The sequence below is a fragment of the Conger conger genome, chromosome 4 (assembly GCF_963514075.1).
Source record: "Conger conger chromosome 4, fConCon1.1, whole genome shotgun sequence".
Lineage (NCBI taxonomy): Eukaryota > Metazoa > Chordata > Actinopteri > Anguilliformes > Congridae > Conger > Conger conger.
In genome coordinates, this window is record NC_083763.1 from 33,777,654 (window position 1) to 33,987,840 (window position 210,187).

A 210,187-nucleotide genomic window follows, 5' to 3' on the forward strand; every position below is an offset into this window, starting at 1 on the left:
TTCCTTGTTTTACACTCGCTAATCCTGTCTCATTTTGATGCTGCAAACAAGCGGGATCTTAGAGACGCGAAATAAAGCGGAATGGAGGGGGTGTGGTGGGTGCTGTGGGGTCTCCATCTGGATCTGTTCTAATTCTGCACTTGATATTCTCCATAAATCTCGCACGCTAAGGACCCCCTGACTCCCATCAAGTGCATATCAAACATTTGACATGTCACGCGCATGACAAACTCTTGTCTTTTCAAAGGAGCGTTAAGCGAAGAACCAATTTTCTCTCTAGCAAACCTCCCTCCTCCGCTGAATGGCGAGGGCTCTTTCTCCTTATTCTTCCACAGAGACCACTGGAGCGTGTTTAGGGGGGGGAGGTTTATGAGATTTTCCAGAATGGCTTAATCGTATTGTGAACATTATTAATGAATAGCAACCCAATTTGCTCCCAATATCTAGGAATGCTTGCTACAATTCGAGGGGTGGCTGACCCGCGCTCTGCAGAAGGCCTATCCTCAAACTTTATTCCCTTCAAAGTGGGCGTTAGTGAACTAAGAGCCTGTCGACTGGCCGTTCACTGGCCATGTGTTTGTGATTAATCCACATTTTACTAACAATCACGTCGGGCTAGACCTACCTAAAGAAACTTATTTAGGGGAAATAAATACACATGAGACATGCTAGGCCTACAGGTAAGCTATATAGAATATTCATAAGTCATACATCAACTTAAATGGTAGGCTAATATATTTCATTTAAAATAACAACTAAGCCTTAACCAAAATAGGCGGTAGGTCTAAGGTTTAGGTTAGTATTTATATAGTAGCCTATTGAAATCACCCACATTAATAAACTAGGCTTTAAAGTTGCTAAACAATAATGAACAACATCTAAGCAAGCTTCATCTTAACGCAGAATTTAAAAACCACACCTATTTCCATTGGGGTTTTTCATCTTATTTATTTTTTCGCACGCAAATGCGATCTGATTGCGGGCGATTTTAGATTCATGAGGCTTTGTGCTTCCCATTATGGGTAGGCAATCTCAAATCGTTTCTTAATTCTACCCCGGACGCGGTTTTTGCAGCAGTTCTGACACAGCCCTCATGAACAAGTAATCCGCTGGAAGGAGCCTCTTGCTCCCCTTGGAGACACGGAGGACGAACCCCCGGTGAAAAGGGTGAATGGCAGCCTGCTCGCACTTTCTCTTCTCGTTTTTTGGCTTCCCTTAATTCCTCCGGTTCTTTTGCTCTCATCCAATTAGTTCAGTGTATTAAGCGGTTTATCATCTCATAGCCGACCATTCAGAAAAACAAGGAGAACACTCTGTAATAGGGCCGGCTCTCCTTTGACACCTTGGGGTACTTACATCTTCCACTATGATACGAATAATGGGGAGAGAATAGACCGCTAATTCTCGCATCAAAGAATGCCTTGTCCGCTGCTTTGCTCAACACCACCATTCTCGTTGAAAAGAAAGGCAATAAAGCTTAGCATAACAAAACGATTCCTACTTATTAGCTTAGTGGTTAAATTAATGCAAAACCCCTTCGCCATTGAACATTGCGGTTTGAAAACAGCCTCCGCCGGTGCGGTAATGCTGCCAGGAGTCAAAGGAATTCCAGGCTGAAACTACGAATCCGAATTGATGACTTAATCTTGTAAATTGCAATAAAAGGCAATCTCCGAGAATGGCAACCGTTAAGTATTTTACCCACCCATAACTGATGTGATCTTATAAATATATAAATATATAATGGATATATACACACACATACAGAGTCACAATTTAGGGCATATCAAGACTCGCTCTTAAGTGTGGAGGCACTCCAAATATCAGCCATTAGCCGCCGCAATACAAAGTGATTTGTAGCGCAGCATTTATGGAAATAGGAATTTGTGAGGACGAAATTGTATGAAATGAGCACTTGAACATTATCATAAATCGGTGTCGCAAGCGAGGAATGAGAACAAGCAGTTTGGTTGTTGTATGAGGACACATCTCAAACCATCCTTTAAAAAACGAATTCTTAATTTTAAAACATACGATCAAAACCAGGCAGCTTCTTGTATGTAAAGAAAAATAGCCTAGTTTAGTGAACGTCTGAATTTAAAGAATCCGAACGTATTTGTAAATATAAATACCCCCATGGCTATTGGTGGCAGAGTGAGGCTCCAGGAACCTCAAAATGACCGAAGCCACCATGTTGTCAAAAGTTAACCAGATTTAACCAGGGTCGAGTAGTTTCACTTTCACTGAAACCACCAATAATAGGCCTAAAACGTATAAGTCTACATTTCGTCCTCCTCATACAAAGGTATGCTTACAGACATCCAACCTCTTCAAGTTGGAAAAAGACATAAGTCCTCACAACAGGATCATAGTCACCAGTGATAAACGGGAAATGGTTGAGATGCATTCAAGAAAGGCAAATGTACGTTTGTATACACACACCCACACATACAATGGGATCCAGAATTATTTGCACCCTTAATAAGAATTGAGGAAAAAATGGTGCATATAATAATGATCTATATTTTATGTTCAAACATACGGGAGAACAGCCCACTTTTATTTCAATACATTTACTCTCATGTTTCAATGTTTATTATTTAGTAATCTAAAATTTTCAGAAGACCACAGGTACCAACATTATTAGCATCCCTAACAACTGTTGTAGATAAAATCAAGGTGAAATTGGCAATACAATATTTTAATATAGTTAATATCAGTCTAAAGGAACTATATTGTGTCATTCCATCACTTCCTGTTCACTGGAGTATAAAAAATGAGGTAACAAGCATTTCAAATCCCTTTGTCAACCATCAGCATGGGAAAAAGCAAAGAACTATCAATTCAGAAGACAAAGGTGGGAATTGACCATCACAAGTCGGGTACAAAAAATACATAAACAGTTAAACATACCACTATTGCACTGTTACAGCAATAATAAAAAGGCGGAAAACAAATGGAATGGAATAGCTTGTGTCTTGGGGTCACCAAAAAAAACGTCACCTCCATACCAGCAAACTCTTTGGAAGGATGGCACAAAGACAGCCCTTACTGAGCGTAATAAACAAAAACAAGCATCTTCAGTTTGCCAAACCTCATTGAAAGACTGGAAGACAGTCATAACTCCAATGAGTTATGAATGAATGCATGCAAGGACAAGCACCTCATACTTACTGTCAAATATGGCAGTGGATCATGGAGATACTTTGCTGCCAGTGGTCCAGGGGCACTAATTTGAGATCAATGGCACAATTAATTCAACAAAGTACTGGGAAATCTTGGCAGAAAATCTGGTTGATGCCTCTGCTAGGAAGGTGAATCTCAGTCGTAGGTAAATTGTAGTTAGGTGTCTCACTCAGGGATACTTTGACACACCCAGGGCGGGTTCAAAGCTGCAACCTTCCGACTGCCAGATGACTGCTCTTACCACCTGAGCCAACTCACCGCCGATGCGGCTCCAAGCATGCATCAAAATCCACATAGAAATGGTTAAATATGTTTAATCTTTTCATCTTTGCCAGGGGAAGAGACAGATGGTAATTGACAGTCACAAGTCTGGGCAGTAATAAACAAATGTAAAACATATAGAATGGTTGCCAACTTGCCAGGAAGAAGGCACAAGTATATGTTGTCCCCACAGACAGCAAGGAAGATGGTGAGGGAGGCCAAAAAGAAAGGTCCTAGGGATGAAAGTTTAGGAATTGCAGAGAATACTTACCTCCATACCACCAAACACTTAGGAATGGTGGCAAGATGACAGCCCTTACTGAGCACAATAAACAGAGCCAAGCATGTGGAGTTTGCCAAACATCACTGGAATTATGAGAGTTGTGCAAATGACAGTCAAGAAAGCCATTATGAGCCTGAGAAATAAGAAACTGGACGGTACCGCTGTGGGGTGAAGCACCGTCCAATGAGTTTGGAAGCATTTGATAAGACACTTCTGTACACTTCAGAATTCATTCTGCTGCTGATATCAGCAGTTACTTTATCAATGAAGGCAAGCGACCCAGCATTTGTGGTAGCTGTACATGCCTAAACTACAACACCCCACCACTATGTTTCATAGATGCAGGGGGGCTCTTTTAGGTACAACTTAGCAAACTGTAACCTGACCATCCTATTTTTGCAGCTAACTAGTGGTTCTTGTATTGTAGCCTCTGTTTGTCTACTGCGGAGTAGTTACTGATACATTCATGTCTGCCTCCTGATGAGTGTTTCTTATCTTTCAAACAGGTGTTTGGGGTTTTTTGGCAGGAATTATTCAGTCATCAACTGTAGAGGTCTTCCTTGGCCTATCAGCCCCTTTGCAATTACTGAGCTTTTTTTTATTGACGTTGAAAAGAGCTTATTTTGGAACTCCTATTGTTTGGCCTATGTCTTCTATCTCATTTCGCAGCCTCAGAATGGCTTCCGAGACTGTAACTGGCACTCTCGTCCTCATGTTGACAAATGCAAACAAATAACAGCCTAGAATCAAGACTAGATACTAAAAGCTTATAGCCACACTAAGGAACCATTTCAATACATAGCCATACATGCCCAAGTCATAGGACTACCTCCACCATGTTTCACAGAAGAGTTGGTATGTTTTGGGTCATGAGCACTTCTTTCTTCTCACTTTTTGTAGATTACAGCGTATTCAATACTGCATATGCTGATGTGCAGCAAACTGATCCTAATCCTGTGTTTGATGCGTGTTCAGACATGCTCTTCTGCATACCACTGCTGTAATGTGTGGTTAATTTCGTTACTGTCACCTTTCTGTCAGCTTTGACCAGTCTGGCCATTCTCTACAGACTTCTCTCATTAACTGAAGCTCCTGACCTGTATCTGCCTGAATGTATGTATTGCACTGCTGCCACAAAATTGGCTGATTAGATAATGACATGAATAAGTAGGTATAAAGTGTTCCTAATAAAGTTCTCAGTAAGTGTATGTATACACAAGTCCCGTACATAGTCAGTTGGCTTTAAATAACTGTAAGCAGTACATAATAATGCCTGTAGGCAGCAGCACTGACCAGAAAATGACTACAGAGATCGGTTTTAAATAAAAATTAGTTTCTTAAACAACTAGGAATTAGTGCAGCCATCTTAGATACTAAATTCGATTACACACATAATAGTCTCATAATCTCTGAATATAACACACTAAATACAGGAAACGCTATAAAAATACTTGCTTAGCTAGTATTAAATTCACAACGGTAAGTAACGTTCTATTTGTGGCTTACTCCCGCACCAGACTGGAATCGCTGACTGTTCATGTGCACAGTGCGTAAGGCGGAGCTTACTCAGTTCTTCAACTGCAGTTTTGTACAGCCGCCCCCAAATTTGTGCAGCAAATTTGTAACACAACAACACAACAAGGTCTGTCACAGGGTGAGACCGTATCTCTTTTTCCCTGGCCCCACCAAAGTGAAGTGAAAGAGAAGGATTAAAGTGTAAAGAGATACTCTGCTCCCCAAGCTGGAGGGATGGCGCAAGAGCAGCAAAGACCTTTTGCAATTCCTTTTCACTACCGTAAATTAGTGCCCCAGTCAGAAATTAGTTCATCAGGCTTTCTTCTTGGCGGCACGGATGGTGCAGTGGGTAGCACTGCCACCTCACAGCAAGGAGGTCCTTGGTTCGTAATCCCCGTTGGCCGGGGCCTCTCTGTGTGGAGTTTGCATGTTCTCCCCGTGTTTGCGTGGGTTTCCTCCGGGTACTCCAGTTTCCTCCCACAGTCCAAAGACATGCAGGTTAGGCTGATTGAAGAGTATAAATTGACCATAGGTATGAGTGTGTGAGTGAATGGCGTGTGTGCCCTGCAATGGACTGGCGACCTGTCCAGGGTGTATTCCTGCCTTTCGCCCAATGTATGCTGGGATAGGCTCCAGCCCCCTGCGACCCTGTTCAGGATAAGCTGGTTAGGATAATGAATGAAATGAATGAATGAAAGGCTTTCCTCTTTGGGCAATGAAGCACTGCAAGGCCAAGTGGAAGAAGTCGACATCCATACTTGGTAGGAGGTTGAGATGTACACACCATGTAGTTAGACATTTAAACATTTAGACATTTAGACATTTTTCTAGTCATCAACCAAATTTGACCAAAAATGGCACAAGGTAGTCAACACCATTGGACCAAAAGGCTGGCTGGGGGAGACAGAGGTATTATGAGCTTTGTGATGGGATGGTCAGATGCAAGGATGATGGGGTGCAGTGCATCCCTTTCCAGGCTTTCAACAGCCATTCACAACTGACCACCAACTCTGATCAGGCCCAGGATATTATTAGCTCATCAGGCAAACTATCTTGTTATGTTCTCTGCAGGAGGGTGAACTCTGTTTCCAGGTGTGCTGAGGCAGACATAGGTGAGGCAGCTGCTCCATGATGGGACTGGAGGGTGGCCTCAATCAGCTTGTCTCATGAAGTAAATTGAGCCGGGTCAGGTACAGAAGGGTTGCTGCTCCTCTACATTGGCTGTACTCTGCATGGGATTAGCTAGCCACTGATCCGGTGGCTGGTGTAGGAAGTTGAGACCGTGACTCCATTGACTTTTTAGAAGTGTTTTCTCCCTGGGTGATGTCATCCGTCGGTTGTGTTCAGACTCCATGTACATCCAGTTGTTAATACCAGTCATTTCCTGAATGTGGGTCCCAATGTAAACCTTATAATGACAGGATTCATGTTAAGACAGTGTTAGAATCTGTCCATAGGATGGTTTGCTTTATAAGCAGGGTGAGTTCCAAGTAGAGAGCTGTATCTGAGTGTGACACAGGATCGGACAATGATATGTGCGCCCTTCGGCATCTTCAGCATGCAGGTATGACACAGACCACAGGCACGTTCAGAAGCATCACAAAAAACATGCAGCCGGATGGATGATTTGGCAGGATCAGCACAGTGAGGGGTGTAATGTCTGGGAATAACAACCATGTGTACGTCAGGAAGTTCACTCTCCCACCTGGATTTCTCCAGCAAATAAGGTCCTCTTCTTCCAGAGGGCCTGTACCAGTACCCTAGCTCCGATTGTGTAATGGACAATTTAACCTAGAGGGTCATATTGGCTGGTGAGCACACAGTAAATGTTCTGCATGTTGGGCTCAGTGCATGACACAGAACAGTTTATCTGAGGAGCAATAGCATCTGAGTTTGAGGATAGGCTCTTGGGGATCAGCTTCATTCAAGGTTAGCCATAACTCACAGCTTTCTTACCTTGCCACAGTAGGTTGGTATGCTACTACCTCAGGCTCATTACTGGCCCACTGCCTGATTTCAAGGCCTCTAGTTGACAGTAGGGCTCTCATGGTGTCAATGAGATGCTTAGCCTGATGTGGTGTCGGGAGTAAAGGAAGACTATTGTCCACATGAATGGTGAACATGCTCATTCCCATCCTGGTGGTCTTTGAAGAGCATAGGTAGCGCAGCATGGGCTACAACAGGCCACTCATAGGCTGCAGGCTGCTCCTCTCTTTCCATGTCTCTCCACAAAAAACATGTGAGTGCTTGGTCTTTAGGGCAGAGCCTAACCTGATGGAACATGGCACAGATTCCTACTGATAGCTACTGCATGTTCGCGAAACGGGAGCAAGACGTCCAGCAAGTGAGGGCCCAGAGTTGGTCCTGGGAGCAGGTGTTGATTTAGGGCTGTTTGCTGATGCTGGAACGAACAATTCAAAACATTCTGTGCCTTGCCATTATGGTGGATGATGTACCACGACTCACCTATGCTATTCACCTGCTTAGGCAACAACTTCATCACATAGCCGACCTTCTCTGGTTTGCTGATTTCCTGGTTGTACACTCCTGATAGCTCAAGATTCTTTGTCAACTCGCTTAGCTACTATGAAATTCCCAGCTAGCACACGGTTATTGTCGGCACCAGACTGGAATCAGACTGGAATCAGACTGGAATCAATGACTGTTCACGTGCACAGTGTGTAAGGTGGAAATTACTCGCTTCTTCAGCAGCAAGGAGTTTTGCACACTTAACTCTTTCTATCATTCTGGCATAGGTTAACACATAGGTCATTTGTCCATAAGAGGTTCAGAAGTCCCAGAAGGCAAAATGCATCTGGCCATTTTGTTATTGAGGCTTGTGTGGTTTGCATTTTGCACTGAACCTTTATGCAGGTGTAATTTTCTCTTTATGGCCTTTGACGGATGCCTAAATTCTGGAGAGTGTGCATGATCTGTTTCATAGTTGAAAAGGGGCTTTACAATTGAAAGCATTCTTTGGTCAACTAGGTTGTTTGCTATTCCTGAGTTTGCTTTTGTGATACCAGAAACTAAGGCCAAATGCCAAAGTTAGCTGGCTAACCCACTTAGCTTGCTTTGTGATTACTTTGCTTTACTGCCATTGACACATCTTTGGTCCTAATGTTCAGAGAAAAGAGCAACAGACACCAAATGAAAACACCACACCTAGAATCAACTCTATCTTTTGTTAGCTTTTTTGTGCATGAACATAATGATGCAATAACATACAACTGGCAAAGAAGGATTGTAATTAATACATAGATCAACAGATATGGATGTACATACCTGCAAATTGAAGCTGACAGTCAGCAGTTTAACCTCATATTCAAAATTTAATTTTAGAGTACAAAACCAAAACAACACACATTGTCTCACTGTCCAAATACATACAGACTGCCCTGTACACTCAGTGAGAACTTTATTAGATATTTATTAGACATGTTTTTTTTTTTTTACTTCTGCTACTGTAGCCTATCCACAGTCTATCTGCATACCACTGTTGTAAAACATGGTTATTTGCATTACTTTCACCTTCCTGTCAGCTTCGACCAGTCTGGCCCTTCTCCTCTGACCTCTCTCATTAACAACGTGTTCATGCCTCCTGCTGCTCGCAGGACGTTTTTTGTTTTTCGCACCATTCTCTGCAAACTCTAGAGACTGTTGTGTGTGAACATCCCAGATCTGTAGTTTCTGAGATTCTCAAACCACCCTGTCTGGCACCTACAATCATTCCACAGTCAAAGTTACTTAGATCTCATTTCTTCCCCATTCTAACATTTGGTCTGAAAAACAGCTGAACCTCTTGACCACATCCACATGCATATGCATTTGGTTTAGTTGCCACATGGTGGGCTGATTAAATATTTGTATTAACAATCTGGTGTACCTAATAAAGTGGTCACTGAGTGTATATACATTATATACCACGTTACCACTTCATTAGGTATACCTCCTCATTAGTGAAAATAGCCTGCTACTCCAAACAGCAAATTGTGTGACTGCAACTCAATTAATAAAACTGACAGACATAGAGAAGAGGTTTAGTTGTTCATCCAAACATTACAATGGCAGAACCTGTAATCTAAGTGACTATGACTGTGGAATGATTGTTGGTGCCATATTTTCACACGTTACAGTCTCTACATTTTACAGAGAATATTGTGATAAACAAAAAACATCCAGTGAGTGGCAGTTCTGTGGGCGAAAACACCTTGTAAATTAGAGAGGTCACTGAAGAATGGGCAGACTTGTTCAAGCTAATAGAAAGCCATAGAATACTGAAGCATGACCATATGCATTCCTATATGGCAAGTCTACCTCTTTTCATTCTGATACTTCCAACCAGATAATGCACCATGTTAAAAAGCATATATCATCTGAAGCTGGTTCTAGGAACATGACAATAGCTTCAGTTTACTCCAGTGCTACGATGAGGTGAAACAAGGTGAAGGAGGTCCACAGGATGTGTGGCTGAAAACATTGCAGGACCTGCACAGTCAGCATGGTGTAAAACCCTGATGAATCCATGCCCTGAAAAATGAAAAGATTGTTCTGGAGGTAAAAGATAGGTATACCTAATATACACACACTAGTGTGTGTGTGTGTGTGTGCATAAACAGAGAAACGTCCAGCAGGAGCATGTTCCAAAACATTCATCCAATGGCGAACGGACCACAGAATCAAGCTTTGAATGGCTATCACAGTCTAATTCCCATTGGAAATTTGTGGAATGTGCTGAAGAGGAGGGTCCACAAGTAAAGACCGAAGACTGATGGATCTGGAGAGATTCCGAATGGAGAAGTATATAGGAGTTATATTGGGTCTCCACCAAACTACAGTGTGAGCCATTATTTCCTAATTGAGAACACTTTGAACTGGTGAATCTTCTCAGGATTGGTCAGCCTGCAAAGATTTATCCCGGTTGAATCAAGAACTGATATCAGAAGTCACAAAAGAACCCAGAAGAACATCCATAGAACTTCAGGCCTTCCTAGCCTCAGCTAAGTCAATGTCAGGACTCCACAATAAGAAATAGATTGGTTAGAAATGGGACTTATGAGAGACAAGCAAGGCAGAAACCACGAAGAGAAATGCTTGTCTCACAATTGCAAAAAATCACCTAGATGATCCCCAGGCATTTTGAATGATATTGTTTATGCTTGTCTTAAAGCAAATACAGTATATCACAGTAAGAGCATCATAGCAAAAGTCACAGATGGTGGTGATATTGTGATGGTGTGAGGATGCTTTGCTGCCTCGGAACCTGCAGAACTTCCCATCATTGAAGGAACCATGAATTCTCCTCTGTACCAGAAAATTTCCAGTCAGCTGAGCTGAAGCTGAAGTTGAATTGAGTTCTGCAGCAAGACAATGATCCAAAACAGAAAGAAACATCCGAATGTCTGAATTTTTTATTATTTCTTTAAGATCTGAAGTGGCTGAGTCAAGTCCTGACAATTTATCTTAATTAAATCAGTTTGGCAAATAATAGTGGGCTAAAATTCTTCCACAGCAATGTGAAAAATTGATCTAAAATTTTAGAAAGTATTTGTTGGCAATTATTACTGCTGATGGTGTGCAACCAGTTATTAAGTTGAAGGGGGCGATTACTTTTTCACAGGCGTGATTTTGGTGGGTTTTTTTGTTTGACTTTTTTCATTAAATAAATAAAATAAAATGTTTAAAAAATGTTTTGTGTTTACTCAGGTTCCCTTTGCCTCGTATTACAATTTGTTGAAAGATCTGAAATTTTATTTTATGACAAACACTGTGACAAATATGCAAAAATACTGACTTACTAGTGTTTGATTTGTCTTCACTTAATTCAAGTTTTGCCAATAATACCGTACAAAATGTAAATGAACTATCATCTCATTGATACTTCTACTTACTCCAATTGTCATTTTTTCTGCTTTTTTTCACACATTAAATATTGAAGTTCACAAAACGGATTGTTTATTTAGTAAACTTCTTCTCAAACCTAACTCCATCCATTGCTCATTTAAGTTCATGCAACATTAAGTTTTTTATATACATCATTATAAAGCCCTATTTATATATTATATATGTCCCACCATTTTAGGGGACCAAAGGTAATAGAATGAATAAAAATTAATACAAAAAGCCATTTCTGTAAAATGGAAAAAAACAAAAAAACTATATGCATAATAATGCCATGAAATAAAAGCTGATTGCACTTTTTTATTGTAGTCATTTTCAATCTCACATCCAAATGCCTGAGTAAAAAACGAAATAAAAAAATTCCATTCTACTCTCCCCATACTTTTTGAGAGCACTGTATATACAGTCCAGTCCAGCATTATTGGCACCCTTGAAGAAATAAGGCTGAATATAATGAAAAACACAATAATAATCGACAGGTCCAAAATTGTTGCAATCCTTGATAAATATGCACAAAAGATACTGTAAACTAGAAAAGAATAGCGTAATTGACAAAAACGTTATTTTCCAACACGTGTAAGGTAGTTCATTCATTCATTCATTACCCTAACCGGCTTATCCTGAACAGGTCACAGGGGGGCCGGAGTCTATCCCAGCATACATTGGGTGAAAGGCAGGAATACACCCTGGACAGGTCCATCACAAGTCCATCACAGGGCACACCATTCACTCACACACTCATACCCACGGGCAATTTAGACTCTCCAATCAGCCTAACCTGCATGTCTTTGGACAGTGGGAGGAAACCAGAGTACCCGGAGGAAACCCACGCAAACACGGGGAGAACATGCAAACTCCACATATGCCAACCAGGATTAGAACCCAGGACCTCCTTGCTGTGAGGCGGCAGTGCTACCCACTGCACCATCCGTGCCGCTGTGTAAGGTAGTGTGCGTTATTAATGAATCACTGGAATTAACTAAACACTTTAAAACACACACATGCATATATATAAAAACAGGTTTCACAATTATACTTTGTGCAAACACACAAAGTGTGATAAGATGAGAGAACACATTTGGAGGGGACCATTCCTCCATGAGAACTTCATCATTAATATCCTTGAGTTTGTGCTTATGAGCTGCCCACTTAAGTTCAGAACACAGGCTTTTGATGGGATTTAAGAGACTGAGATGGCCATTGCAGGACATGGAAGGTGTTTTCACTTACAGTAAATCCTCGAATTGTGTCCGGGATTCTATTTGAAGCCGGGCCTCGGATAACAGCCGGGGGCGTGGCCGATTCGGACAATTAAAGGCCGGCCCCCAAATACAAGCCGGGGTAATATTGCCTACCAGTAGGGCTATCAGTCCATGAGCACTAGAAGACATTGTTTCGATTTAACTCAATGAAATAAAAGAGCTCTTCTTAATATTTTATATTGTTGGTTGGTTTAATACTGTTGCCAATGAAAAGTCGTTGTCCTACACCATGGGTCTCCAACACGTTGCTCTCAAGCTACCAGTCACTTGCCGCCCCCTTCTAAGTAGCTTGCCAAAGGCTGAAGCAGTATACATTTAAACACAATTGTTGCCGCGAGGCATTCCAGCCTACGAATTTAATAAAAAGTAAATCAGGCAAAATTAAAAATTAACTCAATTTAGGCTACTTGGCTATGCAATAAGGTTTCCATGTATTAACAGCACAGCACACGTTCAATGAATGAATGAAAGCGGCTGCCTTGGCTCACAGTCAACAGACGGGTGGAAAACCCGACACTCTTTCAACTACATAAAACTTAACAGTGAACCATCAAATACCCCCCAGATTTCAGTGCCCATCAGTCCCAACATTTAGCAATAGAATCAAACAGTCCAAAAGTAAGTTAAATCCCAAACCAAAGCGAAAATCTTTTGATAGCCTACAGGTATGCTGCTCCAAACGAAATGCATGTCTCACAATAAAACGCACTTTAGGAAAAAAAGATCCTTAACTTGCTGTTATCTACGCTAATTTGTTATTGTTCACGAAGGCCTGTCTGGGAAGTTGTTATTTTATGGATTCTGGACTTGCATGTGATTTATTGTGTTTGAGAATATTTGCAATAAACTAAGTCTGTTAAGAATGACACTATGACTTACCGAACGATGTTCCTGATTAGCCTACACTAATTGATTTCTGAACGGTTACAGGAAGTGTTGAACAGTGTTAACCCAGTTCAAGTGTAGCCTTTTACTTCATTTCTAAGAATAAAATTCTACAACAGAAGCCTAATAAGAAATAAAGGCCTGCCTCGAATACAATCCTGGCCCAAATAAAGGCCTGTGCTTTGTGCAGCCTAAGTAAATAAAAGACCCCGGACACAATTTGAGGATTTAGGGTAACCATTTCTCAGCTTTACAGGAAAGACAATCAGACTTTCAGACATGTTGATTGTGTGCATGGTCAAAAAGTACAATTTTGATTTCATCTGTCAATAGCACTCTCTTCATATCATCACTCTCTGCAATCATAATACCGATGATGTTGAGCAAACTCCAGATGCTTGCTTTTGTTTCTAGTGCTTACAAAGGGCTTTCGTCATGCCACCATTCCAAAGAGTTTGTTGTAATGGAGGTAGCGTTGTATGGTTCTTTTTGAGATTACAAGAAGCAACCAATCTGCTCTTCTTAAATTGAGATCCTTGGGTTCTTAACCGCCTCCCCCACCACCTTCCTCATCGTCCAAGGGGACATGTACTTCCGTTCTCTTCTTGGCAAGTTTGCAACCATTCCACTAAATGTTTTGTTGTTTTGTTTTGTTATTATTGTCCTTACAGTGATAAGTGCCATGTTTAACCGTTTATATATTCTTTGTTCCCATTATTGTGAAGGTCTGTTTTGAATTGAGTTCTTTGGCTTTTCTCCTGCTGGTGGATGACAAAGGGATTTTTGCGATGTTAACTTTGTTTGATTTTATTTACAATAACTGTTAGGCATTCCAAAAATTTTCAGATGGGATTTACTTAATTACTTCATAGAAAAAGCCCATTGAAACATGAGAGAGAATGTATTGAAATAAAAATATATAGACAAAAAAAAACAAAACACTTCTGATGACAACTATGTTTAGAACAGCATTTCATGTGTGTTTTGCTAGTTTCTGGATGTGATGCTTTGACTTATGGTAGAACCTATGCACGTGTAAATCGCTTTGGATTAAAAGCGTCTGCCAAATGACTAAAATGTAAATGTAAATGTAAGGTGACAAATAAAAAAACAACAAAGTGTCTTAGTAAGGTGTTGGGCCACCACAAGCCACCAGAACAGCTTCAATGCACCTTAGCATATATTCTACAAGTCTCTGGAACTCTACTGGAGTTTGGTGTTTGATGATGGTGGTGGTCTAACATGTTGGTCCAAAATCTCCCATAGATGATGATGAGATCTGGTGACTGCGAAGGCCATAGTATATGATTCACATCATTATCATATTTATCAAACCAATTGCATTGGTTTCCACCCCTATCAGAAGAGAAATGTTTCATCATAGGATAAAAGTGATAACTCTCAGAATAACTTTGTATTGATTTGCAGTGACTCATCCCTCGAATGGGGCAAGTGGACCCAGACCATGCCAGGAAAAGGCCCCCTACAGCATAATAGAGCCACCAGGCCCTCTCAATGAAGCATTCAGGACTGTACTGTTCTCTTAGTGTACCCCACACATGCACTCGCACAATTGTCGAGAATATGGTGAAGGATGACTCATCTGACCATAACACCTTTTCCACATCACTGTAGACCAGCGTCTATGGTTTTTGCACCACTGGATTCTGAAATGTGCATTTGTCTTCGTAAAGAGGACAGTCTAATCACATCCTGCGTTGACATTCGCAGCACATTGTGCAGCTGAGATTATGAAACTGACCAGATTTACAGATTGGTTAACAAGCAAACTAACGTTCCATCCGGAGCTTAATTACTAGGTTCCAGACCTCCAAGCGGTGATGTATCTGGAGAACAACAAACAAAAACAGATCAACGTAAACTCACCGTGTTCCGAACATAACATGGGGACATGGTCCCTTCAATGGAAGTTCTTCTCCTGAGGAATGTGGTTTATGATTATGGTTGCTTATTGACTATCTCAGAGACTAAAACAGTTCTGTTCTGATTTAAACTATTGTGCAGGTGGCCCCAACGCATTTTTGGTCTTTCCTTCATTTTTAAAAAGGGTGCCAATAACTGTCATGTTCAGACACACAGGAATACTATACTTTGATTAAAAAAACATTATTTCTCAATTTTGATTGCGTTATCAAATTTTCCTGAAAAGCAAATGCAGGTGCAAAATTATTGGCAGCCTTAACAACTAAAATCAAAACAAAATATAATTTATAATTTAAATATAATTTAATCTCAGTCTAAAGGAACTATATTGTGTCATTCCATCACTTCCTGTTACACTAGAGTATACAAACGAGGTAGCAATCATGCAAAATCCCTTGGTCATCACCATGAGAAAAGCCAAAGAACTGTAGTTGACCATCACAAGTCTGGTGCCAAAAATACACAAACAGATAAACATGCCACTCAGCACAGTGCAAAAAGAAGAAAAAAAGTAAAGCATACACAGTGACAGTGAGGAAAATGGTGAGGGAGACAAGAACCAAGAACAAAACCAAATGTTGGGAGTTTGCAAAACGGCATTGGAATTATGAGAGGAAGAGTGCGCTATGGTCAATGAGACTGAAAACATGTTTGGTGGCAAAAGGGGAAAAGCACCTCATACCATGAAGGTGTCATCAATGTTTTGGGAATGTTTTGCTGCCAGTTGTCCAGGGACTTAAAATTCCTAGCAGTGGCAACATTCATAACGTGACTAAACAGACGAGTGATGCATCAATTTAATATTACATTACATTAGAGTCATTTAGCCGACGCTCTTATGCAGTGACATCCAATAAAGTGCAAAACATAACCAGGGAGGTGCGCCTTCCACGAACATGAACATCCAAGATGTCAAAACACTGTAAGCAGTCAACCGTTATGTCCAGTTCTTCAGAGTGGGCTGTGTGGTTTACTAGTGTAAGGCAAAGAAATTATCCATTAACTTCAAAGCAACAACGAAGGGTGAAATAAGATTTTCGTGTAAATGCTAAAGTTCAGAAATGGAACTCTAGTTGCTTAGTGACAGAATAACTTAAGCTGGAGGCAAAAAAAAAAATGCCTGACACGTTAAAGTGTGTTGCAGTTATCCATTTAAAAATGGTCTCATCGTATTTCATAATAGCCCATAATACAGACATCTGTTGATGTATCCGTATTATAAAAGATACAGTAGGGCACTCAAGCAAGAGCTTGTGGCTTTTCCGATACCTTGGATAGAATAGGAGTTTCATATCTCTAATGTATCCATGCACAATTGTAATATCCATATATCACATAGCAAAAAATGACACAAAAACAGCCTGTCATTAAAGACTTTATTTCAATTTCAGTATCAAATGCTTTACAATTTTTATTAACAATATTACATGCAAACCATAAAAGCACAATTATTAAAGACGACAGACAAATCAGTATTTTGTTGGCGCTTGTGGCATAGATAAAAGCCAAGCCATAAACAGATAACTACTTTGTGGAGATTATGTGGAGATTAATCCACCATTTAAAAAGCTGAAGAAAAACAAAAAACCAACCAACAGTTCCTAACAAAACCACATGTTACTCCCACTCTGAACCTCTGAATGGTGGCTGCAGTTTCGCATTGGTTAGTTAATAGCCTTCTTGTTGAGGTGATAGTGGAGCTAACAGAAGTCATTACAGAGTGTGGAGCCCATCAGGCCCCCGATTCACCTACAGCTCTGCGACATTTACCCTGATTGTGATCTCTGCCCCCACCCAGCGTGCTTCAAAGTGAGCCTCCGCTTCCCCCAAAAGACACTGTGCAGCGTGTGTACATGAAGTGGCTGGAGGTTTCAAGACTGATGCCTGTTTGCTTGGCTAAAGAGGGGTTTAGCCCCTCCCGTGTCGTGAAGCCACTTTACAACAGATTTTACATCGATTAAGAAAGACGGGAATCAGAATGGATGCGTGTCAAGACTGCAGCCTGGCAGGTACTTAACCATGTCCAATGTAGCAATCTCCAAGGTGATTAAACCATGAAGTAAGGCATGAGTGAGTGTGTGTGTGTGCGAGTGAGTGTGAGTGTGAGTGTGAGTGTGAGTGTGAGTGTGAGTGTGAGTGTGTGTGTGTGTGTGTGTGAGAGCGTGTGAGCGTGTGTGAGCGTGTGTTTGGTTGGTTGGTTGGTTGTCAGTAATGCCATTGGCCCAGTTTGGCCCTCCCACAAGAAAGAGGGAACCTTGGGATTTAGACTTGGAACTCTCACAAAAAATATTTCAAAAGGAGCACATTGTCAATTGTCTTTGAGGATGAACCAATCTGGCTGGCCAATTGTTGCATGGGACAGGGCTGAGGCTGGCAGGGTGGGGGAAGGACTACTTCAGTGAGGTGAAGACCTGGAACAACTTGCTAAGATTGACCTCGGAGTAGCCACTGGTGGCCAGGGCGCGGTCAGCAATGTCTTTCAGCTTGCGGTAGACTTCCTTCTCTGCCTTGAATCCTTTAATCAAAGCTATAAGAAAAGAGAGGGGGGGGAGAGAGACAGACCGAGGTTAATTTACTACAAATCCTTCAAGAATGGGGGGTAACTTTGAAAGTGAAGTGAAATTACATCAAATTGTACTTGAATCCTACATTGGAAAGGTTACATGCCTTATTTTATTCAGAAGCAATTTCATGCCTTATGTTTTTGTAGCAATAGCTTGTTTTATTCCAAATAAGCTACATGCAGGATCTAATAAACATCCTTTTTTAATGTTGGTTTCCTGAAAGATGGAGCATAAGAGACAGCACAGTAATAATCTTATTTTAGCAAATCCAAAGAAAGCTTATGAGGTCATAAGTATGGCTATGACCGTTAGTCTCCCAGTGATTTCTCACATTGTACCTCAGTCCTCCACCAGATGGAGGTCACTATAGCCTCTTTGCCAAGCTCCTCCTCAAACAATTATCCCATTTGCACCACCTCAATAATCAAAAAGTTGATAAATTGCCATTATTGATACACAGATGAGTGACATGTGTTAAATTCAGTTTGATTCTTTACTACCATGGTCATGCGGCAAAATGTTGTACAGGGGCATGACGTTTTGTTAGAAGCAGCGGGAAATGCCCACATTAAAAATGAGAGCAAATTATATTTATAAAAAAATAATAAGAATTAATGATTCAACTAATTAACTAATTATGGTCTTCAATTAAGATTAAGTAGAATCAAGTGTTTTAGTGCTGGGCTAAAACAAAAAAGTATAGCCGGCTGTATTGGGATAAGATTGGACACCCCTGCTTGAAATTGATGCATTTCGCTTTTTACTGCGGTGATACTCAATCCTGGTCCTGGGGGGGCCACAGAGTCATTTTGTTTTTCCCCATTAAGATCGGTGACCAATTCAGATCCAAGAAACCAGCTTAACTGATCAATTGCTGTGCTACTCAAGTTCTGAGTAACAAAAAAAGCCAGCAGACCCTGCAGCTCTCCATGACCAGGAGTGAGGACCACTGGCTCAAAGACCTCATGAGCTCATTCCAATCCTCGCTTCTTATCCTACTCCTAGTCCGCAGTCTGCAGGTGCACGAGCAGCTTTGACTAACCAGCTCAACAAAAAATGGCTTCTAGCACCTTTAATGAATGCATTCATCTTTACTACTTTGTTTATTTTAAATGGACCCAACAGGCATTTTTGTAATGAACTGAAACTGAGACTGTCATGGCAGCCAGTAGAGACTTCAAGGAAAGGCTGCTACTGCCAGTTTTGTAGCACATCTCACAAGCATGCATTGTATCACAAATGCAGAGTCCTCCATAATGTTTGGGACACATTACATTTAGATTTTCACTCTGATTTACCACACTTTTAGACGTAGAATTGTATGTGGTTAAAGTGCACATTCTCAGGTTTTATTAAAGCATATTTTTATACATTTTGGTTTCACCATCTAGAAATTACAGCAGTGTTTATACATAGTCCCCCCCCATGTCAGGGAACCATAATGTTTGGGACACATGGCTTCACAGGTGTTTACCATTATGAGACCAAGAAACAAGAATGAAACGGTTAGAGACATCGGTCAAACTTAAGGCTAACCAATTCAACTGTTTGGAACATAATTAGGAAGAAAGAGAGCACTGGTGAGCTTACTAATCACAAAGGGACTAGGCCAGCCAAGGAAGATCTCCACAGCTGATGACAGAAGAATTCTCTCTGACAGAGCCAGGTGTGGACTTGGCAATGTCTATTGTCCGCAGAAGACTTAATGAACAGAAATACAGAGGCTACACAGCAAGTTGCCAACCACTGGTCAGTGGCAAAAACAGGATGGCCAGGATACAGTTTGCCAAGAAGTACTTAAAAAAGCAACCACAGTTTGGTAAAGAGCCATGTTTTTTTTTTTTTTGTATTAGCTATTGTATTGTTGTACTCAGGGTATTCTAGGTGCCAACTGTGGTATGCTAGTTTGGAAGTTGATGTATTCTTCAAGGGTTCCGATTGTATCTGTATGGTTACACTAGTACTCGGAACTGTACGGTCCTCTCAGGTCCTCATCGCACTTGTGTTTGATCTGCACTTTGTTGTACGTCGCTCTGGATAAGAGCGTCTGCTAAATGCCTTGTAATGTAATGTAAAAAAAGAGCAACGAGAAGGAACTGCCCAAGATCCAAAGCAGACCACCTCATCTGTAAAACACGGTGGTGGGGGTGTTATGGCCAGGGCATGTATGGTTGGCGAAGGTACTGGCTCAGTTATCTTCACTGATGATATAACTGTTAATGGTAGTAGTGAAATTAATTCTGAAGTGTATAGACACATCCAATCTGCTCAAGTTCAAGCGAAAGCCTCAAAACTCATTGGCCGGCACTTCATTCTACAGCAAGACAATGATCTCAAACATACTGCGAAAGCAACATAGTTTTTCAAAGCTAAAAATTGTCATTTCTTGAGTGGTCAATCACCCAATCTGAACCCAATTGAGCATGCCTTTCATATGCTGAGGAGAAAACTTAAGGGGACTAGCCCCCAAACAAGCATGAGCTAAAGATGGCTGCAATACAGGGTGGCATCACCAGAGAAGACACCCAGTCCATGAATCGCAGACTTCAAACAGCCATTGCATGCAAAGGATATGCAACTAAATATGCAATTTGCTGTGTCCAAAACATTATGGTGCCCTGAAATGGGTGGACAGTGATGTAATTTCTACAGAAACAAAATAAAAAGCCCACAAGCACAAAAAAGCTCCAGAAATCATGCACAGTAATGAAGTTTATTCACATTGTGAAGTCACAAGCTGGTGTCAGTAATTTAGCATACTGGCCAATCAGTGGCTCCAAATTAAGTGTGTGGTTTAATGAAAACCTGTAGCCAACCCAGGGCAGCTCAGTTGCTACTGCACAGCTCACTGGAGCAAACACAGCACCTCCTTATGGGCAGAGGTATTAGGTGCAGAGGGACAGAGTGAGCAAGCAAAGGGCCCTCAATATGTTTACCCACCCAACAGACGGGATATTGACTTTTCCCACCAGGTCTGAGTGCACAGGGGATTTACACTGCAGGCGGCAGGATGAGAGACAACCAAGTGATCCAGATTCTCTATGTGTGCGAGTGTAAGAGAAAGTCCCTTTCACACATGGAGTCCACAACGTGGCCAGGTTCAGACATGGCTTTGGTAGCAGTTTTCCCCATTCACATAGGTTTCCTGTGTGGAACATTTCTGCGTCGAGTCTGTTTCACGCATGTCATTGCTATTTTGGAAACATTAGGCAAGGCAGGACGTCTGCCCTCCGAAGCAATGGAGGACAAAGATTGTTCACCTTTAAAACAGCCACAGTTTGCGGAATAATAGTTTTATAGCTGTTATATGATCCCAAACAGCTAACATTAGATAGACAACGGAACCATGGTTTATCAGCAAAAAATATATACTTATATGCAGTTGTTTTGGTAAAATGCAACAAAAATGATCCTGTTAGCCAAGTTAACCCCTTAAAAACTATCCCTTTTCTGAACACATGCTTGAAAATGACATATGCAAAATAAAATGGTGACTACCCTTGAACCATTTTGACTACAGGCTCAATCCCAATCCTATAGGGCTGCGTTTCCCTGAAGCCCTCTTCACGCTATGTCGTTCGTAAGTTATACTGTAAGATGTACCTTAACGTTTCAATGTAACGTTCTTAGCCAAGTATACCCTCTGTAAGTGATACTTTCTTAAGGTCTGGACCATGCTTAGCTATACCTTATCGATGTTGTCAGCTCACTCCGCTAGTGGCAACCACTGTTACGGCCGCAGACGGTCCTTCTGTTAAGCAATATGTACACCAATAATTCTACAGTTGTAGTTGGCTAATAATGTTACCAAAATAGCAAATTAATGGGAGTGTTTTCATGCAAAGAATAAAATTGTACATCACGATGGATACTTGTTTCATTTTATTGAACATGTAGCTTAATTGCATTTTAAATTAGATTTATATCTGTGGGGTGGAGCAATGTTATGTTTAACTATATTTCTTTCTTTGTTTTGTTGGACACCGTAGTCCTTAAACCAGAAAATAATGTTTCTTTATTCAGCACCATCTCTTCTAGCAATATCTCTATTTCAATTGCTGTGAAGCTGAGGGACCGCTTCTTTCTTTCTTTGTTTTTTTTCTTCTCGCCATAGCTTATGTTGTTTTAGTTTTGGAGCGTTTTGCTTGTTGGTGCGCTTTTACTGAACCAAGAAATCAGAGAAAATTGTGAATTACACGAGTAATGTGATTTGCTTCCGGCAAATCAACCTTGATTACAAAGTAATTTACAAATGCACCATGACAAAGATATTAAAATAATGTAAATAAAACATGACATGCCAAAGAAAGCGCATTGGCAGGAGGCGTAGCGGGACGAGGTGTGATAGTACCACAATATGCGGTGCCAGGTTCTTGCACTCATTTGGCGAAAATTATATATAAGGTTGGATAATTCAGTTTGTACGTTTTTAATTCTATTAATACGTTCCCACCAGTCGCGACACATATATAACACATATATAAAATGGTGGTCACTTCACCCCATGGCTTAGAGTGTGGAGTGAAATGCGTTTTCACTGTAATATTTCCTCCTCAGAAATATTAACTCAGACGAGCAATTTCTTTCAAGGCCTCAAAATGTAGTCTAGTCCATTTAGACGGAGTCATCACAAAATACATTTTTTGTAAAAGAATCTACCCTTTTAGGCATAAAGTCTCAGGAAATGTTTTCCAGTGCATAACTGTCTTAGCGTACATACTGAAAATGAAAGGAAAATGATTACTCTGGCGAAAAGAATCTGTGTTGCTTTATGCAAGCCCAACAAAACAATGCACAATTGGAAACGGAATTTCATTAGCTAAAATGCTACTCAGTTGTCCCTCCACAATTCTAACTGGCTGTACGATGAGCAGAATGTATACTGTAGTTGTTGCTCACGAAGAGGGGTATTGTCTATACCATGTGACTGCATTACTGGGACTAGTCAAGAGAACCTCATAGAAGTGGTGATCATGTTTGAGAGAGCCAATACAAAATGGAGGCAATAGCATTCCTATGTACAAATACTTTTGTACATGTTTGCATGGTGAAATGGACATTATAAACTATTATGATTTGGTTCACTGGATCCGCAACGTGAAAAACACACCGACATTACCCTGATTTGTGTAGCTTGTGGATTCCCAAAATACAGGGAAGGCAAGGTTCCCCTTGCTTGTTTTTCCACCCGACATTACAAAATGAAGAACTGTTGTCGCTAAAGCAATGGCATCATGAAATTGTTATATATACACTAATCAAACCGTTTAACGTTTTCAAAGAGTATATGCTGTGACCAATATCTCATATTTGTGGAAAGAATTGTTGAGAGGGCAAATTGAGTGAAGTATTTATTAAAGAATGTGTGCTAGAAACAAACGGTCTTATATAAGAACGTTGTAACCTATTGCGTGCTTTATTCAGAAATGTTGCTGCTTTTGTTCACACTCGAACCACAGTGGAAGATTTCCATAAATCTTCCTAGGTCCCGACCCGGCAAATTGGGGGCACATCTTACACAGAAAAGCGAATCTGGCTCTGATTACACATGACGCCGACATGAAAAATTAGTGGAACATTTTACGGGTTAAGGTGCATGTGTGAAAGGAGAGGGAGAGAGGAGAACCTGTATCCACACCAAGAGCATATTGAGACCATGACTTCCTCACATGATACATAAAGATTTATGAAAAATTAGGGGACACTTTTTTCCAAAATTCAAAATAAACGGGGGTTACATCATATTTTGCCATTTGTCACTGCCAGGGACAAGTGACCCACCTCACCAATAGCATTATGCTTATTATGATTTTCTTTAGACTGCGACACAATCAATGCATTTTAAAATGTGTCAGAAGGTATTTAAACTGAAATTGAAATGAGAAGAAAAGGGGGGGGGTTCAAGATGACTGAAGAGAATGAGAGAGGGCGCAAAAGGGACGGACAGAAGGAGGGCCAGAAAATGAGAGAGGGAGGTAGGGGAGTGAGAGAAGAGAAAGGGAGGGTGAGAGAGTGAGAGCAGAGAGTGGAAGAGGGAGGTAAAAAGAGGAGGACTGAGCAGCAAGTTAGCCGAAGCTTATCTGGCAAAGTTAATGAGCAGTAATGTGGGCCTGTGTGAAAGGGCTGGGGTCAGGCAGTCCTGGCAGGAGGCTGACCGGCACAGAACCCCCCTGGTCACCCCGCAATTTGCAGCTGTGGTCCGGTATTGACCGCGGCCGCCCTCAGCTCCATTTCAAACCCCCACCCCCCGCCGCTCCGTCGTGATTGGACCGAACCACCTGCCCCGAGCCCCGAGGGGGGCGGGGGAGGGGGGGGGAAGTGTGGTCGGTGTCGACCAACGCTTATCGGGCCTGGGGGGGGCAACGGAGAGCCTGCGCAGGAAGTAACATCACGGACACGACTGTCCCCGTGCATCGGAGCTGCTATGCGTGGGGAGGGTTTCGGGTGCAACAACACCTCCTAGCAGACAGGTGGTGCGAGAGTAACGCAGCGCATCTAAGTTACTGCGCTGATTGAAACAACCTCCTTTCCCTCACCCTTGCGTTCTTCACCCTCTCCTCTTTGCTCCCTGCCTCGACGCTCTTCACGCGGTTCGCCCTCTCCCTCCCGGCCTTGTTGTATAAACACGGTGATGTCAGCCACGCAGGAGGACAGAGGTTAAACATTCAAGCTCCAGCGTGTAGTCCCAGTGCCATCCAGCCCGTCCCTGACCGAACGCCGCCGCAAAACCCATCACTGCAAACTGTTTACTTCAGCGGGGAGAAAGAGGGTGACGGGAGAGGGGGGGAAAAAATAAAAAAGAGAATGGGAGAGGGCAAGAGAGGGAGAGATAGACAGAACGGGGCAGGAGCGAGGGAGGATGGTGAATGATCCGCCAAAAGCAATCATGTCATCATTTCTGAAAGATAGAATAAAATAATTCTTTTCTCTCTCTCGCTCTCTTTTAGCTGCGTGCGGAGTAGATGGGGGGGGGGAAAAGGGACTTAACAGCCGAGGAGCTCGTCAGAGGCATCTCCTCTCCCCTGCGCCAAATCTACCGCGCACAGCGGGGAGACGTATTCAAAATAAATAGCGTTTCTTAAAGCGAGGGAGCGCGAGAAAGAGAAAGGAAGGAGTGAGGGAGGAAGACATAAAAAGAAAAGGAACGAACAGATATACGCTCACACACGCATGCACGCTCACACACACGCACACACTCACATGCATGCACACGCACACACTCAAATGCATGGAGACACAGATTCATACATGCACGCTCACACACGCACGCTATCTCTCAGACACACACACATGCATGCACGCTCACACACGCATGCACACACGAATGCACATGCATGCATGCAAACGCACACACACAGATATACATGCAGACACGCACACAAACTCACGCTCTCTCTCTCTCTCTCACACACACACACACACACACACACACACACAGATGTATATGCACGCTCACGCACACACGCACACGCTCTCTCACATACACACACGCACTAAGCTGGCTTGTGACAGCCGAGGATGAGGCAGGTCGAGGGAGTATCTCAGGCTCTCTGTGCTCTAACAAGGTGTAAATACAATAACAAGCGTGTAATTAAGTGAGCCTGATGCAGTTAACAGAGATAATACATTCAGTTTTGTGGCTTATGAATATTCTATTAGATGTTATCAGGCAGCTGGAATAGCTGTTAATTTAATCATCACTCTGAGTAGAGAAATGTTCTTTGTGCGAGTATAATTGCAGAGAATGAATAATTGATTTGACAATTGTACCAGCGGATTTCCACCAGCTCAGGGCTGTGGGTGGGGTGTGTGTGGGGGGGGGGTCCTCCACCGTGAAGAGGTGACAGCGAAAGCCTGCCTGAATTATCAGAAAACGGATAAAGGACCATTTTTATTTTATCAATGCAACAAAATTACATTACAGTGTGCACATAATCATACTGCCCACACTCGCAGACAGAGAGAGAGAGACGGAGAGAGATGGGGAGAGAGAGAGAAAGAGAGAGAGAGAGAGAGAGAGAGAGCGAACGGAAAAGGGGAAATGAATTGCTCTTCATAAGGAGAATGAAATCAGAGTTCAAACTGATTTGGAAGTCATTGATATTGTATATTTAATTTAGGGGGGAAAAAATGTTTTATGATGGAAAATCGCACGCTGAGTTTGAAATTGCTTCCACATTTAACTGGGTAGCAGGGCAATCAGGCAGAGGGGATAGAGGTCCGTATGGAGATCAGCTTGCAGTTCTGTCCCCTGCATATAAATCATTCCTGTCTTCCCCATTACACAGGTGTACATCCGACACCAGCTTTCCTTACGAGACGGTGTGAGCTATTATTTGAAGGCGACTGTGTGGGGTGTTCTGCTCAACTCAAAGGTCTTACAAATAATTCAGGAGTGAAGAAAACATACAAGAATTTTGTAGTGTGTGCGTGTGTGTGTGTGTGTGTGTGTGTGTGTGTGTGAGCGCGCATGTATGTGTGTATGTGCAAGTGCGTGGAGCGGCTTCTGTAATATGCATGTTTGTTGGGCTCATATAGCGAACAGGGAGGAACAACTATCTTTGAAAATATCACAGGCGCACACGTGCGAACACAAAATGGGGATTAAAGAGATGCTCAGTAGCGTCACCGCATTCCAGGTTTGAGAGGGAGAGAGAGGAAACGAGAGGGAGGGAAAGAGAAAGAGGCAGATAAGGGGAGAGAAAGGCGGTTTTAACCCTGTCCGGCCTGCGGATTTCTCCTCTTGGCGGAGAGGTGTTATCACGGCTGAAAAGATGCAATTTTCATCAGAATGCCCCTCGGGCTGCGAGTGGCAGAATCAAATAATTGAGAAGAAAAATACAGTAAATGGACGAAGTGGTACCAAGACACTGGTAATTTCACCGGGGCAGACGCAAAGGTAGGTGTCCTTCCCAGCACACTCGCTCCTGCTCCACAGCGCCCCCGCTGGCCAGAGCAGGTCATTGCGGCCGCTGACCGCTGACCTCCAGACAGACTTGGCCATCTTTAACACTCCTCTGAACTTAACTTGCCAACTGGTCACATTTATTGGCCTTTTTATTTTTTTTATTTTTTACTTATCTCACATTGTTCACACACCTACAACCTCCCCCCCCCCCTCTCCACCACTATGCACACAAAATCAAACTCTCCCTAACCTTCGCCCTCTCTCCCGCACCCACCACCCCCCTCCGGGGCCCTGTCTGGGCGCACTGCTCCAGGCTGCAGTTATCTAAAACGGCACAATAACAGCATCAGAGGCAGAATGGGGGGGAAGATTGGCTTTCTATTGTGCCGCCAGGCTGGCATAATGCCCACTTTAAAAGCAATTCCTCGCTCATCAGAGACAGACAGAAAAACCTGCCAGATACGACACTAAACGCCTCAAAGGGGGTGGGAGTGGGGGTGGGGGGGTGGGGGGGATTCAGGGGAATTATAGGGGTAGAATCAAAGTTTGGCCCTGGAGTCCATCTCTTGCCGGCGTTCTCGTACTCTCCCCCTGTCTCTCTCCTCACTCTCCGTCTTTGTCACCGCTCCCTCAGTGTGACACTGGTTTGTGTGCGTTCCTGTCCTCTGCGCCGTGGGTGGAAGCTGCCCCCCGAGTCGGACTGGCCGCCGCGCCGCGGGGCCATTGCTGTGGCAACAGCGAGTCAGAAAACAGATCGCTCCGCAGAACAGGAGATCGAGTGACGGACAGAGCTGGAGGCAGTGTACGGTACAGGCAGTGTACGGTACAGGTGGACATGCAGATGGAATAGAGGCAGGAAGGGAAGGATGCTGGGATAGAAGGAACAAAAATAAGAGAAGGATGAGGAAAATGTTCATATTTAAAGAGAAACCAAATACAGGCCGAACATGGAAACCCAGGACAGTCATCTAAGGGAACCATGTCAGTCCTGGAAGTGACAAACAACTCAAACAGACTCAAAACATCCCAAAACAGGGACCCAACGGAGACCACTAGCCGACATGAACAATACAACAGATCTAGATCACCTCAACACAAACACTGCAGCACACTGCAGTACTCACAACACTACAATTCCATGAACAATAATAATACATACACACATGCAACAATATTGAGCAGTAGTCAGTGAAGAGCAATAGTAGCAGTCTGTGGAACAATATTGAGCAGTAGCCAGGGAGGAGCAGTATTAATGGTAAATGAGGAGCAGGATTAGCAGTCTTTGGAACAATAATAAGCAGTAGTGAGCAAAGGAGCAGTATCAGTGGTCAGTGAGGAACAATATTGAGCAGTATTCAATGAGGAGCAGTATTCGCAGTGTGAGGAACAATATTGAGCAGTATTCAGGGAGGAACAGTATTAGCAGTAAGTGAGGAACAATATTGAGCAGTATTCAGTGAGGAGCAGTATTCGCAGTGTGAGGAACAATATTGAGCACTATTCAGGGAGGAACAGTATTAGCAGTCAATGAGGAACAATATTGAGCAGTAGTCAGTGAGGAGCAGTATTACCAGTTTGTGAGGACCAATATTGAGCAATATTCAGTGAGGAACACTATGTGAGTGAGGAACAGTATTAATGGTCAACGAGGAACAATTTTGAGCAGTAGTCAGTGAAGAGCAATAGTAGCAGTCTGTGGAACAATATTGAGCAGTAGCCAGGGAGGAGCAGTATTAATGGTCAATGATGAGCAGGATTAGCAGTCTTTGGAACAATATTAAGCAGGAGTGAGCAAAGGAGCTGTATCAGTGGTCAGTGAGGAACAATATTGAGCAGTATTCAATGAGGAGCAGTATTCGCAGTGTGAGGAACAATATTAAGCAGTATTCAGGGAGGAACAGTATTAGCAGTCAGTGAGGAACAATATTGAGCAGTATTCAGTGAGGAGCAGTATTCGCCGTGTGAGGAACAATATTGAGCAGTATTCAGGAAGCAGCAGTGCTGAGCATCAGCTGGCGAGCAGATAGTCAGCAGATAAGTGTTGAGCAGCTGCAGACAGCAGTGAGCAGTCCGCTCTGTGGAAATGCCGAGCCGTGTAAAAGTGGAGCAGTGCAGAGAAGCCGATGACGAGTATTGTGGAGCTACAAAGAGCGGTGTGAAGCAAGGAGAAAGGGAAGTAAGTGGGCTTGCGTGTGTTTGCGTGTGCGTGTGGAGGAGGGGTTGGAGGTTAAATAAACCCCCAGCAGCCTGGAGAATGCGTGGCCCCGCTCTGTAATTTGAGCCCCTAAAAGATGGCAGTGAGGTGCAGGGCCCCGGTGTGGGGCTTAGTCCTGCCTCACATCTAATACAGTAATGTTTGGTATTACAGCATTCAGCCCTGGTAAATGACAGGGTACAGAGAGTGTCGGGGTATATACGCGCATGTCTGTTGGGGGCAGGGGGCGAAGGAGGTGCACCGGATTAGGACAGAACTACGTCCGAGGACTGCAATGTCTGCTAATCCAGGCACACAGACAGACAAAGCCAATAATGCATGTGCGATCAATTTGGAGAAGGCAATGTACTGTTTGATCAAGGCAATTATTTCTAACATGGGTGTGGACGGCATTGGGAAGTTTCTTCATTCAAAGTTCAGAAAATGTTCTATGTAACCCCATCCAGTCACTGACCTCTTGGCACAAACTAATGTATAGTGGGTGGTTTGGATCATTGTTGCTTGCAATATGTAGCAGAAACTGATAGCAAACTGGTACTGGATTCCTCAAGCAGTAATGAGGAGCCAAGCTTTGTCAGGTTGAAGGTGGTGAGGTCACACTGGTCATCAGGCGACTTCAAAACAAAACCAGCCTTTTCAGTGCACAAAATGGTATTTTCCTGAACACTCTGAGGGATCGCTGCAAGCAATGCCAGACGGTAGTATCCCCCATTCATTTAATCGACAATGATAGGGGATAAACTCTGCTATAAAATCATAAACTCAGCCATACTCCTTTGGAGGCAAATAGGGACCTGAATTTAAAATAATTCTAACATGTTAGGAGCAAACTGCTAGCAAGCTTTTCAGAACCAGCTGTAGACAAAGAGGACGGAAATTGAAAACAAGTAACAGTGCAGCAGCTTCCACCTGCAAATGACCAAAATTCTGGAGACTTCACTAATTTGTTTTGAAAATATTTAATTTTTAATGAACATGAAAATCATTGAGAATAGTTTGACTGGGTGGAATTGTATTTTATATTACACATTGGCACTGATGTGAAACATTTTTGAGATCATAAAAATTGACTGCAAAATGTATTCCATCACTAAATTGCAGAAATAAATTATCAAGCTGCATATACTTCTTATTACTAACAAAATGTACAAAACTTTATGAAAGCTTTATCAAAGCTTGAATGAGTTGCTTCTGCTCATAAGATGTTAGACTGAAAAAGTTTAAGTATATGTACAGTGCCCTCAATAACGTTTGGGACAAAGACCTGTCATGTCTTGATTTGCTTCTGATTTGGCACACTTTTAGATTTGGAATCACACAATTAACATGCGGTTAAAGTGCATATTTATCATATTTTATTAAAGGGTATTTTTATACATTTTGATTTCACCATGTAGAAATTACAGCATTGTTTAAACATAGTCCCCCCCATGTCAGGGAACCATAATGGGACACATGGCTTCACAGGTGTTTGTAATCAGGAGTTGAATTGCCTTCTTAACGCAGGTATAAAAGAGCTCTCAGCACCTAGTCTTTCGATCGCCTTTGGAAACTATTATTGCTGTTTATCAGAATGAGGACCAAAGTTGTGCCAATGAAAGTCAAAGAAGCCATTATGAGACTGAGAAACAAGAATAAAATGGTTAAAGACATCAACCAAACCTTAGGCTTACCAAAATAAATCGTTTGGAACATAATTAAGAAAGACTTCAACAACTGATGTCAGAAGAATTCGCTCTATAATAAAGAAAAAACCCCAAACACCTGTCCGACAGGTCAGACACAGTCTTCAGGAGTCAATGTGGGTTTGTCAATGACCACTGTCCACAGAAGACTTCATGAACAGAAACACAGAGGCTACACACAACGATGCAAACCACTGGCCAGCCGCAAAAACAGAATGGCCAGGTTACAGATTGCCAAGAAGTACATAAAAGTACAACCACAGTTAGGGAAAAAGGCCTTGTGGACAGATGAGACTAAGATGAATTTATATCAGAGTGATGGCAAGATCAAAGTATGGAGGAGAGAAGGAATTGCCCAAGATCCAAAGCATACCACCTCATCTGTGAAACACGATGGTGGGGGTGTTATGGCCTGGGCATGCATGGCTGCTGAAGGTACTGGCTCACTTATCTTCACTGATGATATAATTGGTGATTATAGAAGCAAAATTAATTCTGAAGTGTATAGACACATCCTATCTGCTCAAGTACAAGCAAATACCTCAAAACTCATTGGCTGGCGGTTGATTCTACAGCAATACAATTGTTCCAAAAATACTGCTAAAGCAACAAAGAAGTTTTTTAAAGCTATAAAATGAGTGGCCAAGTCAATCACCCGATCTGAACCCAACTGAGCATGAGCAACGGGGGAACACTCGGGGAACGTCCAACGGGAAACAGTGTGAAAGGAGCCAGCACACAGAGGAGCGATGCATCCAGGTGTGCTGGGCGCGGCCACACAGGGACAATAACCTGACGGTGGCCAAAGAATAAACAAACACAGACACAAACACACACACCAAGGAAAGCACCAAGAAGCCCCTCTCCACCTGACTATCTGCCTCCCTCCACCACAAACTTTGAGTGGTCAACTATTGATTACACCTTGCATTTAAGCTGTTCTCTTGCCCTGAAACCTCAAAAGTACAAACACACACATATATAGATATACACACACACACACACACACACACACACACACACACAGGCACACACATATATACACACAGAAACTGGTGAGAGGTGCTTTTAATCAAGTGACATCAATCACGGCCGCTTGGCGGATAACAAGGACCCCGGCTCTTGTGGCCTCGGCCAAGATGAAAATTCTAGGGCCAGGAGACGGGCGGGCGAGCGGCGATAACGGGGGGCCTTCAGTCCGGGGCGAAATATATGCTCCATTTCCCATTACTTATGAAGGACTATCCTTTTTCCTTCTCACCAATTACTCCCCCTATCATTTCCAAAATCTAAAAACTGTTTTCAATCAACACGGCGGCGTTATTACGCCGCGTCTGCCCCCTCCGGCCCGGCAGCCCCTCTCTCCGCCGCCGCGTACTGATTGGCCGCTTTTGCATTCGGCGCTGGCTCCTGATTGCGCCGTCTGGCTAAATTAGGGCTGTCGACTCGACAAGGAGAACATCCTTCAGACACCCCTCCCCCTACCCCCACCATAGCCAGTCCAGAGGCGCCATGTTTCTGCCAGGCAGAATGGGGGGTGGGGTTGAGGACCCTACCTCATAGCACAAATAAAACTGCTGAAGAGAGAAGATAGAAACAACTGACTGGCAAAGGGGGAAACGGTAGCTGTAAGCATCCATCTTTTCTTTCTGCCACTCGACCATTCAGCTCGACAATACTGACCAGCCATGATTTGACCGTTTCATATCAAACCACACAAGACGTTGTGTTTACAGAACACGGTTGGGTATTACACGTATACTAGCATGACGGTAGATGAGTTGGCTTTCACTTGGTGCAAAATCATGATTGCTATGTCGCAATGTAGTGTTGCGCATTGTATGCACAGCACACTAATACAGTGAGTGACTGACATACTTATTACAGTATTTCTGAGCTTGATGATACTTCAGTGATTCTGGCTATTCCCAAATGCTTTTTTGTTATTGTTCACAATGAAACTCCTGGGACATCAAGTGTCCGTATGCCAGCCTTGTTAAAGATGGAAAAAGAATTCGAAGCGAGAGCAGCACTAGCTTCGGCGATATGAAGTATGCATATAATAAACAACATGGATACTGATCTATATTGTATGTTCAAACGTATGGGAAAATTATGTACTTATATTTCTTACTTATTATATTACTTATGGTTTCTGCAAACCACAGGAGGCAAAATTATTAGCACCCCTAACAACTATAGTAAATAAAATCAAACAAAGTGAAATTGTACTTTATTTAGTTAATCTCAAATCTAAATTAACTATATTGTGCTATTCCATTACTTCCTGTTTTACACAGATGGTAATTGACCGTCAGGTAATGGGTACGAAACAATACATACACAATTAAACATACCACTTAGTACTGTAAGGGTGCTAAGGCATAAATAAAAGGCATAAAACGTATGGGATGGTCGCAAACTTGCCAGGAAGAGGATGCAAGTGCACATTATCCCCATGGACAGTAAGGAAGATAGTGAGGAGGATCACAGTTTAAGAATGGCAGAGATGGTTGGGCCTTAGGGTCACCAATGGGCAAAAAAAACCCAAAAACATAAAATGGTACCTCCATACCAACAAACACTTTGAAATGGTGGCACAAATGGACAGCCCTTTCTGAGCACAATAAACAAAACAGGCGTCTTGAGTTCGCCAAACCTCATCAACCATCGGCAAAATGGAATGCATACAAGGAGAAGCCCCTCATACCTATCGTCAAATATGGCGGTGGGTCATTGATGTTTTGGAGAGGTTTTGCTGCCAGTGGCCCAGGGGCACTATTTCAGATAAATGGCACAATTTATTCAACAAAGTACCAGGAAATCCTGGCTGAAAATCTGGTTGCCTCTGAGACTTGGTAATAGGTAGATTCTCCAGCAGGACAATGACTCCAAGCATACATCAAACTCCACACAGAAATGGTTAAGCAAAAAAAACACAGATGTTCTGCAATGGCCATCTTAGTCTTCAGACTTAAATCTTATGAAAAAGATGTGGTCTGAACTGAAGAGGGGGCATCCCAAAGCCATCACTGATTCTGAAATGTTCTACATGGAGGAATGGTCAGAAATCAGTCAATGTGTTATCTAGCCTTATCACAAATTATATATATAAGACTCATGACTCATCTTTGCCAGGGGTGCCAATAATTCTGGAACCTGTTTTTTGGGGAAATACATTTTTTATTTGAAAAATCTGAGACTTTGGGAAAATATATGTTGGAAAATAAAAGCTTGTGTCAATAACAATTATCTTTTAGTTTACATCATTATTTGTACATATTTATCACAGGTCCCAATAATTCTGGAGCCCACTTTCTACACAAATGAAACGGATCTGTTGGGGGAATTTTTGAAGGGCAGGGGAGTCAGTGAAGTGAGGATGGGTGCCACTGTATGAAAAGGATATTAATAGGAGGGGAACAAAAAATGTACAGACATTTGATCGACATACATGCCCACTTGGGATGTGACAAATTGTACATGGTTACCATCCCATTTTTTCAACGGTTAACCAAAGTTAAAAGTTAAAGTAAAAAGTAAAAGGTTAATCGGTTAAAATGAGAATTCTTCATGTTTTCATCCCTCTTCCCTTTGGCTTCTGCCAGATAGACTTGATTGGCATGAATTCCATGGTCATGCAATTTTTGCCTTAAATAATATGATAACACCGATTTAACTTTTATGCCAATAAAGGTCTCTGTATAATTTGATATATTTTTATGCAACTGTAAACTTTTCCAATACTTTGAATTAGGCACAGGACAATCGTGGGGGTGAGATTAACATGGTCAATTTTGAGCTGAAAGCAGGGAATTTTCGCTTTCAATATCTGATGGATAAATAGCCTAATGATAATGTATCGCTTTATTTATTTTTATGTAGATACCGCATAGTGGAAAGTGAAGTTCAGTTTGCCGGTAGTTTGAATTTGTGTGCTAACGAATGAACACGTATCGTCTGTGAACCTTAAGAAACGTCAGAACGTTACAATAAGCCATAAGTGAACCAACAGCTACAAAAAATATTTTATAACTCTAATAGTGTAGCATTCAATACCCTGTGGTGTTTGCATTTTAAACTAGCTGAAATGGCCAGATTGCTTGCTAGAACTACTGAAGCCTGTCAAATGGTAGTTTAGAATAGTTTAGAACCGCAATAATAAGCCTGGTGGTGAACGTGCATTTATTTGAAACTGAGCTTACCATTTCAGCTTCAGAAAAAAAATATTTTTGTACCCGTTTATAAATCAGTTTCGGTTAACCGGTTAAACGTTTAACCATTCACACCCCTAATGCCCACTGGTGTAAAATCTAGTTTTCCATGAAGTGGGAGATGGGGGGGAAGAAAAAATAAATGAATAAAAAGAAAAAAACTTTGGTGTGGAAATACACAAGTATTACACATTCATATATAAATACAAAATATTTGGAATATATTTGTTCGTATAGTTATGACAAATGAACTAAATTGGGGGAAAAGTACATGTTGATTTCAGCTCTTCTTTAAGTCAGGGGAGGGATCATTTTTGCACAGACCAGAGTATACAGAAGTCCAAAACACCATACAACAGTGGTGATGCCATCACCCCGAAACCATTTGGACCAAAGGTTAGAGGGTTCAGTCCAACTCCATTTCTCATTTGTAATACAAACCATTTACCTTAACCTAAATTACCTGAGCCAGCAATGGACCACCAGAACTCCCCGAGACATGTAACATTAAACAAAGGGCATTGTAAAAATAAGAAAAACATGAACTCAAAAAGGAAAAAAAAGAAACATTTGTCAAATGCATTGCAAAGTTATCTCAAAGGGGGGGGGCCTTAGAGGTACTGTTATGTCAGAGGCAGTCCGTGCACGTGTGTACACGTGTACGTGTGGGCATATGCAGCCCTACCTTTCTCTTGGGGGTGCGTCAGCACCTTGTTGAAGGCATATTCCCAGTCAAAGATGAATCGGTAGAATGAGAGCTGGTTGTACAGGGCTTTCTCAGAGTACTGCAGACAAAACAAAACACACGACACCGTAAACACCTTTCCTAGAGCGCCGCAGACAACACAAACACGCAAAACACTGTAAACAACCTGCACGTCGGATCTCACATCATCATACAGTGACCTTCTGCCCTCTGACCCGCCACTACAAACATACCCAGTCCCACCTCCATCCAAGGTCAGAGTGAGAGGGAGCTACTGTGAAATCTTCAGTCCCCTTGTCCTTGGCATAAATGTGTGTGGGGGGGAGGGGGGTGGGCAATGAGAACAGCAATTCGAAAGTTGGGGGAGGAAAGGGAAAGGGAGAGAGAGAGAGAGAGAGAGAGAGAGAGAGAGAGAGAGAGAGAGAAGAAAAAAAAAAAAGAAAAAAAAAAGGAATCGGGAGAGGAACCAGACGAAAGCGTTTGTTTAGTTTGTACATTCAGCTGTAATTACTGGTACCAATCTCACAGCCTGCCAGCGCAGCGCAGGTCGAACGAGGGAGGGAGGGAGGGAGAGAGAAAGAGGGAAGAGAGAGAGAAGAAGCTCTGAAATTACCTCCTTCATAATAGTTTGTTTTGATAAGGCATTGTGTGTGGAGCTGATGAACAACAGTTGCTGTCAATTTGATTAGTCATTATACTTTTATGTTAATTGCCATTATCGGGACCCCGACGCCCGGTGTCACCATAGAAGCCATACAATGTTAGCATAAATAGCAGATGAGGGAATTAGACGGGGGATCTTTTTTACCGCTTTTAATTACCCCCCCCAGTACATCCGTCAGCACTGACAGCTGTTGACCCATAATGCCCTGCTGGGTCAACACTGCTGCCTGTCGATTCAGCTATGTGCCCGCGATGGACCCAGAGTACCCAATGCTAGCCCAGCCTAGCAGCGCCAGAAAGCTAACAGACAGACGGGCAGATGCAGACACACAAATGGAGAGACACATACGTATGCCACACACTAACACAATCTTGGCTACAAGCATGCATGCACATAATTACATCACACATGCTCAAAAACACTGCAATCATATGCTTGTGTGCACATTCACAAATACAAACCCGACCTCACACACACGCAAACAGACAACACGCAACGCCACACATACCACACACTCCAATATCTCTCAGACCACAATCACTCACACAACCTTAATTTTGCTCATGCAGATGTGCGTACACACACACACACACACACACGCACAGTGGAACAGCAACATCGCCCGCTCTGTATCAATTCTGATCAACTATCAATTTATAAAGCGTTTTATTTTCCATGCCAGTTGAAGCGCATGAGCGATTTTTTGCCAAAATGAGTCTGGTTGTGTATCCAATCTCTTGGTGAACTGTGGGCGCAGGGGATAGTTTGAGGCCATAGCAGGCAGAGGAAGGAGGGAGCCATGTCACGTTCTGCCCGTCAGTCCAGGTGTTTCCCCAAGAGAGAACAGATGCTGTGCGTGGGGGGGGGGGGGGCGGCAGCGCCCGTCGCTCAGAACCGCGGCGGGAACGGGGACGGAGAAACAGGGCAGGTTCTGAAACGGAGCTCATCTCTCCGAACGGCAGAGACCGCCCTGACAGGTGCCATTCGGAGAGGTGTGGCCCGCATTCCGCTGGCGGTTATTCAATTTAGACTCCTGGTCTGCTCCCCCCTCCCCCCTAGCTCCCCCCCCCCCACCGAAGCCCGTTCAGCACTCAACTCACATCTTTGTTCTGCGACTGACATCCATTTCACTTTTCACCACAAATTTCTGCGCTTTTTTTTTTTTTTTTTCTTCAGGCCTGAACGACTTGGGAGTAAACCAGCTGTGAAATTGCTTCTCCTGAGAGCCCCCCACCCCACCAGCGGCCCCCACACCCCCACCCCCATAACATTTTGCGGCCTTAATAAAGGCGATGTGGCCCAGGCAAACTTCTCTTTGCCAGTCAATTGCACCCTGAAAATATATTTCTGTAATGCAGTGCGCAGCAAAGACGGGCCCGAGATTACAGCAGGAGAGCCGCAGCACTCTGCTTGTAAAACATGCAGCGCGGACCCAAAGGAGGGAGGGAGGGAGGGAGGGATGCAGAGAGCGATAGAAAGTGGGGAAAGAGACAGCGACACACTAACCGCAACACATTTTTACATTGCCATTTACATCATCAAAATATTATTAAATACCATTCTATTATTTTTATTATTTGTGATAATGGTCCTTGCGGAAGTGTTGCTGTCCTGATTTGATCATTTAGAAATGTATTTTAGTGGTTGTTGCTGTGGCAAAATGCTGGTTATCTGTGTGAGCAGTAACCTGCTTAGAAACACTCAACAGGCTTATAAAAAGGCCTTTCTTAAGAAACAAAGTGACATTGAGTAAGACCATCTTCCAAAACACCACAGGTCATATTTATACATTACACACTTAAGAAAAAACTTTCATATGATTCCAAAAGAAAAAGTGGGGTTGAAATAAATATTAATCTTTATACACTATTGCTAGTACTTATTTTATTCTTAGGCAATATTTACTTGCTTGCATTTCATGCCAATAACCCATTCTGAATTAAACTGAACTGAGAGACAAACCGGAATTTTGTTCCATTTCTTTAGGATATTACCTAATTTACCTTACTATCATTCTTCCCAATTAAACACTTTGTCCTTTGCTTATGCTTTTCTGTTGGCACGTGTATTCTGTGACATTTTATGGTTCCCCCAAAACATTCTATTTCTGAATTAATGTGAACATATTGCTCTCACGGCAAAATGGCTAACTGGACTTGAAATGGAAAAATGACGACGAGGGAGAAGAGGGAACGTGGGAAGAAACAAGAGCAGATAAACGAAAAAGGGGGCTTAGGGAAAGAAAGACAAATGAGTCTAGAGGAAGGCAAAAGGAAAGGACCTCCACAGTTCATGTTGGAAGTAGTTCCTTAAAGTAGTTCCTCTAGTTACTGACCTTATTCCTTACAGATTTGGCCCATCTACCATGTGTACTAGACTTATGTTCACAGCTGTACAACTGATCCTATGTGAATTGTACCTTATCTGACCTGTTCTGTAATTTGTTCTTGGATGCACTTTTTATGTACGGCGCTTTGGATAAATATGTAATAAAATGTAATGTAATGCACATAGTCTGGCAGAGAAACCATGCAGAAGAACACAGGGTGCTTTGCGGTGTACGGCATTTATAGAAATACCAGCACAGTTGAAAATGCACTGGGGAAAGTGAGAGCTCAGGCAAAATGATGGCGAATGCAGGCAAAATGGCGGTGAACGCAGACAAAACGGCGGTGAACGCAGACAAAACGGCGGTGAACGCAGGCAAAACGGCGGTGAATGCAGACAAATGGCGGTGAACGCAGGCAAAATGGCGGCGGGGTGGTCTTGACAAAAGTCTTAACAGAAGACAAACAATAATTTTGTAGGCATTTTGGGTCATGGTTCTAACCAGGGTTCTTTGCTTGTTTAGTGGTTTTATTGAGTCTGTACAGTTGAATTGAGGCTAACCGGGTCAGTCTGGGTTATGGCCGGGCGTGTGTGGTTACAGAATGGTGCGGCTTGGACCTGTCAGTGTGGTAACACAGTAGTGCGGTTGGACTAGTGCGTGGTTAGTGGTGTTGTCAAACCCATGTGTGTGGTTAGAGAGGTGCGGTTTGGACCTGTGTGTGTGATTACAGAGTAGTGCGGTTGGACTGTGTGCGATTACAGAGTAGTGCAGTTGGACCGTATGTGTGCTTACAGAGTGGTGCGGTTTAGACCAGTGTGAGTGGTTACAGAGTGTGCGGTTGGACCAGTGTGTGGGGTTACGAAGTGGTGCGGTTGGACCGGTGTGTGGTTCTGGAGTGGTGTGGTTGGATGGTGTGTAGGGTTCTGGAGTGGTGCGGTTGGACGGTGTGTGGGGTAACGAAGTGGTGCGGTTGGACGGTGTGTGGGGTTCTGGAGTGGTGCGGTTGGACGGTGTGTGGGGTTACGGAGTGGTGCCGTTGGACCAGTGTGTGTGGTTATGGAGTGGTACGGTTGGACGGTGTGTGCGGTTACGGAGTGGTGCGGTTGGACTGGTGTGTGTGGTTCTGGAGTGGTGCCGTTGGACCGGTGTGTGTGGTTATAGAGTGGTACGGTTGGACGGTGTGTGGGGTTCTAGAGTGGTGCGGTTGGACGGTGTGTGGGGTTACGGTGTGTGGGGTTCTGGAGTGGTGCGGTTGGACGGTGTGTGGGGTTGGACGGTGTGTGGGGTTACGGAGTGGTGCGGTTTGGATATGCGTGCGTGACGACAGAGTGTGCGGTTGGACCGGTGTGTGTGGTTCTGGAGTGGTGCGGTTGGACTGGTGTGTGGGGTTCTGGAGTGGTGCGGTTGGACTGGTGTGTGTGGTTCTGGAGTGGTGCGGTTGGACTGGTGTGGGGCTACGGAGTGGTGCGGTTGGACCGGTGTGGGGCTACGGAGTGGTGCGGTTGGACCGGTGTGTGCGTCCAAACCGCAGAATTTCCTGCAGTGCGGCAAAGGAGGGGTTAGCCCTGCCAGTCCCGCTGCTCTCCACAGCTGCAGAGAAAAAAAGGAAAAAATCCACACAGCTCTGATGAAGCTTAACTAAAAACCTTCCAATTTTAGTTAATTTTAATGGGCTGAAATGAAAAAGGGAGGCTATCCGCAACGCAAGGTCGCATAACGAGTCAATATATGTAAATCTTTACAAGACAAACACAGTGGGAAACAAAGACATTTAACTGAAGCGCTCGCTGATGTCTCCACTTTTTTGTGCACATAATTTCTCCCCATTGAAAGGTATAATTGCCTGCTATTTGAAGATATTCATGCTCAATTTTTGAAATTAATTTCAATTGGGGAAATGTAGAAATGTCAGCTCCAGTGAAAAGGATTTGATTTCAATTATCCTTGCTCAAAGGACTGTGATTTCCAAATACACTTAAGCAAAATTATGACAAGAATTTTTGTTCCAGAAATTCAGTGTTTAAAGAGCGATTAGGCGATAAATGGACTGGCTTTGAATTGGAGTGAATTCACCGGGCTCCCTCTGAAAGGCACTCAATTATCGCTGATTGCTCCTGCTATAATGCAGCAAATAGAGATACCTGCTATTGCTGTAATTTGTGTGAAAATTAACATGCTGCAATTTCCACTAGAGGGGAAAAAGGAAACCCTAATGGGCGGCTGATCGCACATCAATAACAGCAAGGGGGGAGAGACGCAGAGAGAGGGAGTGAGAGAGAATAGGGAGAGGGAGAGAAAGAGGGAGAGAAAGAGAGGGGGAGAGAAAAAGGGAGCGAAAGAGAGAGGGCAAGAGAAATAGGGGAAGAAAGAGAGGGAAAGAAAGAGAGGGCAAGAGAGAAAGAGGGAGGGCAACAGAAAGATGGAGAGGGAGAGAAAGAGAGAGGGCAAGAGAAAGAGGGAGAGAAAGAGAGGGCAAGAGAGAAAGAGGGAAAGAAAGAGAGGGCAAGAGAGAAAGAGGGAGAGGAAGAGAGAGGGCAAGAGAAAGATGGAGAGGGAGAGAGAGGGCAAGAGAGAAAGAGGGAGAGAAAGAGAGAGGGCAAGAGAAAGAGGGAGAGAAAGAGAGAGGGCAAGAGAGAAAGAGGGAAAGAGAGGGCAAGAGAGAAAGAGGGAGAGAAAGAGAGAGGGCAAGAGAGAAAGAGGGAGAGGGAAAGAAGGGGGGGAAAGAGTAAGGAAGGAGAAGAGAAAAACAGAGGAGGAGATACATGGGGAAGGAGAGGATGAGAGGAATGAGGGATGAAATGAAGATGCAATGGGGATGGGGAGACATGGCAAGAGAAGGAAAGAAGGGAGAAAGGGATAGAGAAAAATAGAAAAGAGCAGAGTGCAACGGGAAATAAGACAAGTGGGTGGAGAGGGAGAGAAAAGGAGGGAAACACAGAGAAAAGAGAGCGGGAGGAGAGAGAGAGCAAGAAAAAAAGAATAATTTACTGAAAATATTAGAAATTGAACCTGTGTATAACTCCTCTAAATTACCGGCCAATTAGAGAGAGTGGCATTCCTCTCCCCTTTAATGCAGAGACGATAGTGGTCACTGTCTCCCTGCCCATAGGGGGGAAGCGCAGACGGGCGGGCGGGGCGGGCGGGCGGACGGACGGAGAGACCGACGCGGGCGGGGGAGAGGGGTGTTTTATTCAGCTGGCAGTTTAAACTGCTGTCTCGCCTGCAGAGGGGAGAGGGAACGGATGTGTAAGTGGCTATGGTGACAAGCCAAATCGGCCTTTTGGGCTTCAACCTGTCGCCACAGCCCAGCCCAGAGGAGAAATAAGGAGAGAGGATATATATATATATATATATATATATATATTAAAAAAAACAAAAAAAAAAACAACAAAGTGACACTGTGGAGATGAGGGAAAGAGAGGCAGACCAGCGGCCAAATGTTTCCTTGGTGTCCAGTGGAGGCCAAATTAAAACCGGCCTGCACAAATAACCACACGGCCTGTAGAACGGTAAGGGATGCTGACAAATGTTTAATCGCGCAGAGGACGATGGCGATAACGATGACGAAGATGAAGAAAACATCTAGGATCAGGGCCTCGTCGTCAAAGTCTGAGCGACAGTGGAAAGGGAGGGAAGGAGAGAGAAACAGCGGAGAGAGAAACAGAGGAGGCGTTGCGCTCAGATGGAGCAGCGGCAGGAGACGGGAGAGGCGGCAGGGCTTTTCGCCAGCTCCACAGCGCCATCACCTGGAGAAAGAGTGATATGCAGCTTCCCCGAGATCTCGGGCTGAACGGGGAGCGATCCGGCCTGGGGCCTGGAGCGGGAGAGGGGGATGGAGGAGTTTGGGGCGTACCTCAGGACGCAGCGTGGACTTGGAGCAGGCCGGACAGGCAGGGCCGGCGCGGGTGAAGGCGGCCGGCAGTCGTCGGGTGCGGTTCTGACACGCCTGGTCTTCACACACCAGCCAGCCCTTAGAGGAGACAGAGATACGTTTGTTATCATTTTCCTGTCAGTCAAAGGGAAACACATTACAGTAAATGATTGTGATAGGAGTCTAACAAGGTTGTCGTTTAACCCTCTCTGTGCCGTTTATCAAAAATACTTATCGGTATCGACCGATACTGATAGAGTACTCTGTATTGGCCATGGGTGGGAGGGAGGGAGGGGGGGGGGGGGGGGGGGGGAAGGTATCGTGTACCCCTAATATTATCAATGAATTGCAATCATTTTTTAATTTATTTCGACGGTCCTTTCTTGGATGATGGTTATCAGTTCATTTGAAAAAGAGGCAAATGCCCGGCGGGTCTATCGGCCGAAGCGCACAATTCCGACACCACCGCCCCCTGGCCCCTTTCCCCCTGTCGTCTCATTCCACAGCTCGTTCTACAAAACGTTTTACCACCGCTGGACAATTAGCAACGACCATTCTCCACCCAAGGGTTGACCCCACCCCCTCCCCCCACCACTCAGACCTCTGTTCGCTTAAGAGCTTCAAGGGTCTCAGCTCACAATGAATCTCGGAGTCACAATAAATGTGAGAAAAGCAAACGCGCTTAGATTAAAACCGCAAAACCCGGTATTGCTTTCCTTAGCTACCGACAGGCCAGGGAGGGGAGTCGTCGTCCTGGGGGGTGGGAGCAAACACTAACCCGCTACGCCCACGCCCGCCCGAGAAACAGCGGAGATACGAGGCGACAGGATAATGCAATTTGAGCCCCGGCTTTCCTCGCACGAGCTGATTAACTCCGGAGGGCCTCTTTGAAGCCGATCCCACCTGGAGTCCGTCTTCTCTTGAGGGTCTTTTGTGAGCTGTTATCGGCCGCTCAAACACACGCTCGCCGGCAACCATTGTCCTGAGGCGAGGAACAATATCAGACCTGCGCCTTACATGCCCCTATTTTTAATTTCCCAATTAATCTTGCCGCTGCCATTTCCCCAGTGGGGGTGGGGGTGGGGGGGGTGGTATCTTTTGTGTGGTGCATGAGTTTATTTGGATAATTAAGCTCAGAGCCTCAGGATAAAGAAGTAGGTGGTGGTGGGGGGGTACTTGGGGTCTGTAATTGAATCCTGACATATGCGTGGTGTTTAGTTTTAATTTCGTGCGCTTGTGTGTCGACGTTATCTGGCCCCCTTGTTTGCCCAAGGGCCCCTTTTGTGTTTTTGGCAGAGGAGGCCCGCGCTAAGTCAACCTCCCGCCGTTCCCATGGGCCGTGGGACGCCCGCACGAGAGTGAGAGAGCGAGGAGGAGGCTGAAAATCCGCCACGTCGCCCCGGACGAACGTTCTATCGCCACGGAGACCGGCGGGCACCGAGGCAAGTGGGCGGACACCGCGCTCCAACCCCTCCTACGCAGCTGCGAGTCTCGGGCCACCGGCTTCTCGCCACTCTGCGCCCCTCCTCCCCCTCCCGCGTACAGTCAGCCACCGGCTCCAGTAATTAGGCCCTTCACTCGTTACTGTGTCATTAAAAACACACTACCCTACCAGGAACCAATTAGAGCCGCAGAAGCCCCGCCCAACAGCGGATGTGGCATGTGGGAGTGAGGGTTATTTCGGGAGGGGAAGAGAAGGGATGGGGGGAGGCAGAAAGAGAGAGAGAGAGAGAGAGAGAGAGAGAGAGAGAGAGAGGAGTGGGGAGGGGAGAGTGAACCGGAATGGGCTAGCAGGGAGGGGTTGTTTGGGAGGAAGAGACTGGCCGTGTTGGGGACCCCCACTCGTTGGGACACGGGAGAGCTCCACGCGGATGGCGGAGCAAGGGAGAATTACCCAGCACTCCCTCCTGCCTCTGTGGTAATGGAGAGGGAGAAGTCGCTGACCCGTAATCACTCAGAACATCAAGTTCAAACGACTGCTGCGGCGAAGTGGCTCATGGTGACACTTGCAAGGGTGGAGTCGCGATCTCATCAAGACCTGGTACAACGTGAGAAACACACACTGCACGCTGGCACTGGAACACCCCCCGTGTACAAACACACGCACGCACCAATACACGCCCAGACACCCCAACAGACTCCCCTCACACATGCACTCTGGGATACCGCAAGGATGAAAATTAAACCGGAAAGCCACCATTTGCTCACTCACATGTGGGCCATGGAGAGAAACTCCAAATGAAACGCACTACACTAATGCCGCTTCATGCTCTACTCACAGACTGCTCCACCCACTACTCACACTGCTCTACCCACTACTACTCACTGCTCCACCCACTACTCACACAGCTCCACCCACTACTCACACAGCTCCACCCACTATTCACACTGCTCCACCCACTACTCACACTGCTCCACAGACTACTACTCACACTGCTCCACCCACTACTCACACTGCTCCACACACTACTACTCACACTGCTCCACCCACTACTCACACTGCTCCACCCACTACTCACACAGCTCCACCCACTATTCACACAGCTCCACCCACTACTCACACTGCTCCACACACTACTACTCACACTGCTCCACCCACTACTCACACTGCTCCACACACTACTACTCACACTGCTCCACCCACTACTACTCACACTGCTCCACCCACTACTCACACTGCTCCACCCACTATTCACACTGCTCCACACACTACTACTCACACTGCTCCACACACTACTCACACTGCTCCACCCACTATTCACACTGCTCCACCCACTACTCACACTGCTCCACCCACTATTCACACTGCTCCACCCACTACTCACACTGCTCCACCCACTACTCACACTGCTCCACCCACTATTCACACTGCTCCACCCACTACTCACACTGCTCCACCCACTACTCACACAGCTCAACCCACTACTACTCACACTGCTCCACCCACTACTCACACTGCTCCACCCACTACTCTGTGAAAATCTCAAAAGTAATAAAGGCTAAAGGTATAAATATTGTACATAACAATGGAGGTTTTTGTGTAATTTTGTGTGAAAATGCAGTGATGCAATTTTCCCCCTTCCTGATCTCTTCTATTACTGCATATTTGTCACACTGAACAGTTTCAGATCATGAGACAAAATGCAATATCTGACAAAAAGAACACAGAGTAAATTTATTATTATTTTTTAATTAGCATTCATTTATTTAATGAAAACAACAATCACCCAAATCACCCCTGAGAAAAAGTAATATCCCCTCACTTTTCTCAATACTTCAATGTTTGTTTACCTACTACACTCACACTGTACCACCCACTACCCCCACAGTGCTCCATCTACCCCCACACTGCTCCACCCACGACCCCCACACTGCTCCAACTACCCCCACACTGCTCCACCCACGACCCCCACACTGCTCCATCTACCCCCACACTGCTCCATCTACCCCTACACTGCTCCACCCACTACCCCCACACTGCTCCATCTACCCCCACACTGCTCCACCCACGACCCCCACACTGCTCCATCTACCCCCACACTGCTCCATCTACCCCCACACTGCTCCATCTATCCCCACACTGCTCCATCTACCCCCACACTGCTCCATCTACCCCTACAATGCTCCACCCACTACCCCCACACTGCTCCATCTACCCCCACACTGCTCCACCCACGATCCCCACACTGCTCCATCTACCCCCACACTGCTCCACCCACTACCCCCACACTGCTCCATCTACCCCCACACTGCTCCACCCACTACCCCCACACTGCTCCACCCACTACCCCCACACTGCTCCATCTACCCCCACACTGCTCCACCCACTACACAGTGGGAGAGATTAGTCTCGTAGTACTCCATGCTCACACAGTGCAGTACATACTCCTGCACTGCTCTACATTTCACACTGGGAGCTGCAGCGCTCTCAGTTGAGCCATGAAGAGACTGTTTGAATCTCAGGACACGAAAAAGGAAGAGAAATCAATTCCCACAATCCCCGGCTAACGGCTGGTTGTGCGAAGAAGGAGCAGGATAAAGCTTTATAATTGCATAATTACACCAGTCGATTCTGCACAGAGTGAACACAGCCACATCTGAAGGAGTCAAATGAATTCCACATAATTTAACCAAACACTGAGCAAAGCTGAGGCCTGATTCTCAGAGCTAACGACTGGAAAACGCATCTCTCCCTCCTCCTCCCAACACACATTTTCTTCCCCCGACTCTCCCCATCACTCCTCCAGTCCCCCTCCGCTCCTTCTCCCGCCCCCTTTCCCAAACCCCCCCAGCTCCTTCTCCCCCTCAGCAATCCCTTTCTCCATACAGAAAAATCCACTACAGCATCCATCCATCCATTATCTAATCTGCTTATTCTAGATTAGGGTCACAAGGGCGTGGGGGGGGGGGGGGTGGCTTTCGGGGCTAGACGTTATTCCCAGGATGCATTGGGTCAGCCCCACTACACCTGACACCAAAAAAAGTGTAATAAATCACAGCCGTCAAGGAAACCAAAGGTTGAGTGTACGTTACAGTTTACGGCATCTGGGAAAAAGGCCCTTCCGCAAAAAAAGGGAGCGGCGGAATTCTGGCCGCTTAACACTTCTGCCACTGGAATTCCACACGAAACCTCCACCCTGCGCACCCCCCTTCCCTCACCCCACCCCCACCCCCACCCCCACCCCCCATCCCGCTGCTTCTGTTCGCCGGCTCCGGTGGGCACACGGCGGTAAAAAGGGCACGATTACACCGGCCGCGTGAAAAGGGCCCGAGACAGCAGCTTCTCACTTCTTTGTACTTAAGCAATCAACAGATGCACTTATTCGCCAGCCTCCCCCCTCCCCAGTCCATCATGGAGCTATGCTGAATGGGGGAGAAATAAGTCCACTTTGTACATCTTCCAGTTAATCACGGCTTTCTATTCAGCAATTTGACCTTTTGTTCAAAACAGGATTATCACCTGTTTTTTTCCCCCCCTCGTTTTTTTTTTTTTTTCTCCCTTTCCTTCCAGGCAGTTACCAAGGGTGACCCGCTTGGGGGAACATAATTGCAATAATTTGTTAAACACCATGGCAACCGACATTAGAACTAGGTAAATACGGGGCTTTTGTGCCACGCTGTTATTTCAGCAGAGATGCTGGAGTCAGGGAACAAATGACGAAGACAGAGAGAGAGAGAGAGAGAGGGAGAGAGAGAGTAGAAACAGTGAGAGAGAGAGGCAGAGTAGAGAGAGAGAAAGAGAGAGAAGGAAAAAAGAAAACCCCACAAAATTTATATTTGCTTTGTCTCCAGAGAGCTGCAAATTGATAATGGCGGCAGGCTAGAGGTGGCGACGGCAGTAATTTCTCTTCTGATTAATGCGCGTTTCCACTGGATACTCAACAAACACGGGCTTACAATCTGTAACCATGCCCCCCCCCCCCCACCCCCTTCTCAGCCCCCCCCCCCCCCCCTTTCTCGTCCAACACACAGAACAAACAGCCCTGTTTGTCCCCTTCCTGAACTGAAAGGAATCCTTAATTACAGAATATTACCCCTCTTCAGTTAACCGAGTGCTGATGTGGGGGGGTGGGTGTGTGCTCTGTCCACTGAGCCCCGGAGAGAAACAGGAGGAGACTGACGTGGGGGTGTGGGGGTGGTTAGCATTCACAGCCAGCAGCTGTTTCACACCTCCTGACAAATGGACAAATTGGTTGGGTGGGTGGTGGTGGGTGGGGGTTGGGGGGGGGTTTGTGCCAACGCTCCACCATCGGGACGGTGGATGCATTGATGGCTCTAATTGATTTCTCTGCAGCGAAGCGGCACTCTCTCCTGATACGTATTATATTTTGCGGGGGGGGGGGGGGGCAGGGTGGGACGACCCTAACACAAAAAGGCGGGTGGGATTTTGCACCTGAACGCTACAGGTTCAAATCCCGGGCGTGGGTGTGAGTGAGGGTGAGGGTGGTGGGGGCAGGATTACACACTAGAATGTCCTGCGTCTTTTGTTAGCTGGCTTTCTAAACGAGCAATACGGCTAAACAGCAGGGTTTATCTACCACTAGATGGGCTGCTTTTACATCGCAATGCATTTAAATTAATAGTCCAGCAGAAGCTCTGGCCTTTTTTTGGGGTGATTTTGTAACAGGAGGCGTTTACATTACATTACAGTTATTTAGCTGACGCTTTTATCCAAAGACGAAGAGTTTGGTGTGAAGGGGCCACTTTGCAAGTACTGCTATGCAAATACTCATTACCAGGCATTACTGCGTTTGCATGCTGAAAAGTCAAAGACGTTTACATGAGTTTACCGGCAGGTTTTGGCCCGTAATGTGGTCTCATCTTTAGCAATCGGCACAGATCCAGGGAGAGCGCTGTGGGGCCTATTAACAGGTTAATACTACAGAGATCGCTCCGTTCATTAGCCATGGCTTCCTCTCCTGAGGCCACTGTTCGTTTTACTTGCTTGAAACACGCATTATCAAATAATTACAACAAAAGCATGTCTGATTAAAACAATATTTTCTACACAGCTACCCATGTTTTCAATTTTATCATTTTCTGAGCACAAGAGAACACTGATTGTGTGCATAGTCATGCATGTTATCCAAAGTGAGGCGTTTATCAGCACTGCAAAAAAAAATAAAAAAATAAAAAAATAGTCAGTTTTGATTTGAGCCCAGATGGGTGACATTTTGTATTATTGACAAGAAAATGGGAAACAGCCATTTTAACTTTGCACTTCATTTTTGAGGTGGAATACATCATATCAAATATCTTCCCTGAAGTATAGTTTTTACAGTAAATGCAGAAATTCAACCACATTCAACTGCTGCCTAAACACTGAGTCCCAAGATATGCAAACTGATTTGGGCACAGATACCTCCAAATTGTATTTATTGATGCATCTCGCTGAAGCAATAGTATAATTCATGAAGCTTTCGAACTGATATAAATGTTCACCAAATTCTAGAACACAGTGAATATGCAACATGAACAATGCTATTTGTAATTACATGACATCTAGCTGGCAACGGTCTTGAAAGCATTGGTAAAAGTTGTAAACCCTGAAAAATAAGTGGTTACTTTTTAGAAGTAGACACCAGGACACAGATGAGTGCTTTGAAGTGGCCAAGCAATATTGTGTTTGAATTCAACACTCAGACTTTCATGGAATATTCTGCAAAGAAACTTCTGGACATGCATTGCGATTCTGGTCATATCTACTTTGAGAAACTTTCAAACAGTGCCCATTTTTGCCCTACATTAAGACTTTATGATTTTGAACAATACAATACTACCAGCAACTTGGTGTCATTTTTAATCCATATAGGATGTTCTAAATTTTTCTAATAATAATGATTTTGTGCATTATTTTTTTTTATGAATTCATAAAATGAATTTATTACTCAATTTTAAATATGTACCAAATATCCTTCCACAAAGGGAATTTTGTTGCAAATCTCACACACAACATCTCCAAATCTTAATTCGTTGGTTGGGTATTCGAATCCTACAATTTATAATTCCACAAGGCCTGGCAGAACAACAGTCTGTATATCCAAACCAAAATTTCCAATCCCAAATCCACACAACACCATCACAAAACCGGTTCAGCTCCTTCAGCTAACACAGTCAGAGGCACAGACATGCACACAACACCATCACAAAACCGGTTCAGCTTCTTCAGCTAACACAGTCAGAGGCACAGACATGCACACAACCACATACAGATAGCACGCCACAGACAGTTACATTTCTGGACATAAATCAAACGCTCTTCTCGTTCACCATACAGCTGGACAAAACAAAGGGGGGAATTGTGGGAAAATGCTGGCACAGAACTTGCCCCAACTTATGAAGTAATCAGAAAGGCGACATGAATGCAAGCGTTTGCGGGCCCAGCGGGGCTCCGGTGGGGGCGTTGTGTAGGCAGGGCTGCTGGGCAGCATCTGAAATCCATTTAAAAGCGTAATAAACAAACAGCATGTATTATCTGAACAATGAGGGCTCCGAAGAACAGGGTGAAATACAGCTCTGTTGGAGTCCTGGTTCGTCTGTGCTTCCTATTTCGCCCGCGCATTTGCCTGATTGGAGGCCGGACCTGTCTGTCATTCTCTACGGCTTGCGATTGGCTGATCCTGATCATTAGACCACTGTCACGGCCACACATAGGTAAAGAGGGTAAATTGACGCACGTGTGCAAGTTCGCGCGCACACAGGGGCTGTGTCTCAAACCGTTAACTTCCGTGCTCCGAGTGCACATGGAATAAAGTAAGGAAGTGAATGCACGGATAAAGTACCAACATGCACTCAGTTCAGTATTTGGAGTGCACATCATTGAAGGCTCCCACTGGAAAACAAATCCCAGAATTAATTTTGTTTGCTGTCGCTAAATGAGCTAGCTAGCTAACGTTAGTCTAACATAGCCAGCTCTAGGTAGCGATTTAGCCAATATTATATATAATGTTAATTACAAATGTATTCCAGTGTGCTGTAAGGAATTGGCTAGCTAGTTGGCAGGATCGCTACAACAGCTAGTGTGCATATAACTTGTCAATAACATACAAAAATAAAGATAGTAAATATTTCTTATTTTTCCCCTGCTATAAAATCCAGCTATGATTAAAAACTTGTGGGAAAGATGGTACATGATGAGAATTTTATATGCGAATAAGGTGGTACAATGTGAACGAACACAATATGTGACCTAAAACAACACTCTTTAAAGATTAGGCAAACAATTTAGCATAAATAGCATAAGCACATGCATTACTGGTTCCATTTCAAACTGACTTGTAGCCAGAATAACTGCATAGCCTACCAAGTACCCAACTCCTAAACAGCACAAAAATTATGAAAATAGACAGTACCTCAGAAGGCAAAAGAGCTTTATTTAGATTTTCACAGAAAGTTGTCCAAAGCAGTAATTAATATCAGGCAGCTGTCACTGCCTCTACTGACTTGGCTTCTTCAACACCACTTCTAGCAAAAGGAATTCAACTGAAATAGTGAGCTAGACACATTTCACTGTCCCTTTATTTCTGAGTGTACATATAGCTATTAGACTATTTTAGAGTGTGAACTCTCGAACGCTGACGGGAGTATAGACTCGGAGGCACGGCAGAGTGGAGCACGGAAGTTTTGAGACACAGCTAGACATGGCGCTAGAGCCTGGGAAGCATTCACACACTGAGCGAAACACTGAAACGTAGGCAAAACATCGCTGAGCCAGATTAGGCCCATAGTGCCGACAGAATATGGAGCTGTGCAGCACTGCCCCTGCTGCACTACCTTGCTACACCCCCCAGCACAGCACTGTTTGTGTTTCCCGGGCAGCTCAATCGTTCCAACTCAAACAGCAAACAAAGCAGTGTAAATGTCACCCCACATTACAGCCCGCTCCCACCAAAGTCATTAATGTGTGTGTGTGTATGTATATCTGAAACAACTCATTACTGAAGGCCAGTATCCGAGTGAGGGCTATTTCAACACTGTGCTCTTAAAGAACAGAGGCACTAATTGAATTACAGCCAGGTATGACTCACTACATCTACAGTTAAATGCAAAAGCATTCCAACAGACTCCAAAGCACATTCCACACCTAGAATCAACTCTAGGCCTTTTATTGTAAATTAACTAAGACAGGTAGCCAATCTGAGCAGTGGATTGTCCAATTACCATTGCTCCAGGGGGCTATGTATATAAAGGGCTATGATTCCCACAAGAATCACCCGATATGAATGTAAATACCCCCAATTACAGCTGAAAAAAAACAACAAAAAATGTGAAATGGTCCCAACTTTACTATGTAACTGAATTTGCAGTGTTGTCAAATAATAATTTTACACCTGGCAAAATTCAAATGGCTCTCCTGGCACAACAAAAGGGAGTAAATCTTCAGTCATTCCACACCAAGTGAACCAATGACTCCCACCTTATGTTCTCAGATTTAACTCAACACATTGTTTTATATGAGCTATGAAAGATTGGAAAGTTTTTTCCTTGAATTTTAAGAATTATTTTCTTATGCCTCTTTAAAAAACAGAAATGATAGCAAAAAATACACTCACAAATTAGCATTTCATTCGAGAGCATTTTTAGCAGCCTGTAAATCCTGTTCTAATAAAGGTATCATCACCAAAATTAGTGAGGTTGTACATCTCAGATTCAGCAAATGTCATGATTTCTAAACGTGAAAAAATAATCTGAGTGCCAAAAAAAGCTAAAATATGCTGTTATGAGCTTTTTTGGGGGGCATATTTATCGTGCCAAAATTGGGGTTTAAAGTATGTTAGGAAGTGCATGGAGGGTTTTGGACAATTGTATACATTTGTTGTTTGTGTATGATTATGCACAAACCACAGGATTCATACTTTCAGAAGGTACATTTGTGAAACTGATAAATTTGGCATCAGCCACAAACAGACACAATTTTAGCTGAATGGATGGCCATGTGGGATAAGCAGCAGCAAGGGCTGTCTCTAGGTATAAAGTTAATTTTGCAGCTACAATGTTTTCTAACTAAAAGGACAGCTTGAAAATCTGGGTCTAGAGACCAAAAAGTGCTATGTGCATCCCCCAGCAGAATGGCCACAGCGACTATGCAGGTAGTTTCCCTCCAAAACTGTATTACAATTACAACATAAAACTTGCTTTTAAACAGCTTTAACAAACCATTGCGATAAAATTACTTGCAATATTATGGACAAGCCGTTTAAGTTTTTAACTCAAACTCCGGCAATACCAATTGACAAAATCTGTTCAGTGTCTTATAAAAAAAATTATTTAGCATTTTATTTAAAAAAGAAAATTAAAAAATAATAATAAAACTTAAATTACAGCATTATTGCAGAATTTATATACATGGAAAATGCGTATGATATGATTGCCACAAATGTAATAGAACTGGATGTATTATATTGAAACATTTTGTATGACGTGAACTCAAAACAAACCTATTAAGTATAAATATAAGTATAAAAGCGCGGCAAGTCTATGATGGCCCTCTCGACTTCTCCACATGGTGGGAGACGAGCAAAGTACATAAACGTATCTGTTAGATAAGTAGTACCTGTAGTACCTGTAGCTGTAGTACCTGTGAAAGTCATAGGTCAGCCTGCTTGCACTGTAGTATTGGTAAAAGTGATAATTACTCACGCTGTACAGCAGTATGTATGAAAGTGACAAGTACCCAAACTAGTATAGGTCAAAGGTAGAGGTACTTCTGCTGTAGTATCTATGAAATTGATAAGTACTCACACTAGTATAGGTCAAAGGTAGAGGTACTTGTGCTGTAGTATCTATGAAAGTGATAAGTACTCACACTGTAGTATCTGTGGATGTGATGGCGGATGTCCAGAAGGAGCTTGCTGCCAATCTGGATGAGGTGCTCGATGGGACGGCCCCCACACGGGATGTGACAGCAGCGCAAGAGGCTGGGCTCCACCATCGTCCCCTACGACAGGAAAGCACATTAACACCAGTGCTGCAGCAGGACAGGAAAGCACATTAACACCAGTGCTGCAGCAGGACAGGAAAGCACATTAACACCAGTGCTGCAGCAGGACAGGAAAGCACATTAACACCAGTGCTGCAGCAGGACAGGAAATATCGCTCTTAGCACAGCTAGCAGTGAAGCTGCTTTCACACAAGACTCAAATGCTGCGTTCAAAGGCCAGGCGGTAACTAAACATGGGAAAAATGAAATTTGTCATCAACAAAGCTGTTGGTTTGTTACACTGTAACAATCCACAACAATAGTAGTAGATTGTCTGCAGTTATAAAAGGCTAAATTGTGTAGTTGCTTTGGGAAACCAGAAATCTTGGGTTTATCCCAAAACATCAAAAAACCAACTAGCCTACGTGAAACAGCTCTGCCTGGGCTCTGTGTTGCTATAAGCGATAGCTACCTCTGCCCACTTCATACAAAGCCATGATGTGAATGGACACATTAGGAAAGGTCAGCTTCAGACAAGGTCAAAGTATAAACAATTTGTGCTACGCCAGGCGGTGTGCTACGTCAGGCTTAGCGTTGCTGCCAAGTCGAGCATTGACACTCCCACCATAGGAATTTAATGGCTTGAGGCCATGTCAAGCGTTTTGACGCTGATCACGTGAAAGTCATTTCACCGGCCCGTGTAACAGCACGCACACAGAAACATCCTCGCGAGCAATGGTCCGGACTCACGGCCCTCATCACACAACCGAATGAGCGAGGGCTAGAGGCTGTCCTGATATGCCCTTCCCAAAACTGAGTGCACATTTCCACCTGCTGTCTGGCTCCCCCAGAGCGCAACTCCATTAGTCTCTCTGCCACATCTCCGCTTCACAAAAAGAGAAAGGGATGCCAACACGGTGGCCATTTCTGACATGACAGCACTCACATGTGCCAAAAGGCCGGTTCTGGTGGGGACAGTACAGGCCAGCCCAGCAGCAATAATTTCTGTAATGCTGCAGGGCCCTATCCATTAACAGGACTACACACTCCACAATTAGAAACACTCTCTCACACACACACACACACACACACACACACACACACACACACACACACACACACACACACACACACACACACACACACACACACACACACACACACACACACACACACACACACGATTACTAAAACAATCAGCTGTGCATACACACACACACACACACACCTAGGGCTATCGTTCCCCATTTTTTGGTTGTGGTTCTTTATTTCAACAGCATCCAAAATGGTTCTTTGTGTCCAGTTTAGAAAAGCCAAACCTTCTACCTGCATTGTAACAAAGACAAAACGCAACTGGCTGAAACTACTTCTATGTGAATTGTATCTTATCCAACCTGTCCTGTAGTTTGTTCTTGGTATGCCTTTTAAGCCCTGTGTGGCTTTGGATAAAAGCGTCTCATAAATAGAATGCAATGTAACGTAATGTGATCTGATGCAATAACTGAAAAAGAAACTGAAAAAGAAGGCCGCTGCACCTAACAGAATCCTTGCATCCCCCTCTCTCTGTAACCCTCTCTTTCTTCCCTCTCCCCCCCCCTCTCTCTTACACAATCTTTCCTCCTTGCACAGATGCAGGTGCTAGATCAGACCGTGCCTGGGTCAAATACATAATCGTTTTGGATTAAAAGACCTTTCTGTGCTTGACTAACTTTCCCTGGTTCAACTAAGCCAAAGGATAAGGCTGGGTTTGAACTTAGAGTATTTAATAGGTTCCAATACATCAGACAAGCTCAGTAAAGTGTAGAAAAGTGCCAACTAGCTTAGTTGTAGCTTACCTGCAATTTATTTTTTTAAAGGTAAGAATAAATATTACATTGATGAAAGTATTTAATCACAGCCAAATAATTAACTTTTGTCCTCGCAGCGTTTTTCCAATTAACAGCCATTTTTGTTTGCTGCACACTACCTTTTCGAGTTGTTAACGAACTTTAATATTTGTGGTGAACAGTAAAACATTTGAATATGTTGCCTAACGTTAGCTAACATTTGCTAACTTCCATTAACAATGTTTTGCGGTCTAGAATGCACATCTGGATCATGTTTCTGGCCGCATTGCCCCTCAACGCCTGCCTCTACTCTACGGTCTTCAGGTTTGGGCGCTGTGGGTTTTTGATAAGGTGTCAGCCACCAGCACCGCCCCAGCGGATCAGCACAGAGTCAAGGCAACTCCCTCCCTGCTGCCCCACCCTCCTAATTCATTTAGTCTCTTATCAGCGAGCCAGCCACAGCAGGGGATGCGGGCTAACTCGTGGTTTCTCTCTCCCTTTCTCTCTCCCTCCCTGCCTTCCTCCACCCGTTCAAAGTGGCCAAATGCCAGGCCGAACTGAACTGAATTGGATTGGACTGGATTGGATCTGGGAGAGTTTTGGTATGCGCTGCCAGGCTTAAGCGGAGGGTGCGGGACGCTTTAGCCGGGGAGGAAAATGCGGAGGAGTGCGTAGGGATTTGGGACAAGTTTATTAATTTCTGAGAGATGAGAAAGCAGTGGGCTGCGTAAGACTCTCCTAATTGGCAGCTGATTATCTATCCTCCTCAATGTTACGCAAGGCCAAGGTCCACCATGTCCGATCCTACCCAGCAGGCAGCTGTTGAGTGAAGCAGATCAAAGAGCAAAGCCTTCCCCACCCCCAATCCACTGGAATCTGCTATCAGAGCTAACTACAGAACCCAGAGCAGCTAATATTAACGGACCTGCAGTGGGCCGCCTACGTTTCCTGTATGCTGGCGCTCAGGGACACCACAAATGTGTGTGTGTGAGGGGGGACAGAGAAAGTATATGAGTATATGTACCCGAGACACAAGGTGTGTATGTGTGTACATGTGTGAGTGCGTGCGAGCAAGTCTGTGTGAAAGCAATCACGTGCACTCATGTATGAATGATGTATGGTGGTTGTATTCATGCAGATTCTGCATTTTATCGGAAGAAAAATAGAAATAAAAAACAGAAAAGAATGTGGAAAATATTCTACGTGACATTTAAAGTTGAAAAATGTTTAAAATGTTTCCTGATTTGCAAAACAGGCACAGATTCTTTATATTTTGAGTGTAGCCTTTACTTTTTTGGTTTTTGGAATATGGTCACAGGATATACCTTTTACAAACTCACAATTCTATCCACAGTCGTATGCGAAAATGTGGGCACCGCTGGTCAAAAAGCCTTTTACAATGAATATCTTGGTGAACAGAAGCAAAGCTAAACTGCAAATTTTACAGAGTTAAACATGTAACCTTTCTGCAAATTTTAAACCAAGATTGCTTTTTATTTTCATTTTTACCATTTATAAATGATAAAAGGGCCCTGTGCAAAACTTTGGGAACCCTTTGATATTACTCTGTTACATTTTGAAAGATTAGGCCTAGACACAGGTGATTGACTCGTTAGGGCTTCAATGAGTCCAATAAATATAATTCCAGGGCTGAACTTAAATTGTAACTCCACACCTTCTAAAGTATCCAACCACAATGGCTGTCTGGTGTTAACAGCCATGGGTTCTGCTAAACAGAATGAAGATGGTTCAATTCCACCAAGGAGAAGAAGGCTACAAAAAAACTCGCTCAATGTCTCAAACTGCTCATTTCGACTGTCAGAAACATTATTAGAAAATTGAAGATAAATAGAACAAAAGAAAACATTGAGAAGCCTGAAGCCTTTTGGAACAATGTGTTTTGGACTGACAAAACCAAAATATAAGTTTTTGGCCACCACCAAAGAAGGTATCGTTTGGAGAGAAGAGCACCATTATGTTTTGGAGATGTGTGGCAGCTGGGGGCACAGGAAATATTGTGAGTGGAAGGAAGAATGGATTTCACCAAATATTAAGAAATTCTAGAGGCTCATGTTCAAAGGTCAGTTCAGACATTGAAGTTGAAGAGAGGTTGGGTATTCCAGCAAGACAATGATCCAAAGCATACCTCAAAATAAACCATGAAGTACGTCCATGAAAGACGGATTAAGGTTTTGGAAGACCACCAGTCCCCAGACTTTAATATTATTGAAAATCTGTGGAGAGGTCTCAAACATGGCGTACATGTAAGCAACCCAAAATATATTGTTGAGCTAGAGGTGTTCTGCCAGGAAGAATGGGGGAAAATTTAGTTACAAATTACTAACTGACAGGGTTTCCAAGCTTTTGCAGTGTTGTTTTCGTTTTTTTAAATCATTTTGAAACTGTAAAAAAAAAAAAAAAAAAAAAAAAAAAATTTATCTTGCTTTAAAATTTTAAGAAATGTGTACATGTTTAACTGTGCATCATTTAGAGGTCAGATTTGCTTCTGTTCAACAAGATATTAGTTGTAAAAGGCTTTTTGACCAGTGGTCCCCAAATTTTTGCATATGACTGTATATAGACTAGAGTCTGATTACTTTGTAGGGGGGGGGGGGGGGCACCTCTGCAAACCACAGACGAAACAATTCAGCGTCAGTAGTCTTCACTGCAAAAGTCCAGTGAGTAAGTTTTTCATTATGAAAATGTGCTCACTAGTAGAAATATCAATAGAATGTCTATTGGTTGCTTAGAATTTCTCTGAAGGAATTATAATTTTTAGGTCCATTTCAGGATGAGAATGTTCATGTTTGGTGATATTGATATCAAATTTGAAAGGGGATTTGTCCAAAAAAAGGTTACCTTTACAAAGAGACCAGGATTATGCCTGTAGTCAAAAGGTTTCAAGAATAGCAACCATTTTAATTTGGGGATGTCATTTTCTGGCTTGTGTCAAGAAAAGGAGTGATACTGAGCAACTAGCCTGGCTAAGTCAAATTGTTTTTGCATTGACATCGACTGCTATTGAAAAAATGCTTTTGAAACTTGACCCACTTCCATGTCTTATTTATTAATAGACAACTTAATAATGTCAGTATGTTTGAAAAACAAAGGCGGAACTGGTCACAAGGCAAATTTCCATGGCCGGACTTCTGAAAGCTGGTGCAACCTGTGGTGTGTGTGTGTGTGTGTGTGTGTGTGTGTGTGTGTATGCAAGGATGTCCAAAAAAGTGTGCCAATATTACATTACATCAGTGGCATTTGGCAGACGCTCTAATCCAGAGCGACATACAGTTGATTAGACTAAGCTGGAGACAATACTCCCCTGGAACAATACAGGGTTAAGGGCCTTGCTCAAGGGCCCAATGGCTGTGCGGATTTTATTGTGGCTACACCGGGATTCGAACCACTGACCTTGCATGTCCCAGTCATGTACCTTAACCACTACGCTACAGGCCGGCCCATGCCTGTGCGTGTGCGTGTGCGTGTGCGTGTGCCTGTGCGTGTGCCTGTGCGTGTGCCTGTGCGTGCGCCTGTGCGTGCATATACTAACCGCTCCCTGGAACACAGAGTCATAAATGTTTTCAGTGTTGCACTCTGGACAGTTGAAGGTGAATCTCTGGCAGTCACGGTAACGCTCCTCATCAGTCAGCTGGGCGGGGGCCCCGAACACGGCCCCCGTCTCATCCTCCCGCTGCTGCTGCTGCTGCGCACGGAACTGGGAGGGGTCCAGACCTGGGGGGCCAGAGGAACAAAGGGGGGTTACACCACAATGTCACTTTGCCTAGCATCCAAAACACACAGACCCGTCTCCAGACCATGAGACCAGGACAGTGACATTAAACACTGGTCCCCCAGTTCCCGAGTGACAGACCTGGGGCCACAAAAAGCAAACCACAGGGAAGCATACTAACCAAGTAATAAACGAGTGAAGGGCATATTCCTTTTTTAATTCACTACACTGCAGTAGTGGAATATCCATCTTTTATCCAGCTCTTATGAGTGGCACTAATTAATATTAGTGTATGAGAAAATAAACAAATGCACACAGAAGCCCATGATACACGGTCCGTAATTTGAGCGAATAAGTGAATAAACTGTATATTAAAAAAAAGAAAGAAATAAAAAAGAAATCTGCCAAATCAGAGATCAACTGTCACTGTGGGGCCTGCTAGCCAATATCACCATCAGCTGCCGCCATCTACAGGCAGGCATGTGCACAGACTATAACTACAAGGTATGGCCTGCATTCTTAAGACAGACTGAAAACTACATAATCCTGGGGTGAGAAAGAACTAAGATTACACTTCAACAAGCAGTTACGGTAAACCGTTAAAAAAAAAAAAGCTTTGTGAAAGTGAGTGAGTTCTATTGCTTGTAAGTTGAGATTTGGTTGACAGCTGAACCCCATTTCAGCTGGAACAGTTGCCACCAAAACATCATTGACAAGAGAGGAGAATTGTAGGCAAGAAAGAAATCGACACACTCTTACAGGGACACCAAGTCTGCACTTCGACATTTCTGAATTCTAGACGCTTCCGCATAAGATCTGATTCAAATGCGTAATTGTCTTAGATTCAAATACTTTCCCACGCTTCATTGAGCTTGTCTGGTGTATAGGAACCTTTGTATTACTCTCCAAAAGGGGCAAACCTCACCTTCTGGTCCTCTTGGTTGGCTTATTTGCACCAGGCACGATCAATAAAGAATAAGAAAGCACTTGAATCTAAAACATTACGTATTTGACGCAGGTCCCTAACCCCTCCCCCACCGCCTCCAGCGGCCAGCTCGCTGTGTTACATTTAGTAACTTCATCTGATAATTAATTATAATTAGCAAAAACATACGTCATGTCACATGGGAAATTATATCACAAACAGCTTGGAAAAATAGCACTTAGACCCTAAAATATGCATAATTGCAACTGTTTTACTTGGATCAGTATTGATGATATGAGGATGATATGAAAAGCTCAAAAACAGGTGTGTGTGGGTTAAAGCTTAAAACTGAACGACATGAACAGAATAGCACGCATTTTCAGTGCAAGACTCCTGCATTAACAGAACTTGGTTTATCTGAGGCGGAGCGACTCACCCAGCCAGGTAGCGATGAGCACAGCGTCAATGCCTTCGATGGGGTCACAGATTCTGGACACCACGGGGTGGACCTGGTGTGCCAGGTAGTACTGCGTGTCCAGTGACAGTCCCGTCTGCTTCTCCAGCTGCTCCGGGGCGTATGCCCGCTGGCTGGGGCTCAGATTCGAGCCATCCTGAAACAAAATGGGGGGGGGGGGGGGGCATGTCATAACGAACGCGCGCGTGAGACATTAGCAGAGTTGGCTGAACATGGTAACTGCTGACTGGGATGTCACACCTCACTCAACCGCCTGGGCAAACTTTCGGGTCCGCTCTACTTCACAGACTCTTAGTACCCCACAAAACATTCTAACAATGTTGCTGCAAGGTTGTGGCAACATTATAGCATTGACAAAACATTTCAGTAACTGTGAGAATATTTTCTGTGAGCTGGCGCTACGGTTTTTAAAAGCCTGCATCAGACCTGGGTCAAATACGCAATTGTTTCAGACTCAAATACCTTTCTACGACTTCTGGTCTGGTGTATTAGAACCAATGAACCGGTCTCAAAAAGTGTCAAAAACCACGCCCTCTTGGTTGGCTCAATTTCACAAGGCAAGATCAAACACGCACAGAAAGGTATTTGAATAAGAAATAATGACGCATTTGACACAGGTCTGGCCTGCGCTCATGTCCTGTACTAAAATGGAGTAAACCCTGGCTCCTTCAGTGAGCCCTGCTCACCTGACAGATGATGTAGGACACTGTGTCCCCCGCTTTGACCCGGCGGCCCCCCTGGGAGTTTAACCACAGAGCCACGTGCACATGGGGGAGGCTCTTCTTATCAGGGTAGTCCTGAGGATCTTTAGTGAGAGCCTGTACAGACAATAAACACCCAAGATCACATATATAGTCACATGTAAGCACACACTATCCCAAAAAACTCATTTCAATTTTTAATTCAATAGACAGTAAAGTTGAACCTTGACGCATATATTCATTTACACACATACACTGTACACTCATACACACTTGCACGCACACAAACACAGAATATACACCTGAACAATGACAAAAGTACCCAATACACTCACTCATAAAAATCAGATTTTCTTGGATATAACACACACAATCTACACATACACGCGTATAATCGCACACACAGATGGAATGTCACTGGACTACACATACACCATCTCGCACACTTGCACAAACACAAAATATACCTAGACTTACAGATCTCAGAGAACAGATCTCTGACACGCATACTATTAACGCACGCACGCACAAGTAAAACACTTACCTTGTGAATCAGGAACTGTGTGAGTGGGACAGTCCCGTTCACCACCCTCTCTCCCACCTCAATCAGCTGCCTCTGAATGTTGTCCACGATGGCGTCCCGGCTCTGGTCCGACAGGATCTGTCCAATCACGTAGCTGCGGAAGACCAGGAAGGTGAACATCCGCAGGTCCGTGCATCGGAACAGAGGCGACCAGGGTGAACAGCGTGGTGAATAAAGCGAGCAATGAGAGTGGAGGCAGGGATGGAGGTGTGGAGAGAGGTTAGGTAGGCAGAGGTGCAGAGAGGTGAAGTTTGTGTTATGAAGTATGGGGTGAATGGACGTAAAGAACGAGAGACTGGTAGAGGAGAAAAGTAGAGAGTGAACAGAGGTACTGTAGGGGTGAGACAGTATGAAAATTTCATGCCACAACTACCCTGGCCTAAATTATTTTGATTTTACAGTATTCTCTCGTTCTAGTTCAAATATGCTGAAAATCTTTAAAACGTACCAAAAATTTACCACATATCAGCAGCTACCAATCCTTACAGAAATATACAGGTAGGTCAAGAAATCATAAAACAAGTCTAATAACAGGTAATCTACAGTTTTACAAGCAGTTAGAAAATCAGATCAAGTTGATTTACTCAAGTTATCAGGAGGGCTTAGCAGAATTAGAATTAAGAATTTAGACAGAATATCAACCAGGGAGTAGGCGACCAGCCTACGTCAAGCACTGGACTGAACAAAAATAATTGGGGGGAAAAAAATGGTTTACATTATTGAGAAGCTAGGCTCAGTGGACAAGCTATGATATTCTCCCCATATGCATGACACTAGTCTACAAGTTAACTGTACCTTGCATTCATTGGGTAATTCATTTTGATGTATTGCTCCCTTTCGCGGCAACATTTCTGCGGCAAATGCGGAACCAGCCGACAGCTTAATCTTCTTTTAATTTCCTCTCTGCAGTTTTTCCGTATCCAAAATATTTCCACACACCAGACTTGTCTGTTTTGTTGGGCGAAATAGTTCTAGCTTCTCTGATACGCAAAGCAGATGTGAGAGGCACTCCCCTTGCTGGCTATGCAAAATAAAAGAAGGCTAATGAAGATTAATTAGATTTAGACTTTTTTCAAGATATCATTGTGTTGATAGTAATAATGTATGCAGCGGTGTGATTGTCTTCTTCTATCTTTCCGATAGAGACGGTGTAGGAGTGAAGTGTGGGGTAAACAGATAGACCGATAGAGACAGTGTAGGAGTGAAGTGTGGGGTGAACATAGATAAACCGATAGAGATGGTGTAGGAGTGAAGTGTGGGGTGAACATAGATAAACCGATAGAGACGGTGTAGGAGTGAAGTGTGGGATGAGGGCAGGTAATGAGAGAGAAAGACGGGTAGAGGAGAGATAGTATGGAGAGATAGTATGGAGTATATAGAACAGGGTCAGAGTCATCGGTGAGAGCTTACTTCCCGCAGTCTTTAGCCAAGTCACACCAGTCCCTGCGCACAATGTCCAGCCCCTTCAGCTCCTGCTTGGTGGTGTAGCGGCCGTCCCCAGTGGGCTCCACACACAGGGCCGCGTACTTCTTCTTCTTCAGCAGCAGCAGGGATTTGAACACTCCATCGATATCGATTTCCAGCTGCTTATAGAGCTTATTCACCTCGGCCTTCACCTGACCACACACACACACACACACACACACACACACACACACACACACACACACACACACACACACACACACACACACACACACACACAAATATAATCACACGAACAGGAGTGCATATACTTAAAAATACATACGTCTAACACACATTCCCAAATATAAACATTTCCAAACTTCAGTCTAATTATAAGTTCTAACTGACATTTTTGACAAAAATGAGTTGGTGTTATAAATATATGTTCTTTATAGGGCTCTAAATATGTGTGTGAAGTTTTACACAATACTGCTAAAAGTAAGAAACAATTAAAAATTGAAAAGCCATCTGCTTGGTACCTCTTCACTTTGGTATCTTTGAAGCTCAATACCTCAAAACCAGTCAGTTATAACCTTATTATTCCAAGGTCACGGTTTATTTACAGTTATGTAAGGGCGAATGGGTTCAAAGTTCTCAAAACAGCACCTTTACCCCCGTTTTCTCCAAGCGTACCTCGGACCAGGTGGACCTTGAACCAGGACATTACCTTGTTGCCCAGCTTGTAGACCTCATCCAGGGTGCAGCTGTTGGTATTGATCATAATGGAGTCGGTGTCTCCGTAGATCACCTCCAGGTTCATCTGCAGGCAATGAGAAGTAAAGGCCGAACCTCAGGATCAGAGCTTAGAGAGCTTATGTGCCAATGCTGGTTTACGTTTAGAGACACATTTGACTACACCTACATAACTCAAAGCACTGCTCAGCATGGCCCACCATAAATAAATGGATAAAATAATTTGATATTTACTTTTATCCAAAGTGACTTACAGTTGATTAGACTAAGCAGAGGACAATCCCCCCTGAAGCAATTGGGATTAAGGGCTTTGCTCAAGCACCCAACAGCTGTGCAGATTTTATCATGGCTATACCAGGACTGGGACCACCAACTCTCTGGGACCCAGTCATGTACCTTAGCCACTACTAGGCTACAGACTGCATAGCACAGCTCTTCTATTCCAGTCTCTTTTACTGCTTAATGTTGCTAAGTAGCACTTTGAGTGCTCTGCATGAAAGGCACCATACAAGCAATTCTGTATTATTACAATACGCCTGACTGGACATAAGAAACACAAAGGCCAATGGGAGAGTGGAAAGGTGGAATTTCACAGTAGTGATGTGGGAAAGCCCACAGGGTTCAACTGAACTGGTACACACTGAACATGGCTTACCTTCTGCACCATGTCTTTTGTGTGCATCAGGATCTGAAACATAAGAAAAACAACAAACCGTTAGCTTGCACACTGTTGCTGCAAGGCATTCTTGGCTATTTCCCAGTGTAGACCAGTTCTTACATTTCCCTATGACATGAATCTGCTAAAAACTGCCCCCCCCCCCCCAGGCAACACTTACTCGGGTCTTTCCTGATGAATCTTCACTTTCAAAACGGTTCCTGAGTAGGCCCTCATTTGGCACATGGCCACAGCCATTTGGCAGCAGAAGTGCACCAGTGTAGTGCATCTGCTTGAAACTTCTGAATCTGGAACAGCTACCACAGTGGTACCACCATGCGGTGCCACAAAATGTGGGAAATCTTGGCATGGGGATGACAATAGCTGCCCCCACCCCCAGGAAAGAGAAGCGATTGTGGGTAATTGAGAGATGAGGGTATTGATACTAATGATGGAGGAGGAACCTTTCCCAATCCTTCAAAGAATAAAGGTGTACCAACTTGTCAGGAATAAGGAGCACAGCAAAGTAGTGTGACTCATTGGATGGTGCTTTACCTTGCAGAAGGACCATGAGCCTAAACACACTACTGAAGTTTTCAGGACGAAAAAGTGGAATGTTCCTCACTTGCCAAATCAATTGCCCAACTGGAATCAAATTTAATGTGTATTCCACTTGGTGAATACAAGACTGAAGGAACAAATCTCACATTTTGGGAGAGTAAAGGAAGGAAGCACCAAAGCTTTGATGAGTGTGGAAGAACAGAGTGAGGTAGCCCAGGGGGGAGGAGACTCCACTCAGCCACAGCTGAATATTCCAGGGGGTCCATTCCAACAAAGAGCATCTGCCTCAGATCATGTGCAAGCATTGGTTAAGATACAGACTGACATCTAAGACAAAACCAGTGTGCAAGGATGGCACTGATCGGTGCATGTCGTGCCTGGATTCACCATATACTGCCACTGTGCAGTTTTTACAAGGCCAGTGAGTAAAGTGTAGCCTGCTGTTATTTTATCTGACATTCATTTTAGAATTGCCCGTCTCTCAGTCCAGCAGGCTCGAGTGGCGGAAACCCCAGAACAGCAAAGCAGTTAGCTGCCACATACAAACTGAGGCAGCCGGCATTGCTATCAGAAAATGCAGGCTAACCTTGCTTCTGTGACCAACGCTTTTATATATATATATATATATATATATTTTTTTTTTTTTTTTCTTTCTTTTTTCATCTTATGTTGTTATTTCATCACATGTGTCTATCTATATATATATCCGTCAATGAATCCCTTTAGGCTGCACGAGCAGCCTCCCTCTCCTCTGTCCTGATCCTTCTTGACCTCTGTGCAGACTTTGACACGGTCAACCACTCCATCCTCCTATCCTCCCTGGCATCTACAGGGATCTGTGGCACAGCCCTAGACTGGATTAAATCCCATTTCTCTGACCGGTCCTCCCAGGTGACCTGGGCTGGTAGAGCATCAACCCCTCACCCCCTTGTTACAGGAGTCCCCCAGGGCTCAGTTCACGGTCCCCTCCTCTTCTCCATTTACACCAGATCCCCTTGACCCTGTTATCTCTGCTCATGGCATGTCATATCATTGTTATGCCGATGACACCCAACTCTTTCTCACCTTCCCCCCCAAACCAACACACAGGTCTCTAACCGGCTCTCCGCCAGCCTGAGAGATATACAGAGCTGGATGGACAACCACCAACTAAAGCTCAACCCAGGTAAGACTGAGCTAATCTTCATCCCTGCTCCAACCATCTCACTAGGGGATACCACATTGACCTCATCCCAAGAAACCTCAGGGGTGATGGACAACAAGCTGTCCTTCTCCAAGAACATCGCTGCGGTGACTCGGGCATGCAGGTTCTTCCTGTGCAGCATCTGGAGAATCCAGCCCTTCCTCACCACCTACTCCACCCAGCTCCTCATTGGTCCTGTCCCGTCTGGACTACTGCAATTACCTGCTGGCTGGCCTTACAGCATCAGCCATCACACTCCACAGTTTGTCCGGTATTTAATAACCCCAGGCATTCACATGCCACCCTCCTGCTCAGCGACCTCCACTGGCTGCCTGTTATGGCTTGCATCAGATTTAAAACTTGCTCGCATTCCAGGCAGTTAAGTGATCTGCCCCAGCATATATTCAATCACTTATCAGAGCCTATACACCAGCTAGACCCCTCCAATCTGCTACTTCAGGACGCCTGGCACCTCAACCTCGCTGTACCCCCCAGTGGTGGAATGACCTTCCTGTAGATGTAAGAACAGCAGTGTCTATGAGCACTTTCAAGCAGACTGTAGACTCATCTCTTCAGGCTGCACCTTTCCCTCCCTACCTCATCACCATGATTAGCCTTGTGTATGCTAGATTATAATGGCACTTATATATAGTCATATACAGTACTGTGCAAAAGTTTTAGGCAGGTGTGAATTCGACCATAAACATAAAAACCTCACATAATATGAGGGTGAAATACAAAAATGCTGTAAAATAAGAATGCGTTCATAAATAGAAATGTTAAGAGTTTATTTTTTGCAGTTTGCAGTTTCTGAACTAAAATACATTTGGTTGCTGACCATTTGTAATGAGCACACTTCACACATCAATTTCAATGTCAGCATCGTTGTGAGCAGACAACAAAGCAAACCAAAGAACTGTCAGACCATGATAAGAGGTTATAACTTTAATATAGAGAAACGTAAGCAAACATCTTCAACTGAAATACATTTTTAGTTTATGTAAATGTCTTCAACAATGTCCTTATAAAAGGTAAGAAAAAACTTGACAGGTTGGAGACTGGAGGGTTGATAACGATCACAGAGCAGCGGGGAGGGGACCATTATTTATATTAGCCACGTGTGTCAAGTGGTAAAAAGACGTAAGCAAATGGTCACTTAAACAGCATCCCAACTAGCTATCTAAGCCTATAACTTAGCAAAGCCCACAAAACATCTGATGAGAAAGTCCATAAAAGAGGCATGGTTGGGCATGGCTCACATCGCAAAGTTAGAAGGGCAGCTTATGCTATTAACTTCCCGACTCCATCAGCCGGTTAGGAGGATGCTAGCTAGCTCGGCTATTGCTTCAGCCAAAAACTGTACAACCACACCAGTTGCTAATAACCTAATGTTGGTCTGACAATGCACCTTGTTATCAACAATGTAGATTGTAGGTGTAGAATAAGTGCTAAGTGAGGGGATTTAACTCCAGGGCTAATAGCAGTGCTAAAATTGAATATTTATTTGTGAATAATTGGACCGACTAGCAGCTGTCAGGTTGCGACAGCTCCCTGGTCAACAATAATAGACTCACTCCATTTATTGTCAGGCATTTTTTCATGGGTGAGTTGGCGACTGCCTTCATACATTTTCTCTTTTCTGTAATCTATTTCTGTGTTTATAAGGCATTTTAACTCTCTGTCTCATCCTCACTCCCTCAGCTAACAGACCTTAATTTCTGCCAAAACTAGCAATCAGTTACAGTCTTTCTGTATATAGACTGTAGAAAAGGTTCTGCATCGCCACTTGATATAAAAAAATAAATAATAATAATAATAAATAAATAAAAATAATAAAAAAAGATACTTGACAACAACACAGCCATATTTCCCAGCAATATTTGCATATCAGCAAGGAAGACAACATTAGCCTTGGCAGAAATCATCTTGCGGGGGCGTTGCTTGCAGAAGTACCAGATAGAATGTGGTTTAATATGATCATATACCACCCCTTTCTTTGGTAGTTCTTATTCAGTTCTGTAGTGGGTAATCTAGGGGTGTAGTAGTGGGGTTCCTGCTTGGACAGGAAGTGGATTGTAGGTAATCTGAGGGCGGGTGGGGCGGGTAGGACAGGAAGGGAATTGTGGGCAATCTGTGGGCGGGCAGGGGGATTTACACTTGGACAGGAAGAGGATCCGATAACAACTGCTCAATTGTAACTGCTGATCAGTTGCCAGCATTACATTACATTACATTATTGGCATTTGGCAGACGCTCTTATCCAGAGCGACGTACAACAAAGTGCATACCCATAACCAGGGATAAGTTCGCTGAAAGACCCTAGAGGTAAGTACAATTTCAACTGCTACCTGTACAACAAAGATAAGAACAAGGGCCTTTTTTTTTTTTTTTTTTTGAACAAACAAACAAACAGAGCAAAAGTCACCAAAGTTAACTATCCAAACACTGCTTACCTAGCCAACTAAAAATACCAATACACAAAGCAAGTCAGAGACAACAATTAAGGTTCACAGGGAGGTAGGGAGGGATGGGGAGAGGTGCTGCTTGAAGAGGTGCATAACGCAACAAAAGAGGTGGCAACTACTCCAAAGTAAGGCAACAGAGGTGAAGGGGTCAAACACCTTTTCACAACGACACCTTCGATGGGCTCAACACCAAAAAGTGTGCAGATGGATCTCATCTCCGCCCTGCCCCCAACTCAAACCCCTCCTCCCACACCCATTTCCACTGCAGACCGAGCACAGCTGCACAGAGAGCAAACAGGCTTTGCGCGCGCAAAAAAAAAAAAGAATTTAATTAGCAAATCTATTCAGTAATTCAACACTTAGCCACAGAAAAAAGCCTCTGTGATTTCCTTTTAAATGAAGGATAATTGTCTAAGAGGGTTATTAGCGGCATTGAAATGGGGCTCCAGATTTACTACACTGCCACAGTCATAATAACAGCTAATGACCTTAATCACCAGCGATTTGTGTGTGACGGACCAGACTCTTGCACCGACACCCGTGCTGTGCACGTGAGGGTGGAGGGGTGGGGTGGGGTGATGGTGGGGTGGGGGGTGGTGGGATTTCCAGCTTCCAGCAGCTGCAGGGCTGGACACAGGCACAGGTGCCAGAGACAGGTCCAGAGGGGGCCCATAACAGAAACCAGTGATCTGGGCTCAGCCACAGGGCAGCGCGACCAATAGGGGAAGCTTGTTCATTCCCCTTGCCAATGAGACTGCCCTCCCCCCTCCTGACTTATGAAGAGTGCGCTGTTGAGCAAACTGATCAGGATAAATTAAAACAATTGTATTCTCTACAGCTACGCTAAACCCTATGTTCAGTACATATGTTCTGGCACTGCCTGGTGACTCCACCGCACTGAGAGTGGAGGAGATTTCCATCACGCCTTGCTTTCCCATCACGCCTTGCTTTCCCATCACTGCCATCAGAGGAGAATGAAACTGGGGAAGCGAGTGAGCGTGTATGCGTGTGTACGACAGCGGGTGCAGACAGCGGCTGCTTTATTTCTCACCTCAAATGTTATCAGAAACATATTTTAATGGACCGTTTATAAAAAAGACAAAGGTCTGCCATATTCTAATGTTTTGCCAAAAACAAATAAACCGCAGTATATCAGGTATCAGTCCTCCCTTATTCTTGCTAATTCCAGAAGCCATCTACCTGACCGAACCCACCTACAGTACCGTATACACTATATTACAATGGACATCTTCACTTAGGACAGTTCTCTGAAGTTAGGGGAGTTTATTGAATACAATGTGGCACATTCGTAAGAGCCTTTCTTAACAAAAAAAGGAAGAGAATTTTAGGATAAGCGGGCAAAAATGTACTTGTATGAGGCCCATTGACTCAAAACATACGTCTAAAGCAACAAATTTGTTTTTCAAAGCCAAAAACGGGAACATTTTTGACTAGTCACACACAATGGGAATCCAATGTCTTGGATTATATATAAACATGTTTCATATACAGAAGACAAAACCCCAGGAAGAAGAAGCAGCTAAAGATGGTTGAAGACCATCACCAGAGAAGCTACTCAGCACTCTAATGTCTGTGGGTCACCAGGCATAAAGTACTAACGCCACAGTGGGAGCGCAAGTTTACGGTCAGTAACATGCATACCTGACAACCCCCAAAATAATGCAATGCTTGAATTTCACTTATCCTTGCTTCCATCTGCACCCCATTCACAGTAGTAGCACAGTTAGTATGCAGCCCGTAGATACGGTCTAATATTTTTGTACTGGACGCAGTAATTAAGATTTTCCCAGAAAGTCGGAGAATTCCTTTAAGGCTAAATGTTTTGTAACCTGAGGTCATGATTTCTAAGATATTGCCTAGCATTTTCATGTCCGTTTGCCAGAATAGCTAAATAATAAAAGTATCAATGTCTGCAGTCTAGTAGAACCTGATAATAATTTGAAAGTGGACTGATAATTATCATGTGCTTATTCACTTAATCCTGTCCCAGAGTTCTGAGTGAAGGAAAGCCTGGGCCAAAATGCCCTGTGACACCTTTAACGCCCCCTGTCCCCCCGACCCCCCAAAAAAGCATATGACTAATGAAAAGTACAAACTAGCCTGTCATCACGAAGAGAAAATGTCTCGCCCTTAGTGTGCATGTGTGAGAGCGCGTGTACGTGCCTAAGTGTATGTGCACAGCGAGTACTGGGAGAGCCCAGACCCGGTCAGACGAGGGTGACCTCTGAGGAAGAGAGACGCGGGCAGGTGCAGGACGTCAGGAGGGAGACATGGCGCTAATCTCCAGCCTCTCGGAGCAGAGATGAGCTGCACTGTGTCTTGTCAACAGCAATTGACCCCCATGTTCACCACCCCTTTCTTCCCTTCCCATTACCTCTACTTCACCCCCTCCCTCCTGAATCCTGAATGCCCCTGCCATATCCTTTCAAAGAACAAGGACACAGCGTGTTGCTATTTCGGAGCTGCCATGCGTCCGCCTTGAAACTGGAGGAGGACTTCGAGATAGTTTATGAGGTGCTGCATTCTTTTGGGGCGGGGGGGAGCTCTCTGAGTGATTACAGGCCCCTTCAACATATTACCCCATACAGTCTAAACAACCTCTGAGGAAAAGACTACGATAACTAGCTGTGTGAACAAAGTTAGTGTCACAACCTGACAGGTGCTAGCCAGTCCAATTGTTCACAAATAAACCTTCCATTTTAAACTATGCTTAGCACTTCTATTAGTCCCTGAGTTAACCCCCCCCACACACACACACACTTAGCACTTATTAATCTACACCTACAATCATCTCTTAGGGCATCTGTTAGCCTACATAGTAATTTAATGCTTTGGTTAGCCAGAAGTCACAATACTAGTCCCTCACATAGATCAAGAAGGGATTCTGTTAGCATTAACTGACAGTAACACTGCTTGTTAGCCACCACAATCATTTCTGTGGACCCGTGCAGTCACGTAGTACTCCTGTTAGCCTGTAGTTTGATAGTCACTAATAGCTTACAGTCACTTAGCTCCTCTGTTAGCCTGAAGACACTTTGTGCATTTAGCTGCCAGCAAAACCACTTAGCACTAATGTTAGCCAGCACAATCATTTAGCACCTGTTAGCCAGCACAATCATTTAGCGCTTCTGTAAGCCAGCACAATCACTGTGTTTCTGTTAGCCAGAACAATTACTTAGAGCTTCTGTAAATTTGTGGTATTATGTATGTTTGCCTGTTATCAGTACTTTATGCACATTCTTCAAGAACCATTTTAAAAATGCAGCATACAGAAAAATTTAGATATGAAAACAGCAAAAGGAGGACATTCACAATTCTAAATGAGGGTATGAACCAACATTAAGTTTTACAAAAATCTTTTATTTATTTTTTTTGAATTCCCACTTTGGCATCTTTTCTCATGAACAACTTAATACAGATGAATAGTTTTGAACCTGAGACACAGAGAGGAAAAGAACAAGAAAAGGGAGAAAGAAGTTGAGAGCGAACATTAATGACCAAGAGCAACTGCAACTGTCCAATTGTCTGCTCAAATCCTCTCCTTCCCAACACCAGTCTGTGTGACGTTAAGGCACAGCTGTCATTAACCTTTGACCCCACGGAACAAGCCTGTGTGCTGATATTTTGACAGGGTGGACAGGTGTGAGGATGGCAGGGGTGAAAGACGAGTCATTTGACCGTGGTCCCGGAATGCCTGTTGCAGCGCAAGCCAGAGGCTCATCTTTTAACGTGGGGCGACCCCTTACATTCCAAGCCAATTAAAAACCCTGCAATGCTGGGTGTCTCTCCCCACGGTACCTAGGGTTGTTAAATCGTTCCCAAACCTCTATCGTCCGATCGCCTCCCCTAGCGATTGCCGATACTTGATTCAATTGGCTGAGGGCAAAACTCTACATTGCCAACTACAAACCATTTTCTATCTGTTATTCTGGATTTCTTTCTTTTTTTCCATATTTCATTACGATTATGCAGACTTGTAGTGATGTAACTGTAATGGTGTCCCAATGTCTGAAAGCAGTTCAGTCCAGCCGGTGTGCTCTCAGTTCGCGTGCATTAATATGGAATCATAACAGAATCCCATAGGTAATGCCACATATGCTCAAAGACGTGTTCCATGAACATTACACAATGCAGGGTACACTGTCAAAAACTCTTTTTCCCTTCCGCTTTACTGAGCCAGCTGTTACTCTCACCTAAATGAGCAGCGCCAGGCACATTCAATCAAATGGCCAGGCAAAATGGAACAGTATTCGTCAACAACTGATAGCACTACGACACGAGGACATAGTTAATAGTAGCTAATAATTAATTTCAACATCAAACTATAAAACGGCTCCAACAATTGGATAAGCAATAATTCTAACAGATTCATCACAACTAATACTTGTGTTTCACGTTCATGTTCATTTCAGGCACAGTTCAAAATAAACCTGTCCACTTACAACCTTTGACAGGGGTGTCATCATGAATGAACAGGTAAAAAACACCTAACTGTACCATTTTCCATATTGTTCTATAATGAAGAGTACTTTGCAAATAGGTAAAGATGTATTTATTATTATTATTATTATTATTATAATTATTGTTGTTGCTTAATAAACGGAAGCTTCTCTTAAAACCTTGTTGGCACAAGAGGCTACTGTCAGTGCCTAATGGTAGTTTTCAAAACTTAAGCCTTGCTGGAACCTGAACAGCTGTGCAATTATGCTGTATTCCAAAGATGTGAGGTCTTGAAAAACAACTTCTGAATAATAATATAGTAGTAGTGATATAGTATAGTGATAATATAGTAACGTTAAAAGAAAACAGGCTTTTTAGTAGAAGACCAATACTATTCATGTAGCCTATTGAATTCACTTAATATTCAGTGTTGTTTTCCTGGCAATAAAGTAACTAAAAAGAATTGGCATGGTGATCGACAATAGATGTAATCTTAAAAGCACAATGACATCGTACCACAATCACAACAATGCCACAACACCACAACCACACCACAAGCAAAACACAAAATGACGCCACAGCACCACAACCACAACACAACAATGCCAAAGCCCCACAATACGCCACAACACCACAACCACAATACAATGATGCCACAGCACCACAGCCACAACATAACAATAGCAGCACCACAGCCACAACACAATGCCAGTGTACTATACCACTAACCACAACACAAAGCCACAACACAACACCAGGGTTTCCCCAGGGAACTAATTAGTGAATGGGAAAGTGCCTCAGAGGGTAAGCAGCAGCGGGGTTCAATTTTGGGTTGGTGAGATACCACATTGGCATGTTTGTTGTCAAAACAGAGATGCATAAAAGGAGAGTGCCTCATACCCACACTGAAGAGGTCCAGGGGTACTGTCTAAGATCAATGTTATAATGGATTCAATAAAGTATCAGGCAATTTTGGTTGACAATCTGGTTGCTTCTGAGGCTTGGCTGTAGGTGGACAATGCCCCCAAGCATCAAAATCCAGATGGGCTGAACTGAAGAGGGCAGTTGATAAGCGCAAACTGAAGAATGTGAAGGACCTTGCAAGGATCTGCATAGAGGAATGGTTCAAAATCCCCCCAAATATATTCCTTAATAAAATAATGTATTTTTGCTTACTAAAGTATTTTAGATTTTAACGCTTTTGTAAAAGTGTTTGAACTTCCCCCCACCTCTCCCTCTCCCTATGCTCTCCACAGATAGCAACAGGTCGAGAAAATTCTGAGATAAGTACAATAATCCCAAGAACAACATCTTGTATATGAATATATTCATTTGAGTCCATCGACTGACGTTTTTTGTCAAATACCCAACCCCCATCAACAAGTCAAACACATTCCACACATGCTATTTATTATTCAAATAATTATTTGAATAATAAATATATAAGCATATTGAATAATAACACAATATTTTGAGCATGTATGTAGATCATCACTGATATAAAATTGAGTCACGACTATTAAAATGCTCTCTATTTGGGAGCCAAAGGGGTTTTCACGGTCTTCCTCAGAAATATTCACTCGAGAGGCTAGAGATGAGAGATTCCTTTGAAGTCCCCGAAGGAAGCCCTCTATCCTATTGTTGTAAAACGTCAACCTTTTTGGCTATAAGATCTCAAGAACAGTTTTTGCCGAAGTGTAACAGTCTCAGTTATGGTCATGTTACCCAGCCAAAAAAAGGCTGTGTTGTTTTATGAAAGCCAAACAAACTATACGCCATTGGAAACGTAATGCCATTAACTGAAATGCTTCTCAGTCATTACTTCAAAACCATACAACTAGCCAGTTCTTAGCTCAGTTGAAATTGTACTGTATTTCTTGTAAATAGCATTCCTTTGTACAAGTACATTTGTAGAAGTATGCAATGGTGAAATGGACAACAATGATAATTCCTCCAGAGAAATTGTAAGTAAACAATTGATGTTCTATCAACGTTTCTCTGAATTTTTAGAATTGCATTGTTATACAGTTGGTTTGCTGGACACTTGCCTGGATGGAGCAAACCAACAATCCATGTTGATACCGTTATAAAATGCAGTGATAGTGTTCCTGAGGCCTTGTTCAAAATCACTTGGAACAGTGCAAATGCAAAGAAGCCAATGACAGGAGGGCAAATTTCTTAAGTGTGTTCATGGACTGTGCCGAATCACTGTTTTCTGAATTCAAGAACAAGGATAACACAATCAACAAATGTTAGGGCTGCAGTTATGATTAAACTATTGCCAGACAAGTATAAATCATTTCAGATGATCTATCATACAAATTGTTGAAAGACCTCTAAAGTATTTTAGTTTGGCTTTGGACGAGTCTACCGGCTGCTCAGACATTATTGTCTAGGTACGATTTCTCAAAGGCGGAAAATGTTCAGAGGAAATGCTGGTTTTGCTACCTTTAAAGGGGCAAACCCGAGAAGATGTGCACTTTGAGCTGATCACTTTTTTTCTTTTTTTTCTCTCCAGAGACCAGGAAAAAGCATTGACTTTTCATATCACTCTTATCACTGCATTCTGCATGAAAAACAACTGTGCTCAGAGGTGGAAAACTGAAAACCACAATGGACTGTGTGACAAAACAGTCAACTTTATTTTTGCACACGCCTGAAACAGGTGACAGAATTTTGAAAGCCGACTTGGCAATGCTTCTAGAGGTCTGATCGCTAGTCGAGGAAAGGTCCCGGACCACTTTATGGAACTGCTACCAGAGGTGCACACATTTTTGAAAGAGAGGGGTCGTCGTGATTTACTGGCACTGCCGGAAGTTTATGCACAAAGCTTTTCTGACAGACATCACGAGTCAGTTGAATTCAGTCAATATTAAACTAAAAGGGAAATTCCGCTGTCCATGCTGAGTGACGTTACAGCATAAAAAGGAGCAGCAGAGAGAGTTCACTCACTTTCTTGTCCTGCTGTCACGTGTCACAACCAGCTTCATTTTCACCTCACAGGGTTGAAAGACACATTTTCCTGAAGATTTGCGGATGTAAAGTCCCTGAAACCCATGCTTGCATTCACAGATAACCCGTTCGTTAGCGACGTGAAGGATACCTCCATCACAGCAATGCAATTTGGAGTAGAAAAGGCTGACTTTCAGGAGCAAGTCCTGCAACTAGATGAGGAGATTACTGCCACATTCTGAAGGACACATATCCTGCATTACACAAATGTGCCCAGGAAGTGTTTACCTGCTTTTGGCTCTACTTCTACATCTGACATGGGAATAAAAAAAATCGAAGCAACGTTCCAATCTAACAGATCTGATACAACATGTTAAAATGATTCAGGACTCATTCTTCCCATCAAGTAATTTTTGCATGAATAAGTGTGACAAAATCCTTATCAAATAAACATCGAATACAATTTATTGTTTTAGTTTTCGCAAAAATGTCTAAAAATGTGCTTTCACTTCGTCATTGGGTTATTGAGTGTGGATTGATGGGCAAAAATGTGAATTTTATCCGTCCAATTAAATCTACAATCTACAAGCATGCAAAAATTGAAGGGGTCTGAAGCCACTGTATGCTGCTGCAAGTAAAGGCTAAAGGCTATATTTACAGTTTTGTTTCATATGGTAAATTAATTTAATTAAAATTTGTAGGCGTGGGTATTTAAAAAGGTAGCTGGTTTGCACAGATTCGCACGAAGCTCGCCTTAGAGCAAACAGCGATTTTCCAGGACAGCTCCACCCTATAGTTCCTGGTTCCTTTTTTGATACCTCTCTGGACAGTGAATTTTTTTTTCCGATATCACCATTTCACAGTACAGTACAGACCAAACAGTGAAAAAGGTGCATTAGTTCCCCTTACATGCCACTCCCTCAGTACACACTCCACAGATTCAGAATGCATCGGGGCAAATCCACAGCGGATTACTGTGGGGAAAAAAACAAAACAAACATAGCACACCTGCCATAAAGACTCATTTCAGACCCTATACTTAAAGTTCTGTGGGCCTTTTTCCGGACCTTTCCTGTTGTGTTGTGTACCTCAACAGGGGAGTTCTATGTGAAGTATCCCTCAGCAGGCGAGGCTAGGAAACCCTTTGCCCTGTCAGGACCCTGAAGTTTCCTAAGAGCCGCCGTGCATGACCCCGCTACTGGTGCACACCAAACAATATTCAATTACAGTGCGTCCTACCTCTTGACTATTTGTTAAGTCGACTGACATGCGTAACAAATGCCCCTGTGCACTTGTCCTAACAATGCGCCGCGTGACAATCCCGCCGCAGCCGCCAGGGAGGGAGAAGCGGTTATGACTCATTCTCGGAAATTTAAAAACGACCTTCCCTAATCCTGAGTGGCTGAACAATGCGGGCTGGGGATACGGGCAGGCGCTTGGGCGATGCCGTACAGGCTCCCGTTTCAACCGCCTCCCTCCCCACCGCCCGCCTCCAGTTACGAGCAAGGGCCGCTGACACCGTTTTCTCGCCGAAGAGATAATGGCTTTAATTTTGCTCCCCCAAAATGGCTAGGGCCAGACTGACAGAGAGCTGGACAAGTGCCTGTGGTATGAGGTCAAAGGTTGGAACCCCCCACCATCATGGCTCAAGACAACAGTGAGTGTAACTCCATTAACCCCCCAGTGCCACAGCACAAGCAAAGACGCCTGGCCAGCACCCCTCCCCAACTGCACATCTCACCCCCACTACCGCACCCTTTTTTTAAAAGCACATATCTTGGAATGCTGGCGGACCCACAAAGGAACCAAAATAAAATTTATGAACATCAATCAAGCCACTAATCCCTCCACCACATGAAATACTAACCCCGGGTCCAATTTATACTTAAAATACCAGAGCTATACGTGGGTGTGTGTGTGTGTGTGTGGCAATTGGGGGTGAAGGGCTCACACAGACCTGATCGGAACAGGTTTCCTATGCTTCTCTGGAAAGGCCATCTGTCAAACAGCTGTGTGAGTATTAAGGGCAGCCGTTAAAGGTTACTGGGAGACAGTCTTCTTAACCTTTGACTTTAATAACCTCATAACTAAAGAGATTACATAATTTATTTTCATGCCAGGGTTTCATTCACAAAGTTCTCATGCTAAATAGCCATGCCGCCATCGAGATAAGCTCAGTTAATTAAGAGGCGTCGGTACACAAGTCAGTGTATTAAAGAGCCTATAGTGTTCCAACTGGCGTACCCCTCGGTGTCCTAACTGGCCTACCCCTCGGTGTCCTAACTGGGCTACCCCTCGGTGTCCTAACTGGCCTACCCCTCGGTGTCCTAACTGGCCTACCCCTCGGTGTCCTAACTGGCCTACCCCTCGGTGTCCTAACTGGCCTACCCCTCGGTGTCCTAACTGGTCTACCCCTCGGTGTCCTAACTGGCCTACCCCTCGGTGTCCTAACTGGCCTACCCCTCGGTGTCCTAACTGGCCTACCCCTCGGTGTCCTAACTGGCCTACATCTCGGTGTCCTAACTGGCCTACATCTCAGTGTCCTAACTGGCCTACCCCTCAGGACCTATTCAAACATTTCAAATGAGCAAAATAGAACGTTAATGCAGAATATGAAATGTATGCATGTGTGCATCTTTTCCTGACTTTACTTTAGGAAATTTATGAGAATTGAAGATTTTTTGTGTGAAGAGGACCTGTGAGATAAGACAGGTTCAGTGCCATGATCGAACAAAGGGAAATTCCCTGCCCGCACCCCTACTGAAGCTCAAGTGCACTCACCAGGCCTCACCAAGCTGTTTAACACCCTTCTCAGAAAAGCGCAGCCAGCTCTATTAATAAACGGGGCATTGGAAGGGTGATGTATCGTGCCGCCAGAGTGTCAGCACCCAGGGATCCAGGCGAGGGAGGGTAAAAGGGCAAACAGGAGCACCAAATGTTGCGGCTGTCCCGCCCTGACATCAAACAAGCCCAGAACTGCCAGTCAAGGCCTCCAACAGCATAGACCAAGGACGATTATGGAAGACCTAACCCTATCAGTCCCATATGGCACGCTCAAACTTATACATTTTCTACCAATCAAAATCACTGCTAGACTATTGTTTTGAGCCCCTATTAAAAATCCTACTATATTCTCAACTTTCTCAACCAAAGTCAAATCACCTTTGGGATTTCAGTGGAGCCTCTTTTTTTTTGCGCTTTGGACTGAAAGGGTTAATATAATCGCTACAGTGACATGTAGTTAAATGCAATACAAATTTGCATTAACATAATGATGCACATTTATCATGCAAGAATTAAAAACAAAATGCATATTGCAGAGTGTTCTGTCATAACACTCCTACCGAAATGCAGGGTGTATTGCTTTTCAATGTCAGTGCAGAGTTTTAGTGACAAAATGATAATGCTATACACACTAAAGCATTTCGCTCTGTGACCACTGGGTGTCCAATGGCCAAGCCTAGAACTAAAACGAACCGCAAGCACACAGCCCGACTATGATAACAACTAAGGAGAGGAGGCAATACACCGACAACATACTTATTTTGCACATTTAAAAGAATGCTTTATTTCCAACATGCCCAATGTGTTCCATTTGGTACCGCTTATCTTGTATCACTCTTTCAACATAGCTTGCCCACAATCTCTGTAGGTAGGTAGCATTCAATTTTTAAACTAGTGTGAGTAATTGACATATCTTGCATTAAAGTGTATATTGAGTACAGAGTGTATATTGCCATGATCGCACTCATATAGGCCTACTGTATGTCGTTCTGGATAAAAGCGCAGAAGCAGATATGTAGCCTACAGTCTGTGTGTGTATATATATATATATATATATATATATATATATATATATATATATATATATATATATATATATATATATATATATATATATATGGGCCGATACACAATTATTAATATTTGTCCAAAAGTAATTAAACAAAATTGATCAAAATAATAAGCTGCCATGTTAATATTATGCAAACAGGGTACAAATGTGAACATCTTGTTCTACACAAACGGAATATAAACTACAGGGCTGTAGCATGTTGTCAAAGATCTGTGCTGATACCTTGACGGAGAGTAGGCTGATGTTAGCGTTAGGGCTGATCAATTGAATTTCCTGTCTTTCAGCAAATGCAAACATTTCACTTAAAACAGTCTTTTTGCAATGAATTTCCTTAGTTTTTACACCGGGAATACTTGATAGGTCATTGTAAATATGCATTAAAAATAAAATCCTTGGTTGAGAACGTGCCTGCTCATCTAAGACAAAGAGGAAGAGGAGTAAGGATGCATGGTGGTATGGTTAGAATACCAAAACACCGATGAAGAGGCAGAAGGACAAATGCAGATGGCCGTCTCCAATGAAGTGAGGCCACCATTATGGACCATGTAATCAACCGTGGTCTAACAATGGCAGTGCCTGGTCGAAGAGTGCAGCATAATGTGGGCCAGTCCACGATCATCAATCATATAAACATTCCAAAGGGGAAACAGTTGCGCAATTGTGCAATATTGTAATATTGTAATTCTTCATGCCATTTTAGTATACAGCAAATACGAGTTCCATAAAGTGGAACCATAAAGTCGTGCAGTATGCATTAAATGGGCCAAAGCAATTGAGAAAAACTGTAAAGAAGATACAGCAACTAGACTTGCAAGCCCTTTCTCCCCTTTTCATATACATGAATGCCATCTACTGGCCATTCATTGAATGATAAATTATTGGTTGAATTGAGAGTTCTCAACCACATGCATAACGATGCATGATTTAAAAGTGTAGCTAGTTAGCATCACTCTTTTTTTTTTTTTTTCCCAATGATAATTCCACTCTCTGAAACGTATTTCTTCAGTCAAATCTTAAGGAGACGCCAACTGTATGCCACCAACACAGTATTTTCATTTTCCATCTTGCTTGCGAGATTGCATGTTTTTTCATGGGTCATGAGAAATATTCCATATTAGCCAGTCGGCTATCTAGCTAGCAAGGTATACCTACTTTAAAACTATAGGCTAGCTAACGTTAGCTACTTTTTCTGTGTAGCTAGAGCTAGCTGGCTAGCCTACTGAACTCACTGTGTTTATGATTATCCAAATAAACTCGCTAAAATAGCTAGCGATTTAGCGGCAAGTTTTCGGTTTATGTATGCCGATCAAGCTGGTCGTCTTTTTGGCCGCCCATGCTTTACTGTATCTGACAAGTTTTCACAAATTGACTGCTTGCTTTCCACTTTGGACAGACAGTGAGACTGGCTGCTATTAGCCTATCCGTGGGCTATGTAATGTCATCTAGCGACAACCTGCACACAATAACGTTGCTCAACACAATGGTCTCTTGTTAATACCATGTTTCTTCACCTTCTTTTTTTTACCCCCAATTCAAAATTTCAATTAGCTTCGTTCAAGTTAGCATTGTGTCTCACCATGTTAAGTCAATGGATAATTAATTGTCAAAATTTAGAATTGAAATTAGTAGTGGTGAAGGCACATGGCTGGGACCCACAAGGTCGGTGGTTCGATCCCCAGTGTAGCCATGAAAAGATCCGCACAGCTGTTGGGCCCTTGAGCAAGGCTCTTAACCCTACATTGCTCCAGGGGAGGATCGTCTCCTGCTTAGTCTAATCAACTTTACGTCACTCTGGATAAGAGCTTCTGTAAAACGCCAGAAATGTAATGTAGTTGGCGAGCCTGTTGCCATCGCAGTAGAGCTGCGAAATGACATCGAGATTGGTTTTGAAAGAGGTGAGATATTGAGATTCAAAATGTGCTATTTTGAATGGAAGTGCCAACCAATGCAAACCTATACCATGCTTACTATAACACATCATGGATATATCTAGCTGACAGCTCATTCATTTGTTGATTGCTAATTTGTTGATGGCAAACATTTCAAAGCCTTAAACTGATTTTTGGCTTCATGGACTCTCATGCTTTGGAATGACCCTCTTCAGAGTGGGGAAAGCCCCAGAGCCCAAATCTATGCCCAATTCTCACAAAAATGGGTATAAACCTTAAACTGTCTGACATAATCACTTATATTAGGAATCACTTTCAATTAAGAAAAAACATCTCTTGTGACTGACTGACATACAGACATGCTGCCTTCATAAATTTAACTGGACTGTCCACTTGAAACAAATGGTGGTGTTCTAAATATTAAATTGTGAGTTCCTAATATTAAACATATCTGAAATTCACATTAAATACTTTTCAGATTTTCTACATTCTACATTCTATATCTCTTCATTTGAATACATACCTGTGCCCTATGTGTCATGATCATCTTGAAATGGTTGCCATTTTGGATTATTATTACACTTCAGTGCTTGCCACTGGCATTAAAACAAAAGCGGTGCACGCCTCTCCTTGGTTCAGGGGCTGCTAATCAATATGCACCTAAAAATAAACCCTCACATTTAACATTATACGCGTTTCATTCTGGAGTGCTCATTTGGAACAACTGGCACAGTAAACTGAACTGCACAGCCAAGAGCAGGCTTTTGAACTAGAATGAAATATTGAGCATGCACTCTATCTAGACAGAGATAGACAGCGCATTAATGACAACTGACAAGAAGGATTCTGAAGAAATAGTCTGTCGTGAGCTAGTGTAACACCATCTGACAGTAGAGTCTTGACTTAATCAATGTTCTAGCCAACCTCATTTATGGAATAAAATTACATAAGAAATGTTAAGCTTGGCAGTTAAGTAATTCCCCCATCAATGGAATTTAAGTCTGAATTCTGGACATCCATGCATCAGTGGCCTATGTGGCTTCTCCTAGAAGGCAAACAGCCTTACATTTAAATCATACTAGGGATGTGACAAATCATCAGTTTTTGTAAACGTTTACCATCCCATTTTTGAAATGGTTAACCGTATAACCAATACTGCTTATGATCGCTAGGGACCATATCTTATTTTTTTATTTTTTAACTGGAGTTGGCCTAATGACAAATTTAATTGCATTTTAAAACTTTATTATGAACCATATTTATAGCTCCATTTAAATGTCAACATTTTCAGATAATAGCTGAATTTCCAAATTAAAGATTTACATTGACATTGTGCAGTGTAACCTCACAATGACAGTAGTCTGTAGTTAAATCCCTGTAGTTTACAGTATGTGCCATTTTCTTTTTCTTTTTTAAATGCATCGGTTGAAATTATAATTCTTCATGTTTTCATCCCTCTTCCCCATGGCTTCTGCCTGACAGACTTTATTGGCATGAAATGTGTGAATCTGCTGCTGCTAAGAACTTTGTTACAAACAGGGTTGTGCACTCAAAATTCTCTGGCCACACCTTTTTTCTTTCTGATAAGACTGGGTCTATTTTACCCCAGGCAACAGGTCTAATGATTTTACTTTTATGCCAATACAAGTCTATACAATTTTATATATACTTTTATGTAATGGTGAACTTTGCCATTGCATTTGATTTTATCTGTCGCAGGGCAATCATGGTGGTGAGATTAACGTGGTCCATTTTTAGCTGAATGCAGGGAATTTTCACTTTCAATATGGAATGGATAATGATAGGCTAAGCTCTGGCCAACATTAGAACGAACACTTGAAAAATTAGTGCTGTCACTACCCAACATTTAGTAGACTCAAAAGCCTGCATGTGACTTTTTCCAACTTTCCTACTTAGTAATACTGCGTGCCACATTTGTCCAATGATGTATTGCTTTATTTATCTTTATGCAGATACGGCAGAGTGGAAAGCTACGTTCAGTTTGCCCGTAGTTTGAATTTGTGTGTCAACGATTAAACACGGATCCTCTGTGAACCTTAAGAAACGCCATACAATAAGCCATAAGTCAACAACAGCTACAGATTTAAAACGCTTATTTGATAACTATAATACTGTAGCATTCAATTATCTGCGGTGTTTGCATTCTTAACCCCCTGAAATAGTAAAAAAATTCTTGCTAGAACTACTGTAGCTTGTCGATTGCTAGTTAAGAATGTAAGCAACGTTTGCAAATTTGTGCGCAACATATGTGCAATGATGCATTGCTTCGTTTATGTACATACGGCATAGTGGGAAGCTACGTTCAGTTCGCAGGTAGTTTGAATTTGTGTGTAAACACGGACCTCTGCAAACCTTAAGAAACTAATTAATGTTACAATAATCCATATGTGAACCAAGAGTAACAGATTTAAAACACAAAGATATTCTTGGATAACTAATACCTCAGCATCCAATTCCATGTGGAGTTTGCATTTTGAATTTCCTAAAATGGTCAAAAATTGCTTCCTCGAACTACTGTCACTTGTCGATTGCTAGTTTAGAATGTAAAAAGCAATAGTATGCCTGGAGGTGAACGCACATTTATTTGAAACTGGGCTTACCATTTCAGCTTCAGAAAAAAATGATTGGTAATCGTTTCGCAATTTTATGTAAACTCGGTTAACAGTTTAAACGTTTAACCGTTCACACCCCTAAATCGTACTGTTCAACTTCACCCCCATTTTGTCAAGAAAGTGTGAGGGGACCATCACTGTTAATGTAGAGATGACAGGATAAAGGAAAACTGTTCTTTGCCTGTGGCTACGGTATTTTAGGTGCGTTCTGTCCTACAGCCAAACACCAAAGACGGCTAGGAAAGCAGGAAGCAAAACGAGACGCGAGAGAGTCTGGTATACTGAATGAAAGAGGCTTCAGCAGGCGGTGGCCGGTTTGCTGCGTTCAGTGTGTCTTCACCGTAAGCCTGTCAAACCAACTGCCTTTCCCGCCTGCCCTGACCAGCGTAGGTTGGACAGCTCACACAGATCCTTGCACGCGCACAGGTGCGTATCTAAGGCAGGTCACAGAAGCTGTTCAGAGCCCAGTACTGAGCAAGGTATGCTGGACGGGCAGCTGTAAAAGACCAGACCAGAGGCGCAACACATTTTCCACACAGAAACATGGACATGCAAGCACACCTTTAAACTGTTCTCCATAGGGTTGCGATGTGAGGTTCTATTGCAGAGTGAAACATGGCCAGCTTTCAAGTTATTCGTTTCGCCAATTAATATGAAGTCGCCTACCTATATTTTTGCTCAAATAGCACAGACAACAATATACATGTTTTTGTTTCACCTAGCAAACAGACAACAATGTGTTTTAATTTCCCAAGAAATGCTTTCACAACGGTCCAACCGTTTATCATTGGTTCATCCGCCAAGGCATGTAATTTATCCAGCGTTTTCTTTGTTGTGCATGTGATGGAGGACACAAATGAGCATAAGCAGCAAGCAAAACTGCTGCTCTGTGGTGGAATTTTCCACATTGGTTTCAGATGGTGTGACTGTCTCTATCTATATATCATATACTCTAAGGGGCTACCCTGGAGAATCTCACAGCTCATTGGCACATGTGACCTTATGACCTCTTGTGACTGGGCCTTGCCTCGCATCATATCAGCAACATAAACACGTGGCGGTATTGGAGTGATTGTGGACCCGGAGGGGTGGGGCGGGGGTATATTAAGCAGAACATGCAGGCTAAATATGCTTTGATCCATTAATATGCCAATTACATCTTCAAAGATGATGAAATTTCTTAAGAATCTGCTGCCGAGTACTTGTTTACTAGAGTAAAGAATCTCACCCTAATTATAGCACAGAGTACCGTGGAAAATGTATATACAGGTCAGCGCGGATGATCTACAGGTGCAACCGCAATAAATGAACAATCAGTCAATCAAAAAATGGACAACCATGTGCCGCGGTGGCACAGGGCTAAGCATCAGACCTTGATGCAGGCATCAGTTCGATGCAGTTGCACACAGAGGACCGAGGTTAGTGTCCCGGTCCTGCCAAAGCCGAGTTTGGCCGGCACACGTGGGAGCAGAATAATTGGCGCACTGCTCCGCGTGTGGGGAGGGACTCGGCAGGGTCTGTAGGATCGGCGCATACAATAACGCCCTGATTGCACACGCCTTGGAGTCACGGTCGCGCGGCTTTGAAACCATGTGCTTTGTAGAATGCGTGCCGTTCTCTAGATCGCTAGATCGGGGCCGTAGCGGTGTATCCTCGGCTAACATGAAATAGCAATTGGAATATGGCAAAATTGGCAACCAAATTTGGAGAAAATGAGAAATCTAAAACCAACCGACCACAAAAACAAAAAACAAAAAAACATTTGGACAACCAATTAAGTAATTAAGTCTGAAACATAGACCACTAAGACAATCAGGCAATCACTGTAAACAGCATAACGATTCTGCCATATGGGTGTATATGTGTAAAAAGGAAAATCCTGTCCTGCTATGCAAACTCAATGTGCCGAAGGCCGAAACAGGAGCCTTGAGCTACGTGGCTCTGGATAACGATGGTGCAGCGCTGCCCTCTACTGGCGGTGACAGCACACGACCCGTTCAAACCCAAAAATAGGTTCTGATGTCATTTTTGAGGGCAGCGTGACCTCTTCAGTAATATCCAACAACTGCACCGAGATATCACACACCCCCCATTAATCAAACCGCTAAGTCCCCTCTAACCCCCAAGCACGCCTGTCAGCTGAGATCACAGCTGTTCAACCGCATTCCATCACTACATTTTTATCCTGGAGTCTACATGTGCGTTCTGTGGATGTGTGTTGGTGCCGCATGCAGGCAGCACGAGTGTGTGTTTGTATGTGCATGCAGGACCTTGGTCAAATATGTAATAGTTTTGGATTCAAATACTTTTCTGCTTTAATGTGTATTGGAACTCATGAGTCTCGAAAAGTCTGGTGCTCTTGGTTGGCTCAATTGCACCAGGCAAGATCAATCGAGCACAGAAAAGTGCTGACCTGGTGCATGTGGTGCTGGTCATGTGCTCTTGCGCTTCACGTGATGTAAAAGACGCGTGGGCGTACCTCTCGGCCCTTGTGGGTGACCAGTGCGGCGAGTGGCTTGGCGTAGAAGCGGCTGAAAGAGAACCCCAGGCAGCCGTACATGCTGTTAGCGGTCAGCTTCAGAGCCTTCTGCCTGATGTCATACTGTAGGGGGAAACGGAGAAGTCACATGCCACAGTCACAGTCAGTGTACAAAAGCTGCGCTTTCCTGCACTGGAAAGAGCACGAAGATAAATTTTGTGGTGTTATTCGAGGAAGTGCACACAGGTTAATCTGCCTACAGATATTGTTTGTACAGTGCTACATGCTACACGTACAAGTGAGCGCAGGTGTGTTCAGCTGGTGTGTACAAATGTGGAAATTAGCAGGGTTTCTTTGTCGACCTGCAGGTAGTGGTCAGGGTGCAGGTGTGTTGACCTGCAGGTAGTGGTCAGAGTGCAGGTGTGTTGACCTGCAGGTAGTGGTCAGGGTGCAGGTGTGTTGACCTGCAGGTAGTGGTCAGGGTGCAGGTGTGTTGACCTGCAGGTAGTGGTCAGGGTGCAGGTGTGTTGACCTGCAGGTAGTGGTCAGAGTGCAGGTGTGTTGACCTGCAGGTAGTGGTCAGGGTGCAGGTGTGTTGACCTGCAGGTAGTGGTCAGAGTGCAGGTGTGTCGACCTGCAGGTAGTGGTCAGGGTGCCGGTGTGTCGACCTGCAGGTAGTGGTCAGGGTGCCGGTGTGTCGACCTGCAGGTAGTGGTCAGGGTGCAGGTGTGTCGACCTGCAGGTAGTGGTCAGGGTGCAGGTGTGTCGACCTGCAGGTAGTGGTCAGGATGCAGGTGTGTTGAGCTGCAGGCAGATATTAGGGAGCAGGTGTGTTGACCTGCAGGTAGTGGTCAGGGTGCCGGTGTGTTGACCTGCAGGTAGTGGTCAGGGTGCAGGTGTGTTGATCTGCAGGTAGTGGTCAGAGTGCAGGTGTGTTGACCTGCAGGTAGTGGTCAGGGTGCCGGTGTGTCGACCTGCAGGTAGTGGTCAGGGTGCCGGTGTGTCGACCTGCAGGTAGTGGTCAGGGTGCAGGTGTGTCGACCTGCAGGTAGTGGTCAGGGTGCAGGTGTGTCGACCTGCAGGTAGTGGTCAGGATGCAGGTGTGTTGAGCTGCAGGCAGATATTAGGGAGCAGGTGTGTTGACCTGCAGGTAGTGGTCAGGGTGCCGGTGTGTTGACCTGCAGGTAGTGGTCAGGGTGCAGGTGTGTTGATCTGCAGGTAGTGGTCAGAGTGCAGGTGTGTTGACCTGCAGGTAGTGGTCAGAGTGCAGGTGTGTTGACCTGCAGGTAGTGGTCAGGGTGCAGGTGTGTTGATCTGCAGGTAGTGGACAGAGTGCAGGTGTGTTGACCTGCAGGTAGTGGTCAGGGCGCAGGTGTGTTGACCTGCAGGTAGTGGTCAGGGCGCAGGTGTGTTGACCTGCAGGTAGTGGTCAGGGCGCAGGTGTGTTGACCTGCAGGTAGTGGTCAGGGTGCAGGTGTGTTGACCTGCAGGTAGTGGTCAGGGTGCAGGTGTGTTGACCTGCAGGTAGTGGTCAGGGTGCCGGTGTGTTGACCTGCAGGTAGTGGTCAGGGTGCAGGTGTGTTGACCTGCAGGTAGTGGTCAGAGTGCAGGTGTGTTGACCTACAGGTAGTGGTCAGGGTGCCGGTGTGTTGACCTGCAGGTAGTGGTCAGGGTGCAGGTGTGTTGATCTGCAGGTAGTGGTCAGAGTGCAGGTGTGTTGACCTGCAGGTAGTGGTCAGAGTGCAGGTGTGTTGACCTGCAGGTAGTGGTCAGGGTGCAGGTGTGTTGATCTGCAGGTAGTGGAAAGAGCGCAGGTGTGTTGACCAGCAGGTAGTGGTTAGGGCGCAGGTGTGTTGATCTGCAGGTAGTGGTCAGGGCACAGGTGTGTTGACCTGCAGGTAGTGGTCAGGGTGCAGGTGTGTTGACCTGCAGGTAGTGGTCAGGGTGCCGGTGTGTTGACCTGCAGGTAGTGGTCAGGGTGCAGGTGTGTTGACCTGCAGGTAGTGGTCAGAGTGCAGGTGTGTTGACCTGCAGGTAGTGGTCAGGGTGCCGGTGTGTTGACCTGCAGGTAGTGGTCAGGGTGCAGGTGTGTTGATCTGCAGGTAGTGGTCAGAGTGCAGGTGTGTTGACCTGCAGGTAGTGGTCAGAGTGCAGGTGTGTTGACCTGCAGGTAGTGGTCAGGGTGCAGGTGTGTTGATCTGCAGGTAGTGGACAGAGTGCAGGTGTGTTGATCTGCAGGTAGTGGACAGAGTGCAGGTGTGTTGACCAGCAGGTAGTGGTCAGGGCGCAGGTGTGTTGACCTGCAGGTAGTGGTCAGGGCGCAGGTGTGTTGACCTGCAGGTAGTGGTCAGGGCGCAGGTGTGTTGACCTGCAGGTAGTGGTCAGGGTGCAGGTGTGTTGACCTGCAGGTAGTGGTCAGGGTGCAGGTGTGTTGACCTGCAGGTAGTGGTCAGGGTGCCGGTGTGTTGACCTGCAGGTAGTGGTCAGGGTGCAGGTGTGTTGACCTGCAGGTAGTGGTCAGAGTGCAGGTGTGTTGACCTGCAGGTAGTGGTCAGGGTGCCGGTGTGTTGACCTGCAGGTAGTGGTCAGGGTGCCGGTGTGTCGACCTGCAGGTAGTGGTCAGGGTGCAGGTGTGTCGACCTGCAGGTAGTGGTCAGGGTGCAGGTGTGTTGAACTGCAGGTAGTGGTCAGGGTGCAGGTGTGTTGAACTGCAGGTAGTGGTCAGGGTGCAGGTGTGTTGACCTGCAGGTAGTGGTCAGAGTGCAGGTGTGTTGACCTGCAGGTAGTGGTCAGGGTGCCGGTGTGTTGACCTGCAGGTAGTGGTCAGGGTGCAGGTGTGTCGACCTGCAGGTAGTGGTCAGGGTGCAGGTGTGTCGACCTGCAGGTAGTGGTCAGGGTGCAGGTGTGTCGACCTGCAGGTAGTGGTCAGGATGCAGGTGTGTTGACCTGCAGGCAGATATTAGGGAGCAGGTGTGTTGACCTGCAGGTAGTGGTCAGGGTGCCGGTGTGTTGACCTGCAGGTAGTGGTCAGAGTGCAGGTGTGTTGACCTGCAGGTAGTGGTCAGGGTGCAGGTGTGTTGACCTGCAGGTAGTGGTCAGGGTGCAGGTGTGTTGACCTGCAGGTAGTGGTTGGGGTGAAGGTGTGTTGATCTGCAGGTAGTGGTCAGGGTGCAGGTGTTTTTACCTGTAGGTAAAGGTCTGGGTGCAGGTCCTGCTGCTTCATCAGCTGTTTGACTTGTCTCCTCCTCTCCACAAGTTTGCGAATCTCTCTGGGGAGAATCCCCATCTCAAGGTCTGGATCTGGCAGCTCTGGGATCTCATCAGAGTCTTCCTCCTGGTAGTACACACACAACTAAGACCCACTCATAGCATGGACACAGAAAACAAACACAGTCAAACACATCTCTCAAACGCATGCACGCACGCACGCACAAACACACACGTACTGCGATCTGCTTCCTTGTCCCTGGCTCCTCCCTTTGCACGGTCGTAAAGCAGATGTTAAACTCTTGAATGATTGAGGGGTACAAACTGTTGAAATCCAGCAACAGAATGAACTTATCATAGAAACCTGAGGGGAGAGAACCAAAACACATTTCTTACTACAGACAGTCCAGAAGTAAGGACACCATCAGCAGCTACGAACACAGCCAGAAACGAGTCGCACAACATGCAGGAATTCCAACCCAATTCAGCTGCCTGAACGTGAACAGATCTCCTATGCTACTGTGAAGCTCCACCTCCTGACATGCCCCACTTACCCACTTTAGGGTCGAGGACCAGTCCCCCAGCATAAGCCGCCTTCCTCCGCACCTTCCTGGTCTTCCCCTTTCCCGCGTCCACATCGTCCTCATCGTCACCCTGGTACACAGACAGTACTTTAATGGGCAGCAGCGAAGCATATTGGTGAAGGAACTGGGCTTGTGGTCATATGCTGCGTGAGCTTTATGCAGACCATGTATGATATCAGCAGCCTACTGTGTAAGAGTTAACAAATGTGCCAGCATGCATGAGTCTCGTGTCAGTGAGTGTGCTGAATGAGTCTCACGTGTGTCAGTGAGTGCACTGAATGAGTCTCAGGTGTCAGTGAGTGTGCTGAATGAGTTTCACATGTCAGGGAGTGTGCTGAATGAGTCTCAGGTGTGTCAGTGAGTGTGCTGAATGAGTCTCACGTGTGTCATTGAGTGTGCTGAATGAGTCTCACGTGTGTCAGTGAGTGCACTGAATGAGTCTCAGGTGTCAGTGAGTGTGCTGAATGAGTTTCACATGTCAGGGAGTGTGCTGAATGAGTCTCAGGTGTGTCAGTGAGTGTGCTGAATGAGTCTCACGTGTGTCATTGAGTGTGCTGAATGAGTCTCACGTGTGTCAGTGAGTGCACTGAATGAGTCTCAGGTGTCAGCGAGTGTGCTGAATGAGTCTCAGGTGTGTCAGTGAGTGTGCTGAATGAGTCTCAGGTGTGTCAGTGAGTGTGCTGAATGAGTCTCAGGTGTGTCAGTGAGTGCACTGAATGAGTACAGGTTTATCAGTGAACATCAGTCAATACTAGCAGACTGTACCAGGTCTTGTTGGGCCTTCTTGAAGAACTGCTTGTCAGGCACGATGTAGTTCTTCTCATGGAAAGCATGGAGCAGCAGGTACTCATTCCTCTCAGCACGCCCTCCCATCAGGGTGCGGGACTGTGGATGGGATCATGAGACATTTACCTCAGAGAGGGACCTATGGGTACAGTTCAGGTGTGAACCAGGGGAACAGGTGTAGTTCAGGTGTGGACCGGGTACAGGTGCAGTTCAGGTGCGGACCGGGTGAGTTGAAAAGGTGTGTACTCACCATAACATTGCCAGCGATGCTTGTGATCTGAAGTGCCAGTGGCAACACATTCAGCTCACACATGATCTGTAGGATGAACTTGGCATCCATCCAGTTGAGCTCCAGCAGGTGGAGCAGGTGAAGAGAGTCACTGTGGGAAAGAAACACTGTCTATCACAGACAAAATAACCGCTTCAACAAGCCTGCACTTCAAAAAATGCTGACAAGAACAATGCATCTTCTGGCACCTCCTGGTGATGCTGTTGAGCACTGCAGGTCATTGCTTGAGATTAATTTACTTTTCTCGCCAACGAGTCGACAGCAACTATGTGATTTTACCTGCGGTAATTTGAAAGACATATAGAAATCCATGGGCACTTAATCTGGCACAATCTGAACATACTCACTTGTAGACACACTCATCTGTGTGAGGGGCAGCCTGTAGCCTGGTGGATAAGGTACATGACTGGGACCCGGAAAGTTGGTTGTTCAAACCCCATTGTGGGCACAATAAGATCAGTACAGCTGTTGGGCCCTTGAGCGAGGCCCTTAACCCCACATTACTCCAGGGGGTATTGTCCCCTGCTAAGTCTAATCAGCGGTAAGTTGCTTTGGATAAAAGTGTCAGCTAAATAACAAATTATGAAATTATTATTATACATGATTATTTAGAGAAGGTATGCCCTCACCTGTATATGTTCTTCAGGTTCTCCTGGGGCACACAAGCTCTTTCGACCTTCAGCACCTGGGCCACCAGCTCAGTCAGATGGTAGCTTTTACAGCGGATCAGCTCCTTGGCCGAAATCTCCACATCACACACCATCCTGCCACAGGTAGCGCTCCTCTCTGCAAAACTGCTGCGGCCCTGGAACGGCAGGTGTGTGCGTGTAAATACATTGCGTTTATGCATGCATGTGCATGTGCTTGAGAGTCATTTACTCCGTACAGATTCAGCCAGATTCCACAGAATTGAACAAAGAATTAGGCACCTAGCCCTATACTATTTCACTATAACAGAAGTCCTGATTGACTGCTAATCGGTCCCATTATCTTTATTACAGAGCAGCCAGTAGCCCCAGTGTAGCCACCATTAAAGCTGTGCAGCTGTTGGGCCCTTGAGCAAGGTCCTCAACTCGCTTTGGATAAAAGCGTCTGCTAAATAACTGTAATAATAATTGTTACCCTTAGTCTACACATGTCTATCCTCCTCCATAAACCCTGACTGGGTGCTACAACAGGGACCCCATCTTACCCCAAGTTTGGGCATGTTAGCGCGGCGTAAGCGACCCAGCTTGGACCAATGTGGGACCTTGCACACGCTGATCCGCTGCAGGAGCACTTCCAGGTCAAATCCATAGATGTCGTGACCCTGAGAGACAGGAAGTGGGATAAGAAGTTGCATGCAGATCAGGTACATACACAGATTCCCAATGCAAAATGGATGCTCATCGCTGTGTTCCCTCTCTGCTCTTTGTGGTTCCTGGTAGTTCCTGGTATTTTATGAGCGCTGTTGCCACTGGTATTGCTTTAGTATCTCTTTAACCTTTATATTATGTTCAGGGTCAATTTAGCCAGAGTAAGTGTTTGACAGCTCTTAAAAACTAGTTTACATTTTTTCATCTTGATGGATTAAACGGTGAACACCCAATAAACATAACGCTGCTTTCAGAATTCCTGTATCAACTGTTGTATGGGGTTATTTTGACCCTCTGTAGCCCTATAAAATGTAAGAAAATATACAACCATTTTTATTTTTATCTCAAATTTCTTTGTGGATGATTCTGGTGGTAAACATACAGGTGACTAACTTTCACTTACTGCACTTTAGATGAATTAGATGTTTCGCAAAGATGTATGGATAAAAAAAAAAGTCATTTTCAAGACAATAAGATGACACAGAAAGTGTCTAAATCTTTCTATCGCAATAATTTTGTGATTATTTCAACATAAAAGCTGAATGTTTTCAATTCAACAGTAGGGTGGAAGACCTATCCGTGCAGAGAATGCAGAGCTGAATATCTGGTTAATCTGCAAAGTCAATGGATCCATAGTGCAGTGAAAGGGGACTTTCAGGGCCAGATCCACCCAGCTGGCCCTCAGTACATTATCACAGCTCTGGGCACCATCGCGCTCAGAGATTTTGACAGGCCTGCACGCCACCCACAGATACCTCTGTGACAGACCTGCCTTTACTACCAAGCCACACACTCCCCAAGCCAACTCCAATTCCCAGAAACCCCAGCAACTCACCACCACCACATCTGGGTCGATTTTGTGCATCTTGGCCAGGAAGAAGGCCAAAAGCATGCGCTCTGTTCCAGCAATTTCCACCTTTACATTCTGAGAGAGCGAGGTAATGGGACAGGTTAGCAGTCCATCCGAACATCTCTTCAAACTTCATCTATTCAAACTTAATGAATGAAAGAATGTAACCACAATATACCCTCCATTTAAAAAAACAGAAGTGGGAAATGAGAGATTTCAATTATATTTATTTAAGCGCTTAAAGGAAATAAACGGTTTCTTATTACTCAAAGCATTTCACAAATAAACTAACAGCAAAAACCAAGAGAAACACAACAAATCACAAAAAACACAACCGAAACCCACACACAAAAAATGGAAAACCCCCCCCGAAAACAATACAAAAAACAATACAATAAAAGACAGTGATGGAAGGAGAGAGCGAGAGAGAGCGAGAGAGAGAGAGAGAGAGAGAGAACAGGAGGGTAAGACCGAGGTTCAGTGAAACAGTCACACCTGCTGCATAGAGTAGGCCTCTGGTCTCACAGGTGCAAAAGCAGTAATTGTTGTACAAGAAGACCGTCCCACTCACCTTCTTCCTGACAGCCTCTTTGAAGTCATAGGGAAAGATGCAGTCGCTGGGCTTGCTGACCACTGAGACAGAACAAACGAATCAAGCTTAATGAATGAACCACACAGAATCACAACAGGAGGTTTCCCAGCAGTTCTCTGCAGACTGCAATTGCTGAAGACTTGAACTTTGTGATTACAGCTCGAGTGGTCATGAAGAGTGCCTGTAAATTCATTTTTATTCAAAATCTTTTGAATCAATTATGTAATGATACTAAATCAGACCCCATGCTCCCGTCGGTGCCCTCAGTACGAACAGTGACGGCAAACAGTGGCAGTCTCTAAGAACATGGACATGTCAACTGTGCCAAAATGAACTAAGCTCATTTCCTGGTAATTTGGAGAGATGTTGCTCACTAGTACCAGTATGGTTGGTTCCAGTATACAGCGGTGTGCAAAACTGTGGGCGCCCCAGAAGCAAACCTGACCTCTAAATTAAACATTACATATTTCTTCAAATTTTAAAGCAAGATTACTTTTAATTTAAATGATTTTACAATTTAAAAATAATTGAAAAAAGGAATAAGGCCCTGTGCAAACTATACTGTCATCCTCTGGCAACTATAACAAGCTTGTAAACACTTCCTGCAGCCAGCTAAGAGTCTTTCAATTCTCGCTTTTGGAATTTCCCCCCATTTTTGAGATCCTGTGTCTGCTACTCTTTTTTTGCAGCTCTTTTGCAGTGACCCTGCCCTGACTGCCCGTTCCATTTATCTTCCATTTTCAAACAATGTTCCTGACAGAGGAAATAGGCAGTTTGAAACATTGAAAGTTTTCATAGCCTTCTCCTTCTTGGTAGAAATGAACCCATGGTTGTCAATACCAGACAGAACAGCCACTGTAGCTGGATACTTTAGAAGCCATGGAGTTGCTTCAGAATGAAAAGTCCAGCCCTGGAATTAAAATCACACTATCGCACCCCACTATAAGTCATTCAGACCCGTTTTGAATGTAAAGTCAATGATACAACTGCAGGCAAAATACAAGGTCAATCAATTCTTTCCCCGCAAGAAAACGTAGTCACAATCTGTGTTTTTTCTTCATCTAATGCCTCCCCATGCCAATTGAAGTTCTTGTGTTATTATTAGGACAACAGAGTAATACTTTGTGGACAAATCAGGGACAGATTGTGTCACTGCTGAAGTGGAGAAGCAGAATCGGCTTCCTGACTGCACTGTCTCTGGCTCCACCCGTGTTAAAACCAAGCTTGAGCTGTTGTTTTCAGCAGGACTTTCCAAACTACTTGACACCGCTTTTTATTTAGTTAAACCTTAATTTTAGGGTAAATAGTTTAGCATATTCAAAGCAAGAACCCCGGGTCAGGAAGACCGCTCACATTATGTATTAATCGCTGCAAAGGCAAAATGACAACAGCACAATAAAATGGCCGCTTGGCACATTAGGGTGGAAATGTCTGCTCTTCACTTTATAAAGGGGAGGGGGATACTCACCCCAGAAGTGTGACTGGAAGGGCAGGGAGGGGGATACTCACCACATAAGTGTGACTGGAAGGGCAGGGAGGGGGACACTCACCACAGAAGTGTGACTGGAAGGGCAGGGAGGGGGATACTCACCACAGAAGTGTGACTGGAAGGGCAGGGAGGGGGATACTCACCACATAAGTGTGAATGGAAGGGCAGGGAGGAGGATACTCACCACATAAGTGTGACTGGAAGGGCAGGGAGGGGGATACTCACCACAGAAGTGTGACTGGAAGGGCGGGGAGGGGGCGGCCTTATCCAGGGCGAACTCATGGTGGACGAGTGCAGCCATGGACACAATCTTGACGGCAAGAATTCAAGAATCAATTTCATGGCTCACACCAATCTACACAAGCGGGATTTTGTAAAGTCTGGGTCATTAGCCAGAGAAACAAGCAATCGTGAAGAATATTCCTTCTGAAATACTAACGGTTAAAGCCACAATTGTGATAATGGTTAGAAAGAGTGTGGGTGCATTTAATTTGCGCAGGAGTAGTCCAGACCCTGAGCTTGTTGGTGTGTGCGCGTGTGTGCGCTTCATTTGTGTAAAAGTAGTCCAGTGTAATGTTCACCTCGTTGTGGTGCGTCTTGGCATTCTGTACAGTCTTCATGCAGATGGACATCACCACAAGCGGTGGGGGGGGTAGGTCCTTCACAACAGCTACCAGGTCACTCCTGGAAGCCACTGCCTCCACCTTACACCAGCTGACTGGCTGGCTGTTCATCTCTGCCAGAGGGATCGAGGGGTCAAAAGGTGCTCAAGAGTCACAAGAGGAACCTAGTCTCCAGTTCAGAGTGCTGTTGCACATCAAAGGAGGGGGGATTGGGGGGAGAGGGTATCCTCAAGCAAAGATAGGGTGGGATTGGGTGGCCTGTGGATTGTGGGCATGACCAGTATTAACATTAATTAAGCAATGTTAATTGCCCCCCTGTAGAGGGCCACTAGCCCTTAATAAATGGTAAATGGTTGGCATTTATATAGCGCCTTTATCCAAAGCACTGTCCAATTGATGCCTTTCATTCACCCATTCATACACAAACTCACACACCAACGGCGATTGGCTGCCATGCAAGACACCAACAAGCTCGTCAGGAGCAATTGGGGGTTAGGTGCTCAGGGACACCTCGACAGACCTAGGGTGGGATCGAACTGACTGCCAGACAACTGCTCTTACCACCTGAGCCAATGTCGCCCCTAATGTCTATCCATCCATCCATTATCTTAACCCGCTTATCCTGAACAGGGTCGCAGGGGGGCTGGAGCCTATCCCAGCATACATTGGGCGAAAGGCAGGAATACACCCTGGACAGGTCGCCAGTCCATCGCAGGGCACACACACCATTCACTCACACACTCATACCTATGGGCAATTTAGACTCTCCAATCAGCCTAACGTGCATGTCTTTGGACTGTGGGAGGAAACCGGAGTACCCGGAGGAAACCCACGCAAACACGGGGAGAACATGCAAACTCCGCACAGAGAGGCCCCGGCCGACGGGGATTCGAACCCAGGACCTCCTTGCTGTGAGGCGGCAGTGCTACCCACTGCACCTAATGTCTATGACTAGCCTTTTTTTTTGTCTTCAAAGCCCCCCCCCCACATTCAGACTAGACATTGCCTGTAGGTGTAAGAGCAGAACCCATTTCAGAACCCAGTTCTGAACCATGTCCTGTGCATGCCAAAGCCGACCCCTTTCCTCTGAACCAATGGCAGCAACTCAGGCTGTCACTGGAGAACTGCCATTGGCCCAAAATAAAAATAACTCAAATAAAAATCAAAAATCCTGGCCACATGACTCACGAGGGGAGCTGACGTCCAGCCAGCAGGGCCCGCGGATCTTCCTGCTGAGCAGGAAGTGCTCTAGGCTGGAGGTGTTGGTGCCGAAAATGTGGGAGAATGTCGCCCCCTTCAGGTCAGAGGGCAGCGCGGGCAACTCCGCCTGAAAGTTAACCGCCAGAAAACAAAGAAACACATTACACTTGCATTCAAACACATACACCACACTACATATACAAAAGCAAAAAGGACAAGATGGAATGATGCTTCAAACATTTCTTGGCAATATGTAACACATAATTATATATGTTACATGTATATAATTATAAGTTCCCCTCCCCAGGAGAATAATATATGGCAGGGGTCCATTTTTTTCTACTTATCTGTGTCTGGGTATAAAGATGGGTGAAAACATAGTAGTTTCAGAGACCTACAAATGCTTGCACTCCTCTCCATGATCATGTAATAAAGCTGGACCAAGACTGAAGTTGGCGGAGGCCTGAATTATTCTGAACTGAATTATTTGTTGACAATGAATGTGAAACAGCTGGATGGTGAAGGAGGATGAATGTGAAACAGCTGGATGGTGAGTGAGAGGGTGAATGTGAAACAGCTGGATGGTGAATGAGAGGATGAATGTGAAACAGCTGGATGGTGAATGAGGATGAATGTGAAACAGCTGGATGGTGAGTGAGGATGAATGTGAAACAGCTGGATGGTGAGTGAGAGGATGAATGTGAAACAGCTGGATGGTTAGTGAGAGGGTGAATGTGAAACAGCTGGATGGTGAGTGAGAGGATGAATGTGAAACAGCTGGATGGTGAGTGAGAGGATGAATGTGAAACAGCTGGACGGTGAGTGAGAGGATGAATGTGAAACAGCTGGATGGTGAATGAGAGGATGAATGTGAATGTGAAACGTGAGTGACAGAATGACTGTAGCTCTTACTCACAGAATATCTCACTTCCAGGTAATCTGACTGGGTGGGAACATCCGGGATCTCAAAGGCATAGTTCTTCTCCACTTTCTGTGAAGGGAGAGAGGAAGGTGAAGCAGCGGGGCCATTAGCGGTGCAACATGTTGCAGAGTGTAATTCAATCTGACTGATGGATTTAATCCATTACAAAAATAATTCAGTAAATTGAATGACACATTGGTTATTTGCAATAAAAATTTTATTCCGAATCATTTCTCCAAAGTGCTACTAATCGTTTTGGGGAAACGACTGTATACCCGTTACAGACAAATGTGTTCCCTTCTCTGAAAGGAAGTTGTCAATGTTTTAGGGACGGAGGAGCATCAAATAGAACTTCATTCTTTATAAAATGTATTAAAATATTTAAAAACACTACGTTTGTTATACATTATTTGAAGAAACAATTCACAGAACTCAATTACAAAGAAATCAATAGCTACGGCCCTAGTGGGCAAAGAGACCGCTCGACTGACCTTAGATTTGAACTTCATGATTTTGAACTTCTCTGATAGCAGGCTGAACTCCTGGTACACGTCCATAATGCCCACCACTGAGTCAGTCTCCTCCCCCGTGGCCAAGTTCACTTTCTGCCAATCAATCAGCCAACACCACAAAATTAATCAGTGTCAAGGAATAATGCAGTTCAGAATAATTCAGGCCAAGACAGACTTCAATCTTTGGTGCGTGAGTGAGTGTCAATGGATGAATGAGCAGAATTTTAACGGCTCTATTTCATTACTGCAGTAGTGCACCAGCGTTTTGGCTCGAGTGGAGCTCACAGGCTCCAGGGTGAGACACGTGGTGAACTCACACGCTCGCGGGGCAGGAAGTACATGGTTCTCTCGATGTTCTTCACAGCCACGCAGCAGCTCACGTGTGCCTTAGCCGACTCGATCCACACCTTCCCGAACAGATAGACCACACCTGGAGCAGAGCAGAGCAGAGGAGCTGAGTAACAGAGCGACAGAGAGGCAGAGCTACAGAGAGGCAGAGCGACACAGGAGGCAGAGTGACACAGGAGGCAGAGCGACACAGGAGGCAGAGCGACAGAGAGCCGGACCCTCACCGGGCTGGCTGTATTGGTCCTCGAAGGCATCCAGCCAGTAGAAGCGGAAGGCCAGCTCGCCATCAGGGCCCTCCACCATGGGCAGCTGGCTGGAGTCCACCTGCACCTCCACCACAGGCTCACTGGTCTCGGCCTCCCAGCCTCCCTCACTGAACACACCCGAGCTGGGGGGAAATGGGCAAATGTCAAATGGACTGCATTAATACAGCGCTTTACAATTGATGCCACACACACACACACACACACACACACACACACACACACACACACACACACACACACACACACACACACACACACACACACACACACACAAAAACACAAACAAACAAAACAAACACACACGAACAAACACACACACACAGCAATAGGTTGCCATGCAAAGCTCAGCGTGTAGGGAGCAATTGGGGGTTAGGCTGTCTTGCTGAGGGACACAGTTCCAACACACCCAGGAAGGGGGATCGAACCAGCAATTCCCTTCAATTCCACTTCAGGAGGTGAAATACATGCTCAATAGGGTTAAAGCCTGCTGACTGGGTTAACCCTTGTCGAACAGGACAAATCTGGGCAACAAGAAACACCTGTCACATGTTCCAATACTTTTGCTCACCTAAAAATTGGGTGGTCTGATACAAAAGGTGATACGTTCTAAGTTGTTTAACAAATCTAGAAAAAAAATACCAGGAAATAAAAGCTGAAATTCAGATCTGTCATCTTGTGTACATCTTTTGACCTCAAAATCAATTGTCTTCAGTGTAAAGCAAAAAACAAAGGAATTGACATTGCTGTTCCAATACTTTTGAAGAGGACCGTAATAGCCTATATAAATAACATGTAACATTTGTATTTTATTACACAAAACGTAAAAACAAACGTAACTTATCTGAATCACGATATTCTTGTTGCATTCACATCGCCCAGTATGGAAATGTAAAACACTTTTACTTTCACTGACTGAAACAGTTGTATAACAGAAATAAATGTGGGTTGATCAAAATATATGCTTGGTTTTCAAATGCAACTCTGCATTTATTGTCAGTCATTTCAATATATTTGAGAGTGGCAAGTCTCCACTGCATGACAAAAGAAAACTAATGCAGGTTCAGAAATAATAGGAGTTATGCACCTGAGATGTAAGCAAGTGGGTCAAATGAATTCATAAATTATAGACCAGTTTCAGCAGAAATACGAGGATCAGAGCAGAGGAAGTCAAAACACCGGAGTGAATGGCATAGTGAGTAAGAGGGGAAATGAATACATGGCAAAAACATTTGTATACAGATCTCCAGGATTCATGCAAGTCATTGATTTGCGGAAGAATCAGATCCCTGTATGTGTATGTATGTCCCAGGTGCTGTATGGGGCTCCAGGGCGGAGTGGATTCACACTCACTGAAGCAGGGGTTTCTGGAGTTCAGTCTTGGACTCCTCTTCCAAAGCTGTTAGGGGCTCAGGCTGCGTCTCCTCTTTTACCGCCTCCTGCTCCTCGCCTCCAACATCCATGGGCTCGTCAAAGTCCCTGTCATCGAACTGCAAAGCCCCGTCTGCTGAAGACATACACCCAAAGCCCAAAGTCATTGCCACAAGACAGCAAGTGACAGCATGACATCTATCACTAGATGATGTCGGTCTATAGACACAGGTAGCACAGGCAGCACATTAAAATCATGTCTTCATGTTTATCCGGAAGAAGAGCTTCATTTTTACTAAACTTGACAAAAACAATTGTCAATTGAGTTGACATTCAATGATACGTGTGAAGTGTAATTAGACAAGCAGAAAGGCGAAATCGACAATAATAACCCTGAGCAGGCTACCTTTGAGCTTGTGGCTGACTACTTCAGAACTTGGGGAACTCCCAGATTGAGGTAGGGTGTCTCAAGGCCTCCCCCACCATCTCTCTCACACACAGATACATTCCACCACCCCTGTAATGTTAAACACACAGACTCTGAAGTATATTTACCATCAGCCTCCTCCACCGTCACTCTCAGGCTCTGGCTGGTTGGGGGGGCTGGGGAGGGAAGGGGCTGAGCCCTGGGTGTCCGGGCGGCTGGCGCTGGTCTGGCACCTGCACCCATCGCCCTGACTTTTGATCCGATGGGAGAGGGGGAATCCTGTGTTCATTTCAGAGACACAATGAACAGTTATGGCAAAGTATTCAAATGAAACTAAATTAACTGACTAAATCCTGTGACTAAATTGCACTGTGTGCTAAATAATGAGTAAGAAGAGTGAGACAGCGTTTGCATAAAAGCACGCTCCAAACAGCTGGAACAGGCAAAGAGACTTTATATAATATTGCACTTTCATTTAACTACTTAATATTTGCATATTTCATTTAACTACTTTTTCCATTTTGTGTTTTGTCTTTTGTACATTTTGCTGCTTTTCTCAGTGTGCCTGTAATATGACAACACATTTTTCCCTCAGCCTATATAACAACTGCTTTTAGACATTTTGAAATACAAATGTTGAAATAGATTCAGCGGTGCCCTTTATGAACTTTATGAAATGAGGGCACTGTGGGTGTAGAAATCAATGCTGTAATGCTGGTGGTTCTAGGTCAGGGGTGGGCAATTCCAGTCCTGGAGGTGTATGCTGGATTTTCCTGCCATCAGTTACCCTGGCTCAATCAGATAAATAGCCATATGCACCACCAATTCACTCATAAATTTGACTGCAATAAAATGTTCCAAGACAAGAACATTTATGAGGTGCTGTGTATATCACAAGATGTGGCTGAAAATGACAGATCATGTAAATGATAGGGATAATAATTAGGAGCAGAAGTGGGTCTGAAATTCAGAAACCGATACGACCCTTGTTGCCCTTGCCTGTAAGCACTACGGACACCATCAATAGCCCAAATACCAGCGCCCAACACTCTGCCCAAAAAGAGAATCAGCACCCCTTCCCGCAGCACCACGGAGGTGATGGGTGCAGTGTGGATTTACCTTGGGGGCCTGGGGTTGGACGGAGAAGGGGTTCAGAGGCACTCTTGGGGGTTTCTTTTTCTTCAGGGAGATGACCGGCGGAGGTGCAAACGGGGAGGGTTTCTGTGGGGAGGAAGAGAGCCAGTTCACCCCCGCAGTCCCAGAGTAGAAGTAACCCAACTCGGCACTGGCCCTACTTGACCTGGGTACAACAGTGGGGCTTTCCTCAGCTGCTGCAAAAGATATATTTTTAGCCATAAGTATAGTACACAAAGACCACCAGAGCCCAATTTAAAGGACTATTGGGAAATTCATTTTTCAGTTATGTTACCTAGAGTCTTACGTAATCTTGGTGCCAATTCCTTCCCTGTGCGCCTGGGACAAGGATATTAGATACGATATATACAGGCTGCAAGATCACTTAGCTCTAGCTCCAATGGCTAAAGGTGAATGAAACTGGTTTCACGTTAGCTCCCACCTTAGCTTTGCGAAGTGAGGGAAATACACCATCCTGCATCTCCATTAGTGTTATTCCCACAATGCATCCACGCACAAATAAAAGCAGAAGAATGAGATCTTGTGGAAATAACTCTGCTTTTGAAATGCTGCCCATTTCCATCGCTTCACAGAGCTAAGGAAGGAGCATTTCTAGGCTTTTGCAAGTGATTTCGCAATTCAGAAACTATTGCTAGGTATGTGTCTACCGAGGCAGTAGAATACTAATGCAATGCTCCCGGTTCAACTGAAAAAGCTATAGCTAATCAAATAATATGGAACCTACACTAACTCACTGGCTATGGAACATAACAACAAGCAAATATTTCCACATTATCTATCAACAGAGCTACCTTTAGGCTAACTTGCCTGAAAAACAGCCAGCTATTCATAAAGAGAAGCATCATATAGTACTAATGGTGTTAATATTAAAAGGTTGCAATTTCATTTTAACAGATATTTTTTACTGCAATCGCCACTTTGGGCTTAACAAAATTGCTTATCCCATTAGTAATAGCTAATTGTTATCCACCAGTACGGCAGTTTGGATCTCATGTTAACTAGCAAGCTTTTTCTAACTAGCAATCAGGAGGGTGGACTAAGGTATAGTTTGAAAAGGTGTGTTTTCAGTCTGCATTGAAATAGAGGGAGGGATTCTGCCGTCCTGACAGTGGTAGGCAAGTCATTCAACCACTGAGGAACCAGAACGGAAAACAGGTGTGAACGTGCAGCTCGACCGCCAGGTGCTCGTAGTGAAGGAACCACCAGAGTTGGCAGACCGGAGTGATGAAGGGAGCAATTAAAGATTGATTATAAACTCGGGCAGTCACCTTAGCAGCCTGAAATGCCAACACTAACACCTTGAAGCAGATGCGCGCAGCAATAGGAAGCCAGTGGAGGCCAATGAGGAGTGGGGTGACATGAGCCGACCCGGCCTGACTGGTGATCAGGCGGGCTGCAGCACTCTGGACCAGCTGGAGGGGCTTGATGGCACAAGCTTGGAGACCGGCTAGGAGGGAGATGCAGTAATGCAGACGGAAGATGACGAGCACCTGGACTAGGAGCTGGGTGGCTTTCTCCGTCAGGAGATGACGGATACAGCGTATATTGTAGAGGAAGAACTTGCAGGTTCTGGCAGTGGAGGATACTTGTGGAGCCAGGGTGAGGCGGTTATGAAGAGTCTCCCCAAGATTCTTTGCTGTATGGGAGGAGGATACTACAAAGTCCTCAACAGTCAGTGAGATGTCGATTGTCAGAGAGGACTTAGCAGGGATGTAGAGGAGCTCAGTCTTGCCAAGGTTAAGCTTCAGGTGGTGGGAAGTCATCCACGCAGAGATATCAGCCAAGCAGGCAGAGATCTGTGTAGTGACCAGGGAATTGGGAGGTAAGGAAAAAAAGAGTTGAGTGTCATCGGCATAAGAATGGTAAGAAAAGCCATGGGAAGAGATAACAGAACCAAGAGACATGGTGTACAGAGAGGAGGAGAGGACCAAGAACTGCAGGACTCCAGTTTGTAGGGGGTGTGGGTCAGAGACTGAGCCCCTCCAAGTCACCTGGTAGGAATGGCCAGAGAGGTAGGAAGAAAACCATGCAAGTGCAGATCCTGTGACACCCATCCCAGTCAGCGGTGAGAGCAGAATCTCATGGTTGACTATCGAAGGCGGCCAATAGGCCATAGGAGATGAGGACAGAGGAAAGGGCGATTGGCTGCCATGCAAGGCACCAACCAGCTCATCAGGAGCATTTGGGGGTTAAGTGTCTTGCACAGGGACACTTCGACACAGGGCAAGATCGAAACAGCAACCCGCCGACTGCCAAACAGACTAGTCATTGCCCGTGAATTTCTTATTTTATAAACACTTAGCAACATGCCATGCCAACTGTATTGAATCAGAATAGGCACTTTGCTTTACAGAGATGCACACAGACAGAGATGGGAGTAAAGAGCTGAGGGGTGAAGTCCAAGGATCAGAAAGTATTAATCCTGCCATGCATATCTTCCACCCAATAACTCAGCCAGGTGATTTCACAAATTAGTTCTACCATCTAGTCTAATTAGCAAATCTGGGTGACTGGAACAAAATACTGAGGAGGACTTTTACTTTCTGAACCTGGATTTTCCACCTCAGATGCTCCTACCTCAGAGTGCAGGTCTTGCAACAGGTCTCCTAAAAGGTCATCTTTAGATAGATCAACATCCCTCTGCAACACACAGGGAGGGGTATCAAACTTTATGCAATGAAAACAAACACACAGGTACACTACCGTTCCAAAGGTTTGCAATCACCAGATTTAATATTTTATTTTCTCTGTTTGTAATCAAACAATTCACATGTGGTCAGTGAGGACTCAGAGCTTTTATTAAAGGGGATTTTTATACATAAATTATTATATTATCTACTGCATATCCGGTAGCAGCACAGTGGTTTGAGGCTCATTTGATACCTTGATGTGTTCCATACTGTATTAGCATAATTTACAGCTGAATCTAGTCCCACCCCCCAATTCACATAGAGATCCATTCAAATGCAAAGAGTTTTAGTATTGCTAGTAGGACAACCTGAAAATAAGACATCAGGAAGTAATGGCATGCAAAGGATGTGCACCCAAATACAAAACATGACTATTTTATTTGACATTATGTTAATTTGTCTCAAACATTGAAATGGAGGACTACATATAAAAAGTGCTGTAATTACTACAAAATATATTTAACTCATTATGGACTAAGACACCCTATAGAAAACCCAGGAATCACAATGCATTTCAACAGTCATATGCGCATGTGCAAACACACAAACACAAGCATAGATCCACACCTCTCTGTACCAGAGAGGAGCATGTATGCACACACAGAATAGGGGCGTTGCTGTAGTGGGAAAGGGGCATAGCAGGTTCGTCGACAGACCTCTGCAGGCTTTTTCACACTGCTGGCCATGAACAGGCTCTTAATGCTGTTGGGCTTCATCACAGCAGTTTTCTTCACATTCTTCTTGTCCTTCGAAGCCACTGCTTTAGAGACAGCTTTACCTTCACACACAGAGACACATGAAACAGGGGACCAGTTACAGAGAGAAATACACAGATACAGAAATAAAGAAACCACATGACCTCACAACCCTTCCCTACCTTTGTCCAGGGCATCATCCTCCAATTCCTCATCAAATATCTCCCTCCCATCCTCCACATAGCCAGTCCCATCTGACAGAGGAAGACAGAGAAAGGGTAGAAAGTGAAAAAGTGAAACAGGGGGATGTATTCAAAGTGTGAGATAAATATGTGATTGTTCTAGACTGAGCATTCTAATGCTGATGTAGCAACCACTACTAGTTATAGACAGCAATGGATTTCTAGAACATCTTCAATTCTGAAAAAAACATACACAAAAAATAACAATAAAAATAAAAGACTATTCAATGGTCTGAGATACTGAAAGGTAAAAGACATTGTTTTGAACAGAGAGAGACTGGAATGAGGTAGGGAAAAGAGAAAAAAGAGCATGACCTTTCTCTTGTCATGAGGAGTGCAAGAAGTGGCAAAGAACAGAGGAAGGGAAAGGAGAAAAATGAAGTGAAGGAGAGAGCTACAGAGGATGTGAGATGAAAGTAGGTGCAGAGGAGGAAAAAGAAGAGAAAATAATTAATTATGTAAACAGAAGCCACAGCCACTCTACACAACGCATTGTGTGCTCCTTTCTTATTTGCAGTCTTTGACCACTCCCCGTCATGTGGAGTATGGTTGGGTGCAATGCAGATTTCCACACTGTAATACCATCGATCAAAATGGTATTCAGGGTATGCAGGATACCATTTTTATAATCAAAATTTAATAAATGATCAGCGGTTGTCTTTTCGGCACAAGCCAAATTACAGTTATCCGATAGGCTGTCTCAACACACTACCGTCGTCAATAATCCAGTCGTCATCCTGTCGCTCGCGAACAAGGCGGGAGTACTGCTCCTCATCCACCTCCTCATATACACTGGTCAGGTCCTCCACCTGGACACAACACACACACACACACACACACATACTGCAATCAATGTCCATCTCACACAAGCACACCGCAATCAACGTCTCTCACATACAGCAGACAGTTTCTAGCTTTCACATATGCAGTGAGCTCCATATTGGATTTTTTTTCTTGATTTGGTTCAGAAATCTCAGCTTTTGTAAAGGGTATTTTTATACACTTTTGGAAACTGCAGCAGTTTTTATACACCCCCCATTTCAGGGCACCATAAGGTTGGGGATATGCATCAGTAACTAGTGTTGATTCTAGGCTTTTAATTGCCCCTGGTGTCTGTTATTGGTGTGTGTAAATATGAGGGCCAGAGTTCTGCCCATGAAAGTCAAGGAAGCCATAATGACACTATGAAAAAGTAAGCAAGAACAAACAGTCAGAGACATATCAGCTGCATGGAACATAATTAAGAAAGTGAGCACTAGTGAGGTCAGTAATTGCAACAGGCCGGTTAGCCCAAGGAAGTCTGAAGTTGATGACCCAATTCTCGCCATAATGAAGAAAAACTCCTGAACACCTGTCTAACAGATCCCAGATGTCAGTAACTACACTCCACAGAAAACTTCACCAACAGGACTAGAGGGTACACTGCAAGATGTTAGCCATTAGTTAGCCACAAAAACAGAATTGCCAGGTTAGTTTGCTAAGAAGTACTTGGAGAGTTCTAGAAAGAGGTCTTAAGAACAGAAGAGCTCAAGATCAGTGTGGAGGCCAAACGAAGCGGCCCAAGATCCAAAGCACCGTTAACAGAAGCACCTGCTCAAGCTCTCCTATTGAAAACAGAAATTGGGTATTGGGGAGAAATTTATGAAAATTCCTGTCAACATCTTTGCAGCCAAGTCCAGTTCTGAAGTTGGTCTGTAACATTACATTTGGCTGTTCTGCTGAGTAGCAACCTCTCACTGAGTGGTGTTGGGCCATCGCCATGAAGGTAAGAAGTGCTAAGCATAAGGTAATGGCTCAGCATAAGGTAATGGCCTGGTCTGTTAATCAGTTGAATCACTCACACACACACACACACACACACACACACACACACACACACACACACACACACACACACACACGTTCGTACGTCTCATATAAACTGGCACACAAATGCAAACATGTCACAGATAACATACATAACTCCATTACAGTTTATAGATTGGTTGAGTAGCCCTGTAGTTACGGTCTCTCCCCCCCAGGGTAGACTAGCTGTAACTATATAGATATTGCTTACCTCGTATTTCAACTTCTCACCCCTCTTAGCCGCTTTCAGCTGCTCTAGAGCAGACTTACGCCCCACCTTTTCCTTCTTCTCCCTCCTGGAGCGAGACACAGCCAAGCCACAGCCGTCATCTGCACCTGTCCAAAAGCAGCCTTACTCCCAGCCTTAACAAACACCAATCTGACGAGCTAGGGCGAGTTCCGATGCTAATTACACGACACTGCTAACTAGGCAATTTTATAGCAAAGGGCTAAGCACACTTCGCTTTCTACTTCTAGGGGCAACAATGGCTCAGTTCCTCTTGTAGTAAAGAAAGTTGATTTACTGAAAAACCCCATAACAAAACTATGCAACCTTCACTCTCCTAATTCAACTTAAATGCAATTTAAGTAGCACAGATGATAAATCCTAAATAATAATAATAATTACACGCTAACAGCCAAGTGATAGCCTAGTGTTACCGACATTGTTTGGGTGAGGGTGTTAATTCTGAAGCCTAGTCTCTGGCTTTCAAATTAACGTAGACTATTACAGACACTGAAATACCACACTCACCACCATCAGGGCTGTCAAAGTCTTTGTCGGTGGAAACTGGAGCCATATCTATTTAGAAAGCCCGGGTGTTTCACTATCTGCAATGTACGAACAGACCTGCCAAAACAACAGATCTCGCGCCAAATTCGGCTTCCCGAGGAAGTGACGATTGAACATAGCAGCCAATAGAAATCTTTTCCGACACCTAGCCTGCCTGGCTCACTGAATCCACAGGGTGGCGCTATCAATTCAAGAAAGTCAGCTGCCCTTTCCCGGACATATTCATGTATAGTTATTGCAAGCTACTGAAATATTATTATTTAGGACGTGGTATATAACAATTTTATCACAACTACGGGGGTTGCGACCTTCCGCTGCGCACAACGCAGCTTAGCTCTGATGACATTAAAATATACCACTGCCTGTCGTGAGTTATTGCTTTTTTATTAACAATGTGATTACAATAATAATTTACAAAAAAACAAGCATTATAACCTATAGCAGTGGTAGGCCTATAGTTATTTTATCGCTGCCATTAACCAATCAGATTGCGAGATTTGTGCTGCCAGTTTTATTTAAAAAAAACAGCAGTTCATAGCAGTGATACAATTTCGACATACCACTGCTGTGAGTTCTAAAGTTCTGTTCTAATTTAAGTATCCAACAAATGAACACCAAAAAGGCATACACTCTTGCTGGCTAACTCGCGATAGCTTGCAAGCTAACTAGCTAGCGTGTTTAGAGAATGACAGACACGAAAACAATGCCAAAATATAACTGTCTTACATGGGCCATTGTCATTTTGCGGGACTGACTGCAAGAACGAGACATGCCAGATGATTTGGACAGTACTGTAAAACTCAACAAAGAGTCAGCCAATTCTCCGTTCAGTTGCATGGCACTAGGAATGCAAGGTAGCCTACACTAACATATGTTCGTCACCAGGTCGGCTATGATAACCGGCCTACTTGCATGAATTAGAAATGCATTGCATAGTAGTGTATGTTGCGCACGTTGATATTTGTCGGATATTTTAGCTGTGAAAAAATTCTGTTCGATGCTCTGCGCTTACAAATCCTGGACAACATTGTTGCAAGGTGATTTACGTGTTTCGGCTTGCATGTAACAGTTTTTCATTTTGATTAACAAGCATTATAACACAGTGGTAGGCCTATAGCTATTTTATCGCTGCCATTAACCAATCAGATTACGAGATTTGTGCTGCCAGTTTTATAAAAAAACAGGGAGGACAAATCTCGCAATCTGATTGGTTCATAGCAGTTATACAATTTCGACATACTACTGCTGTGAGTTCGAATGTTTCTTAAAAGTTCGATTTTAAGTATCCAACAAATAAACACCAAAAAGGCATACACTCTTGCTGGCTAACTCACGATAGCTTGCAAGCTAACTAGCATAACAACGTTTACTAACGTTGCATAGCAACCACCTGGCACTACTTAGGTTACTAGAACGCAGGAACTACTTTCTTGTAAATTATGATTGTAATGGAATTGTTAACAAAAAAAATGTTTTAACTGGATTGTGTCTATACTATCTATATTATTATGTTTGGTAAACGTTTTTTAAAAGCAATATCGCACAACAGGCGGTGGTATATAGAAATGGTATTATAGCTAATGGCCGTTGTTTGGCCCAATGCACACAACTATGCACTGCCTTTTTAATTCTTGCAAACAGTCTCTGTTATCATAAACTGGCGACAAAAATGTGTGACTGAGGCTACATTGAATTGAGTTGAATTGAATTGAATTGTTTCAAACATAATGTAACCAAGCGTATTAACGTAGGCAGTAGGCCTAATAATAAAATACATGAGTGGGTGAGGAGAGATCACACTTTTACTGGCTGTAGCCTATTTTTGTAGACATGAACAACTTACCGAGGAGCATGTCGACCAAATGAATGACAGACACGAAAAGAATGCTAAAAAATAACTATCCTACATGGGCCATTGTCATTTTGCGGGACTGACTGCAAGAACGAGACATGCCAGATCATTTGGACAGTACTGTAAAACTCAACAAAGGGCCAGCCATACTCCGTCCAGTTGCATGGCACTCAGAATAGGCCTATAGTGTTACATGTCTGTAAATGTAGCTACCATTATTTTGAGAGCTAACATTAGTTAATAGCCTAACATTATATTTCCTTTCGGCGATGGTGTTCTAGTTAATTTTTCTTCGGCGATGATGCAGTTAGCTTTTAGTCGCAGCAGGCTGCTTGGATATTTTTTTCCTCAGCAACAGGGACTATTTTTCTCCCGTTACCACTGTGTTTCAATTAAAAAATATGTTTCTAAACTAAAAATTGTCCATAGCTACATTACTTTGGCAAATTAGCGGTGGTATAAGCGGGATACGCCTAATACCCTAAGAACGAGTCTGCTTCGCATTAAGCCATAACGCCACACCGTCAGGCAGTTATTTCCTCATAGCTCACATGTTTTTACTGGTATTATATTAGGCACTGAAAAAAATACCTAGGCCAGTATGCCATTCTGATTGGCTGAGATGTGTCACATGGGTGGTGATTAATTTTGTATAACCTTGTTAATGGCTAACAGATCAAACAGAATTTGTTCACAGCTAAAATATCCAACAAATATCAACGTGCGCAACATACACTACTATGCAATGCACTTCATTCATGCAAATAGTCCGGTTATCATCACCAACCTGGTGACGAACATATGTTAGTGTAGGCTACCTTGCATTTTTTTACACTTTGTATTGTCAGAAAAATAACCATGGGAGATGTAGCAAACATAGTGTAATTGAATGTTTTAACTTAGGCAGCAATAATAAAATAATTCACTGCACATGAGTGGGTGAGGAGAGAATGATCAAACTTTTACTTGCTGTCGTGCTGGGTGGGTAGACCCCCGAACCTAAGCCCATGCAAGTTGGCTGCACCAGGCTCTCACCACGAGAGAGAGAGACACATGTTGGAATAACTCTGCCTATACTGTGCCTGATCTGGTCATCAGGTCAGTAACTGCCCAGTAAAAGACAGCGCACATCAGTGAGCAAGGGGGTCCTGACGGACGCCATCTTGATTTTCTCAACCTCACTTGAAGAACCTGTCCGCCACATCCATCAAGTCCTGCAGCGCCTGCTAGACAATCGGCTGTTTGTGAAGGCTGAGAAGTGCGAGTTTCACCACAGTCCATCTGTATCATTTTGTTGCACTGCACATAATTTATAAATGAGATATACGGTGCAACAACTGAATTACGGTTTGATTTTAGTAACATGTTTTTGAACATCACACTGAGAGGAAAAGAAACACACTATTATATTATATTTAAGAACATATACGCACACATGCTTATATATTTGTTACATTTATGCATACGGCTGAAAAACTGATCCAGGGTCAGGGGGGTGAGAAGTATTTTGTCTTTCATTGGAGAAAGGTGCCTCTCCTAGCAGTGTTTATGCTACATCTTATTCACCAAGCATAATTGATTGAAACTTTTATTTTAACAGGGAAAACACACTGCGACATGCTGAAACAATAATAACACACATCAGAAGATGCAACGTTGATTGATTGCTTGAGACAAAACCATTTGGAAGGGGGGTGGGGGGGATTGGAGAGCGGAGTACTTAAATTGATAAGGTGTCTTTTTTCGTCAGTACTACTATACATTTCCCTCTTTATATTTGATATAAAGGGCAAAAGGGCGGGGGCTCAAGCCCCTCTTGGGCCCAAACTGTGCATGTGCCTTGTGCGGACTCTCGCGCAGTGGTGTGTCTGCGGATGTGACATAATTTTGGCCGTGCGGACCCTCGCGGATGCATCAAGTATAATCAAGTGTAGGTATGCTTCTAGCTTAATTAATGTTCCATAGTTTTGGGGTATTTGTACATGATGTACAGTGTATATGACAAGTCATCTGATTGGTTCGCCTCAAATCATACTCTTGTCTCAAATACTGTAGCCCAGAGGTGTCCAATCTTATCCTAAAAGGGCCGGCGTTGTGCAGGTTTTTGTTTTAACCCAGCAGTAACACACCTGATTATACTAATGAACTAATCGTGGTCTTTAATCAAGACCTTGATGAGAAGAATCAGCTGTCTTAGTCCTGTGCTAAAACAACAACCTGCACACACACCGGCCCTTTTAGGATAAGATTGGTCACATCTGGGCTACAGTATTTGAGACGACAGTATGATTTGAGGCAAACCAATCAGATGACTTGTCATATACACTGTACATCATACAGCACATACAATCAGAAATTTAAATATATACACAGATGCATACCGCACACCCAGAGACACACACAGATGCACATGCTTATTTATGTACCTGTAGACTATACACTTAACCCACAGGACAAAAAGAAAATAACATTATTGTAAGGATGGATTTAACTGGGAAACCGTGGCCTGCTGTCTCCTAGCAACTCCTCTGCCACCTACTTGATGCAATCAAACATCGGGAAACACTTCCTCCTGCCTAGTGCGGTGATGATGTCCAAAGCCCTAGCATCCATGTGTAGGGCACCAGCTGGCTTGACCAATCAGAACTCCCCATGCAAATGTTAGATGAGGAACTGGCCACTGATTGGATGCCTTATTGCCTGTCTCCTTCCTTCATGATTCTCTGTCTCCATTGTTGTGGTGGTGAACGCCTGATGCCGGCAGCTCTTCTGTGCTGAGCGCGGATCACACAGTCATCTTTCCTGCAGAGGAGGGAGGGTGTTCAGGGGGGGTTGGTGATTCAGGGTGGGGCAGGGTGGAGGCGAGAGGAGGGCAAGCGCAGCAAGGGAAAGAGGTTTGCCGGATTGTACGTCTCTGTTTTCAGCCTAGGGAGTGTCAGCTCCGTGCTGATGCTGAGTCACAGTCGGGCGGATCGACGGCCTTGTCCCATGAGCCCTCTGCAGGACACATGGAGGAAATCGAACACACCTGTCCCCTGCCTCGAACGGTGAGGGACCTCATGCATATGTCCATACATGCAGCTATGTCCTTGTGAGTGACTGTGTTTATCTGTATCTTTGTGTGTGGGTCCAAGCATGTGTATATGTGTCTTTGTGTGTGTGTGTGTGTGTTTGTGTCTCTCTCTCACTGAATGTTTTTGCATGTGTCTGTGACTGTGTGTTTTGATATTTGTGTGTGTGTATGTATTAATATTTGTGTTTGTGTACGTATCTGCTTCCTGTTGTATGGTGCATGTACTGCAGAAATAGCTGTTACGGAAGTGTTACCTTCCTCATAGGGTTTGGAGTAGTGATGCTGTGGTTGTGGGGGGGGGGGGGGCAGTGAGTATTGCTGACCATATCCTCAGTTATGGTGGCGGTCTTGTTTTTGGCGTAACTCTGTGACAGATGTGGTTATAGTATGAATGCCCCATAAAATTGCTGTGCAGCCTGCTAATTTCTTTATCAGCATGTTCGCTCACTTTTCTGCCCCACTCCCACAGTTCACCATTTTTCAGGATGTAAACTGCTGTCAGCAAGACATAGTACTAACACCTGCGTCCCCCCACACACTGTACATCTTGCCAAGTATACTGATATATTTATATACACTCAATGTCCACTGTATTAGGTATTTATTAGACTTTTTTTTTTTTTTTGCTGCTGTAGCCTATCCACTTCGAGGTTTGTTCAGAAATGCTCTTCTGCATAACACAGTTGTAATGTGTGGTTATTTGTGTTACTGTCACCTTCCTGTCAGCTTCAACTACTCTGGCCCTTCTCCTCTGACCTCTCTCATGAACAAGGCATTTTTGCTGCTAGAGACTGTTCTGTGTGAAAAGTGTGATCAGCAGTTTCTGAGGTACTCAGACCACCGCCTGGCACCTACAATCATGCCACAGTCAAAGTCACTTAGATCACATTTCTTCCCCATTCTGACATTTGGTCTGAAAAACATCTGCATGCTTTTATGCATTTAGTTGCTGCCACATGATTGGCTGATTAAATATTTTCATTAACAAACTGGTGTACAGGTCTACCTAATAAAGTGGTCACTGAGTGTACACACAAACGCATGACACAAAGACAGCATACTACACACCCTATTAAGCATATATCTGTACTTAATTAACTCATAAGCCACACATATGTTCCAATCTCTTCTCCTTGTGTGAAATTTTGGGAAAAGGTAATTTTCAAAACTGGTGCACCATCATCCCCCTCCCCCCAATTTCCATCCCTAACAACCCGCCCAATTTCTGTTGCTATGGGAATTCATGCATCATCCCCCTTCAAGAGCTTTGCCATTGCCATAGTGATGAGTCTGTTTTTGGAGTTGAGACTCTGGCTCCAGTGTGGTGATTCATCACATGCTGGCCGGGGGCCCAGTGTTGCTGACATTGGGTTAACTCTGCGTTCCTACCCTCATGATGGGGAGACTCCAATCGCAGCTCTCCTGTGATCTCCATTTCCATGGGAATGTACACATCCTCTTCCTCTGTCAGTATGGGGAAGAAATGTGATCTAAGTGACATTGACCATGGAATGATTGTTGGTGCCAGACAGGGTTGTTTGAGTATCTCAGAAACTGCTGATCTCCTGGGATTTTCACGCACAACAGACTCTAGAGTTTGCAGAGAATGGTGCAAAAAAAAAAAAAAAAACATCCAGTGAGCAGCAGTTCAGCAGGCAGAAACGTGTTGTCAATGAGAGAGGTCCGGACTGGTCGAAGCTGACAGGAAGGTGACAGTAATGCAAATAACCATGCATTAAAACAGTGGTATGCAGAAGAGCATCTCTGAACATACAAACCTCTAAGTGGATAAGCTACAGCAACAGTTAAGCAACAACTTAAACCAGAAAAAAATAGTTGCGCCCCCCTGGTTTAAATGTCTAGTACAATTATGATGATGATGAGGCCTGTGTAAATGGGTGCAAGCCAGGAGGTGCAATGGTAGGACAGGCAGGGTGGCGTTTCATTGCTCAAAGACCATAAAAAAGCTCCACTTAGTAACAGTCAAGGCTCTTCTCAGGATTGGATTGTCCTTGTTTCGAAGCCTCAGTTCTTGTGTGGCTGATGGTACTGATGGAGGTAGTGCATAATGTTGGACAGAAGTGTCTTGGGTGTCTTCCCAGTAGTTAGTAACATGGGGATGTGAACAGGCACTATACTGTACGCAATGTGTACTGATTTGAACAGTGTCATTCTTTAATTGCTACTGTTGCTGGAGATCAAACTGTGCAGTGTAGCTGAGATCAGATTGTTTAAATTCACATTAGGTTGGTCGAGATCATTGTTGAGATCAGATTTCACAATATTTCAAATCAAACTGTGAAATCAGATTGTTTTGGAGATTCTGCTGTATTTGTGAAATCAACCTGTGCTGTGTAACTTTGTCTGTTTCTAGATGACTGCTGTGCAGTTGATTAGACTGAGTTTTGGAGGTAAGGTTGTGTCTATATGGACATGAGATTTCACTGTTTTTCTGATCAGACCTGTATATTTGATATAAGGCCATGCTCGATTGATCTTGCCTTGGTGAGCAAACCAAGAAGATCGGAGGGTAGGGTTTGCACTTTTTGAGAGTATATCCTAGGTCCCAATACACCAGACAAGGTCAGTGAAGTGGGGTGTCTCGGTGGCGCAGCCTGTAGAGCACTGACCGCATGCTCATTGCGAGTCGCGACGTCGGCGGTTCGAATCCGACTGTCCGAACAATTTGTCGCATGGCTTTCCCTATCGCTCGCCCCCATTCTTCCTGTCTCTCTATACTATACTGTCCAATAAAGCTGAAAAAGGCCTAAAAAATATCCACTGTATTAAAAAAAAAAGGTCAGTGAAATGTATAAAAGTATTTGAATCCAAAACAATTGAGTATTTGATCCAGTTCTGCTTGAAGGTGTGGCCAGTGGTGAGAAGAGTAAAGTCATAATCATTATCTTACCCTTCCCCCTTCTCTTTCTATCTCTCTGTTGCAGAAGTTAAGGGAGCCTGCCATTTTTGCCAGGGAGACGAGCTGTGAGTGCCGTGCCCCTCATGAGAAACTGACCAGTGCCCAGGCCCGCTGTGGAACACCAGGTCAGTAAGTGGGAAGGAGGGAGGGAGAGAGAATGTGGAGGGCAGTGAGAGCAAGAGAGAAAGGGTAGAAGAGGGGCTGCTGACTCTTTTGTATTCATTACATCTTCATATCTTATTCAGTACAAGTGACATCCTACATGTCAGTTACATGCCACTTTGTTGAAGACTACAAATTGGTGTCCTGTCTTCTGGATTGTTTTGAGTTCAGTGACAGACACACTTCTGAGAACTTAGCAGAGGAGCTGCTCAAAGTGGCAAAAGAGTGGAATCTGGAAAACAAAGTGGTTTGCTGTGTTAGTGACAACGCAGCTAACATAACCAAAGCAATTAAAATCCTGAAATGGCCCCACCACCCATGTCTTGCACATACAATCAACCTGATTGTAAGAGATGCTCTGAAGGTGATGAAGCCCACTGTGGACAAAGTGAAGGCGATAGTGGAATTCTTCCATAGGAGCACAACAGCCACAGCGAAACTCAAATCTACCCAACGATAGATGGGCGTGCCTGAGCTGAGGCTCAAACAAGAGTGTGTAACTAGGTGGAACTCAACCTTTCATATGTTAAAACGGATTCTAGAGTCCAAGGATGCAGTCATCTCTACCCTGGCTGTTATCAATGCACCTGTTGATCCTCTGAGCCAAGAGGAATGGGAGGTACTGCACGAGGCATGCACTGTTCTGGAGCCATTTGAGCAGGTCACAGTGGAGATCAGTGCAGACAGGTACAGTGTACAAATGTTATCACATTATTATTATTATTATTATTATTATTATTATTATTATTATTATTATTATTGTTTATTTCAAAAACCTTATTGTGTTATTATTTTGTAAAGTGTGATTCTCCAAGCTTCTCTATGTTGTTTCACTGTAAATAGTTCAAAGTTAATAAATAATACAATCAGAGATTGGACCTTTTGTCTAATTGAGTTGGGTCTTTGTTTTTGTACTTTATAATTTATTTATTGTAGCACTCTGCTCCTTATTGAGTATAATAAGCCATATAAATAATAAACATTTGATATAATGTATGGTTTTTACATTAGTAATTCATTTTACATATAATTTTACGTTATTTTTGGTAATTAATTAATTTAAACACCAAAAAATCTGAAGAGCCACTTTTTAGGTAGCCGAGCCAAAAGAACTGGCTCTCTAAAAAGAGCCGGAATTCCCATCACTACAAAACTGAGCTTCTCTACATCCCTGCTAAGTCCTCTCCGTCAATCGACTTTCTAGTTTCCTCCTCCCGTACGGCAAAGAATCTTGGGGTGACTCTTGATAACTGCCTCACCCTGGCTCTACAAGTATCCTCCACTGCCAGAACCTGCAGGTTCTTTCTGTATAATATACGCCGTATCCGTCATCTCCTGACGGAGAAAGCCACCCAGCTCCTAGTCTAGGCGCTCGTCATTTCCCGCCTGGATTATTGCAACTCCCTCCTAGCTGGGCTCCCAGCATGTGCCATCAAGCCCCTCCAGCTGGTCCAGAATGCTGCAGCCAGCCTGGTCACCAGTCAGCCCAGGTCGGCTCATGTCACCTCGCTTCTCATTGGCCTCCACTGGCTTCTTATTGCCGCACGCATCAGATTCAAGGCCCTAGTGTTGGCATTTCAGGCTGCTAAGGGGACTGCCCCACCTTACATACAATCCTTGATCACTCCCTACTCCCCAGCTAGACCACTCCGGTCTGCCAGCTCTGGTCGCCTTATGGTTCCCTCTCTACATGCACCTGGCGGTCGAGCTGTTTTATAGGCATTCCCCCAAACCTCCACACAGTAAGTCAAATACGGCAGTACAAGTGAACAATATAAAATATACAACACCCTTTTTTCCAGTATATGTTTGGCTTTCCCCAACACAGCAATGCTCCTTGATAGTTTAGATCTTATATATTTTACCTGTGGCTTCCAAGAAACTTTACAGTCTAGTATTACCCCTAGAAATTTTATTTCATATACCCTCTCAATATCAACCTGGTCCACAACCAGTTGCACTCTTGTGTCTATTTTACGATTACCAAAAATCATTAATTTGGTTTTATTCAAATTCAATGATAATCTATTTACATCAAACCATGTTTTTAATTTATTCATTTCTATTTTAACCTTCGCTAAGAGCTGTTCTAAATTATCTCCGGAACAAAGGATGTTGGTATCATCTGCAAATATAACCAATTTAAATAATTTTTATACTTTATATATATCATTTATATATAAAAAATATAAATAAAATATATAAATATATATATATATAATAAACAATAAAATAAACAATATCCCTTGCGGGACTCCACATATAATGTCAAAGCAAGATGATTTGTGATCTCCCAACTGTACAAATTGTTGCCTGTTGCTGATATAGCTTTTTACAGAATGCCAGCAAAAAAAATAATTTATTCTATAGGAAACTCATAAAAAATAGAACCAATGAAGCTGAAATAAAGTATAAAACATATAAAAATAAGTTTACAAATATAGTGAGGAGTTGCAAGAAGGAATATTATAATAAATTATTCGAGAAAAATAAAAATAATAGTAAAGGGATATGGAACGTTTTAAATAATATTATTAGAAAAGGAACTGCAAATAATAATTACCCTGATTATTTTATTGATAATAATACGATAAACAACATGAATGTGGTGGTTAATGAGTTCAATGATTTTTTTGTAAACGTGGGACCAAGATTGGCGGACGGAATCCCTGATTGGTCAAGAGAAGGGGGGGCAGCGGGAGATGGTATAGATATAAATTCACACTCCATATTCTTAAGAGCTGTTGATGAAAAAGAAATTGTTGATATTATCAACACCTGCAAGAAAAAAACTTCAACTGACTGGAATGGGTTTGATATGACCGTGGTAAAGGAAGTGGTTGAGGGTGTTGCAAAACCATTAAGTCACATCTTTAACTTGTCATTTCAAAAGGGTATATTTCCAGGTAAAATGAAAACTGCAAAGGTGATCCCTGTATATAAAACAGGTGATAAGCATCAATTTACTAATTTTAGACCCGTGTCCCTACTATCTCAATTCTCTAAAATCTTAGAAAAATGTTTCATTAATAGATTAGACAACTTTATCGAGGAACATAACTTATTATCAGATAGCCAATATGGTTTTAGAGCCAACAGGTCAACAGCTATGGCATTAATGGAGCTAACAGAGGAAATAACTAATTGTATAGATAAGGAAAAATATGATGTAGGGATATTTATAGATATTTATAGAAAGCATTTGATACAATTAATCATGATATATTGCTTAGTAAAATGGAAAGGTATGGGATCAGAGGAGTAAGGCTTAAGTGGGTAACTCCTTTGTAATCCAGGGTAATTCAATGTGTCTATGCTTCCTGTTGCATTGCTGTAATGGACAGTTTTTGTCGTATAGTGTTTGGAATCTTTAAAGAAATGTATCATATGCTCTGTCTACATCACACTCATCATACACCTCTAACCAGGCCTGTGCCAGTAGGTCTGTTCTGAATGCACTGAGGGATTCAACAGTTCTCACTCTCTTGTATTTAATTATATTATTTGCTTTCGAATTACTCATCAGTCCTTTTATGCTTGTTAGGATTAAGGAGATCAATGTTATAATCCCCACACATAAAATGTACCTTCTGATCTATTTTGGCAAACATTCCCTCCATAATCTCTGTAAATATTTCAATGTTAGACCCTGGAGTTCTGTATACACAGCTGACAATTACATTTCTTTTTGTACCCATGCCAATTTCTATAGTAATACATTCCATTACGTCATTAATAATAGTTGACATACTTTCTATTATCTTGTACCTTAGGTTCCCGTCTATGTACAAAGCCACTCCCCCTCCCCCTCTGTTCACCCTGTTCCTATAGTTCAGTTCATATCCATGCAACTCCATGTTCTCCAATCCCTTCTCAGGGTTGAGCCATGTCTCAGAAACAGCTATAATATTGAATGGTTTTTTAAACTGCTTTATATACTCTTCAATTTTTCCGAAGTTAGCATATAGGCTTCTACTATTAAAATGAATGATTGATAATCCTTGATCTAATTTAATGCTCTCATTGAACTTCTCTTCCGTATAGTAACCACAATTATTACTTATATTTTGAAAGAAATTGCTCTCAGGGTCAATGTCATGTTCAAATACATTCATAATATATATATTTCTTTACCCATACAAGAACAATGATGGAAACAATACTAATCAGTGGTCTCTGTCAAACTTGTCCAGTTGGTCAATGCTACTGATGCATTGCCCATAGGAATTCTCTGCTGCACCAATAGGTTTAATGAAGACTTTACAGCTGATAGTCCAAGTGGACTGAATTTTACCTTGTTTTCTAAGAGCCCTTGCTCTTCTGGCTATGTCAGCATTTCTTTTGGTGAGATGTTCTTTAAGTAGACATTTGAGCCCTTTAAATTTCTACCCTGTTTCAGCAGATTTACTTTATGTTTTCTGTTTGCAAATCGAACAATTATAGAAGGTATTGCTTGCCTGTCGTTCTGCTTCCCAGTTGGCAGTGTGTGGCATGCTTCAATACTGTCAATGTCAATATCAAAGTTTTTTTCCACGGAGGAATGTTGCTACCTGTTCCTCAGTTGTCCCTTCATGTTCAGAACTTCTCTCCGATGCAGGGCCTTTCACCGCCTGGAGAAAGCTCCTTGGTTTGACCTTCAAACCTGAGATGATCACATCATTCATCCTGGAATATTGCTCCAAACTATCCAATCTATTTTCCAGGAAAACAATTTTCTTCTCTTGTTCCATGCTTCATTTTTTGAGCTGCTTCACCTCACCCATCAGCTCTGTTAAGATGGCCTGTTGCTTCATCATGATCTCCACATTAGAAGACATCATTTCAACTGATGCCTTTAGCTCCTCCATGTCCTTTTGAAGTGTTTTCAAAGCCATAGTGCTGGCTGGGGCCTGGGCCTGGCCTGGTGATGACTTCACAAAGCCTCAGCAGATCTAGGTTAAAAACGAACCACACTGCCTCGGCCCGCTACTTAGGTGTTGGTGAAGCCTGGGCCTGTCCTGGATGGTAGCTAGTAGCCTGGCCTGGATGGTAGCTAGTAGCCTGGGCCTGGATGGTAGCTGGTACCCTGGGCCTGGATGGTAGCTGGTAACCTGGGCCTGGATGGTAGCTGGTAGCCTGGCCTGGATGGTAGCTGGTAGCCTGGGCCTGGATGTTGGCTGGTAGCCTGGGCCTGGATGGTGGCTGGTAGCCTGGGCCTGGATGGTGGCTGGTAGCCTGGGCCTGGATGGTGGCTGGTAGCCTGGGCCTGGATGGTAGCTTGTAGGCGGGGCCTGGATGGTTGGTAGCCTGGGCCTGGATGGTAGTATGCAGTACTTTACTTTGAATTTGCCTCCGGTCACGCCTTTCAATTGACGTGGGACGAGTGGTTGGTCGGACTCGGTATTTTTCGGGACCACAATGCATGCTGGGGATGCAGGCCCCAGGGGTGGATCTAGCCTCTCCCGTGAAACGAATAACAGGGAATTAATTAACTGACAGAGTGACTACGGTGTGCAGAGAGGGTAACAAAACACGGAAACGCAAAGCACATAGACAAAGACTAAACAACCAAAAACACAGAACCTGACACATCAATTTGATAGTGAAAGCTTGTATTGTATAGTCCAGGGATATGCCTTTTGCTCCATTTACAATAACACAAGTAATATTAGAAGAAACCAAGTTACTTATTTCACGATATCACAATGATTTTTTTGCAATCTAAATGTTAATTTCTAGTGGGGAAAGGTTATATGTGACAACTTGCCATGAAGTCATTGAGACAACTTGGCCCAAACTGACATGTCTGCTAATTAGGGTTATATCTCAAGGTCAGCTTAGCGTATGACTGCAGCATCAAAGGGCAAAAATATTATTTATGCTTTTGAACATTCATACTTAAAATAATTGTATAAAATAAAATGTGAAGTGCCATTCTTTACTTTTGAAAGTGGAAAATAAGAAAAATCAGTGTGAGTTTGGTAATGCTTCTATATACTATTGCAGGAGGAATTTACCATATGACAACTTACCCTGCTCTTTCCTAATTATTTGGAACCTAAAGTAACATTTGCTATACTTCTGTACTAATTGGGCTCATACACTCAGTGACCACTTTATTAGGTAGACCTGTACACCAGCTTGTTAATGCAAATATTTAATCAGCCAATCGTGTGGCAGTAACTAAATGCATACAAGCATGCAGACACGGTCAAGTGGTTCAGCTGATTTTCTGAACAAATCTTAGAACATGGAAAAAATTAGATCTAACTGACTTTGACCATGGAATGATTGTTCGTGTCAGATAGGGTGGTTTGAATATCTCAGAGACTGCTGATTTTCAAGCACAACAGTCTCTAGAGTTTGCAGAGAATGGTGCAAAAACATTAATTGAGCAGCAGTTCTGCGGCAAACACTTTCTGAATGAGAGAGGTCAGAGTGCTGACAGGAAATAGACAGTAACACACACATCAAATCTCTATGTGCATAGGCTACAGCAGCAGAAGACCCATAAGTCTAAAAAATAAGTTTAATAAATACTGAATAAAGTGCTCACTGAGTGTATACTGCATATTTGTATGTGTAGATACAATTATATTTCATATTTATTTCATCCTGGCTAATTTAAAGGTTGCTAATTACTGACACAGGTTGAGTCGCTAATTACTGACACAGTGACTCACCTAAACTCACATTGAACTTACATTAGAATGGAAAAATGGATTTTCATTAATTATGTCTGTTATAAGAAAAACACAAGGTAAATCATACAACCTTTAAATGTGGTCATTTTCTTGGCCTTTTAACAGCATCATTCAATGCTGTTTTTGCATTTAAAGCTGCAATAAGTATACATTTTTTGCCAGAAGGAACAACCTAAACACAAAATTAATCGTCTGAAGTATGCAAGAGAAAACGTTGAGAAGTCTTTTGGAACAATGTGCTTTGAAGTGATAAAACCAAAAGTTTTTGGCCACCAAAGAAGGTATGTTTGGAGAATGCGGAGCATTTGGGGGTTAGGTGTCTTGCTGAGCGACATGTCGACACACCCAGGGCGGGATTGAACTAGCAACCCTCTGACTGCCAGATGACTGCTCTTTCCACCTGAGCCCCTTTTGGGATGTGTGGCAGCTGGGGGCACGGAAAATATTGGGTAGGTGGAAGGAAGAATGGATTCCACCAAATTCTAGAGCCTAAATGTTTCAAAGGCCAGTCCAGACATTGAAGTTGAAGAGAGGTTCAGTATTCTAGCATGACAATGACTTAAAACATGCCTCAAAATCAACCATGAAGTACCTCCAGGAAAGAGGAGAGGAAGGCTTTGGAATGGTCACCACAGTCCCCAGGCTTGAATATTATTGAAAATCTGTGGAGGCCGCGGAGTAGTTACAAAGTACTAACAGACGGGGCTCACAAACCTTTGCACCAGGCCTTTTTCCTTTAGTCATTATTTTGAAACTGCAAAACTTTTTAATAAAAAGTAATCTTGGTTTAAAATTTGAAGAAATGTTTAATGTTATACTATTTAAAGGTCAAGTTTGCTTCTTTTCATTAGATATTAATTGTAAAAGCGTTTTTGACCAGGGGAAATGATCATGTGATTAAGAGTGATCCATAGACTAAAGCAATGTAGACCTAGGTTCGTAGGCTATTGGTATGTCTTTGTTTCCCAGAATAAAATGTTTATCAAACATTGTTCGTTGCTGTCATTTAGAAAGCCTGAGAATTATTGGAAAGGAGATGAATATTTGTCCAGGAACTCAGTCCCGGTTCTGTGTGTAAAGTAAAGCTGGAGAAAGTGCTCTGCAACACCTTTAAGCAGGTCTAAAGGGACCAAAAACTGGGTGCTTGAGTAATCATAAGGACAAACCAAATTCTCACTGTCGAGTGACGATCGTAAAAATGTCCCACCTCTAATGAAAAGTGAAGGCTGGTTGCACATTCTTCAGAAAAGGGCACATGCTTCTCTGCACTCTATCAAATACTCAAGGTTGCACTATTGATCATTGGCACATTGTCATTCCAAAAGAGGAGAAAAGGGGAAAAACTTTTAGAGAGAGAAATGTTGATACAGCGCTTTTGTTCTTGCAGTGGACCGGCCAGTACGAGTCTACGCTGATGGCATTTTCGATCTCTTCCACGCGGGTCATGCTCGCGCTCTGATGCAAGCGAAGAACTTGTTCCCCAACACTTACCTGATAGTGGGAGGTATGGCTGAAACACACACACTCACACTGAAACACGCACTCACACAATCCCGGAAACACACACTGACCAGATAGTGGGAGGTATGGCCAGGCCCGCATTAATTAAGGGGTATGAAGGCCCTAGGCTGACACATAGGCAGCACCGTGAAATTAGTGAGAGAGAACGACAATAAGAAGGCTAAATCTTGGGAAATTATTCGAAATAAAAGTCACTCTAAACATGCATTTCAGAGTTTTCAAGCCGAGGAAAGTTTTGACTTTATACGGAGTAAGGCATATATACACTCACTGAGCACTTTATTAGGAACACCTTTACTTTGTAAAGGTAATGAAAATGGCGTGAACTCTGTCTATGCCTCAAAAAGTAGGCCCATTACACAGCACACCCACTCCATGTCTCAAACAAAAAAGAGAGCCCCCTCAGCTCTCTCCTGGAGCTATAAATGGGCATAGCCCCTCCCACCACACTAGTCTCTAGAGTTTGCAAACTGGATAGGCTACATCTGTAGAAGTCTAAAAGTTAAGTCTAATAAATACCTAATAAAGTGCTTGGTAAGTGGATATATACACTCAATGACAACTTTATTAGGCAGATATGTTCACCGGCTTGTCAATGCAAATATTTAATCAGCTAGTCTTGTGACAGCAACCAGAGGTTCAGCTTGTTCTAAATGTCAGAATAGGGAAGAAATGTGATTTGAGTATCTCAGAAATTGCTGAATTGCTGTGAACAGTCTCTAGAGTTTGCAGAGAATGGTGTGGAAAAACAAAAAACATCCAGTGATCAGCAATTCTGTGGGCAGAAATGAGAGGGGTGAGAGGAGAAGGGCCAGACTGGTCGAAGCTGACAGGAAGGTGACAGTAACGCAAATAACCGCACATTACAACAGTGGTATGCAGAAGCGCATCAACACTCAAGGTATCAAACCTCTAAGTGGATAGGCTATAGCAGCAGAAGACATAATAAGACTAATAAATACTAATATCTAAAAAATAAGACTAATAAATACCTAATGAAGTGCTCACTGATACACTCACTGAGCACTTTATTAGGAACATTATACTAATGATGGCAGGGATTCCATAAGATGTTTAAAACATTCCTTTGATATTCATTTCCATATTGACATGATTGCATCACAGAATTTCTCCAGATTTGTCAGCTGCACATTCATGCTGTGAATCTCCCATTCTATCACATCCAAAAGGTGTTCTAATGGATTCAGATCCGGTGACTGCGAAGATCACTGAAGAACATTGAACTTATTGTGTTCACGCAACTAGTTTGAGACAATCATGCTGGAAATAGCCATTAGAAGATGGGTACAGGTTATCTGAGTTACTGTCAGCTCGAACCAGTCTGGCTATTCTCCATTGACCTCAACAATTATGCCATGGTTGGAATGACTGAGATCAGATTTTTCTGCATTCTAATGGTTAATGTGAACTGAACCTCCTGGCCTGTATCTGCATGATTTTATGCATTGCACTGTTGCCACACTTATTCATGTGATCATGTGTAAATAATCACATGAATAAGTAGGTGTTCCTAAAAAAAATGCTCAGTGAGTGTTTACTTTCACTTTATATTATTACACTTTCTAACACTCCGATTGATACAAATGCAATAAGTCTATATATGATGTTCCATGATCACTCTCCATGTCAGTAAGTATACATTCGCCTCCAAAAATATTGGCACAGTAAGGTAAATTCCTTTGTTTTTGCTATACACTGAAGACAAGTGAATTTGAGGTCAAAATATATACATGAGATGACAGATCTGAATTTCAGCTTTTATTTACTGGTATTTTTATTGAGATTTGTAAAAAAAACAAAAAACTTCACATCACACCTTTTGCATCAGACCATCAAATTGTTAGGTGAGCAAAAGTATTGAAACATGTGACTGACAGGTGTTTCTTGTTGCCCAATCCTGTTAGATTGATTGGTTAATGGGAGACCTGTAGTGTAGTGGTTTAATGCACATGACTGGGACACGCAAGGTCGGTGGTTTGATCCCCGGTGTAGCCACAATAATATCTGCACAGCCGTTGGGCCCTTAACCCTGCATTGCTCCAGGGGAGGACTGTCCCCTGCTTAGTCTAAGTGACGATATGTCCCTCTGGATAAAGGTGTCTGCCAAATGCCATTAATGTAATGTAAAAAGTATAAGTAGTTCTTAATGTCTGCTCTGGGTTTTAGCCTTGGGTTTTGCCTGTGAAGACCGCATTTATGTTATAAAACTTTAAAAACAGGGGAAATCTATTGCACAAGCATTGTACAAAAGAAAGAGGCTGCAATAAAAGCCTGAAAAAGCATCACAAAAAAAAAAAATGCAACAGTTTGGTGCTGTCAATGGGTCACAGGCTTGATGCAGTTATTGCGTGTTGAAGTGTAACTTACTTGTAGGGCAGCCTGTAGCGTAGTGGTTAAGGTACATGACTGGGACCAGCAAGGTCGGTGGTTCGATCCCTGGTGTAGCCACAATAAGATCTGTGCAGCCGTTGGGCCCTTGAGCAAGGCCCTTAACCCTGCATTGCTCCAGGGGAGGATTGTTTTCTGCTTAGTCTACTGGCCTTGCTGTTCCAATACTTTTGGAGCGGACTGTATAACAGTGATTCCAACATAAACGCAAGCCTTATGTAAGGCTTTACTACCTCCTCATAGTATAGTAGTATAGTAGTATATTAAAAGGTTTGCTGGGGTCTGCTTAGTCAAATTTCTGTTTACTCATATCAACTACTAGTATACTAAGTTAATGGATCAATGATATCATGCTCTACTAGAAATGGTGTTTCAGTGATATGCTGTGATATTATATGGGGGATGCTGTGAAAATGGGATCCTCCACTGTTCAGAAATGATATCACGATGAAGATATTATGTAAATGATATAACTTAATTTGTTAATTAGTTTGGTGAAAGCATTACATATATTAAACTCTGCTGCCTTCCCTTGACATGGTCTCAATGATATGGCAGTTTTTTGAAAAGCTGGGACTCTCCTCTGTTCAGGTACTATGTCACATATATCAAATAAGCGTCATAGAAAATGTGACTGGGACTTAACTGTGCAGTAACAAGGCAAATATCTTTCAATTTAATCCAAATGGGTTGATTTAAAAAAACATCATGTTTATGAAGCTCTGCTGCCTCCCCTGGACATAGTGTCTCAATGGCATGGGGGTGCCCTCCACTATGCGGATATAGTGTCAATTATACCAAATAAGCATCATAGACAATGTGGCTGGTGTTTAACCATGCAGTACCAAGGCACATTTCATATAAAACATTTTCATATAAAAAATAAAACAAATAAAAAAAAATGACCAAAAAGTTTGGTTGTTTTGATCACGTGTTTCAACCAAGTAGATGGTAGGTAAATCATTTCCAAACAAAATTAAACTTTATGTTCTTCAAAAGGTATAATAGGCCTACTTAATTATAAGTCTAATCAGTTCAAACATTTACACAAGCTAACGTAAGCAATACTGAATTACAGTCAGAAATTGTGGGTAGCTACAGCTAACAGATATGTTTCACAAGCTAGCTATTGAGCTGTATTTGTAGCTAGCCAGTTAGCTAGACAGTAGCAGTTGTGGCTGGCTAAGTTACCTAACTTTTCCAAACAAACATTCTGTGGCACTCAACTCTAACATAAGTAATTATAGCTGGCCAGCCACAACGTCTGACTGAATTTATACAGTCAAGGAATGTAGTGCATTGCCATTGTGTGACATTGTAGCTGGATAGCGCCTTTAAGGTAATGATGTGTCATTTAAACTGGACTGATTTGTGATTTTTTTTTTAAACACCTTGATTTAATTTTATTTAATACTTAACAAGCTGATATTTGTAATGCCTGGTTGATAACTGTCCCATAACTGGCCCAACTGGTATAAATTAAATTATTTTGCCAGACGCTAACCAATGTGCAATTGTGAAATAAAGATCCATGAAAAGTGAACAGAAACATTGGAGACTATAGTCTCTGCTATAGTTTATTATAATCATACATACATTGAGCAAATTGTTCTGTTCTCATGAAATACACGTAATGAGACTGAAAACTCTCCAAAAAAATAAATTCCTAATGCTTGAAATGTCACAGAACAGAATACTGGAACCAAGTGCAGACTGAGAAAAAAGGATGTGTAATATCTGGTCAGACAGTCCAGGTACAGAGCCAGCAAACTGTAGTGACTGAGCAGGCAAAGGTCAAAACTAGGAAGTCAGTCCTGGGCAGGCAGGAGCTAAGCAGTTTGCACAGGCAATTGGAATAGATAGGGTACAATTGGCTACCAAATTGGGAGAAAATGGGAAAAAAATCGGAAACAAATAATGTGAGTGGAAATGTCTGGGGATTTCAAATTGTTAGACAAATGATTAACAGTTCTGGCCATACCTATTACCAATGTGCGCACAATAGACATAAGCACCTCGGGTGCCTTGGAATCACGGTCACAGGCATGAGACAAGACAGCTTGAAGAAATGGTAAATGGTTGGCATTTATATTGCGCCTTTATCCAAAGCGCTGTACAATTAATGCTTCTCATTCACCCATTCATACACACACTCACACCCCAACGGCAATTGGCTGCCATGCAAGGCGCCAACCAGCTTGTCAGGAGCATTTAGGGGTTAGGTGTCTTGCTCAGGGACACTTTGACACAGCCCGGGCAGGGGATCGAACCGGCAACCCTCCGACTGCCAGACGACTGCTCTTACTGCCTGAGCCATGAAGAAGGCGTGTCGCTCTCCTTTGGGCCATACTAAGTGGGTTTACCTAACACTAACTCTAATTGGATTAGATGGGGTACAGTTGGCTACCAAATTGGGAGAAAAAGGGAAAAATCTGAAATAAATACAAATAAAAAAATCTATATCAAATTATCATGAAGATTAAATATACAAATAGAGGCAACATACACCTCACACAATAGGATGAATTCGAAAAAAAAGGGCAATTTGCATCTGCATGCATTTGTTGTGAGTGGATAAAACCTGTTATAATATTGCATCCAGTTGATCTTAAGGCTGGTTCAAGTTTATGTCGAAGCAAGTTTTGACGAAGCAAAAATGGCATAACAGATAAAAATAGCATTAAGGCCATGGTGGCCCACTACCATCATATTTAGGCCGTGTCCCTTCATTTGCAGTGATTCTTAGTGGAATGAAAGTGGAAAGCTGCTGACTTGAAATTGAATTGGGTTTTTAATTTTAGCGCACTCAAATTTAATTTAGCTTTAAGCTTTTGGCCTGTATATTTTTTGCCTATTGCCTGTGCAATTTTGATCTGAAAGAGATCATTGCTTTGTGCCTACTAGAGGATGATTCAGGGGCAGTTGCTGGCTAACTCTGCCCTGGCTGTACCTCTCTGTGTGTCAGTGTGCAGTGATGAGCTCACTCACCGTTATAAGGGCTTCACTGTGATGACGGAGGATGAGCGGTACGAGGCCCTGCGCCACTGTCGATATGTGGACGAGGTGGTAAGGGACGCGCCGTGGACACTCAGCCCAAAGTTCCTGGAGAAACACAAGGTTCGTACCACCCTGACTCTAGATATTAATCATAAATTGTTTATTTAGATTAATTTATTTAACCATTTATTTATTCATTATCATGTCTTCTATGTTGATCTATTGCTGAGGGTATATTTTTTCTTATGTGGCTGTCATGATACACTCTCAAAAATAAAGGTACAGTGGAGGTGCATTTTGTTCTTTAAGGAACACATATATTAAGGAACATATATGCTGAAAGGTACAATAGTATTCTTTGGGTACAAATAAGTACCTTTTATAAGCAAAAAAGGTATAAATGTATTATTAACCCTCCCTCCCTTTGGACAGGGTATGTCACCAATCTACCCAGTCCATTCTGTCCTGTGTACCAGCGTTGTCTTTAAACCGGTTTTGTTGAAATATGGAGTTAAAGAGATTAGTGTTCAGAATTTTGTTCTGCCTTTGTTTTGTCCAGATTGACTTTGTGGCACATGATGACATCCCATACTCTTCTGCTGGGTCTGAAGATGTCTACAAACACATCAAGGAAGCAGGTGAGCCTCCAGATCACACTGTGATCACACTGAGTGTCTACCAGAGAGTGTGCTTCAGGTAGGGATTCACAAACGAGCGCTGTGTTTGTGTCCCTAATCTGAAAGTAAAATCTCTGTCTGTATGCGTCATTCCAATATCTTATTTTTCGCTCTTTTTTGTTTTCCATGCCCCTGACCTGGACATCGACGTCCACCATCTTTAAGGATATTCTCACCCATGAAATGAGCTAGAAAGCACTTTGCTCAAGGAAATGGAAGTTTGCGGATGTATTTTTTCAGAGTGTGATGTACCTGTGGATCCACCTCTCCCCATCTGCCACACATGCGCCATGGCTGTAACTGACTTTGCTTCAAACTGATATTTGAAGGAGCATTTGCCTAATTCACATTTTCTTTATTTCTCCATCTTCACTTCTTTTTCTAGCATCTTTTTCTAGCCTCTCCCAATGGATGGAGCTAGGAGTAGAAAAAGGAGCAAGGAAAAGAACAAGACAGGCGAGCCTGGTTTAGCCAGACCCTGATGTGGCCAAGGGGGAGTATGTGTCAGAACTACCTGGGTGGACCCATGCATGTCAGTGCAGAAGTGGAACTGGACCCACTCTCACAATGCAGTTCAAAAGATGTACATGTTGCCAAGATGTGTCCTGTTAGATTGGTTAAACAATAAATAGTTCTGAATGTCTACTCTGTACTGGTTTTAGCCTCGGGTTTTGCCTGTGAAGACTGCATTTGTGTTAGAAAAGATAAACCAACATGAAGACCAGAGAGCTGTCTTTGGGAGAAAGGCAGGCTTAGAAAAAATGTGAAATACATTACACAAGCATTTGGGATAGCTTGTACAACACCTTGGAATGTCCTGAAAAAGAAATAAATCGCTGACGTACTGAGCAACAGACATCAAACTGGTCGACCATGGAAAACAACAGCAGTTGATGACAGAAACATTGTGAGAGCTGTGAAGAAGAAAAACCCCAAAACATCAGTCAGTGACATCACAAACAATCTCCACAGGGCAGGGGAGAAGGTATCTCAATCAACTGTTCGAGGAAGACAGAAGCAATATAGATGCTATATCACAAGATGCAAACCACTCATCAGTCGTAAGAATTGGAGATTACAATTTGCAAAGAAGTACAGAGATGAAAGTAAGGAAGTGTCATGGCTTGGGCTTGCATGGCTACTTCTGGAATGGGCTCACTAATCTTTATTGATGTTGTAACTCATGATGGTAGTTGCAGGAATAATTCAGAAGTCTCCAACATTCTGTCTGCCAAATTACGGAGAAATGTGTCCAAACTAATTGGGAGGGACTTTATCATGCAGCAAGACAATGACCCAAAATACACTACCAACACCACAAAGGACTTCATTAGGGAGAAAAACTGGAAGGGTTTAGACTGGCCAAGTGGATCACCAGACCTTAACCCAATTGAGCATGCATTTCACCTCCTGAAGGGAACCCCCCCCCCCCCCCCCGAAACAAACAATAACTGAAAGAGGCTGCAGTAAAAGCCTGGAAAGAAGAATGCAACAATTTGGTGATATCGATGGGTCGCAGGCTTGATGCAGTTACTGCAAGCAAGGGATATGCTACAAATATTAAATGTTATTTACTTTCAATTACTTCAAAACTCAAATTGGGTGGTCTGATACCCAAGGTGCTATATTCTAAGTAGTTTAACACAGCTAGGTGTAAAAACCAGGAAATAAAAGCTGAAATTCTGAACTCTCATTTCAACCCTCAACTCTTATCTCAACCTCTTATCTCAGCCTTGCTGCACCAATACTTTTGGAGGGGGCTGTAGTTGCTGCCACATGATTGGTGATTAAATATTTGCATTAACAAGCTGGTGTATTGGTCTACCTAATAAAGTGGTCACTGAGTGTATAGTGTGTGTGCGTGTCTATGTGTGTCTGTGTATGTTTGTACATTTATGGCAGGAATTCTAACCCATGCAGTGTGTATGTGTGTTTCAGGCATGTTTGTACCCACTCAGAGGACAGAGGGCATTTCAACATCGGACATCATCACTCGTATTGTGCGGGACTATGACGTATACGCCAGACGCAACCTGCAGAGGGGCTACACTGCCAAGGAGTTGAACGTCAGCTACATCAATGTAAGAAGAATTCCTATAACATTACACTGGCCTAAAAACAAACCTGTATTTAGTGATGAATTGACAGAGCAGCACTGATTGCTCTCTGTGGCATTAGGTCAAGGCTGAAAAAGCATTCTGTTCTCTAAAGCAGTGGTGACTTGGTCCTGGGGGACACCTGTGTATGATTTATTTATTTAATTTTATTTAACCTTTTTTTAACCAGGTTAGTCTCTGGACATTCAGAATCTCTTTTGCAAGAAAGACCTGACCAAGAAAGCAGCTGAAGTACCTATTACGAAAAATGACACACAAAAAACATAACAATGAGAATGAATACGCATTGAAAATCATAGACTGAAATATAAAAGGATATATCCAGATAATAAAATCATACAACAATCAAAAAGCACAATTACAGTCCCCTATTGTGCTGAATTCCAGGTGTTTGACCCAAGCTTTAAATTAATTTAAAGTAATTAGATCCTGTAAAGACATTGGTGGAGATCATTCCAATATGCAGGACCAGAACATTTGAAAGATGGTTTTCATTCTAACCTCGATCGTTTGCTTGGTCTTTGAATTCTTCATTATCTACCATGTGTCCACACTTTCACCAATGAGGAGCCTAATGATCACCTCAGTTTTCAATTTGATCAGTTAAAACATTAATTACTTAATATGCAATGCACAATGTAAATATTGGACTTTTCCATGCAGCTTGTTTAGTGATTGGAAGGAAACCAACATACACAGGGCTCCCCAAGGACCAAGTTTGAAAACGTTTTTTTGCATTACGGGGTAGTTTCTTTTTTTGAAACCATAAGACACGGTGCACTTTTGGTTTTGAAGCAATAAACTACCCTTTAATGCAAAAAAAGTTATTCCATGTTATTCCTACACAAGAATAGACATGGAATAGATCTTGGTGAAGATGTATAGTATATGTCTGACAGTATTTTAACTACAGTCCCCTCTACCAAGTTCCTTGCTGTAATGATAGATGAAAATCTTAACTGGAAAAAAACATCCAATTAAGTTGCCAAGAATATTAGTATAATCAGTAAGATTAGGTGTGTCCTATTGAGGGAAATTATTATCACTTTATACTACATCCTGATATACCCTTACCCCTCAGATTACAACATTGTATGGACCAGTACTAGACAAAGATCTTTACAGACAAACTGTAAGGGGAGCAGTGACACTTCTATGGCACAATACAGGACACATTCTAATGTACAGTGGGGTGCAAAGATTTGGGAAACCCTGGTTTGAATGTCTGTTACAATGAATCTGTACATGATCAAAAGCAAACCTGAACTCAAAATTGTACAGAGTTAAACATAAGACCTTTCAGCAAATTTCATAGCAAGGTTGTTTTTTTATTTAAATGTTTTACTGCCATTAGAGCTTCAATGAGTCAGGTCAGAATAATTCCAGGGCTGTTTTCAGAACTTTTTATTCTGAAGTAAGTCCATGCCTTCTAAAGTATCCAACTGCTGTGGCTGTTCTGTCTGGTATTAACAACCATTGGTTCCTCTAAACAGTTGTCCAAGGATTTCAGAATGAAGATGGTTAATTTACACCAAGAAGGAGAAGAAAAAAACGGAATGTTTCAAACAAACTATTTCCACTGTCAGAAACATTAGAAAATGGAAGATAAATGGAAATGAAGTCAAGGCAAAGACTAGATGACCAAGAAAGATTTAAGATAGAATGGCCCGAGACCTGGTGAGAAATGCTCAGATGAACCCACACATCATCGCAAAAGAGCTGCAAAAAAAATCAGCAGACACAGGTCTAGCTGTTCACAGGACTGCAAAACAACAACCTACATGGCAGAGTTGCCAGAAAGAACAATCTCAACACAAAATGAAGCAACTGAAGTATGCAAAACATTGCATCCAAGGTGAAAGAATGGATTCCATGAAATATCAAGATTGAAGTTGAAGAGAGGTTGGGTATTCCAGCAAGACAATGATCCAAAGCATACCATGAAATCAACCATGAAGTACCTCCAGAGAAGCTTTTGGAATGGCCACCGCAGTCCCCAGACCTGAATATTATTGAAAATCTTTGGAGATATCTCAAACATGATGTACAGAGGTAGGCCGAAAAATATTTCTGAGCTAGAGGTGTTCTGCCAGGAATAATGGGGAAAAATTTCAAAAGCGAGAATTGAAAGACTCATTGAAAGGAAACATTTACATGCTGTTATAGTTGCTCGAGGAGGGGTTACAAAGTACTGATAGGGTTCCCAAACTTTCGCCTTATTCCTTTTTTATTATTTTGAAACTAAAAAATTCAAATAAAAAGTGTCATGTTTAACGTTGTACCATTTAGAGGTCAGGTTTGCTTCTATTCAATTAGATATTAATTGGAAAAGGCTTTTTGACGAGGGGTGCCCAAATTTTTGCTAACTACTGTATAATACACACAGTGAGCCACTCCAGTGGACAAATATCATGCTCTGTGGCACAGTTCTTTGAAAATAAAATATTTTTATGAATGAATGTACCATGAAATATTGACAATTGAAATTCATTTTTGAATATTTTCATTGAAATATTAAACACTGACCTTTACAAAAGAGCTTTAGAACAATTTTCAAAGGCTCCAATGTTGTGATGTGTATTATAGCCAATCACTAGCATAGATTATTCCCACTGGTCTTTAAAAATATACACTCACTGAGCACTTTATTATTATTAGGAACCTGTACACCTACTTATTGATGGGATTATCTAATCAGCCAATTGTGTGGCAGCAGTGTAATGCATAAAATCAAGCCAGTACGGGTCAGGAACTTCAGGTAATGTTCACATCAACCATCAGAATAGGGGAAAAAATGTGATCGCAGTCTTTTCGACCATGGCATGATTGTTGGTGCCAGACGGGTTTGAATATTTCTGTAACTGCTGAAATTTTCACACACAACAGTCTCTAGAGTTTACTAAAAAAACTAAAAACATCTAGCCAGCAGCAGTTCTGGGAGAGGAAATGCCTTGTTGATGAGAGAGGTCAATTGAGATTGGCCAGACTGGTTTGAGCTGACAGAAAGGCTACGGTAAATCAGATAACCATCTCAGAATGCACAACACATTGAGTCTTGAGGCAGATGTGTGTGTGTGGGAGAGCTCATCTTGTGTGTGTGTGTGTGGAACAGCAGAAAACCATGTCAAGTTCCACTTCTGTCAGCCAAGAACAGAAAGCTGAGGCAGCAGTGGGCACCGGCTCACAGTTGAAGACTGGTAAAAACGTAGCCTGGTCTGATGAATCTCAATTTCTGCTGAGGCATACAGATGGTAGGGTCAGAATTTGGCCCCAACAGCATGAATCCATGAACCCAACCTACCTTGTGTCAACAGTCCAGGCTGGTGGAGGTGGTGTAATGGTGTTGGGAATGTTTTCCTGGCCCTCTTTGGGCTTGTTCATACCAATTAATCATCGCTTGTATGCCACAGCCTATTGGAGTATTGTTGCTGACCATGTGCATCCTTTCATGGCCACAATGTACCCATCTTCCAGTGGCTACTTCCAGCATGAGGTGACAAATCTGCAGAAATTGTGTGATGCTATCATGTCAACATGGAACAGAATCTCAAAGGAATGTTTTCAACATCATGTGAACATCATGCCACCATGAATTGAAGCTGTTTTGAGAGGAAAGGGAGGCCCTACCAAGTATTATTATAGTGCTTAATGAGTATATGATATCTCTGTCCACTAGGGGGAACTGTGTCTATTTTATCCACCACTTGTGATGCAGTGCTGGGGGTGGCCACTGTATCACATGGTGAACAGACAGGAAATATTCACTAAATATTTGGCTTCCACCTTATTATATTAGCCATGGAACTTAAAAACAACCAAAATATTCTAATAAAAAAATGAAAGAGGAAATTAGAAACAATGAATACTCTACTGGATAATGCAGTCCACAACCAACACAAATGAGGACAACAGCAGCTATTCTGAAAAATAACTTATTTTCGACCTACTTATTTTCATACTGCTGCCCGCAGCCAAGCTCTTATAGAGTTGAGTCAGCTTTAGCATGCAGTCCATATGTGCTCACCTGACCAGCGAGGGTAAATAGAGAGCAAAGAATTGCAGACAGTTAACCAACTGAACCCTCCTGTTGCCACGGGGTACATTCTGGATTCAGTGTGGTGCCCAGCCAAATGAGCTACCTGGTAGTCCTAAAATGGGCTTTTCTTAACATGTTGTATGAAGATCTTTGATGAATTTAAATGAGAATATTTCTGTTAATGATTAATGATCAAATGATTTACAGTGCCGAGAGAACATGTTCACCACTCTTCACACAATGTATCTTTTGTTGCCATATAGCCTGCCTTGGAATGAAATACATATACAGTATATATGATATACAATGGGCTACAGAATTATTGGCACCTCGATTTTTATTTTATTTTCAAGCGTGTTATTTATTAATGATTCAGTGGAAGTCTTACATTTTTCAAATAAAAGAAAATATTTCCTCAAAAAAAGGTTCCACAATGACTGGCACCCCTGGTTTAATACTTTGTGTAAACACCCCTGGCAAAGATGGGAGCCCTGAGTCTTTTCCTATAATTTGTGAGAACATAAAATAACACATTTAGAGCGATTTTTCACCATTTCTCCATGCAGAACTTTTCAGAATAATTGCTATCCTTGGGATGCCCCCCTCTTCAGTTCAGACCACAGGTTTTTCATGGGATTTAAGTCTGGAGACTGAGATGTTCATTGCTGAACATGGTTGTTATTTTTACTTAACCATTTCTGTGTGGATTTTGATGTATGTTTGGAGTCATTGTCCTGCTGGACAATTTACCTATAACCAAGTCTCAGCTTCCTGGCAGAGGCAACCAAGATTCTACCAAGATTTCCTGGTACTTTGTTGAATTAATTGTGCTATTAGACTTATTTTCTTCTGCTGCTGTAGCCTATCCACTTCAAGGTTTGATACATTGTGTGTTCAGAGATGCTCTTCTGCATACCACTTCTGTAATGTGTGGTTATTTGTGTTACTGTACCTGTCAGCCTCACCCAGTCTGGCCCTTCTCCTCTGACTTCTCTCGTTAACATGGTGTTTTTGCCCACAGAACTGCTGTTCACTGGATGTTTTTTGTTTTTTGCATCATTCTCTGTAAACCCTAGAGACTGTTGTACATGAAAATCCCAGGAGATCTTCAGTTTCTCAGATACTCAAACCACCCTGTCTGGCACCAACAATCATTCCACAGTCAAAGTCATTTTGATCACATTTCTTCCTTATTCTGACATTTGGTCTGAAAAACAGCAGAACCTCTTGACCACATCTACATGCTTTTATGCATTTAATTTAATGCATGATGAGCTCATTAAATATTTTCATTAACAAGCTGGTGTACAGGTCTACCTAATAAAGTGATCACTGAGTGTATATCTTAATATACTGCAAGGGTGGCAGTGAGAAAATAATTTTCTTATAGCAACCTGATTGGGATAGAGCGTGCTCACCTATGGTCTCCTGAACGGATAGTGGGTGTGCCTCCAGCATAAGAAGTTTGTTTCCCCATGAATAAGGTTTGAGAAACACCACATCTTTTAACATCAGACTACCATGCCTCTGGTGTTTGTTGGGACAGGAGAAGAAATATAGACTGCAGAACCAGGTGGACAGAATGAAGGAGAGAGTGAAGACTGTGGAAGAGAAGTCCAAGCACTTTGTATACAAAGTAGAGGAGAAGAGCCATGACCTCATCCTGAAGTGGGAGGAGAAGTCTCGGGAATTCATTGGGAACTTCTTGGAGCTGTTTGGGCCAGATGGAACCTGGGTAAGACCCTCAGGGGTTGTGGTAATTCTGGTGGGGTATGGCCATTTTTATGGGGCTGGAGCCATTCTCAGGGGGTGTGGTAATTCAGGTGGGTATGACAATTTTATGGGGGTGGAACCATTCTTAGGGAGTGTGGCCATTCTTGCAGAAGTGTAGTATTTGACAGGTCGGATGGACATTTTTGTGAGGGTGTCACCATTATCAGAACTGTGGTCATAATTACAGGGGTTGGAGCTATTTTCAGGTGTGCGGTTATTTTCATAGAACATGAGCATTCCTGTAACCATTATTGGGGTGTGGTCATTCTTGCCAAAGTGTGACCTCCAGGGGATGGAGATTCCATGAAATGTATTTAAAAAATGGAACCCATAACTATATTTGTATTAAACACTTTAAATGGTTTTTCATGTGAAAAAAAAAACAAAACAAAAAAAATCCAGATTGTTAATGTTTTTGTGGTGCTGATGCAGAACTCATTAATCTACATTGATGTTGCACTGCAGAACTGCTGATTGGTGTTAGATGAGGAAGATTGTACCCATACTGGCTTCTTATAAGAATGTGCCAAAATTAGTCTTCAATGGTGACTGTCTCTTACCATTTACAATTATAATTCCACATTTCACCTACCATTTTAGGCTTATGGATTAGGTGATGGGTGGCAATCTGGAATAAAGGAGAGACTAAAAGGATTTCAGGTTTGAATCCCAGATGCAAAGCTGCTGTTGAACGCATGAGAAAGATAATAATAGTAATGTGTAATTTAGCTCACACTTTTATCCAAAGCGACTTACAGTTGATTAGACTAAACAGGGGACTATACCTCGTTGGAGCAATGTGGGGGGACCTTCCGTGCCCCAGTCATGTAGCCATATTTTTTATAGGGAAAAAGCGGAATGGGTGTTTTCGCAGCTTGGTCCTGATCCTGAACCTCATCTATTACTGTCGCTCCATTCCTTGGGTTACTTATGGCCTTCCTCACCATCTTCCTTACCGTCCTCTTCCTGACAAGCTTGCAACCACTCAATATGTTGTATGCCCTTTATTATTATTATTGCCCTTACAGTGCTAAGTGGTATGTTTAACAGTTTATGTATTTTTGTACCCATTACCTGACCTGACTTTGATAGTCAAATTACCATCTGTGTCTTCTGAATTGACATTTATTTGGATTTTCCCATGCTGATGGTTGACAAAAAGATTTTGCATGCTTGTTACCTCATTTTTATACTTGAGTGAAACAGGAAGTGATGGAATTGAGACGGGTGTGTGGGGGGTTGGACCCAAAATTCACGACTGGGACAACAGGGATGTAATAGTCCCATCAGGGCTTTATTCAGGGAATGTCCAGTGAGCGTAGTCAAAAAACAAGCAAAGTTCATACACGTAAAATCCAGCCAAAACCAAAGTACAGTACCGAGGGAGAAGGCAGTCTCGTAATCGGTACACCATGCAAAAATTCCAGTAGCCAGGAAAGCTGTCAGCGGGGCAATAGTACAGACGGACGGTAGGCAGGCTCGGGGTCGATGACGCTGATCTAGCGTTAGTAGATTAGTAAGAAGACAAGGGAAATTGAAAAAATTAGGGAAGCATGAGTGACAGAAAGGGAGAGAGAGAAAGCATGAATGCAAGGTTTGCAGAAAGACACGAAAAAGTGTATGCTAAACAATGAACAGAACATAACATGAAACAAACATTTTTATTTGTGACCTGAATAAACTATATAATGTGACTAGCAATTAAATCATAACAACTAAACATGAAACGTAACATGACATGAAAATTAAATGTAACAAGAAATAAAACATAAAAACGTGGCGAGACTAGACTAACATAATACGTGACATGACAATAAAATAACTAATACAATAACTGAACATGAAACATGACGTGACAAACATGAAACGTGACAGTAATGACACAATATACTTCCTTTATACTAAGATTAACTAAATTAAGCAAAATTGGAATGGCAATTTCACTTTGATTTTATTTACAATAATTCTTAGGGGTGCCAATAACTTACAATTATAGATTATTAAATAAAAAACTTTGAATTTATTATATGTAGCCATCAGGGCCAGCTAAACTGGATTCGCCTGGTCTTGTTGGTAAGCCTATTATTTGGTCCTATTTTTTCTTTTTTCTTCTTATAATAGCTTCCTTGACTTTCATTGGCATGACTCTGGCGCTCATTTTGACAAACGCCAGTAACACCTAGAAGCACGATATGACATGGGGGGGCTTTCCAGTGAGACAGCTTGCAATAGGGTTCTCTCAGCCGATGGCATGCTGCTACATATTGTGCCGTCAGTTGTGCTGTGGGTCCCTCCCCCAGTAAGATTGAAAATCTGTTTATGCCATTCATTTTCTCTCTCTGTCTTTCCAGAAGCAGATGTTTCAAGAGCGTAGTGGCCGGATGCTGCAGGCCATGTCACCCCCTGGGTCACCTAGCAGCAGCCCCCCCAGGGAGCGCTCCTCGTCACGTTCTCCCTCGCCTCCCCGTCCCTGGCTTTTCTGCGGGCCCTCACCCCCCTCTCCAGCCTCACCCACATCCCCCCCGAAAGGAGCCTCTGCCTCCTTCAGCAGCATGAGCGAGGGGGATGAGGACGAGAAGTAGAGAAACACCCAAACACACACACACACACACATGCAAACTCACATAGACACCCAAACACACACACATGCACACTCACGTAGACATCCAAACACACACACATGCACACTCACGTAGACACCCAAACACACACACATGCACACTCACGTAGACATCCAAACACACACACATGCACACTCACGTAGACACCCAAACACACACACATGCACACTAACATAGACACCCAAACACACACACATGCACACTCACGTAGACATCCAAACACACACACATGCACACTCACGTAGACACCCAAACACACACACATGCACACTCACATAGACACCCTAACACACACACATGCACACTCACGTAGACACCCAAACACACACACATGCACACTCACGTAGACACCCAAACACACACACATGCACACTCATGTAGACACCCAAACACCCACACATGCACACTCAGATAGACACCCAAACATACACACATGCACACTCACGTAGACACCCAAACACACACACATGCACACTCACGTAGACACCCAAACACACACACATGCACACTCACGTGGACACCGAAACAAACACACATGCACACTCATGTGGACACCCAAACACACACACATGCACACTCACGTAGACACCCAAACAAACACACACGCACTTGCCCACTCACGTAGACACGCGCATATAGTCCCTACCAGGTTTTTCCCTCTGTCTCACACACGCACACACACACACACACACACACACTCACTCACACACACTCACTCACACACACTCACTCACACACACACACACACACACACACACACACACACACGCACACGTCTTGACTTCATACACACACGTCCTCCTCCACACTCACTTACACACTAGAAGTGACTGGAGGCAGTTCATGTCAGAGAACTTTTGCATTTACCAGGTGACCAGACCACATAGAGGAAAGCAAAATTAGAGAGAAAATGAGAGTTATAGAGAAATTGATCATGTCTTTAGTGGCACCCTACTCTTTTACATTTCCCTTATTTCTGGTGTTTTTTTCTTTGACACTGGCTTTTAGAGAGAAAAGGTTATGTTCATAAAGGGTGTGCAGCTGAAAGTAGACTGTAGTCCTACATCCCCACTCCTTAGTCTGCAATCACTGTCAGCCAGTTTCAGGCTGATTGTGAAATACTAAATCTGAACTTTGGGGCACGTGCATCAGTTTGGTCCTTCACTGTGCATTGTCTCACTTGTTCCTGGTAGTCTCATTTTTGTTTTACTTCTCCCTCCAGGATAATTGTTTCAGATGTGCTTAAACTGTAGAAGTACTGTAGGATTTCTGTGGTCTTGCCGCTTGGGTGGCAGTGCGGTGTCATTACAGTCAAAGGCCCACTCAGTAATTTCCACAGAATATTCAGTTGATTTTTGACAAGAAATTATGTGGATGGCAACTCACAGTATTTCAAGTCTTGGCGTCTTGGTAACCTGGGCAATACCTTTGCTTATCCCACTGAACTCTGTGATGCTGAGCCATTGTTACTGTTGCAGTACGCATAAGGCTATGCCAAGTCTATCTGTGGTAGGCATGGTTTACCTGGCAAAACTTTATTGAACTATTCTTTTGATATATTGATATCTTGCCTGACAAGTGAGTGATGAGTTTCCCTGGTGATCGGCTGAGCATGGACACCTTTACATAAAACAAATACAAATAATGAAATGCAGAAGGAAATAGTGCCAGTCCAACACTTATTTTAAATAAATACAAATTAAGTAATTCTTATGATGATCTTTTTTGTTATTTTATTAGGAGAATAATTCTATGCTATTGTACCATAACTTCGTGTTTTTGCTCATTGTAAGCCTTTTGCATTATATTATTGCATTATAAAATTACTGAGTGGGCCTTTAAGGACCTTGGTTGTCATGGAGGAGTGCAGGTACATTCCTGGGGCAAGGCACAGCCAGTATACACTTTAGGTGCTAAACTGCTCCTGTAAATATCCTGTGGGTAAGGTGGATTATATTGTGAATTTTATGAGCACCAATCTGCTGAGTGAAGCTGTATTGTGGTTGATCTGGCACCTTTATATACCTTTAGTGTAACCCAGTAAAGACAATCCTGTTTGTATGGTGGGGGGCAAAAGGATAGCTGCTGCCAGTGGGGGTTAGATTTATCTTCTGTAATGTGTCTGTAGTCACTCACAACCATATAATATTATTATATTACACCAGAACCTTACGAAAGCTTGAATGCATGGTGTCTCCTTCCGTTTATTGCGGTACTTCTGTTCTGCACACCATCCTTATGTTCGCTTGCACACATACGACACACCTACACATTGATAAAGGACTCATTAAAGTGAAACCCTTCTCTTTGCATTCTACTTGCATTGTGTTTGTCTTGTTGAGTTTAAGTATAAGGCAAAGCCTCTCTCTGCTGATAGAGTGAAAAAGTGAGAGAAGTACATTTTTGGTCTTGTCATCTTCCATGTTTTGGAAGAAAAAATGTGTATGCTTCACAGATGTCAGAGGGGATGTGATATTCCATGACACTTTTAAAACTAACAATAATAATAAAAGTAAATACAATAATAGTAAATACAAGAATAAAGAACAGAACAGAATAGGTTAAAAAGGCCTCAGAGATTTATGCAGGATACAAATCTGAAGCTTTTAGCTCGAGAGGACTGAGCTGACTGATTGTCATGACTCTTGAAGTTTAGCTTTGTAGATCTATAATAGGGACGTATGCAAAGACATGGCCAGCACGACATTCACACCTCAGCATTGAACCAATTCAGAGTCACTGATCTCAGTGTAGATATTTTGTATTCTAGGGACACCAATCAGGTGGAAACTTCATCCTGTTCCCTCTAGCCACCACGAAGGGATCAGATAATTTACGATCCCCTTTTTTTGTTTCAGTGTTTTTTTAGTTCTTTTTGTTTTTGTCTGTCTGTTTTTACTGAGAACACTGCATGAAACTTGGTGAATTGTTGCCCGAGGGACATGGAACATTGTCACGACTCTTTGTGGTGGCACAGGTGTACACTCTCCCAAATGACTCCAGATTTTGTTGAATTTATTCACCCCATACTCTTACTCATGTTTTCATTTAAATCATACACCACATTAAGTTATTCATGTGCATCCATACAGTTACTAACTCACATTCAACAGGTCACATCCAACACAACACATCCAGTCCTTAATGTCCCAGTCCCAAAAGGAACAAAACATGCTCTTGCTAAAGCTCTGGAGGTGTACTAGATGTTGTAGTGGACACATCGCGTTTACTCCCATCACTGAATTCATTCACAGCACTCTATATTTCTAAAAGCCACTGCCCTAAAATGTTTATCGAGCATATACTCAAATACAACCACATGCTAGCATATAGTGCTTCAAGTTTGAAAAAAAAAAGGTCACTTAATAGTAACTTATGACTGAACAGATTGACTGGCTGACATAGCACAGGTTTGAGCTTTGGTGGCTTGCAAGTGACCGTCCAGGTCTCGGATTCAACACCCCCTCTCCTGTCCAGTTTCTGAGAGCACGTCCCTTTGCACCCAGGCCCTCCCTAGAAACTCAATGTCTTAAATGTTATTAGAAAAATGTTATTCTTTGTTTCTTTTTAGGTTTATTGTCTTCTTTTATACGTAAAAATTCAAAATGTAAATAAAGTGTACAAAAAAGGAAAAAGTGGAATTGATTGACTTTCTGTTAATTGCAGAGACCACTGTAACAGGTCTGGCATTTTCATTTTCTCCTGCACCAACAGGAAAGAGGAGGTGAATAGGTCTACCTGTTAGAGAGGTAGCTTTCATGAGGAAATTAGGTGCTTTTACTTTCATGAACTTGTTTACAGTGTTGATCCTGGTGAGCCACAGTGTTTTCTGGCTTTTGTTTTCACCTTAAAATGAGCAACAAATTACAGTGTAGTGCAAAAATGTGGGCACCCGTGGTTTAAGTGTTTGTTACAATGAATCTGTATGTGCTTAAAAGCAAACCTGAAGCGTAATTGGTACAGTTACTAATTAAAACATGAGTTAAACATGAGACCTTTCTGCGAATTTTAAAACAAGATTGCTTTTTATTTCCATTTTTTACTGTTACAGTTAAATTATAAATAAAGGAAAAGGGCCCTGTACAAAAGTTTGGGAACCCTTTTGAATTATTCTTTGTTACTTCTTAAAAGATGATTACTTCCTTCTTGGATGAGATGGACATCTTGTTAGCTCCTCACCAGACAATGGCACTTATTCTCCTGGGTGACTTCAACCTGAACCCAGAGTCCACCCAGTCCACCTTTCTTTCTCTCCTGTCTTCCTTTGACCTCACCCTCACCCATTCTCCCCCCACCCACAAGGCAGGCAACCTTCTTGACCTGGTTTTGACAAGGTGCTGCACAACAACCAACCTCTCTGTAACACCATTCCATATATCTGACCATTCCTTAATCTCTTTTTCTCTTCCACTCTCCTCTATAACCCATCCATCCCTCCCACCATCCACCGTCACCTGTTGGCGTAACCTACGCTACCTGTTTACCTCCACCCTCTCATCTGCAATCCTCTCCTCCCTACCATCTGTGGAGTGTTTCTTTTGAAAATAGAAAAGGTCCCGTCTCCCCAGTGATATGGCTTCCTTCCATGCCGTCCTATCATCCTTCTATTGCTGTCTCTCTTGGTAAATCTTCCTTCTTTCACTCTTTCACTCGGCCGCCTCTAACCCTTGAAAATTGTTTTCAACCTTCCTCTCTTTTTACTCTCTCCTCTCGATCTGTTACAACCTGTTTCGTCCCCGACTTCCGCGTTTTGATTTTCCCATCCGTTTATTATTGAACCGTAGTTTATCGACCTATTTTTGTATATCGACTTTTGTTTTTGGATTCTGTTTTTGTCAGCTTAGCCCACCTGTTATTGACCCTTCGCCTGTGACCATGACTACGTTTTGGATTATCTGTATTGTACCTATTTTCTGGAGAGTTGACCAATTGTCTGGACTATTAACCACAAATTGCCTTACCCCTGCTGATTCCGTTTGCTGTCTCTTGATCTTCACCTGTTTGATCTACCTATTTTATAAAAAAGTCTTTGTTATGCAATCCAGGCCCTGGTCTCGCATCTAGGTTGCTTGCTCTACGGACCTAATAGTTAGCTTCCTACCTCTCTGGTCGTTCCTACAAGGTGAATTGGAGGGGCTCAGTCTCTGACCCACACCCCCTACAAGCTGGAGTCCCACAGGCCTCAGTTCTTGGTCTTCTCCTTTTCTCTCTATACACCATGTCTCTTGGTTCTGTTATCTCTTCCCATGGCTTGTCTTACCATTTGTATGCTGACGACACTCAACTCTTTCTTTCCTTCTTTCCTTCCCTTCCCCTGCCTGCTTGGCTGATATCTCCGCATGGATGACCTCCCACCACCTGAAGCTTAACCTTGGCAAGCCCAAGCTTCTCTACATCCCTGCTGACAAGTCCTCTCCGACAATCGACCTCTCACTGATCATTGAGGACTTAGTAGTGTCCTCTAAGTAGTATTCTCCTCCCATACAGCCAATCTTGAGGTGACCCTCACTCCACATATATCATCCACCGCCAGAACCTGCAGGTTCTTCCTGCATTATATGCAGTATCCATCATCTCCTGATGGAGAAAGCCACCCAGCTCTTAGTCCAGGCACTCATCATCTCCTGTCTGGATTACTGCAACTCCCTCCTGGCTGGTTTCCCAACTTGTGCCATCAAGCCCCTCCAGCTGGTCCAGAATGCTGCAGCCCGCCTGACCACCAGTCAGCCCAGATCAGACACCCTAGCAAGACAACTCCGATCTGCCAGCTTTGGTTGCCTTGTGATCCCATCAATCCGAGCACCAGGTGGTCGAGCTGCACATTCACGCCTGTTTTCCGTTCTGGTTCCTCAGTGGTGGAATAACTTGCCTACCACTGTCAGGACAGCAGAAATGTCCCAATATTCTGACGCAGACTAAAAACACACCTTTTAAGACTATACCTTAGTCCTCCCCTTCCAAAATCCCACTTGTACACCCTATATTATTTTAAAAAATCAGTCCTCCCTCCTGATTCACTACCCCATCTTCTGATATTAGCTTTCTGATAAAAAAAGAATAATAATAATTGCACTTACGATTACTATTGCTTTTTGGTTAGAACAGCTGTTCATGCGTGTTTTGCTATTTATGGATGTGATGTTTTTTACTTGCACTTGTAAATCACTTTGGATTAAAAGCGTCTGCTGAATGACAAAAATGTAAATGTAAATGTATTAAGCACCACACCCAGGTGATTTACTCGTTAGGGCTTCAGTGATTCAGGTGAGTATAATTTCAGGGCTGAGTGTTTTATTCTGAAGTAACTCCATGCCTTCTAAAGTATACAACTGCAGTGGCTATTCTGTCTGGTGTTAACAATCATGGGTTCCTCTAAACAATTGTCCAAGGACTTCAGAATGGTTCATTTCTACCAAGAAGGAAAAGGCTAGAAAAACTCTCACATGTTTCAAACTACCTATTCCCACTGTCAGAAACATTACTATAAAATAGAAGATAAATGGAACAGTTAAAGTCAAGGCAAGCTCTAGAAGACCAAGAAAGATTTTGCCCCGAGACCTGGTGAGAAATGCAGAAGAACCCACACATCACGGCAAAAGAGCTGCAAAAAAAGAGTAGCAGACACAGGTCTAGCTGTTCATAGGACAATAATACAACATCATTTAAACAACAGGCCTACATGGCAGAGTTGCCAGAAAGAATGACAAAATAAAACATTGAGAAGCCTTTTGGAACAATTACATTACATTTTAGTCATTTGGCAGACAATGTGCTTTGGAATGTGCTTTGGCCACCACCAAAGAAGGTATGTTTGGAGAAGAAAGGGTGAAGCCTTTGTCAAAAAGACAAAGAGAGGTTGGGTATTCCAGCAAGACAATGATCCAAAGCATATATCAAAATCAACCATGATAAAGGTTTTTGAACGGCCACCACAGTCCCCAGACTGGAATATTATTGAAAATCTGTGGAGAGATCTCATATATGCCATAGATGCAAGGAGGCCAAATAATATTTCTGAACTAGAGGTGTTCTGCCAGGAAGAATGGGGGAAAATTCCAAAAGTGAGAACTGAAAGTGTTTACAAGCTATTATAGTTGCCTGAGGAGGAGTGGCAAAGTACAAACCGACAGGGTTCCCAAACATTTGCCTTTTTCTTTTGTATTATTTTGACTGTAAAAATGTTTAATCAAAAGTTATCTTACTTAAAAAAATTTTTTAGGCCTTTTTCAGCTTTATTGGACAGTATACAGTATAGAGAGACAGGAAGAATGGGAGCGAGAGAGAGGGGAAGACATGCAACAAATGTCAGACGGTCGGATTCGAACCGCCGACGTCGCGAGACACCCATCTTACTTTAATTTTTAAAGAAATGTGTCATGTTTGACGTACCATTTAGAGGTCAGGTTTGCTTCCGTTCAGTTAGTTATTAATTGGAAAAGACTTTTTGACCAGGGGTGCCCAGATTTTTGCACACTACTGCAAGTGTGCATTCAACTGCAGTAACTCATCAAGCACACAACCACAAAGGCTTGACACAGCACTCTTACTGTTCTTCTAATCACTGCTTACAGTTCAGCGATTCTCATCCAATTGTAACACAGACACACACATGCTAGGGGTGTAGTGGTGGGAGGGGCAGAGGGTGCAATGCAATGGGTGAAGAAATTTATGAAGTTTGTGTATGTCAGCTTGGTCATACAGTACTGCATGATGTCCTAACTCAAGCACCAACCACAGAATAATATTATGTTGCATCCTGCTATGCTAATCCTAAGATTGGAGAATGATGCCCAGGGGGCTAGGGGTCCTAAATTCAAATACAATTCAAAGCCTTTAATTAACATGTACAGTCTAGTTAAAATATGCTGTCAAGTGCCTCTAGAAATTAAAGGCAGGATAGAGATTTGAAACATTATCCCACAGGTCCTGATAAAGAGGACCCTGCTATTACAGCAGTAGACTTCAACGATGGGTTTCATACCTGAATGTGCCCCTGGGTTTGCTCTTCCATGGGGACAAAGGAACCTGTTATCCATTTGAAAGGCCAAAGGACAAGCATTGTCTCTGAATCACATGATGTATCAGAGGAAAACCCATAATATGGGTAAGCTGCTAGCATTCAATCAACCAGCAGGGGTTACTGATTCCTGATGAGACACTGCGTGTCCTCCAGTGTGTGTGTGTCGGGGGGGAGACAAGTTTATGCATATGAATCTACATCTCTATGTGCACAGAGGCCCAGGCGGAGGCCCTTACTTAAGACAGAGAACACTGATATAGACTTAGAAATTAATTTGGAGCTTTTGGAACATGATGTCAAATCACAGATGATTAAGATATAATTTTATTTTCTACTGCTAGCATTTGGCTCTTAAGTATGGGCATACATAAAACACAATGAATGAGACATATTAGATTCACAAAGTTATATACAGTGGGCTCCAGAATTAATGGCACTATAATTGCCCCTTGGGGATAAATAGTTTTCTAAATCTGACTGGCAATGCACAAAAAATACTTTAACCCCTGAAGTATCACCCCTTTTCTTAACTTAAGCTTGAAAATGACATCCCCCCAAAAAAAATTCTCACTGAAAAGATTTTCTCTTTGGAGTGAATAGATTATTGTACTGGTGCCTGGCACACTTAGAATCACAGCCAAAACAGTAGACTAATCCTGTTTCAAATTTGAAGACAATATCACCAAAAATGAGCATTCTAGATTTTTTTTGTCTAAGCTATGTCTAGGCAGTTTCCCAAAAAAGGAGACTCCAAAAATACACATGGAAACTAAATGATATTATGGGTCTTATGATGTGTAAAATACTGTATTTTGCTTACTAAACAAAAAAAGTGTTTGCACTTCCTCCTGACTGTGACCCTCCCCCTACCTCGCCCTCTGCTTGTGCTCTCCTCAGACAGCAACAGGTCGATAAGATTGTAAAAAAATAAGTACAATAAACACAATAATAACATCTTGACATACTAATTCATTGAGGTCCATTGATTTTGTCAAATACACAACCCCCATCAACAAGTTAAACACATTTAACAATTTTACAAGCATAATGAATAATAATAAAACATTTTGAGAATGTTTTTAGATGCTCACTGATATAAAATGGGGTCATGTCAAAGAAAATGTCCTCTTTTGCAGAGCCACAGTCCAGAATACGCGAGAGGCGAGACAGACGAAAGATTCCTTGAAAGTTCTCAAAAGGAAGTCCTCTATTTAGACAAAGGCATTGCAAAATAATTTTTTGTTGTAAAACATCAACCTTTGCTTGAGCTGAAGTTATACTGTATTTTTTGCTCACAGATGGGGATCACGCTTTTACTGTGAAACTGGATTACTGGTGATACTGGTAGCTCGTAAGGGGGCTCTTCGTGTTTCAGACGGCCTATACAAAACATAGATAATAGCCTATTCCTATGTAGAAGTACTTTTGCAGAAATATGCAAACGGACAACAATGATAATGATAATAATATGAAGGATCTTGCAAGGATCTGCACAGAGGAATGGTCCAAAATTCCTCCAAATGTTCCATAACCTTGTCAAGCATTACAGGAAAAGACTCCATGCTGATATCCTTGCCAGAGTTGGATGCAACATGTATCAATTAAATTACATTTTATTAAATTAATGTTTGAGTTAGGTTGGTTCAATTGAAACATTTATAAAGTTCAGTATTTTTTACATGCTGGCATTTTTGAGTTTATATAAATAATGAGATTGTAAATTTTTTGTGCATTGCCAGTCGGGGGTGCCAATAATTCTTGAGCCCACTGTACATTACAGGTCAAGGATTTGTAGTTTGACGACAATGCATGTACAACACTTCCACGGCGCACACAACACATTTTTCTGAATGGCAGTGCAACATCACAGATAATTCAATACTTCATTGACCTGCAGGGAGGAGACAATTTCTGTCCACCTCCTTGCTCCTCAGATGAAAGGCGCATTACACGTTACAGTCAACGTCTCCATTCAGGCTCGCTGCACATGTGCATTATTGCTAACTTCACACATCCTTTCTTGGAGACATACAGTCTATACTTGATTATCATGACAGCAGTCATGTCAAATTTAACAAACAATCTTCGAATTGTTCTAAACTGTTCTTGACTGACAGAAGTGGTATCCAACATGGTCTTCTGCAGTTGTAGCCCATCCGCCTCAAAGTTCGACGTGAGTCTCATCAACAAAGAATTTTCATCTGTAGAACTGCCGCTCACCGGATGTTTTTCTGTTTTTTGCACCATTCTGAGACTGTATTGCATGAAAATCCCAGGAGATCAGCAGTTACAGAAATACTCAAACCAGCCAGTCTGGCACCAACAATGATGCCACAGTCAAAATCAAAATCACTGAGATCACATTTTTTCTACATTCTTATGGTTGATGGTCTTAAGCTCCTGACCCGTATCGGCATGATTTTATGCATTGCAGTGCTGCCACATGATTGGATGATTAGATAATCGCATGAATAAGTAGGTTTAGGTGTATAGGTGTTTGTAATAAAGTGCTCAGTGAGTGTATATATTATTTTCACCACACAGTGTATCAGTTATGAGAGATTATCCTTTTAAGAGCTGATCTGTAAAAAATCTTTTTATAAAATTGATTCACCCAATGAGCTAATAATTAGAAGGTTACAGTGGTGTGAAAAAGTGTTTGCCCCCTTCCTGATTTCTTATTTTTTTTGCATGTTTGTCACACTTAAATGTTTCAGATCATCAAACAAATTTAAATATTAGTCAAAGACAACACAAAATGCAGTTTTTGAATGAAGGTTTTATTATTAAGGGAGAAAGAAAATCCAAACCTACGTGGCCCTGTGTGAAAAAGTGATTGCCCCCTAAACCTAATAACTGGTTGGGCCACCCTTAGCAGCAACACCTGCAATCAAGCATTTGCGGTAACTTGCAATGAGTCTCTTACAGCGCTGTGGAGGAATTTTGGCCCACTCATCTTTGCAGAATTGTTGTAATTCAGCCACATTGGAGGGTTTTTGCGCATGAACCGCCTTTTTAAGGTCATGCCACAGCATCTCAATAGGATTCAGGTCAGGACTTTGACTAGGCCACTCCAAAGTCTTCATTTTGTTTTTCTTCAGCCATTCAGAGGTGGACTTGCTAGTGTGTGTTGGATCATTGTCCTGCTGCAAAACCCAAGTTTGTTTCAGCTTGAGGTGACAAACAGATGGCCGGACATTCTCCTTCAGGATTTTTTGGTAGACAGCAGAATTCATGGTTCCATATATCACAGCAAGTCTTCCAGGTCCTGAAGCAGCAAAACAGCCCCAGACCATCACACTACCACCACCATATTTTACTGTTGGTATGATGTTCTTTTTCTGAAATGCGGTGTTACTCTTACACCAGATGTAATGGGAAACACACCTTCCAAAAAGTCCAACTTTTGTCTCGTCAGACCACAGAGTACTTTCCCAAAAGTCTTGGGGATCATCAAAATGTTTTCTGGCAAAATTGAGACAAGCCTTAATGTTCTTTTTGCTCAGCAGTGGTTTTCGTCTAGGAACTCTGCCATGCAGGCCATTTCTGCCCAGTCTCTTTCTTATGGTGGAGTCATGAACACTGACCTTAACTGAGGCAAGTGAGGCCTGCAGTTCTTTGGATGTTGTTGTGGGGTCTTTTGTGACCTCTTGGATGAGTCGTCGCTGCACTCTTGGGGTAATTCTGGTCGGCCGGCCACTCCTGGGAAGGTTCACCACTGTTCCATGTTTTCGCCATTTGTGGATAATGGCTCTCACTGTGGTTCGCTGGAGTCCCAAAGCTTTAGAAATGGCTTTATAACCTTTTCCAGACTGATAGATCTCAATTACTTTCTTTCTCATTTGTTCCTGAAATTCTTTAGATCTCGGCATGATGTCTAGCTTTTGAGGATCATTTGGTCTACTTCACTTTGTCAGGTAGGTCGTATTTAAGTGATTTCTTGATTGAGAATAGGTGTGGCAGTAATCAGGCCTGGGTGTGGCTAGAGAAATTCAACTCAGGTTTGATAAACCACAGTTAAGTTATGTTTTAACAATCACTTTTTCACACAGGGGCATGTAGGTTTGGATTCTTTTTTCTCCCTTAATAATAAAAACCTTTAAAAACTGCATTTTGTGTTTACTTGTGTTGTCTTTGACTAATATTTAAATTTGTTTGATGATCTGAAACATTTAAGTGTGACAAACATGCAAAAAAAATAAGAAATCAGGAAGGGGGCAAACACTTTTTCCACACCACTGTATATCTACGTTCTGAGTAGCTTTGAAATATTGAGCTTTAAAGGTTCCAAAGTCAATGGGCTCCACTCCATTGAATGTATTGCCCTCACAAATGTTACTTGCAAGCTACCCTCAGGAGGATGTGACACAGCACCAAAAGTAAACTAGTGGAAACTCAAGCTGAGGGGGAGTAAGCAAGAGGCTTTTGAGCTATTAGTTTCACCAATTGATTGTCAGATTCTGTGTTTTTCATTGCCTAGTCTTTGTACTCTTTCCTCTTGTTACCTATGTATAAAATCCTCTTGTTACCCCTTTGTTTGTCTTGTTAGTTTGGCAGTGATTACTTCTTTTAGTTTCTTTTACAGAGCATTAATTACTAGAAAGTAACAATACACATAATGGGTATATTTTAAGCAACAAAATGCTTACCTAATCGATTTCTAAGAGTTAATCAACTCCTGCGTTTCTCTGAAAATAATCTATTTGGTTGTTGATTCAAAGAGAATATTTGATTGAATCCTCAGCAGCCTGCCCAGTGATACATGTTGTTTGAAGTAGACCACCATAGTTACAGTACCCATTGCAGGTATTAATGCATTGTGTGTTGGAAGCCTTGTCTGTGCATCGGTCAAGATAATGTTCTTGGTGCTTCTGTGAATTTGTCTTTTTCGGCTTTTGCCAGTCATCATCTCTTTTTTAAAACATATTTTTTGGGTTGAATATCCTGTCTTTTTCGGCTTTTGCCCACCATTATGACATTAAACATCGGTTTTGGGTTGAATATGTTACTCAGTTCAGCATTCGTACGCAGCATTGAACTGTATTGGTAAACAAGCCGCCCGCGTGTGCCTCCCACAAAATATCACCCAGTCTAGTTGCGGAATTGATTTAACATTCCCCCTTTTAATATTAATTTAGCATAACAGGTAAACTGCAACCAAAGTGTAATTGGTTCATTAACCATAGACATTACCATTCTTTTAGACAGCATTCGTTGACGCCACTTGTTGCCCTGATGTAGCCTAGCCTATTCATCCGAAGGAAAATAATATTTGTATTTTTTGGATTGCACCCAGGCAGTAAGCGACTCTGGGTAGGATCTGGCCTGAAGTCAGCCGGTACCAGCACAGATCCGGTCGGAGTCACTTGCTATGTGGGCAGCTGTTCAATAAATTGAACATCTGTTTAATTATGCATTGCAGTATGGTTAATACTGCGCAAAAGCCATTTGCTTAGTTGCCAAAATACTACATCAGCTATGAATAATGTTTTTATCTTCCAAATCTTCATTTCAGGTTTCTTAAGAAACTGTAAGCTACGAGACATTAATGTTAAAGTTAAATTACATAGGCTACAATTGTATATTATACAAACATTGTATAATATGTAACATTAGCTCAAATTAAACTTTCAATGTACTACCTACAAAAATCTTATGACACAATGTAGGCCTACGTTGTGGTCTTTGCAAAACCATTCATCACTTTTATTGCATAGCCTAGCTGACTACATTACAGAAAATTCAAAGACTTATCGAAATATTATCTGTGATAGCCTAACTATTCAGCTGGTCCACAGAATGCCTGCGCTGATGGCATTAATGTTACGTCTTACAGCTCAACTGTGCTGTACTTTGAGTTCAACAACAGCTCATGGCTCGTTCGTTCATTCATTCAGTTGTTCAATGGCTTATTTGGCTCTTCGTTCACTGCCTCTTTTCAGTCACAAACTAGTTATACAACTCAGTGGCTCTTTCGTTCGTTCACTTTTCGGTCCATTTTCGTTCAAAGGCTCAGTATGGCTCCATGGCTTGCTGACGTGGGTACGTACGGTCGTTCATTTGTGGTTGATTGGCATTTCAGTAAGCCTGTCAGCCTTCACACAATGCTGGCCTAATAAGTAGCCATTGGACAATGTGTAAGTCACTAAAATCACTGTCTTTGGCGAAGGAGGCGAAGGGGGAGTGGGGTGGACAGATCTCAGCGCTTGAAGAGAGAGCCAAACAAACAAATCTTTCATGGAGAAGACTTGGCTCAGTTCGCTCATTTCAAAGATTTGTTTGAAAAGATCAGTTTGTTCGCGAACTGCCCATCACTAATACAGGAGTGTCTGATTGCGAGCATGGGAGACTGAGTAGATAAAACACTGGACAGATGCCCCATTTTGTGGGTGTTGGAGCATCTCACTGCTGGGGCTTGGCACTCTCGCTGGGACTGCAGGTGGGGGTTGTTCTCAATCAGTTAGGATTGCCGGCGACAAAGATAGCTAGAATAGGGGTAGCTGTTAGACTAGTTTTAGTCTAACAGCTAAGGGTTACAGATAAGGGAGGGGTAACTGTAAACCTGGGGCAGGCATAGGGCTTCACTTTAAACTGGTGTGGGTTGCAGTGCCTTTCCAATGTTGCTTTGGTTGATAACTTGCAGTGCCTCATGATTAGAGGGTGACAGCATGCCATGTTAAGTGGTATGCCCTAAGATAGAGTCTAGCCTTTGTGTAGTGGTTTTTCACCTTTTCGAAGCCTTGTTGTCCTGATGAGGCTAGTTGCCCCTTAACTGTTGGTAGCCCCTTGTACATTTATAAGATGCCCTATATTCTTCTATGAGATGATTTTAACTAGACCACAAATTAACTGTCAATAAGGATAGTTTTTTTGTACAACTGTCTCTCTGGCTGTGTTTATTCAAAGGTTCTGACACAAAGCAGTGTTTTCCTGCTAAATTAAGGTCAAGCCCATTTTTATTACAGTATACAGTATAGTATGTGTGTAGCTATGCCTATGATTTTCATTTATTTATTTTTATTACTATTTATTAAAAACAGGCCCACCTGTGACATTTCTAGGCCCAGCCTATCATGGAATCCTGGCACCGCTACCGATTTGAAATGAGCTCTTGCACTTATAAATCACCTCCATTTATCCTGTAGTGATCATTGCGACAGCAAAGACGGTGGCTTAAACCTTTTAAAAAGGAAGTTTTGGGTTTAAGTACAGCATTTTGGGCAATTTTACTGCCTGAAGTCAGCAGTTTTGTGGACCTTTTCCGTTGAGCTAAATCGAAGGTTGAGGGGCTGATATTGCATTCTTCAATTGCATTTCTCATGAATTGGACTGCACTCCAAACGGTCAATGCACAACTTCTAGGTTCTACAGGGATTCCCCCAAGTGGAAGTGGCTAGGAGATGTGTGGGAGGGTGTGCATATTAACAGATTGGACAGCAACCAATGTCGAGCAGAGACACAATATGACCTGTGCATCCAAGGCTCTGAAAGAAGTTTAGAGTATAATGCTTTTCTTATTTCTTCCAAGTAATTTTATTTCATCTCTACTCTATTTTTAAAAGGAGTTTCAGTTGGACTGTTTGTTTGCCCAATTCACTGATTGGATGTTGATTCCTGCTGTCCCATTTTTGTCTGGTTTTTCTTTTGTTGTCGAATACACTGCTTCTTAACTTAATTGAATAAAGAAGGGCCCATCAACAAGGTATGCATTGTAATGTTGCATGTTGCAAGTCTGTTAGCACTGATCATTAAATACTGTTCAACAAAATTGTAACCCAAGACCAAATGTTCTGGAGGTGTTGATGACATTATAACCTAACTTTGGTGAACATTTGATCCATTTTGAAATATAGGTTTGGTTTTTGGAAGACTTTCACTATTATACTCATCCATACACTGGAGCAGTGGGGTTCAATAACTTTGGGAACTACTGTTGAACAAAAGTCTTTGATTTCACTCTGAAAATGGAAATCCATCTCAATTTCCACAATGTGGAGGGGAAAAAGTGCAACATACTCTTCAAAAAATGTGGCCTAGTACTCTTGGAGTTGATGTAACGTCCACCTGTAGGACAAAGTGAATGAGGGTGAATGTACATTAGGTTTAAGCTTTCTCATGATCCCTCACAGGTAAACAGAATGCAAGCTGCCACTCCAAACTTGATTGTGGTTCTTCTCATTTAAAATCAATGCAAATGTTAATGGAAATAAATTATGCAAATATAATCGTATATATTCTCTCTCTATATATTTATAAATATTCATATTTATCTACTGTTCCCTAGTGTTTGAGATATAGTTGCATTTTTGTTGGCAGTAGAGAAGCTATTGTTTAGACGTATCCTACCTAGGGTGTAGTCAAACACAGCAATCAATCACTTACAGAGAATCCACGACCCCACAAACCTGACACATATCACCAAATACACAATTACTGTTCCCTATTATGCAACAGGAACAGAGGTGATGCTGTCAGGAAGATACTATGGAATGCTAGGATCAGAGGTCAGAAGTCAAAGAAGGCGTCATACTAATTGGTAGGGAGGGAGGTGGAATCCGTCACAACGAGTCATTGGCATCACTGTGCAAATTACAGTCAGTTTCCTTGGAGTTGCTAAAGATGAGAAATGCTGTACATAGTGGCCATGTTGACTGGAGTCGAGCTGAGAGACAGAGTGGAGGAGTGCAGGTGGGGGTGGAGTTATGGGTTGACTTTGTATTTGGAGGAGGCGTCGCGTGGTTCACTGCTGGGGTTGCTCCAGTCATCTGCCTCTGGACTGGTCTGGTAGTGCCGCCATGCTGATTTGTTGAACACTGGGAGACGTTCAAAGGACTCACTGGAGAGAGCCTGGAGACAGAGATCATTCAAGAACGTGAAATCAGAGTCACAGCACTGTAAGACTCACCTCTGGCTGCTGGTGTAACAGTTCACTTCTCCTAAAGAAATCAGCATCTTACTAACTGCAGACTGACTACAGGCCCTGTTTAAACTCATAAGCAATATCACGACACATTACATTGTAGGCATTTGGCAGACGTTCTTATCCTGAGCGACGTACAACAAAGTGCATAACCATAACCAGGGGCAAGTAACATAACATAACATAAGGTAATGGCGCCAGCAACGCTCACTTCGCCTAACTTGCCGAAAAGCTAAATAGAATCTAACACTATATCAAGCCTGGTATTGAAAAAAAACCCCAAGTGTTTCTGCCTCCACTACATGCGCTGGCAAGCTATTCCACACATTGACCACTCGCTGTGTGAAAAAATAGTTCCTTATATCTGTATGGAATTTCTCCTTTGCCAATTTCCATTTTTGCCCTCTCGTTCTGCTAACCGAACTCAACCTGAAGATTTCTCCTATAATTCATTGTTAATCCCTTTAATGAATTTAAAAGCCTCAATCAAATCCCCCATTAGCCTCCTTTTACTAAGCTTAAAGAAATTAAGCATCTTTAGTCTATTGTCATACCTCTTATCTTTTATACATGGAATCAATCTGGTTGCCCTTCTCTGAAACTTTTCCAGTGCCTCTATGTCTTCATTATAGTGCGGTCCCCAAAACACAGTACTCCAAGTGTGGTCTAACAAGAGTATTGTATAAGGTGAGTAAAACTTCCTTGGACTCATAATCAATACTCCTGGCTATGTATCCTAGCACCCTTTTGGCCTTTTTTACTGCTACTGCACATTGACTAGAACCCAAAAGGCTTTGGTCAACTATGAAAGTCTTTTTCAACTTGAGCACTATCCAATTTTGTACCCCCCGTAAAGTAATCCTGCCTTATATTTTTATTTCCCACGTGTAGAACTTTACATTTAGTAGTATTGAATTTAATTTGCCAGGTTTCCGCCCACTTCTAGATTCTGTTTAAGTCTTCCTGGATTACTTTCGTAGAGTCTATACTGTTAGCTCAACCTCTCATTATCATCTATTACCTTTGTATCATCTGCAAATTTAACTAAATTACTTTCAATGCCCACATCAAGGTCATTTATGTAAATGAGGAAAAGCACCGATCCCAGTGGGACTCCCACAATACCCTGCTTGGATAAGGTCCCTCCTACTACTCTTTGTGTCCTTTCCCATAGCCAATTCCGATCCCACTTCGAAATGGTTCCTACACTTCCTGCCGTCCTCATTTTGAGTGGTACCTTATCAAATGCTTTTTGGAAATCTAGATATACAATATAAACCCTGCTATCATCAAAACACTTGGTAGCTTCCTCAAAGAATGGCAAAAGGTTTGTCAGGCATGACCTACCCTTTCGGAAACCATCCTGGCTATCTCTTAGAATGTTATTATTTTCAATAAATAATTCCAGTTTGTCCCTGATGATAGATTCCAGTATTTTACATGTGATACAAGTTAGACTGATAGGCCTGTAGTTTCCTGGATTGGTACAGCCCCCTTTCTTATATATTCACATTATATTACCTTATTTCCAGTCATCCGGCATTTCTCCAGTTTCTAAAGACTGTCTAAAAATACTTGCCAGTGGTTTAAAAATGATCTCACTTGACTCTTTGACTACCCTTGGGAATATGCCATCTGTGCCTGCTGCCTTATTTGTCTTTAGTTTATCCAGTATTTCTTTATCCCCTATCTCAGCAATATAGCTGATGAATGGATTTTAGAATATCCAATGAATGCAGTCATCTACACTTGATATTGGAAGTGTTACATATCTTATTTTGTGCATTTACATTAACAGCATATTTATTATATTTATTATTTATTAATGGATTATATCCATTTCCATCTGACCTGTTGATCAGCTTGAAAATATGGATAGGACAGACATGTCATCATATCGTGACCGAGAGGAGAATACTGAAATTCAGAAATCGATACTTTATGGGAAAAGGTTTAGACTTCCAAGGCCTATGAACTCAGCCATGTCCAAGAAAATAGCTATGATCATAATGCATGGGTTGGGGTGCCAGTATCTTTGTATGCGCCAGCCCCCCCCCCCCCCACTCATTTCTGTATGAGCCCAAATAAGGTGTGATGAGAAGCTGCATGTGTTTCAGAGGAAAGCACACACTTGTCTGCCCTCTCCCACATCAACAGGAGAGGTCGCAGCAATGAGCACAGATAAATTATGATTGGGCATTCTAAATTGATATGAAAAAGGGAGCAAAGCATTAAAAAAGGAAAGGTTGTACTCTCCTACCTTCAGGTAGATGACAGCGTCGGTCCCCACCCCCTCCATAGAGTAGAGCTTAAGGTCCCCCTGGAAGTACCGTGCATAAAGTCTGGAAATGGGCAGGCCATAACCAAACCCTGCCTGGATACAAAGAACAAGATGTCAGACATTAAACCACTACAAACCAGGCCACGGTATGGACAGCAAAGGATTAACTATACTTGATTTTGCATTACTCCACATAAAAATATTTTTAAAAAATTAATTATTTGTTTGTATATTACATGTCACCACAATGCTACAGTTGGATTAATTGATATTTAGATGCAATGTAATGAGATGAAAAGATATGTCACATCATATATAAAGTGTATACTGCATTTTGAAATGCTAATACTTTGATGTTGTGTCATTGTGAAGAAGTGTTTTGTTTAAGAGAACACGTGATTTTAGCTTTACTAAAAAAGTGTTGGGATATTAGGATAATTTCATTATCCATTTTGAGTTTAAAAGTTGAGGTCGGTTGGAGTTTGATCTGGATTGGGTTAGGTTGGATTAGGTTTGGGTTGGGGTTATGGTCTGGATTTTGGTTTAGTTTGGGGTTCAGGTTGAGGCTGAGCTTTGGGTTGGGGTGGGGACTGGGGGAATTACCAGGGGGACAGCTTGTGTGGTTCCCAGGCTGGGGGTAGGTGCTGTGGAGTACATGTAGTTAAAGAGGCGGTCAATCTTCCGGAAGGGCACACCACCACCTCCGTCACTGATCTGGGGGAAAGAGTGGTCAGCACAGAGCATGTGTGTCAGAATATGTACATTGATACTGTGGGTGGGTGTGTGTGAGTGTGTGTGTGTGAGTGTGTGCATGTATGCATGCATGCACATGTGCGTGGCTATGCGTGCACATGTTTGTGTGTGTGTGTGTGTGTGTGTGTGTGTGTGTGCACATGTGGGTGTGCGTGCGTGTACGTGTACCTTTATAGAAAGATCCTCCTTCCCCAGCGTCACCAGTGTTGTAATGGGGGGTAACTCCTCTAACCTGTTCTCATACAATTCCACTGAAGCTCGCATCGAGTTCTACATGCACACAAACATAAAATCTTACACTTAGTTTTATTAGGTAGACCAGTACACAAGCTTGTTTATGTAGCAACTCAATACATAAAAGCATAACATGGTCAAGAGGTTCAGACCAAACATCAGAATGTGGAAGAAATGTGATAAGTTACTTTGACTTTGGAGTGACTGTTGGTGCCAGACGGGGTGGTATAAGTAACTCAGAAACTGCTGATCCCCTGGGGTTTTCACACACAATAGTCTCTAGAGGTTACAGAGAATGGTACAAAAAACTAAAAACATCCAGTGAGTGGCAGTTCTGTGAATGAAAACTGCATGTTAATGAGAGAGGACAATGGCCAGACTGGTTCAAGCTGACAGGAAAGTGACAGTAACTGCATTACAACGGTGGTACAGTATGTGTGTATAAGTATAAGAGCATCTCTGAGCACGTCAAACCTTAAAATGGATGGGCTACAGCCGCAAAACCCCAATAAGTACAACAAAAAAGTCCAATAAACACCTAATAAAGTGATCACTGAATGTATATTCACGCCATCACCCAGTGCAAGGAACCTCGGCGTGGTGATGGACAGCAGACTGTCCCTTTCTCAGAACATTATGGCAGTGACCCGGTCATGCAGGTTCTTCCTGTACAACATACGGAGAATCCGCCCCTTTCTCACCCCCTACTCGACCCAGCTCCTGGTCCAAGCGATGGTTCTGTCCCGCCTGGACTACTGCAATTCCCTCTTGGCTGGCCTCCCAGCGTCCGCCATCAGACTCCTCCAACTTATCCAGAATGCAGCAGCTCGTCTGGTCTTCAACCTTCCCAAATACTCACACATCACCCCCCTGCTTACTTCCCTCCCCTGGCTGCCTGTCATGGCTCGCATCAAATTCAAAACATTGGTGCTAGCCTTCCAAGCAGTTAAGGGGTCTTCCCCAGCTTACCTACAAAAAAACATCAGACCCTACACCCCTGCCTGACCTCTTCGTTCAGCCTCCACAGGCCGCTTGGCACCTCCCCCTCTCCGAAACTCCACCTCACGCTCACGACTACTGTCTGTTCTGGCTCCACGGTGCTGGAACGAACTCCCCGTTGAGGTCAGAACTGTAGAATCTCTCCCCACCTTCAAGCGCAAACTGAAGACGCACCTCTTCAAGCAGCACCTCTCCCCGTCCCTCCCTACCTCCCTGTGAACCTTAATTGTTGTCTTTGTGATTTACTTTGTGTATCGGTATTTTTAGTTGGCTAGGTAAGCAGTGTTTGGATAGATAAGTTTGGTCACTTTTGCTTTGTTGTTTGTTTGTTTATTTGTTCGTTAAAAAAAAAAAAAAAAAAAAATTTAAATTTCTTTGTTGTACAGGTAGCAGTTGAAATTGTACTTCCCTCTAGGGTCTTTCAGCGCACTTATCCCTGGTTATGGGTATGCACTTTGTTGTATGTCGCTCTGGATAAGAGTGTCTGCCAAATGCCATTAATGTAATGTAATGTATATTCAGAAATTTGCAGACACACAACACACAAAGAAAGATTCTGCCTGCTCATGTGGGGGCTATATCATATATTATAGCGATATATCATATGCTCTCAATACATTTGGCAGCACAAACACTCCCTGTCTAGGACAACGATGAATGGGTAAGAGTTATTTAGAGACAAGGTCCTGATAACTGGCTGAGAAGAGCCAGTGATCTAGAACCTGGAAAATAAATTAATCGCAGTTGCACAATCCCTGTCAAATTGAATATTGGCATAATCAGATCCAGAGAGAGTCAAGGCCCCATCTACACTTGTCTTTTTATTATCTTTTTTCCATGTACTGTATCTGAATAGGCAACTTCTAGAAAATAATTGATATGTCCTACATTTGAAGATAGCAGTCTAAAAAACAAAAGTAATTGGATATGGATAAGGAAGCGGTCTGGGGCAGATTCCACCAGTATTGCCTTTGAATAAAAATGGTTGAGCGCTTCTTCAGCTGTCAGTAACATTCTAACACATAACATTAGATAATGTGGGAGTGTTAAAGAGTGCATCAGAAAAAACACACCCTGCTGCACTACTGGTCACCCGTTCTGATTAAATAATAAGCACAGCAACTAGGAAATGATAGAAATGCTACATCCTAAAAGATAGCCACATACCTTCATGTCTTTGGACAGTAAGTATTTGGAAACCCTGCTGAATTTGGCTCTTGGTTTTGTACTTCAGTACATAGGATTTCAAATTAAATTAAAGTGCAGACTGTAATCTTATATCAGGTGATCTGTTAAGGAATGACAGCCTTTCTATATAGTTCCCCCATTTTAGGGGACAAAATTGGGACAAATTAACAAGCTTAAATTAAGTCATCATATTTAGTGCTTGGTTGCAGATCCTTTGCATTTGATGATTGCCTTTAGTCTGTGGCCTGCAGACATCACCAGATGCTGGTCAACTTCCTTGTTCCAGAACTATTTTTATTAAATATGCTTTTTAGCAAAGTAACCTGGCCACTCTGTTCTTGAGGCCAGTGGTGTTGCTGTGTTAACCTCTTGTGGTGAACCCTGAGGCTATGCTGGTGTAGTCTTCTCTTTATGGAAGTCATTGACACATCAATTTTCTTCACAAGTACCCTTCTGTCAGCCACCACAGTGGTCTTCTGTGGTTTTTGCCATTGCTATTGCTTCTTAACAATGTATCAAGGAGTTTGACACACCTAATGTTTTGGCTATGTCTGATCATTTTATTCTTATATTTCAGCCTCATAATCACTTGCTTTACTGGCATTGACACTTCTTTGGTGTCATATTGAGAGACAACAGTAAGAGACTCTAAATGCAAATGTCATACCAAGAGTCAACTCCGGACCGTTTGTTAGCTTTCTAGGGCATGAACTATTGATACAACAACACACAGCTTAACCAGCTAAAATGGAGGAACTACGTAATTCCCACACATATCTTCCAGTAATATGGATTTAGATACCCTCAAATTAAAACACAGTCTGCACTTTAATCTCATATTCATTGTTTCACTGGATCTTATCTCTACCCTTACTTGAATAAAGCCACATTTTTGTGATGATCATTGATTTTTTCAGTAGAACCCATACAATAAGGATCATCAACTATGGCCCTGAAATCCAAATGCAGCCCTGGTTTTCTTTTCTCCTGGGTAATTAGTGCTAGTGATTGGCCAAACAGTCTTCACACCTGACGGGAGGGTGGAAAACCAGCAGTTCTTGGCCCTCGAGGACCATTAGTTGCTGATCCCTGCCATACACAGTCCCCTGACTCACCTTGAAGAGCTCAAAGAGCATGTGCAGCAGGTGGGAGGGCACGTACACCACCTGGATGGGCTTACCAGGGGCCTTTGCTGGGAAGGAGAGGAGAGACATTCATCCTGAGCATTACCAGTAAAGAAATTTACACAGCAATCATGACACGGACCTGAGAAGTTACCAGTTACCGGTTCCAGTGACTGCACCAAATTTAGCCAACATGGCATTACATTACATTCATCCAAAGCAACATACAAAAAAGTGCTGACCAAGGTCATAGGACAAGCTACAGAACAGGTTGGATGAGGTATAATTCCCATCTGTTTTGTTGTACAGGGCATGAACATAAGTCTAGTACACATGGTAGATAGGCCAAGTCTAAGTAATGAGGTCAGGAACTACAGTACCAACAAGTTGTAATGTAATGTATCCTTCTTTTTATCTGCAACAGCTGATCACACTCCTTCCAGCCACACCTTCTTCTCATTCTGCAGTCCATCAACTGAGCTGCATAGTGCTCGTGTCAAAGGAGTATACTTCAAGCACAACTGATGCTGGTGTCCAATGGACCTGAGAAGTTGCTTATGTATGGTGAGATGAGGACATTCCACCTGACTGAACCTTTCCTCCCTAAGAAACACTATGGTTAATTATGTATAGCCCTGTCTGTCCGCTATGTACGTAGTTATCTCTGACTAGGCAAAGACTCACAGAACTGTTCACAGGTTAGTGACATGGCTCTCCTGGTATTTACTGTATAGTTTGACCACAATCTTTTATAAACATCTGCTCACTGTGAATCAGTGACTTTTTGCATAGTTTTGCATAGCAAACTATTTTCACGAAAGTTTATCTTAGACTTGATATTTGTGGTTTTCATTTTGAAATGTGGTTATTTTATTTTATTTATTTATTTATTTGTTTATGCACAGCCATTTGAGTATATTAAAATGTATTATTTATTTATTATTACCATTGAACTCAGCAATCTCCAGCTTGGGGGCCACCATGTAGTACTGCTCACACAGCATTTTGGCAGTCTCATAGGCATCTGAAACAGGAAGCACATTCAGCCATCCAGGGGACCGGTCACATCGCTACACTGCATGGAAATGTGACATTTCACACCACTGACTGGCTAAACACAGATAATGTGTCAAAATACATATACTTCCTTGTTTGTACGTGCTTATTTGTTTATTCTTGAAAATGCATTGGAACGCCATATGGTTAATTCAGTCAATTTGTACCAAAAAGAACAGAACAGAACAAAGACAGACAATCATTTAATATTTGTATTTCTGATGTGACTTATACAGTATGTTTATGTTCCTGTAAATGTAGGTCCTGATTGAACTGATCAAAAAATTCTAAGGCATTGCAGTATCAACTCAAGCTTTTGTACTCAGGTAGACCTATTATACATTTTGAAGAACATAAAACTGTCTACCTTACCATCTACTAATTTTTCCATAGTATATTTTTCAAATAAATTATCTATTTGACTTAATTTTGCTTGTGGCTGTTCTTAACCAAGGTATGTACTAGTCTTTATTTGGATACCGTACACCAAGGGATGCTGATGTAGGAAAAAACATGGCAAGACATAGCAGTAACAACAAAATTTTTTGTACGCCTTTTACATTTTGATCGAAAACTGTCCACCTAACCAACTATTTTTGGCATTGTATAATTTTTGTATAAATTATCTATTTGACTTAATTTTCTTTGTGGCTGTTTTTAACATATCTACTAGTCATACACCATGTGGTGCTGTTGCAGTAAGCCATCAAATATTTATAAGTTCCACAATTTTGCATTTATGAATGACCATATAACTTATTTTATCTGCAGTATTCTGAAAATTCAAACAATTGTGTCAGACCCCACATTTCCAGGGCTTCCCCTGCTTTGATGGCAAAGATATGGGGCTCCAAAATTGACACAAACCACAATTTTTACTCGTGAGTGACTTTGGGGACCATCCACCCCCTATGACAAATCCAATGACTCTAATATTTTGGATGTTCTTTATTGAATAAATATTTACACAAAGTTTACCGGTGCCACCATGTTGTACAAATTGGAGCCAGGGACTGCGTAGTAGGGAAGCTGATACGTCTCCTCCACTAAGCGTGTGAGAGATAGTGATGTAATCTGTCCCTGATTCATCCACAAAGTATTGCTGTATTGTCCTATTAACACAATAGCCTAAAGAAAATCAACACATGGGGAGCTATTAGATGAAGAAGAAACACTAATTGCAACTACATTTGATTGCAATTGTACCATTGACTTTAGACTGAAAACAGGTCTGAATAACCTATACCGGAGCCAATCGCAGTGGCGCTAGTGAGCACCGTCTCTCAGAATGACCAGGAAATGACCATCAAAAAAGAAGGCCGGTTTGTGGCCACTTGCTTCATTTCCACAATCTGAACCATGAACATCTCAACCTCCAACCTCTCACTGCCTATTCCCACTCACCTGTCACCACCTCTGCCACACTGCAGTTTGGGTCAATGCTCCCAATGTGTTTGGGGTGAGCGGGATTTGTGTCATTCCCAAACAGAAGAGCTGCAATGCAGAACACCACAACACCACATGAGACCTGACACACCCATGAACTCACAAATTACCTGACACACAAGCTACAGGTAATAAACGACTGGGCCACTGTACTGAGGTGGAGGTGGCAGAGATGATTCATATTAAACTGTAGCAATGTGTTAATGTGAGTTTTCTTATTGGTCATGGTTAAAACCAAGAAGAGAGAACAATTTACATGATGATTTAAAGTAATTCTCCATTCACTATACTTTAAAATCTACCAGAATGCTGAAGAAACATTACAGGGTGTTTGGGTTTTTGTTGCAGTTATATTGCGGTCAATGCTATTGCATACTATGCTGATTGATGAGCATGCGGAATGAGATGCGGTTGGTGTAGAACCGGTCCAGGAAATACTGGATGTTGCTGCTGATGAAGGGGTCGAAGCCAAACTTCTCCTTGTATTCGATCACACCCTGGGCCATTGTGGGTACCACATCATTGTGCCGGTTCCTGGTTTCAATCAGTAAGTCCAGAAATCTGGAGTACAAATACATTGTGGGGATAGGAGTTCAAAAATACAGTGTATCTCTGCAGAGAACAGTGCATTGTGGGATGCATAGTATAAACACGGTATGCTATGCAGCATTTAAATGCATTTAAAGTGGTGTTTATCAGGTGGTTGAACTGCTGAGTAGAAGAATGCATTCACAGCAGCAATGTTCAATTTGCTCTTAGTAGTGCTATTTAAGTAAGTTCTTTGAGGTACAGCAACAGCTGTAGTGGCAGCCTCCTCCGGACAAAGACTTGGTCAGACTAAAACAAGGGAGTCTATCAATCAGACTCTTAAGGGCTCTATATTCATAGTCTTAGTGCAGTCTAAAGCGCAGCACGCAAGTCCATTTAGGTCATGGTCAGACACTTTTCTCATGCATGAGTCTATTAAAATGGTCTGAATTGTATAATCTGTAAAATAAACTTTTGTTTTAATTTCTGATTTAAACAAAAAATCTGATCAACAAACAACAGTTGCACACTTGTTATGGATTCACGTTGCTGTACTGATGCACATCCATTGAAAATAGGTAAAAATACTGTGAATTGCAGTGTCATAAAACAAATCATTGTTGAGACAACACTTAAGATGCTCAAAATAGAATAGACTGTTTAAAATGAAGTTGTTGGATTTGCCAATTTAGAGCGAAGTTATTCCAGGTTAAGTTATTCTATACTAGCCAAAAAGGCAAGACAACTTACAAATATTCAATGTTTTACCACCCATTTTGAACAGCCGTCAAAACAAACAGACTTGAACATAGAAGGGGAAATAAGATTACCAGGGTTATGTGCAAATAGACCTTAACGATAGGTAAAAGTCACTGGGAATTTGGCCTCGCTAGTTTATCTTCCATATGTGTGGCATGGACGTAACAAATAATTCTAGTTTCTGTGCGTGCACACCTCTGTATGTGCACCTTAACACGTACCATGTGTGCATGTTTGTGTGATCATCTGACATAGTTTATCCTTTCTTGTGATGCTCAAAACATGTTAATAAATCATGCAGCTGCAACTGCATGGTATTCCTCAATTATAAAATGCCAAGAATAACAAAATGACAGAAGATATGAAAACAGAAGTGATGATTACCTAAAATAAGGAATTTCAGAGTAGCAGAGCTTATCTTATTTTATTTGAAGTTAAACTTGTAGTTTATTGCTTTAAAATATAATAACATTAATTTTGACTGCACAAAGTAATGGCTAAATGATCCTGACTAAATATTGAATTGCCATTCCCATAATGTCTTTAGGCAACTTGTTTATGCAATGCAATGTCTCTGTCACCAAGCAATTTTAGCCTAATCTTTTTCTGCTCCTGGTCAGAACAGTGAACATTCATTAATTTGCTTTCACTTATGAAAACACAGAAATTGATAAAAATTTAAATAAAAACAAACTCTACTTTAAGTTGTATTCACGGTGAGCCGAAAAGGTAAAACTGCTCACAGGTCATTATATACTGAGTGTGATTTCTGTGTGAATTGCTACTGTAGTGTAGTGGGGGATACATGTCTGGATAACTTTATTTGGTCCAAAAAAGAATGAAAGGGAGATTAACTTTTATTACGTTTCAGAAGAGTTCAAACTGAGCGCATATGATGAGAATAGTGTGTGACTATGAATGTGGTGTCGGTGTGGTAATATCGAGGTGAAAATAGTGGGGATGGTGCATGGGGGGTGGAGGGTGCCTTTTTTTTTTAATTGAGTCCCTGCTCCACAAAATGTCTGTGCACAGCCCTGATGACAACTGTGCCTCTGTGACACAAGCAATAACATTTGCGTTTGAGTTACCACCACGCTGTGTAGATAGATAGAGATTAGTGATGGGCAGTTCGCAAATGATCTTTTCAAATGAATCTTTCAAATGAACAAACTGAGTCGAGTCTTCTCCATCAAAGTTGTGTTCGTTTGGCTCTCTCCCCAAATGCTGAGATCTGCCCACCCCACTCCCCCATCTCCTCTGCCAAAAACAGTGATTGTACTGACTTAGTGTCCAATGGCTACTTACCAGGACAGCATTGTGTGATTAAACAGATAGGCTTACCAAAATTCCAATCCAACAACCACAAATGAACGACCGTACATCCCCGTGGGGGATACCTACAAGCAAGTCGTGGAGCCATACTGAGCCAATGTACAAAAAGTGACCGAAAGGAGTGAACGAACGAAAGAGCCACTGAGCCAGTGAACTAGTTTGTGACCGAAAGAAGCCAGTGAACAAAGAGCCAAATGAACTATTGAACGAGAGAGCCAAATAAGCCATTGAATGACTAAACGAATGAGCCATGAGCTGGTGTTGAACTGAAAGTACAGCGCAATTGAGCCGTAAGACATAAGGTTAATGCCATCAGCAGGCAGCGCATACATTCCACGGACCAGCTGAGTAGTTAGGATATCACAGATAATATTTAGCTAAAGCATGTTGTCTTTTAATTTTCTGAAATTTAGTCACCTAGGCAAAGTGATGAATGGTTTTGCAAAGACCACAAAAAATACAAATATTGCGTTAATTATATTTTCCTCAGATTAATAGGCTAGGCTACAATAGGGCAACAAGTGGTGTCAACGAATGCTGTCTAAAAAAGCGGTAATGATTATGGCGTGCGTTTCCCGATAACGGCGTCCCTTAGCGCTTTACAAAGACTCCCTAAGGAATACCTCACTGAAGTTGTTTACTTTTCTACGTGTGTTCCCCGAACTATCACTTAGGAGGTTGCTTAAGGGATAGCTTCTACGTGCAACGTTACTAGGCCCATCGACTCACTCAAAGATCGATTATGCACTCCATGCAGTGACTGTTTGACTGCGTTATGAGAGAAAGTAGTGTTATTTAAGAATAAAACACTGCAGGAATACTTTGAAATATTTCATTTATCACGACTGTTGGGAACGTATTAATATAATTAAAAATTTACAAACTAAATTATCCAACCGTATATATAATTTTCGCCAAATTATATATACAGTTAGTGATACAGTTTGTGGCTACGCCATCTAGCAATACACCTTCTTTGGCATGTCATGTTTTATTTATTTTAATATCTTTGTCATAGTGCCTTAAATGACTTTGCAATCAGGGTTGATTTGGCAGAAGCACCATCACATTACTGGTGTAATTCACTATTTTCTCTGATTAGCTGACGTACCAACAAGCAAAACGCACCAACATGAAAACATACATAAGATATGGCGGAAAAAAACTATGAAATAAGTGGTCCCACAGCTTCACAGCAAACGAAATGGAAGTATTGTTAGACGTGGTGCTGAATAAACATGCAACATGCAACATGCATCCTTCATAATTAACAATTTTATTATTTGCATGAAAACAGTGCCATTATTTTAGTAATATTATTAGCCAACTACAACTGTAGAATTATTTGTGTACATATTGCTTAACAGATTGAGATGTAACTAAGAGCAACAGCTGATTTCAGAGGCTTGCGGTCGTAAAAGTGGTGGCCACTAGCGGAGTGAGCTGACAACATCACTAAGGTATAGCTAAGAGTGGTCCAGACCAACCTGACTAAGTATAGTCAGCTAAGTATACTTAGCTAAGAACATTTCGGGAAAAACGCTGAAACGTTAAGGTAGAGCTTAAGGTACAACTTACGAACGATGTAGCATTAAGGAGGCTTCGGGAAAAGCACCCATGGTTATTTAACCAATTACACTTTGGTTGCGATTCACACAATATACTAAATTAATGTTAAAAGGGGAAATGTTAAATAAATTCCGCAACTAGACTGGATGATATTCAGAGGTAGCCACACGCAGGCGGCTTGTTTAATATAGTTACAGTGCAGTTCAATGCTGTGAACGAATGATGAACTGAGACTCATGCGAGTACTTTCCGGAAATACAAGTGAATGAACGAGTGAGCCAAACGAACAAATCTTTTGAACGAACGGAGCGAAAAGATCCGGCTCACCTATATGAACGAACATTCCCATCACTAATAGAGATAGAACCCTACAGTAAGACTGTCTGATTAAACCAAGGGAGTCTGTGGCACTATCTATGTACAGTGCATTGAGAAAGAAAGGATGTAGAGATTCTGTCTAAGACAAGGGAGTCCATCAAAAGAGGAGCATTGTACATGCCTTCAGAAAGTTTTCGTAAAGCATTTACCCCTTTGTATCAAAACCTAAACTAGGCCAAGTGCTTTCAATTGTCTTGAAAGATTTGAGCTCTCAACTCAAGAGCACCTTTAAGTCCATTGTAACAAATTGGAAAAATATGCCACCACCCAGACACAATCAAGATCAGGCAGTCCTGCCAAACTGGACAAAAAGAGCAATGTTACCAAAGTTACCAAAAGGCCAGCGACAACACTTGACAGAGCCGCTGAGCTTGTTGGCTGAAATGAGGGAAACCGTCAGAAGCTGACCAAGCTCTTTAGCATTTCACAGAAGTTCTCTGGATAAGAGTGTCTTCTAAGTCACATAATGTCATTAAATGTGTTAAAAACAAGCCTTTCAAGAAAAAGCACTTTCTCTCCACTCACTCATTTAGGGCACGTGGGTCTTCTGGACTCTTGTTCTCATACCCAAGAAGTTCCACAAAACTCTGCATATACCTGTGGGGCACGCAAACACACACACAAACCACACTGCAGTTAACATCCAAGTCTGCTTAGTGAACCCTGCTGTAAAATCCAGCTACGCCAGCTTGACCAGCTTGAAAATTGAGTTGATCAAGATGGTCATAAGATGGAGTGGAAAAGGGCAATTTGTCCTTTCGGTAATCCACGCAGCATCAAACAGTTGCATCTGGCTTGGGAACAAACAAGATGGGACTGCACCCGTTACTGTGCGATTCCTCTATTACTCCCATGTCCAGCATCCAATTCTACCTCAACCACTATTTTCTTGTGTTCAGATAATCGATTGCGGACAATTTCTAACTACAGTGCCCGGAGGGGTGTGTATGTGGTGTTTTATAAGGTTTGTTCTTCCTGGTAGGGGTGAGAAAATGTTGAGTTTCCTTGCTTGCTATTCCAGAATCTGGGAATCCTAGTCTCAGTAATTGGGAATTTCCAGTCGCAGCTCATCTGACATGACATCCAGTGTGGCAAGCAAGGCAGGGTCTACCTCTCTCCACAATTTTAGTAAATTGAGATGGTAGATCTGACGTGCCCCTCCCCTATGAAAACAATTAACCACAGTCGACACTCCCTATATGCAGTGTAACCTCAAAAGGTCCTTGCCACTTGGCGAGTAATTTGGAGGCTGACGATGGGAGTAATACCTGGACTTTGTCTCCTGGTTCAAATATTCATAATTGTCGTCCCCTGTTGTATTGCAGTTTTTGATGTTCTTGAGCCTGGAGCAAATGTTTGTGTGCAATTTGACCGAATGAGTGCAGCTTTGCTTGCAGATACACCAAGTATTGAATTTCATTTTTAGTTTGGCTTGGACTCTCTTCCTATGTTTCCTTTAACAGGTCCAAAATGCCACAAGGCTTTTGCCTGTACAATAACTCAAAAGGGGAAAACCTCTCTTATGGCAAACAACAGGGGGTTCAATTATTGTATCCAAATTTTGAATATTGGTGGAAATAAACTTACATATCATTGTCTTCAGCGTCCCATTGAACCGCTCCACCAGCCGATCGTTTGGGGGTAGAACACACTGGTTCTAATAGACCAACGATTTGTATAGCTCTCTTTTAGTGTCTGACCAAAAAAGGGTCAGACATAAAAGAGGTGCCTTTGTCTGTGAGAACCCAAACAGGGAAAAAATGAAATGGCACCTCCGCAATAGTGTTGGCAGATATATTGCGGAGGGGAACTACCTGTGGATATCAAGTGGCATAGTCTACTATGAATAATACAAAGTGATATCCTTTAGTGCTCCGCTCTAATGGTCCAAGCCAATTCTTTTGAAAATTACCTGTATTAAGGGTAATGGGTGCAATGGTGCTTTTGGAATGGCCGCAGGATTAACTTTTCTCCACTAGTTCGATGGCTGCACCCAGGGAGGTTGGCTGATGGCACAAGAGCCAGTCAGAGGTCCCTTTCATGAGCCCCATCATGAACTGCTCCAGTGCCACCTTACCCTCGGGTGCTACTGGGCATATGCGAAAGGCTGGCTGCCACAAACAAAAGTTCTCTCAGCCTCTTCCGGTGGCCCTTCAGCATCAGTCCCACCCATTACCGGATGGTTGCCCGCATTGTGCCTCCTCTTAAAGTAACAGTAGGAGGTGCAATGCCCACTCCTCCACCAACCATTTGCACGCCCTGGCCGTTAGCTCGAAAAGTTCCAGGAACGCCTCTGGGTCGTCCTCTGGCTCCATCATCTGTAGTCTGATGTGGGCCAAGGGTGGGGTTAGGGTGGGATCAGCTGTTCTTTACTTCAGCAGCTCCGTTAGGACAGCTTCATAGCGCACCACCTCTTGCTCATTGTTCTGCAGGCTGCAGAGAGCTTGATGTTGTGATTACTGCATTTGGGCTAGCTGTTTCACCATCCTCGGATGTCTCTTCTGATCCTTGGTTTCGGCACCAAAATGTCATATACAGTGACACACCCAGTATAAACAGAATATAAACAGTATAATACTCAGAGGGGATATGAAGCAAATATGCTTTAGAAGGGATATGGGGCAGTGTATTCCGCAATTCCAGGAGACAGGTCTTTCCCCCTCACCATTTCTGCACCAGTTTGACAGATGGCTGGCTGAGCAGGTTGTCAGGCAGCAGGTTGACCTCTCGCATGGTGTTAGCCAATCGCACTGGAAGTTCCTTCCGTAGAAACATGTAGGAAGTCTTTTCACATGCATTCTCCCGCCCTGGATGGAAATGGGAAGAAAGAGAGTGCAATGCAAAGCACATTAACTTTTGTCCAAAATGTTGGGTAGTCTAATAACATCAAAAGTTACATTTCCTCACTCATCCAACATATAAAACAGATGTATTAGACTTAATTGAATTGTTATTCATTCATGCATCCCAGCATACATTGGGTGAAAGGCAGAAATACACCCTGGACAGGTCGCCAGTCCATTTCAGGGAACATACATTCACACACACACTCATACCTACGGGCAATTTAGACTCTCAAATCAGCCTAACCTGCATGTCTTTGGACTGTGGGAGGGAACCGGAGTACCCGGAGGAAACCCACGCAAACACAAGGAGAACATGCAAACTCCACACAGAGAGGCCCTGGCCGACCGGGATTCGAACCTAGGACCTAGCTGTACCACTGTACCATTCTCCTGGCCGATGCATACCCTGATGAAAAAAACAACTCAGGCTAAGACTTACGGTTGCTGTTCGTTGCAGTTGCACACTGAGGACCGGGGGTTCACACTTGTTTCATTTCAGCTTATTAGGCATTTTTTAAATCACGGTCGGTGTAGTGGTTTAAAAATATGGGGCAAACATGTTTGTCACTGGACATGTTGGGCTTGAATCTCAGGCCTGTGTTCAACAGAAGGTAACAGTAACTGAAACTCCACCCTTGAACGCAGAGACTGGTTTATGGAAGGCCACTCATCCAGGCGATCACATAACACTCCCACGAAAATACGGTAACATGAGCATACAAATATCACGGAACCTAACTTTGCTAGCCTGAGTGATATGACGGACATCTCTGACTTTGTCGAGTTAGAGGACGAGCCTTTCGATTTTGACAAAGAAATACTAACTTTTTGAATGGAATTTACAGAGGAAGAATTGCCTGAGCGAGAGAGACCGACAGCGGAGGACGCGGCAGCCGAAGCTAACCGAGAGGATTAATTGGAAGAAGTATCCACAACCAAGAGGTCCAGGAGGGCAACTAAGCGACAAGTTAGTAAATATCTACCTAACAAGCTATATCAAAATGTTACTATTATGGAAACCATTTGACATACAATATTGTGACTTCTAAAAAAAATTGGATGGGATTATCACTTTTAAGCCAAAAAAACTTGATTTTGAAGTGCAAAACACCCAGTATTTAACATGAAGTCATCAAACTGCTCCTGTGAGTGGAATATGGGTATAGACAATAGTGATCAGATTACCACAACTCATCCCATATTGGTCAAATAGATGGTGTTACACCAACCTGGTCTCTCCTACAATACCCCAAGGACGTTTTAACACTAGCTAGCAAGCATGCTAACTAAAATTTGGCATAATATGCCAGGAATTTGGAAATGTATGTATTTATTTATTTATGTTTATGAAGCAAGATTGCTACATTTCTGTAGCTAAAAACAGTATGCTTTACAAGCTTGCAATGAAGCGAGCAAAACAATGTAGATATACCATGGGTCTTGAACTATTTGGAACATAATAAGAAAGAGAGCACTGGTGAGTTTACTCATCATCGCAAACGGGACTGGCAGGCCAAGGAATACCTGACAGAAGAATTCTCCCAATACTTATTGCTCCAACATGTATAACTCAATGAGTATTTATGCTAGAGCTCTCAAACTTCAATATAAGCACCCTAAATTTGTCTGCGACAAATGCCAGCCATTTAGACATCTTGTACAATATCACAGAATGTGTGTTCCTTTTTCTCTCATCAGACAAGACAATCTTTTTCCTCATGCTCTCAGTCCTTTAAATGCCATTTGGCAAACTCCAAGCAGGGTGTCATATGCCTTTTACTCAAGAGTGGTTTCCGTCTAGCATGATTGATGGTGTGCTGCTGAGATGGTCGTCTTTCTGGAAGGCTCTCTTATGTCTGCAGAGGACTTCCAAAGCTCTTTAGAGTGACTGTTGGGTTCTTGCTCACCTCCCTGACCAAGGCCGTTCTTGCCCTGTTACTCAGTTTGGCCAGAAGGAAGAGTCTAGGAAGAGTCCTCTTCCATTTCACAATTATTGAGACCACTGTGTTCCTGGGAACACTCAAAGATTTAGAAATGGTTTTATATGTAACTATGTTCAATGAATTCAATTTGCCACAGGTGGACTCCAATCAAGTTCTAGACACATCTCAAGGATAATTAAAGCAAACAGGATGCACCTGATTATGTATTGGCAGTGCCACAGCGAAGTGTCTGAATTCTTGAGATTTCAGTTTTGATTTTTAATCAATTTAAAAAAATATGTTTTCATTATGGGTTATTGAGTGTAGACTGATGGGCAAAAATGGCAATTTTATGAACTGAAATCCTGAACACAATAAAGTGTGCAAAAATGGTGTACTTGCTGTTAATGTCTGCGGTAGGGGTATTTCCCAAGTGTCTATTGGTCTGATATAGCTCCCCTCAACACACAGAGCTTTGGAGCCAGTGTTCTAAAGAAACTCCTCCCACACTGCAATCAGTCTGCTTTTCAAAGCCAAAACCCAGGCCTGCAGAAAACCGCATTATGTAACAGCTAGTTCCGGGTGAGCAATTTGATTTGACAAGAGACATTCCATGGGTGATGATTATACAGTACAACAGCACTGAATATTTTTTACTTTAACATATCACTAGACTTGACATGGATACTCACAATACAGTTAAAGTATCCATGTGTCTGCATGCCTACGGAGTAAGTGTGTATTCCCTCCGGGCCTGGAAAATGTGTTGCTACAGAAAAGATCAATTGGTTCACTAATCAATTTCATATCTATAAAACATGTATGTTCATGTATGTTCGGGAACACATAATGGGGGCAGCAAGTCCCACTTGTAAAAAAATAGGAGAGTAATGCAAAACAAAAAAAATTGGATGGGATTATCACTTTTAAGCCAAAAAAAACTTGATTTTGAAGTGCAAAACACCCAGTATTTAACATGAAGTCATCAAACTGCTCCTGTGACCTCAAAGTGGAATATGGGTCAGGACAATAGTGATCAGATTACCACAACTCATTCCATATTGGTCAAATAGATGGTGTTACAACTGAGACTTCCAATAAGACTTCCAATAAGAAAACATTATTCAAGATCCTTTGTGAAAACCAGTATTTAATACTATTTAATATTAAAACATTGTACCAATCACATTACGACATTATGAGCTGTTGCACACCCTTCATAGTTCATTCTGACAGTTACCCTTCTGTGGCCTGAACTGTTACTCTACCTGAATACTACAATACTGTCTGTTGCTCTGCTGTACTATCTGGATTATGGATACTGACTATTACTGTATTGTGCCATCTTACTGCTGACTGCTAACTGTAATGTCATTTTACTGTGCCATATGGATACTTACTGTCACTCTGTGGTGCTGACTGTATTCTACTGCATTTCCAAGCAGTCTGAATAATGACAATTACTGAACTGTGCTGTTTGTATTATATGAATATTTAAGTTTACTTTACAGTGCCGTATGAACACTGAGGGCTATACTCCAGTTAACCTTTGTGTGGATGGCAGGGGATCCAAAAGATGAAATGCACACCTTCACAGCAAATTCCTCTGAACATACTTTCCTTATTAAAAAATATTTTCACTCATTATTTTCCTCATTCCTTTACAACAAGAGCTGCTGTGCTGAATAGCAGTAATGCTTCTTAGTGACTCAGCACCTAAAACACTGTTTATTTACATGGACCAGGAAAATAAAGTCACATGCACCACATTGCTTACAGCGAAGACATAAATACAATTTACTCAATCTGTTGCATCCAAGTAGCCCATTGTAAGGGGACCATTGCTAAACAACTGAGGATACTAACTTAATACAATGAACATCTATTTTTCCATGGATGTGTCCAGGCAGATTGGACATGAGCCAGTCAACCGCAAACAACAACTCACTCTAGCAAGGCACAGGGCAAAAGGTTTTTTAAGTCGTTACGTTATTCTCTGAAACCGGGAAGAGTCAAATACGACATTACAATTGATTACTTTACCGGTGTTTATGAGACCTTGCCTTGTTTTGCTGGTCACTTCTTATATGTCCGGTTAATCAATTAACACTTGTAATTTCATATCACTCCATCCTCTAAATCCAATAAAACAGTTTATACAGTGCCCTCCATATTGTTTGAGATAAAGACCCATTGTTTATTCATTTGCTTCTGTACTCGAATTTTAGATTTGTAAAAACAGAAATCATATGTGGTTAAAGTGCACATTGACAAAATTGATAAATTTAAATAAAAAAACATTTTTATCATTTACCATTGAGATCCATTCAAATGCAAAATGTTAGTATTGCTTGTAGGACAATCTGAAAATAATCCAGACTCTGATGATGATAGGTCACAGACATCAAGAAGTCTTGGCGTGCAAAGGACATACTAAAATACTAAACATACTAACGTTCATTTACATAACATTGCTGTGTCCCAAACATTATGGTACCCTGAAATGGGGGGATATTTGCAAACACTGCTGTAATTTCTACATGATGAAACCAAAGGCAAATAAATAAATGATGGGTCTTTGTCCCAAACATTATGGAGGGCACTGTACATTTACTATAGACTATGCAGGCCAAATCAAAATGTTGATAAACAAACTGCATGACTGTTATCGCTATCAGTAGTTGGCAAGGCACAACATTATTCAGTGGGTTCTTATACTGAGCTCTTTGTAAACCAGGATTTACAAAGAAATGAGTATTTCCTTGGTGTGAATATGGCGGGGATTTAAATCAGTGCTTTTCGAGATGGCTTTTCCACAAATCTGGCTCTGTTCCTATCACAGCCAATAGCATCGCAGCTGACACACTAGCTAAGTGACACAAGCAAACTCACACTTAAGGTGATCTGCTCCAAGATTTGCTAATGGTTGTTGATTTAACTTAGATACAGTTCTGGCAGAAATTACGGAAACATTGCATTTATAAACAGAGTTTGATGATTAATTCATTCATTCATTCATTATCCAAACCCGCTTATCCTGAACTGGGTCGCAGGGGGCTGGAGCCTATCCCAGCATACATTGGGCGAAAGGCAGGAATACACCCTGGACAGGTCACCAGTCCATCGCAGGGCACACACACCATCCACTCACACACTCATACCTATGGGCAATTTAGACTCTCCAATCAGCCTAATCTGCATGTCTTTGGACTGTGGGAGGAACACGGGGAGAACATGCAAACACGGGGAGAACATGCAAACTCCACACAGAGAGGCCCTGGCCGACGGGGATTCGAACCCAGGACCTCCTTGCTGTGAGGCGGCAATGCTACCCACTGCACCATCCGCGCCGCCGAGTTTGATGATTAATGCAACATTTTGCAATATAATATATTGCCGGCATCCAGAAAAAACTTCCAAAAAAAGTTTTTAAAAACGTTAGATATGTGATTACAAATTTCTTGAATTAACATTATTTAAATAATAAAGAAAATCATCATTTAAAATGGAGATTAGCAGAAAAGTTCTGCTAAAGGTGGACATAAGACGTTTTAAAACTGACACTGAATTTCATTTATTTATGAACTAATATGGAGTTAAGTTGATATCTATATTCTAATTCACAAAATCATTGCACAATCAAATTCACGTACAAGGAATGTTTTATATTGTTGTTTTATAAATGTTGAAGAAAAGTTGTAAAAGTACTTTTGAGAGCACTTGAAGTGGCAGTGCTATCATGAGATCCGGCAGTTGTGTATATCAGCTCAACACAGAATTTGTGAAAGTCTTTAGGAATGAGTTATTTCAGCTGCTAGAGATGCTGGTACATAATTTGTTTTATTTTTAGGCCTGTGGTGTATAAAAACGACAACGTTGTCTCATGCTCTTTGTTTCGGAGCTGCAGGGGTAATGCTGTCCACTGCTCAGAGTTTTGGAGTTTGTACTCCATTATGCCATCATTGTTGTACCTTGTTGTTCAATGCCCTGTATGTCATACACAGTGGGATCTCCAGGCCTAGTCCTAGGCCGATCTGCAGAGTTTGACCTTGCTAAAGTCTTTAAGAAATGAAAGAAAGGGATTTGCTGTGCATTGCGCATGAGGGTGACATGCAGCTGGGACATGGATTTCTTGTTTTTTAGCTTTGCGTTCAATAAAGATGACATCTTGTGTCATCGGGAAACAAAGAATACGATTGGTTTAATTTGGCAAGAAAAAAAATTGGATTTGACTCGCTTGAATAGGCAAGTAGGTTATTTCATGAATGGATTGTGTAGAAAAAAATCTATTATGACTATTGAAACATCAACTTGCCCAACCGGGCAAGTTATTGACAATGCTACTGTCCTGACGCAGTGCTTTATTTGCACTGGGAAATCGGGCAGTCATTATTGTTAAGCCCTGGAAGTGGACTCACGGTCTGACATGTTATACAATTTAGAGTAGACACACTATATACAATGTATCTACTGTCAGAGATGCATATTATGTATTTACTGATGACAGAATACAGGAGCCATCAGTAGATGTTCTAAAACTTTGCTGTTCAGAGTGGGAAACATTCTAAAACATTCTCATTGCGCTAATTACTTTCTAGCCAGAATAAGCCTTTAGAGAACCACATCTCCCATAGAACTCTACTGGAACATGAGCTCATGAGCATATCTGGACATATGGGACAGCCACACAGAGAGGGTCCACGCTGCCAAAGGGCATCAGTTTCACTCAGACACAAAGACTGTGGGTTAAGAGAATTACTATTCAGCCCAGCTGAAAGTTGACACTGTACTGAGACAATGACCTGTGTGACAGTGTATGTTTGCGTGCCTGTACATGTGGCTATGTGTGTGAATATGTCTGTGTACATGTTCGGTATGTATGTGTATGTACTTTTATGTATGTGCTTGTACATGGCATGATATGTACAGTAGCACCCTTAATCAAAATTCAGAAAAAAAGGCTGCATATAATAAACAGCACTAATATTAATCTATATGGAAAATATATATATATAGTGGTGTGCACAAATCTGGGCGCCCCTGGTCAAAAAGCCTTTAACAATAAATATCTAAGTGAACAGAAGCGAACCAGAGTTGTAAATGGTACAAAGTTAAACATGACACATTTCTTTAAAATTTTTACAGTTTAAAAATAATAAAGAAAGTAAAAGGGCTCTGTAAAACCGCTTGTAAATGCTTCCTGTAGCCAGCTTTCAATTCTCGCCTTTGGAATTTGTCCTGGCAGAACACCATGAGCTCAGAAATATTCTTCGGTCTCCTTGCAAGTACGATATGTTTAAGAACTCTCCACAGATTTTCAATTATATTCAAGTCTGGGGACCATGGTGACCATTCCAAACTTAATCTCTCTTTCCTGGAGGTACATCATGGTTGATTTTAAAGTATGCTGTGGATCATTGTCTTACTGGAATACCCAACCTCTCTGCAAGTTCAATGTCTGGACTGACCTTAGCTAAACATTAGCCTCTAGAATTTCTTGACACAGTATTTCACAGTTCCTGTGCCGCCAGCTGCCACACAACCCCAAAGCATAATGGATCCACCTCCATGCTTAACAGTTGGCAAGTTGTTCTTCGCCCTTTTTTGGTCAAAACATACCTTCTTTCTAAGTGGACCAAAAGTTCCATTTTGGTTTTGTTAGTTCAAAGCCTTCCAAAATGCTTCTCGCTGTTTTCTTTTGCATACTTCAGATGCTTAAATTTCTGTTGAGGTCATTCTTTCTGGCAACTCTGCCATGTAGGCCTTTGTTGTTTAAAGTATATTGTCCTGGGTACAGCTAGACCTGTGTCAGCTACTCTTTTTGCAGCTCTTTTGCAGTGATGTGTGGGTTCTTCTGAGCATTCTTCTCCTTCATTCTGACCTCCTTGGACAACCGTTTAGAGGAACCCATGGTTATTAACACCAGACAGAACAGCCACTGCAGTTGGATACTTTAGAAGGCATGGAGTTCAGAATAAAAGCCCTGGAATTATACTCACCTGGCTTACTGAAGCCCTAAAGCCAGTAAATCACCTGGGTCTGGGCCATGGTAATTAGCTTTTTAAAAGTAACAAAGAATAATCCAAAGGGGTTCCCAAACTTTTGCACAGGGGCTGCGTCCTTTTTTATATAATTTATATACATATAAATTAAAATAAAATAAATCTTGCTTTAAAATTCGCAGAAAAGTCGTAACGTGATCAAAGGCAAACCTGAACTCTAAATGGTACAGTTTCAAATTTTTTTTACATTTAAAACAGGGTTGCCCAAATTGTTGCACCTCACTGTAGTTTTATTTCAATATATTTCTTCTCAATGTTTTCTGAAAACCATAGGTGTCAAAATTATTGGCACCTGTAATAGTTATTGTAAATAAATAAATTGTGAAATTGTCAAGAAAATTTTACTTAATTTAGCTTCACTGGAGTATAATAATTAGGTTAAAAAACATGAAACATCCATCAGCATGGGAAAAACTGTCAATTCAGAAGTGACAGGTGGTAATTGACCATCACAAGTCAGATAATGTGTACAAGAAAAATACATAAATGGTTAAACATACCACATAGAACTGCAGGGGCAATAATAAAAAATGTAAAACATATGGAATGGTTATAAACAATTACACGTTTTCCCCACAAATGGAGAGGAAGATGGTGATGCAGGCCATAAAGAACCCATGGATCACAGTTTAAGAATTGCAGAGACTGCATGCATCTTGGGGGTCACCAAGTCTCAAAAAGAACCATAAAATGGCACCTCCATATCAACAATCTCTTTGGAAGAGTGGCATGGAGACTTCCCTTACTGTGTATAATAAACAAAAACAAGCATCTGGAGCCAAACATCATTGGAATTATGACTGGAAGAGAGTGCTATGGTCAGATGAAATCAAAACGTTGGCTATACACACCATCAACATGTTTGGCGGCAAAAGAGGAATGCATACTCATATCTACTGTCACATTTGGAGAAGCACCTCATATCTACTGTCACATATGGAGATGGGCTATTCATGTTTTGGAGACATTTTGCATCAGTGGTCCAGGGGCACTATTTAATCATTATCAATGGCATAATTAATTCAGCACACTACCAGGATATTTTGGCAGGAAATCTGATCGTCTCTGCTAGGAAGCTGAGACTTGGTCATCGGTAGATTATCCTGCCGGACAATGCCTCCAAACATTGAAATCCACACAGAAATGGTTAAGTGAAAACAACGCCCTCCTGCAATGGCCATATCAGTCTCCAGACTTACAGTCTATCCCATCAAAAACCGGTGGGCTGAACTGAAGAGGGGAGTCCATAAGTGCAATCCCAAGGATATTTCCAAAGTGTTCTCCAACCTTATCACAAATTATTGGAAAAAACTCATGGCTGTCATCTTTGCCAGGGGTGTTTGCACAATGTATTCAACCAGGGGTACCTGGAACAATGTAAGACTTTGCTTGATTCCATTGAATCATTAATAAAATACACTACTTTATAAAAAATAAAGCTATTGTCAATAGTAATTATTCATTAGTTTACATTACTCTTTGTGCATATTTGTCAAGGATGCCAATAATTTTGAAGCTCACTGTATGTGGTCGTTTGTGTGTTTTCTCGAAAGGGATTGTTTTCCAAAAAGGAACTCTCCAGACCTGCACTCATCAATCTATTTGGTTGTTCATTCAGAGAGAATGCTTGAATCTTCAAAACAGCATATCCGGTGGCAAGGGTATCAAAGAAATTTTCTGTTGCAAGCCTTTTCAATGCAGAGTTAAACACAATGGCTAAGTAACTGTCTTAGTTTCCTGTCCCTTTTGGCTTCTGCCCACCATTATATCTCACTTAAAATGTATTTTTGATGGTTCAAAGGTCTATACTATGAATACCACTTCATGCAATTCAGCATGAACTAAAACAGCTTGAGTATGTTTTCATGAAATTAAAACTAGCATGTAAAGTCATTCATATCACAAATGTGTGACCAATTTTCAACCTGATATGAGAAGGCAGGGAGATATGCTCTCAGGAAAACACGAATTAACCTGGCCTTATTTTAGAAAAGACTAATGGACATCAAATTGGACTCAAATTGCCACATGTTTAGTTTCCACTAGGAAAAAAATATTAATTTAGTCTGGCCAAAATATTTATGTGAAAGCATGCCTCCCTACCGTCACAGCAGGCTGAAATTAGTGACCCAAGATCATTTACCCATAAATGATGTACTGAACATTCTTGTATGAGTGTATTAATTGCATTAAATGCATTCACCATTGTGGAATGGACAATACTGTTGGGGCAAGCTAAAGTTGTATTTATCCGAGTGAATATCTCCAGGCCTTCACATAGGTTCAAAATTAATGGTCCAATATGATTTAGCCCTTTAAATAAATACCTTATCCCAGTGAATAAGGAACTGTAGTCATCTGCACCGATTAATGTGGTCCAAGAATTTAAAATAATGCCGTAAATAAGGAATAATTTGACTTCTAGGTGCCGCTCCAGCTTTCATATGATCTGTGTGCTTGTTTTTTCACATGTTGCTTACAGTCGAAACCGTGCAGCTTGAACTCGTCCATCAACACTGCTGCTTTTACCTAGGCTACTGTGTGTTTTGAATTTAGGATAAGGTTATGCCACTGAATGTTACAATAATGCGCAAGTTTTGCCAATCAATGGACACCTCTCAATTCGAACCTGAATTGAATAGACTAGGCTACACCAGTAGGCTATAATACATAACATTTTTCTGGGCTAGATTGTATTAAAGCATAGAATCCACACCTCTGTAGATGGACTTGTCAGTGTCGTATTACAGCCTAAAGCATAATCACTTATTATTAGTGCCATTTGCCTACAATAGGCGTACCATAATCCAACAACATAAAATCAATTTTCACATAATTTTAGCGACTATGACGTCACTTTGCAATAACTTGTAGTTTTCTAATGGAACCTACTCGGTCTTCAAAATATATATATAGCCATACTTACCGAAATCCAAAAATTGCTTTATAGAAAGCGGCGAAGGTGAAAACCTTGAGTAGTATTCTATCTTCGGCGCAGTGTTTTTCGATAGAAATGTAAATATTCTCATGGTGAATGATGTATTTATTTCCCACTTTATGGGTACCGGGAAATAAAGTCACATGTATTACATCACTAAGGCTACGTAGCCACAGCTAATACGTAAAACAACATTTACTGAATGTAACTCTGAATCTACTGGCTATTGCATCCAAGTAGCATGTTGCATATTGCAGAACAGCTGAGTATATTTAACTTGATAAAACCAAAAAATACACGGATGTCTCCCCTGTCAAATTGTTGCACTGAATAGCACGTACGTGAGCTTGGAGCTTCTAGTCAACCGCACATGACAATTCCTGGTTACAAGGTACAGAGCTGAATGTTTATTGGCTGATAGAGCTATTCTCTAAAACCCGGAAGAGATTATTACGACATTACGATTGGCCAGTTTGCCTGTGTTTATGAGATTTGTTTTGTATTGCTGGTCACTTTTTATCGGTGGAGTTAATGAACTATCATTTCAGTTTTATTTCATATCAGTGAGTCGGATTTTGCCTATTGGCGCCGAAAGAGGAAACTTGGTGTCTTTGCTCGAGTAAAGTTGCTGTCTTTTTGTGTGTACAAAGCTCTGCATCATCTCTGTATCATACATCACCCAACAACAATTTGTCGAGCAGAAACGACTGCTGTCTCGTAGGCTATGCGCTGTTCTGCACGCAATTGTCACTTGTCCTATACATAGGAGCGTACTACCACCCAGTGGACGTAGTGCACTACTGCATACAAAAAAATGTAAGTACAATTGGGCTTTAACCCTATCGTGATAATTTCAATATCTCAATACTAGGGTCGTCCAAACTATATAGGCCTATGTTAGTCATAGCTGAGCATTTAAATAATTACAATGGTATGTTTGGGATCAATTTTATTGAGCCACATGTTATAATCAGATGAGACATTGAACCTTTTGGCCATACACTTCAGTGGTGGGTTTGGCATCAGAAGAAAGGCACTTAATGTCAAAAAAGAGGTGCATTATGCCTCAAGATGTTCTGGCCAAAAAACTGGCATTACAGCTTGTAACCAGCACATAACTGTCTGACATCACACACTGAAACACAATAATACAGTAGAGCTACAGTAGAGATAGTTTTTTGTTACAAAAGTAAACATTTAGAACAGAGAAAGCCAAATATTGGTCCCATTGTGTAATGAATGCAACATTCAAAACCAGTTGAACAAGTTGTGGGGTTTTCATCCATAATTTGAACAGTTTAACAGTTGTAGGATAGAGGAATAGGACACACACACAGTTTCACAGTATATTATCCCCAGACTCAGACTTTAGGGCAGCCTTGGTGTTCTGGTCGTTGTCACTCTCATGTGGGTCAATGAGAGGCAGGGGATCGTAGTGGCGGCGGTATAGTAATCGGTTCACCAGCGTGATGATGAACATCTCCAGGATCAGCAACTGTTGGCTCATCACTGCAGAGGAAGCGCATACAGATTTATGAATAAAATGCAGCAATACTTGTATTCATCATATCCTATTATGTCTTTTCAAGTGAGTTTTAATGTATTACCGTGATTGAAATGGGGGGGGGGGGGACTATGTATAAACACTGCTGTAATTCGAAAACAAAATGTATAAAAATGCCCTTCATTAAAATATGACAATATTCACCTTAACCACAAGATTTTTTAAAATTAGGAATCTGAAATTGTGAAGTACTGAGGCAAATAAATAAATGATGGGTCTTTGTCCCAAACATTATGGAGGGCACTGTATGTTCAAAATATCCTTTGAACTTAATTTAATTGAGAAAAAGAGGTTTGGAGGTGGCAGGCACACTCACAGTATCCACGAGCCTGAGATGAGAAGGGGGGGGCACAAGCAATCGTTCCGTTCATGGCCAATATGTTGATGATGGCTGACTGCAGTTGACTCAAAACTAGGACCAGCTGTGGGCATACATGCAGGGATTTTTGGTAAAGTAGACATACATGTGACATTCTAGGAACATGTGAAGGCTTAATTTACAGTTTTTCCTGACCACTAGCTAGCAATTGGTCAAAGATATCCAAAATATAGCAATAGTGCTCTAATTTGAAAACTCATTTTCCAGTCTTGCACAACAACACCAGCTTCACCCCAGAGACTGGACCACAAATTTGCGATTGATTTTCATGGTTAATTATTTCAGTGAATGTGCAAAGAAAACCCAACAAAAAAATGTCTTGATCAATCCATGCTAAATCGTGTGTGAACAAGCAGAGGCAAAGTGAAAGCATTTCTCCGAGGTGGAAGGGGCATCAGTTTAACATACTAAAGTTCACAACAACCATTTTGCATCATGCAGGGCTTAAAGCAAGAAATAATTCTGTGTTTGAAATACTGTATATTGTACACAATAATCTGAGGGGAGGGGTATGGGGGTGCTGGGGTAGCTGGTGTGCTTATTCGTTGAATTTTAAATACTCTAAATAACCTACTTATAAATGTTGACAAACAGATGTGCGAAAGTGATGGTTTCGCAATACCAACAATTAGGTTAATAATTAAGTTATGCAAGGTATTTTATGGAGTTACGATTAGTCACTTTCCAATTTGATAACGATTGAATAACAAATGACGTCATTTTAAACCGGCAAATACCGCCGTTCGACGTCAATTTATTTTGTATTTTTCTTTTGAATCGATTCTCATATTTTAATCCAACGTTAGTTAAGGCGGGCCGTTTTTTGTGTGAAGGCTATAAACCTGAATATGCTAGATGCTGCGTTATAACTTTGTTGTTTATAACAACACAGGAATGGTTTTGGGGCAAAGCCAACTGGTGTCAGCTGTCAACTGCTCTAAAGATGAACAACATTGTTTAAAAAATGCTTGCAAGTAAATAAGGGAAAGCTGCACACGAATACTGTGTATGCAAACATTGGTGGACTCGCCCATCTACCTGTTCTGCAATTGGCCGAGGAGTATCCAGATGGACTCACCTGGTACATGGCATATTTGGGGATGATTCTCAGACTGCGGAGAAGGGGGCGCAGGTGCATGAACATGATGGCCACAGGCCAAAGGGCGATGATGGTCAGGATCCCTATAAAAGGGTTGATCCAGATGGCGGCTCCAGTGATCTCCATCTGTGAAAAGAACACCGTCAACTGTCTTCTTACTTTGACCACGCTGAAAAGGCACGGAAGCAGCTGGCAACACTAGTGGAGCACTGCAGCATCATCAGAGGCTCCAGCATTCCTTATTTTTGGCTAGTCCCTGTGAGGGAGGCTGTTGAGCACCTTATAGTCCTTGTATAGTTATAAGGGCTTGAAGTATGTTGGAGCTCTCCTTTTTGCAGCAGATCTCCCAATTTGCTCAACACGTATTTAGGTCTGTGTTCCTAACTTTGAAACCTCTCTCTGCTGTCAGTGACCCTTTTTGAGTTCACAATTTGAGATTTGAGAACATTAATTGCATGCACATCAATTCACAGGTTAATGCACCCTCCTGTTGTCTGCTGGACACTTGAGAAATGAGGTGATGCTGGTGATAGCAAGGTTGATTGAACTGGGTTAGGCTAAGCAGCTTCATTTGCTTTAATGCCTGGTTAAAAGTTTGGTGCCACATCATAGATATAGCACAGATTTTGGGCCCATGAAAAGATTCCACATTTCATTCCCACCACCCCAGAAAATCCTATGTTCTAATATTTCCTGTCAGTCAGGGCCCTTGGAATTGTCCTAACTGTTTGAGTCTTGTTAGATACAGGCCAAGTGCTTTGAGTCCTGGTATGCATTAATAGCTGAGAGCCAACTTTATGGGTTGCTGCAAAGCCTTGTCTTTCAAGTGCAGCTGTTGCTGACTGAGCTCTTTTGAATTTATGTTGAATACCCACATTACCAAATCTATTTTTATAAAAGAATGGTGAAAACAATATTGCAGACTCCCTGTGTATTCAGTTCAGTAAACCCTAATTTGAGATCAATACACATTGAGATCAATAATAATTGAGCATGCAGTCATGCATATTATTTTAAAATAGGCTATTTATCAGTGCAGCCAAGAATCAAATTGTCCCCCCCACTCCTCTGAATAAAGCAGCCCTATTATTGCCAGTCAAGCAGTACTAACATCGGCAATATCAAAGTTTCCATTGGTCCACAGAATGATGGACAGGATGCTTAAGGCAGTCTTAAGCAGAGCAAACTGGAAGGAGCCCAGCTTCAACAGGAAGAGGGTCCGTCTGAAAGTAAAGGAAAGAGCAAAAGGCATCATGACTGCAAACCACCCTGAGGCAGGCTAGTTTATACAAACAAATTCACTCTATTATGAATAAATGCCTGGACATATTAATAAATATTCACTTATTTTTTAATGATTTAGTCACCATCACCCAGATTGAACAGAATGTATGTTTTTTTAATGTATTCTTTACTGGAGTGGGTGCCCAGCCAATTTAACGTGCACACACACAGCTACACAAAAATGTAATAAATTTTTATTATATTCAAATGTATTAATGAGACAAATCAGTATATTCACAAATAAATAAATGAATACAAAAATGTAAAACATGACAGCTCCACAGACAGTAATAGTCAATGGCACACTATATGTTAATAAATTAATATGGAATTTAAATGACACAAATATTACATTTCAATTATATGTGAAGCATGAAAATGAAGCTTCATTGTAATGCCCCCCCCCCCCCCCCCCCGCCCCCCTTCTCTGTAGACGGAAATATCCAGTGATATATATTTCTTTTAACAGGTGGACTTGCAGGCACTCACTCAACGAGTTGCAGCTCCCTGCTGCCTGAACCTTCCCTAACCCTGGGTGACGCTATTGCCAGTTATGCGTCAATAGCACATTGGGCTCATTCCAATTGCAAATTTTTCTCCTCTTTTATCTTTTACTTGCTCTTGACCCAGAAATGAATTGATGTCCGCCATCTTTAAGGACATTCCAACCCCTTAAATGTTCCTTCTAGGAGCTAGAAGTAGAAGTAGAAGTTAGGAACTCCAAATCTTTCCTTTGAGCAAAAAAACAACAGGGCATCCTTCGCAGAAGTACTTTTTGGGAAGTCTGACATACAGGTATAAATGATCAGCCTGTGGATCCACCTCTCCCCAACGGCCACACATCTGCATATGGACATACACAAGTTCTTTGCTTTATATATTAGACATGCATTTACCGGTTTATTTTAGCAGTATATGGGGCTATACACTGCCAGTCCACAAGCCTGGGAATATCTGGTTGGAGTGAGTGGAAAGGATTCTTCATGTGTTGTTGTTGGTTGAACAATTTTTGCATCCTCTTATGGAAACGCATGGAATTGCAGCATACCTTTGCATTGTTTTACAAATTTTGGATTGCACATTTTGCTACACAAGGAAAGAAACAACCCTTGCCTTGCTCGTGTTCCTTGTGTATACAACAGGCTTTACTGAAGGTTTGGACTCCAGAGGTTTTGGAGTTTCGTAGTAAAATTAAATTGTAGGGAGACCTTGTGAAACAGCACTGTGGCCGTGGAACGGTTTACAGTATGTAACACCAACGCATGCAGCCACTGAGTTGAATGACCCATAGGTCCATTTCATTGGATAAGGACAAACAACTCCCAGCTTAGTTTAACCGGCCAGTTAAATTTCTACTAGCAGACTCATCCCTCCTGTCACCTCTCTCTCCCGTCTCTGGGTAGTTCATTTGGTAAAGGTGGTGTTCTTGTGCAAGCGTGGACCCCACCTTCTGGGATCAGAGGTGGAAAATCCAGGGTCACAAAGTACTAATGAGTACTTTTAATTAGTAATCAGCTTGCTGAGTTCATGGTTGGAAGCAAAACATGTCAGGATTTTTACTTTCTGACCCCTGGACGTTTCACCTCTGTCTGGGATTGAATCCCAACCTTCCCAGTTCCAAATGTGACCATTATCCCTGCATGCAGATACAGGAGAATCACCCAGGGTTAGGAAGTATTCAGTCAGATGGAATTTTGTATATCATCGCTCTCTAGTAACCTCTGCTATGCACGCAGTGTACATGAAATGCCCTCCTCCAATCCATATCTGTTATATAAAATGTATATGATGTAATGCTTGTGTGATAAGAAGCAGCTTGGGACATGCTTTGGAGGACAGCGCATGTTATAATTTTAATATGACTAATCCAGTGGAACTTTTATGTTTTCACCTTAATATCAGCAACCAATTCAGACCCAATAAACTAGGTGAGGTGCTAGGTACCAATGACACCCAGCAGACCCTGCGGCTCTCCAGGACCAAGAGTGAGGACCACTTAACTAATCTGTGCATGTGTCACCTGTTTATCCTCTGGTTCAGTGACCTCCATTATCAGTTTTTCAGAGGTCAGACAGGAGCAAAGCAGCATAATCCGCACAGAGCTTGATCCTCTATGTGCATACAGTACTGCCACATAGTGTATCTGTGAACCCTTAAGGTTTCATCATACAAAACATATATTATTTATATGAAAAATAGCAAAGAATAATTAATAAAACAGTTTTTAGTCTGAATACATGATTTGATCTGCATGCTGACACACCCTCCTAGTTTGCTAAAATACTAGCAAAATGCATTTGACCTCAGCGTAACCTCTATGTGACCCCAGCGTGACTCCTGAGTACCGTGTGATGGCCACCCGAGGCAGGCAGGGGCAGCAGCAGCAGCAGGGCCCAGTGCTGATCCTGAGAGTGTCATTCCTACAGCGCTTCAGAAACTCCTCATCTCCCCCACACTCCTCCACCATCATGATCAGGAACTTATACACCACGATTGCAAAGTACCTGCACAATGAGACAGAGACAAACAAAGAGAAACTTACACCACTGCAAAAGACCTATACAGAGTGAGAGAAATTACACACACACATTCATATGCAACAGCTGAAAAGCAACTTATGCAACTTTTTTAGCAGAGCAGGAGTGAGGCAATATGTCACCAAGAGACAGATAGGCTGCATCTCAAAGGCAAAAAATGCTGCCTTCTTAGACAGGATTCTAAGGCAGGAAGGCATTGAGTGGCGATAGTTTGCAATAAATTATGCCTTCTGAGGTGCCTTCTAATGTTGCCATCCTTCGCCGGGTAAGATGTCCCATAATTCTTCGTTACTTTCATTCTGAAGTCTTTCTGCCTTCAAAGTACAGTACTGTGCAAAAGTCTTAGGCACTTGTATAAGATTCTGTACAGATAAGATTCTTTCAAAAATAATTCAATGAAAGGTCCTAAATAAACGTACTATACATTTTACATTACATTTTAGTAATTTGGCAGAATAGTTAAAAACTGAATCAAATCAATATTTTTTGTGACCATCCTTCGGCGTTAAAACTGTATCACTTCTCTGAGATAGCCAATGCTGTCCTGTAGTTCTATAAGACAATCAGCAGGGAGGTTGTTCCAAGCATGTTGGAGAACTTGCCACAGTTCTTCTGTAGACTTTGGTTGGCTCCTTGCTTCTGATCTCAGACAGCCTTGATCAAGTTTTTATGTAAAAAGCAGTCAATTGCTTACAGTAATATGTTTATTTTTTTAAATTAAATACAAAAATGTCTCCATAAAGTTAAATCTTTTGGAAAATTTTGGAAATCTCAAATGTGTTTATACTAACACACACGAAAATAAACATATTCATAATAAAGTGCCTAAGACTTCTTCACAGTACTGTATGTCTCATTATGTGCTGCCTAAACACCTCCTAAGATACATTTGTGACTAATCAGGCAGCGAGGCAACAAGGTAACTGCCTTTGGTTTGAGATGCAGCCATAGAATGTGCTGTGAAGCACTCAGAGATTTGCCACCGCAACTGTGATGCGCTGTATAAGTAGAGTTTATTATTATTACTATTATTATTGAGAGGCAGTGACAGAGAGAGTGTCTGGTTTTGAGGATGTGAGGGAGAGAGGAGTGTGACTTACGATCCTGAGGTCATATCGGTGAACATAGTGGCCCTGGGGATCCACATCCCCAGACATGACATAGTGGCAATGACCTGAGACAGAGAGAACCTTACAGCACAGACAGGCACATACAGCACAGACACTGAAGGGCACAAAGGGTGCTTCTCAAATATGAGAATGTCAAGTTTGGACATGAGTTCTTGTGAAGAACAAGGAGGCACAAGGAGAACACTGCTCTATGTATTTCAGATGCATTGCCTACGAGTGATATTCCAAAACAGAAAGCAGCCAGAGGCGTCATGTCCATTGACTCAGGGCAGGCATGTCCCTGGCCACACGTCAGCATTAGAAAAGAAAGAGGGGGGCAGTTTTACACTCACGCACTCACGAGGGGTCTGTAATTTTGTGTTTTTCTATGCAATAATACACAGGAAGGAGTGATTTACCTGATAATAAGTCACAAATTCGAGTGCATTATTGCAATTATACAACAGCTTTACCAATACGTTTAAAAAATAAATAAAAAAAACGTAATAGAACAGTACAGTAACTCAGATTGAAACTTTCTTTCATTATGCCATTTTACCAACAGAATGGAGCACTTCTGAAGTGTTGCTAGGTTACGAGTTTACAATATCTCTGATACTATGAACCAACCAAATGTTAACAACATAGTGGATTGGTAACAGGTTTTGCTGGGAGTAACTTGTTGTGAGATAATGGCACTCCTTGGAATGTCTCTCAGTCTATCACAATGTGAGGTCAGAACTAACTGTTGTATAATGAATTATATAATCGGCAATAAAGTTATGAATGTTAGTTTAGCTAGCACTAGATAGCAAAACCTCACAATATAGCTAACTAGCTAAGATGGTGCTAACCAGCCCAGATCCAACAACTGTCATGTTATTGGTAACTCACATCAGGCAGTATTTCACGTTTGTGGCTAATTCAGTTAACCGGATTGGTTTGGTGACATTCTGGGATAAATTCGGTAATTCCCAGAATTCACAGAGGACTGTAAGGCAATTCAGAAGATTGTAGGGACTGAAGATTATGAGCACAGACCTCAATAGAAGATATTTATTCTAGTTGGTGCAGCAGTAAACTACCAAGGCTCAAGATTGTCTGAGACGCCAGTCATGCAGGTTTTAAGTTGTTTTAGACAATGTTGGAGCCTTACAGCACAGCAGTGCAGGTGCAGGAAAGATTATATACAAATGCTGTGCACCTTTTAAATATCTGACTGTACGTGTACTTTTTTATCTATTGCATTTTTAACTCATTTAATTATTTTATTTTGAATGAGCACACACATTCCTGTTTTGTCTATGAATATATACACTACATGTTTTTATCTGTTTGTTTTATTCTTTTTAGCATCTGACAAAAATATACGAATGTATTAATTACAAATGTTCAATTACGGGCCAATAAACTTAGCAGTTGCACTCGAACAGACATACAGCACGCATACTGGAGAGACAAAGACACTGCAGTACAGACAGATCCATTCTCATAGCACAGATCTTACGAACTTACACAGGCTTGCAACACAGAAAGATCCTGGCAGCACAAACAAAGAGACTCTGGAAGCACAGACAGGGATTCACAGTCAAAGTAAGGGACTTTGTGGGATTCATTTTGCATTTGCTGAGGTGGGTAGAGAGCTAGTGACAAGAGTACACACCGGTGCTGCGCCATTCACCCAGTTGATGGAGGTTTTCTTCGGAGTCAAGACTTTTCTGTAGATGTAGATGCACTCCTCAATGTAAACCAACATGGACAAAGCTGCCATCAAAGTCAGGACGGAGTACAGCATGATTCCAAAGATATCGAGCTCTGTGGATTAACAATACAGCAGCCAGCTATTTTAAATTCATCGGATTCACAATGACAGGGAGAAACTAAGTGTGTAGTAGGGATACTCGTTAACAGCAGCTACTGGTCATTACATGTATTCCATTGATTGTGAAGGTTATTCTTAAAACTCTGTAAACAGTATATCTACCAATCACATTCTCTTCAAACCAACAATACCACTGGGAGACTAGATATGTGTCTACCTTTTACATAGAATAACAACGAATAAAAAGTCAATTATAATGAAATATTACTGCCTAGCGTGAGTTCAACAGTGAGAAATGAATGTATAAATATATGAATCAGGTGACAATATCTCATGCATTTTTTTCTTTAGGAACAGAGCAACATTTGTAATTTATATTAAAGTAGCCTTGAATTCAATATATGACACCCACACTGAGTACACACTGACAGATCAGGTCAATCTGTATTCTACAATACTGTATGCCCAACTTACCAAAAGTTCAAGAATGACATACCCAAAATAAAATGTTTACTATTCTTGAACCCTATTGATTACATAATCCTGGTCTCTTCTGAAAAGAAATTACTCTGAATATTACTAAAACAAAGTTACATAGTAAAAAACAAACTCCAAAACACAAAAACAAGTGGAAGGTTTTTTCTTCTTTCTTCTTTTGAGTAGATACAGATGCTTGTGTTTGTGTCTGCTGTGCTAACACAATGGAGCCACAGCCACAACACTGGACAAATCCCCTTTCAAATTTGAGGACAATATGACCAAAAATGAGCATTCTGCATTGCTATGTCTAGGCAGGTTTCCAAAAAAGATATCTGAAGGGTCCAAATGACACATGGAATCTAAATGATATTATGGGTCACATGATGTTTAAAACAGTATATACAAATTATACAACATTTTTTTACCTAAAAAGATTTATTTTAAATGTTTTCCATTAATTGATTTCTTTGGTCAAATAACCAAGCCCCCTCAACAAGTCAAACACATTCCACAATTTCACATGCCATTTATGATTCAAAAGCAGGCCTCTCCTTATTTATAAGCATGCTGAATAATAATACAATATTATATATTGTATAGACGTATGCATCACATGCAAACTATTTATTTGTAGGAAAACATCAACCTTTTTTTGCACAAAGTCTCAAGAAAAGTTTTTGCTGATGCTTAATGGTCTCTGCGTGCATACTGAAAATGTTATGATTTAAAAAGTGTAACCTTACAAACTATACACTGTTGGAAACGTAATGTCATTAGCTAATATGCTCCTCAGTCGTCATGTTACAGTGTAGTTGCTTGCTCACGAATGGGTGAAAAGCCTAAGCAACTGCATTACCAGTACTGGTCAGAGAATCTTGTACATGGGCTCATCGTGTTACAGAGAGCCTATGCAAGTACATTTGTATAAGTATATAATGGCAAAACGGACTGAAGTCACAATTCCTCCAGAGAAATTCTAAGTCAGCAATGGACATTCTATCGATGTTTCTCCAAGTTAGCAAATTTCTGGACTTTTGTTTGCTGGACCCCGTGAAAAGGAGACATTTCACCTTGATTCATGTCATCTGTGGATTTCCAAAATGATTGGGGGCTGCACTAGTTTTGCCACCCAAATGTAACAAAATAAAGAACTCTTGTCACTAAAGCAATGGCATCGTAAAGTAGATTATAACTTTTAACACTTTCAAACAGTATATCCTGTGACCATAGTGATTGAAATTTGCACCATTTTAATTAAATTAAAAACATTAAATTCAGACCGGAGTGAGTTTTTTTTTAATGAAAACTGAATACAGGCCAGTGCGACTTATTGGGTTTTGTCCTGTCGTTTTTTGCATTAACCCCATATTTCAGCAGAGGGCACACAATAAATGGTAAATGGTTGGCATTTATATGGCATTTATCCAAAGCGCTGTACAATTGATGCTTCTCATTCACCCATTCATACACACACTCACACACCAACGGCAATTTGCTGCCATGCAAGGCACCGACCAGCTCGTCAGGAGCATTTCGGGGTTAGGCGTCTTGCTCAGGGACACCTCGACACAGCCTGGGCGGGGGATCGAACCGGCAACCCTCCAACTGCCAGACGACTGCTCTTACTGCTCTTACTGCCTGAGCCATGTCGCCCCACAATATATTTAACACATCAGCAGACAATTTGAATACAGGCAAGGAAGTGCATTAATTTGCTGATGATCATCACTAAGTCCTATGTAGCAATTGCCATGAATAGAAAAAACATATATTTTGATCAAGCTGCTAAAGTGAGGGTTAGTTTAAAGTCAACATGTATTCCCTCCTCAGGTTTACACGCCCCTCGTAATACTTTTTTTAGACTTGCTGGACATTAACAATCATTGTAGAGAGTGCGTACAAATAATTATCAGAATTTATTAATGAGCCAACAGGCAGACAAGGTGGGTGCTTTTGCAGTAATGGACACTGAAGGGTACATCAGAGAGAAACAATTGGCAGATGCCCAAACACATAATGCAGCTCACACAAAAAAAGGTTACTAGCCACATTCCAAGGAGAACAATGCAAGAGGAAACCATGGTAAAGAAAACAACTGCGTGCCTATGATCTCGTGTCAAGTCCCAGGGCCCACAGGGGCGGCTCCCGAATGGGTACAAAGTAAATCAAATACAGAGAAGCCCAGGAGCAGAGCTAGCATGCCCCAGAACCTTGAGTGGACACTAATGCTACCTTAACAAGGATGATGCTCAGGACTCCAGTATACCAATGTACACCTCGGATGGCAAAATAGTGAAACACAGATAAATGTCCTACAGAGCCGTTTCATGCATTTCTTTCCACATCATATCAAAGTACACAGCCTTCTAAAAACCATACCCCTTGACAGAGATACTGTGTTTTTGGTGTTATTCCTAAAATCCATATTTAAGCAATCAAACTGTCTGAAAATGATAATAACGCCAGTGATACCTCCCACATGAGACTTTCAAAGTTTCTGCTTATGCCATCAGAAAAGCGGACAAGTGGTATCGAGTCCCAACAGAACAAACGTATACGTCTTTTATCCCAGAACCCATTCTAATGCTGAATGCAAGGTCCAACCATATAATTTCAATTTGATGGTGAGGGGTGATATTTAGCATATGTGGATGTAATATCTACAATGGGCTCCAGAATTATTGCCACCTTTAAAGCAGCATTGTCATCCTTGTTTCAATTGATCTAATTTGGATGAAGTGCTTAAATTATGTGTGCAGGCATTTAAAATCACTGTCTCTGTTTTGAGAATTTTTGTCCCATATTTAAGAAACAGCTACACCGATGGTGATTTTTTTTAAATGCCTATATGCGTTATTTAATCATTTAATCCAAATAAGCTCAGCTGCAACAAGTGTGACAGTGCTCCCTCTCTGGCTTAGTGCTCCTTTAATAAAAATGAAAAGAAAAAAAATTACTGCATATTATAAACAACACAGCTCATATATTCAATGTGTTCAAACATATGGGAAAACCATATACTTTAATTTCAATACTTGATACATGATGTTTTGAAGATATTTTGCTGCCAGTGGTCCTGGGGCACTATTTAAGAACAATGGCGTCCAGGAAAGTACCAGGAAATTATGGCAGAAACTCTGGTTGTCTCTGTTAGGAAGACGTGGTGATAGGTAGATTGTCCTGCTGTATGTTGACTCCAAACATACATCAAAATCCACACAGAAATTGTGAAGTGAAAATAACATCCATGCTCTGCAATGTTCACCCCTTCAGAAACATGTGGTCTGAACTGCGAAGGGGGGTCCATAAACCCAAGGATAGCAATGATTCTGAAAAGTTCTGAATGGTCAAAAATCCCTCCAAATGTGTTCTCTAACCTTATCACAAATTATTTGAAAAGACTCATGACAGGGTCTTTGCCAGGGTTATTTGAACAAATTACAACAAACAAAGTTTTATTAAGAAATCATTACTTGAGTGCACTTGAATTTTCATGAAAAAAATTTCAATCTTTGTTTCTGAATTATTCCTCATCTTTTCAATAATCTACTTTCTTTGGCATCATTTCAGGGCGAGAGTGGGCAAGGAAGATCCTGGTCACCCAGAACACCCCTGGTCAAAGTTTCAAGTCAGAAAACCCTGACTTCAGTTTCTGTTATTTTAAACTAGGTTCCTGCATTAAACAACTTGAAAAAATACTTGAAACTCCATTGAAAGTGGAGGAAAAAGTCATAAAGGCTCCCATGTTGTGCCGCAGTCTTTACTCTGCCATGCAGACACTCCTCTGCCTCATATGAATGTGCATCATCCACCAACATAGTTTCAACCACCGACAGTTCATATTCAAACTCAACAGACAAGAATGACATGTACACCAAAAATCTATTAATAATATTCTGACATTAGTATTAATATGTTTTATATTATCACTACAAGACAGGGTCTTGATTGTTTTGATGAGGTGTCAAGATAATTGCATAATGTCACAGATGTCTGTAACTGAATGTCAAGCTGAAGTAAATATAGTTTATTCTGTACTGGAATTACGTCAAAACTAGAAAAACAGAACCAAAGTCCATAAAATATTGGCAAAATGTTATTTTTAAAAAACTCATAATATCTGAAATTCTGAATATAAATGAATAGGCTGATGCTCATTTGGCCGATATCTTGCCATTGGGCAAAATGTCCATATTTCACAAAAAATAAACACGCGTTTGTGAAATTAGATGTAGTTAAATGTGGTTTCAAAATATGTCGATACCAGACAAGGCCCCACATTCAATAAGCATTGGAATACATTTAATAAAATGTTGGCAACATATACATAAAATGCTTACCTTGAACATAATTTATTTAAGCCTATATGGGTGATACAAATTGTATATTTTTTTAACGAAAAAATACTCAAACTAAAGCTGTCAGTCTTAACCGCATATTCATTGTTTCATCAATCCAATATGCTGAAGTACTGAGCCAAAAAAACGACATTACGAAAATGTGTAATGTGGGCTACTTAGGTCTATTTTAACTGCGCTGTATCATGGTAATATCATAAATCATAATTTCGACGATACCTGCAAACCACTACCCGTTTCGTGCACCGTCGCTTTAGCTCAGTCAATGTTGCTACAATTTGTTGGACTGGAACAATCATAAATTTGGTGCAACTTACTTTTTTTAGGGTGACAGTAGTTAAACTTTCAACGCAAAGTTCTGAACTCTGTGGCCCGTAGGCTACATCAAAAAGCAAGAAGGAAATTACGGCTCATTTCATATTCCCACCGACATGTGGCTCTGGAAGGCTATAGTAGCCTATACGTAGGCCACTTTAAATTATCCCATTTGCCGCGACGCAGCAATTTTAGAAGTAGGTCGACTGGATTAAATTATACATTTGAATAGCATAGAACTCACGGTTTATGATATCAATTGCCAGAGGCGGTTTCTGACGACACCTCGGGTCGAAGATGTTGATCGAGTCGTTCATTGTGATGGCTGAGAAAAGTTTTGCCTGTTGTCCTTGGGTGGTCTTGTAAGAAGAGGAAAGAATGTTGCTTACTTATTTTATTTTTACGGAAGTGCTAAAATGTTATCGGCCTTCGCTTACTTTTGCAGGAAACAGGCGACTTGAGCTGCAGTGGAGTGGGTTTGCACACACTGGTATGTTGCTCAGTGTATAGTCACAGTGTATAGCACCGCCTCCTTCCTGGGACAAATACACGTCGCGTTTTTGATAAATCACAGCAGCGTCTTTCTGTGCAGCCTGGCCATCTGAATATCAATTGCGCACATGCCGTGATTTTGTGGCTCTCACGGTCTGTAACCCATCGATCATTCCGAAAGTGGTAGGCTGTGTGGTAGGCTGTGCCCACAGAATTAGAATTTCTGAAGCTCCTGATGTATTGTAGGCATTAGCCAACTCCCGATAACGTTTGGGACAAAGACCCATTATGTCTTGATTTGCCTCTGATTCTCATATTTTATTAAAGGGTATTTTTTTTTTTATACATTATGGTTTCGCCATGTAGAAATCATAGCGGTGTTTATACAGGTGTATCTCAAAAAATTAAAAATATTGTGGAAAGTTTTTTGTAATGTAATTCAAAAAGTGAAACTTTCAAAAATCCAGTATCTCAAAATATTAGAATATTACATAAAACCAATCAAAAAATGTATAATGCAGAAATGTCAACCTTCTGAAAAGTATGTTCATTTATGCACTCAATACTTTGCGGTCAGGGCTCCTTTTGCACGAATTACTGCACCAATGCGGTGTGGCATGGAGGCAATCAGCCTGTGGCCTTCAGCTCATCTGTATTGTTGGGTCTGGTGTCTCTCATCTTCCTCTTGACAATGGTTCAGGTCAGGCGAGTTGGCTGGCTAATCAAGCACAGTAATACCATGGTCAGTAAACCAGTTACTAGTAGTTTTGGCACTGTGGGCAGGTTCCAAGTCCTGCTGGAAAGGGAAATCAGCATTTCCATAAAGCTTGTCAGCAGAAAGAAGCATGAAGTGCTTTAAAATCTCCTGGTAGACGGCTGTGTTGACCCTGGACTTGATAAAACACAGTGGACTGGCTGTGGAAACTTCACACTGGACTTCAAGCAACTTGGATTCTGTGCCTCTCCACTCTTCCTCCAGACTCTGGGACCTTGATGTCCAAATGAAATGCAAAATTTACTTTCATCTGAATAGAGGACTTTGGACCACTGAGCAACGATCCAGTTCTTTTTCTTCTTAGCCCAGTTGTGACGCTTCTGACATTGTTTCTGGTTCAGGAGTGGCTTGACTCTAGGAATGCGACACTTGTGTCCCATTTCCTGGACATGTCCGTACGTGGTGGCTCTTCATGCACTGACTCCAGCCTCACTCCACTCCTTGTGAAGATCCCCCAAGTTCTTGAATCGGATATTGTAATTTTTTGAGATGCACCTGTACATAGTACCCAAATTTCAGGGCACCATAATGTTTGGACATATGTCTTCACATGGCTTCACTGAGAAACAAGAACAAAACGATTAGAGAAATTGGCCAAACCTTAGGCTTACTAAAATCAACTATTTGGAACATAATTAAGAACAAAGAGAGCACTGCTTAACTTACTAATTGCAAAGGAACTGGCAGGCCAAGAAAGACCTCCACAGCTGATGACAGAAGAATTCTGTCCATAAAATAGGGAGGACAATAATAACAGCAGAACCAAAATTTATTTCCGGAAATCAACATGAATATTATGATTTCATTTTACCAGCATTCCATCAATGTTAAATTCTGGACCAGGCTGTAGCAACTGGTAGCAACTGGTAGCAACCTGTTAACCTGTATATTGGGGTCAAGCTATGGCTGGATTAGAAGGCTTCAATTAAAACTTATCAGAAAACATTGGAACGTAAACCCATGATCAATGTTGCAGTAGGACTTCACTCTTTAGGATGTATTGGTTACCTTTTTATGGACATCCAAGGGCAGGGGCCTAAATTAATAGTTTGAAGATCCTTCACTGTAGTATTGCGGTGCAAATGTGGCCTTGACTTGCTGCCTGTGCAGTAAAGTTCTTTTTATTTTCATTCTTCCCCCAACCACCATTCTTATCAGGTCTAGACACATTACTTTTGGTTTTTCAGATAGAATTAAGAATGAAAATGGAACTGAATGCAAAAACCTGTAGTGGCAGTTGGAGACATACTTTCGATATGATTTGTGCAGCTGGAATCATGGGATCACGTTCTAACATGAGCATTGCATTCCTCTGAAGACCCCACAAGTTAATTAAAGTTTGTATGTGTGTGAGTTAGCGTGTGTGTGCACATGTATAAAAATATAGGATATAAGCACACACTATACTGAACAAACGTAGGAAAATGCTTTATGGTGAAGAATGTTTCAGATTGCAATGTTTCAGCCTGTTAGTCAAAATTGAGATAACAGTGTCAAGACATCTATAATTGATGGGGCTATCAGGCTACGGATATACACTCAGTGAGCACTTTATTAGGTATTTATTAATCTTATTTTTTAGACATATTGGTCTTCTGCTGCTATATTCTAATGCATGGTTATTTGTGTTACTGTCATCTTGCTGTGAACTTCGGCCCGTCTGGCCCTTCTCCTCTGACCTCTCTCATTAACAAGGTGTTTTTGTCCATAAACTGTAGAGACTGTTGTGTGTGAAAATCACAGGAGATTGGCAGTTTATGAGATACTCAACCCACCCTGTCTGGCACCAACAATCATCCCATGGTCAAAGTCATTTAGATTAAATTTCTTCCCCATTCTGATATTTGGTCTGAACAACAGCTGAACCTCTTGACCATGTCTGCATGCTTTTATGCAGACATGTTGCATTAAATATTTTAGCTGGTGTACAGGTCTACCTAATACATTTCTCACTGGGTGTATAACATATTCTGTATAACAACCCTGCTGAAAAACAGCTCAAGCCAGGTTTTGAAACAGCTGGTAGCTGGTTGACCAGTTCAGACCAGCTCCCAGCTCCACATGGTTTTGCTGGTTGGCCAGTTCAGACCAGCTCAAGCTAGGTTTTTAAATAGCTGGTTGCTGGTTGACAGTTTGGAGAATAGGGTGGTGTTCTTCACTCCCAAGTTCCAAAGGTATTTGAAAAATCAGTTGTCATAAAAAATTTTGCATGTGTGGATTCATAGCATTTTGCGATAGTGTTTTTTTTTTTTAACAAAACAAATATTTGTAACAAATAACATTGCCCTTTTTCTCAAAACAAACAGTATGTACAGTGGATTTTATGTTTGACTGGAAGAGAGTACTATGGTCAGATGAGTCCAAAATTAAATGTTGTGGCCATACACAGCATCACCATGTTTGGCTGCAAAACAAAAAGCAAGAACAACAAGAAGCAATTCATACCAAATGTTTTGAAAAGGTTTTGCTGCCAGTGGTTCAGGACCATTATTTAAGATCAATGGCACAATTAATTCGACATAGTACCAGGAAATCTTGGAAGAAAATCTGGTTGCCTTTGCTAGGAATCTTGAGTCCTGGTCATAAGTAGATTGTCCAGCAGGACAATCATACTCCAAGCATACATCAAAATCCATCCACACAGAAATGGTTAAGTAAAAACAACAACCATGTTCTGCAATGGCCATCTCAGTCTCTAGACTTAAATCCCATGAAAAACATATTGTTTGAACTGAAGAGGGAAGTATCCCAAGGATATTAATGATTCTGAAAAGTTCTGCATGTAGAAATGGTCAAAAATCCATCAAAATATTATCACAAATGATAAGGAAAACACATGGCTGTTATCTTTGCCAGGGGTGTTTGCACAAAGTATTAAACCAGTGGTGGCAATAATTGTGGAACCTGTTTTTTGGGGTTTTTTTTTTTTTTTTTTACCCTTTCACTTGTCAATAATTGTATTATTCCTTAGTTTCCAGAACTTTTTGTGCATATTTACTAAGGGTGCCAGCTTCATTTTCCTTACCTTCACTGGAAGTGGGGTTATTCCTGACTAATCTTCATTTGGACAGGTCTGATCTGGTCAGGACACACAATCAACGCAAATGGTGTGCCCGAATGAAGACACTGCTACACACCATGCTACAAGACAGGATGCGTGCCCAATTTCACTGACTAATGGGGAACTCCGGGTGCGTGCCCTGAGCATGTTCCAGCAGAACTAACTGTATCTAAGTCTAATCTAAGTGGAATGTGTGTCGGTATGTTGCACTCCCTGATTGGGTAGGCCTATGGTTACGATTGGGTGTTTCATATGATGGGAGAACATGAAAAATAGACAATACAGCCCCCCCCCCTTACCCCAACCAGAAAATAAAATAGTGCCAGTAAAATTCTGGCACTATTTTAAGGTCCACAGAAAAAAGGGACAAAGGTTTTTTTAATAACCTCTTCAGGTCCTCAAACCTCAGTCCCAGAACTGAAGCGATATGATGTACATTGATTATTATGCCACTGAACACTACATAGAGAGATTTGACTAGATCCTGTCCAGAATTTTCATCAAGCTCGACAGAAGTTCCTTTTTTTCTTACACACTGCATCACTGCATGCATTTACTCACAAGACTCACCCATTCCCCAAGTACACTTCTGTATTCTCTGTCCCTGCTTGGCACAATTAGCATCTGTGCATAATAACTTTACCAATGTAGAGATTCAACTGAAACTGAAGCGATTGTTGGCAGAAAAGATAGTTTTAGAGTAACTCAAAAACTGCTACTACTGTTATACTAACACACACTACTCTCTAGAGTTTGCAAAGGATGGTGCAAAAAAAAAAAAAAACCTTGGCATCTGATAAAAATTTAGAAATGTGTTGTAGATGTAGATATTTTAGCAAAGTCCACACAGTGATTCAGTGGTAAGTCTAATTTGATTAAATGGGACATTCCTAAGGTAATCCTAATTTTGGCCAAAATGTACGGTAGCTCTATAGTGATAAGCCTGACTTAAATTAAAGGAAGCACCACCGGAGAATGTTCTGTAATTGAATCACCATCTGCAATTGGAATCCTGCTTATGTAAGATTGTGATTCATCAGAAATGATAACTAGCTATTGGATTAACAAAATGCATCCTCTCCACAAATTTTAAGGCTTATAACATATTGGAGAGAGTGGTTAGTGAGACTACATGGACCCTGATGTATCTGCATGTGTCTGTATTACATTCTGTCCACACAGGATACTGACTCAATCTTCAATCGTTTTGCCAAACCCAATAATTTGCTGGTACATGTCTCTCTGCCATAGCCAGAGGGGGGGGGGGGGGCAGTGGGGGGTGCACTAGCGAACCAATCTGAAGGCCTCACCTTGCTCTGTGCAAACCTTGCATCAGATCAACACGAGAGAGGAAAGACCGTTGTGTCAGACTGATAGACTGATCTGAGGGCCAGGGTCAGGGAAACACTACTCTGTTTACACATTAACAAACCATCATACTCCCCTCTACTTTCCCCCCCCCCTCTTTCACTCTCACTTAAAACTGAAAACTAGACACAGAACCCCATAAACTACCATCCCATAGCGCTCCCTTTCTATTCTTACTGTAATTCTTTCTTTCCCTTTCACATTTTCTTTTGGTTTTGTTCTCTCCTTCCCCAGTCCCCAAGTTATAGAGGGATAACTTGGTAATCTTTCACAGCAAGCAAAACTTTATTTACATAGCACAGTTCATACAGACCTTCCCTTTGTAAGGCACCTGCAACAAGGTCTATGAAAAGATAGCACCTTTGGTAAATTTAGAGTGTTGAAGACCCACTGGCAGGCCGTTCCAAAGGTTGTCTGGTGTTAGTCAGGACACATTTTGTACAAGTTGTAACTGACCAATAGCTTTTTCTCTGTGGACCAGACAGGAGAGTATTACTATAATCAAGCCTGCTAGTAATAAAAGCGTGCATTAGGTTTTTGGTATCAGCCTGAGAGAAAAATGATTGGACGCAATGTTTCTCAGGTTATAAAACTTGGACCACCGGCGGCCGGAAAGAGATCGACATGGCTTCTTCAAGCGGTATCATCTTGAGCCCCGGGCCGTGATTCCAGCACAATTGTATGCAGGGAACTTCCCCGCCGAGTCCCTCACCCCACCCTTGGATTGGTGGCCCAATTATGCCAATCCCTCATGTGCCGGTCATACTTGGATATGGCAGGAGCAGGGCACAAACTCTGGTCCTCGGTGTGCAACTGCATCAAATGATAAATTGTATCAAAGGCAGCACTGAGGTACAGGAGAACAAGGACAGAAAGCTTTTTGCCATAAGAGTGCAAGGTTATTTGACTTTGACTAATGCTGTCTTAGTGCTGTGGTGGGCCCTAAAACGAGTCTGGAAAGTCTCAAACACGTTGTCAAAGGCATTTAGCTGTTTAAAGAGCAGTTCTTCCAAAACCTTCATCCAACCTGCCTTCACTCAAAAAGGCAGTAGTAGTATATGATTCTGTTATTCAGGGCAGTTACTAATAACAGAGCAGTCCATGCTGCTTTTTTGAATCGTGTTTTAACCATTGCAGGTAGCTAATTGCCCACATCCATAAGACGCCTGAAGACTTGAGATGTCTGATAAAAATAAAAGCGACAATGAATTGATGTGTTTGTGAGTATGCATGCTTATGTTACAGAAGTGCAATGCTTCCTTCCAGGCAGGCTACAGCTGAAATCCACTGGTGTTAGCAGCAGTGGCTAGCATTGGTTCATGCAATCACCACTAACGTTTAGCTAAGTAGATACATAGATAGATACTTTATTCATCCGGAGAGAAATTTTAGTTACCTTGCAAAGCTTTCTGCATATGGTTTTTGCTATCAGATATGCCAGTTGAGCATTCTGGCATACTTTTGGCTGTCTGACTGCTATGAATGCAATTATATTATTGAAAGAGACATGATTGCAGTAGCTTAACTAACTAAAGGCTAGCTACTAACTATAACAAAATACACAAGGAACGTCAGTTACATAGCTAATCAAGGTCCAAGCCAAGGTCGCCCTGGTATTAGCCAGTACAACATTGACATCTTTCTCAGCCTACCAGAGATGTTCCAGAGGGGGCAGGGATGACTCAAATCTTTTATATCTGTATAAATGGTCAAAAACCCACTCGTATATCTGTATTATAGCAGCTAAATGTTTGCCTTGGTTGGCTCTTCCATTGAAAATAGCAACCACAATATCACCCATTTCAAAACCAATCTGAATGGCATGTTGCAGGTCTACTACAATGGCTCACCAGCTACTGATTTTGGTATAGCTAGGTTGCGCCATGTCTGTGTTATGGATACCTCAAAAGATTTTGCAGAAAAACTTTATGCAAAATAACTCAAATTAAATCCAACAGATCCCGACACAAGGTCACTGATTCTGAAGATAATTCAGAGGTATACTTGATTTTTTTGTATAATTTCATCGCTGCTGTGTTTTTGAAGTCAATTTGAATTGGACCTCAAAATTCTAAATTTCAATAATGAATTGTCCATAGACTTAACATGAGGAGACATGGGGACACATGCAAACATAGATCTGGCTAATCTAAAGTTCACGTCACTCAACTCCACGTCCTGTGGGCTGCGGTGTCTGCAGGTATTTGCTACTACTGTGCACTACATCACCTGATTTCACAAATTATTTTACTTGCCTGGCTTGGGTAATAATTAGTGTAATCAGGTGGTGTAGCAAACAGTTGAAGCCAATACCTTTCCAACTCCATGTCCATGGCCCACAGGACATGGAGTTCACTAGCCCTGTTCTAAACGAACACGAGACCATTGTGTATGGCAACAGTATCAGATGCAGGTAATAGCTAGATGACATTACATAGCATACCAACAGCCTAGCTGAGCAAGTACCCAATTTGTGAAAAAGTGTTGGATACAGTAAAGTGATGATGGCCAAAAAGAGACCAGCTGGGTCGGCGTACATAAACAGAAAACTTGCTAAATCGCCAGCTGTTAGTTTATTAAGAATTGCCAACTCTCATGCTTTTGGCATGGGACTCAGACTTTTAGGCTCCATCTCACCCCATTATATTGTGATTTTTTACATAGAGGGTAATACATTTCATGCTAAAATACAAGGGGAGAAGGGGAGCATTTAATCTCATGCCAAAAAAGCCCTGAAAGTTGGCAGCTGGTTTATTAGGCAAGC

General features: G+C 42.3%; 4 protein-coding genes across 9 annotated transcripts; 1 reads left to right on the plus strand and 3 right to left on the minus strand.

Moving 5' to 3' along the window:
* Positions 1-16,599: 16,599 nt before the first annotated feature.
* pola1 (polymerase (DNA directed), alpha 1) lies at positions 16,600-109,681 on the minus strand. Of its 3 annotated transcripts, none has more exons than XM_061240568.1 (37): positions 109,546-109,681; positions 109,003-109,127; positions 107,659-107,755; positions 106,887-106,958; positions 106,666-106,787; positions 105,897-105,959; positions 103,284-103,385; positions 102,293-102,443; positions 101,720-101,873; positions 100,328-100,491; positions 100,073-100,185; positions 99,735-99,848; positions 99,238-99,312; positions 98,310-98,448; positions 97,080-97,234; positions 96,724-96,808; positions 94,989-95,050; positions 94,403-94,492; positions 93,405-93,521; positions 92,842-93,017; positions 92,174-92,303; positions 91,903-92,022; positions 91,108-91,207; positions 90,793-90,917; positions 90,531-90,680; positions 87,347-87,469; positions 64,868-64,900; positions 64,187-64,279; positions 63,463-63,668; positions 62,014-62,146; positions 61,455-61,586; positions 60,730-60,904; positions 59,189-59,370; positions 53,699-53,830; positions 42,376-42,492; positions 35,509-35,608; positions 16,600-17,764 (listed from the first exon to the last, which is right to left on the minus strand). In XM_061240568.1, exons 1-37 carry the CDS (start codon positions 109,589-109,591, stop codon positions 17,628-17,630), a joined length of 4,410 nt encoding a protein of 1,469 aa, XP_061096552.1. In that variant the 5' UTR covers positions 109,592-109,681; the 3' UTR covers positions 16,600-17,627. The 3 variants fall into 3 exon arrangements, with proteins under 3 accessions (XP_061096552.1, XP_061096554.1, XP_061096553.1); XM_061240570.1 differs by having other exon boundaries at positions 109,003-109,121; positions 109,546-109,674; XM_061240569.1 differs by having other exon boundaries at positions 101,720-101,870; positions 109,546-109,591.
* A 4,610-nt stretch (positions 109,682-114,291) lies between these two features.
* LOC133127755 (choline-phosphate cytidylyltransferase B-like) lies at positions 114,292-146,535 on the plus strand. 2 transcript variants are annotated; one of them, XM_061240895.1, is made up of 8 exons: positions 114,292-114,483; positions 117,455-117,554; positions 125,662-125,778; positions 131,170-131,321; positions 131,761-131,839; positions 133,817-133,959; positions 139,578-139,766; positions 142,156-146,535. In XM_061240895.1, the coding sequence occupies exons 1-8, from the start codon at positions 114,445-114,447 to the stop codon at positions 142,384-142,386; spliced, it is 1,050 nt and encodes a 349-aa protein (XP_061096879.1). In that variant the 5' UTR covers positions 114,292-114,444; the 3' UTR covers positions 142,387-146,535. The 2 variants fall into 2 exon arrangements, with proteins under 2 accessions (XP_061096879.1, XP_061096878.1); XM_061240894.1 differs by having other exon boundaries at positions 114,298-114,483; positions 117,458-117,554.
* A 9,586-nt stretch (positions 146,536-156,121) lies between these two features.
* On the minus strand, positions 156,122-187,144 carry LOC133126408 (pyruvate dehydrogenase (acetyl-transferring) kinase isozyme 3, mitochondrial). 2 transcript variants are annotated; one of them, XM_061238604.1, is made up of 11 exons: positions 186,769-187,144; positions 175,678-175,819; positions 173,538-173,609; positions 168,823-169,007; positions 168,405-168,494; positions 166,891-166,968; positions 165,936-166,012; positions 162,568-162,669; positions 162,250-162,360; positions 161,626-161,739; positions 156,122-159,292 (listed from the first exon to the last, which is right to left on the minus strand). In XM_061238604.1, the coding sequence occupies exons 1-11, from the start codon at positions 186,869-186,871 to the stop codon at positions 159,146-159,148; spliced, it is 1,221 nt and encodes a 406-aa protein (XP_061094588.1). In that variant the 5' UTR covers positions 186,872-187,144; the 3' UTR covers positions 156,122-159,145. The 2 variants fall into 2 exon arrangements, with proteins under 2 accessions (XP_061094588.1, XP_061094589.1); XM_061238605.1 differs by lacking the exons at positions 175,678-175,819; positions 186,769-187,144 and adding an exon at positions 174,600-175,629.
* Positions 187,145-187,714: 570 nt separating this feature from the next.
* On the minus strand, positions 187,715-202,281 carry slc51a (solute carrier family 51 member A). 2 transcript variants are annotated; one of them, XM_061237246.1, is made up of 9 exons: positions 202,165-202,281; positions 201,972-202,086; positions 196,416-196,567; positions 194,744-194,817; positions 193,452-193,610; positions 190,934-191,045; positions 189,802-189,948; positions 188,661-188,766; positions 187,715-188,289 (listed from the first exon to the last, which is right to left on the minus strand). In XM_061237246.1, the coding sequence occupies exons 2-9, from the start codon at positions 202,042-202,044 to the stop codon at positions 188,120-188,122; spliced, it is 993 nt and encodes a 330-aa protein (XP_061093230.1). In that variant the 5' UTR covers positions 202,045-202,086; positions 202,165-202,281; the 3' UTR covers positions 187,715-188,119. The 2 variants fall into 2 exon arrangements, with proteins under 2 accessions (XP_061093230.1, XP_061093229.1); XM_061237245.1 differs by having other exon boundaries at positions 201,972-202,248.
* Positions 202,282-210,187: the final 7,906 nt, after the last annotated feature.

Coding starts and splice junctions, on each gene's coding strand:
- pola1 (XM_061240568.1), bottom strand. CDS start 109,591: ATGGCTCCAGTTTCCACCGACAAAGACTTTGACAGCCCTGATGGTG. Junction 106,788..106,886: donor GGATGATGCCCTGGACAAAG/GTAGGGAAGGGT, acceptor CTGTGTGTGAAG/GTAAAGCTGTCTCTAAAGCA. Junction 103,386..105,896: donor TGCAAGACCTGCACTCTGAG/GTAGGAGCATCT, acceptor TCCTCCCCACAG/AAACCCTCCCCGTTTGCACC.
- LOC133127755 (XM_061240895.1), top strand. CDS start 114,445: ATGGAGGAAATCGAACACACCTGTCCCCTGCCTCGAACG. Junction 117,555..125,661: donor GGCCCGCTGTGGAACACCAG/GTCAGTAAGTGG, acceptor TTGTTCTTGCAG/TGGACCGGCCAGTACGAGTC. Junction 125,779..131,169: donor CACTTACCTGATAGTGGGAG/GTATGGCTGAAA, acceptor TCTGTGTGTCAG/TGTGCAGTGATGAGCTCACT.
- LOC133126408 (XM_061238604.1), bottom strand. CDS start 186,871: ATGAGAATATTTACATTTCTATCGAAAAACACTGCGCCGAAGATAGAA. Junction 173,610..175,677: donor GTCAAACTGGTGCAGAAATG/GTGAGGGGGAAA, acceptor CGTGCCCCACAG/GTATATGCAGAGTTTTGTGG. Junction 159,293..161,625: donor ACGCTGTCATCTACCTGAAG/GTAGGAGAGTAC, acceptor CTCTGTCTCCAG/GCTCTCTCCAGTGAGTCCTT.
- slc51a (XM_061237246.1), bottom strand. CDS start 202,044: ATGAACGACTCGATCAACATCTTCGACCCGAGGTGTCGTCAGAAACCG. Junction 194,818..196,415: donor GGGTGAATGGCGCAGCACCG/GTGTGTACTCTT, acceptor TCTCTGTCTCAG/GTCATTGCCACTATGTCATG. Junction 188,290..188,660: donor ATCTCAGGCTCGTGGATACT/GTGAGTGTGCCT, acceptor CTTCCTCTGCAG/TGATGAGCCAACAGTTGCTG.